This window comes from Schistocerca cancellata, chromosome 1 (genome assembly GCF_023864275.1).
Source record: "Schistocerca cancellata isolate TAMUIC-IGC-003103 chromosome 1, iqSchCanc2.1, whole genome shotgun sequence".
Classification (NCBI taxonomy): Eukaryota; Metazoa; Arthropoda; class Insecta; order Orthoptera; family Acrididae; genus Schistocerca; species Schistocerca cancellata.
In genome coordinates this window covers 251,003,145-251,291,502 of record NC_064626.1, presented here as the reverse complement: position 1 = coordinate 251,291,502, position 288,358 = coordinate 251,003,145, and the positions used below count along the sequence as shown (strand labels likewise).

Below are 288,358 nucleotides of genomic sequence, written 5' to 3'. Positions count from 1 at the left end.
CATTACAATTTATATTCCACGTGAACAAATTTTCTTTTTCAGAACGCTTTTCTTGTTATTCACAGTCTTCATTTTATATCCTCTCTACTTCTGCCTTCTCAATTACTGCTTCACTTTCAAGTCATTGAAGTCTTAGAAATGCAGTTTGGTTTCTGTACAAGTTGTAGATAATCTTGTGTCCCTGTGTTTTATCGATGACATCTCCAGAGTTTCAAAGAATGTTTTAATTAAGATTGTCAAAACCTTTCTCTAAACATGCAAATGCTATAAACACAGTTTCGCTGTTCTTCAGTGTGTCTACTTAGTTAAGTGGTAGGATCAGAATTGCCTTGCGTGTTCAGACATCTCACAGGAATCTAACATTGCACTTATGTTACTTTGTACAACCCCTCCCCCTCTCCTGTCTACATATTCCTTCCACTATGTAGCCTTCTCTTATTTGCTTAGTTCTGGCTTGCCAAATGAGTTCTTGACAGTTGCTTCTCCTTTGAGCAAAGTTTTCTTTGTTCCTTCTCATTTTCATTCCCTTATGTTTTCCAAGTGCAAAATCATGTTGCAATTTTGGACTTTCTGTCAACGTCATGTTTAGACATTTCTATTTCCAATGGCCTACTTTATTTGCTGCATTTTTATATTTTTCCCTCTTGTCAGATTTAATATTTCACGTTTTATCTAACGATTTCTACTGTACCTTCTTCCCGTTCTCATACTCTGCTGCATTCACCACTTCTTCTCTCAAAGATATCCATTCGTATTCTAGCGGATTCCTTCCTCTGTTTCAGTCAGCATTACACTAACTTTAAGATTATCGAAAAACTGTGGGTCTTGACTTATTCAAGTTCCATTTCCTTAATTTGCTACCGTTTACTGTCTCTTTAGTTGTAAACTGCAGCTCGTAACTAATAAAGTATTGTAGGTTTGCGTCTGCACCGGGAAATGTCTTATAATTTAAAATCTGGTTTCGAAAACTTTGTTCCAAATATGTATTATTCTTGCATGATTCTTAAGCAATGTGCTAGATAGTGAACAATGATGAATGGTAGTCATGAAATCTGTTTATGGTGAAATGAGAAAACATGCATAATGGAATATGTGAAAGAGTACATTGTACAGAAAATGTAAAATTGGTATGTCTTCACCCAACTAGATATAGTTTTTCAAACGCACCGCGCGTTTCAGTGGGTCCTGCCCCGTACCTCAGTGGCTGTCCGTCATTGGCTACCGCTAACGTCTGCCGCTTCCAGATGGGAACGCCAATTCCGCGAGCCTCCGCGTCAACGTGGAAAATGCTTGACGCTGCCGTTGCCGCACGCCGCGCTGCCGCGCTCTAGTGGGAACCGGCCTTTACTCTCCCGCAGTAGCACCGCTCCTCGTGTGGACCTGGTCCAGTATTTATGCCTATGGCCTTCCCCCTCCACCAACAGCTGCAGGCGCTTCCTCTGTGGTCCGCGCCCATTCCCTGCGACCTGCTGGAGCATTGCTGCTCCGTTTTCCGTCCGCTGCGGTTCTAGTGTTCCCTCTGCGGTCCGCGCCCACCATACCCGCTCCTAGGGGTTTCATCTACGGTTTGGGGTACCAAGGGTTCCCCCTGCGGTCCGCGCCCGCTCACCACGACCTGTTGGAGCGTTGCCGCTCCGTTTTTCGTCTGCTGTGGCTCTGGATGTTCCCTCTGCGGTCCGCGCCCACCAGTCCCACTTCTGGGTGTTCCATCTTCGGTCTGGTGCGCCATGTCTCTGGTTCTTCTATTTGTGTAGTGTTGCAGCTGGTCCTTTAACAATTCCAGAGCCGGATCCCAGGCTCTGCTTAGCTGGTACCCTGTGTCACGGTTCATAAGATCGTCAGCCATTTTAATTTTTATCGATTCTCTTATAACACTGTCCCAAAATCTGGGTGTTTGTGCTAGAATCTTGGTATCCTCATACTTCATGACATGATCTAGTTCTAGACAGTGTTCAGCAATGGCTGACTTAGTCACCTGTCTTAATCTAGTGTGCCTCTGATGTTCTTTGCACCTGATCTCCACAGTTCTTGTCGTCTGGCCAATGTAGGACGTGCCACATTGACAAGGTATATTGTAAATCCCTGGTTTTCGTAACCCCAGGTCGTCTTTGACACTCCCCAGCAGTCCCCCGATCTTGTTGGATGAACAGAAAACACACTTGATATTGTGTTTACCGAGGATCCTACTGATTCTGGCAGAAATAGAGCCAGCATAGGGCAGATATGCCACGTTCTTTGCTTCATCTTGGTCTTCTTCAGGTGCCCCAATATTACTGACAATAGGACGTAGGGGCACGCCCTCATTGTGTATTTTAGGCAGACCACACAGTCTAGGTGGCACTGGCGCTTTTTCCCGTAGTTGTCTAATGATCTTATCGGGCATCCCTGTTTCCTTCAAGAGAGCACTAGTCTTCTTGGCCCCTACGTCCTATTGTCAGTGATATACAGGCTGCGGAGGTGAGCTGATCGCTGCATGTTAGCGCTAGCTCCCCAGCATGTATGGACGACGCGGAAAGGAAGGCAAAGCTGCTGCCCTGCTGCAATTGCTGAGCCTCGTGCTCGGCGCATCAGAGACGGGGAACGCAAGAAGACGGCGGAGCGTAAGGAGCAGTGCTATCGCTGCCAAAAACTTGGCCATGTTGCCAAGTACTACCGTAATGCAGTGGCGTGCCTTCGCTGTGCGCAAGCACACGATTCGCGCCACTGCGCCAAGAAAGACGCCACACGCTGCTGCGCCAATTGTGGCGGCCCTCACGCGGCGAATTACCGTGGGTGCAGCTACATCAAGAACTGGAGTCGCGGCGACAAAGCTAGACGGAGACACAAGACCACCGAGAACTTGGATACAGCCGAGGCCGTTGCGTCCTCGCCACCCTCCGCCTCTGGCGGATCCGTGGTGGCCGATGACGTGGCTGTACCACCGGACGCAGTCAGCGAGGCGTGCGCCAGGGTCCGCGCCGCCGCCGATGAAGAAATTGCTGCCCTCAAAGCCGCAATGGTGGAAGAGAGGGCAACACTCCAAGCCGAACTAGCCGAGGCTCGGCTGCTGGTGCACAGTCTCCGTGATGCATTGGCCAGCCAGCCCCACACAGCACAGAAGAAGGACGCTGACACGCAGACTGCCGCCCCCGTGGAACCTGTAGTAATACAGGAAGCCACGAGGGTGGAAACACAAGATGCAGCCGCACAGACAATCATCGTGGCGAAGAACATGGCAACCCAAGTCATCATCGAAGAGGCTCCTTGCCCCCTCTCCAAGACGCAGTTGCAGAAGGTAGTGTCCATTCACTTGGATATTCTCAGGTCCTACAACGCCCGCCTCCTCTCACGCCTGTTCAGTGGGAAGCTCTCTTCGTCTCAATAGAAAAACAAGAACAAGAAGAAGAGAATGCAAGCCAACAACAAGAGGCGAGGACCGCCGAAGACGCCGAAGCTGCCAACTGGGAGGATGTGACATATCCCAAAGTGTCACACGCAGACACATACTACAACAAGAAAAAGAAGAAGGACAAGAAGATGTACCCAGACGCCAGGAGGACTTAGAAGACTCTCCTCCTCACTGCGCCCGACATCCATCATCCATCACCATCATCATCTAATATCCGCTCTGTCAGTCGCTGACTGACAGTCCCAGGTGTCGACAGGGCCAGTCAAGTAAAGGCCCCTAGCCGATGCATACCCCTGCCCGCATCTCGTGATCGTGCGGTAGCGTTCTCGCTTCTCACGCCCGGGTTCCCGGGTTCGATTCCCGGCGGGGTCAGGGATTTTCTCTGCCTCGTGATGGCTGGGTGTTGTGTGCTGTCCTTAGGTTAGTTAGGTTTAAGTAGTTCTAAGTTCTAGGGGACTGATGACCATAGATGTTAAGTCCCATAGTGCTCAGAGCCATTTTTTTTTCGATGCATACCTGTCAATTCACATGACCTACCGCCTGTCTCTGACCGGCAATCATATGTACCTAAACATGCACAACCGTCCCAGTTATTCCCCAACGTCGCAGTAAACTTCAACCCATCTAAGTGGAGTAAATGTCTAACGACAACAAACTCCCCCTTAACATCCTCAAGAAGAGGAATTCTAGTGCAAAACAGCAGCAGCTCGAGAAGCAGTCTCAGGTCGCACCTGATGAAGGTCACGAGCTACGTGACCGAAATATCGTGCAAGTACGACGCTGATATCCGGCAGAACACCCGACAACCCAAGATGTCATTAGATCGCCGGGAAAGCCTGAAGAGTTACATATTTGAACTTCTTTTTGCAAAACTTAAGGACCAATACACGACTACTATCCACTGTCATTTTGAATAGGAATCACACCTTTATGTACAGTGAGGCTATACCGACATGCAAAGTATCGGCACACTACAGAATTCTTTATGCTACTCAAGGAGTGAGGCAGGATGCGCGAACATAATTGAGCAAAATATTCAAATCGGGATCAGCTTCCGCGGCCTGTGCAATTTTGCTATAGTTCAGTGGAAAAGACTGAATCAATTCAGAATCCTGAGCATCGATGTGACAGCAAGATGCAGCAGAAGCGTCAAAGTCTGTGTGAGGGGCAATCGGAAGGCGTGAAAGTGCGTCCGCGTTACCATGTTGAGCTTTCGGATGATACACAATCTCATACTGGTATTGAGGCAACAACAAAGTCCATCTTTGCGGTTTTTGGACAGTTCGTACAGGAACCGGTTACGTCGAATGAAACAAAGACTGCAAATGCTTGTGATCCGTAAGTAAGTAGAAATTTCTGCCATACAAATAGTGGTGAAATTTGGTAACACCATACACTATAGCCAATGCATCTTTTTCAATTTGTGAATAGTTGCACTGAGCTTTGGGTAACACTTTTGATGCGAAAGCAATAGGTCTGTCTTTATCACCGATTCAGTGCAAAAGCACTGCACCGATTCTGTAAGAGGAAGCGTCAACTTGCAATACAACCGGTTTTTCAGGATCAAAGTGAACTAAGCAACGATGACTGAGCGATGCATCTTTAAGTTTTTGAAAAGCTAGTTGGCATCCATCTGTCCAAACAAGGGGACATTCTTGCGACGCAAGCGATGCAATGGAGCTACGATTTGTGCAGCATTCGGTGTGAAACGAATATTATGATAGTTCACTGCAATTTTGTGATGTTACGAGGAACTGGCAAATTTCGTATGGCTAACAAATGCGACTGCAGAGAATGTACAACTTGACTGTTTATCACATGACCAAGATACTGCAACTGGGGTTTAAAATAATCACGCTTGTCCAGTCTGCACTTAAGTCCTGCATCAGATAACACACGAAACAAAGCACGTAAATCTGCAATATGTTCTTCAGGTGTACGACCTGCTACTACAATATCGTCCAAATAGTTTGAACAGTTTGACATTTGTGCAGTCAGCTGTTCCAAATATCGTTGGAAAATGGCAAACGCAAATATTTAAGCAAGCCCAAATGAGTATTTACTACACACACTTTTTGAGATTCTTCATAGAGCGGCATTTGAAGATACGCGTCGCGCAAATTAATTTTTGAAAAATAGCGTCCAACCCATAATCTGTCCATGAGATCCTTTAGCCGTGGCAGTAGATAAGCATCAGTCACAATTTGTGGGTTGACTGTAGACCAACGCAGAGGCGAATGCGACCTGAAGGTTTGGGGAGCAAAACCAAAAACTGACTAGCTGACATGGGCGCAATAACTCCGCTTTCTTGCAATTCTTTTAAGTTCAGTAGCGACTGTCCAACGATGCAATGGGAACAGTTCTGGTCCGCCAAAATTTCGGCTGCGCATTGTCTTTCAGCGTAATACGTGCAACAAAATTATTAGATTTGCCTAAATCTTCAGAAAAGAATTCTGGCAATTCTTTTAGAAAGCTAGCTGCATTGTCTTTTTCATTGAATGCAGACACTGGCAACACATTGTCCTGAATGTTAAAGCCAAGCAAATCAAAAGAGTCAAGACCAAATATGTTCTCACACTCACCTGGTTGTAGCACTGTAAAAGTCACTGTTCGCGTATGCGAGCGATACAAAGGCAGGCAAAGTACATGTTCCGACAACGAGAAATGTCTTGCCCGTTATAAGCCGTCAGTTGCGTGCTGGTTTTAGACAGGCGTGAATAGACTAATAGTTCATATGTGCGACGATTTAGCAATGTGATAGAGGCACCCGTGTCCAACTGAAATTTCACACGTTTCCAATATATAAGTAAATGAACAAAATTTTTGTGTGACTGACGAATCACTGACGAAATTGCACGCTTGCTAGTTGCAGACTTTGAAAATACTGCATTAATAACATGCGCCTTCTAACGAGAGTTTTGTGAGTGGGCTAAATGCTGATGTTTGTTTCGTTGCAAACATACGGATTGTACATGTCCTTTGCTACCACAAGCGTAACACTGAGCTTGTCAGGAGGGGAAGTCTTGGCGTTTGTGCCGTGTATAACAGCGACGGCAAGACTTAATTCTGTTCGGCTGTGTAGCCGCCTGTTTAGTCAACTGCATAAGCGAGGTGGACGGCTGTTTACTAGGCATAGCTAGCACACGCCGTCGGTGTGGAATGGGGCGAGCACAAGCAAGGGACTCAACCCAACAAACAGCTGGCTGCTCAAATGTATGAGCCGACTAGGCACCGGAATCGTACTGGTCTAGTATTTGCACAATCTGCTGAAATGATGGGTCGGACTGTTTTAAAATCTGTTCTCTGATTTTGCAATCAGGTACTTTGTACACGATCGCATCACGCAATATTACATCTGAATATAAAGAATCGCAAGCTATTTAAATTTGCATTTTCTTATCAGACCCTGCAAATCTGTGACCCACATGCGATATGTTTGTTCTGACCGTTTTTTGCAATTGAAGAATTGATACCTAGCTCCTACCACATTCACTTGCTGGTCATAATAGTCAATTACCGAAGAGATAACCGTTTCATAAGACAGTTCACTCGGAGTGGCGTTAGGAAAAAGTTTGTTAATATGACGGAACACTGCACTTCCTACTGTTGATAATATATGGGAAGCTTCACAGTACCTGGAAAGTCGTGGGCGAGTAAATGCGCCTCAAACTGAGCCACCCACTCGAGCCATTCCTCATCTTGTTCGCAGAAGTTGCAAAAAGGTCACCACCTTCGCAGCTGTAGTAGGCGGAGCTGTCTCTGTCCGCCGTGCAGCGTTGCCGAGTAGCCACTGAATTGTGTTGAGAAGTGCAGATATATGGGTAGTCTGAAACTGAGATATCTGCATTAGCAGTGTGGCATCTAACGCTTACGGCTGCGGCGCCTGAGCAAGGGGACTGGACAGGTGGGGAGGCCGCACTGGAAGGCACAAATGCAAAAAAGATATATTACAAAAATTCTAAATAACGACAAAGAGACCTTTGGAGGAAAGAGAACCACTTGTATGAACATCAAGAGCTCAGATAGAAAAGCAGTTCTAAACAAGGAAGGTAAAGCAGAACGGTGGGCGATGTACTTGAGAACAAATTATGAAAATGGAAGAGGACGTAAATGAAGATGAAATGGGAGATATGATACTGTGTGAAGAGTTTGACAGAGCACTGAAAGACCTATGTCGAAACAAGAAACCGGGGAGTAGACAACATTCCTTTAGAACTACTGATAGCCTTGGGATAGCCAGCCCTGACAAAACTCAACCATCTGGTGAGCAAAATGTATGAGGCAGGCGAAATACTCTCAGGCTTCTAGATGACGGTGATGAGGTCCCATACTCCTTGACAGGGGACAATGCGGGAGACCCACACCGCCGTACTAGGCAAGGTCCTAGCGGAGGTGACTTGCTATTGCCTTCCTCCGACCGTAATGGGGATGAATGATGATGATGATGATGATGATGATGATGATGAAGACGACACAACAACACCCAGTCATCTCGAGGCAAATGAAAGTGCCTGACCCCGCCAGGACCCCATGCTCGGGAAGCGAGAACGCTACTGCGAGACCACGAGCTGTGGACAGACTTCAAGAAGAATATAATAATTCCAGTGCTAAAGAAAGCAGGTTTTGACAGGTGTGAGAATTATCGAACTATCAGTTTAATAAGCCATGGCTGCTATACTGATGTCTCTTCGTTTCTTGTTTTTTGATCCCGGCTTTTTGAGATCTCTTGTGAAGAGTAACGATAAAAGTTTAGTAGTGGTGTGGGACAATCTGTTGTGGATGAATTCGTTTCCAACTAATAATCTGTCCAGTTAATTTGAAATAATGATGTATGGTAGGAGTGTTCAGATAAACATTATTACACTTACACAAGATTTTAATAATTCCACCTGGTACAGTTTATCCTAGAATTGGAAGCTGATTGCTCTGTTTTGATGAAGTAATGCCCATTCAGTTATTACTGGTTGTGATGTGAACTGCTGCTTGGCAGTGTTGGTGAGTATTCAAAACCTACTTGCAGTTAATGTTTATTTATCAATAAAAATAGTGTTTGTCAGTGAAATGCAATATCAACGATGTTACACAACAGTTGGTAATTTAACTTTTGAAACCGTTGGTTTATTGGCATTTCTGGAAAAGAACACCCTTATACTCACATTCGATCAGCAAATTCCGTGTAACTGTTTGTATGTGTAATGGGACTTCTAATAAATGAATTGATTTGCATTACAGTGTTGCTAAGCAATGTGATCAACAAGGTGAAGTGTCCTAATTCAAACAGAAACTCGATATTATGAATAAATTTTCGGTTCGTCTTTATAAAAAATTAGTATTTGTCTCAAAGAGTAATTTTAAACTTCGTGCATTAAGTCCAAGAACGTTTGCAATTATTATATGGAATTTAATGAAAAGCTCAATCACGTGCTAGCATGTAACGTGTTTCAAATCGAGTGCGCAGGTTCAATTTTCCCTAATGGGCTAAACAACTTTTTGTAATAATGTGATGTGTCTATCTTACGTAAAGTCTAAATGAAATTGGATTTGTCTCTATTCGGTTCAAAATCACAAAATGAAATCACCGCACAGGTCAGGCAAGACCCCTACAATACATCAGACCACAACACAGAAACCAAGATGGCGGCCGTCTTAGGCCAAGTATTTCAGCGTTACCCTAATACAAATAATTTACAAACTTTATAAATGGACTGAGCGAGATGGCGCAGTGGCTAGCACACTGGACTCACATTCGGGAGGACGACGGTTCAATCCCGCGTCTGGACATCCTGATTTAGGTTTTCTGTGATTTCCCCTAATGCCGGGATGGTTCCTTTGAAGGGGCATGGCCGGCTTCCTTCTCCGTCCTTCCCTAATCTGATGAGATCGATGACCTCGCTGTCTGGTCTCCTCCCCCAAAACAATCCAATCCAATCATAAATGGAAAGTAGATTCTAAATTGCGTAAGAAATGTATTGTTATGTATGTTTCTATCTTCAAACTTAAATAAAAAGTTGTCACTAAAGCCACAAATTACATAATAAGAACTACGACGACGTAAAATTATGAGATGCAACTCGAAATCAAATCCAAAAAACTACTACAAAACACATGTAAATGGCATATTTGGACACTAATAATAATTTGCACAATAGAAGCTACATAGCAATAATAAATGAAGCGTGTAACTAAAGCACAAAATTGTATTAAACGATATGCAGTTAATTCTAGTCACTGTCATTATGTAATATGTTAGAAGTGTTTGATTTTGAGTACCTGTTGGATTTATTTGCTGCTCAGCTTGGCCACTTTGCGTTTTGTTGGTTTTGCTGCAATGTCTTCATGAGTTCCTCTTTTTTGTTTGACTAGTGTTCGAGCAATTTTCTTTGAAACACACTTTTCATTCAACAGTTTTGTGTAATTATTAATTGAAATATTTGAAAGCACTTCAATACTTTTCTTGATTATTGTCTTTAAAGGACTGCCACATTTGCACACATCACTGAGGTTACTAACGGCATTTTCACACAATTCAATTCCTAAGGCAAGTACTGCATCTCTCTGATTTTCAAGTTTTAGGAATTCTGGTTCATATGTGCTGCTAATCAGAACTCGAAAAAGTTTATATATATTACAACACAAGGAAATCATTATAGAAGAAGGACACTTCAATCCCCCACGATTCAGTTGGTTGAAATAGGAAAGGAGTTCTTTGGTTTCACACTGCAACAAAATTTAATCCTGTGTCTGCAACATTTCTTCACAGCCTGAACATTTTCCACCTTTTTGCAGCTTCTCAAGCACTGTTTTGGTTTGTGTAGCTAGCAATACAAACCAAGACTTTTAAGTTTTCATCCATCATGGGAATGTTTACTAGTTCCTCTCGAGCAGGTTCTAATTTATCTAAATTTTCATACTTTTGGTTTTTTATGCAGTAATTTACTATTGCTGCAAAATCATTTAATGTAAATTCACCATGTTTAGTAGATCTGAGCTTTAGTAGACTTATTACTTTCAGTTTCCTCTCAGATTCCAAGATTTGCTCAACTTAAACATTATATGTGCAGCCACTTAGCCTTCTATAAGCTCCAAATCTTGCTTCCAAAGCATCAGTTTGTAATTTTGCTGTAAGAATATAGGACCAGTTGTAAGTGTTAAAAATGTATCTGCATAACTGAACTGTTGTTGCAAGTGTGTGAGAGAAAGCAGTGTATGTTTCATTGGTTAATTTTCCATGAGTAGGCAATGCATGCTAGATATGAAGAAATATTTTCAAATTTTCAAGAAACACAAGTTTGGAGTCAATAGGTCCAGTGATTGGGCTAGAATTATCATCTGATGTGTATTTGCCTTTCATGGGATGCTGTACATTAGAAACTGTCCACCATTTAATGATTAATTTCAATAACTGAATAGTGCCATCAGAAATCTCAATCCCCTGACTTTTCAAAATTTCTAGTGCTGCCACATTTTTAGAATCAAAAACACTGAGAGCAAGGGTAACATTCTGTTTCTCAATAGAAGTTGGATATACTGCCTTTCTCACTAGCTTTGGGGCAAGTTTCAACAGTTTATTTTTCTCAGAATGAAATAGGTTCCTCAAATCTGAAAACTTTGTTTCACTGACGGTATATTCACATGCAGCATTCCCTTCATCACTGTGTAGAAAGGTATTGATGAAAGCAAATGTATCCTCAATATTTGGCATTATGAAGGATTCATTTTTTGCATTCAACCAGTTATTTCTGATACACTTAAGCAAGTGCACATTGTAAAACAGAAGAAAGAGAAATTTGGATGGAGCGACTGGATTTGTAATACACGGCTGTAAAGTGCCACCATACATAAGCTGATACATTTTTCTATTAGTGCTATGGTTATCTCTTACCAGGCATATAACATCATACTGAAGCTCATGCATTAACTTTAATACATCAATTGTCATTTTCACTATAGTATCAGAATTAACATTTTTTACAGGAAAGAGAGCTATCACTTCTTTATATCAGAATGTAAAGATGATGCCATGACAACTTGCATTGTACCTGCTGTTGTAGTATCTGAAGTATTCTCAGCAACACCAAGTATCTTTCCCACCTTATAAGAGAATTTTGAATTAACATAAACTTCATCTAGCATCACTGAAATTGCCTTGTAACTTCCCTGAAGAAATTTATTTCTTTCCCTCGAAACAGCTACCTGTGATGGACCAATACAAGGTTTATTTGGACCCATTTTGCATAGAAACTGCCTTAAATAGACAGGATGAGGTAATGTTAATACATTTGTTTTTCTCAAGTGATGGTAGGGACCAGGAAATGAAAAGCAAATGGTTGCTGCCCATATCAGCTCAGAAGAATATCTACTTTGCTTTGTTATTGCGAGTTGTAATTGTTCCAAAACTAATTCTATTTTAGGTGCTATTTCAGCGTCAAAATCACTACCAGCTTTTAGTGCTTGTTTGAGAACATTGACTAAAATTATAATCTTGTCAATGGTGCCATTAGAGTTATCTGTGAAACCATTTAGGTGACTCACCAGATTATCAAATTTCGTCCACTTGTCACATTTCAAGTTCTCTTCCTCCCCAGACTGTAGTGTCCATTTCAAGGTTTCCGTTGGCAAACACACATTTTTGTGAAACATTTTACTTCCAAGGAACTTGATATCTTGAAGCACACTGAAACTAATGGCACATCACTGACTGAATCATCCTTTAATTTAATGAAAGATACGTAGTCATCCTTTACTGAAATTGTAAATGGACAAACATTCCTTTTGTGCACTTCGCTTTTAAAATGCTGAAAGTCAGGTATATTGTCATTTTCGCACCACTTACTGAAACTACATTCATCCCGTTCCAGTAGCTGTTGAACACAATCTTCAGGATTCTTCCTTTGCTTAGGAACTGGTACTGTGTGATAAGAAGGTTGATTAGGAAAGATGGTTGGAATTGCATCATTTGTTAGTTTTGGTATTTTTCGTGGCACACGTTATAAAGGCACATTTGCATGCCGAGCGTGAGTTTCCTCGGAAACGCGAGATATTAATTAAATAAATAATCAGTGACAAATAAATAAAGCCTATGGCACACAACTGCAGCGCTGTGTCGCTGATAAAACAAAAGCACAATTACGTTACTCGTATGTTTGATTAAGAAAGGAGAGCTCTGGTTGAAGTGGTGCGAGAAGCACGTATTTTATTTTATTGTCTGGCACACCGCCATATTTCATGTTATAGAAAATTACTGCGAGTTGCAACCACACTAGGCACTCGATTCTGTAAAGAATTTATATTTATAAAAGTAAGTAGGATTTTGAACTGTAGGCTTATTCATTGAATATATCTGATTTAACTAACAGTGTAACTTTTTTATGTTTAGTAGACAATCACCTCTGTACGACGTTTTGGCATGGCTGGCAAATTATTGTAATATTGAGATTTAGATTATGAGTCCGCACCTACCGCAGCAGTCTTTGGAAACGATTTAACTACGAAGTCCGATTATTTCAATTTTATTTCACGGTCAACTACGAGTAACATTGCCTTTACGAAAAAGCCATTGTCAAGCGTCTGATACCGAATAATTATCCAGATAAGCAAATATCAATTACAATTACAATCACCATCATACAGAATAATTCACATTAAAATAATTAATATTTTATTTGATTTTATTTTATTTATTTTATATTGGCGACTGCGTGTCGGACTTGTTATTTTGTCATTTGTTACATTGCTCTCTTTGTTTCATGTAAAAAATCAACTTTCTGGACCTGGAGGTCAATGTATGAGAGATAACAAAATTTGAAGACATTGCAATTCTGAAATTTTGCCGGAAGACGCAAAGAAGCTTCCAGCAAAATAAGGTAAGACGCAGCATCCTTGCATTGGCAGGCTTGACCAGACGTATAATTCAGTGTATTAGCTTTTCAGTAAATTCTGTAGTGGTTCTTTTCCGCATAACAGTTTCAGTGATAAATTTCATTCTCAGTACTTTTCCCTAAACAATAACGTATGCAACAATACCAATACACGAGTGTACAATATGGCCGACTTCTGTACGATACGTAGTAACATGGACAGCAGCCATTACCAATAATCTCAAATTCAGTTTATATTTTTAAATTAATAGACAGCCATTGTTGCTACGAGCGATTCATGCTCAACTGCATTTTATTTTAAAATCAGTGTCAAATATTTTCTTGAAACATATATCACGTGTGGCATGGTAATAACTAGAAAACAATACGCAAAAATGGAACAGCAAGGACGTACTATTCAGACGCAATCCGACTCGGACGTGAGACAAGTGTTAGAAAATGACTTTACGACAGCAACCGGTAGTGACGATTCATCAAACATTGACGCAAGTGTTGACGAAAATTTTGACAATAGGCCGTCCACCACAAAAATTTCAAAGTCTCAATCAGAGCCCATGTTAATGCATGACGTCACGTCTAATGACGCGGCGGGGGCAGAGACCTTGCAAACGGTAAACATTGCCGACATGTTACAAATGTTAATCAAACAGAACGCCGAAAACATGGCAACCTTAAAGACACAAAATGACGCAATTAAATCTGACCTCATAGCACTCAAGACAGGTAATGACACTTTATGTAAACGTGTGGAACTTATAGACGCCACACTGACCAAACAGATGACTGAACTCAGTACTAAATTTTCCCAGCTTAATACGAGACAAGAAAAGACTACAACTGACGTAGCACTTTTACAGACACAAATAAAAAACCTTAATGTCACGTGTGAAGTTCTTACTGAACAAATTCAAACATATCCTTCACTACACGACAACCTTGAAAAACGAATTACTGACGTACAGAATAAATTTGACAATGTTGAACAACACCTGACTGACATCTTACAAACTGATGCCACAGCTCATTTTGAAAATATTAATAAAGAATTTAATGATTGGGTAGTGAACAAAGACAAACATTTTGATACATGCTTACGTGAAAATTTACCAACAATTGTGCACGACTCCGTAGCGCAATACATTACTAATAACAAACAGCTGATCAGTGACGCAGTACAATCCGTCACTGCACCCATGGGACAATTCACCGATCGACCACTGTCTGAATGTAACGAAAATATCAGTCAAAATGTACAGTTCAGAAACCAATATACATTCGAGTATGATACACACATTCCGCACACGACAAATACACAAGAACAAAACGCACCACGACTACAACACATACCACGATGTGCAAACACAAACACAAGCTGTTATCATGGTAAACCACAGCAACATTATCGTAATTACTCGCCAGCTGGACATAGCAGTAATTACAGTGGGACAAATCCATATCATAATGCAAAGGAAGACGAAAGCTTAATGAAACACAGGCAATTTCAGATTTTTATCCCAGAAAAACGAACCATTCACCCGGTGATTTTTCTTAAATCTTTTAGTAACGCATTTCCACGCACTTGGAGTGACCGGAAAAAGATTTCATATATTGTCGGTTACATCCAAGGCGATGCAGCTGTCTGGGCATACAGTCAAGCTGACGTATGTACCACGTACAGTGAGTTTGAGCGTGCTTTTCTGAACAAATTCTGGTCGCAATCCGTCCAGGAGCGACTCAGAAGACAAATTTTAGAACCTGAAACTTTTAACAGTAAAAATGGCAACCTACGCAGATATTTTGAAAAATACTTGAACATGGGACACTTTTTAGACGAACCAGTCGCAACGCGTGATATACTCCGTGCGTTGAAGGCCAAATTGCCTTTCAACATTAAAGAAAAACTTCTACATATCCCGGATGACGATTCAGATTATTTTTTAACAGCTTTAGATTCGGTTGACATGTTACTTGAAGACCAGCGCTTCGCGCGGCAAAACAGCAGCCACAATGTTTACACTAGTGGTATGCAAAACATGCAGGCTTGCCAACACAATTCTGGCGCGCCCACAGTTGGATACGCGGTACAACAAAAACAGCAAACTCACATGCCGTCTCAGTACGGAAATCAAAATCAACACGCGTATTCCAATACAAACAGTAGTTACAACAGTAATAACACTTCATGCGGCAATCCATACAAAAGGCACCGCGGTAATAACTACAACGGTAACAACGGATACAAAGGTAATAACAAAAACACAAACAGAAATAGAAATAATAATAACTACGAGCCAAGACAGCATCAAGGTTGGACTCGTAACGAACAGTACTTTCATTCAAACTCTGCTTTACCACAGCAGCCACCAGGACAAAATTGGAGCATACCTTACGACCGACAGGTAAGTTATAATGCGCAACAGCAACAACAACCGCAAAAGTTTGGAGATCATAATAGGCAATATCCGAATGTGAATATAATAGAAATGACACCTGATGCACAACCTCAATCTGTGTCAGTACCTAGTACAAATGCTAATCCAACAAACTAGAAACAGTCACTACTTTGCCCCAGGTCGTGGCTGAAGAATCCTTGGGGGGCGGCTTCAATGTTAATCAGTTATTTGACACCACACTTGAACAACAGAATAATGATATGCCGAGTAATTCTAAACAAAAACTACCTGTTTTATTTATAAGATACAACCACAATAACAATATATCAGATGAACTTTTACAAGACAGTACACAATGTCGTTTAAACACAAATGAAATTGTTTTAGCATCCACTACTGGTGTAGTAGGTGGGATTCCAACTACTATTGTCCTAGATACAGGTGCAGCTGTGAGCGTTTTATCTTTTAATTTTTATAAAAAGATGTGTGAATTGGAACCTGTGCCTGAGTTTCCTGCCCAAAACTGTAAAATAACTACTGCACTAGGTAATAAGTCATGTAGGGTTACGAAGCAAGTTTTTGTAAACGTTAAAATAGGTAATGGAACCGTACAATGGCCATTCCTGGTTGTACAAAACCTTGCGACTAATTGCATATTAGGAATAGATATTATGAGCGAGAAGGACTGCATTATAGACTTCTCCAAAGGAAAATGTATTTTAAATGATAAAAGCAGGGTAATTATTATTGATTTGGACAGGAGAACTCTAAAGCATGACAAACACTGTACAGGGTACAAGGTTCAGTTAGTACTTGACAAAGACATTCAAGACATGCAAACACACTCATCTGACGCAGAGCTAATGGACTTGAAAACATTGCTTGATCATAAGATAAGTGAAGCTACAGCTCTCAGTGTACATGAACGTATAAAACTACAGGAAGTGTTATCCAAATATTTACAAGTTTTTACCAAACGATTAGGTGTTATCAACACGTATGTGTACATGATTGAAGTTAAGCCTCACAAGATCTTCTACCACAAGACATATAACGTACCGTTATCTCAACGACCTGCTGTGTGGCAAGAATTAAAACAAATGTTAGACTGGAAGGTCATTGAACCATCCACCTCACCTTACTGTAGTCCTCTACTTGTTGTCAAAAAATCAAATGGAAGCATTAGGTTAGTGTTAGACGCACGAGCTATTAATGAAATAATTTTACCGGTTCACACAAAACCTGAAAATTTAGAAGAGCAATTACAGAAATTTCTAGATGCAAAATATTTTTCCACAATAGATCTCGCTAATTCGTTTTGGCAGGTGGGTATCACTCCTGATTCTCGGAAATATACTGCATTTATGTTCGGGGGGCGAACCTATCAGTTTTGTGTTCTACCCTTCGGACTGAATGTCAGCTCTGGGGTATTCATTACAGCCCTGGATACCGTGCTAGGCGACGATTTAGTTGAGACAGTCACACACTATGTAGATGATATACTGATAGCTACACAATCCTGGAATGAACACGTTGACACACTTCAAAGAATTTTAGAAAAATTTGCACAAGCTGGAGTCACAGCCAACCTAAGAAAATCAAAATTTGGTTGCAGTGAGATAAAATATTTAGGACATATCATTAATTCACAGGGCATACGTCCTGATCCCAGTAAATTAGATGCTATCAGAAACTTTCCTAGCCCTCGAACTAAAAAGCAGTTAAAATCATTCCTTGGGCTATGTTCATTTTTCAGACGTTTTTTGCCACAACCACTTTTGAACAGTAAACATCTGCTAAATCTACTCAGAAAGAATCAAGTTTGGATCTGGTCGGAACAGTGCCAGAATGACTTTAATACAATTAAACATGCTTTAGTGAATGCTAACATATTGAGCCATCCAGATTTCAATTTAGATTTTTGTATGACTTGTGACGCTTCACGTACTGGCTTGGGCTGTTGCTTATTTCAAGTTGTAAAGAATAAAGAAAAGGAACAGATAAGAATTATTGGGTTTGCAAGTCGTACTTTAACTGAATGTGAGCGTACATTCTCGACTACTGAGTTAGAAACACTTTCCATAGTATGGGCATTCAAGAAATTCAATTATTATTTATTTGGAAAACATACAGTAATTTACACCGATCACCAGGCCCTGACATTTTTGTTAACTTGTAAACTTGTACATCCTAGACTATCACGATGGGCAGTTACACTTCAGAACTACTCTTTTGAAATTAAGTACATAAGAGGTAAGGACAACACCATTGCGGACACTTTGTCTAGACTTCCACAAGGTATGAATGATACCAACAGTGACTTAGAAAATATAAATGACTACAGGATTCTCTTAATGCAAGACAAGCAGTATCACCAATATTATATTGATATGTGCAGAAACATGGCTGAATTACAAAAATCTGATCCTCACTGGTATAAGATAATAACATTACTGGTAGAAAAACAAAATCATCCTTCGACTAAGTATTACAAGTTACACAATGATGTGTTATTTTATCGACGACATCCAAATGCTACTAACTGGTGTGTATGCATTCCCCAAGAGTCTGAACGTAATTTAATTTGGCACACACACTTAGTTTGGGGTCATTATGGGACGAAAAAGTGTTTGGCAAAGCTCAGCACATACTGTTATTTTAGCAATATGAGAAGAAAAATTTACAGGGAACTGAAAACATGTGTCATATGTCAAAAATCAAAACCTCAGAATTTATCCACAAAAACAGATTTACATTCTATTTTACCCAGTAAACCCCTGGAAATTCTGTGTACTGACATCAGTGGACCGCATCCAGCAAGCTCTGGAGGCGTCAAATATATCTTAGCTTTTTACGATGTATTTTCTAAACATGTAAAACTTTATGCTTTAAAATCCGCCACTGCAAGTGCTATAATACGAAGATTCTCAAGTGATTACCTGACGCACGTGGGAAAACCTAAAGCAATTCTGTCAGATAATGCAGCATACTACTCTGGGTACAAATGGAGAAATTTCTTGAAGGACAATAACATTAAAAGTATATTTATTTCGAGGTTTAGTCCACAATGTAACGCGACTGAGAGACTTTTCCGAGAATTAAATCGATTCATGAGGACCTATATTTCATCAAAACATACTAATTGGGTGTCCTACCTAAGTCTTTTCGAAGACGTACACAATAACTTAAATATTTACGATACAAATTACACACCTAACGAGATCATGTTCAATTGCAAACAGAACGATCAGTGGATAGAACCATTACCTAAGTTGTCAGACAAGGAAATCACACCTGAACAGAAAATAAAAGAAGTATTGACTACATTGACACATCACGCACAAATACGAAACAAACATCACAGAAACATAATAAAAAGAAAACAAAAATTCGAGGTAGGAATGCTTGTACTACTTCGTACTCATCATAAATCTGTTGCACTCAAACGACGCAACGCTAAGTGGCGTCTGCTATATGAAGGACCTTATATAATTGTTAACATACCGCACCCTGGTGCGTATCTGTTACAACATCGTAGAACTAACAAAATTATTGGGCTATACGCACACCGAGATCTTAGAGCATTTCATGCTGAATAATGTCAAAGTCATACCCATCAAAACATTGCTAAGCAACTCGTTACAACACAGATAATAAGTAGTATAGAAATTTTCATTTCAGCGTTCCAGAGTCGCAGTTGAAGACAGAAGAACTTTTCTTTCAACGCCGCGGCTCCATCGAGAAGACTGAATATTAAAGTAAAATTTATGATTACGTAGCAGTGAATGATATATTAATTTTTCACGGAACATTTGTGACTGTAGGTACCACTGACTTTGTATGACACCTGACGAACTGACAGACGTCATCTGTGAAGCGATCTTTTACTTTGAGAAATAGATTAGACGCACATCTCTCAACACGAAAAGCATCTACCAGTAGTCAAGGCCACACAGACACTCTACACACACGCACAAAACGCGATGAATCGAACATTTTCTCTCTCTTACTATTTTGAATATTTATTGAGTAGTGAAAACGCCTGGTCTTGCCTACTGATGTAATGAATGTTGTGTCTAACCTATCTTAATTTCAGATGACATCACAAAACCGATAAAGAGGACGTAAATATCTGCAATTCATGTAATCAAATGTGACACAATGTAATAACCTATAGCGATGTAATGATGATGTAAACATGTTTATGTGCAACTGTATTATGTTTATACTAAGAAAATATGTGACGTGTGTATGTATAATTACTTTTTTTTTTTTAACTGATGTATCATGTAAAAATTTGAACAAAACGAGTGCCAAAAAGACATTGCATAGTGAACCTCTATTCACGGACATTAACGAACATTACTAACTCTGCAACTACGCAGAAACCTATGTGAAGGAAACGGTTAATGCCATTCATTATGCATCGTACCTATGTAAACGCGATGAACGATTTCCTTGATTAATAACTACGAACATTTAGGTGAGCTATATTCAGCAAAAAACTGAAAATGTGAAGTGCATAATTCGTGCATCGTCTAGTGACATTACTACAGTACCTAACTTCAAGATGTTAACTGGATTAAATGGACACAAAGTGCCTGTCCAGAAAACAACACGACGGGTGGAAGAATTTTGGTTGGAACTTCAGGGAATGAAATGTTCTCGAAATGTGACGGACACTCTTACCTGGACTGTCCTAGGGTCGACGCCAGCTATGTGCCGTCCGAGGTTCTACAACCAAGCTTCCACGGAATGTAAAAAATGAACTGCACGTGGACCAATTACTCGGCGGGTCACGTCTGATCTGTAATAAGCAATGCTTTTACTCACAACGAATTGCATCACAACGACTATAATGAAAATAGGAAATGGACACGCTTATGTATTAATCACGTTGTTATACAACGATGTTACTCTGATCAAATAACTTTACCACGACGATACTAACCTGTAAAAAATTATTGTGCAGCAGATGAATATGAACTGTGATAACGACACGATGTGTATAGGTCAACGCACCTGAAACATACGGACATTTTTCTTTGAAGTATTTCAAAACAATACTATGTAACTAAGAACATTCAACAATCTAAGTTGCATTGTGTTATAACGAATATTGTAAATTTAAAACTAAGTTACCTGTCATAGAATGTAGTCTTCATATGTAATCTTGGTTGAAAATTTTCTTGGTGCAACGACTGAGAGACGCGCGCACACGAACAATATGAACTGCAATACTGTGCCGCGTGATCTAACTGTACGCACTCTATCTGCCAACATAAGAACTTTTACGGCGCACCCGCGTCATTCAAATTTTGTATATAATGAGTATAATGTGGGTCATGTAAATAGTTGTAGATAACTTAGATTTTCTTGTGCCTTTAGGTGAATTGCTCGCCTGCAGGTGTGTCCTTTCGCCTCGCAATTCAGGGGGCAATATAAAGGCACATTTGCATGCCGAGCGTGAGTTTCCTCGGAAACGCGAGATATTAATTAAATAAATAATCAGTGACAAATAAATAAAGCCTATGGCACACAACTGCAGCGCTGTGTCGCTGATAAAACAAAAGCACAATTACGTTACTCGTATGTTTGATTAAGAAAGGAGAGCTCTGGTTGAAGTGGTGCGAGAAGCACGTATTTTATTTTATTGTCTGGCACACCGCCATATTTCATGTTATAGAAAATTACTGCGAGTTGCAACCACACTAGGCACTCGATTCTGTAAAGAATTTATATTTATAAAAGTAAGTAGGATTTTGAACTGTAGGCTTATTCATTGAATATATCTGATTTAACTAACAGTGTAACTTTTTTATGTTTAGTAGACAATCACCTCTGTACGACGTTTTGGCATGGCTGGCAAATTATTGTAATATTGAGATTTAGATTATGAGTCCGCACCTACCGCAGCAGTCTTTGGAAACGATTTAACTACGAAGTCCGATTATTTCAATTTTATTTCACGGTCAACTACGAGTAACATTGCCTTTACGAAAAAGCCATTGTCAAGCGTCTGATACCGAATAATTATCCAGATAAGCAAATATCAATTACAATTACAATCACCATCATACAGAATAATTAACATTAAAATAATTAATATTTTATTTGATTTTATTTTATTTATTTTATAACGTATTGGTTCACTATTTTCCACAGGAAAAATGTCTTCCCTAACCACAAACTTAGGTTCAAAATGCTTAATGCACACCACAGCTTTATCGTTCACTTCAAAGTTATCTCTATGAATTAGTTTAATCCATTTGTTCCTCAATGCTGTTTCCTTGGGAAACTTAAATGTTGAGGTACCGTATGTTTTGCCGTAACTGGATTGACATCCTGGTACACAACACTTCGACCCATCGCAAGAACAGCTTACACTTTAAATTATGCCGAACTTACTACAGAATATAGAAAATAAATACTAGCGTAGCACTTTTGACGACATTCACAGCATATAGCATAAATAACAGCTAGTAATAAATGCTTTCGCTTCTCTTGAACGTCACATATACAATGTTACACACATGCGTTATGGAAACACAAGCATGCTGGTTTGTTTCCCCCCACGATTACCGCCATACTCTCAACTATCGATATCTGCCTTAAGGTCTGATTTATTGTAGGTGGTCTTGGATCAGGGAACTGTACACGCGCACTTTTAGCAGTCTTAAGTGGTAACTCGTCTAAGAATAAAAGACGCACATAAATTCACACTTTTACAAGCATACAAAAATCAAAACACCTTTATATTAAACGAATAAATTATGGCATGCAATTACTAATTAAACATTTCCTATTCTAAATAAACTTCAAGAACCTGTATTTCATAATCAATAAAATTTAATTCTGTGAAAGAAACAATTACTCTGCTAAAACGGATTCAGATTATTGTCAACTAGAGTCTGGACGATGATGTCACAAATTGATACTTGCTTGGAATGAATGATATACCTGTACTGAAAAATACTATCAGTTGAGTAATTTACGGACTTTTATGACAAATTTGGTACCCCTTACATCTCTACACTGTTCCCCTATCTGTAATGTCGCAATAAGATCGAAGATGTTGCAGGATTCACTGGAGCCTGCTAGGGTTGTGTACTGTGCTGTTGTACCTTAGTTCAGCCAGCCCAAGATTCATACCACAAGTTGTAACATACATTTTACATCAAATTTTATATGAGTAATTGTAAATGGGGGCCTAACAGAAATTGCCCATTTAAATGAATCTCCAAGCATCAATGAGTTTGTTCGAATTTCAGTTTTTGACACGATGCACTTCACACTCACTACACAACACACACACAACACTTCACTATTTGGTGAGAAGCCCTTTCAACTGGCTGCCCAAGGCAGGGATTGCAGCCAGTTCCGATGGAAAATAGGTAGGACTGCGACCTCCATCGAGCCATACACACAACTATAGTCGGCTCGGTCATCTTCTTCTTTCTTGCTTTTCAAATGAGCCGTGTACAGTGTCAGCTTCAGCTGGTAATATCATCTCTGCTTCTCCACCATGTGTCTTGCGATTCTCTCTGGAGCAAGGTTGTTTCTTTGCCTGATATTGTTTTGTCAACAGAAAAACGAAGTGAATGTGTAATTCTGGACGGCTCAATTCTTCCTGTTATTCGGCGAATGTGTTTCATAGTTTGTTTAATAAAGATTATTTCTTTGAAATTTGGATTACAGCATTTGTTGTCTGTTTTATGGCTTGAAGTTGCTTACTGCAGGCTGGCAATACTCTTGTCGATTTGTGTATCACGATATACTGCTATCTTTAAAAGGTTTCATTCGTCAGCCATCAAGTGCTGGTTTACTGTTGTACAAAGCATGTTACAGATTAGCTTGTGCATTTTCCCATCATTGTTCAGATTTGCGTCTTCATCATAAATACTGTGAGTATTGTTCACCTGTGCTTGTTTTGGTGCATTTTGCATCATATACATCGTTATCCAATATTGAAGTTTATTCCATCACACAATTGTCCTCAGTTTATATTAGACAATAGTCTTTCCATCTTCTTACCACTGTACCTTCATGAGATTTGTACTCATTCTCCTTACCATAATGGTTATGGGTTTATCATGCTTGCATTATCTTTGACACATGGTCTTCTTCTTATTGTGTTTTGCAGATTAACGGTCAATTAGACCGTTACATTAGCTTCCTTTCCATTACTTTATCATATTTCCTTTAGCTTTGATCATGCCAATTACATGTACATGAAATATACTTTCTACTATTAATACATATAAAATGTCTTCAACAATTCATAAATGTAAAATACTTATGCATCTAGGGTAGCATTCTTTTAAACTTAACCAATCACCTTGAAAACAGCTAATCTAGCTTTCTCTTGTTCTTCAATCTATTAACTGCTTCTTACTCTTTCCAGAAATTATCTTTTCTGTGAACTTTTTCATTTTAATCTTCTCAAATTATATTATCCAGTGTTTTTGCCGTAATACATACATTATATTTAATAATAATTGAATAAAATACTCTACTTAACTATATATAAAATAATGAACAAAATAATACATCTTGTAGCTCATTCTGTGACTCAAGTTTAGTATCGGTGTCCTGTTAGTAAATACTCTTCTCATTCTCTTTTTCTTCAGTTACTCTTCATAAATGGTACATATCTCCTCATTGATAATATTTCTTTATCTCTGCGTCGTGGAATAAACCTTTTATCACATCAGAATCACAGTCAGCAAGTATACAACTTCCTTCATGGGGAATTTGTATCGTTCTGTGTGGTCCAGTATATAAATTCTCCCATTTCTTATTTAACTTCTTCTTTAGTGAGGCCTTTGGCTGATTTCTCAACAATATTTATGTTCCAACAGCATAAGTTATTACCTTATTCACATTCTTATCGAATTTTGCCTTTTGTGATTGAGCTTGATGTTGTTGGTTTCAGTAAAATTTCTTCTAGATGACCTCTTTAGTGAGATTGTCTCCTTTAATTTGTAGCCATCCCTTTAGCCCATCTTGAGAATCATCCTTACCATGTATCACTTGGTTGGGCGAATATCCTGTAGAAGTATGAGGCTAGTCGTTATAAATCTTTTCAAACTCTGATAACCACTTGATCCACTTGTAACGTTGGTGTGTTGTATATGTATGCAGGAATATATTAATTCGTGGAACAATCTTGTGATTGGATTCCCACAGGGATAAAACGTGATATATGTATATCTTTAATGTTGTATTCCTTCATAGTCTCTCTCCAGATTCTGCTGGTGTAATAGGCAGCATTGTCTGTCAATATCATCTTAAGTTTTCCAATCTCTGTTATGAAATCATTGACAAACATCCTTAACGTATGATGCACGTGTAGAATCCTCAAAGGATAAAATTTCACATACTTCGAAAAAAAATCTAAGAATGCCAGAATATACTTAAATCTTCCACTAGTAGTAGGGCAATGTCCACACACATCACAAGATATTACTGTCAAAGGCTGGTGTCAGATGACTGGATGTAATTCAATTTTTTGGTAATAGTTGATAGGTTTAGTTTTCTGGCAAATCTTACATTTCTATAGAATGTTACTAGCCAAGCATTCTAAATTTGGATGGTAGCAATGTTGGGCTAACTTGGCTTTGTATTTTAAAGATCCAAAGTGTCCCCACTTCAGATATGTTGAAATGGTACAATAACGCCCGACATTGAAAATAGGTGCAACATACTTCATTATTTTTGTCAGAACAACACATTTTTTTTTTTGTAAAATAACTCAATTTCAATTAATACAGCGAAGCCAGATACCAGTGTGGGAAAGAATGACAATTTATTTATTTAATTGATCACATGTGCACTCCCACAAAATAAATCCCTACATCCAGTTTGGTGAGATCTGTGATATGAATGAATGTATGGTCGTCTGCTAACCACAGATAGTGAATGTGAATATATGATCAGCTTTGAGACGATCCTTTGGCCACCTTTGGTGGGACCAAAGAGATGAAATTTACCTGAGGTCTGAGCGCCTGAAATGTGGCTGACCAATACGGTAGCAAGGTGCTCCCCCACTTCGGCAGAGGTGCGAGAGAACCTGAAGAACGGCCATGTTTTAGCACTCTGCCGCTGGATCTTGTGCTGTTAAGACCTGTCTTAGGTGTGCTCCGTAAAGACAAAAGAGTGGAGACATGGTATGCATGTGGAATATTTAAGAGTAGTTTGAAATAACAATGTCTCTATTTCAGGAACTTTTGTGGGGAGAATTAAATGTCAGGTAGGTAATATTAATGTTATCGTAGTAATCTTCGGAAGTGACCAACGGTCACAATGAAACCACGTGTACCAATAAGTTGAAATACTTCCGTGTGGTTAAGTTAAGCTGAATTACTAGCGTGTGTACTATAAGTTGAAATATTTAAGGAATGGCGTGTGCAGGACTTGAAATTAGAGACGAGTACTTCCACGTGGTGAGTACTGTGTGAGTCTCAATCTGTGTATGAGACAAAGGATAAAGAGAAGTACTCGTCCATGGTATCAGTTGAGGACTCACGTGTGTGATGAATACATTCTTAATATTACTTTGCGTGTTATGTTTCCGTGTGACGCTTGATTCAAACTATAATACTCTGAGAGAGAAGCAAGGTGAGTCAGCCGTCTATCCAGCAATGCCACTTGGCTTGCATTACACAGGAAGACGTGCATATATCTCCAGAGTTCATAGTAGGAAAGAAGAATTACGAAGTGGGGCAGTGGCGTGTGAAACTGGGATAAATACTAATTGAAGTGGGAAAACTGAAAGTAATCGTGTTGTGACTATTTATTGTGTTGTATTCCATGTTGTAGTGTGGTGTATGTCATGTAATTTGGGTATGTGTGGTTTGCATGGGAGAGTAGCTAGTTAGTTGCAGAGGTAATGGGCTATGCGTGTTCCTTTTGTACCGCTCGGTCTAGAGGAAAGTTTCGTGGTGATGGTTGTGAGAGTCGAAGTGTGAGATATAGCAAAAAGATCCACCATCCTATCCAGAAAGTGCACTGTAGCGTTGAATAATTACGAGACCATAAGATAGAAAATCACCAATGTAAAGCCATGCCCACTGGACGGAATTTCTCATGTGTTATTGTTGTAGGTTATAGAATTTGTGTGTTTAGGTTATAGAATTTATCGGAATAAATAAGATAGTGAAAAGAAAAAGATTGGTGTCCTTTTCCTTCGAATTGTATGTTGTCATGATATCCAGAATTTATAATGTGTGCGCCACTCATATTCAGTGCGATGGCCACGTGTTGATAAAAGCCGTTAAATAAAAAAAGAAAATGTGGTATTGCAGTGCGTAGTGAACAGTCAGAGTTCTGTAAATTACTGATAGTCAGATGTGCGTTTCCGTTGCGCATTATTCATACAGGAGGATAATTTGTAACTTTATTGTGAGTACTAGAGTTCATGTTACTCGACAGATAAGAATGAATCCACTCGCTTGGCAGACCACTCATCTTGCAGGCCTGACTGCTTGATGCCACAGTATGAGCAAGGCATGTGGGTGCCTCTCAGTGTATTCCACAGTAAAGATTCCAGATGTTCCTTTGGAATGCATACTTTCCATGCTTCGGAATGAGTTTTTCTTCGAAATAATATATTAGATTGTAAAGTATATAGACTACCAGAATGATTCATAGCTCCTTGGCTGATTAAATCTCGAATAGGTTTCCAATAAGGATCTTGTTCTTGCAACTGCGACATATTGTGACACAACTTTGAAATTTCTCACAAAACGCAATAGACAGATTCATTACTTTGAAATCTAAAGTCTGTTCCTCAAATTCTTCACTATCCAGTCTTCTAGGCAAACGAGATAGAGCATCAGCTACAATGTTGTCTTTCCCTTTTATATATTGCACTGAATGTTATATTCTTGAAGTAACAAGGCCCATCTGGTTAACCTTGAATGAAACACTCTTCCCGTTAAAATATAAGACAAAGCTTTATGGTCACAAAATATGGTTATTCTTCTTCCGTAGACAAAATATCTAAACTTTTAAGCTCCCAAACCACAGCTAGTACCTCTAACTCTGTGGTACAGTATGCCCTTTCACATTTAGGGCCTGTTCTGCTTGCAAATCCTATAATCTTAATGGTATTCATATCTTGTGGATCATCCATTTGGAAAAGCGTAGCGCCTAGGCCTGTTTCGGAAGCATCAGTGGCAATGTAAAAATACTATTCAAGTTTTGGATGATGTAACAACTGAGTGTTAACTAAAGCGCCTCTGATTTTGTCAATTGCTTGACTACACTCAGAGGTCCATTTACACATGATGTTCTTTCGTAATAAATGTAATAAACATTCTTGGCTGATTAATTGATTAGGCAGAAATCGGGGGAAAAATGAGGCTAATCCAATGAAAGATTTTAATTCCTTTTTACATTTACGATAGGGACACTCTTTGATAGCACTCATTTTCTTAGGATTCGGCATAATACCGTCCAGCGTAATTATATATCCCAGGAACTTCAGTTGACTTCTGGTGAATCTCGATTTCATTAAATTTACTGTTTCTCCATACTCTAAGAATTTCGTAAGTACTTCTTCAAGCAGATCGAGACGCTCCTCCCATGTTTTGGTAGCGATCAATAGGTTGTCCACATACAAGGTAACTCTATCGAGCAAATCTCGTCCAAGTACAATGTCTAGTGCCGATATAAATACACCTCCACTAATATTTAATCCAAGTGGCATAATAGTGAATTGGTAACTTCTGCCCAGAAAAATAAAAGCAGTATACTTTCGAGATTCAGCGGAGATTTTCGTTTGCCAGTACGAACTTCTCATATCAAGGGATCTCAGGAAGCGGGCACCACAGAATTTCTGAATTAACTCATCCAAACTCTTAGGTCTTGTCTGTACTGGTATAATTATCTTGTTTATCTCTCTGGCGTCTAGAACTAATGTTCAAATGTGTGTGAAATCTTATGGGACTTAACTGCTAAGGTCATCAGTCGCTAAGCATACACACTACTTAACAAACACATACACCCATGCCCGAGGGAAGACTCGAACCTCTGCCGGGACCAGCCGCACAGACCATGACTGCAGTGCCTAAGACTGCTCGGAGAACTAATGACTTCGCCATTCGCTTTGAGCACCGCCAAAAGAGGATTACAATATTCAGAATGAGAGGGCTCTATAATTCTTCACTCTAACATTTTGTTAATTTCTTTCTTGACAGCCTCTCTCTTTGACCAAGGAACAGAGTAGGAAATGCGACAAAAAGATTCGTGTGCTATGTCTTAGTGCCGTATTCAAAACCTTCGATTGTTCTGGGAAGTTTGCTAAATACTGACAGATAATTATTTACCAAGCAACACAAATCTTCTAGTTGACATGCAGATAGGTATTCGGGTTCGGAGATTTTCTTCCTGAAATGAAACATGACTTATTTCTTTTCCAGTATATTCAGTATAGAAAATATCTTCAACTAAATTACAATCAATACCAATGTAGATAACCATTAACTACATGCAATACTGATCTGGGACTATTTTGCCCTTTATCATAGAGGCTATCAAAACGTCACCTTCAGAGTCCAAGGTACATGTTTCTGCTCCAGCATGACACAAAAAATCTGGACCCCAAGCACATGGTACTGTCATTCTTGAAACAATTAAGAAGGTATTTTCTATTGAAGCCCCCCGCATCACAATGTTGACTTGTGCCTGCTTTGAGACCTTTTGTGCTTTCGCACTAAATGCTCCAGATACAGTACATCCAGTAACAGGAAATGTAAGCACTTTTGCTCCTCGACTAATTTATTTAAGACAATCCTGCGTCACTACGCTTATGATTGGTCCAGTATCGATCAAAATTTCAACATCAATACCATTTATTACTGCTTGAACTACTGCCTGCAAAATTCATCCACACTTATTCGAAATGTAAGGTGTTTCTTCAATAAGTTCCTCCCTTAGGTCCAAATCATCATTATACTGCAGTACATTCACTGTCAAATGATGGCTCTCTCCTCATCCTCTCCAGTCATCCTAGGAAGGCTTTCGTTGACTGGTTCTAGTTTAATCTTTTGGTAGATGTCATATTCGATGGTCGGAATTTGGTAGTTGTTTCCTTTGTGACTTTATTGTTCTGTTACCGAGTGGTATCGGTCATATAGTTGTTGTGCTTGGTGAGTTACATTTGTATCTATCCATCGAAATTCAGGTGTCAAAGGGTCTTTCCAAGGTTTTATAAGTTTGTCTTCTGGGTATATATCACATCTGTATGAATTACCATACTGATTATTCGAATCATTATATCTGCGTTTATGATTTGGTTTTCCTGTAATAATCTGATTCATCTGATTATTATTATTTACATAGGTTTCTTAAGTATAATATATGTTACGTTTATATTGATTATTATTATTAGCTTTACTATAGCTATAAGATGTCAGTTGTCCTCCTTAGTGTAGTATAGGTTTAGTATTTCATTCTTGGTTGTCGTTATCATTATTATTATTATTATTATTACGATTTTTTTCTCAGACGTTAGGTCTGGTTAAAAATGGAAAGTGATGCGGACCTTGATCAGGCGTGACTTCCTTTTAACTGTATGGTATATGTTACATTGCATTTAGGAACTTTCGGGTAATTGAACATGTATCAATAATTACAGATTTCTGTAGTTGTATATATATGCTTGGTTGTAGCTGTATTGGGTTGATGTACTGGTGGATATTGTGTGGTATGACTCCTGTAGTTGATAGTATAATTGGTATAATGTCAACTTTATCCTGATGCCACATCTCCTTCACTTTCTCAGCCAGTTGAATGTATTTTTCAATTTTTTCTCCTGTTATCTTCTGTATATTTGTTGTATTGGGTATGGATATTTCGATTGTGTTAATATCTTCTTTTTATTGGTGAATATGATGTCAGGTTTGTTATGTGGTGTTGTTTTATCTGTAATAATGGTTCTGTTCCAGTATAATTTGTATTCATCATTCTCCAGTACATTTTGTGGTGCATACTTCTATGTGGTAACGTGTTGTTGTATTAGTTTATGTTGTATGGCAAGTTGTTTATGTATTATTTTTGCTACATTGTCATGTCTTCTGGTGTATTCTGTATTTGCTAGTAATGCACATCCGCTTTTGATGTGATCTACTGTTTCTATTTGTTGTTTGCAAAGTCTGCATTTATCTGTTGTGGTGTTGGGATCTTTAATAATATGCTTGCTGTAATATCTGGTGTTTATTGTTTGATCCTGTATTGCAATCATGAGTCCTTCCGTCTCACTGTATATATTGCCTTTTCTTAGCCATGTGTTGGATGCGTCCTGATCGATGTGTGGCTGTGTTAGATGATACGGGTGCTTGCCATGTAGTGTTTTCTTTTTCCAATTTACTTTCTTCGTATCTGTTGATGTTATGTGATCTAAAGGATAGTAAAAGTGGTTATGAGATTGCAGTGGTGTAGCCGATGTATTTATATGAGTGATTGCTTTGTGTATTTTGCTGGTTTCTGCTCGTTCTAGAAATAATTTTCTTAAATTGTCTACCTGTCCATAATGTAGGTTTTTTATGTCGACAAATCCCCTTCCTCCTTCCTTTCTGCTTAATGTGAATCTTTCTGTTGCTGAATGAATGTGATGTATTCTATATTTGTGGCATTGTGATTGTGTAAGTGTATTGAGTGCTTCTAGGTCTGTGTTACTCCATTTCACTACTCCAAATGAGTAGGTCAATATTGGTATAGCATAAGTATTTATAGCTTTTGTCTTGTTTCTTGCTGTCAATTCTGTTTTCAGTATTTTTGTTAGTCTTTGTTTATATTTTTCTTTTAGTTCTTCTTTAATATTTGTACTATCTATTCCTATTTTTTGTCTGTATCCTAGATATTTATAGGCATCTGTTTTTTCCATCGCTTCTATGCAGTCGCTGTGGTTATCCAATATGTAATCTTCTTGTTTAGTGTGTTTTCCCTTGACTATGCTATTTTTCTTACATATGTCTGATCAAAAAGCCATATTTATGTCATTGCTGAATACTTCTATTATCTTCAGTAGTTGGTTGAGTTTGTTGATTTGTTGCTGCCAGAAGTTTTAGATCATCCATGTATAGCAAATGTGTGATTTTGTGTTAGTATGTTCCAGTAATATTATATCTATAATTTGTATTATTATTATTATATTATATTATTATTATTATTATTATTTGTATTATTATTATTATTATTATTATTATTATTATTATTATTATTATTATTATTACATTGACACATAGACATTTGATTATTATTCCTCACTCTGGCGTCTTATAGTTCATATCGATCGAATTCTCACTCGCTTCTGCAGCCCACAGTACTGCTTTACCTGTGATCTTGGACACAATAAATTGAAGTCTATCATGTTCAGACCAACTGCAAGGAAAAATAGGCTTAAAATTGTTGATGACAATTTTTGGATGGTTGTTATTTTTTTCAGTCGGAAAAGTAGGAAACTGCTTTGAATATGCTTCTCTCAACATTTAAAAACGACAGGTGCCCTCTTTGGGCAAAAGTGTCATTTTCATTTCCATGACAGTTACAAAATTTATCAGGTGTATTCTCACAAGTTACAATTTACTTCACTACAAGGTTTATTATTCCTAAGCCTGACTTCAGAATGGTTGTCTTTAGTCAATACATTTCGTGAAGATATTTTTTCTGATTCTGACGGTTTAGAATTTGTTTCACGTTGCCACTTAGGTAACTGATAAGTTCTCATTTCCTTAACTACATCAGCTTGTTTCAACTCGAGAGTGGTATCGACTTTGTCTTCGATTTCTTTATTTCTAACTTCTATCCACTCAGAAAAATCATCATCTAATTTCTTAGTTTGGTCCTTTAAATATTTGTCTATGCCATTGCAATTGTCTATTTCTAATTCTGGCATCTTTTTGGACAGATCCTCAATTTACACATTAGTTTTCAAGTAACTACTTTCACAGTTACAGATTTTATCTGACAAATCACTATGCCCCTTTGAAATAGTTTCACATTTATTTTCTATCCCATAAATTCGGTGTGTAGGTTAGTCATATCCATGGAAACTTTTACTTCTCATTCACTAAATTTAGTACTTAATCGTTCATCCCACTCTACTTTTAAGTTATCAAATTTCTCATTTAATTGTCTATTACCATCTTTAAGTGAAACGACTCGATTTTCAAGTGACATGTAAAATTTTTCATTTGATGAATCCATATTTTCTGGGGGTAAACCTGTTAGAGTGTTGAATTTTTCAGTTTGGGAATCAAATTTGGTATGAAACTCATCATCTAAACGTCGCTTATTCTCAGTTAACTGATGTTGCATTCTCACCATGAATTTTATAGTAATGTCATCTTTAACCTCTGAAACATTTGATGTAAGAGTTACACTTTCCTTTGTAGCTAATGATATTGATAGACTCCTGTATATTACTATTTCTACTTGTACTCGCGTTTGTTTTCTACTGTCACCTCCACATCAATGATATTACTATCACTTAAATTATGTGATCGCTGTCCTACATTTATTACATTTGGCACTCCTTCACCAAGATTTTCCACACTGAAATTATGTGATTGTTGGTCCATACTTGGTTCCTTAGTTACATCATCATGAGGATTATATTGACTTTCCCTTCCCTCACCTATCACTTTCAAACTCTGGGTTGCATTATCACATGCTCTCCTTGTTCATGTGTACATTTTTCTTAATATCTTTATACACAGTTCAAATATCAATAATGACAAAACACACAAATTATTTGTCCACAACATACACTCCTGGAAATGGAAAAAAGAACACATTGACACTGGTGTGTCAGACCCACCATACTTGCTCCGGACACTGCGAGAGGGCTGTACAAGCAATGATCACACGCACGGCACAGCGGACACACCAGGAACCGCGGTGTTGGCCGTCGAATGGCGCTAGCTGCGCATCATTTGTGCACCGCCGCCGTCAGTGTCAGCCAGTTTGCCGTGGCATACGGAGCTCCATCGCAGTCTTTAACACTGGTAGCATGCCGCGACAGCGTGGACGTGAACCGTATGTGCAGTTGACGGACTTTGAGCGAGGGCGTATAGTGGGCATGCGGGAGGCCAGGTGGACGTACCGCCGAATTGCTCAACACATGGGGCGTGAGGTCTCCACAGTACATCGATGTTGTCGCCAGTGGTCGGCGGAAGGTGCACGTGCCCGTCGACCTGGGACCGGACCGCAGCGACGCACGGATGCACGCCAAGACCGTAGGATCCTACGCAGTGCCGTAGGGGACCGCACCGCCACTTCCCAGCAAATTAGGGACACTGTTGCTCCTGGGGTATCGGCGAGGACCATTCGCAACTGTCTCCATGAAGCTGGGCTACGGTCCCGCACACCGTTAGGCCGTCTTCCGCTCACGACCCAACATCGTGCAGCCCGCCTCCAGTGGTGTCGCGACAGGCGTGAATGGAGGGACGAATGGAGACGTGTCGTCTTCAGCAATGAGAATCGCTTCTGCCTTGGTGCCAATGATGGTCGTATGCGTGTTTGGCGCCGTGCAGGTGAGCGCCACAATCAGGACTGCATACGACCGAGGCACACAGGGCCAACACCCGGCATCATGGTGTAGGGAGTGATCTCCTACACTGGCCGTACACCACTGAAGATCGTCGAGGGGACACTGAATAGTGCACGGTACATCCAAACCGTCATCGAACCCATCGTTCTACCATTCCTAGACCGGCAAGGGAACTTGCTGTTCCAACAGGACAATGCACGTCCGCATGTATCCCGTGCCACCCAACGTGCTCTAGAAGGTGTAAGTCAACTACCCTGGCCAGCAAGATCTCCGGATCTGTCCCCCATTGAGCATGTTTGGGACTGGATGAAGCGTCGTCTCACGCGGTCTGCACGTCCAGCACGAACGCTGATCCAACTGAGGCGCCAGGTGGAAATGGCATGGCAAGCCGTTCCACAGGACTACATCCAGCATCTCTACGATCGTCTCCATGGGAGAATAGCAGCCTGCATTGCTGTGAAAGGTGGATATACACTGTACTAGTGCCGACATTGTGCATGCTCTGTTGCCTGTGTCTATGTGCCTGTGGTTCTGTCAGTGTGATCATGTGATGTATCTGACCCCAGGAATGTGTCAATAAAGTTTCCCCTTCCTGGGACAATGAATTCACGGTGTTCTTATTTCAATTTCCAGGAGTGTATATGAACAGCTGTACTCAGTTTAAAGAGGATTGTTTATGATAAAATCAAAATGTACTTTCACCAACAGTAGAACTGTTCTTTTATACTATGTTTTTCCTACTCATACCTGCGAATATCTCACGTTAGCTGTGAGTAATTATCCTTTCCAATGCATCAAAGTTCGTGCCTTGGGACTGAAGTTGTTAGTATATCGTTTTCAGGCCCCACGTTGGGCGGCAGTATACCGATGTCTCTTTTTTCCTTGTTTCTTGAGCCCAGCTTGTTGAGATCTCTTGTGAAGAGTCACGATAGAAATTTAGTAGTGGTGTAGGACAATCTGTTGTGGGTAAATTCGCTTCTGACTAATAATCTGTCCAGTTAGTGTGAGATAATGATGTATGATAGAAGTGTTTAGATAAACCCTATTACACTTACACAAGATTTTAATAATTCCACCTGGTACAGTTTGTCCTAGAATTGCTCTGTTTTAATGAAGTAATGACCATTCAGTCATATTGTCATTTACTACTGGTTGTGATGTGAACTGCTGCTTGGCAGTGTTCATGAGCATTCAAAATCTACTTGCAATTAGTGTTCATTTACCAATAAAAACAGTGTTCGTCAGTGAAATGCAATATCAATGATGTTACATAACAGTTGGTAATTTAACTTTTGAAACCGCTGGTTTATTGGCATTTCTGGAAAAGAACACTCTTATATTCTCATTTGATCAGTAAATTTCGTGTAACAGTTTGTATGTGTAATGGGACTTCTAATAAATGAATTGATTTGCATTACAGTGTTGCTAAGCAACGTGATCAACAAAGTGATGTGTCCTAATTCAAACAGAAACTCGATATTATGAAGAAATTTCCGGTTCGTTCTTATCAAAAATAAGTATTTGTCTCAAAGAGTAATTTCAAACTTCGTGCATTAAGTCCAAGCATGTTTGCAATTATTATATGGAGTTTAATGAAAAGCTCAATCACATGTTAGCATGTAACGTGTTTCAAATCAAGTGCACAGGTTTCAATTTTCCCTGATGGGTCAAACGACTTTTTGTAATAATGTGGTGTGTCTATCTCACGTGAAGTCTAAATGAAATTGGACTTGTCTCTATTCGGCTCAAAATCACAAAATGAAATACACTGCATAGGTGAGGGAACTGTATACAAGTACTTTTAGCACTCTAAGTGGTAACTCGTCTAAGAGTAAAAGCTGCACATAAATGAACACTTTTTACATGCCTAAAAGTATCAAAACACCTTTATATTAAACAGATAAATTATGGCATGCGATTACTAATTAAACATTTCTTGTTCTAATAAACTTCAAGAACTTGTGTTTCATAGCCAATAAAATTTAATCCCATGAAAGAAACTATTGGTCTACTAAAACAGATACAGAATACTGTCAACTAGTGTCTGGATGATGACGTCACGAATTGATACTTGCTTGGAATGAACGAAATATCTGTAATGATAAATACCATCAGTTGAGTAATTTACGGACTTTTATGACAAATTTGGTACCCCTTGCATCGCTACACTGCAAAATACTAAAGCGAATTCTTTACAGACAAATGGAAAAACAGGTAGAGGCCGACCTTCTGGAAGATCAGTTTGGATTCCATAGAAATGTTGGAACATGAGAGGCAATACTGACACTATGACTTATCTTAGAAATAGATTAAGGAAAGGCAAACCAACGTTTCTAGCATTTGTAGACCTAGAGAAAGCTTTTGATAATGTTGACTGGAATACTCTCTTTCAAATTCTGAAGGTGGCAGGGGTTAAACACAGGGAGCGAAAGGCTATTTACAATTTGTACAGAAACCAGGTGGCAGTTATAAGAGTCGAGGGGCATGAAAGGGAAGCAGTGGTTGGGAAGAGAGTGAGACAGGGTTGTAGCCTATCGCCGATGTTATTCAATCTGTATATTGAGCAAGCAGTAAAGGAAAAACAAGAAAAATTTGAAGTAGGAATTAAAACCCATGGAGAAGAAATACAAACTTTGAGGTTTGCCGATGACATTGTAATTCTGTTAGAGACAGCAGATGATGTGGAAGACCAGTTGAATGGAATGGACAGTGTCTTGAAAGGAGGATATAAAATGAAGATCAACAAAAGCAAAATGAGGATATTGCCATGTAGAAGAATTAAATCGGGTGATGCTGAGGGAGTTAGATTACGAAAAGAGACACTTAAAGTAGTAGATGAGTTTTGCTATTTGGGGAGCATAGAAACTGATGATTGTTGAAGTGTCCACTCCCAGTAGTTGAGCGGTCAGCACGACAGAATGTCACTCCTAAGGGCCCAGGTTCGATTCCTGGCTGGGTCAGAGATTTTCTCTGCTCAGGGACTGGGTTTTGTTTTGTCCTAATCATCATCATTTCATCCTCATTGACGCGCAAGTCGCCGAACTGGCGTCAAATCGAAAGACTTGCACCCGGTAAATTGTCTACCCGATGGGAGGCCCTAGTCACACGACATTATTGTTGAAGTTGAGCGTATATAAAATATAGACTGGCAATGGCAAGGAAAACGTTTCTGAAGAAGAGAAATTTGCTAACATTGAGTATAGATTTAAGTAGCAAGAAGTCGTTTCTGGAAGTATTTGTAAGGAGTGTAGCCGTGTATGGAAGTGAAACATGGACGATAAGTAATTTAGACAAGAAGAAAACGGAAGCTTTCGAAATGTGATGATACAGAAGAATTCTGAAGATTAGATGGGTACATCACGTAACTAATGAGGAAGTACTGATTAGAATTGGGGAGAAGAAGAATTTCTGGCACGACTTGACTAGAAGAAGGGATCAGTTGGTAGGACATTTCCTGAGGCAGCAAGAGATTACCAATTTGGCATTGGAGGGAAGTGTGGAGGGTAAAAATGGTAAAGGGAGACCAAGAGATGAATACACTTAGCAGATTCAGAAGAATGTAGGTTGCAGTACTTACTTGGATATGGAGAAGCTTGCACAGGATAGATTAGCATTGAAAGCTGCATCAGACTAGTCTCTGGACTCAAGACCACAACAGCAACAACAATGACAAAATCAAATAAATGTTCTGCAATGCCCACCTGAAAACAGTGATTAGCAAAAACGACAAGGAACGGGCAAAGCAAAGCGAGCGCCCTTGCAAGTAAAGACAAGAGAGAATTAGGCGTCGGCACAATATACACAAGAAACAGAAATCCGTGTCCAGTAGGCACATAGTTCACTTACAAAACTCGTCGCCAGTTGTGGTGTCTTACCGTCTCGTCGCTAATAGGGTGCCTCTGGGATGCAGCGTTCTCGAAACACTATTCAACAACTTCAAACAAACAACGTTAGTAGTTTTATTTCCAGAAAAACAAATTGACAATATTTAACTTTTACTACATCTAATGTCGCTAGCAAAGGGGCTATATGAAATCAACACAGTTCTTGCTATACACCAAGTCCAAGAAACCACTTGATACAGATCTGTACAGCGGAGCACTAATCCCGTTGCAGACTCGGGCCGATCTTGTGCGGTCAAGGCTAGCAGGAGCTGGGCTTATATGCAGCTGTTGGAAGCGGTGCGCGTTGCGCGTCACAGTCCGATTCCAAGCAAAATTGCCCATCTTTTTTTCATAGCCTTCTCTGCTCTTTCGTACCGCTTCTTCGTTCCGCCATTTGTGGTTATGTTAGAACATATTGGACTCAAAGGGTTACAGCTGTGCTCTTATGTTAGATCAAAGGCAGAAGTGCCCAAGAAAGAGTGTGGGCCCGATAAATGTCATAAAGTGACATACAGATGGGAAATTCCGCACGCAATACAAGGAGCTCGGGAAAGAGGAATCTTCATTTTACATTTCAGAAAGTCGAGGCATAAATTTTTTTATTTATTACGTCAAACTGCACTCAGAATTACTAAAACGAACACAGTGTTACGTGCTGCCATCGAATCCCATGGAAATTTGGTTTGTTTGGGGTTAAGTTTAGTGGTGGACCAGGACAAAGTATTATGCGATTGTCATATTACCCTCAATACCTTCCCCTTCAGGATTTATAGTTTTTCTTTATGTCTTTTATTTGGCTTTTAAGTACCTTATTTGTACTGTGGTAAGCTAGTGAAACCACATGAATACTGACCACTGACACTTGCAAAACTGTTTCACATACAATCCAGAGGCATATTTAACAATAAACAAGTCTGCCACAAACACATATTTTAACATACAACTTGCAGTTTCTGAATGTTTCAGACTATTTTTTTATAAAACACTACTAATGCCTTATGACGTACAAATAAATTCCACTACTAATCAATCTGATTCTACCCACACTACTTTTTTCACTTCAAGTTCGAGCCAAGTTGCAATACATTTCGTTGTAAAATATTAAATACTGTTCCAAAATGTATAAAAATGTAGTAGAGGACAGTAATTTGGTACACTCATGTCCCACAATTCAGACTGCTACCTCACTGCTTCAATTAATCCTTCGCCATTTATTATATTTTTTCATAAAACAAATAACGAAGCGAAACAATTTATAACAAATAATGAACAAAAACACCTGTTATTAACAATGAAAGCCACAACGAAACGAAATATGGAGATCTGTATATGGCCATGAATTGGGAGGAAATGAGCTTGGGCATCACATGATCAATAACGGACGGATGACGTCAGCTGGCAAAACTTTCTTCCTGAGAAACATTTGACGGTGCCATTATGTAACGTGAAGAGACGGCCAGTGTGCATGGCGCCATTTGAAATGCATTTTAGAATGTTTTGACGGGACGGGATGTGGCGTGGCACGACAGCCAGGATGGACTGGTCTTAAAACCTATCAAATATGACTTCTTCCACTTCTCAGAACTCGATACGACCACGAAAGTCGACAGACATCCCCCACAGTAGAAACGAAACGGTGCACGTACACCGCATAGTGATATCACGGAGAAGTGTTCCCGAGATGAGGTGAATGTAGCGTCTCCTCTGCTGCTTCACCAGGGTCAACGTCATCTCCTCAGTTGGAGAAATTGCTCTACTCATACAAGAATTTTCCCCTATTATACCTGGAGATCTGGAGTTTTCAAAGGCACATTTGCATGCTGAGCTATTCTTAGCAGAAAACGTAATTAGAAGTAACGAAATAAATCATTTGAGCCATAGATATAGACCACAGATGTATAAATATTGTATGCAGCCACTGGAAAGATTTGAAAATTTTTGATCGTCATATTATTTTGTTTTCTAGGTCTTGTCCAGATCGGACGTATGTGGCACACCGCCATTAATACTACAAATATTTCATTATTTTATTCACGAGTTGCAACCAAACAGCACTCGTAATTACATAATGAGTGTAATTTTAATTGTGTTTTCATTTCAGAATATAGTTATTACTAAACAATGTATGTTTCATACTGTGTCTTTAGTTATTGTGAGATTGTTGGGTGACTTCGCATGCCAAAAGGTTCTGTACTTTTGGGCAAAAAGTCGTCCAGCTCGAACCACTGTCGTCTGCGGATGCTGTCTTTTCACGCAGTCCGATATTAGAAAAAACACACAGAGAAGAAAATGGTTAAAAATACATGATCGGACCTTTAACGAAAATGCCATGCACAGAGTTTGTATAAATTTACTTAAATTGAATTACTTTATTTCATTGTATTTTCTCGGTCCAGTTACAAAGAACCCCCCCCCCCCCCAAAAAAAATTAAATCAGCGACCGCGACAGGACGCACTGTTATGTGTACTATATTGTCTTCCTTTCCTTACATGTTAACTGCAAACGGCATACGAGAGACGAGACAGGAATACATTGAAGTAAGACTAATTACTGGAATTGAAGTCGACACCTAAAATTACGTTGCAATCGCGGACTATGCCTTACGACATACAAATAAATTCCACTACTAATCAAGGCACCGCATCTTTGCATCAGCAATCTTGGCCAAGAGCTTTGTATTATCAAAGCTTGCTTGGTAGATGTATCACAATTTTCCGTTTCCTTAGCAGTGATTTTATGCTACATCGCGGTTTCCAAAATTATTTTCATTATTCATACAGTGCAACAATAGAGTTTTATCAGTTTACAATATAGCCGACTTTTTAGTTCTGTGCGGCGTAATATGGCGTGCAGCCATTAGTATTCAAGATTCCACCATTAATTTCGACCATAAATTTTCTTGTTCAGGCATTATCGTACAGTGAGATTAATTTTTACATTTATTCTGATTACACATACAAGTTTAAATTTTATCTTATCCGGCACTGCATGATGATATACAGGGTGTTACAAAAAGGTACGGCCAAACTTTCAGGAAACATGCCTCACACACAAAGAAAGAAAATATGTTATGTGGACATGCGTCTGGAAACGCTTACTTTCCATGTTAGAGCTCATTTTATTACTTCTCTTCAAATCACATTAATCATGGAATCGAAACACACCGCAACAGAAAGTACCAGCGTGACTTCAAACACTTTGTTACAGGAAATGTTCAAAATGTCCTCCGTTAGCGAGGATACATGCATCCAGCCTCCGTCGCATGGAATCCCTGATGCGCTGATGCACCCCTGGAGAATGGCGTATTGTATCACAGCCGTCCACAAGACGAGCACGAAGAGTCTTTACATTTGGTACCGGGGTTGTGTAGACAAGAACTTTCAAATGCCCCCATAAATGAAGTCAAGAGGGTTGAGGTCACGAGAGCGTGGAGGCCATGGAATTGGTTCGCCTCTACCAATCCATCAGTCACCGAACCTGTTGTTGAGAAGTGTACGAACACTTCGACTGAAATGTGCAGGAGCTCCATAGTGCATGAACCACATGTTGTGTCGTACTTGTAAAGGCACATGTTCTAGCAGCACAGGTAGAGTATCCCGTATGAAATCATGGCGGTGAATGGAGGAACTACAGTACATACTGACGAAACTAAAATGAGCTCTAACATGGAAATTAAGCGTTTCCGGACACATGTCCACATAACATCTTTTCTTTATTTGTGTGTGAGGAATGTTTCCTGAAAGTTTGGCCGTACCTTTTTGTAACACCCTGTGTAAACGCGTATTGCCGATGTCGAAAACAAGGTTGACACAATTGACAAACAGTTTTCTGGTAAAGTAAGACTACGCACTGACAACTATTTCTCATGCATCAATAGAGAATTTCACAGTTGGAAAGATCAAAAAGACAAATATTTTGACGAGTGCTTAACAAGAAAAATTACTTGCTGTTTTCCACGACACTGTCGAGGAATTTATAAATAACAACAAACACGTAATCAGTCAAGCAGCACAATCGAAACAATTTGACAGACGTACAACCAAAGTGCAATGACGGTAATAGCAACCAAAACACACAGTTTGACAATGAATACAAGTGCATTGATGACGCATACACACCGCACACCACGTACTCACAACAACAACAGCACGCACCTCGACATGACACACTGCATTGCAGTCGTGATAATTATCAACAACATTTTCCGTGCCATTCGCCAGTTGAACCTACAGTAATCATTCTGAAAGTAAACATTACCATAGTGCCAAGGAAGAGGAGAGCTTCATAAAACATAGACAATTTCAGTCATTTACACCCAAAAAAAGAACCGTACATTCTGTCATCTTTCTTAAAGCCTTCAGAAATGCATTTCCTCGTACGTGGAGTGACCGTAAGAGGATATCTTATGTTGTCGGTTATATCCAAGGCGACGCAACTGTATGAGTGTATAATGAAGCTGACATGCCTTACATACGAACAATTTGAGAGAGCCTTTCCATCTAAATTTTGGTCACAATCTATACAGGAACGACTTCGTAGGCATATTGTGTATCCTGAACCATTCAATCCTAACCACGGCAATATGCGCCGGTATTTCGGGAAATATTTAAATATGGGACATTTGCTTCACGAGCCGGTTGCAACGTGCGACATCCTCCGCGCATTGAAAGCAAGACTGCCGCTTGTTATCAGAGAAAAACTTCTGCACATCCCAAACAACGAGGCAGAGCATTTTCTCACAGTGCTCGATTCAATTGATATGCTTTTTTGCTACAATGTTTACACCAGCGCTGTACAAAATACGCAGGGTAGACAACCCAATTCCAGCGCGCTGGCTGCTGTCGACACACTAGCCAACAGAATCAACCGCTTCACATGGCAAATGTATATACACATCAGAACCAACATTCTCAACACAGCACAAACAGTATTTAAACACTTCTTATTCTACTGGCGGCAACCCAAATCAGAGACCGCACAACAACAACAACAAATACAATGGTAAAAATAGTTATCAGAATGGTAAGAAAATTTTTAAGACAAGCAAAAATAAGCATTAATCCCCACCAAACCAGCAATGGAGCTGGAGTAACAGCAACTAGGCTGCCCAGTGTCAAAACACTGCGACACCACCACAGCAAAACAATAACACAGGACAGTGGCAATTGCCACCGCCGCTAATACAAACTCAGAACTGGAATGCATTTACGAACCCGCAGATGAGCCAAAACACGAAAACGCAACGACCGCCACAGTTCGGAGACTGGAACAAACAATACCCAAATGTAAATATTATCGAAGTAACTACAGTCTATTCACCGAGAACTGGGACGAAACATAAACAGTGTCACGTGAGCGACTACGCTCGTTTCCAGAGAAAGCATTCGGTGTTCACGTGATACGTAGGGGTGTGGAAAATCCTTGGCGCACGCTTTGCAGCTGGCGGCGTTCGGCTGGCTGCCGAGCTGTCACAGCAGACTGTGATAAACCTAGGCAACAATGTACGAAATACATTTAACAACAATGATAAAATAATGTTAAACTGAGTTCAGTAAGTCCCCACAACCACACACTCCAACGTCGTGACGGCAAGGCAGCAGTCTTCTTGGGAGACTTCAAAGAGTGTGTGGCCTTGTACTCACTTATCACACGATGCACTGAAGAACGTCCCACACCTGTAGCTGCAGCTGTTTTCGAAACAATGTCACTCATCGACTGCTCTGCATGTAAAAGTTCCGTTCTATACACATTAAGACTCAGAACTAATACGTCGACCTCGCTCGCTGAATCCGTGGATGACATAATGAGGAAAGCCGTATGTGATGCTAATGAAATAAGTGAATATATAAAATAAGAAACCATGTGATGCTATTGGATGTGCACATAAACAGTGAATGCTCAGCGTGACTACAAACACATATACTTACTCTAATATCAACAACTAGTCTTTCAAGCGTCTTTACAGATGAACTTAAGATATCGTGAAATACCTGCTGTACAACACCCACTAACGAGCTCACACCTGCAACTGAGGCGGCCACACTGAATGAGCGCCGCGCCTGCGAACCGCACAATGCATCGCTCATAAAGGACAAACGGTTCCACCCATCGCATTAGAACAAACTAAAAAATTAAATTCAAACCTTTCTGAAACTTTTCTCGCTTACAGCCCCACAAAAGAATGTAAAGGGAAAAAGTTTGTCGCTTACTATATTTCGGACGATGATTTGGTAACAGTTCTATATCAGACGTGAGATTTTAATTCATTGCTTCACTATTACTGACTCTATTGAGCAGAAAATTTGCAGACGTCATCGGCATATAGTACTGAAGGCAATTATAAAATTATTTTGATGTGTGACACACAGTTTAGGAGATATGGCGTGATAAATATAGAGTAACGCGAAAAAACAACTTTTCTTGAAAGCTTAAATATTTCTCTTTTTGAGTGACAATAAATTTTAATGTAATGTAAGTAAAGGTGTTGGAAGATAGTTCTCGGATCTCTTTATCATGTTCAGGTGCCAAATTATAAAAAACACAACTTTCATTTTTTAATTTCTGACGCCCCTGCCTTGTACACCCCTCGACGGCAGCGCTGTGGTCATGCGCCTTGCCGTGTTTACAGTACGTCTCTTGTTTCAGTGAATGGAGTATAGTGATACTCCACCTCTGTCTGTGCCTGCACCCACTACAAATGTGACGACGTCAAACTAAAAACAGTCACTACTGTGCCCCAGGTCGTCGCTGTGGAAGAGTTGGGGGGCGACTTCAATTTAAATATTTGACACACCCATTTTGCAACAGCACAATGATCATGTACCTGGTAGTTGTATACAACAACCATTATTACTCATAAGGTATTATCATGACGAAAACTTGTCTGATGAACTGTTACAAGAGAACACACAATCTCGTTCATCATCCAATGAAATAGTTTTGACCTCAACTATTGGTGTTGTGGATTGTATTCCCACTACTATTATTCTGGACACAGGAGTGGCTGTTAGTGTCTTGTCCTATGATTTTTACAAGAAAATGTGTGAGTTTGAACCGTGTCAGAGTATCCTGTCCATGACTGTAAAATTTTAACTGCCATAGGCAATAAGTTTCAAGGGTTTGTGACAGTCAAGGTAGGTAATGAAGTCGTACAATGGCCATTCCTCTTCGTCCAAAACCTGATCACTAATTGCATTTTAGTTTTAGATATATTGTGCAAGAAGGACAGCACTATTGACTTCTCCCACTGTAAATGTATACTTGGAGATAAGGGCAGTGAAATTTCAACTGACTTCGATACCAGGATTCTGAAGCACGATAAATATTGTGCAGGGTATAAGATTCAGTTAATACAGGACACAGATGATGTTGACACACAGACACATGCGCCTGATGCCGAGTTTGAGGACTTGAAAACTTTAATTAGTAATAAGTTATCAGAAACCGCAGTTGTCACACATGATGAACATAATGAACTTTATGATGTTTTGTCCAAGTTTATACAGGTATTTAGCAAAGGACCAGGTGTGATCAATACATATGTGTATAAAATAGAAGTTAAACCTCACCAGATTTTCTTCCACAAAACCTATAATGTGACACTATCCCAACGACCTGCTGTGTGGCACGAGTTGAAACAAGTGTTAGAGTAAAAATTATCGAATCTTCCACATCACCTTACAGCAGCCCTTTAGTTATTGTAAAGAAACCAATGGGAATATCAGAGTTGTTTTGGATGCTCGTGCAATTAATGAGATTATTTTACCTGTTCACGTGAAACCTGAGAATTTAGAGTAGCAACTCCAGAAATTTTTAGATTCTAAGTATTTTTCTGCAGTAGATCTGACCAATTCGTTCTGGCAAGTCCCAATCACGCCAGATTCTAGAAAGTATACTGCATTTACATACAGGGGGCGAACCTATCAATTTTGTGTCCTTCCCTCTGGTCTGAACGTCAGTTCAGGCGTGTTTATCACCAAACTGGATACTGTACTTGGTGATGAATTGGTTGAATCAGTTACTCACTACATTGATGAACTGCTCATAGCTAGTAAGACTTGGTCTGAACACATTGATACTTTGCAAAAGATTCTATATAAATTCACACAAGCTGGCATGACGGCTAAGCTCTAAAAGTCGAAATTTGCTTGCAGTGAACTTAAGCATCTTGGACATATTATTAATGCTCAAGGTAAAAGGCCTGACCCAAGTAAGTTAGACACAATCAGGAATTTTCCTAGTCCACGGACTAGAAAGCAACTGAAATCTTTCCTTTGACTTTGTTCTTTCTTTTGACTATTTTTACCACACCAACTATTAAACAGCAAACATCTATGGAACCTACTCAAAGAGAATCAGATATGGATATGGTCTGATCATTGTCAGAAAGACTTTGATAGTATTAAGCATGCTCTGATTAAATCAAACGTTTTGGGTCACCTTGATTTTAATTTAGATTTTTGTATGACATGTTACGCCTCATCCTACAGTTTAGGCTGTTGTTTGTTTCAAATTGTAAAGAATGGAGAACAAGAACATGTGAAAATTATTAGTTTTGTGAGCCACACACTTAGTGAATGTGAATGCACCTACTCTACCACAGAACTTGAAACACTCTCTATAGTGTGGGCCTTTAAGAAATTCAATTATTATTTGTATGGTAAGCACACTAAAATTTATACTGACCACCAAGCTCTCACATTTCTGTTAACTTGTAAGCTGGTACATCCCAGATTATCAAGTTGGGCTTTATCTTTGCAAAACTATTCCTTTGAAATTGTATATATTAAGGGTAAAGGCAACATCATTCCCAACACTTTGTCTCGTCTGCCTCAAGGCTTGAAAAAGTGTAACTCTGACTTGGAGAATGTGAATGATTACCGAATACTTCTTATGCAGGATAAGCTATATCACCAGTATTATATCGACTTATGTAGAAATATGTCAACATTGCAGAAATCTAAACCTCACTAGAATAAGGTAAGAGTTTTACTTACAAATAAAACTGACCATCCTCTGACCAACCGATATTTGATACATAATGATGTGTTATTTTATCGCTGTCATCCAGAAGCCACTACTTGATGTGTTTGTATTCCTAAGGATTCAGAATGCAACCTGATTTGGCACACACATTTTGTTTGGGGTCATTATGGTACCAAGAAGTTCGTAGCAAAGCTTAGCACCTATTGTTACTTTAGCAATATGAGTTGTAAGATCCACAGTATACTCAAAACATGCGTGATCTGTCCAAAATATAAACCGCTGAACTTGTCTACAGAGACAGATTTGCATTCTATTCTACCCAGTAAACGTCTAGAAATTGTAATTCTGACATAAGAGGTCCACATCCCACAAGCGATTTATTCTCCAAGCATGTTAAACTGTATGCTATAGATGTGCTACTGCCACTGCCATCATTCGTCGTTTCTCATGTGACTACATTCCTCACATGGGAAAACTAAAAGCTATTTTATCCGACTATGCTGCATACTATACTGGGTACAAGTAACGGCTGCAGGTGCGTACTTTCGCCTCGTAACTCAGGGGGCAGTTTAAAAGCACATTTGCATGCTGATATTTTCTTAGCAGAAAACATAGTTATAAGTAATGAAATAAATAATTTGATCCATAGATATAGTCCACCGATGTATAAATATTATACGCAGCTGCTGGAAACATTTGAAGATTTTTGATCGTCATATTATTGGCGGAAGAAGAAGAGGCACCTTTTCTTTTATAGGTCTTGTCCAGATGAGATGTATGTGCCACACCACCATTAATACCACAAATATTTCATTATTTTATTCACGAGTTGCAGCCGAACAGCACTTGTAATCACATAATGTAAGTGGACTTTTAGTTGTGTTTTCATTTCAGAATATAGTTATTACTAACCTATGTATGTTTTATTTTGCGTCTTTAGTTATTGTAAGACTCTTGGGTGAAACTGTATATGGTTCACAGAGTCTATGGTGCACAAGTCTATTCAAAATTACTTTAGTATTGACAGCTGCGACAGAAGTGGTAGGGAGACGGCCGCGCCAGAGGCATGGCTCAGATTCAGCCAATCCCATAATGTCTGTAACCGCAGCCCAGCGGGCACGTGCACCCTGAGTTGCCAAATCTCAGTCCACAGTACTTCCTCTTTTGCCACGATTTAGTTGCAGTGAGTGAGTGTGTGTGATTGCTGAGCGCTGTGTTTGTTTCGTTGCAATTTAGGAGTTACCGTATTGTTTCTGTGACAGTTATTTGTTGTGTCTTATTTAACATGCCAGAAGAAAGTACACCGAAAGATAGAAGTGCAAAAGTTCGACCTCGTTCTCGTGGACAGGGGATTGCTTTACGAGGACAATGTAGAGAAATGGTTTGTTCGTTAAGAGCTTACTTTGAGAGTGAAAAACTTAGCCCTTTCAGACCTGATTTTTATTTACTTATGAAATAATACCTGACATAATTTTTACATTGAAGTGAGTTTCCTGGCAACATTTTTCTAAGAAAAAATTTCATATGATCTCTAATTTTCAAGATATTTAAAGTAAACAATTGTGTTCATCAGGTCTTGAGCTTCCTTGCCATATATTAAGCTGGTTAACACTACAGATCAAGTATGCCCTCTTTATTTCACTTTAAAACAGAAGAAACAATAAAAATAATTCCAAATTACAGTTCTTATTTAAAAAACAATGGTCAACACACTGATTTTAAGATTTAGTATGAAACTGCAAAAAACAATTTTTGTCCTTTTGGAGACAAATGTACTTCACATTTTCTGCACCGAATTCTAGAATGCCCTGTACATTTTGGAAATTTGCAGCGACCTGGAACTTCTACATCATGCAAAGGCAAATGGCCAATGGAATCAAACTGTTTCTTTGTAGCTGGTCGTAATTCTTCTCTTTTTTCTTGGTATGACTCTCCAGACCTGAAGTCAGTCCTGCATCACACGGATGCCGCCTCTTCTTTTCAGTCATTTTCTTCTGGCACAGTATCAATCCTGCTACGCTGATACGAAAGGAAAGAAGGTCCATTTGCTTCTTTTTTTGGGATAGACAGGTTGTCTGCATCTCATCTGTATTCCAACAAACTCTGAACGATGGCAAAGTCAACAGAACGAAAATTCAGATGCAAAGGCCATTATTGAGATCTGATGAAAACTCTGTAGTAGCTTATCATTTGATCAAATAGATCCACACCACCCACTGCATGATTATATCTCCTCATTATTTCACGTCTTTCTAATTTCACTTATTTAAAGTGTTTTTTTGTGCCAACACTCAGTTTCACCCACTGAGCCTTTACCAACAAAGTTTGAACACAATACAACTGGCCTATTGTCTAACCAGTTACACATGGTAATGTCATCAGCACTAGTGAGAAAATCCTAAAACAGCAGGACCTAATCCAAATTTTTTGCACAATGCGGTATTTAGTTCAGTTGAAACACCTTGATAAAAAGGAAATCATGCACTATTCCGCTCTTTCCACACAACATGAAGACTTTGATTCCCCTCGGACTTGGTTTCCCCTTGACATACTGCTTTGCACAAAACTCCCCAGTGAAAGGAATAATTCCTTCATCCACACAAACGTTCTATTCTATAGGAAGTTCACTGCAGAATTTTCGAATGGCTGTGTGAATTGGCCTAACTGTAAAATTTACCTTTATTTTCAGGTGTCTTCTCCAGATTGTTCAGCAAATGTAAATTTGTTCGTGATTCTAAAAATCTGCCTCGTGACATGTTTTCCAAAACACATTTACCTTCAGACTTGTATCCTAATACATCCATAATCTGGGAAATTTCAAAGCGCCACTCAATATATGCAAGCCAAATAGCACCTCTAGTTCTTGAGGAGTTGTCTGCTTCAATGAGGATATGCCTTGTTGTAATGCATAAATATAAGTATGTGCTGCCAAGCTAGCGAACAGATCATCTGGTATATATGTTTTGAAGTATTGTATTGGAGAACCCAAGACAGATTCTTCAAAATTTGGATCTTTGTATGTTTCTGAAATGGTACTTAGAGGTTTGCGTTAGCATTTAATGGATTCTTTAGGTGTGACAATTATGTTGTCACACAGTTATTCAATTCTGGGTTGTTTTCATTGCATGAAAGTTCATTGCAGCATCCACCACCTCTCCATCATCTTCAGATATGGTGTCTCTATACACATCATTCACGCCCACTTCATCTGATCCAACACATTTCACTATTTGTCAGCTTGCCTTTCAATAAGTGGTGTGCACTGTAATCCTCATCTCCACTCAAACTAATGTCAGAAACGTTACCAATTTCAATTATATCCATAAACAAGTTCCTATCTTTCTCCACAGAAAGGTATTCCTCATCCATATTTGTAAGTCAAAAGCTAGCAATATCAAATAAAATCATATGTACAGGTCAGTTATTCTCCTCCTTGCTGCTGGCACTGAAATTAATGAAAAATACCCCGCATAACTGCCATAGGCATGCAAATACAGCTGAGATACATTTTAGGTTTTGTTTCCTATTTTACACCATTAAGGATCTGCTGTCCACAACTGTGTACATTAAACTTACCTGATACATAACACAAATATGAACTGAATGAAATTGCTGAAAATTCCACTGAAAGTATGTCTAATGTTTCCAAAAGAAGGAAACAACACTAAACATTCAAAAACAAAACCCACAATGTGATTATTATACCAATAAAATCAACGAGTAATGGCTTACCACAGAGATACAACACCAGAGAGTATATTTTACTATGTGGTTCACAGACTGCTCACAAGAGAGCAGCAGCTGCTGGAGCATGGATAAAAGAAACATACACAAATGTGCACAGTGGGTTTGGATGCACCTGACATTTCTTGTCAGTGAAATATTAGTGAACAAACTTTATGTACGCAATTGTGACCACCAGATCTGAAAGGGTTAATGGTGTCCCACTACTCACCGTTAGCAACAAAACACTGTCGTAAAAATTGGGAAGGAACTGTTTGAGGCAGAAAAGGAAGTTGGAGAACCATCCAAACTTGGTACTTCTGGGAAGAAACGTTCTATTGATAAGTGTATTACGAATTTAGATTCATTTGCAGAGGATGCAATTCGTCATCATGTTTACGATTATTATCCCACACTCTCAAAGTTATTGGTGGCAAAGAATCAGGACTTTTTCAGGGCAGTCGAACATCGTTATTCACAGTTCTGCAAAATGTAGGATTTCACTACTGACAATTTTGCAGCCTTAAGCTATTGATGGAAAGGGAGGATATTGCTGCATGGCGATGCCGATTTTTAAAACAAATATTTAGCATAAAATGCTAATGAAGTGATTTGGCTCGGTGAGACGTTAGTTAATTCTGGTCACGTAGTTAATGGTGGACAGACAACACGATTAAAGGAACAATGCAGATGCTGTCTGGTAAGGGGGCAGATTGATTCTACTGCATGCAGGCACCTCACAAGGTTTCGTACCAAACTGACTCCTTCTCTTTAAATCGAGGAAGACAGGAGATTATCATGAAGATATGAACCACATTACATTCACAAAGTGGTTCGTAGAAGCTCTAATACCCAATCTAGATAAACCGCCTACAACTGTTTTAGACATTGCTCCATATCTTTCAGTTGTTGTTGATAAAGCACCTACCATGGCAAAGCGAAAGAAGGAAATGATTAATTGGCTTGAGCGTCGTAATGTAAAATGTATATCATGACCTTAAGAAGTTCGAGCTTATGCAAAAAATACATTTCCATAAACCGCAATTTCCAGAATATGAAATCGACGAATTGACACAACAACACAGGCGTACAATCGTCAGGTTGCCGACCGTACCACTGCCACTTTAACCCCATAGAGTTTATATGGGCCCATATGAACTGTTTCATTACCAGGAACAACCAAAAATTTACGCTCTCCGCACTAGAGAAGCTATTACTCACGTTACCTCTGAAGACTGGAAGAAAGCCGTCAAACACACATCCAACCTTATGGAAAGGGCATGGCAGGATGAAGGTGCCTTGGAGATTTCAGTGGAAGAGATGATTATCACTTTAAGTGACAACAGGGACAGCGAAACTTCAAGTGTCTGTAATAGCGACGAGAGTGACATCAGTGGAGTTTTACCGTTATCCACATAGAGATGCAGCACAAACGGATTCAGCCACACGTTCGGAGTGCGCGGTTTGCACTTTTGAGTACTGGCATAACAAAATTAATTCACACTAAGTTTTGAAATTTTAATATGGCTGCATTATCAAGTATTAATTCCAAATAAAGTGCATTTCTAGAATTCAATCTGTGCATACATATTACAGTAAGCAAAATAATGTCTGCTATACATTGGTGGTTTTTGTATTGTTTTTGTTTCTCAGAATAGATGTTGCCCAATTTAAGATGCTGAACAAGCATTATTTTATTTTTTTGCTGTGTTGGAATTAAGGATGCATATCAGAAGTATATCACCTCTTTACAAATATAGAGATCTGTTGCCTATCGCTACTGTACGCGAGCAGACGATTGCGCGTCGTATTATTTACAGCCCAAAGTCTTGCGTTAGAGACCTTCGACACAGCTAAGGTTTGAAACAGATGAAAATCTGATGTTTTCTTGACATTTCATTCGCATAATGTGTACACCTAACTTCAATAACAAAAAACTTTCTCGCACGTCGAAAATTTGATAACGTCGTCGGAAAATTGTTTCTTGAAAACTGTCGTTTTATTGTCTACATAAACATCTTACATAATAAAAATGAAACCATCACACAGTGAAACTATTTCACAACGAATTACAGTTGGCTTCACATTTAAAGATCTAATAATCGCCGGCCGAAGTGGCCATGCGGTTAAAGGCGCTTCAGTCCGGAACCGCAAGACCGCTACGGTCGCAGGTTCGAATCCTGCCTCGGGCATGGATGTTTGTGATGTCTTTAGGTTAGTTAGGTTTAACTAGTTCTAAGTTCTAGGGGACTAATGACCTCAGCAGTTGAGTCCCATAGTGCTCAGAGCCATTTGAACCATTAGCCACCTAATAATCAGCGTGTGTGAGCGAGTTGAATGAAACATGAGATTAAACGTGAGTTCCGTGTGGGACTTGGCAACTCTGTTCCGCGCTGTGCTACTTCCGAACTGTCAAGTAATTCTAAATGCACTGTAGTTCACATTACAGTGATCAGACGCAACGTGCTTTCTGCGCGGAAGTGATGTGATGTGTGCCGACGTCTAACACAGACAGATGATTGCGTGTTGTCGAGCCGAGCCCGGTCCACACGCAACTATCTGTCTGCGCAGACATCGGCGCAGATGTCTGTACATGCAAAAGATCGCTGCAAATGTGGTGTGTTCACACGACACAAACCCCAATCTACTACTCGCCCGCCATCTGTCGGTGTAGAAAAGAAATATCAGTGGCAAGCGACTACGCTCCCCGTAAACGTCAAAAATTTAATTCAGTTATTTTGAAATACAGAAATGGAGGAAGTTCTATTGTGGTCTGTGTTCGCAACTTGTGTTGCAAAAAACATTCAGACCAACCGCAGGAAACAGAGAAAGCGGTCAAAATGGTGTAGACAGTGGCTGCTAAAGCGAAAGCAGTTTTCTCACGAACATTTACTGCGAGAGTTGCAGGGCGAACCTGTTTTGTTTTACATTACCTCCTGTTCCATTTCCTGGCACATTGACACTCCGATTTCATCTTCAATTGTACTCCTGCTTGGTCTTGGCGTTTCTTGATCACTAAGAAAGCCAAGCAGATCAAAGTACCATAACGTTGGCTGGTATACTTGATCTACTCTTACACCAGATCTTCTAGATTTCTGAACTTTGGATAACTCTTTTCGGTAAATAGTTCGCTGACAGACTTAACTTACTTGACTTGCCTTCATGAACTCATCCTTCAGGACAGCGTAAATAGTTTCACATGTGTTGGGTATTATTTTACTCAACGCTTGTTTCGATATTGCCCTTGGCATACAAGTATTTTTTCTCATAATATGAGGGGTTACAAGCTTTAAGAGATAATTATAAGTTTCGACATCCATCCGCAAATAATTTCGCCAGTCCGCAACGATTTTTTTTTTTTTATTACCGTTTCTCTGTTTGCCGAGGCGACAACTGTCCGCAATTTTTCAATTAGAGCATTGTATGCTGTTGTCTTTTTCTCTCGGTCACTATATTCTTTACTTTTAATCTTCCACAAACATGGGTGGTTTCTATACATTTCAATGAATTCACTTACAAACTCTCGAGAACACTGACGAGTATCAACCATTTTAATGCCCTGTGCGCACAAATACAAACACTAGACTGATCAAAAAGCTGTTTCGCGCCAGATTTGCGGCGATCTCCTGTCCACACGCTACAACTTGTCTGCGTAGATGTCGTTTGAACCCACAGATTTGAGCGGTTTCGCTCAAACCTCCAACTCCAACTTCCAGGTTTGCACACACCGTAGGTTGGTGCAAATCTTCTGTCCACACGCAGCGATCTGTCTGCGCAGACGTGATGTGCGCAGACATTTGAGCAGACAGATCGTTGCGTGTGGACAGGCCTGCAATCCTGAAAAAAAGTAAATTCATTCTTGGGGTATTTCGTATTTCATAGATGCTGTTTTGAGATATCTTGGAACTCTGATACTCTTTGGAACAGGCGTCTAAAACTAGCGAAATGAGGGATGCTCAACTACCGGACCTACCGATAGATGGCTCTAGCGCGTGCCGGCCAAAGATCATATCATTGAGTGTCCGCCAGAGGTCACTGGTGCCCGCCATCTCTGAATTTGGCAAAAAACGAAGTGTCAAAACACGGATGAAAATGTTTTTCGTTCTGCGCCCTCATAAGTCTTTTATATTGGATGTTCTAGATATCTACACATCAACATAATGAAGTGTTTCTAATCTAGCGAGGAAAAACAGTGACAGTTCTGCTATGAAATTCCTTAATTCGAGTGTGTTTTGGAAGTTTGACAAACTGACCTATAAATCGTTTACTATTAATTTTATGAGTGCTTTACTTATTTACCCGTTTTAAAACCCTATTTAAGATTCAATGGAGGTCAACAAATTAGCTTACTTGCCAAAGCTTTTAACCACGGGTATAATTCGAAAAATCAAGTGTGGAAAACAGTGAAGTCTCTTGAAAAAAAGTTGACATCGTTTGCTTAGGGGTATCTTTACTGACAACAGAAATTAAAACTGAACTATTGAAGTATTACTTACGTATAAACGGAAAAATTATTGTTTTTCTTTATCTGAAGTGATGCATTACCGATCTGCAACATGCAGTTACGAATTTGGCTCTCTGATCAGAAGTTTAAATGCCATGATTATATTAACATCTGTACGTGGCATGGTGTATTTTAACTGAGTGATAAGGTAGATGCACCAGTTTTTTACAGTGCTTCAGCCTGTGATACGAGACAAGAAATACATATAAATGAGACAAACGTTAAGGCTCTTAAATGCATGACTTGTGTCGTTTGGAAGTTAAGTCTAGTAATAATATTATATTAGACTGATCCATGATGATGTAGGACGGGATGTGAAGGAACTTGTTGAAAATAACATCGATCACAGCTGTTAATTTTAAGGTTGGGGTGTCTTAAAACTGTAATTTTCCAGTCTGACACCCAAACAATGACTGGTACCATGGTTTTATTTTAAAATTGAATTCAAAACATGTCAGTGATCAAAATTAATTACATTGTGAATTACAACCATGGAATTTTATTTCTGTGAATCTTGGTTCCAGTCTTTGACATGGTGTCAATCACTGGAATGACTGGTTGTTAGTATAGGGCCCAAGCAAAAAACAGACCTGAAAGCGAAAGCTGCAGAAGCTGGCCAGACACCCCAATGGCTGCTACAATCTGTGTGAGACAAGGGTGACATTATATTGCTAATTTAGTGTAAAAAGTTCCATATTGTCTGAATTTGTCCTATACTGACAGGACATTCTAGTCCAGTCGATTTTCTTATCTGCAAAAGTACACCAGTGGCACAAAGGTAGTGCCAAATTACAAACTATCTCGTAACAACAGAAGTATTGCCGGACAATGTACAGTAAATAATATGTAATAATCTGAGAAATTCAGAATTGGTTTGAAGAAATAGAACAGTATTTGGAAAGAGAGTACCATTTTGAAAACAACAAATGACTAAAGTAGAGTTTTCAGTTCCTAAGAACATGATTTTCTCCCATCCCCCCGTCCTCCTCCTTGTGAAGAGTATTCCTGTAATAATAGCTAACAGCATACCAAGAACTTGAGGGTGTCACAGTGGAGATTTATTTTCTGGTACAGACCCCTATTCCACAGCAAAACTTACTTTCAAAAGGTGTGGTACCAGTGCACCCCCATAGGATAACAGAATATTATGTCCTCCAGGAATCACATTGGGTACACCGCATACAGCATAAACTGTACAGCAACTACAATGTTTGGTGAGCAAGTAATACCAGTCAGTATCTTTAATTTTAACATAATTCTTGACTCCCATAATTACCTGCTTATATGTGTGCTTGTACTACAGGTTATTGGTAAAGCAAATACTAATTGAATAGGTCTTCACACTTTTAATACTTACCAGAAATTCTGAAAAAAGTAAATTTTTTTACTACTGTATCACCTCTATGGTGAATTAAGAGGTACTGACTGGTTTCTTTGAACATTTAATAGACACCTTTTTACCTGCTATTGATTAAGAGCCATTCCAAGTTCTGTACAGAACAATCTTTCGCATTTTTTATGAGGTTTGTTATTCTGTACACTAATATTTCTTCTAAATGTTAAATAATGCATTCAGACATTGTTGGTATTAAAGATAATTCATGAAATAAATTATATTTAAACCAGAAAATTAAAGGTTCCATGTGGCACATGTACCTTGCTACACCCATGTATGTACAGATTCCAAATTGTCTGTGAATTTGAGTTACAAATGTTTTAAAACAGAAATATGAAGAGCACAATACTTTAGGTCTACAATAACTCAAACGTAAAATACTTTAGTTCCCTATGGGAAACTTTGTTCCTTACACGACTCGTGCAACTGCTTTCACTCTTAATGGAAAACTAAATTGTTTATGTTAAAGTTAACTAGCAAAAAGTGTAACCATTGTTATATCATTTCTGTGAAGTAAGATTCCTTAAGGTTAATTCCTTCCTTTGGCATCATAACTTGATAATTTCAGTTCCGTATGGGACATATGAACTAACAAAATGAAATGCTTTTATTACTATGACCAAACAAAATCTTTTAACATGTAGTACACATTTCAAATCAGCAAAAAGTGTAACCGTGTAATTAAGGTAAATGTTGATGAAAATTAGGCATGTAACATGAATACTGAAATTTCCTAGATTTCCAAGTGTAACTGTAATCACTGTATTCTGTACTTTGTAGTATTGAAAGATAATTACAAATGATTATTTGCATTCTCCCCCCCCCTCCCCCTCAACCCAGGATAATATAATAGAAAGACCTTCTAGCAAAATACAGACAAAATTCAGAATATTAGGTTTTGCCTGACTCAGCCCCCTTATTCTAGAATGGTTCTAAAGTAATAAGAATGCTTACGATCAATTGGAACATTGTGTTCATTCTAGGAAGTATTAAAACAAGAATTAACAGAGTAACAATTTTATTGCTCTTATGTTGCAGAGTATCCACAAACATTATTGTTTGAAACATAGGGCCACTGCATACTCCATTGGATCACATCCATCCTATGATTAAACTGTTTTCTTAAAGTGAAAAATTCAAGTTAACATAGTTATTGAGGGAAATATTTTCTCACACTGAAAGCCATCTGTCAAATAAGTCTCAGAACATAATTTTTTTCATTAATTTCACAAAAATCACCTGTTTTTAATGCAAGTGCATATTTTGTAACAGAAAACATCTTAAAATAAGCTTATATAATAAAAAATTATAATTTTGTTACAGTATCTACACAGGATGTAAAGAGTTAATTTTACTTCAATGTGATTCATCCTTTCAAGTTCATCATTACACAACCACAAATCTATGTACAAAATAGTTTTAAGAAATCTGTCAAAATGTCACACCCACCTGCATGGAATGTCCCATTACATAATCTATTCCAATTTGGGCACTATAGATGATTAAACAATATGAGTTTATTTATCTTCTGTCTTACACTTGATTTGTTGTTTAAAATTTTCTCAGCAGACATTTTTTTCCATGTTTTTAAGCGTATGCAGGAGTACAGGGATGCAATCTTACAAACAAGTTGAGTCTTATGTAAGTCCTCAATCCCAATGGTAATAATGACCAGGAGCAGGAAATGGGTAATCTACGATTTTATTTTTAACACAATGCAAAATCTTGGCCTGAATACATTTCTGTCGCATATCCCCAGCAATCACAAACATCTGAAACAGTTTCTCTGAGTATTCTACAACAGAGTACACGCAGTCACTTGTTTTAACCAGTTTTCCCCAGTTAAAAAAATTTACAAATGCATTTTTATTGGCCATATTGGGAAAAGCACAGAGAGCATCACATTCTAATGCAGATTTAACTGCTGGTGGCTTCAGTATGTGAAGACAGTCTTTACATGTGATCTGCCTTGACACGTGCAATGACACATATCCTGCAATATAATAATGTTTTGCTTGTAAAATGAGAACTTAATCTTATCATCAAGAAGTGCACACCACTTCTCTACTTCGTTTTCTGCAGCACTTTCATCACTTTGTACTACATGCTTTCTTGCATGAAAATCATAAACAGGTGGCAAACAACACACATTAAAATTTGAGCAATTCCCATTCATTGTAGTGACACTGTTACCCAAGAGCAACTTTCTCATGGCACATTTGAACTGGTATGCATTAGGATTGTTGTTCCTTGGTCTCGTGACAGTTTAGTTGTTTGCAAATACTTCAGAGGAGATTCAACACGAAGCATACTTGCCAGAGCTATGTGCGTGACTGATTGCATATTGAAAATTATCCCAAAAGCAAATGTATTTCTTGCGTGGAGCAGCAATGGAACACCAATGATTTTTAAGCTTCTTATATAATTTTCAGTGTCTCTGAACATATAAAGCCAATAAGATTTGTTGTCAAGTCTCAGGGGACTCTTATACCCTTTACCTAATGGATTTCTGGAGTTCAGAATATCAAAAATCCTATCAATATAATACAAAAATTCTACTGTTGCTTCACTTCCTTTAAAATTTGGATTGCCAACCCTCCTCAAAAACTGTATGGTATCTGCCACACTAGAACTGAAAGTGTGTGCAGCTAATGAAACATTCATTTTTCTATATACATAACTTATATGTTGTCCTGATAGTTTGTTGGCAAATGTCATACCTTCTTCTTGTTGTACATTGTTCAACTGCTCAATGAAATGCCATTTAATAATGACAGTTGGAGACTTAATAGATACTTCTGCTAGAGCATTTCTGGCTAACTTAATCATATGACACATGTCCAAGATACAATAAACACTGTATTTTCCCACAGGATGAGGAATGTGGCTTTTAAAATCACCCTTGTAAAAATTTAAAGTACAGCCAAGTGAATGTAAAGTGCTTATATTTACCTTGCAGCCATCACATGTAACACACAAAACCCTAATGCCAGAACTAAGCAGCCTCTCTAAAGCAGATTTGGGTCTAGTGCAGCAGGGGATACAACCCGTCGGCTTTGAACAATGACGTCATTCCTTAGTCATAGATCGTAATGTCTTCACTTCGAGGCATAGATAATAAAGCAGTTCTGTGTTCTAATAAGCACTATAATTAAAATAAATGAATGTAAATCTAAAAGCGATCGCTTGATATTGGGTGCATCATTTTACTGATTGCTTAATGAAGTAGGATCAGTTTATTCTATCTCGTGAGATTTTTTTTTAAAAAAAGCCAAAAAACTCTTATTACGTACTGAAGGGAGCTAGAACACTAAGAAGAATCGCTTCTCGGCTTTTGACAAGATATTGCTTAATAAAGTAGGATCAGTTTATTCTATCTCGTGAGTTTTTTTTTTTTTAAAAAGCCAAAAAACACTTATTGGGTACTGAAGGGAGCTGCTTCATAAAGTAGGATCAGTTTATTCTATCTCGTGAGATTTTTTTTAAAGAAGCCAAAAAACTCTTATTACGTACTGAAGGGAGCTAGAACACTAAGAAGAATCGCTTCTCGGCTTTTGACAAGATATTGCTTAATAAAGTAGGATCAGTTTATTCTATCTCGTGAGATTTTTTTTTTAAAAGCCAAAAAACTCTTATTACGTACTGAAGGGAGCTAGAACACTAAGAAGAATCGCTTCTCGGCTTTTGACAAGATATTGCTTAATAAAGTAGGATCAGTTTATTCTATCTCGTGACATTTTTTTTAAAAAAGCCAAAAAACACTTATTAGGTACTGAAGGGAGCTGCTTAATAAAGTAGGATCAGTTTATTCTATCTCGTGAGATTTTTTTTTTAAAGTCAAAAAACACTTATTACGTACTGAAGGGAACTAGAACATTAAGAACAATCGCTTCTCGGCTTTTGACAAGATATTGCTTAATAAAGTAGGATCAGTTTATTCTATCTCGTGAGTTTTTTTTTTTAAAGTCAAAAAACACTTATGCTTTTGACAAGATCAATGTTTATCTCTCTCGCATTCCTTTGTTTCTCAACATTCTCCTCAGCTCTTTCATCTCTGTAATACATGATCTCTGGCGACTTGTGACGTCATTGTTCAAAGCCGACGGGTTGTATCCCCTGCTGCACTAGTCCCGCAGATTTTATCAGTGTGGCCTGATTAATTGCATGTACACCGTTTATAAAGAAATATGCAATCGGGCATTTAAATTTGCCTTTAATAGAGACAAGCATGAAAACCAGAGCCTCAGATGCCTCTATTACTTCTTTTGACTGAGGCACTTCCCCACCAAAGTCTAAAAAACCTGTGTATTGCTTAGTTCCTTGGTCCCAAACTATTTGCTTCCTAACTGCCATACTGTCTACAATTAGACATGAGTCGCTGAACTGGTCCCTTACAATTGGATTTAAATCAATGTACTTAAAAACACTTGCCACCCATTTGGAAATGAATGATTTATGGGGCAGGGGCATTAACTTTTGCAGGTATTCATATGCTGCTGGTGAATAAAAGTACACAGTCATCACAAGCATTTTTCACATTTGTTGTGTATTACCCTTTGACGAGAGAGAATTGTTCACTAAATTGCACACTAATTCCACTTGTGTTCCTTCCTGATGATTGAGGAAGTTATGTAACTTCTCAGGAAGATGCCCCTTCTCCTTCAATGAACTTGTGATGTCATCCATGGAAAACACTTTCTTTTCTCTTCTTCGAAGTTTTTCACGGACGCACTTCGGTTTGCGTTTTAATTCGTGCACAATGCCTGAGAAAAAATAGCAAGTTTCGGTCGCCTAGTCTTCCATTTCTACTTTCGACTGTATACCACAACCAATTACTGAAGAACCAACTGCACTCTGAAATAAAGAAATAATTTCGTTATATATGAATGAAATAACTCAAGGCTTGATGAAAAAATATTATAAGAAAACTGGGGTTGTGAAAACATCATTATACTAGCGTTTTCGACACAATTCGCAGCTTCTGCATTGGATAAATGGGACGTGCTTTCCACGGAAGAATTCTCATTGACAACATTCTCCACGCTATCAGTAGCTTCTGCAGGGGGCAAATCGAGCACGGATTCCATGACAGAACGCTAAAAACAAAAATATGGACGTGGATTACAACATTGATTAGACCTATGTAGCCCATTTGCGTCCGTGCGAAATAAATTCACAAAAGTAAAAAGCACACACATAGCAAGGAAATTAATTAGCTACCTCAAATGGAGATGAATAGTTGTCACTCAAAATCCTAACAACATGTCGCCGTGGCTGTTTATTTGGTGGCATGAAATGTGTCGGAAAGTCAATAACTGATGGCACTGCTTCGGGTTTGAGACGTTTCTTCCACGTTCCAGGGCTCAGTACGTAATCATCTTGTCGGAAATGGTTTCCGCAAAGAAGACTGCAAGACGTAGGATTAAAACCTTTCCGCTTCACGGAAGTAATCCACTTCTTTAGCAGCTCTGGGTGCTTTAGAGGAAACCTGTTCAAAAACATCGAATTAGCAAACGCACAAAGTCTGTATTTTTATCGTATTGTATCGGTATCCTATTACCTGGGAAATGGTAAGTCACTTTCCTTACTCCATCGCTGCGTACAATTGAAAGCGGAACAAGAAATCACCATTTCGATAATCCTTAATTCCTTATACACCGTGCAGACCGAGAGAAACTTCTTGGCAAAAAGTTCTTGCCAAATTCGAACATGGCGGTTGGCGGACAATACAGACGACAGTATTCAGCTGGTAGAGCCATCTATCGGTAGGTCCGGTAGTTGAGCATCCCTCATTTCGCTAGCTTTAGACGCCTGTCTCTTTGGATCCTGTAAATATTGAGGTTACTAATTTCGTGCTGAGATAAAAACTAGAAAAACGCAAGATGTGTTCACACTCTTTTAATTTGCAATATTTGTTTGTAACCCCTCTCCCCTCCACCTGCCCTTCCTTACACTCCTGTACCATTTCGAAGTGTTTTGAGTAGAATAGAATAGATTTATTGTTCATTCGACGATGTAACAAAAGACAATAAGACATGTTTGCTGGGTTCGTGTACTACTTTCAGTAGCAGGATACTGCGGGAGCAAACCACAAGAAAGTCAGAAGTTGATTCGTGGGAATCACCGGATTCTATTATGAGAGTATTGTTTCACAGTTATGAGTAAGTCTATAATGATGTGGCGACTCCGAGCAAATTCCAATATTGTGTTCGATTTGGAGTGGTGTTGTCTGTGAGCCTTTCTGTTATGCGACTGTTAGTGCTGTTTTTTTGGTGCAGGTACAGTAATATTGTTACGGGTTCCGATAATGACATTTGAAGTGGTCAACAGTATGTCATCTAATTTGACTCTTCTTGATTTGTATTTTACGTGAAGAAATGAAAACCTACATCTATATAGAGTAATTGTAATGTCAGGTAAACGTGATGTCAGGTTGATCATACAGTAGTTAAAAATCAACGACAAAACAAATAGTTTGTGCAGAGGAAGTTTTTCCGATAGTATGGACTCAGCAAGAGTAAAACAGTTACTCTGTTCTTCAGGCTCTTCTCCGTCATAAAAAGTCAATTCTGATACCTTTTATTTTAAGTGTTTTATGTGACTCATCCGTTACCATTTCATAATTCTTGTTTTGGGTAGTATTGTAATCAGTTGGGTGTAGATGTATGACTTTTGCCCACCATTTTGGTGAAATCATAGCTGAAGCAGATTGATTGTATCGCTAGGTTCAGTATTTTCATTTGATACTTGCCCGTTTATGTACTGGTTGCAGATGTTTATTTTGTTGTTAGCTTTTTAAATCTTTCCCTGCTCTCGCTAATTGTACTTGGTACCGTAAGCTAATGTAGTATTGAATAATGTAATATTTACATATAGTATATCCCAGTAGAAACAAATGATATGAGTTTCCCAGTAGAAACAAATGATATGAGTACGCGAACATCCGAAGTTTAGATTACAAAAATTTACAAAATTCAAATTGCATTAAATATATTTCTTACAAGGAAGTTACGAGATTTAAGGGAAGACTTCACAGATTTAATTAGTTGCTAAGGAGAGAAAATTACCTGTTTGAATTTTTATTAGTCTTACTTGGTTGATACAAAGTATTATGGACCCCAACTGGTGACTGCTTCAGTGTCATGAATTTTTATTCGTCTGTGGTTGCAAACATTTTAACCTTTTTACGGTTTTCTAAGTTTCTGCTGTGAAACTTACAAAAGGTCTGAATTTTTTTCATATGATGATAACATTACTTTTCTGTGTTATTCCTCCAGATGTTTTGACAAATCCACTAACAGCGAATAGAGAATAAACATTTCAACAGTATTTGCTGTAGATGAAGATCATCCAACATTTATCACTGAAATAGGAACTAATTTTTAAACAGAAAATTTATTTGAAACAATTTTCTAATTCTCTCAGGATAAGAAATTGGAAAGCAAGGAAAATGAGCACACATGTTAGACACTGTATTAGAAAACTTGGATTTATATTGTAGCAGAGACTGCAGAGGTCATATAAGGTTGCAAGTGTCAATACAATTACAGTATATTGCTGATACAAATATTTACTATATAATAATAAACTGACATTATGAAAGAAGGAAAGTTGCTACTCACCATATATCGGAGGTGCTGAGTTGCGATAGGCACAATAAAAAGATTGACACAATAATAGCTCTCGGCTATTAAGGCCTTTGTCAACTACACAGCTCTCTGAGACTGCAGACATGTGTGCAAGTTGCACTTGTGTGTGTGTGTGTGTGTGTGTGTGTGTGTGTGTATACATACTTGCTTAGCTTTATTTAAAAATTCACCAGCTTCATAAGATCTCGGAGGTAACCAAAATTCTTTGATTTTCTAAAAGGTGTTTATGAGGTAGGTCTCTATTACAGTGAGGTATGGTACTGGAGATTTAATTGTTTAAAGTACAAAGCACTTGTACAGAATTACAGTGGAATGATACCAGGTCATTGTTGCTTCTGGTATTGTACTTAGCCTGTGTGTAGAGCATTTGTCATTGTGTCCATAGGGATTATGGGATACTATGTTCATCTTGTTCATGAACATGATGTAGGTGGACTGCTAAAACTGAGCAGTTGGAATGTGGGAAGTAGCAGATTTCCAAGATGTACTAACACATACTGTCCTATTCTTTTAGTGGCAAGAATTCCTATTCTGCAAGAAATTCATGGTAAAATACCACCTGAAATTATGATGAGGTAGGAAAGACTGAGGAGGAGGAGGAGGGGGGGGGGAGAAGAGGGTCTGTACACTTTTTCATGATTCTGTTAGATTGGTTTTTGTTTTTGTGTGTGTGTGTGTGTGTGTGTGTGTGTGTGTGTGTGTGTGTTTTGACAGTTGCAATGGAGATGCCACAAGACGTTTCTCATGTGTTACAAAGAGACTTACTTACAAAATTCTGGAAAGGAACATTCCAAAATGATTCAGGAACTATCGTACTTCCTTCAACATGCATCTTGTGTAATGACCACAATGGAATTAGAGAAGTTAACAGCGTCGTCATAGACAAGTGTGTCAACCATAAATGAAAGGTGGTCATAGACTTCTCCGTGGGATGATGTATCGTTTGTTATTATTTATGTATGTGAATTCTGTAAACATAAACAATTATCTTCTTAATAATTACATTGTTGTACACACTCCTAAAAATTTGCATTTTGTCATTCTTTTAATTTGACAAGATGGGGAGTTTTTGCCATGTGTCGCACTTCTCTTTAAAATTTTGTTTCTCTGTGGATCCAGAGCCTCTAAATGTTTATTAAAAGGAACATGGTCCATAGTAGGCTGTAATGTAAATTATCTTTATTTGAATTGTGAGATCAGCTAATTTCGATGACGTGTCATTTTCAAGCACATTTGTGGTATTACAAAATGTAATATGTGATATCACACACTTAATGCGGTAGGAATGTCAGCCTTGTCATTTGCAGTTGTCAGTAGTTTTAAACTGTGAAGATGATGACAGTGAAAAGTGTTGAAAGCTCATGATTTTTAACTCAAATGATGTGGCTTGAAACTATGAGGATTTTATCCAGTCACCAACATTGTACTTAAAACGTGAATTGTGAACTTTTAATTCGGCTCTGATAACAATAGAAAAAATATAGTCAAAGTTCAAACATGTTGTTAATCACACTTTAGGTCAATGTGTGCCAAGTAGGGTAATAAACGGTAGCAGAAACCATGTTCGTTTAATATCTTCATCCAGAGAATGTGAAAGTAGAGAACTCTCACATCAAAAGAGAGTCATGGCCCTTGAGCAATTTCTAAGAGGTGCTGTGTATGAAGCCTTCTGTCAGGAAATCTTACGGAATTCTGGTTGTACGTGAAGGAAGTGATCAAAACCTTCCGTCTAGTGCTCACAGGTCAGTTTGCTGTCAAGACTGAGGACAATATGGAGAATGAAATTTTTAACTTCTAGTGGTAAACAGACATTTACACAAGAGAATCCTGTCACTGTATCGCTGTTTGACTGCCATCAAAGTTAAAAGTATAACTGTACAGTTAATGTTCTCAGTATACTTAAAGAATTTATCAGATAGGCTCAGCAGTACCCTTGGTGATTACACTATCTGTAGAATAGTATTATCACTGTGTTATGTTAATGAAATGCAGAATGGCATGCCCCCCTGGTCCGGGGGTTAGAATAGGCCCGAAGTGTTCCTGCCTGTCGCAAGAAGCGACTAAAACGAGTCTCACATGTTTCGGTCTTTATGTGATGGTCCCCTGTAGGGTTTGACCTCCATCCTTTTAAATTTTCCCGAAGGGCGAGCCAATTGGGGAAGGGTGCCTCACATGATGCATCATGTCCATCATGCGTTGAGACCTCACACATCCTTCATCGATGTGGATCTGCACTTCCACTCATTCTCGAGCTGTTGGGCTAGGTCACCCTCCTGGGTGCATTTTCCTCCATCTACTGTGCAGTATCGCTTTTTGCACTGACGATGATAATGAACTTTTTAGCTCATTTGCACCTGATATCCAGCACGGTAGCCAGTCCGTTGTGGTGGGGCCGCCATGTACCCTGTTGGTTGTAGTCCCCTGACCATGCAGGGATCACTCTGCTGTTGACTGCACCGTTAACTCCCCACATATGCCAAGGAGTAGATGCCTGTCCCTCTGGGGAATTGGTACTCCCGGGAATGGCCATCCTGCCTGGTGGCCTTTGCTGCGGCTGGGTGGCGTCCATGGGGAGGGCCCCTGGTTAGAGTTGGTGGCATCAGGGCAGATGACACGTGATGAAGCATAGTACATCATCTCTTGCTGGTGGTCAAACACCAGCAGTCTCTTAAGTGTTCAGGGCCTCAATTCAATGCACTGAAGTGCGACCCTGTATCGTTCCCCTCCCTTGCCACACCATGGGAGGAATGCCAGGCTAAGGTCGACAGCGTATCTTATTCGCCCTGGTACCTTGTATGTTCGAAAGCTGATGGGGAATCTTTCATGACGATGAAGCCTCTGTTTTTTCTTGAGCATTTAGAGGACAAGTTTGGGGAGGTGGAGGGATTATCCAAAATGCGATCTGGGTCAGTCTTGATCAAAACAGTGTCCTCTGCCTGTTACAAGCTCGGGGATGTTTCTGTTTCCATCACGCTCCATAAGAGCTTAAATATGGTCCAGGGTACCATATTTCACAGGTACCTTCTTTTGCAGTCTGATGATGAGCTGCGCACCAATTTAGAGCAGCGAGGTGTTCATTTCGTCCCGCTCCTCCCCCGGAATCTGAGGGATAACCAGGTTGCCACCTGTGCCTTCATCTTATCCTTAGAAGGTGACGCATTACCCGAGAAGGTCAAGGTGAGATGGTCTACCACTGTGATGTGTAGCCATATATCCCTCCCCCGATGTGGTGCTTCGGCCATATGTCTTCCTGCTGTATTTACTGTGTCACCTGTCGGGATTGTGGATGTCCTTCACATCCCAATACTTCATGTGCCCCTCCTCCCATCTGTGTCAACTGCGGAAAGCACCATTCGCCTTACCGAGCGATGTGGCGCAGTGGTTAGACACTGGACTCGCATTCGGAAGGATGACGGTTCAATCCCGCGTCCGGCCATCCTGATTTAGGTTTTCCGTGATTTCCCTAAATCACTCCAGGCAAATGCTGGGATGGTTCCTCTGAAAGGGCACGGCCGACTTCCTTCCCCATCCTTCCCTAATCCGATGAGACCGATGACCACGCTGTCTGGTCTCCTTCCCCAAACCAACCAACCAACCAACCATTCGCCTTGCTCGCCAGACTGTAGACTTCTCCAGAAAGAGAGGAAAATCATAAAATCATGGAGTAAAAGACCCTGGACCAGCTGACCTATAATGAGGCTAAGAGAACATTTGAACACATACATCCTGTACGTATGACATCGTGTTACGCTGCCAGTACAACAGTTCTAGCTCCATCAGTTCCACCAACTCCAGTCGCCTCTCAGAGACGGAAGACTATACCTGCCCTCTTGATGGTGGGGGGCACTTCCCTCCCTGTTGCTCCTGCACCACCTACCTTGGGAGCACTGCCCCCGAACCACCGGGGACACCATTTCCCAGCCGTAGAAGCGTCAGTCTTCTTCAGCTCCTCTTGCAAGATGGAGTGCCTTGGGTCACACCCTTCCCAGGTTTCTACTAGTGGGAGAGATGACACCCGCCACTTGGCTGCACTGATTGATCAACTCCCTAAACCTTTCGTACTTTTGGGAGATTTTAACGCCCATAACCCCTTGTGGGGTGGGACTGTGCTTACTGGCTGAGATAGAGACGCTGAAAATTTATTGTCCCACCTCGGCCTCTGCCTGTTAAATACAGATGTCCCCACACATTTTGGGTGGCACATGGCACACATTTGGCCATTGATCTCTCAGTCTGCAGTCCTGGCCTTCTCCCATCTATCAACTGCAGAGCTCATGATGATCTGTGTGGTAATGACCACTTCCCCATCTTCCTGTCACTCCCCCGGCATCATGCCCACAGACGCCTACCCAGGTGGACTTTAAACAAGGCAGACTGGGTAGCCTTCACCTCTGCTGTCATCTTTGAATCTCCCTCACATGGTGCCATTGATTTATGGTTAAGCACGTCAGTACAATGATCATTTCTGTGGCAGAAAATGCGATCCCTTGTTCTTTAGGGTACCCCCGGCAAAAGACAGTCCCGCGTTGGTCGCCAGAAGTCGCTGAGGCAATTAAAGACCGTTGGAGAGCTCTACAGCGACATAAGCGGCACCCTACCCTAGAGCACCTAATAGATTTTAAGTGGCTCTGTGCCCATTGTTCGCCAGCTTATAAAACAAGGGAAACAGGACTGTTGGGAGAGGTACAGGTCAACCACTGGGTGCCATATGTCACCTTCCCAAGTCTGGATGAATATCAGACGCCTTTTGGGTACCAGATCCCAACAGGTGTCACTGGCGTTCACATCAATGGTGTGTTATCTACCAATGCAAACACGATTGCTGAGCACTATGCTTGAACCTCTGCATCGGAGTACTACCCCCAGCCTTTCGCACCCTCAAATGGTGGATGGAAAGGAAAATCCTCCTGTTCACTACACACCACAGTGAACCCTATAATGCCCCATTTACAGAGTGAGAGCTCCTCAGCGTCCTTGCACATTGTCCCAACACAGCTCCTGGGCCGGATCAGATCCACTGTCAGATGAATAAACATCTTTTGTCTGACTACAAACAATATCTCCTCGTCATCTTCAACCGGATCTGGTGCGATGGCGTCTTTCCATTGCAGTGGCGGGAGAGCACCATCATTTTGGTCTTCAAACCTGGTAAAAACCTGCTTGATCTGGATAGCTATTGGCCCATCAGCCTCACCAACATTCTTTGTAAGCTGCTGGAACGTATGTTGTGTCGGCTGTTGGATTGGGTCCTGGAGTCATGTGGCCAACCAGCTCCATGTCAGGGCGGCTTCCACCAGGGTTGCTCTACCACTGACAATCTTGTGTCCCTAGAGTCTGCCATCCGAACAGTCTTTTCCAGATGCCAACACATGGTTGCCGTGTTTTTCGACTTAATTAAAGCTTACGACATGGCATGGCGACATCATATCCTTGCCACATTGTATGAGTGGGGTCTCTGGGGCATGCTCCTGATTTTTATCCAAAACTTCCTGTCACTCCATACTTTCCTCCAAGTTGGTGTGTCCCATAGTTGCCTCCCCCCTCCCCCGCCCCCCTCCCATATTCAGGAGAATGGTGTTCCACAGGGCTCCATATTCAGTGTGTTTCTGTTTTTAGTGGCAGCTGTAGGACCGTCGGTCTCTCATTCTCTTTATGCGGATGACTTCTGCATTTCGTTCTGCTCCTCCAGTACTCGTGTTGCTGAGCAATACCTATAGGGAGCCATTCACAAGGTGCAGTCATGGGCTCTAGCCCATGGCTTCCAGTTTTCAGCCACGAAGTTGTGTGTCGTGCACTTCTGTCGGCGTCACACTGTTCATCCAGAACCAGAACTTTACTGATACCTTAATGACAATCCACTCACTGTAGTGGAGACATATCAATTCTTAGGATTGGTTTTTGAAGCCTGATTGACTTGACTACCTCATCTTTGTCAGCTTAAGCGGAAGTGCTGGCAGCACCCCAATGCCCTCTGCTGCCTGGTCAACACCAACTGGGTTGCGGATCGCTCTACGCTGCTGCCACTCTACAGAGACCTTTTTCAGTGCCACCTTGACTATGGGAGTCTGGTTTACAGTTTGGCGGTGCCCTGAGCATTGCATTTACTCGACCCAGTGCACCACTGTGGCGTTCGCCTAGCGACGGGAGCTTTTAGAAAGAGTCTGGTGACCAGTGTCCTTGGTGGAGGCCGGAGTCCCTCCATTGTGGATCCTACTTGTACAACTGCTCACCAGTTATGTTGCACACATTTGTAGTTCTCCTGAGCATCCGAATTACCGTCTCCTTTGTCCACCTGCGGCAGTTCATCTCCCGCATTGGCGGCCCAGGTCAGGGCTAGAGATTGCGGTTCGCGTGCAATCCCTTGTGTCTGAACTGGAGTCCTTCCCTTCACCACCTCTATGTGAGGTCCATTCACATACACCTCCATGGTGTACACCTCGGGTGAAGCTTCGCCTGGAGTTTTTGCATGGCCCTAAGGACTCCGTTAACTGCGCCGCTCTCCGCTGTCACTTTCTCTTGCTTCTTGACGTGTTCGGAGAGTCTGAAGTTGTTTTCACTGATGGCTGTTGGTAATGTTGGCTTTTCCTATGTCCACAGAGGTCATACTGAACAGCATTCCTTGCCCACTGGCTGCAATGTATTAACTGCAGAGCTTGTGGCTGTATCTATTGCACTTCAGTACATCCATTCCTGTTCTGGTGAGTCATTTCTTCTCTGTTCTGACTCCCTAAGCAGCTTACAAGCTATCAACCATTGCTACCCTCACCATCCTTTGGCAGTAGCCATCCAGGAGTTCCTGTATGCCCTGGAACAGTCCAGTGGTGTTTGTGTGAACCCCAGGACACATCGGAATTCCAGGCAACAAACTTGTTGACAGCCTGGGCAAACAGGCTATGCAGAAACTGCTTCCTGGCATAGGCATATCTGAAACTGACCTGCATTCTTTCTTACACCTCAAGGTTTTTCGGCTTTGGGAGATGGAATGGCATAAAAGTATACACAACAAACTGCGTGTTATTAAGGAGACTGTGAATGTGTGGAATCCTCCCCTGCGAGGACCCACCTCGGTGTCGCTGTGGCTCACCAGTCATCCACCTCTTGCTGGACTGCCCACTTCAGCCGCTCTGTGATGGACTTTTAACTTTCATAGCACTCTACCTTCAGTCTTGGGCAACAATGCCTTGGGCAACAATTGCAGGTTTAGTTTTACGTTTTATCCATGAGGGTGGGTTTTATTATTTGATCTAAGTTTTAGCACACATCCTTTGTCCTATCCTCCACCCTAGTGCTTTTAGGGTGGGGGTTTTAATGTTTTGCAGAGAGGCTGGCTTCTCCTTTTTATTCTCATGGTCATCCAGCCTTGGTAATCTGCTTTCTTGTTTTAAATGCTTTCTTCTTTTAATCTCTTCTACCTCTTTCTTGCATCTGTCTGTGGTTTTCTTGTCCTCTTTTGTTCTTTGTAGTGTTTCTTGCCTTTCTGTCGTTCTTGTTGTATTTCCTTCCTTTCAGTATTGTGCTCTATGTCTCGTTTGTTTTCTTCTTTCCTCTGTATGATTGTTTTAACTGGAGTAATGGACCGATGACTAAGCAGTTTGGTCCCTTCCCCCCCCCCCCCCCCCCCCCCCCCCCCCGCTTTAAACAAACCAACCAACCAGAATGGCATGGACAGTTTTCACCTTGGTACTGAATGATAGCCCTTTTTAAATAAGGAGACGTGTACAGTGCCCACCAAATTGGTGTTAAATTACATCATTTGTGATAAATGTTTATATATTATCTGATTATTTAAAAACAAATGTAATATTATGAAGAAATATGAAGTGGGATGGCCATGTTAAATTGGCAGTAGGGGAAGCAAATGGAGAACTTGAGATATTTGTGGGAAACTGCAATGCATCTGGTAAGGATCAAGACACATCGGGACCTATCATAATGTATAGTCTTATAGAACACATCAAAGGAATTCATGTACCTTTGTGCTACTAGGTTCTTACAGATTTTTATGGTTCACACAGAAGTGTAATTTAAATTATTGGGAAACTTAAATGGGTATTGTCAAAAGGAATGTGATATTATTCTTGCAAAACAGTGTTGGGTAAATACAGAGAACTGGTAGTTTTACAAATCCATGCAGAATGGAAAATGACACATTCTAAGCAAGAATCCTCTGGCACGCGGTGTGCTTTCTCTCCTTTCTCTTGCATAGTGTATAAGTCTTTTCTTATTTTTTCTGACCTTATCCCATCTCTCTATGGGCTCACATGTTATGGATTTGTCAATTTTAATAGTAGAGGGTGGCCGCATGTCCTTCCTGTCACCACATCTTCCCTCTCAGTAAAAAATTTGGTTCCCCAACTGTCTGTGTCAAGTGTTATTCCGTGTGGTACTGTGTGAATATTTTAAAATGTTTACGAATTGTATAACTGAACCAGGATGTGGGTGCTAGCCTGGAATTCACCTTGTCAGATGTGGGGAAACCACCAGTCCTTGTTGTTAATATGGTGGCGGCTATGAAACGGGCCCAGCATCCCCCCCCCCAATTCTGTAAGTGATGTTTCATTGCCTGCAGCTATCCAGTTGGGTCTTGCACAGTGTGTATGTAAATCAAACTTTTCTTGCAAGTACTCTCAGATCAGATTAATTTAAAAACCTCTTTTAAAGGACCTATGTCAAATCAATTTCTGTGCAAAACTCAATGTTTTAGTCATCATTTCTGAAATTTAAGTCTGAAATGTGTAAGTCACAAAAACATTTGGTTTTTGCTCAAAAGACAACATTCGTTACTTTTTCTGGAACCTTAGCTAAATGTGTGTCGTTTGGAAACTATACACACACAATAACAGTTCTGCAAAGCAATAAACATAAATATGTACAATATCCTGGACAAAGGCTAACAGATTAACTTTTTTCAAAACACAGGAGAATTGCTTCATTAGTGTGAACTGGAACAGAGAAAAAGAAATGCTATGACGTACAATTACAAAAATAGACTAAACTGTAATTGCGATAACTTTTTAAGCCACTTATGTTGTTCTTTCTGTAGATTTCCTCCAAATGTAGAAACAGTGCCTTGGCCTGTTGCACCATGCCCCTTATCATGTCAGGAACATTACATCAGGAAATAAGACAAAACTTGATGTCAGCAGCTTTAGTGGCCCTCAAGTAGTTCTATCCAACAGAAAATCAAAATTAACATGTTTGGTGCCACATGAAGATGACTGCCTGTATTGAGAAACTGAATATCATCATTCCACCATTTGAAAAGGTACTACTTTCACACTTATTGATATCTAATGTAAACAGCTGTGAAATAATGAGCAAATTTGAGAAGCTACTCAAGCTAGAGCACAACAAAATATATAAATTACAACTTGGATGTTGGACTCTTTCATCTTCATTGTAATATACAGTGTCTTTTGAACACACGAAAACATTGTCTGTCTTAAGTTTGGCATTAAGTACATGGTCTGATCAAAAGTGAACATTACTATGAAGTGTGTGTACAGCTTTACATTGACTTGAACTGTGTTCTGAGGTCTTTGTTGTTTAAATTAGATTAGATTTACTTCATTCCAATTGATCCGTAGTGAGGAGGTCCTCCAGGATGTGGAACATGTTCAAAAAACAATAATACATGACAAATATTTACAACCTAAACAAATAAGCTAATGTACCTTCCACAGGTCCCAAGTGGAATGATCGTCATATTTTTTTTTAAATAAACGCTGTATGGAAGAATCATTTTACAAATACTAATGCACTGAATTTAAAATAAAAAAAGTTTTTATTTATTTATAAGATAATAAACATGTAATATAACTACTATAATACTTATTTGCATTGAACACATTACTGCACTGAAATTGTGCAGAAGTGTATATATATATATATATATATATATATATATATATATATATATATATATATATATATATATATATATATATATATAATAGAAGGAAACATTCCACTTATTTGCATTGAACACATTACTGCACTGAAATTGTGCAGAAGTGTATATATATATATATATATATATATAAAAACAAAGATGATGTGACTTACCAAATGAAAGTGCTGGCAGGTCGACAGACACACAAACGAACACAAACATACACACAAAATTCAAGCTTTCGCAACAAACTGTTGCCTCATCAGGAAAGAGGGAAGGAGAGGGAAAGACGAAAGGGTGTGGGTTTTAAGGGAGAGGGTAAGGAGTCATTCCAGTCCCAGGAGCGGAAAGACTTACCTTAGGGGGAAAAAAGGACGGGCTTTTTTCCCCCTAAGGTAAGTCTTTCCGCTCCTGGGACTGGAATGACTCCTTACCCTCTCCCTTAAAACCCACACCCTTTCGTCTTTCCCTCTCCTTCCCTCTTTCCTGATGAGGCAACAGTTTGTTGCGAAAGCTTGAATTTTGTGTGTATGTTTGTGTTCGTTTGTGTGTCTGTCGACCTGCCAGCACTTTCATTTGGTAAGTCACATCATCTTTGTTTTTAGGTATATATATATGGCGGCCAACAAGAACGGGAAACAACTCTTGGATTTCTGTGCCAGTATGGGCTTAGTAATCACAAACTCCTTTTTTAAACATAAGAACATTCACCGGTATACTTGGGAAGGCAGGGGAACCAGATCTGTCATTGACTATATAATAACAGATCAGGAATTCAGGAAGGCTGTGAGGGACACACGTGTATTCAGGGGATTCTTTGATGACACTGATCATTATTTAATCTGCAGTGAAATTGGGATTGTGAGGCCGAAAGTGCAGGAGGTCAGGTCCATATGTAGTAGGATAAGAGTGGAGAAACTTCAGGATAAGGAAATCAGGCACAAATACATAACAGCGATCTCAGAAAGGTACCAGTTAGTTGAATGTAGTCAATTACAGTCATTGGAAAAGGAATGGACAAGGTACAGGGACACAGTACTAGAAGTGGCTAAAGAATGTCTTGTAACAGTAGTGTGTAAAACTAGGATGAAGCAAACAGCTTGGTGGAATGATACAGTCAAGGCAGCCTGTAAAAGGAAAAAGAAGGCGTATCAAAAATGGCTACATACCAGAACCCAGGTAGACCCAGGTAGACAGAGAAAGTTATGTTGAAGAAAGAAACAAAGCCAAACAGATAATTGCAGCATCCAAGAAGAAATCTTGGGAAGACTTTGGAAACAGGTTGGAGACTATCGGTCAAGCTGCTGGAAAACCATTCTGGGGTGTAATTAGCGGTCTTCGAAAGGGAGGTAAGAAGGAAATGACAAGTATTTTGGACAGGTCAGGAAAACTGCTGGTGAACCCTGTGGATGCCTTGGGCAGATGGAGGGAATATTTTGAAGAGTTGCTCAATGTAGGTGAAAATGCGATCAGTAATGTTTCAGATTTCGAGGTAGAATGGGATAGGAATGAGGATGATGGAAATAGGATCACATTTGAGGAAGTGGAAAAAATGGTCAGTAGATTGCAGTGCAATAAAGCGGCTGGGGTGGATGAAATTAAGTCGGAACTCATCAAATACGGTGGAATGTCAGGTCTTAAATGGCTACATAGGATAATTGAAATGGCCTGGGAGTCGGGACAGGTTCCATCAGACTGGACAAAAGCAGTAATCACACCAATCTTTAAACATGGAAACAGAAAAGATTGTAACAACTACAGAGGTATCTCTTTAATCAGCGTTGTGGGTAAAATCTTCTCAGGTATTGTTGAAAGGAAAGTGCGAGTATTAGTTGAGGACCAATTGGATGAAAATCAGTGTGGGTTTAGGCCTCTTAGAGGTTGTCAGGACCAGATCTTTAGCTTACGGCAAATAATGGAGAAGTGTTATGAGTGGAACAGGGAATTGTATCTATGCTTTATAGATCTAGAAAAGGCATATGACCAGGTTCCTAGGAGGAAGTTATTGTCTGTTCTACAAGATTATGGAATAAGAGGCAAACTTTTGCAAGCAATTAAAGTTCTTTACATGGATAGTCAGGCAGCAGTTAGAGTTGACGGTAAATTGAGTTCATGGTTCAGAGTAGTTTCAGGGGTAAGACAAGGCTGCAACCTGTCTCCACTGTTGTTCATATTATTTATGGATCATATGTTGAAAACAATAGACTGGCTGGGTGAGATTAAGATATGTGAACACAAAATAAGCAGTCTTGCATATGCGGATGACTTAGTTGTGATGGCAGATTCGATTGAAAGTTTGCAAAGTAATATTTCAGAGCTAGATCAGAAATGTAAGGACTATGGTATGAAGATTAGCATCTCCAAAACGAAAGTAATGTCAGTGGGAAAGAAATATAAACGAATTGAGTGCCAAATAGGAGGAACAAAGTTAGAACAGGTGGACGGTTTCAAGTACTTAGGATGCATATTCTCACAGGATGGCAACATAGTGAAAGAACTGGAAGCGAGGTGTAGCAAAGCTAATGCAGTGAGCGCTCAGCTACGATCTACTCTCTTCTGCAAGAAGGAAGTCGGTACCAAGACTAAGTTATCTGTGCACCGTTCAATCTTTCGACCAACTTCGTTGTATGGGAGCGAAAGCTGGGTGAATTCAGGTTACCTTATCAACAAGGTTGAGGTTACGGATATGAAAGTAGCTAGGATGATTGCAGGTACTAGTAGATGGGAACAATGGCAGGAGGGTGTCCACAATGAGGAAATCAAAGAAAAACTGGGAATGAACTCTATAGATGTAGCAGTCAGGGCGAACAGGCTTAGATGGTGGGGTCATGTTACACGCATGGGAGAAGCAAGGTTACCCAAGAGACTCGTGGATTCAGCAGTAGAGGGTAGGAGGAGTCGGGGCAGACCGAGGAGAAGGTACCTGGATTCGGTTAAGAATGATTTTGAAGTAATAGGTTTAACATCAGAAGAGGCACAAATGTTAGCACTGAATAGGGGATCATGGAGGAACTGTATAAGGGGGGCTATGCTCCAGACAGAATTTTGCTGAAAGGCATAATCAGTCAGAAAGATGATGAGACTTACCAAACAAAGGCGCTGGCAGGTCGATAGACACACAAACAAACACAAACATACACACAAAATTCTAGCTTTCACAACCAACGGTTGCCTCGTCAGGAAAGAGGGAAGGAGAGGGAAAGACAAAAGGATTTGGGTTTTAAGGGAGAGGGTAAGGAGTCATTCCAATCCCGGGAGCGGAAAGACTTACCTTAGGGGGAAAAAAGGACAGGTATACACTCGCGCACACACACACACACACACACACATATCCATCCGCATATACACAGACACAAGCAGACATATATATAAAAAGAAAGATGATGAGACTTACCAAACAAAAGCGCTGGCAGGTCGATAGATACACAAACATACACACAAAATTCTAGCTTTCGCAACCAACGGTTGCCTCGTCAGGAAAGAGGGAAGGAGAGGGAAAGACAAAAGGATATGGGTTTTAAGGGAGAGGGTAAGGAGTCATTCCAATCCCGGGAGCGGATTGGAATGACTCCTTACCCTCTCCCTTAAAACCCATATCCTTTTGTCTTTCCCTCTCCTTCCCTCTTTCCTGACGACGCAACCGTTGGTTGCGAAAGTTAGAATTTTGTGTGTATGTTTGTGTTTGTTTGTGTATCTATCGACCTGCCAGCGCTTTTGTTTGGTAAGTCTCATCATCTTTCTTTTTACATATATTTTTCCCACGTGGAATGTTTCCCTCTATATATATATATATATATATATATATATATATATATATATATATATATATATATATATATATATATATAATTGTTGGGTTCAAATTAATGATATGGTTATAATAGAAGGAAACATTCCACGAAGGAAAAATATACCTAAAAACAAAGATGATGTGACTTACCAAATGAAAGTGCTGGCAGGTCGACATACACACAAAATTCAAGCTTTCGCAACAAACTGTTGCCTCATCAGGAAAGAGGGAAGGAGAGGGAAAGACGAAAGGATGTGGGTTTTAAGGGAGAGGGTAAAGAGTCATTCCAGTCCCGGGAGCGGAAAGACTTACCTTAGGGGGAAAAAAGGACGGGTATACACTCGCACACACACGCATATCCATCCACACACATAACTTTCGCAACCAACGGTTGCCTCGTCAGGAAAGAGGGAAGGAGAGGGAAAGACAAAAGGATATGGGTTTTAAGGGAGAGGGTAAGGAGTCATTCCAATCCGCTCCCGGGATTGGAATGACTCCTTACCCTCTCCCTTAAAACCCATATCCTGCTGTATGTGTGTGGATGGATATGCGTGTGTGTGCGAGTGTATACCCGTCCTTTTTTCCCCCTAAGGTAAGTCTTTCCGCTCCCGGGGCTGGAATGACTCCTTACCCTCTCCCTTAAAACCCACATCCTTTCGTATTTCCCTCTCCTTCCCTCTTTCCTGATGAGGCAACAGTTTGTTGCGAAAGCTTGAATTTTGTGTGTATGTTTGTGTTCGTTTGTGTGTCTGTCGACCTGCCAGCACTTTCATTTGGTAAGTCACATCATCTTTGTTTTTATACACACACACACACACACACACACACACACACACACACACACACACACACTGAGAAATTTATCAATGGAGTTGGCTACCAATAAATCCTTTAGGCTTCTCTTAAGCTTTTTATGGCTGCTGGCAAGTTATTGAAAATGTGTGTTCCTGAATAATGCACACCTTTTTGTACAAGACTAAGTGATTTTAAATCCTTGTGAAGATTATTCTTATTTCTAGTATTGATTCCATGAATTGAGCTGTTTGTTTGAAAAAGTTATATATTTTTAATGACAAATTTCATTAAGGAATAAATATATTGGGAAGCAGTTGTTAGTATCCCTAGTTCCCTAAACAGGCTTCTGCAGGATGTTCTTGAGTTCACACCACATATAATTCTTACTGCGTGTTTTTGTGCCTGGAAAACTTTAGCTTGCCTTGATGAATTACCCCAAAAAATAATCCCGTATGACAGTATGGAATGAAAGTAAGCATAGTATGCCAGCTTTTTCATTTTTATATCCCCTATGTATGACACAATTTGCATTGCAACTAGAGATTTGGTAAGACACTTCAGCAGTTCTGTGGTGTGCTCCTCCCAGTTGAATTTATTATCAAGTTGTAATCACTAGAATTTAACACTGTGCACTTATTCTATCTGCTTGTCATCATATGTTAGGCACATACCCGTGGGACACTCCTTACATGTTCTGAACTGCATGTAGTGTGTTTTTTCAAAGTTTAGTGACAATGAATTGGCTAGGAACCAGTTATTAATGTCCACAAATATTTTATTAGCCGATCTTTTTACGACTACACTTGATTTGCTATTTATTGTAATGTTTGTATCATTGGCAAACAAAACAAACTTGGCATCTGATAATGTTACTGATGAAAGGTCATTGATATACACAAGAAAAAGTAAGGGCCCTGAAATGGAACCTTGTGGGACCCTACATGTAATTAGTTCCCAGTTGGATGACGCCTGCCAGAGATATAAGATTTGAACCATTTTGCAGCATTTCCTGTTACACCATAATATTCTAATTTACTTAAAAGGATATTGTGATTTACACATTCAAATGCCTTTGACAGATCACAAAATATACCAGTTGCCTGCAATTTTTTGTCTAATGAATTAAGCACATTTTCACTGTAAGTGTAGATAGCCTTCTCAATATCAGAATCCTTTAGAAAACCGAACTGTGACTTTGACAGTATGTTATGTGAGATAAGATGGTTATAAAGCTGGTTGTACATTACTTTTTCTAAAATTTTTGAGAATGCTGACAAAAGTGAAATTGGACGGAAATTTGATGCTATTTCTTTATCTCCCTTCTTAAACAGTGGCTTAACTTCAGCATATTTCAACCATTCAGGAAGTATTCCACTGATAAACACTGGTTACACAGATAGCTTAATATGTTAATTAACTCAGAATCACATTCTTTAATTAACTTTGATGATATTTCATCATACACACTAGATGTTTTTGATTTTAAAGATTTTATGATGGAAATTACACTCCTGGAAATTGAAATAAGAACACCGTGAATTCATTGTCCCAGGAAGGGGAAACTTTATTGACACATTCCTGGGGTCAGATACATCACATGATCACACTGACAGAACCACAGGCACATAGACACAGGCAGCAGAGCATGCACAATGTCGGCACTAGTACAGTGTATATCCACCTTTCGCAGCAAAGCAGGCTGCTATTCTCCCATGGAGACGATCGTAGAGATGCTGGATGTAGTCCTGTGGAACGGCTTGCCATGCCATTTCCACCTGGCACCTCAGTTGGACCAGCGTTCGTGCTGGACGTGCAGACCGCGTGAGACGACGCTTCATCCAGTCCCAAACATGCTCAATGGGGGACAGATCCGGAGATCTTGCTGGCCAGGGTAGTTGACTTACACCTTCTAGAGCACGTTGGGTGGCACGGGATACATGCAGACGTGCATTGTCCTGTTGGAACAGCAAGTTCCCTTGCCGGTCTAGGAATGGTAGAACGATGGGTTCGATGACGGTTTGAATGTACCGTGCACTATTCAGTGTCCCCTCGACGATCACCAGTGGTGTACGGCCAGTGTAGGAGATCGCTCCCCACACCATGATGCCGGGTGTTGGCCCTGTGTGCCTCGGTCGTATGCAGTCCTGATTGTGGCGCTCACCTGCACGGCGCCAAACACGCATACAACCATCATTGGCACCAAGGCAGAAGCGACTCTCATCGCTGAAGACGACACGTCTCCATTCGTCCCTCCATTCACGCCTGTCGCGACACCACTGGAGGCGGGCTGCACGATGTTGGGGAGTGAGCGGAAGACGGCCTAACGGTGTGCGGGACCGTAGCCCAGCTTCATGGAGACGGTTGCGAATGGTCCTCGCCGATACCCCAGGAGCAACATTGTCCCTAATTTGCTGGGAAGTGGCGGTGCGGTCCCCTACGGCACTGCGTAGGATCCTACGGTCTTGGCGTGCATCCGTGTGTCGCTGTGGTCCGGTCCCAGGTCGACGGGCATGTGCACCTTCCGCCGACCACTGGCGACAACATCGATGTAGTGTGGAGACCTCACGCCCCACGTGTTGAGCAATTCGGCGGTACGTCCACCCGGCCTCCCGCATGCCCACTATACGCCCTCGCTCAAAGTCCGTCAACTGCACATACGGTTCACGTCCACACTGTCGCGGCATGCTACCAGTGTTAAAGACTGCGATGGAGCTCCGTATGCCATGGCAAACTGGCTGACACTGACGGCGGCGGTGTGCAAATGCTGCGCAGCTAGCGCCATTCGACGGCCAACACCGTGGTTCCTGGTGCGTCCGCTGTGCCGTGCGTGTGATCATTGCTTGTACAGCCCTCTCGCAGTGTCCGGAGCAAGTATGGTGGGTCTGACACACCGGTGTCAATGTGTTCTTTTTTCCATTTCCAGGAGTGTATTTTGGCTTGGGTAGTGAGGGTCAAATTCATATTATGGAAGTTACTTGAAATGTCTGGTCTGAGTATTCCATAGCAGCGTCTACAGAACCTGACAACCCCATCTTTTCAGTAACAGTTATAAAATGTCTGTTAAAAAGTTCTGCAACAATATACACATATGTCACCAAAGTATCATTTAATGCTGTTTGCCCCTCTTCATGTCTGGTTCTACCAGTCTCCTCCTTCACTATATCCCATATTGTCTTTATTTTGTTATCTGATATGATTATCTTTTCCTTGTAATATATTTGCTTTGATGTCCGTATTACAGTCTTTAATATTTTGCAGTATTTCTTATAGTGTGCTATAGCATCAACATCAGAACTGTTTCGGATTCACAGATAAAGTTTTCTTTTTGTTTTACAAGGTACCCCTATTCCTTGAGTAATCCATGGCTTCTTTGTAGACTTTGCTCTAACCATGGTTAGTTTTGGGGGAAAACAGTGTTCAAATAAGGTAAACACTTTATTAGCAAAAGTGTTATATTTTTCATTCATTGTCTGAAGGAAATGGCAGCCCATTCTTCCTCAAGAACAAAAACCAGTGAAGATAGTGATGTCGGACAGTGGGGTCTAGAGTGAAGTCAACAATCTCAGTCATCCTGAAGGTGTTCCATTGGGTTCAGGTTAGAACTCTGGGCAGTCCATTTCAGGAATGTTATTGTCCACAAACCATTGCTTCATATATCTCACTTTATGACAGTGCATTGTTATGCTGCTGTAAAAGCATTCACATCCTTTAGCATTTTCGTAAGTCCTGTAAGGGGACCATGCCCAAATCACAAAAGCACCCTCATACCATAACATCACCTTCATACCATAACATCATCATCTCCATATCTCTCTGTTGGCACTACACATGATGGTCAGTAATGTTCTCCCGTCATTTGCCAAGCCCAAACTCTTCTGTCAAATTGTCCCAGGGTATAGTATGATTCATAACTGCAAATGACTCGTTTCCAGTCATCTGTTGCCCAGTGCCGTCAAACTTTACACCCCCTCGAGCATTACGTAGTATTGACCACGGAATTGCGTGGCTTATGAGGAGCTGCTCAAACATTGTACTCTAATCTATTTAACTTCCTGCACACAGTCAGTACACTAGCTGGACTGGTGGTAGCAATGTGGAGCTCATGACTGATTCCTTCTGCTAACTTCATACGATTTTTTACAACCACCCTCTGCAATGCTCAGGGCCTCTGTTCATCAGTACCTGAGGTCTGCCTGGTCTTGATTTAACTGTGCTTGTTCCTTCGCATCTTCACTTCACAATCGCATCACTAACAGTTGATCTGGGCAGCTTCAGAAGGGTTTCTTTATGATCCTGAATGACTTGTTACTGAGATGACATAGAATGACTAGCCTACATTTGAAGTTACTGGACTCTCCTGACAAACCCATTCTGCTGTTACTATTTTTTTATTGTCATCGTGATACTCCCTACCTCCTTTTATATTGATGAGTCTATTTCTCGTGACATCTAATGGTTAATTCCACATTACATAGTGGCATCCATATACTTTTGATCTGATAATGTGTACTGTACGATGTCCAAATCTCTGACTGTACCACCTTGATGTGTAGAAGAAACCACATTATACTTGCCCAGTCACAAACAAGGAGAATTGTGCTCATATCCACTAGCTTGTGTAAATTTTACAGTTTACATCATTTCTGGAGCAGCAGTGGTGTGTATTGGTCAAAGAGAAAATCAGTAATTGAATAAGTTGATGCAAAGAGACATATGAGACAGAGAAGCCTTCAACTCATCCTGCCCGGCTTTGGAGAGATAACTGTTGAAGATCCAGACCTCTGAGATCAGTTTGACTAGTTGCATGTGCAGCTCTGTATATCAGAGTGACGTTCTCAAGAATACCTCTTCCATTAACCCGTAAATGAACAACTCACACTCAGTAATTTATTGTTTACCAACTCCAGAAGCCAGTAAAATAAATCAGATTTTTGCAGTTAGTTAGCTACTTTCATATTCTATGGATCATTTTGCATTATAAATAATAATAATGTGAAACGAGTCATTTTACATTTATATGACAAATTAATTTGTAAATATGGCTGCATGCTGACATTTAAAAAGTTATTGTGTTAAATATACAGATGTGAGTTAAGATTCCTGCCCGCCATCTTTTAGATATTACAATAATAAAATTCTTCTACAGAATAGGATCGTTGAGGAGAAACTTTTTCAGATTTTACTTTGCTGTCTTTCAGACATTTTATATTGCTGTGAAGGTGATCAAAAATGTTAGTTGTAGCATAGTGCACCCCTTTTTGTGCTAAAGACAGTAGACGTAATACACAGTAATCATTACTGTAGGTACAGGTAAAGATAATAGTAAATTCAGACCCAAGAAAGTCTACCATAAAGTATTGCAGCTACAAGTATTATGAACTGCTTCAGAAATCACTATTTCATGTAAGAAACTACAGCTTTTTTGTTGAGCAAATAAGAGTTCATTGAGTTGTCATTCGTATATTACAATGACCATGGCAGAGGGCAGCTTTAGAATTCATGCGAGGAACTAAGACCAGTGTGCCAGTGCATATTGGAAATTGATTTCTGAGCATGAGATAATCATCTATGAATAAGCTGAAGTCTTTGCAGGAACACTCATTTACCCAGTTATAGGACCAAGGAGGGACTAATAGTGTGTGAAGTAAGAAACATTGTTTTGTTTGAATACTGAATTTGCAATAAATTGGTAAAGTCAGTAATATCAGTCAATACTTTGGCATGACACTGTGGCAGAATAAGAGGGGTTTATTTTATTGACCATACAGTTATCATGTTTCTTTATTGTATTTTTCATAAGTTAGGGACAGACATTAAAGTTTTAAGATCAAGACTTCAGAACAGATATCTTTCAGTGAACCACCTAGAATGCTAAACAAGCATGAATGCATGTTTAAACCCAGGTCGTATGAAACACTCATTAAAATAGTGTAGACTATCAGCTTCTATGGTGTTATAGCTATAAATTAAATTACTCTCAAATTCAAACAGTAAAACTGCTTTTTAAAATGAATCCAGTGACTGCTGTAAGAATTTGCGCACTGCTCTCATTGCATATTGAAATAATATTCCATGGGAAATGGACACAGGATAAACTGAAATACTGTTTTTCCCCCTTGCAGCTTCTCCTTTCTGCAAGAAAACGATGGATGGTTTAGATCTCTGACAAACTCATTGTAACTATCACAAAATGGCACTGCATTGATGTTGATTTGATACAGGTGGGACATAAAACATCCATACCACAATTCTTCTCATGCAAATCGTGGTGACGTTCGTCATAAATTGCGATCGCTAAACCGGGTCTTGGTTGAGATGGTAAGTAAGTTCTACTTCTATGTAATGCCTTCTTCGAATGACTTGTGATTTGTCCCGTTCTGCTTGCCACTTGGTCATGATTCTCTGTGCCAGGCAGCTATAAAATTCTTTATTTGGAAGCTTAGCATAAAGATATAACCTGTTAGAAATTCTAAATGTTAGAAAGTAAAAGACTTTTGTAACATTGCTACACATTAGAAATTGCCTCCTTTGCCAGCTGTCAGCCGGCCGGTGTGGCCGTGCGGTTCTAGGCGCTTCAGTTTGGAACCGCGTGACCACTACGGTCGCAGGTTCGAATCCTGCCTCGGGCATGGATGTGTGTGATGTTCTTAGGTTAGTTAGGTTTAAGTAGTTCTAAGTTCTAGGGGACTGATGACCACAGATGTTAAGTCCCATAGTGCTCAGAGCCATTTGAACCATTTCTTTTTTTGCCAGCTGTCAGCCGTCAGCCATCTCATTATTGGTTATACTTCTACCCAGCCTAGTACTGTTGTCCGACTGTGGTTACCAAATTCTATAAGTTCTTCTGTTGTTTATAATTTCAATAATGAAATGCTTTTCTGTCTTGTACCAGTTCCTAACTTCTTGTGCTTTCACAACATACATCATAACTGTACATCTACATACTTACTCTGCAAGTCACTGTACAGTGCATGGTGGAGGGTACCATGTACCATCCTGTTCCACTTGCAAGTAGACTGATGGAAAAATGACTGTGTGAAAACATCTTTACAAACACTAATTTCTCTTATCTTACCTTCATGGTCCTTATATGAAATGTATGTTGGCTATGGTAGAGTCGTTCTGCAGTGCGCCTCAAATGCTGGCTCTCTAAATTTCTGCAATTGTGCCTTCCAAAAAGTGTCTTCTTCACTCCAGAGATTCCCGTTTGAGTTGTACAAAGCATCTCCCTAACATTTTATTGCTGACTGAATGTACAGGACAGATCTGACCGCATGCCTCTGAATTGCTTTGATGTTTTCCTTCAATCCAATCTGATTTGGATCCCAAATACTCTTAACAGTACTCAAGAATGGGTCACACTAGCACTCCACACGCCGCCTTCTCTATGGATGAGCCACTCTTTCCCAAAATTCTCCCAATAAAACAAAGCCGAACATTCGCCTTCCTTACAAGCAACCTGATGTGTTCATTCCATTTTGTATTGCTTTGCAACATTACGTGTAGATATTTAATCAGTGTGACAGTATCTAGCAGCAACCTCCTGATGCTGTATTCAATTATGGTGGGATTGTTTTTGCTATTCACCCACATTACTTATAGTCTAAATTTTGAGCAAGTTGCCATCCATCACAAAAACTAAAAATTCTATCCAAGTCATCTTGTATACTACAGTCACTCAACAATGACACCTTCTTGTATGTTATGCTGTGACCCAGTCTTCGGACAGAACATTATTAGTCTTTGACAAAAGTAAGGATAAATAGCATGGAACTGCTGTTGAGTGTTGCTTTGACAGTCCATGGGTTGATAGCTACCACTGTGGTGACAAGTGGATCACAGTAACAACATGCCAGTGCACTGCGCAGCGAGGATAGCAGAGTTCAGCAGTAAACGGTGCTGCACAGTGGTAACTGTCTAGTAAGTGAGGCATTAGCGCCACACCGGTGTGAGTTTCTTGTTATGCCAATGTAAGTAAGTGCCGGGTGTTAGCGAAATAAATGGGAACTGGAGGCTTGTAAATAAGCCTAGATTTTGAGGCAGAGGACACTTTTCATTGCTGGAAGCCAGAAGTACTACCACAACACCAGAGTTATGCCAGAGCAAGATGACTGGGCACTGCCAGAGGCAGCCATGGATTCGAAACCAGGCTGCACCTGCCACTAGCATGAAGTCCTTCAAGGGACTTGGTGTCACAGCCCTGCCACCTGTATCTGCCGTACCTACACTGAGCTCCTAGTGGGACCTGGCACCACAGTGCCAGCTGCTTTCCAAGGGCAGCTGGTTGAGTCCTGCACACAGCAGAATCACGCTATCATGGCTGCGGTGGAAACGAGGTGCCATTCCCCAAGCAGAACACACACAGCACAACGCATAGCAGTCTGCAGCTCATGGTCTAGTGGCTAGTGCTGCTGCCTCTGGATCACGGGGTCCCAGGTTCGATTCCCGGCTGGGTTGGAGATTTTCTCTGCCCGGTGACTGGGTGTTTGTGTTATCCTCATCAGTTCATCATTATCGCCACTATCATTCATGGCAGTGTGTAGATTGGACTGTGTAAAAATTGAGACTTTGTATGGGCACTGATGACTGCGCAGTTGAGCGCCCAAACGTCATCATCACAACACACAGCGCTGCTGACATCAACAGCCGTATCCTCCAAAGGCTGCTGGTCTAAACAGTGTTTGCCTGAGGGCCCAAGACCAGTTACCACCACTCACTCATCCCCCAGCAAGTCCACAATGTATTATGTGAGTCACAGCCTGTAGTATCATCATCAGTGTGAGAATGACTTTGTTCTTGTATGATGATAAATCATGGTAATTACATGACGGTTACATTTACCGGGGGCTGACTTACTGCAGTTCAAGGGGAATTCTAGAGATGAGTGTTTGGTGCCTGTGTGTTGTACTCAGTATAATTTATTTGGGTACTTTGCCCTTTGTTCTGAATCAGTAACAGTGAAGAGACATGGTGACTTATCATTAGACAGAAGAGGTAGATTCATAGAGCACTCCGAGACTACCTTTTCAGTCTACGTTAGTATTGTTGTTTCTCTTGTTTTTCTTAGTTGTGAAAATGAGTAAAGTTGAGGCAGAGGCAAAGTGAGACACACGTGTCACCCATAAGAAAGCTTTACAGTGGTTAGTGAATAGGTAGCTCAGTTGAGAGTGGATAATATGGTTTCTAATAATGAACTGACCAAGAAAAATCACGAAATAGAATTGTTCTGGTCTCAGGCTGTGAGGGTTGTTCTGGCTATTGCTAACCTTGTTTCTCCTTTCTCTGGTAGGGCATCTGAAGACATGTTAGCTTTTGTAGAAGATCTCAAGGCATCGGCTAATGTAAGTGGTTAGTTGGGTAAGCAGTTATTGCAGATTGTAGTGTTGGATTTGGGGATGGGAGGGGGCGGGGGGGGGGGGGTTGTTTGCAAGTTGCACAGAAGCATTAAGCAATGTGTAGACTGTTGATCAACTTAGACATAGGTTTTTGATAAGATGGGTATGGTGTCCAGAAGGCGTAATGAGGCAGTGGAGGACTCGGTGGATAAGTTTAGAAAGTTGAATTTTCACATCTATGAACTGTCGCAGAATGAGGAGGTGAAGAAATTGGTACTTCAGGAGACCAAGCAATGGGCTCTCGATGCGTTTGTGAGAGGTTTAGCAACAGAGATGTCTAGGAGAGTATGCCTAAGGAACTCCATGCAGTGGTTAGATTAGCACTCGAATACAAGGAGATCAGTAGATTGCAAGGGCGAGGGATCGAAGATATGTATTTGCATTGAATATATATAAAGTGTTTGAATTGTGGACAAACAGGGTATGCAGAGGCAGCTCAACCAGCCATGAAGGAGCATTGGAAATAAGAGGTGGACAACAATTTAATGGGAATGGTATAAGGGGAGGTGTAGGTCATCGATAGGGATATAGAGGGTGAGGTACAGGTGGTCCAGGAGAAGGAAGGGTCTGTTAAATTTTAGGAGGGAACCACAGAGCTGCTGGCATGAGTTCCCGGCAAAAATAATTCAGTAAGAACAAATGCAGAGGGGGTAGTGATGTACAACCATTGAGGTCAAATGTTGATCTGCCATGAGGAGTGTCTAGTATACAAAACAATGCAGCTAAATTGTGAGCACTGATATTAAGGCTCAATTTGCATGTTTGTGTGTCTGGAAACACCGGAAGGTCACTATTGGTGAATGTGGATCCTGAAACGCGAGTTGACATGTTAATGTGTTATAGAATCTCTGCAGCAAAGTGAGATACTGGATACAGCATGTGGTTTGAGAAACATAGTACTGTACATGTACAAGAGAGGGATTAAGGCAAAGTAGTACCTGTCAGTATTTATAATTTTGGAGCTGAAGAAGTTAAGTTGTTAAAGGAAACATTATTGACTACCCTGGAGGTTCTGAATGAGCAAACATGGGGTGTTGGCTATGATGAGGCACAGGATGTTGCTGGGACTGCATTTCATGAGAAATTTTAAAGGAGCAGAGAAGAGACAGATGAGGACCTGTTGCTAGAATTTCAGGATTTGTTTTTTCCACAGCAGCCATTGCCTGCTACATCAGTAACACAGCACATGACACTGAATGGGAATGGAGCACTGGTGTATCAGAGGCCTTACAGAAAACCGCAGTTGCTACAATACTTTTGGAGGAAATTATAAATCAACAGTTGGCTGATTGAATTATAGAAGAGAGAGTAGTAGCCCCTTGGACGCAGAAATTGTGATTGTGCCCTAGAAGTCTATGGATGGCTCAAAGAAGTATTGGTTTTGTTGCAATTACCACCATTTGAATAGTGAGACTGCGACAGATGCCTACAAATTCCAAATATCACATATGTGATACGTAACTAATGGCAAATCCAATACTTCTCAACAATGGACTTAAGGAATTTTCAGTCTGTCTTCCAAAGCAACTTGTAACAGATAGTAAAAAGTTACTCAGGAGAACAGACTGAAAATGGCATTTTCGGTCTCTTGTGGACACTTACAAATATATAAGGATGCCCTTCGGATTGTAACATTTGCCAGCAACATTCCAACAATTGTGTATGGTGTGCTGAAAGGATTCAATCCACATCAATGTCTCATATATCTTGACGATATAATCGTCTTTTCGAGGGATATACAATGTCGTAGACAACATCTGAGGGCATTGTTTAGGAGATTGCAAGCAGCCCGTTTGACACGGAGCACAGAAAAATGTCACTTAGTGCTAGAGGAGGTTAACTATCTGGGCCATATCCTTAGGAAGGAAGTGAGAAGACAGTCCAAGATTAATACAAGTGATGCAAGAGTTTCCGGTACCACTAACAACCAAGGAATTGCAAACTTTTTTGTCTCACAAATTACTCTAGGAAGTTTGTGAAGGAGTTTTGTGTATATTGCCAGACCGCTTATGCAGTTATTGAAGAAGGGAGTTAAGTGTGTTGGAGGAATGCCAGAGTAATTTTTCGTATTAAAAGATACGTCAACATTCAGTCCGGTGTTGATGCTCCCAGACTTTTAAAATGAGTTCATATTATTTTGCGATATGCCAAATCATTCTCTTGGGTATATTTATGATGAATCGTGCCACTTTGAAGCACATACTGGTTTTGAAGGGCCATTCTAGTAGATTGAGGAGGTGAACATTAAAACTCAGTGAATTTCAGTACAAAGTAATCCTTAAACCAGTGAAGAAACACCAAAATTCAGGTGGGTTAAGCAGAAAAATAGCTGTAGCACAGGCAATCCGTCACAACCTTAGGAGATGGCAAGCAGCCCCGAGTGCCAATGAAGAGTGTAAACAGTATGGCAAATAACAGCAGTTTAACAGGCATGACAGATTATTATGCAGAGAATGAAAATTAGTACCAAGAGAGGTGCTGATCAAGCTGAAGCTAAAAGTATTATGTGAAATGCATGATCTCATTTTATTGGGCCTTGGGGAAGGTGCTGGGTGACAAATTGAGGGGTGGCAGAAAAATTCTGGTGGAAGAGAAGGAAAGATGATGGTGATTGGTTTGTCAAGAATTTGGTGGATTGTTCACAGATGATGGTTTGAGTTGGAAGCAGGTACTGATACAGAGTCTGCCAGAAGCAAAGTAATCATTTAGTTTCATTTGGGTGGATGTGTTAGGTCCATTCAGCCAAACACCACAGGTGATCATTTTGTGCTGACCATGCAAGACCATTTTTCTTTTCACATTGAGATAGTGCCAATTCCAAACCAATGGGCAGTTGCACAAGCATCGTGAATAGGTGGATATTGAAGTTTCTAGACCAAGGGACAAACCTAATTTCAGAACTGATGAAAGAAATGTATCGGTTACTAATGGTGAAAAAAATTGAGAAACAGTCCACTTCATCCGCAAGCTAATGGAAGGACTGAACGAGCACTAGTATACACTTGGGAAGATGCTAGGTTATTATGTAAATGCACACCATTCAGATTGGGACACACATCTGTCCTTAATAGTGCAGTACACACTATCACAGGATTGTCGCCATTTGAAGTGGTACATGAAAAAAAGATGACATTGCCATTTGACATGATTAGCCAGGAAGAAGGCAGGAAAGTGGAGACGGTACGGGAGTTTGCTAGAACAGTGAGGGAAGTGTGGAGAAGGGTGCAGCATTGGAGAAGCAGGAAGAAGTGATGATTGCCTCAGTATAAAAATAAAGTAGGCCAATGGATGATATCTAACCCATATACCCTGAAGGGAAAGACAAAGACATTGTAATATGGTGCCAGGGCACATGTTGAGTAATTGAAACTACATCACCAGTAAATGTGAAGCTGCAGCTGCTAACAAGGAAAACAGTTGTGCATGTTGGGTGTCTATGACCATTCAAAGATTTCCATGATAGGTACTGTTAAAAGCGATGAGGGAGGCAAAAGAGAAGAAACAGAAACATGAGGGATAGGGGTGATAGGTCCAGAAACCTCATGCTCATTACACATTCAGACCAAGGAATTAATTGATATGTGGTGTGGTTTTGTGATTTCTGAATATTTTTCCTTTGTTTATAGGGTGTTAATATTGTTTCATGTACTTTATATGTTTATGTTAAGGTAGGTTTTATCATGTGTTGAGGCATTCTGTTTGAATACAGCAGGCTTCTGGGAGGAGGGGAGGTGAGAGAGGTGATATTGGTTCCTGACCTCAGGTCTCCATGTGAGAGTGGGGCCAAAGAAGTAGTAGTCTAGCTTTAGTGTTACTGTACCTCTTTGATGGAGGTGAGTGAAGGTGCTATAGGATCATCCAGAAGAGTTTTGTTTTCCAGGTTACCACACATGGTGTTACCCAGCCACAGGTCATCGTTGGGTTTAGTGTTTAATGTTTGGGAGCTGCAGAACGAAATTGAGGTTGAAGGAAGTGTATTCAGGGATACAAGCTAGCAGTTAGCAGTGGTAATCTGAAAGAGATCTCAAAGGAACACAAGAATTTGCTTGGGGCACATTTATGATTAAAGGAACAGATGCAGGAGATGATCGCAGTGGTACTGCATGAATCCAGGAGAGAGGAGGGGGGATGGATAGACGCTGGAGGTGGAATATACATTAAAGACCATCCTCGGGACAACAGAAGTTAGTGACTTAATCAAGTTGAACAAAAAAGCAGAAGCCATAAAGGGGTTAGCAAAGGCAAATAAAGTAACTGTGGAGTGACAGTCCATGCAGATTAACTTGGAGAGTGGCATGTTAAACAACAACTGCATGTTCTGGCAACTGACTAAGGAAATTGTAGATAACATCAGGGCCTTGGCTAGCAATCTGAACCAGGATTTGGAAGCAGTACAATCTCGAACACAAGTGCTAGATGCAAGACTAAAGATGGTATGGTGTGGCTATTGCAGTCACTAGGGGATAGTAAAAACCATCACTTTCTGTAACAACATCTGGGAACCTATTTGGGACTGTTAATTAAGCAGATGATAGAGCAACTGTTGCAGCATATGGGACAGTATCAGGAAGGTAGGCATCAGGTATCTGTCTCTGTGAATGTTGCAGTTCCTAGTGCCATGGTGATCCTATTTTTTGTTCCGCCTAGCTCTTATAAATTTGAAATGGTGAGCTGTGTGGAAGCCTGACCCAGGGGCAATCCAAGTTCCCATAGACTGGGTACCCCGAGTGAGAGACGTAAGATAGATTTATAGAGTCAGGGATTAACACAGTAATTTCTGAGTAATTAAGATAGCTGATTTATTATAGGGTATTTGCTTTAGAGATTAAAGGTAGAAGTAATTACAGTACCGGGTCGGGGTAAGACCTGAGAGACCGGGTCTTGTCCATAGGGGAGGGAAGCGTAGGGCTTCATCCCAGACTTAAGACAGAAAATTATTAAACTTCCTGGCATATTAAAACTGTGTGCCGGACCGAAACTCGAACTCGGGACCTTGCCTTTCACGGGCAAGTGCTCTACCAACCGAGCTACCGAAGCTTGGGTAGCTTGGTTGGTAGAGCACTTGCCCTTTTAAGGCAAGGTCCCGAGCTCGAGTTTCGGTCCGGCACACAGTTTTAATCTGCCAGGAAGTTTCATATCAGCGCACACTCCGCTGCAGAGTGAAAATCTCATTCAGAAAATTATTAGACTTAAGAAAAGTAAGGAGAAGTGGAAAGACATTAGAGCATTGTGTTAAGATCCATCAATATGGCAACAAGGGGGGAACAATAAAGACACGTCAGATCATTTATCTATATAAGGGACAGAAGCAGTCCTACCATACTTCCTTGAGACCCTCCTGATGATACCTTTGTCTCCGTTAAACACTCACCATTGAGGACAGTATACTGTGTTGGAAAGTGAGGATCGCCAACCTCAGTGGCAAATGATGCTGCACAGTGGTAACTGTGTAGCAAGTGGGAGAGTATCACCACACCGGCGTGAGTCTCTTGGTATGGCAACATGACTAGGCACCAGGTTTTAGTGGAACAAATGGGCACTTGAGGCTTATAAATAAGTCTGGATTTTGAGGCAGGGATCACTTGTCATCGCCTGAAGCCAGCTGTACTGCCACAATGCCAGAGCTATGCCAGACAGCGAGACAACCAGGCACTGCTGGCAGCAGCTGTGGGTTTAAGACTGGGATGTGCCTGCCACCAATACTAAGTCCTTCATAGGACTTGGTGCCACAGCCCTGTCGACCTGTTGCCCATTCCTGCCACCACTGACACCAAATTCCTGTAGGCTTGATGGTGCAGTGCGTCTCTATTTGAATCCTGTCCGAGGGCAGCGAGTTGACTCTGCCGCACAGCAAACTCCACACACCACCACTGCGGTCATGTGCGAAGCTGAGAGGCCATTGCCTAAGTGAAACACTGTTGCAGAACAACACGTACTGCTGCTGATGTCAATGGCTGTAGTCACCAAAGGCTGCCAGTCTCAGCAACACAGGGTTCTGTCTCATTGGATACGAGTGGAAAAGTCACCGCCTGTTCATCAGCACCAGCCAGGAGTAACGAGAAGTTGCCAGCCTCGCTATGTGATGTATCAAAATCAATAAAAGTTCTGTAACAGTTAATAGTGTTTGCCCTGGGCCCCACAGCCTGTCACCACTACTCACTCATCTCACAGCATGTCCACCACACTATACATACATCACAGTGTTATCAAAAAACAGCCGTAAATTGCTGCTCACCCTATCCTTCAGAACATTTATCAATATAAAGAGTAAAAAGAGTCCTATCACACTTAACATGGGGCACTCCTGACGATACCTTTATCTCTGATAAACACTCACCATTGAGGACAACATACTGGGTTCTATTACTTTGAAATTTTTTGAGCCATTTGCACATCTAGGAACGTAAATTATGTGCTCGCACCTTTGTCAGCAGTCTGCAGTGGAGCCCATGTTGATCACTTTCTGGAAATCTAGGTACATAAAATCTGTCTGTTGCCCACCATCCGTGGTTTGTATGATGTCATTTGAGAAAAGGACATGTTGAACAGTTACAGAAACATACAGTGGACAACAGCTTACTGCCTCTATGTCTACATCTACACCTATATCCTGCAAACCACTGTGAGGTGCATGGCAGAGGATACATCCACCTACTGTGCAGTAATCTCTGTTTCTTTAGAAGTTCCTCTACAGTGACTGTATACTGTGGAGGTTCCCTCCTATTATGAACTATTCTACTGGGAATGTATCTATCCAGTACATGGTCAATTATTCTTTTGAACTTGAGCCGTCATTCCTGTCATGCTCCTGCCCTGTGTTGAAAGTTTCAAGTTCCTCATTGAAATATAACACTATTGATTTTTTATGTAGTTTACTGAAAATGTATTTTTCTCTACTGTTTTTAGTTGTCCTTTGTAATTTTGTCGGTAATCATTGCGCTACAACCACATCATGGTCTTTTTTTGATGTGGACATCCTCAGATAGGTCAAGTCTATTTGTCGCCATTAGATTCAGTATATGTAGGTCTTGAGTGGGGTTCCTAACTATCTGTTCTAAGTAGTTTTCAGAGAAGGCATTTAATAATATTTCACAGGATGTCTTATCATGCTTACAACTAGCAGAACAGTAATTTTCCAAATTAATTGTTGGTAGCCCTGCACCTGCTATACGGACGTATGTGTCACCGCTCTGGTACAAGATAAGTAATTTAAGCAGTAATAAACTGTTTTTAACACTTTAAACTAATTAATTACGTTAATTATAGTGCTCTTCAAGCGTACCATTAAAGGTTTTTGTCTTACTCGCGTATTTTCACAGTAACCACGTAAAGTTTGTTATGTTTACATATCATGGCCAGGCCGAACTTTTGCGCTTTCAGATTAAACTTCATACCGCAATTTTAAGTGCATTTACTGATAGTTTAGTGCGCTAAATACGTTTGCTGCCCCTTTATATCTGCAGAGTATCATCTCTTAAGTAATTTCCAGTAAAAAACTTCTGAACCACTGTTTACATAGTCGCGAGTAGGCCTAATTTTTCGTACACGTATTTTCATTGTTTTCCGGTAACTTAAGTGTCTTTCTGTCACTAAAATCGAATGTACCATGAGTGTAAAGTGCCTGATGTGCCGTAGAATCGCTAGCTCCGGGGTCTGGTGTGATGGATGTAGTAACTTTTTTCATTGGGGCGATTGTAGTGGCGTGGGAATTGGGAAAATGAGCGAGACTCGTCAGTGGTTCTGTAGGCTATGCAGTAGAGATAGAAAGATTGTGGAACAAGAGGGGAAAATTGCTGCCCTTCAGGTTGAGTTAGATGAGGCTAGGCGAGAACTGGGCAGGTTAAGGGGGGAGAAGGGTAAACAGGGGTGGGAAATAAGGAACAGGCCACAAATTCTTCTGACAGCTTTGTTATTAATGTACAAAATAGGTTTGACCTGTTGCCTCAGTCAGAAACTGATGAGCCTCTCACAGAAGTAGATGTAGACAGGGCTCAACAAGCTTTCAGCAGCAAATTGAATAAGAATGTAGGGAAGTCTGCAAAGAGAAAGAAAGTCTTGTTGCTAGGTAGTTCGCATGCTAGGGGTGTGGGCCAACTTCTGCAGGATGAATTAGGGTCAGAATACCAGGTCACAAGTTTTTTTCAAACCTAGTGCTGGACTGAGTCAGGTTACAGAGGATTTAGGTTCACTATGTAGAGGCTTTACTAAGGAAGGTACCGTGGTTATTGTGGGTGGACCGGGCAACAGCATTGACAGAGATCCGGGGTACAGCATAGAGTGTGACCTGGCAAAGATTGCATCAACATCGAGTCATACCAGTGTTGGATTTGTGTCGGTTCTGGAGCGCCACGACCGACCCCATTTGAGCTCTTCTGTCAGGAGAGTTAATTTGGAGTTGGAACGGCTACTTGGATCTGGTGCAGGGTCACACATTGGTGTGGTTCCTGTTGATTCACTCTGTAGGTGGGACTATACTAGACATGGCCTACACCTCAACAAGAAAGGGAAGGGTAAACTGGCTGGGCTGATAGCAGGAAATTTAAAGGGGGGAGGAACTACGTCTCATGGTGGAAACTCTTTTTTAGTGTAAGATCAGTGTCCAGTGGGAAACTCAGCCAGGCAAGTACTAAAGATGTTAAAAAAGTTCAAGATACTCACAAAAGTAAGGTGAAAAATAATGTTAGTATATTTCATCAAAATATTGGGGGATCGAAGAATAAAATTGATAGAGGGATCAGTATAACATGTTGAGTCCTCCTTGGTCACTGTCCACCGTATACAGGATGCCTAGATCTACCATTGACACACCACTCACAGTCAAGTGGATGAGTAATGACAGATCATATACTTTCTGCAGAGGAGACAGGATCCATACACATACAGGTATCACAGGTGCACGACTCTCAGTAGCTCTTCCAACACACTGATTTGTAGTGGCTGCCAATCATTTGACAGTAGTAAGGGCATTTCCAGTTGCTTACAAACATCAACCAATTCATCCCGTGTTCAAGAACAGCATTCATTGTGGGGCTACATTTTTGCTTTGGCTTTGGTAAATATTACTAGTTTCCTAAAACGTTTTGAGGTTAATTATAGTTGTTAGCAAACTCTAAAACAGTGTTAACTTACGATAAATGCAGATAATATACAGGGTTACTCCTCTTTAAGGGTAAACTAGCTGTAACACAATATGTTAGTTAAAAATATCTGCTACAGTAACTACAGTAATTACAGATGCCGATTTACTAAACATTGCTCGTAAATTATGCAGAGGACAAATGGAAGAAAAATCACTAAGGATGCAAATACTGGTCATGAAAGCCTGCCTTGTATCAATGAATGAATGACTGACTGATCGCAACAAAGAGATCTTGAAGTCCTTCCTCTTGTATTACATAAGCAGAAGTGCAATATGTTGTTGAAGAGGAATCATCATGAGCTCTATCAGACAGTTAATTGTTATAGATGATTCCAATCCATATAATGCTGATAATTTTCTTGTACTTCTCCTTTTGCTTACTAGGGATGCAAGTGCCAATATTTTTAGGCAAGCTGGATGTTCAGTTAGCAATAATCATACTGTGTTGTAAGAGTTCTCAGGCGCCATTCGAATCTTGGTTTTACTAATCTCGTCAATGTCTTTTCAACACAGGTTGAAATTGCTATAAGGAAATAACCTGTGGCCTTGATAAGTCTCCACCTGGTTTACGTATAGAGATGATAATTTGAATTATCTGATATTTGGGTATTTCTTAGTTGCATCTTATGTAGTTAAAATTGTAAGCAAGGTAGGACTCTGAGGATGGGTAGGTTAGCTTGAAGAAGAAGATGAATGAAAGGAGTGATATATTTCAAGTTGGGTGAGGACATTGTAAAAACTCCAGTACCAAATGCAACATGAATTGTATGTTATGCTATGTGGAACATTGTTTGTAAATTCTCAGTACTGACGTGTTGTTGTGGTCTTCAGTCCAGAGACTGGTTTGATGCATCTCTTCTTGCTACTCTATCGTGTGCAAGCTTCTTCATCTCTCAGTACCTACTGCAACTTACATCCCTTGATACCTCAGAACATGTCCTACCAACTGCTCCCTTCTTCTAGTCAAGTTGTGCCACAAATTTCTCTTCTCCCTAATTCCATTCAGTACCTCCTCATTAGTTATGTGATCTGCCCATCTAATCTTCAGCATTCTTCTGTAGCACAACATTTCGAAAGCTTCTATTCTCTCTGTTTCACTTCGATTCATGGCTACACTCCATACAAATACTTTCAGAAAGGACTTCCTGACTCTTTAATCTATACTTGATGTTAACAGATTCCTCTTCTTCAGAAATGCTTTCCTTGCTATTGCCAGTCTACATTTTATATCCACTATACATCGACCATCATCAGTTATTTTGCTCCCCAAATAGCAAAACTCATCTACTACTTTAAGTGCCTCATTTCCTAATCTAACTCCCTCAGCATCACCGATTTAATTCGACTACATTCCATTATCCTCGTTTTGCTTTTGTTGATGGTCATCTTTGCTTTTGTTGATGGTCATCTTATATCCTCCTTGCAAGACACTGTCCATTCCATTCAACTGCTCTTCCAGGTACTTTGCTGTCTCTGACAGAATTACAGTGTCATCGGTAAACCTCAAAGTTTTTATTTCTTCTCCATGGATTGTAATTCTTACTCCGAATTTTTCTTTTGTTTCCTTCATCTAGTGCTATCTTATCTACATGCTATGTGAGGATTGTGGTGACAAAATGGAAATATTAGGATGTACACAGGAGCATGTAAGTACTTGTTTCTCCCACACAGAAGGAACAGGAAAGTGTACAAATAATACTGGAACCATGCACCATGCAATAACTTGGTGATGAACAAAAATCTAGATTTTGCTAAACAGCTTTGTAGTTATTGAGTGAGTCATGTTATTGAAGCATTTTGTAACAGTGATTGGCACTAAGATGTAAAGTAGATGGAATCATATTACTGAAGCATTTTGTAACAATTATTGGTACTAAGATGTAATGCATAGCTGTCCAGATGTGTATAATTGAATGATTGAACTGTTTCTAAAAACACTGTTATAGTTCTTTAATCTTATATTCATTTTACAAATGGCCATTTTGTGTGGTTTGAAACAAACTAAATCATATTACTTGAGAGTTCTTACTGTTGAGTGTGGTGCACTGACATTTATTGTATAAAAGCAGTTATGGTCTTTCCTGGACAGCTCTGAACATAGCTAACTGTTAAAATATTAGGTTGGTGCATAAGCTAGTAGTGTTTTTCAATAAGTTTAATAAACACAACAGATACACGTAACAGAGACATCAGTCATCAGTAATATATTCTCCTTCACTATTTACAACAGTCTGCCAATCCTGGGATAACATTTCATTTCCACAACAGTAGAAATCGTGTGGTTTTGAAGTGAAGAACTGGTCAAGCCATGTTCGGACTGCATTTTCATCCAGAAAGGAAGTTTCTTGAAGGTTGTTTGATAGAGAACAGGAAAGGTGAAAATCTAAGGGCACATGATCAGGTGAATAAGATAGATGTGAAATGACTAACCGACCCAACTCCTGTATAATGTTTTTTCAGAGTCTGGCAGAATTCGAGCAGGTGAATTGCATCTGCAACACATCACAGTTGTTGACAATAAATGTCAACAGTAATTCGTAGTACACCACTCCATTGCTGTTCCAATTATTTTTTGTGGAGCATGCATGTCTTTGTAGGGGAAGTTGCTGCTGTGTTTGGGCTCAACTATTCCTTTCTTTTCCTTATGTTAGCATAGAGACAGTACAGAATAGGAACGGTCAGTGTTGTTCAAAAGCCAATTGATGTCAAGCAGGCAGAGATGCACATATGGTCACCTGCTGATTTTTGCGATTTTGGCTTAGAGCATACAACAGATTTTTGAATCGTCTCCATTGCATGTAAATGTGCCAGTTCTTGATGTGGATCATTGTGGATAAATGGGTTTAAACAACTTCATATAACTCCAAAGGTATTCCTGAATGTGGAGAGTCACTAATGTCAAAACAACCCTCCTTAAACCGAGAATACTCTGTCCAGTGGCATTATCCCCCGCACATGGTGTAAATGTTTCTGGCTGCCTTTGTTGCTGTCACCCCTCTATTGAAATCAAGCAGAAGAATATGTCAGAAATGCTCTGATTTCCCCACTTGGCACCCCATTTTCTAGCATCCACAGTTTCTACACTATCTCCAAATGACAAAGTCTAAACTAAAATAGCACCATTGAACTACAAAAATGGTTCAAATAGCTCTGAGCACTATCGGACTTAACATCTGTGGTCATCAGTCCCCTAGAACTTAGAACTACTTAAACCTGACTAACGTAAGGGCATCACACACATCCATGCCCGAGGCAGGATTTGAACCTGCGACCGTAGCGGTCATGCGGTTCCAGACTGAAGCGCCTAGAACCGCACAGCCACACTGGCCGGCAGTGAACTACAAATAGAAATGACAGGTGATAAATAAACTCATAGCAACCAGAATACCAACATGCAAAGCAAAAATGCTACAAACTTATGCACCAGACTAAGTATTGCAATTAACCAACTGCAAATGCTTTTAGAATATAGAAGATGGAACTGAAAAAAAGAACATTTTTGATTAGTAACAGTACAGACAGCAGTAATAGCAAATAAGTTGCGAATAAAGGTTTGGATTCCTCTTAATGGCAACTTTTTGGTATTTATTTCAGGTTCTAGTAGTCAGGAAGCAATCTTTCTGCAGACTGGGTGACAAAATGATTTCTTCAGAGTTGTCAAAAAACGATTCATTTTATGAGCGTGTGTGTCACACAACTGATACTTTCACTTCTTGCATAAGGGTTTATGAAGCTTTACTGCCATATTTTGAGGCTGGACCCCCAGGTGACAGTATCAATAAAAGATTATTCAATATTGGTGGCATGCTGACTATTCTCTACAGTGAACTTACTATTCTGAAAAATGAGATTACAACTGCTACTGCTGCTGTTGATGGTGGTGGTGATGACAAAGCGTCAAATCCAAGTGTTGAGAGCAAAGCTGTCGCACAAGGTGTAAGTGAGCATAACCAGCAAGAAAATATCATTTGTGAAGCAAGTACCATAGAACAAAAGATGTCTAATGAGGAGAAAGTGCTTAACAAATCACTAGAAAAGAATTGGGAAGATGTTACACACATCCCAGCAGAAGAGTACCAGAAAGAAAAAGTCAATCATGAAGACAACAAGATAGACAAAACAATATCACATGATGAAAAAGTACATATAAAACCAACTGAGAACCTTAAAACACGAGAAAGTGATTTTAGATATATATGTGGAAACTGTAATGAGGCTATAACTGTGTACAACCAGGACCTACATTTATCTGTTGCATTACATAACCAGGATGGATGTTGCAGAGGGAAGCCAAGCAAACTGATTACTATGCAAAAAGAAAAACAGGAGAAAAAGGGACAGGTACAGAATTTGTCTAAATCTCAGGAAGCTTCTAACAGAGTTAATTTGACTCCTTCTCAGCTTGGTGAACAGTACAAAACTCGAGAATTCAGTTGTATACATCCATTAGAAAAAGGCTTCATATGTACGGTATGTCAGAAAAAGTTGCCTAGTCCCAAAAATTTTGCTGAACACGTGACAGGAAGTTATCATAAGAACTTTTTAAGGGTACCTGGTAAGGAAGTACAGAAAAATACTGGTCATATGCCAAGTGTTGCTAGTGCATTGACCCAACTATTTAAGACTTTTCAGGATCAATCTCCCACTTCTGCCAAGCAAAAAGAAAGTATCCCTTCAGTAGATGTTCAGCTTGCAAAAATCATTAAACATCTTTCAAGCTCACTGTATAATCAAATGCAGTATTTATCGGTGGGCAAAGGTGCTATCGTATGTAACTTGTGTGTTTGTCCAATTCCACCAACTGTCAAAAATGTGAGGGATCATGTATTAGGTGGCAGACACTCAAAGAATGAAATTGCGCTGCAGGCACAAACTAAAGACTGCATGTCAAATAACAACTAAGTTACTGATAATGTGTTAATGTTGCTGATTTATGCCAAACATTTATTTACTGTTGTAAAATACCATTCTAAGGAAAAATTCAGAATAATAATGTAGCACATTAGATCCTGACTAATTATGATTTTTATCAAGTATTGATGTAAATAAAAAAATGAGTGGTTTCATATGTTGTAGTTGTATTACAGTTACTGCATAAAATGGAAGATTAGGCACGAACTTGATTTTACATTTAAATGTTTGTACCTTGTATGCAGGAAAGCAAGGAAAAACCCAAGTTAGTGGTCAAAATAAATTGATTTTCCATGTCTTCTCTTGTGACTACTGTCACCTTCCTCGTAACATGGCAATGGTAACCCCCTTGAGTTTTCTATTATGGACAGTATTGCTTTAATGTGATAACATATTTCCATATGTATCAATCCTGTCACTTACAAGTAAGTCAATGGGTTGTGGGGAAACGCAATTACCAATAGTGAAGTAATGATGTTTGGTTAGAAATGTCATTAAAGTCTCATATGACTTGAGGCATTATGTGTATGTGGTGAAAGACTATGCATATCAACATTTTAGACTCATGAAACATGAATATGTTGAACCTGCTCATAAATAGTAGATGTGTCAATCTGCTTTAGATGTTTCAGAACAAAATCAAATGTTTAGGATGCTGATTTGATAAACAGATCCATACATAGTAATGATGCAAAACATGCAAGGTTATTAGGGAAAAAGGGGCAGGGGGGGGGGGGGGGGGGGTGATACTCAGATCCTTGTGGAGTATTGATGTTGCTGCATCAGGAGAATTGTCAAATAAAATTTATGGTCCATGTTATTCACAGTGATTTTAAACATTATTCATATAAACACAGTTTTATTTTGTCGCTGTTACTACCTCTCAATAAAAAAAAAAATCCTTTGAATACATGTACAATAAGGATTCTCATTGGCAATCAAGAAATTGGCATATTGTTTTTGTTGCACCATCTACATAATTATTCTGGTGGTTTTCAGAATGAAAGAAAATCTGGAGAAACTGTAGTAGTGAAGCATTCATTTTATTTCATTTGCTCATTTAGCTTTGTACTCAATAGAACTGCGGATACGTTCTCAAATTATCATAAAACATGTTACTATATTACGTTTGTGATATTTAAACACATGAATAAAATGAAATGTGTGTATATGATTTTAATTTCAAATTACTACAAATAGACACATAATGGGGAAGGTGATGTCCATTATCTACTGTTGTGAAATATCTTATTGTTCAGCTGGAATTATTATAGGATAGTAAGGAAAATCCTATGTAGGATGAATGAATGGGTGAGGTAACAGGCAGGAGTCCTGAATATAAAATAATATTTTAATAAGTTCAGAAATTGCACCATCACAATGAAATGGGCTTAGGTACTCCTGCAAAGAAGGTGAGCCATCAAGATAAAGTTTTCATCTGTGTTTCAAATCAATATCGAAACAATTCTGCATCCATCATCCTGTGAACTGCCAACGCATTTATTATTTGATGATGGACATTTACAAATAACCTGACATGGACATTTACAAATAACCTGTATGCTCATTTCAGAAAAAATTAGTTTGCCTTTTGCCTGATGCACTTTGTTTTGAAGTAGATTTTGAGTCATTTCTGCGTAATTCAATCAGTAAAAGCGTGTTTCATATTTTGAAGAGCCATTATTATTAATCTTGAAGTGAACAGTAGTAGTATGAGAGATTTGCTTGTATGCAAGCATATCAGTATAGTTCGGAGATGCAAAATCATTTTCAAGAATGCTTTTATAGTAATGTAGGGAGTTTGTGCCATAAGGGGGTTACTACCTTTTGCAGATGTCATAAGTATTTTGATCAATATTTTTAGAAAAGTGGTAGTGGAATAATTTGACAGTAACACTTTTGAAAAACAAATATTAAGTGTGCTGTTTGGGGCTTTCCCGGCACTGCATCTGCTTGATAGGTTCCCGGAATTACGCTGGATAATATTGTAGAAACCGCACAATATTTCAGCGAGACAACTGCCCGCCATCTTCAGGTGCTACTGTCGCATCGCTGAGAAGCTCGTCAATTTATATGCTGGCTTTCTAGAACAGTGCAGGCGCCAGCAGGGCACAACGTCATCGAAGACCAATCGTAGACAGCGTCGAATACCAGAGCCCTCTGCTGGAGAAACGGGTCGCGGTCTGCGGAAGCAGACCACAGCGCAAGAAAATGTGGCCGGGAGCGACGGACCCTGTTCGCGCGTGCGCTGTTCTAGAAAGCCAGCATATAAATTGGTGAGCTTCGCAGCGACATGACAGTAGCACCTGAAAATGGCGGGCAGTTGTCTTGCTGAAATATTGTGCGGTTTCTACAATATTATCCGGCGTAATTCCCGGGAACCTATCAAGCAAATATTAAGTGATTCTCTGCATAAATATTATCCTCTACTTAGGAAATGGAATAATGTCGTAATAAATGTAGTTTTGGTGCAGTGGCTATGGCACTAGTTATGCATTTTGAAGGAGAGTGTATCTAACCAATTTGCTAAATCTGAGCTGGAATTACTTTCCTTGGCAGCTCCTTCTATCCTATATATGAAAGTTCGTTTGGAAACTAGTAGCATGAAAGTCTAATGTATTTACATTTATCGTGAAAATTAAATTTTTCAACTTCCAACACAATTAATTTAAAAGGTAAATACATTAATTTTTGTTTGTTAAGTATAAGTCAGTGTGAAATTTATTTTATGGATAATTGGCTCACCTGTGGCTGTGCTCAGAAATTGCACAAATGATCTACGGATTATTGAACTGACTTAGACTAATTTACCTGCAAAAAGAAAATTAGTGTGACAAAAAATTCACATCTGTAATATGACATTAACAAAGATTATAATTTTAGATTACTTACTGTGGTTAGCCATTTCATTGTTAAATGTCTGTAACAGTAAAAATGAACACTAGAAGACAAATGGAGATTAATATGAAATTGTTAGCAGGAAATTATATTAAAAATGATAACAGTGTGTAACACTTGGGAAACACATTCCACAAAACTTGGAACCAAGGTGTAAATTACAAAATAGATATATAAGATGCTACAACATAGAGTAATCTAGATATATTATTAACACAAAGAAAAATGCTATCTGGATTACTTGTGAGCAACCTGCAGTTTCTGATGTTTGTAAAGGTACTTAGGCCTACTGTAAAAGTTATACTCTCTCTAAAACAGTGTGGCAGAACCTAAATTGTGGTTTACACTGAAGATAAAATGAAATAGCATCCTAAAAGAACTTTACAAACTGCTATAAAATGAACCAGTATGTTGACAAGTATTCCTATAAACTAACTAAAAAGAAATGAGAATTTGACCAACTCTCAATTTTTTTCATTAGGAATTTGTAACTTCTTTCTTTCATAGTCAGAAGCATAGTCCATATGTTTTGTAATGTAGTTATAATATAGGTTTTATTTGCAGGAAAATAAAGATGTTCCTGAAACAGTAATGGTTGTATACTGTATTTGTGCCTCTAATCTCAAATGCTATATTTCACAAACTCTGAAAAATAATTATACATTGACAGAAATTGTATTATTTTCTGAGGACCTTGTTTTGAATAAAGTTATTTTAACCATATGGGTAGTGTATTTATTTTTAATAATGCAATTTTCAGGTTGATTTTGAAATTGGTTCCAATGCTGTTTATTGAAAAACTTGTTTCTTTTCAAGTATATCTTCTAGTATGATAGATAACAGCTATAATTTGAGTAATTTCCAAATAATGCTATTGAATCTTTCATTGTTTTCAAAACTAAAAAAATGTTTACAGTTTCTGGAAAAATAATACCTCAAAGACCAAATCAAAAACAATATGAAACATTATTAAGTGTGTGGTAATCAAAAATAGGTGTATTAAAAATATTCAGTTCCTAGCTAACAAATGTGGTGGAAATAACACATTGAAATTATTGGTAACATATTCATTGATTACTTCCAATAAGTGGCAACAAGCATAGGAATTAATAATAAACAATTAATACATTGACTGCCACAAGCTTAGTGACGGATGTTTCGCCAACAGGCCAGACACATGGTATTAGGCTTGAGGCTCTGCTGTGTCTGCCACCAGCCACTCATCATCAGGCACGCAGTGTCGCTGTGGCCAGCAGCAGCCACATGACAGTGAACATGTTAAATACAGATGAACAGCAGTGTGTTTGTTGTTTATGGATGTTCAATTGCTGGGTTATAAGTGCTCGTACAATAGTAGGTGAATGTGGTTAAAATGCCCAAAATATTGAAAAGAGGTAATAGTTCAACCTTGCTTGAAAATGCACTTCAGTCTCACTTTTCTCCATCAGCATTATCACACTACCATGCAACTTACAAGAGACTGTAAATTTAGTTCAGTGATATTAAACTCTCTTCTAAAACATTGATTATACAACAATACAGGGATGATAGCTGCCTGATCACTTAAAAAGGTTGGTCTGGTCACCCTATTAAGACATTAAAAACTGCTCCCCAATATTTTTGTAAGCAAGATATTTTACGCAGTATTAAAAGTTGGCCCTATTAGCCACAGTTTACTGTCTATTAGTTCCAGCCGCTCTTCTTTTTGTCTGTGTGTGATACTGCACATAAACAGTGAGGTGATAGTATGCAGGGGGATGACACACCAGCTTATTATCACTGTGCACCTCTATCCTGCTACATATGTCGATTCATATCCCTGAATTTAAATATGCCTTGGTACCCAGAAGAAAATGACCGCTTCTCCAATCTTTGTAAGTGTATGGGGGGATAATCCTGGATATTGCGGACTACTTTATCTGCTGGGTCATGGGGGTACTTGTATATTTGTTAAAGAAAATACTGAATTCAATAGTGTAACTAAATACCATAAACTGTCCTGTGAAAAAGATATAGAACTCTCTATTGCTGAACTATCAAGGCAAAATACAGTTGATTATTTCTGTATACAGGTTACCAGATAGAGACAAAAAAGTGTTTTACAATCACATGGAGGAACTTTTGGAAGAAATTCACTCTCCCAAGAAAAATATAATTATATGTGGTGACTTTAGTATAGATTTCTCAAAATTCAATAAATTCAGGGATGGCATTATAAATTTACTACAATCGTTCAAACTCAGTCCAACGGTAACTGAAGCAACTCGAGAAACACCTACCTCTGCATCTATTATTGATCAGATCGTGATAAATATGTCCAAATATGCCTATAACACACAAGCTGTAAACATGGGTTTTAGTGATCACTATGCTCAAATTCTTGCAATGAATGTTTCAGGACACCAAATTCCCAGTCGAATACAACACACTGTAAGGAGTTTCAGTATAAAAAAGGGGAATATTTTTATTCTCTCCTAGAGGGTGAAAGTTGGAAAGATGTATATGACTGTAATGAGACCAATGAGAAATATACGTTTATGGCTACATTCAAACATAAATGGCTTTTTCCAGGAAAACAACTATGTTGAACTCACTATTTAAAAAAAAAAATTGGATTACAAAAGGGATAAGAATATCTTGTCAAAATAAAAGGAGATTGTATGAGTACTCCAAGCATAATACCAGTCCTGACTTTACTGCATATTTCAAAAGATACAAAAGGATACTAACACAAGTTATTTCAAAAGCAAAAAAACTAGAAAATGACAAAATATTGTGTGATTCCAAGAATAAAACTAAAGCAACCCGGTAAATTATAAGGAAAGAAATGGGTACCAGGCCAGTTAATCACAGTAATATAGAGCTGATTATGAATAAAAATGAAGTAACTGACCCCAAACATGTTGCTAGTGCTTTCAACAATTATTTCTCAAATACAGCACAGCAGTTAATAAATACACACCATGACAAACAGCCAACCAGTCACTCAGATTAAAAAATTCATTCAAACACACTATTTCTGTATCCAACAATACCTGAGGAACTGTCGAAGAATCCTAAAAGAATTATCTCTTATTGTTAAATATTCAGTGGGTGTTGATGAGATATCAGATGCTATTATCAAAGCTAGTGCAACATTTATTGTGAAACCACTTACAGACATAGTAAATTCATCTTTCGAGAGTGGTGTATTTCCAAATAATCTAAAAACTGCAAAAGTAACACCTTTGCATAAGAAGAGTGCAAAAAGTGAGATTGCTAATCATAGACCAGTTTCAGTTTTGTCAGGCTTCAGCAAAATTATGGAAAAAATGTTCCGTAGAAGATTAACAGATTTCTTAAATAAAGAGGCTGATAAGTGACTCCCAACATGGGTTCAGAACTGGAAAGTCAGCAATTTTTGCCTTCTTAAATGAAGTATTAAAAGCAGTGGATGATAAACATGTATCTGGGATATTTCTGGATCTAAGTAAAGCCTTTGATGTAATTGATCATGGCATTCTCTTATGTAAATTATGGAATTAGAGGCCAGGCTGAAAAGTGGATCCAGTTGTACCTCAGTAATCGTCAGCAGATTACAGTAATAAAACACAAAGATAGTGAAACACAAAAAATATCTAGTTTTTGCAGTGATGAGCAGAAAATCAAGTATGAAGTCCCACAAGGGTCAGTTCTAGGACCTGTCCTATTTCTGCTTTATGTAAATGACTTGGCTAATAAAATACTGATGGAACCACTGTACTGTTTTCAGATGACACTAATATTCTAATTAAATCACAGAATGAGGAAAATCTGCAGGAGGCTGCAGTATCAGTTATGCGTACCCTAACACACTGGTTCAAGACCAATACGCTCATCGTAAATTCTGAAAAAACTGTGGCAGCTAACTTTCATACCACACAAAACCTCCATTCTGCAAAACCTGTTTTCACTTTCGAAGGAAAACAATGTGTTGAAGGTCAGTCATACAAAATTTCTAGGTGTACATGTTCAGGCAGATCTGAAGTGGGAGGTACAACTAAACAATTTAAATAAGAGACTGAATTCACTAGCATATGCTGTTAGGATCCTCACTCAAAATACAAGCTGCTCATCAGTGCTGACAATGTATCATTGCAGTATACAGTTGCTACTTATGTACAGAATAATTTTGGGGGGGGGGGGGGGGGTGATTCCATGAATGCTACAAAAACATTTAAAATACAGAGAAAGATTATCAGGGTGATAAAAAAAGCTAAATGTAAGGATTCCTGTAGACCCCTTTTTAAAACTCTGAAAATATTGCCACGGTCTTGTTTGTATACATACTAAATACTAATTTTCACAAAAGGGAGCATCTTAAAACAGGAAAATCTCTTCAAATGCAACTATGATATACACATACATGAAACTACACAGAAGATGAACCTACACAGGAACACAGTAAATACAAACTTACACAAAAGAGGAGTGTATCATTCTGGAGCTATGTTATATAACCATATGCCATCGTATCTAAAATGCATACCAACATTAAATGCATTTAAAATAAAGTTAAAGCGGTTCTTGCTTGACCACTGCTTCTATTCTTTGTCTGAGTTTATGGAACATCATAATAAGTAAACCTCATTTACCAAATTTCACTAATTGTCAATTCATAATATAGTTTATATTGTGTGGCTGTAGGCTTTCCCGGCGTAAACTGTTGTTGAAGGTTTCTCGGGTCTCCAGCCGGGTGGTAGCGTTGATATCTCATGATGTTTCGGGAAGTGTCATACTGCCCATCTTTGCCAAAGGATGGGTAGTATGACACTTCCCGAAACGTTGCGAGATATCAATGCTACCACCCAGCTGCAGTGAAGTGCTGCAGGTTACACGGAGGGCAAGGGAGAGGGTGGGGATAGCGGAAAAGGAGAGAAGTAAAAAGACTGGGTGTGATGGTGGAATGATGGTTGTTTGGTGCTGGAATGAGAATGATAAAAGTATATCAAATCATGGGATCTAACTAGTATAATGGCAAAAGTAATTTTTGTTATGGTGAATATTCAATCATGAATATTATTTAAGGTACTCAGTTTTTAGTAGTGTCAGTACTCTCAAACCTATTGATTAGATTGGTTGAATTTTCCATTGGATACTGTTGTGACAATTTCAATTGCCAATTCCTCCTAATTAATATAGTTAAAAAATCAAGTACACTACTATAACCAGCCAATTGTAAATTATCACATGGAAAAATAAAATTACATAAAACATTGTATGAGCAATATTGTAGCATTTTAGGTACAGACTACTTACACACTAGTCTGTATAAATAGATTCAGATAAAAGATATGAAAAATTGTTATTTAAGAGGAGTAGCATGATAGCAGGTGCAGTGGCTTCACTTGGCTATATTTCACATGCAGCTCTTACAGTTTTATGTATGTGAACTTATTTAAATTGTAATAGATATACAATTCATAATCATCACATAAATTCACGTTGTCTTATCTCACCATCTCACAAAAATTGACTTGTCCAATACCAATTTGTAACTATGTACAAAAATGATGAAAGGGACCAATAAAACAATCAAATTAATCAATCAATTTGATTGAGGCGACTGGAGGGCACTAGATGACCAGATGAGGGAGTTTGCAGTCTGGATACATCTCATCTCAAGATTGCATGTAATTTAGCATCATACGCAGTGAACTACTCACGTAGCCAGATCTTGAGGACACAATCAGAGAAAATCACTGATCTGTACACTGTGCACCCATGATTTTGTTGGAGTCTCATAAAAGTCTTATAGAACTGGAGCTTACATACATTGTCTGTTCCCAATGACCATGGCTAAGAACTGCAAGATTGCAGTGCTTTCAGGGTCCTTGCCTGCATCCTTTAGATGTGATAACCATGACAGTTTTGATTCAAATAAGGTGCCTGGGAACCTCATTCAGTCTTTGAAATACATAATAGTGTCCCTCATTTACAAGTCAGCTAAATTAAAAATATTATGGGAATTATTAAAATGAACCTGCCTCTGCAGCCCACTCCTCCAGCCTCCAACTGTGGGCAACAAATGAGTTGCCATTGCAGGATTGGAGGTGGAGTAAAAAAACTACAAAATCAACCACAAATGAGAATCATTGCGTGTGACTCCATATTATTGATATTATACTGTTTATGGCGATGATAAAAAAAGTAATACTCAAAACACTTTGAGGGATACCATTCTCCTACACCAAAATATCAGACAGAACTTCACCAATGTGGCATTTTAAAAAAGTGTCATGGAAAAAAGAACCGAATGAACACAGGCAGATGGCTTTGGAACCCTGTTCATAGAGGAGACGTATAGCATAGTTCACAAAATAGTGTCGTATGCTTTATCTGTTTCAAAATATAGCCCTGTACAATGTTGTCTATTTGGGTAAGCTTGCTTTATAGCCACATCCAGCAGCATCAAGCTGTTGACAGTGTATCAATACCATCTGAACCTGCACTAAGAGTCTGGTCACTAGTGTTGAGACCAAGTGAAGGTTAACTATTCAACCCAGGATGTTTCCATCAAACTTTAGTTAGGTGATGCTTCTGTAACTACTGGGCCATGTATGTCCTTTTTCTGTTTTGAGGAGATATATGAAAATTATCTGCCTGCAAGAGTTAGAAAATTGTCATTTTGCCATGTCAAATTAAAACATTGTAGGAGGATTTCCTTTGATTCTGTGTGAAAGTGTCTTAGCACACTATATTGGATTCGGTTGTGATTGGGTGCATTATCACAGGCATTAGACAGTCACTGATTCCAGATCCAACAAGGAAAAGAGGTGGTTATATAAATCGTAATAGATAAGTCCTTTCAACCCTTTCCATAGTTGCACGGTAGCAGCAGAATTCTGAGGCATGATAGAAGCAATAGCCATTGCAAAGTGCTCTGCTGCTGTCTGAGTGATGTCCCATGTTGTTTGTAGACCCATTAGCCTCAACACTGATGTTATGTATGGCTTCTGTATTTACCGGTAATCCTCTTGTCAGTTTCCCATACCTGTGTGTAATATTTGTTGATAGGTATTTAAACCACTGCGGAGCAGCTTACCGGACCCAGATTGCTGAGCAGCATTCATCACCCTGCCCAGGTACAGGCTTCGTCCTGTCTGAGGACTTGGGAGTGGTTGTGATGTGCTCCACCTATTCCTAGATGCTGTCTTGGTTTTCAAAAATGGTGAGCTGGCTATACAGTATCCAGTTTAATTTGCAGATTACCCATATTGGTGACTGCTCCAGCTGGTAGACAGAGCAGAATGGGAAGTGATCTTTGGAATGAAGGTCATCAGTATCTTCCCGGTGAGCAGAATGTACAGTGGTAGGAAAGAAGAATATGAGGTTTATGGCTGTGAATGACTGTAGCAGTGCTGAAATGTGTGTGGTTGCCAGTGTTGAGGACACACGGCACCTGTGTCATAAGGCTGTCTCAAGTTTGACTTCTGAGGAAAGTGTAGTGCCCCTGTCAGCACAGTGCCTCAAGCTGTCACTACTAATTGTGATATACCCTGTGTAGAAATCTTATAATTGTGGTGCCCCACTCAGTTTGGCACCCAAAGCAGCAGCTTGTATTTGTCTTGTCTTAAACTGACCCTGTGTGCATTTAAATCTCCCAGTAGAGAAATGGCTGGGAAAGTTATATTACAAGGTCTTTGATAGTCTTGTAATGTGATGCTTCTTTAGATGGTAAGTACTGAGTGCACATTGTAATCCTGTATCAGACACAAATTTCAACTGCATCTTCTTGACCATCTGTAATCAGGGGTACAGCGGAAGATTAGTATCTGTTACAGTCTCAGCCAGGCTTCCACGGTCTTTTGCCTAAGGTCATCATTGCATTGGAGATTATAGCCCTGTAGTAGAAATGTATAAATAAGTTTAAAGTGTTTCATGTGCTATGAGTTTCAGTTTCTGGTATCCTAAACCAGTTTTATGTTCTGCTGTAATATACAGGAGCCGTCTTAATGGTGAGATTTGTCTTTGTCTTTCCATTTTCCCTTCGACCAAGTCAGAGAGCCTGAGCTGATTGGCTGAATGGGTGGGGGGCTCAAGGGCTCTGCCAGCTAACTTCATAGTCTGTAATTCCTTCAGCAGTCTCATCAGAACTGTCAGATACAGCTAGAGTTGAGTGATTTGATGGCTTTAGATTTGGTCTTGTAGGTATTTTGATTAATGTACTTTATGTAACTTTCCAAGATGAGACTGGAGACTTAACTTTTGTGCAAACATAGTAGGTTTGGCCCTGTCTGTTCTTTGTGTAGGTATGGTTAGCTGTGTACTAATCACAACTTTGGCTTTTGTTGGCTATGTGGAGGATAGAAGCTGCTTGTAGCTATTGTATCTCTATAAGGGCATTTCTTTTTGATTACTGATCTCTGTCTGTCTCATCATGCTAACTTTTTGCTCCATATTTTCACAGTAGTCACAAATGAAGTTGCAAAGCTATATGGGTGTTGTGCCTTATAACCCTTTTTCATTTCACTCTGTGGCCACTTTAATTTCCTGAGTCGTCTTTTCCTCCAAATACAGGACTATCACAACTCCAGCCAGCATGATGTCTATCATAGTTTGCACTGGAAGACAGAGGTGTACTTGTGGTACCAAGTTCAACGTCAGTTTTGGACTATATCTGTGAGTTTCCTGGCCCTTACAAGGCAGTGTAATGTGTCCAAAATGCTTGCTTGTAGAACATATTAAAGGGTTTAGCATGAAGGATGAGAGTTTTAAGCAGAGAAACTGTGATGTTATATATACAGGAAGAACAGGTATATCAAAAGTATATCTTTTGCAATTTCCCAAAGACTTTTTTCATAATTTTATGTACATCAGTCAGTTCATCAGCCTCCCATTCTTCCCTAATACACTGGTTTTAGGTTCATTTTGCTAAAATTTGGAATGTTGTGCATTGCCGACATGTTTGTTCACTCAACAAGGTGTCTTGTATTGTGCAGCAGTGTTTAATTTTTGTGTGTCTCATTTTGTAGACCCTTCACTGATTTCAGGAGTCCTGCAGTACTGCGCAAGAAGCCTTATAAATAATGGAAGGTATCAGCTTCTTTCAGTGTACCTTCCTCTCTCTTTGTAATTAAAAACACATTCCAGCAGTTGGCTTGTGTTCTTTTATCATTATCTATTCATATCTTGGACTGTACTTCTTTAGGAGGGCTGAAATTATAATTTCTCTTAATGAGTTGGATGTCAGTACTACCCAAAGGCAAACCTGGAGCGTACGGAGTGTTTTTTGCATCATCCTCGAAATTCAGACAGTTAAGCCAAGATCTCCATTTCCTGTGATGCACAACGTTTCAATGCCACATCTTGTGGTGAACAATGAAGCAGGCATATAGGATTAAGGAGGAAAGCTGGCTCTCGCCAATTCAATAGCCCAAAACACTGTGTTTGATGAACCTGTTCCCAGCCAATGAAGACTGATTTCCTTAAGGTGCTTGCCATTTGGCATGATCTCCAGGACTCATGTGTGGCATATCTAATGCCACAGATATGGCGAACATTATTTCCAGATTAGATTTGACGTGATAAATATTGTGTATGGACCACTGATGGACATCAGTTTAAAACATAGAATTACACAAATCAGTTGATTAGGTAGATCAGATGATTTTATTGTTCCAGCAGTGTTTCAAATGAGGTACAAAAATGTGCTGATTTAACTACACCAAACCATTGGTTGCATTCATAATCCATCTGTGTGCTGAAAACATATATAATGGCAGATTAAAATATCCAGTAGTGAAACCCATCTGTAAAAATGGATATGTACAAAAAGCTTTTAACTGCAGGCAGAATAATGATATTGTTATTTTCTGTGAACTAATCTTTCCTTTGACTAGAGAAGTTGAAGCATTGTGACATTAGAGTCATATACGTTTAGTAATAGGTTCACCGTAGTAAATGGTCATATTAACAGTTTGAAATATTATCGTTCAACTGCACTCAGAAAGGTGGAAAGTTTCAGTTGGTTCCAAAGTATCTTATGTTTTTGACCTACAAAAATATTCATTCATTAAAAGTGAGCTGTAGGAATCTTACAACATAGCCACACATCACGGAGAAGCTCCTTCATAAATATTGAGATGGCTTTACTCACTTGCCATTAATTTATCTTAATGGTATTTGTTTTTGATAACAAAAATCAGTTTCAGTAAAATTGCAGTTTATGCAAATACCACAAGAGAGATTTAGAATTTAAATGTAGATCTTGCTTTTTTGTCTGCAGCTCAGGGCAAGCATGTATATTGTAGTTCATGAGTCTTACAAGCATTTCTAAGGTTTCTGTATTATAAGAAGTGACTATATGATTTGTACATTTGCCACAGACAGCGTCTTCGGGTACCTGGGCACATGGGTTACATGTAACTCTTTGGTTACCAGTGTTTATATCAGGAGCAGATGCTGTCACTGTTGTTCTTCCGCAACCAGGAGGCTCTTGTAAATTGTCTGAGAGTGAGCAGTCAAGATGGCGGACATAGCAGACAGGGGATAATTTTTGAGGTGCTTTCCAGGGTGACTGTACATAGGGAATGAGGTAATATAGGCAGAATTCATATTTATTGTGAGTGCTACTTGCAAAGCTAATGGAAGCTGCTTGTGGCACATTTAATCTTCCACAAATTATTGTAATGTAAACAAAATTCTAATTGATAATCTGTATTTTGAAATTCATTTCAGAATTATCAGTCAAATCTTCAGCACACTGATAAACTATTTTTCATCTCCCACCTTTAGAAGCATTTCAGAACAAAACTTAAGAGGAATTTTTGTGTATGGAATGTACTCCAGTTTCTGCATGAATTGTTTGGGACAATATTTGATAAAAATCATAGTTCTTATGTTAATCTGATCCAGATTCTGTTTGTTTAAAAGTTGCAATATACTTTCAACAATTTGAAACGACATTTTTATTTATTTGCCATCAATTAGTTGAGCTTTCCTCTGTCTGTTTGAAACAAAAACTTAATACTTTGCACGATCAGCTGTCTGCATTCTAAATCCTTATTGACAAGCAGTTAAAGTAAATCTTATGGTTATCAGGCGCACAGTGATTCCTTTTAGGAACTTGTAGCTCAGTGTTTTCTTTCTAATTAAAGCAGAGCAGATCACCATTGTCCATTGTGCAGGTAAGAATAAAACATAGGGTCAAAATGCATTATTGTGTGTTTTAATTAGGAACAGCAATTTTTTTTATGCAATATGGACGCTGCATTTGTAGGACAGTAGACAAATTTAACATGAAACAGTTAACAGTTTTAACTTTTGTTTGTTGATGAGGAAATTATTCAGTAAATCACAGATTGTTACTCTTTACATTCCAATATCAATTATTTATAGTTTGTCAAGATCAGTTTAGAGTAATTAAATGTCATATATTTGAGGAAATTTATATACACACATCAAAAAACATTTTGCATCACCTTGGTTCCGAGAGTTCCAGAACATGTACAGAAAATTGGAATAGAGATCAACATAATCATCATTTCTGCCCTTTTTATTGCACATAAAAACCACACATTGCATGTTGTACCACGATACAGTGAGACCTTCAGAGGTGGTGATCCAGATTGCTGTACACACCGGTACCTCAAACACCCTGTAGCATGTCCTCTTGCATTGATGCATACCTGTATTCGTTGTGGCACACTATCCACAAGTTCATCAAGGCACTGTTGGGCCAGATTGTCCCACTCCTCAACGGTGACTTGGTGTAGATAACTCAGAGTGGTTGGTGGGTCACAACGTCCATAAACATTCCTTTTCAATCCATCCCAGCCATGTTTGAAAGGGGTTCATGTCTGGATAACATGCTGGCCACTCTAGTCAAGTGATGTTGTTGTCCTGAAGGAAGTCATTCACAAGTTGTGCACAATGGGGGCGTGAATTGTCATCCATGAAGACGAATGTCTCGCCATTATGCTGCCTATATGGTTGCACTATCGGTCGGAGGATGGCATTCACGTAACATACAGCCATTATGGCGCCTTCCATGACCACTAGCGATGTATGTCAGTCCCACCTAATGCCACTCCAAAACAGCAGGAAACCTTCACCTTTCTGCACTCGCTGGACAGTGTGTTTTAGGTGTTCAGCCTGACCGTGTTGCCTCCAAACACGTCTCTCACGACTGTCTGGTTGAAGACATATGCAGCACTCATAGATGAAGAGAACTTGATGTCAATCCTGAGCAGTCCATTCGGCATGTTACTGGGTCCATCTGTACCACACTGCATGGTGTTGTGGTTGCAAAGATGGACCTCACCATGGACATCGGGAGTGAAGTTGCACATCATGCAGTCTATTGCACACAGTTTGAGTCGTAACACGATGTCCTGTGGCTGCACAGAAAGTATTATTCAACATGGTGGCATTGGTGTCAGGGTTCCTCCGAGCCATAATCCATAGGTAGCATGTCATCGACAGTTCCTGTCTCTCTGTATCTCCTCCATGTCTGAACAACATTACTTTGGTTCACTCTGAGATGCCTGGACACTTCCCATGTTGAGAGTCCTTCCTGGCACAAAGTAACAATGAGGATGTGATCAAACTGCGGTATTGACGGTCTAGGCATGGTTGAACTATAGACAACACGAACTGTATACCTCCTTCCTGGTGGAATGATTGGAACTGATCAGCTGTCAGACCCCCTCCATCTAACAGGCATTGTTTATGCGTGGTTGTTTACATCTTTGGGTGGGTTTAGTGACATATCTGAACAGCCAAAGGGACTGTGTCTGTGATACAGTCAATGTCCATCTTCAGGAGTTCCGGGAACTGGGGTGATGCAAAACTTTTTTTGATGGATGTAGTTAATTTTTGCATTCACAAGTAGTATAGTTATGGCACTTCTAGATCACAGAATATTTGTGACAGTTACCAATGGTTACATACAACTATATAGGAACATGAAGTTACACCACATAGCAAGTCACCCACAGATAGCAGAACACGCAACAATGCAATTTTAACCTGTTGACCTTCCCGTCTAGAGTCCGTTCTTATTGATAGCTTTCAGTTTAGCAGTTGGATGAAAAACTCTGCTCTGAAATTGTATCTGCAACAAAATAATATTTGTGTATTCTTATCTTTATTTCTATACATTTTATGATTTATGACATAATGATATGTGATTTGGCACGCTGCACAGTTTAGGAAGTGAGATGGAGTGAGATGGACACTTTTTATGTGACAACATAGTGTAATAATTTTTTCTAGTATTTTTTGGCAATTTATTGCACACAACAGGTTTTTGTACATATTACAGATACATTTTTGCTGGGCAATGAATCTTGTGGAAAGCTCTAAGAAATACTGAACTGCAGTGGAGAGCAATGTGTGTTACTAGTTGGGATGCATGATATACTGTTTGTTGAGAGTTATATTATTGTATATATAGACAATAATATTTGAAATCCTTTTCATTGGTTGTTTAGAAGTAACTGAGTGTGTAAAACTGCTGCTGTGTAATGATTGTTTATTCAATGCTTTTGAGAAGGAAAACTGTTTAGTGCACTTTTATCTGTTAGGTAGATGCATCTGTATTGTACATGGTCCAGTGACATTAATATGACCACTGCCTAAGTTCGACATCAACATTCAGTAACCATTCTCAGATGCCTGGTGGCAGTACTAACAGTGGAGAGTAGAAAAAGTATGTCCTCGGGGGGGGAGGGGGGGGGGATAAGTGCTGTTGTTTTCATAGTGTAGAAAGGGAGCGATTAGTGATTTACCTGACATCCAAAAGGGCATGAGCATTGGCTTTCAGGCCAAGGGTGGAAACAATTTCAAAATGACGAAGTCTGCAAATTGTTCACATGTCGCTGTGATTAAAGTATTCCATGCATGGCAAATTGGCACTATCCAAAACCAGCACTGAGCCAGCTGTGATACACCATAGGCCATAGATGCCAGGAGAGAACAAGAGATTCAGAGACGTGTACGGGCGAATAGACATGCAGCTGTTGAGCAACTGACCATCCATGTTAACCAAGGGGCTACTAACAGTGTCTCCTCAATGACTGGCCAACAAATGTTGTTGCATATGGGCCTCTGCAGCAGGGGTCTGATTCATGCACCCCTGCTGACCACCACTCAGCAGTAACAAAGCCTAGAATTTGCACGCCACTATTGCTACTGGATGTCCACTGAAAGGCGTTGGGTGGCATTTTCAGATGAATCATGTTTTATGCCCCATGGGACAGTTGGCCAGTGACATGTGCAGTCCTGCAACAATTGCCGGAAGGGTCCAGGCCAGAGGAGGGAGCTTTATGGTCTGGGGAACGTTTTCATGGCATTCCCTGGGTGATCTGTTACAGCTCTTCTTCTTCGTCTTTTACTTCCTGGTGTATCAGTTGCTATTAGTATACTATTAACCAGCAGAAACGTAAATACATCATTCTTTGACCTTGCAGGAACTCATTCTGGAAGGCACTATGGATCAACACAATTATGCATCTATCTTTGGGACCACATCCACATGCTTACATGCAGTTTGTTGTTTCCTCAGCACAATGGCATCTACCAACAGAACAATGCAATGCATCACTCAGCTCGCATTGTGCATGCATGGTTCAAAGCACACCATGGTGAGTTCACTGTACTCCTCTGGCCACCAAACTCTCTGGATTTAAACCCAATTGAGAATCTGCGGGGCCACCTCAGTCATGCTGTTCCCACCCATGTATCCTTAACTGAGAAACTTAGTGCAGCTGGCCACGGCTGACCTTTCAGAATCTCATTGCTCTCTCTCGTTTTGCTCGTCTATGCTGTAAAAGGTTGTCAATCAGGCTTTTTCAGGTGGTCACATTAATTTGCCTAGACCCTGTATAAAATTCTGAAGTGACACCAATGTGAACGATAGGCTCTGCTTGGGAAAAGTTTTTCTACATTCGACGTGTTACTTTTTTATTCTGCACTTATTTAGAGTGACCGATTATAGTAGTTATTATTTCTTTTCCTTTGTGCTGCAATTATTATGTTTAGATTAGCTTTTGTTTCCACTGAACACTACTTTTGGCTTTTGGGTTGCAAGTTTAGGCAGTGATTTATGGTGGATGTTTGTACTTGTATTATTGAAGTGTAGCTATTCCATTGCTTATGTACACATATAACAGTAGAATATTTCTGCATTTTCTTTGGTAATTTATGAATACACATTTTCTGTGTCCTTGTTGATTCTCAGACATTGTGCAGTTAGTTGTGATTCTTATTCATTGTTCTTTATATCTGAAGTATGATGCCAGGACCTACTAGAACTAAATCTAAAATTTGAGGACAAAGGGAAACTACTTCTAATGAAAAGATGAGTGAAGAAAGGCGTGCTCAGAGTAATCATTCAAGTGTGAGATAGACATAAATGGGATAATGAAATTCCAGTAATAAGAAGTGGACTAGAAAATGTATCAGGAGATCCAGTATTTGAGAATGATTCTTTAGGGTGTGATGAGTCACAGCACTCTAGCTTAGTGGTTGAAGGTTCAGGTCATGCGCCCATAACACAAATGCAAACTGACCCAACTTCTCTTTCCTTCAGTAGCAATACTGTATCTGGGGAAAATTATTCTGTGCAAAATATGCTGGCAACATTCGTGGAGGGTATTGTTAAGAGGTTAGAAAAGAGCAATGCTTAAAGTCAAGATGAGTATACTTACATACTCAGGGAAGAGAATTTTAAAAGAAAGGAAGAGAATTTGAAATGATTAGAAGATGTAACAAAGAGATTAAAGAGGAAAATAAAGAGCTAGAGATGAACTTTAATTTAAGTTAAGTGAGATTAGATGAGAAGTGCGTGACGAGCTCATGCCAGAGATAAATAAAATAAAGTCCAAACTTGAATGTATGGAAACTGCTGAAATTCTGCTGCTGAAGAAACAAGGGACTCAGTGTGAGGTGCAGTTACAAGAATTAGTCATCAATTAGTATCTTTTAAATGACAGTTGGAAGCTCAGCCACTTAAAACTTAAGAAAATTTGAATGCAGTTACAAAACAGGTAGAGGAACTGACTACAGATGTGGCATAACTGTCCACCAATTCTGATAAAAATTATTATGACAATCAGCCCCTTTTACTGCTTCTGAAGAATTTCAATCGTTGCTGTATTTCAAGGAAGAAGAAATGACTATTAATCAGAAGCATAAATGAGAAGTTAATAAAATACATAAGCAGCTTTCTTGTATTGGAAAGGAATTTGATCAGGGAGGTGATGATATAGGCTTAATAGGTCTGTTATTGGAAATTCTGATGAACAAGCAAACTCATGATGTGGGGGAAGCTTACTCGAGAACCTAATGTTTTTCGAAGATAATACGATTGGGATGCAACTTGTGGTGGTAGAGAGAATTCATACATACAAAGAAGCAATGGGTTATGTCTTATTGTTAGGAAATTAAAAATGGTTTGAAACGAAATACAGCCAAAGGAACACCTTCACCAATTTGATTGTTCTCATCTATCTACATAGTCATTTGGTCGTAAATTGGAATTCATGTGCAAATACCTCAAGGGCAAACTTATGTGATTTATATAATGCATTTTTGTCAGTTTATTGGTCAGAGATTACACAAGCTTACGTCAGACACAGTGTTATGTTTAAGAACTTTGAGCAGTCTGATTTTTTAAGTCCTGTGCACTATTTCGTTCACAAGGTGTGTAAGTATCAGCTTCTGACAAATCCATACAGTCCTGATGAACTAACAAAAATTTGTTGTACAAAAGTACAGTTTTGGTTAAGACATGTAATCTTGGTAGGTGATTGTGTTCAGTGACGTGTTTATAAAACTAGGAATTTGAGACTAATGGAAACAAGTGAGGTTTAAGCAGAGTAAAAGTTTCATAGCGCAAATGCTGCTAAGCTTGTGCAGCTAAAGGTGATGTAGTGTTGACATAGGGATTCAACAGCTCTTTTGTTGGTGTACCAACTGGTGAATGGAATGCTCCCAGAAGGGTGGAACTTTACTTCTTATTTGGAGTTCATTTCTCTCCTCTTTCATCTTTACTCTCTGCAGTTTAAGAGATTGAGATTTGAACTAGAACTACTGTAAGCTGTTTCAGAATGGGAAGCTAATTTTATATTATACACCTTATAGTATCAATTGTGAATCATTTACAAGTCCATGGTAACAGGATGATGTATTTGACTAATTAATACACCAGAAAACAAGGAAAGGTAAATTGATGTGTTTTGCCTGCTATTCTTACTTTCATCATAAATTTTGGCAAAGTCTGAGTTCAACATGAGACATATAATGTTGAGGGCAAGTGGCAATATTGAAGAATAACAACAGAGGATTCTTGAGCAGAGATGTGATACAGCAGAGATGTTGGTGTATAATGGCTTTATTGTTTACTGCTTTGATATTTTTCATAGCAAGAGAGATGGAATTGTATGTTGATGACTTGGAAGGTATTATATGGTTATTATCATTTCATTTGGTAGGTTATTGGTAAAAATGGGAAGCCCAGGCTAAGCATTAATGAAGCTTAGAGAGGAATACCATTCATTGGTAGTTAAGAAACCATTGTGGGCACCATAGATAACAGCCTTTTGTGAAATATTTATTACATATATATGAATGAGACTTTTGCTTTGATGACAGACTTTCTTTCTTTATAACAATATTATGAAAAGGAAAGTTGCTACTCATCATATAGCGGAGATGCTGAGTTGCAGATAGGCACAACAAAAAGACAGTCGCAAATAAAGCTTTCGGCCATTAAGGCCTTAGTCAACAATAGATGACAGATACACACAAACACACACACATTCATGCAATCACAACTCACACTAATGACTGCAGTTTCAGGCAACTGGTTTCAGTTGCCTGAGACTGCAGTCGTGTGTGTGAGTTGCGTTTGCGTGAGTATGTGTTGCTGTCTATTGTTGACGAAGGCCTTAATGGCCAAAAGCTTTTCTGGTCAGTATGTAATACTAACCTTTCATATAAACAAAGTTTTCAGGGAAGTTTTTCTGCTTGGTCATTAATTGGTGTGGCAAAGCTGATCTCAGGTTATTCTACTGTGACATGATCTACCATACATCAAAAGTTCCTTTATAAAGATATTGATGATCTAAAATGTTTTTCTAGTATAAGACTATATTACACATAGGCTCTAAGATTTTAATAGGCTAATGAAAGGACCATTTGACTGACTCTTGATTGTACCTTTCTTTTTAATTCTTGTAATACATATACACACCCAGTAGATGCCAAAACCATGATGATCCCGTTTCCTTTTTCCCTTAGCTTGCACTGTAGATGTATTGTAGTTTGGTATATTTGGGTAGGTAGAAGTAGTGAATAGAAAGGTAATTTAAAAGTAACCATAACAACATAGTTCTAATTTGGGGTATTTCCAAGTAATTGAAAATACAGCAAGTATATTAATACAGATCAGCACAATGCTTATACAATTTTTCCTAATTACTTTCTCCCTAGAAAGATTCTTGATATGTATATTTTATTGCTGGTAATTTTCGTTTCGTGGCACACTATTATTATGTTATATGTACAAAAATTTACATTAGTATGTTATTAAACTTACACACATTAATGTAGTGTCTAATTTCCATTGGTTTATGTTTTATGCATTCTGGACAAGCATGGGTTTATAGAGATGAGCATGCATATGTTACAAAGAGAAGAGCATTTGTATGGCTGTAATAGACACTGAAACTCGATGTCCAGTTCTGCTACATCTAATGGACGATCAGAGTCGCCTAGCTGGGGCACCATATCAGGTGTCACATTCTACTGTTGGCTTGCCAATTTACCCCACTACCTGTGCTTTAAACAAAATGGACCAGTTCTAAGTTGTCAGCATATATGAAATGCAGGTGACATTGAGTTGTGGGAGAGCCAAACATACACCTTGGATCTTTGGGTTGTCACTGGAGGAACTGCCTGAACACTTCTGCCCTCCCGAGTTTCCCCTTACTCCACACGTTCCCATCTGTCTGTTCAATTGTGACTACGTGAATCAACTAATTGTATGTCCTCTACAAAAGTTCAGTGATATATGTGCTTTTTGTGACATTTTTTATGAGTCAAAACATTTTCACCTTCCATTACATGACTGTGTCCTGTATGTATTTTGTGCTTCATTTTTTTAGTGGGTCTGTTTATATCTTTTAAGACACTTACTTTATACTATTAACCATATTGTTGATGTGCAAAGTAATTCAGCTTAGCTCTCAAGATTTACAGTTTCTTATTGTTGTTCCACTTATTGCGTCATTATTTTACACTTGCAATAATGTACTCAGTGTACAATTTTATGTAAGCTTTTTACTTTTGGAGTTAGTTTTGTTAAACTGCTCACAAACAGAACATTTTTTAGTTCTGTGTTCAATAACTAATGACTTATAGCTATTTAGCTGTCGATGCTACATTACCACTATTTGTGTTCTTTATGTTTCACATGTCTTCTGCTTTCATAGACAATGACTTTTTTGCTCTAGTCCGTAATTCATGGGTGTGTAACTTTATACATGTTCACATATTAGTGCTTTGATTTCTTTTGTGTTTGACTGTGAAAAAGTTTCTTGAATATTCAGTGCTATATTTCTTGGCGAGACACATTCTGTGAAGTTCTTGTTTGGTGGGTTTCTACATTATAAGAAGTGGCTCCTTTCTTTGTTACATTTGCCAAAAAGAGTGTCTTTGGCTACCTGAACAGAAACAGATGAGTGATACGTAATTCTTTGGTTGTCATAGATTGTGTTGCGAGTAAATGGCATCACTGTCATTCTGCTGCGAGCAGGAGTCTTGTAAGTGGAGGCAGTATGAGCAGTGCAGACAGTGGACGCAGCAGACAGACAATGATTTTTGAGGTGCTTTCTGGTGTGAATGTGCAATGAGAGGCAAAAAGATTGCCTGGCCCGAATAATTTTAAGTCCAAGAACAGAGCATTGCACGTGCCCAAGTACAGAAATGCCAGTGTTCACAACTATAGTGGTCTGTGGAGCTTCAGTTTGGTGTTTACATCATCAAATAGAAGCAGTATAATAGTTACGATACAGTGTATGTTGAGATTCAGTGTAATTGAACTCATCATATTACTTCTTTTGAAAATCATCATTTGAGCATGTAGAATTAGTTGAAATATAAGAACTGTATGTCGGTAGAATTACTAGAACAATGAGTGTTTCACATGTGTTTCAGTGGCTGAGTGGATAGGCTAAAGTTTATGAAGATAGAGGATGAGCATTCAAATCCAGCTGGAGTCACTTGTCATTTTTTTTTTTTAATTTAGACTTGTGCAGGTAATATTTTAACCTTAATTTGCTACAAATTGTGCAGTTGTAGGTTTTTCTAGGTTCCACATTCTTTAAAAAGTTCTATTTCATAATAGTCTAATCTTGAAACAAACAGACAAATGGATGTATGTATTTGTAATTACTTTGACCACCACCTGGAGTCTCTATAGTTTTCAGTTAAGAGAAACGTATCAGTTGATTGGCATATTTTTCTAAGACCTTACATGTGGTTTACACGAGTGAGTGTATGTGCCATCCAGTATCTGTTGTTTCCAGTTTAATGTTCATTCTTCAACTGTGGTAGGCCTATTCACCTGTTATGCTGAAGAGAGAGAGAGAGAGAGAGAGAGAGAGAGAGAGAGAGATTTTCGGGTCAGTGGTGATGTGTCAGTTTACTGCAGTGGTAGCTGTAGTATATGTCAGATTGAATTTGACCACTGTCTTATTTTTTTATTTTTTTTACTCATGTCACAAATGTTTTGTGCTTTATTTACATATTTTATTAAATTATATTTTCTTTTTTACCTTTTTTGTTATTCTCTTGAGTAAATAACTAATTATGATTTGTAACAATGAAAACAATAAATTATTCATAAAACTATTTAATTGGTAGGTAAAAAATCTACTCACCAAGTGGTGGCAGAACACACACATAAAAGACTGTTGTGGTTGGCAATCTTTCCGAGCCAGTGGCTCCTTCTTCAGACAGAAGGGTTGAAGGGGGAGGAAGAAGGGTGAAGGAAAAGGACTGGAGAGGTCTAGGAAAAGAGGTAGATTTCGGGAAAGTCACCTAGAACCGCAGTTCAGGAGGGACTTACCGTACGGGATGAGAAGGAAAGACTGACTGTTGGGGACTGCGTCGGACAGGATTTGAAAACCAGAGAGCTTAAAGGTGGAAGACAGGGTAAGATGCAAGACAGAGATTACTACTAAAACATCATGCATGAGTTAATAAGAGTGAATGTTTTAGTAGTAATCTCTGTCTTGCATATTACCCTGTCTCCCACTTTTAAGCTCTCAGGTTTTCAAATCTTGTCCAATGCAGTCCCCAATAATCAGTCTTTCCTTCTCATCCCGTACAGTAAGTCTCCCCTGAGCCGCAGTTCTGGTTGCCTTTATCAAAATCTACCCCTTTTCCTAGACCTCTCCAGTTCTTTTCCTTCACCCTTCTTCCTTCCTCTTCAACCCTTCAGCCTAATTGTGATTTATGAATTTCAAGTGTAAAAATAATCTTCGTTGGAACTTAATATTTATCTGACTTCCCATAACAATAAAAATAATCATCTGTAAAGGGTGATACTTATCTGTCCACCTATAAAAATACAAAATACAGATTTGAGAGACAGAAGGAAGTTTCGATCATAAAACGGAATGACAACAAGTGTGTTACACTGTGCTTCCAATTGTCAAACTCTAACATTGGAATTCATCCCAAAAAGAAAAGGCCAGTGTTCCACAACCACATGCATTGAATATATACTAGAATTTCACGGGAGGCGTCAGTCTTCATGACTGGCTGCCAGAGAAACATACCACTGCGGTGCGTGGTGAAAAGTGGTACTGGTGCCTTTTTACAAGGATAGCAAATATGACTGTTCTGAATGCATACCTGGATTTCAAGAGATTCAATGAAGGAACTTCTCTTTCAGGAAAGAACTTGGAAGACAGATTGTGAGAACATATCTGAAGAAAGATCTTGAAATGAGTTCAGCTAAGATGATACCATTATGAGAACTGCAAAGGATAGCAGAGAACATATTGTGGCAAGTGTAATGTTACACTCTCTATGGAAAGCTTTCCCAAATATCATATCAGGCCTTAATAAAATTTCAGTTTTGGAGAATTTTTTTGTTAAATCTTTTAAATGTTACTTATTTTAAAATAAATAATAGTTTTGAAATGTTATGTTGAGTATATTATTATCAGTTTATTTATCCCTTGTCCTTTTTCCTAGTAAGCAGTGTAATGACAAAATAACTGCGAAGCACCCAGCATCCTCAAATGAGGACAACCAAAAATTTCACATTTAGGCAACAAGTGAACAAAATTTCTTCATATTTCCATAAATTGGGTTGCCAGGACACAGCTTTCCAAAACTACAGAATATATATTAACTAAAACTAATTGGATACTAATGGGTTAAGAAGATTCTGCAGACCAATTGGCCATACCCATATTTTGGAAATTGTGAATGCCCTATGGGCTTTAGTTTATTATTCATGGGAGAGAATTGCCATGGATGAGAACTTTTCCCATAGACTTGTAAATTCTATGCCTCAAAGGATCCAAAGTATTCTTGATGCCAATGGCATGTGGACAAGACATTGAAGCTATTTTATTTCATTATTCTGTAAAAAGCCTACATAATTATTAGGCCAACAATATTATTTTCAAAATACAACATAGTCCTTTAATCTTCTGAGAGCAGTTCTCGATGAGCCCAAGAAATGTGAAGTTCTCCTTAGTTCCTGGATGACAGACAAAGAAGCATTCTGAGCTGCCCTGCCTCCATGTAGAGACTCATGGTCTTCCAGGTATTGGACGTCTTGCTACCTCACCATTATCTCTAAATAATCTAATCCATCTCCTTGCTGTGGAGCATCAACACCACAACGACGTGCTGCCTCAGACTTAGTGAGTCCAGTTTCAATGGGAGCGATTTGGTCTCGAACATTCATGTCGGCCATTTTGAAGCAGACCTTCGATGTATACCAGGCAGGTGATACATTTCCCTTAGCTGAAAACTATAGACACACCAGGTGCTGGTCAAAGTAATTACAAATACATACATCCATTTTCGATATTTTTACTATGACTATTTGTCTGTCTGTTTATAGTTTAGTCTGTTATAAAATGGAATCTTTTAAAAGTATGCGGAACCTAGAAAACTCTACAACTGCACAATTTGTAGGGAATTAAGGTTTAAAATATTAGCTGCACAAGTGACTCCAGTTGGATTTGAACACTCGTCTTTTATGTTTGTAAACCATCAGCCTATCCACTTAGCCATTGAAACAGATGTGAAATGTTCACTGGCATAATAATTCTTCCAATGTGGAGTTCTTATATTTCAACTTTTTCTACATGCTCAAAAAATAATTTTCAAAAGAAATGATGTTGTTGTTGTTCTGGTCTTCAGTCCTGAGACTGGTTTGATGCAGCTCTCCATGCTACTCTATCCTGTGCAAGCTTCTTCATCTCCCAGTACCTACTGCAACCTACATCCTTCTGCATCTGCTTAGTATATTCCACTCTTGGTCTCCCTCTACGATTTTTACCCTCCATGCTGCCCTCCAATACTAAATTGGTGATCCCTTGATGCTTCAGAACATGTCCTACCAACCAATCCCTTCTTCTAGTCAAGTTGTACCACAAACTCCTCTTCTCCCCAATTGTATTCAATACCTCCTCATTAGTTATGTGATCTACCCATCTAATCTTCAGGATTCTTCTGTAGCACCACATTTCGAAAGCTTCTATTCTCTTCTTGTCTAAACTATTTATTGTCCATGTTTCACTTCCATACATGGCTACACTCCATACAAATACTTTCAGGAACGACTTCCTAACACTTAAATCTATACTTGATGTTGACAAATTTCTCTTCTTCAGAAACACTTTCTTTGCCATTGCCAGTCTACATTTTATATCCTCTCTACTTCGACCATCATCAGTTATTTTGCTCCCCAAATAGCAAAACTCCTTTACTACTTTAAGTGTCTCATTTCCTAATCTAATTCCCTCAGCATCACCCGACTTAATTCGACTACATTCCATTATTCTCATTTTGCTTTTGTTGATGTTCATCTTATACCCTCCTTTCGAGACACTGTCCATTCCGTTCAACTGCTCTTCCAAGTCCTTTGCTGTCTCTGACAGAATTACAATGTCATCGACGAACCTCAAAGTTTTTATTTCTTCTCCATGGATTTTAATACCTACTCCAAATTTTTCTTTTGTTTCCTTTACTGCTTGCTTAATATACAGAAGGAATAGCATTGGGGAGAGGCTACAACCCTGTCTCACTCTCTTACCAACCACTGCTTCCCTTTCATGTCCCTCGACTCTTATAACTGGCATCTGGTTTCTGTACAAATTGTAAATAGCCTTTCGCTCCCTGTATTTTACCCCTGCCCAGAATTTAAAAGAGAGTATTCCAGTCAACATTGTCAAAAGTTTTCTCTAAGTTTACAAATGCTAGAAACATAGGTTTGCCTTTCCTTAATCTTTCTTCTAAGATCAGTCATAAGGTCAGTATTGCCTCACGTGTTCCAACATATCTACGGAATCCAAACTGATCTTCCCCGAGGTCGGCTTCTACCAGTTTTGCCATTCGTCTGTGAAGAATTCGCGTTAGTATTTTGCAGCTGTGACTTATTAGACTGATAGTTCGGTAATTTTCACATCTGTCAACACCTGCTTTCTTTGGGATTGGAATTATTATATTCTTCTTGAAGTCTGAGGGAATTTCGCCTGTCTGATGCACCTTGCTCACCAGATGGTATAGTTTTGTCAGGACTGGCTCTCCCAAGGCTGTCAGTAGTTCTAATGGAATGTTGTCTACTCCCGGGGCCTTGTTTTGACTCAGGTCTTTCAGTGATCTGTCAAACTCTTCACACAGTATCATATATCCCATTTCATCTTCATCTACATCCTCTTCCATTTCCATAATATTGCCCTCAAGAACATCGCCCTTGTATAGACCCTCTATATACTCCTTCCACCTTTCTGCTTTCCCCTCTTTGCTTAGAACTGGGTTTCCATCTGAGCTCTTGATATTCATGCAAGTGGTTCTCTTTTCTCCAAAGGTCTCTTTAATTTTCCTGTAGGCAGTATCTATCTTACCCCTCGTGAGATAAGCCTCTACATCCTTACATTTGTCCTCTAGCCATCCCTGCTTAGCCATTTTGCACTTCCTGTCGATCTCATTTTTGAGACGTTTGTATTCCTTTTTGCCTGCTTCATTTGCTGCATTTTTGTATTTTCTCCTTTCATCAATTAATTTCAGTATCTCTTCTGTTACCCAAGGATTTCTACTAGCCCTCGTCTTTTTACCTACTTGATCCTCTGCTGCCTTCACTATTTCATTCCTCAAAGCTACCCATTCTTCTTCTACTGTATTTCTTTCGCCCATTCTTGTCAATTGTTCCCTTATGCTCTCCCTGAAACTCTGTACAACCTCTGGTTCTTTCAGTTTATCCAGGTCCCATCTCCTTAAATTCCCACCTTTTTGCAGTTTCTTCAGTTTTAATCTACAGTTCATAACCAATAGATTACGGTCAGAGTCCACATCTGCCCCTGGAAATGTCTTAAAATTTAAAACCTGGTTCCTAAATCCCTGTCATACCATTATATAATCTTTCTGAAACCTTCTAGTATCTCCAGGGTGTTCCATTTATACAACCTTCTTTCATGATTCTTGAACCAAGTGTTAGCTATGATTAAGTTATGCTCTGTGCAAAATTCTACCAGGCAGCTTCCTCTTTCATTTGTTAGCCCCAATCCATATTCACCTACTACGTTTCCTTCTCTTCCTTTTCCTACTGTCGAATCCCAGTCACCCATGACTATTAAATTTTCGTCTCCCTTCACTACCTGAATAGAAATGATATTATGAATTAAATTGCAATGAATCTTGACATATAATGTATCCTAACTATTATATTGCTTCTATTTGATGATGTAAATACCAAACTGAAGCTGCACAGACTCCTATAGTTGTAAACACTGGCACTTCTGAACTTGGGCATTTATAATGCTTTGTTCTTGGGCCATTGTACATTTGGAATGAGGTAGTATGGGCAGAGTTCTTATTTGTTGCGAGTGCTAATTGTAATGCTAATGCAAACTACTCTAGCTATGTTTAACCTTCATTGAATTATTATAATGTCAAGACAAAATTCTAATTGACAGTCTGTACTTCGGTATCCATTTCAGAATTATCAATCATGTGTTCACTGTACTGATAAACTGTTTTTTGTCTTTCACCTTTAGAAGCATTTCAAAAGAAAAGTGCAGACAAGATTTTTATATCAAGAATGTTTTTAGTTTCCCCATGAATTAATTTCATTATTTGTGAGAATGTTTGAAGAAGATTACAGTTCACATGTTAATGTGATTCAAATTCCATGTGTTTAAAAGCTGCAATTTCAATTTGAAACAACCTTTTTATTTATTTTATCAGTTTTGTAGTGTTGTACACCATCGACACCATGCAGGCAGTCAATGTCAAGAGGTTGGCAATAACTCACATACAGCCCTGACAATCTGCAGTCGGCTCAAAGGCTCACCCTTTGCAGCACACGAGGCCAGCACCATCACAGAGCCAATTTAAGAAGACACTGCACCAACGGCAGCCCAGTTGGATAGCGGCATTCATTCATTGTGTTCAAAACTTACTATTTAGCCTCCCCTCTCTGTGTTATTATCTATGACAAACTTGTTTGTGTCAAGGGACTGTTGGAACGCAATAGCAGTTGCTGAATTGAAGTTAAGTAAGCCAGAATTATTAATATATCATATGTATTCTCATTATTTTGCTTTCTATGTCAGCACTGAAAGAACCAGAGGTTGTAGAGAGTTTCAGGGAGAGCATAAGGGAACAATTGACAGGAATGGGGGAAAGAAATACAGTAGAAGAAGAATGGGTAGCTCTGAGGGATGAAGTAGTGAAGGCAGCAGAGGATCAAGTAGGTAAAAAGACGAGGGCTAATAGAAATCCTTGGGTAACAGAAGAAATATTGAATTTAATTGATGAAAGGAGAAAATACAAAAATGCAAGAAATGAAGCAGGCGAAAAGGAATACAGACGTCTCAAAAATGATATCGACAGGAAGTGCAAAATGGCTAAGCAGGGATGGCTAGAGGACAAATGTAAGGATGTAGAGGCTTGTCTCACTAGGGGTAAGATAGATACTGCCTACAGGAAAATTAAAGAGACCTTTGGAGAGAAGAGAACCACTTGTATGAATATCAAGAGCTCAGATGACAACCCAATTCTAAGCAAAGAAGGGAAGGCAGAAAGGTGGAAGGAGTATATAGAGGGTTTATACAAGGGCGATGTACTTGAGGGCAATATTATGGAAATGGAAGAGGATGTAGATGAAGACGAAATGGGAGATAAGATACTGCGTGAAGAGTTTGACAGAGCACTGAAAGACCTGAGTCGAAACAAGGCCCCGGGAGTAGACAACATTCCATTTGAACTACTGATGGCCTCGGGAGAGCCAGTCATGACAAAACTCTACCATCTAGTGAGCACGATGTATGAGACAGGCGAAATACCCTCAGACTTCAAGAAGAATATAATAATTCCAATCCCAAAGAAAGCAGGTGTTGACAGATGTGAAAATTACCGAACTATCAGTTTAATAAGTCACAGCTGCAAAATACTAACGCGAATTCTTTACAGACGAATGGAAAAACTGGTAGAAGCCGACCTCGGGGAAGATCAGTTTGGATTCCGTAGAAATGTTGGAACACGTGAGGCAATACTGACCTTACGACTTATCTTAGAAGAAAGATTAAGAAAAGGCAAACCTACGTTTCTAGCATTTGTAGACTTAGAGAAAGCTTTTGACAATGTTAACTGGAATACTCTCTTTCAAATTCTGAAGGTGGCAGGGGTAAAATACAGGGAGCGAAAGGCTATTTACAGTTTGTACAGAAACCAGATGGCAGTTATAAGAGTCGAGGGGCATGAAAGGGAAGCAGTGGTTGGGAAAGGAGTAAGACAGGGTTGTAGCCTCTCCCCGATGTTATTCAATCTGTATATTGAGCAAGCAGTAAAGGAAACAAAAGAAAAATTCGGGGTAGGTATTAAAATTCATGGAGAAGAAGTAAAAACTTTGAGGTTCGCCGATGACATTGTAATTCTGTCAGAGACAGCAAAGGACTTGGAAGAGCAGTTGAACGGAATGGACAGTGTCTTGAAAGGAGGATATAAGATGAACATCAACAAAAGCAAAACGAGGATAATGGAATGTAGTCAAATTAAGTCGGGTGATGCTGAGGGAATTAGATTAGGAAATGAGACACTTAAAGTAGTAAAGGAGTTTTGCTATTTAGGGAGTAAAATAACCGATGATGGTCGAAGTAGAGAGGATATAAAATGTAGACTGGCAATGGCAAGGAAAGCGTTTCTCAAGAAGAGGAATTTGTTAACATCGAGTATAGATTTAAGTGTCAGGAAGTCGTTTCTGAAAGTATTTGTATGGAGTGTAGCCATGTATGGAAGTGAAACATGGACGATAACTAGTTTGGACAAGAAGAGAATAGAAGCTTTCGAAATGTGGTGCTACAGAAGAATGCTGAAGATAAGGTGGGTAGATCACGTAACTAATGAGGAGGTATTGAATAGGATTGGGGAGAAGAGAAGTTTGTGGCACAACTTGACTAGAAGAAGGGATCGGTTGGTAGGACATGTTTTGAGGCATCAAGGGATCACAAATTTAGCATTGGAGGGCAGTGTGGAGGGTAAAAATCGTAGAGGGAGACCAAGAGATGAATACACTAAGCAGATTCAGAAGGATGTAGGTTGCAGTAGATACTGGGAGATGAAGAAGCTTGCACAGGATAGAGGAGCATGGAGAGCTGCATCAAACCAGTCTCAGGACTGAAGACCACAACAACAACAACATGTCAGCACCCACTGTTTCTCGGTATCCACCTCTCAACTGACGCAATTAGTTTGTTAAGATTTTTTCCATCTGTTTGAAAGTAAAATTTTACATAACTTTCCTGACAATCGCTGCATTATTGCATAATCAGCTAGCTGCATTCTTGGCATATTAGTGACACATTACTAATGGCTATGTACAAATAATTTTTTCTTCTAAAAAATTTTAAGGGGTACTCTCAGTTGTAGTCGACAGCACATCATGATCTTACAGTTTTTGGCAATTATGCAGAGTCTGGTTCTGCTTCACGGAACTAAATAAAGACATACTATTATTGAACTAATAGGCAATAATCTAGAGGTCTGGGGTTCGGTCTATCACAGGTCAGTGACAGAGAAATTATTTTGGTGTAATTGAGGGTTCTGAAATTGTGTTAACTGAAAGGTTGTGCTGGGTTAATTTATTCGTGGTCAGCCTGTCCAGGTGGTAACTGCACTCAGTATTTCTAACTGTATTACTTTTTAAAATCAAGTGAACACACAAATATAAGCACTTTGTCAGTGCCTCGTTTTGCTGACCTGCTTACAATTAATTCCACACTGGTAAAAGAGGCTGATCACTGCCATCTTCGCACTTTCTCTCTTTGCTTTTCAGGTTAGTCACCAGATGCTTTCCTTTCAGGAACCATGAATTCATGTAATCCACAGATTTGAAAATTCTTAGTGGAGGACCAACCAATTTGATGAACATAGACTTGCTACTGCATTCAGATACAGTGATGCACTTGGAATCATGATCAAGTTCATTTGTGAACAGCCTCTTCACATTCATTTGTTGAAATTGGGATGCTACTCATAGTGTTACCCAGGGGCAGGAAAGATATTGGGTATACTTCTCAGTAAGAGATTCATAGAAACCTACTATGATATATCTTTCATGGAGCTTAAAATGTTTACATAAGTTTCTTATTTCTGCTTTTCCATAAGCTACATCAGGATTAAAAGTAGTCGGACCCAAAAACTGTAGCCAGTTCTGAGATTTCAATGTCTTTAGATGTTTAAAGGTGGTTCTCCATACACCTGCCCAGGCACACACAAAACTTCACAGCATCAATATGATTCCTTTCATTTCTTGCTCCTTTTTCAAGATTCACACCTTTTAACATTAACAGTGCTTCTACATCAAAGGCTTCAGTGTAATTTAGGCCATGTTTTGTCTTTCTTTCAGAAAACACATTAATTTGCTGGCATATCTTCTTATGGACTTACAAACTGTTAAGTCATGACCTTGCAAGTCAACACTAAGTTCTGTCAAGTCCTGAAGAACATCACACATCAGTGCAAGGTCTAATATAAAATTGACATGTGCTATGCAGTTACATAGTCTTCCTTACATGACTTGCTCAGTTTTGTCTCTTTTGGGATCTTCTTTGACACTTTTGAAATGTGCCACTACAACTTCCAAATTTTTCCACACACATGAGACTGCTCTAAAGGTATAAGCAACCCATCTTGTATCTAGAGTTCTTTCAGTTTGTTGTAAATTGGTTTCAAGTTCCTCTGCATTATCTTTCATTCGTCCAGGATTTTTTGGTGACTGGTGGTGAATTGTATACAATTTATCAAGGAAAGATTTGAAATAGTTTATGCATAAGGGGAAATCTTCACTCACAATATCAGCTATGGAAATATGTGATTGGCACAATGCTAGAAAAAAATTGGGAAACAGTTGTTTTATTAAAGCAATTACATCCTTCTTCTTTCTTAGCATTACTGTAGACCCATCAGATGAGACTGCAACAAGATTCTGCTCCAGAAACTCATTAGTGAACCCCAGTGCTCCCCAAATATATACCTTCAGCAGTGACAGCATGCAATTCAATAATTTTCCCCACCCCTCACACCCACACACACAAAAAAAGGCTGACTGATCCATATCTGAAAGTGTTGTCCTCAGGTACACTGATGACAGTTGTGTGAATGTAATACTTTCCTTAATAAGGATGGCAATTTTACTGCCCCCATACACTATCTTGTTTGCTATCTCCTTTCTGTTGTTATATGAGAAGCAGTATTTATGGATGCATTTGTTGAATGAAGAATGTGACCCATATGAAAGACATTCCTGCACATCAGTTTCTGTTTCAAAACTGTGGATGGCTTCATTTTTCTTAACTACTTTATATGCTGATTGAAATACATTGGCAGTTATTTCCTTTAATTTTTTGAAAGCCATAGTGCATGCAGTTTCCAAAGTTTCCAGTTTTGTTTTTGATGTTTTAACTGCACCCTGAGAACCTCTTTGTGTTTAAATATTTTCTTGTGGAGAGAAAGCATTTGCTGAGGTTTCTTTTCAGTTCCACCAGTCATACAGACAGAAACTGAAACCTACTGTTGTGAAACGTTCATCCCACTTGATGCCCTTTCAGTTCCCAATTCACCAACTTCTTTACAATTTTTTTTTCAATTTTATTTTCCACCTCCAACCATTCATACTTACTGTGAAATTCTGATTTTTCTCCAAATCCCAGCATTCCAGATTGTCTCCCATCCTACTGTTACATGTGATTGAAAGCTCTTTCAGGGTTGCCACAGGTTCTGGAAATCGGGGAATATCAGGGAATTTCAAACACATAAGAGAAATATCAGGGAAATTTTAAAAACCTGGAAAAATCCTGGTTTGTCCTAGTGGAAGAAATGGTTTGTTTACTGAGCTGTCATCGCTGGCTGGGTGCAGCTGAGTACATGCACCACTTCCCTGCTCCCTCATTAATACTGCTTCTCTTCTTCCTACCACTCCTCTCAGCTTGTAGTCAGTGCTGCCACCATTTCTTGTCTCTAGCTGTTGACGAGGGGCAGGCAGGCATGAGAAAGGAGTGTTTTGTTTGGATTTGATTTTCAGAGACTGTAGACACAGTGGCCAGAGACAGCGGTCATGTGTGTGTGAGTAATGACTGTGAATGAGTGTGTGCTATTGTTTTCTGACGAAAGCTATGGCTGAAAATTTAGTTATGAGAGTGTGGTTGTCTTTTCTATGTGCCTGTCTGTGACTAGCAATCATCTTTACCGTGAGTTGCTACCTGTCCTCATTATTATTGATTCTCAGAGTATATGAACAAGTTATCTGTTGCATGGATTGATCAGCGTGGTCCCATTTCATCAACATATTTTTTGTGGCTCGTGAATAGCTGGCCACACAAGTGGGTTTCTGTGGCAGGCCAAATCTGCGGGCTGTTTCTACGGGTATCCATAACGGATCGGGCCTGCTGATCTGAAGCCGTTCGGTTCCCGCTATTGTGCTGTCCCTGCCCATCGGATCTAGTCTTACCAATCTGCCCGCAGGCTAGGTTTGTTTGCATGTGGTGCAATGCAGCAGATTTTCATGGTTTATCATGACCTAGGATTGCGGTGCTCCTCATCAGGCCAGAGGCCATGGGCTATGGATTTCAGGAACTGTGACTGTCTCACTGCAAGTACATTGTACGGTGTTGAGTTTTATAGACATTTTATTTGTTCTAGTACATTTTGGCACTTCAAAACTAATTTATATGTTAGAATGTGTGGACAATAAGAAGAAGAAAATTGTGTCAGTCACTGACGGTTTGTACTCAATATACTCACATATTTCTCGAAAGAAAAGTCACAAAATACTAGTAAAATAATAGATATAGCACAGTGGGTAATAACTGACAATAATGAACATAGTAGAACCAACATTTTATTGGTGGTCACCTACAGTGTTGCTTTACACAATTCTTCCCTATTTTATACACTTCTTTTTAGAGGCCTACTTTTTTTCTGAGGTTATTTCTGAAATCATTGAAGGTATTTTAAGCCTGTCTTGTGACTCCATATTTTTGTCACCAAATGTGTTTCGTTTTATTGAAATCAAATAGCGTCAATGGTCTTAATGAAAAACATATACCATAACACTGAAAAACAACGGATAAAATTAAGATATACCATTTGGCTTGCTTTCTCCATCTAAAAACAGTTCATTACAAAAGATGTTGATGTTAGTACTTAAGATTTTTGCCTAATCCAAAAATGCCATCTGCTTGCAAGATTTTTTTAGATATTTCCTCATTTGCACTGTTGTTTCTTGTACCATAGCTAAGAAGACAGATTGTCAACTTATGTCTTAACTTACCCTTGAGATTTCAAAATTTGTCAGGGAAAAATGCTAAAACTTGTCTGGAAATCAGGAAAATATCAGGGAATTTCACTTGGGGAAATTTGTGGCAAACCTGTCTTTGTTAAGATCTTCTTTAGCATCACCACAAGACACTGTTAGTGTTTCTCTGTTGTTTACATTCAGATAATGAATTTTCAGTTTGTTCAATGCCTGGATGGATATAAAATAATTTGTTATTTTCTTCATTATTCAGACCTAATGACATACACAAAGTAACAACCTAAATCACTGCCAAACACTAGCCTGCATGCTTAGAAGAATGGATTCTTTTTATGATTGTTAGAGTATGTACCATCAAATCGTTTCTGTTCAGGTGTGCAAAAAGATTCCCATCACAGTCTAATACTTTATTTGCTTTTCTTAAAGCTACATACACCATTAAGAAATTCAAAATCTAATAGTGAAAGACATGCTGATTTTCAATGCAAACCACATGACAAATCACACACTGAAGAAAATTGAAAGGCACAGGTATCACAGCAGACAAAAGCAGTGATTGTAAGAACCTAAATTAACTGTACAGCCAACATACAGCACTAAAAGACTTATTTTTGCCTAAACAAGTAAAATTTCTTTAAATAAGGCAGCAGTTATGAAGCTTTAGCCAGGCGTATAACAATATGCACTAATGTTTTGACTCTGCTGCTTGGTGCCAAGTTGCCGATGAAGAGAAACTGTTTCAGTAGGACAATTTAAATTGAAGATTACTCAAAATTTTCACCTGTTGTGACCAGCACATGGATGACAGATGATTGATGAAATCTCAAGTCAGAAGTTAAATTTGCCATTTTTTTCTTAAACAGTCTTCAAATGTTTGAATATGTGTACCATCACATTCTTCCTGAAAAAAATCCCTGCATACAACTACATATGAACATAAAGATACATCACATAGACAGTAACACACAGATAAGAAAAACACAAACAGTCAACTTTCATATTCATCTTACATAATGGATGGAATTGAGAATTCATATAAATTAAAAAGAAAATTAAAACATCTGTTTTAGCTAACTCTTTGACAAATTAACTGTTTATCTTTGTTCGGTGTTTCAAGATTTGTGTTAGTTGTTGTATAGGCAAGCGAGTATGGCAACTGGAACAGGAGGGAAAAGTCAGGCAGTGGTAGGATAGGGAAGTATTGTGAAGCAGATGGCTTTTAAATAGCAATAAAATGACTAAGATTAGCCTAATTGTGATACAGATCACAAAACTGAGGACTGGAGAGTAATGAGAGAGAGAGTTAGATGTGGAGGAAAAGGGAGTAAATCACAGTGGGGTAGGGATGTGGCAGAAAGTAAGGTTGTAAGGTGACAGCTGAGGGTGGGGACTAGCAGATATTTAGGATAGGGTGGTTGTGAGAATGAAGGTTGAACTGGAGAGGTAGTTGTGAGGAACTGATGCTGTGGTGGTGGTGGCGGCTCTCTCTCTCTCTCTCTCTGTGTGTGTGTGTGTGTGCTGTAGACAAGCAAAGTGCATGACTGGTCCAATACACCACACTCATCTCCTCCTATTGCAGTCCAGCCATAGTTGTTTGTTTTCCAATCAAAAGTAGACCCATACGTGAAAGCAAACATGTCATATACTAACTTTTCTGTAGGCATTGTACAGCATTCTATGTGGGTGTGACAGTTAACAATCATGACCTACTTTAACTGTGGACACTTTTAGTAATGCTTTATCATGATTATTAATGATAACGAATTAAACAGTAAGTTTACTGTTACTGGTAACAGTCAAAATTTGTTTATTTCCATGACACATTTCAGAGATTTAAACCTTCATCATTTGGTGTTAAGACTTTGGGGTGACCTGTGGCACTGTCTAGTAGAATAAGACAAAAAACACTACAGTATTGAAGTACATGGCTCATAGTTTTGTAGAGCTCTGATTGAAAGTTTCAACAATAATATAAACGTAAAATTAAAAATGCCTACAGTGATAAAGGGATCCTTTTCTATTGTGATACATCACACACCGTAAACAAAAACGGGAGCAAAGATGGTATCTAGAATCTAATAACTGCAAAGATCATATAACAAAACAAAGCACTATTTTGGAAAAAGTCTCAAAATACTGTGGAGATCTTTGGTTACATATATGACCAGAAATATAAGTGTAAATGCCTCCAAGGGCACAGATTCTTTTCCATCACATTTACATTGCTTAATACCTTCCGTGCATTTAGGGGGTCAGTATGGCACTTTAGGAACATTAAGTGTAAACAACATATGAAACAATTAAGTTGCCAACAGTGTGTGTGTGTTTGTGGTGGGGGAGGGGGGGGGGGGCGAGGGGAAGAGGGTGAGTTTGAGATATAGGGGTTGAAAGGAGTGAGAGAAGGAGGGCACAATTTTGATTATGACAGAGCTGTAGGTTGTTAAGGTTACATCTATAACATGCAGTATCTAAGCAATGGTTGAAAGAGATCACAATTTTGAATATGACACAGTTATAGGTATTTAAGCTCGGCACTTTTCTTCTTGCGGTTCGCAGTACCAGTACCTTTCTTCTTACACATTAAAAAGTATTCAATCTGTTTGGAGCAAAATGTGTTATAAATATCCTAATAGATGGTATTGCATTCATAAATGAAAGTTCCAGTTTTATTCCTTATAAGTTGGCACCACACTTTTTTTGTTTCATATGTTGCTGTAGGGAACAGGAAGTTGTGCTCTGTTCATTTTAGCATATCAGTGTTTCTTGTTCTGTGGTATTTTCACTGTTGTAGGCAGTTGTCTGGGAACTGTTCACCTCAGTTTTGAGTATCTAACTTAAATCAGCACAATCATTCTTCAAAACTAGTAAAATAAGTAGTTCTTTATGCCAATTAGTAAGAAAGAGAAGGCCAAAGAAACAGAAATTAATGACTCTCCACATGGTCAAAACAAGAAAGATTCCGATTAAGACGGGCCTGAATGTTGGTCAGTGTGGCAGAAATTTGACTTTTGCAAGAGAAATGAGTGACCATATGTCAATAATAAAATGTTAGGCTCTGAATTGTGTCATGATATTGGTAGACTAGCCAGCAATAAATGAATGGGAATGAAAATTTCAGTAAAATGGGCAAATGGTAGAACCAGTCATTTTTGAGAATCTTGGAAATCTTACTGATAAAAAAGATACACAATCACAAAGAGAGTGTGGATCACAAAGCATATCAAAAAATAACAACTAAAGGAAAAATAAAACATTGGAGAGAGTTTAAAAAAAATACTTTGCCTCATAATAAAGAAGAAAGTTAGTTAACAAATCTGTGAAGATGAAATAAGTTTATAGGAACTTAATGGCTTATGTGTGGGATATATTCTTCACTCTACAGATTCATTCTACAATGTATTCTTCATTCTACAATGTGAGCCACATTGCAAATTAAATGAGAACAGTGATACACAATATAGTGTGTCCAAGAGCAAAGTGTTGTTACTTATTGACGAATTGATAAGTGTGAGTAACAGATGTACACTGATTGTTATTATGCATGTAGTCTTCGCTGAATTTTCACCTCCAAGGAGTCTTTTCCTAGATTTATTTGAATTATGAGATGTAACAGTAAATTGAATTTTAAATTCTTTAATTAGTCATCTTGAGGATTTAAGAGATTCTGTAGATTACTTAAAGGAGTATATATTTTCCGTAACTTGTGATGGTATAGCTGTGCTATTTGCTGTGTGTAAGATGTAAGGAGGCTAATGCAAGAGGAGTTTCTTAGCATTAACTTCTGGTATTGTGATAACCATTGCCTTGAATTGTCTGTTAGTGACATAGTGAACAGTGTGGCAGGAGAGAACCACTTCAAGAGTTTTACGGAGAAACCTTAAATATTTATTATGCTTCATCAAAGAATGCTAGGGAACTACAGGTTCGTTTAGTGACTCTAGAACTTCAACTTCTTAAAATTGGCAGGATTTTAAGCACTCAGTGGGTTGCATCTAGTTTTCACACCGTTTCTGCAGAGTGGCAAGACTTTGAAGTTCTTGTTCATGACTTAACAAAACAGATCCCTGTCTTTATTATGGTCTTTTGAGAAAAATAACATCATGTGAGCTTGTTCTTGATTTGGGTCTTATGTCTCCAAGAACTTAACAAACTAAATCTAGATCTATGAGCGAGAAATATATACTTGTACAAAGTACACTGGGGATATTGGAGACATTACAAAGTTTTGATGAAACAATTCAAATTCCTGGTCCATACCACTTTATATCTCACCAAAGTAAGGAGACCATGAAGTTCAAAAGGACTGAACCCCACAGAAGTGAAAGATGCAGCCTGCAATAAGTCCATCTGATTTTTAAAAAAGTCTGAAAGGAGGTGTTAGAAAAGTCCACTCCAAGAAGATGGTGATTTGTCTGAATGCATCAAGATTTTAGATTCCAATTATTGACCAAAAAATCCTAGGAAACATCAGCCATTTGAAAAAGCCAAAATTAGGAAGGTAGCTTGCAAATTTTGCTTAAATGAAAGAGAAGCAGTGGATAGTTTTCATGAATATCTTAAAAAAAATAAATTCCCAGATATACTGCTTCCTCTGAAACACACTTTGGGCACAACTGCAATATCTTCCTTGAAACATGAAATGGGTTTCTCTCAAATGAATCTTGTAATTACTTTAATGACAATACTATGAAAAGGATAGACTTGTACTCACCATATAGTGGAGACGTTGAGTCGCAAACAGACACAACAAAAAGACTACTAAACATGTAAGCTTTCAGCCAGATGGTCTGTTTTTGAAAAGGCAACACACAAACACAGATTTATGCAAATGCAGCTCTGCTTTTGTGAATGTGTGTAAATTGTCTGTTTCAGAAGAAGGTCTTGCGGCCAAAAGCTTACATGTTTAATAGTCTTTTTGTTGTACCTGTCTGTGACTTAACATTTTCACTGTATGGTGAGTAGCAATCTATCTTTTTGTACCAAGTGGCAACAGGAGAACACACACATAAAAAAGGTTATACTTATGCAAGCTTTCAGAGCCAGTTGCTCCTTCTTCTGGCAGAAGCGTTGAATGGAAAGGATGAGTGGTACAGGAAAAGGACTGGAGAGGTGTAGGAAAAGGTTCAGCTTGCGGCAAAGTTGCCCAGAACTGCAAGTCAGGGGAGACTTACCATATGGGATGAGGAAAATATGATTTTTGGGGCTGCACTGGATGAGATTTAAAAACCTGAGAGCTTATAGGGAAGACAGGGTAATATGGAAGACAGAGATTATTGCTGAAACATCATGCACGAGTTAATAACAGTTGAAAGCTAAGAGCATGATACGTAACAGAGGTAGGAGGGGGATGGTGAGAAACAGACAGTTCAAAAAATGAAAAACGTAGAAAACTAAAATGTAGTGAAGAAAAAAGTAATTACTGTGAAGAAATGCTGATATGGAAGGAATTAATGTAAATTAAGGCCACATTACCAGTGAGAAATGAGAACGTGTTGTGCTAGTTTTCACCTGCGGAGTTTGTATCCAGGGGAAGAATCTTAATTTACTTTAATTTCTTCTGTCTCAGCATTTCTTCACAGTAAATACTCCTTTCTTCACTCCGTTTTAGTTTCTACATCTTTCATTTTCTGATCTGTCTATTTTTTTTTTTTTTTTTTTTTTTTTTTTTTTTTTTTTTTTTTTTTTTTTTTTTTTTTTTTTTTTTTGCTGTCTCTCTCCCAACTCTGTTACGTACCACGCAGTTAGCTTTTCACTCTCATCAACTCGTGCATGATGTTTGAGCAGGAATATCTCTCTTGCATATTACCCTGTTTTCTGCCTTTAAGCTCTCAGGTTTTGAAATCTCGTCTGGTGCAGTCCCCAATGATCAATCTTTCCTTCTAAACCTGTCTGGTAAGTCTTCCCATACCAGTGGTTTACGTGATTTTTGTGAATCCTACACATTTTCCTAAACCTCTCCAGTCCTTTTCCTTCCTCCCACTTCCTTCCCCTTCAACCCTTCTGCTGGAAGAAGGAGCCACTGGCTCTGAGAGCTTGCATAAGTATAAAATTCTTTTATGTGTGTGTGTTCTCCTGCCGCCACTTGGTGAGTATCTTTTATTGTATCTATCCAATTACATTATACTGTCAAAAACTAATTATGTTTGTTGTTATACTAATCTATCCTTTTCATAATATTGTTGTTATTCCATCCTGGATTTTCCATTGTTTTATAGTTACTTTATCTAGGTAAGCTATGCATGTATAAACAATTTCTGCACTGCTGTTCATCAGGATGGCAGGGCGTCCTCTCAGTCACCTACATCTATGTCATACTCTGCAAACCACCTCGTTGTCTGTGGTGGAGGGTACTTCTGGCATGACTAACTGATTTCCCCTTCCCTGTTTTGGATCGTGAAACCAAACAAGTATGTAGATTCGTGGCTGCTCCATGGTGATCATTCTGCAGTTTATAGCAAAAGCAAGAACCACTTTAGAAATGATGAGTGTACATCAGATGATATGTTAAAATTGTGGAAGTTGCTGGAATAGCATCTTCTTTGTGTGTATTGGTACCTTTTTTTCCAGAAAAAAAGCACTGGTTAAGCTTATACCTATTACCTGCTGTGTGTAACCAGAGGTTGAAGTAACACATGGATTATTATTTAAACAATTCATTCAGATGGATATACTCTTAATAATATAAACTATCTCTCCCTCCCTCCCTCCCTCTCTCTCTCTCTCTCTCTCTCTCTCTCTCTCTCTCTCTCTCTCTCTCTCTACCTATCTCTCTCAAGCAGACAGAGGGTTAGTATGTTGAGACTTGTTCCAAAATAGTGTTTTGTTTTGTTATGTTCTTTGTACTTATTAGATTTTAGACGCCATCTTTGCCCCTTTCAGTGTTTGCAAAGTGTGATGGTGTACATGATAAAACTCAAGAGGAAAAGGATCCTGTGACCACCATACGTATTTTTACTTTCAATTTATATTTTTATTCAGCCTCCCAGTCAATTCACCAGTCTCAAGAAAGTTTTTATCACTTTTTTTATTGATATTGACAATGGCCAAGGAGTGCTTGGCCAAAAGCTCATGTAGTTTTAAGCAATTGACGCAGTTGGAAAATTGAGAACATTTTATTCAATGTTATCGCCGTGAGATTCTGCATTCATGTGAATTCTGATGGAGGTTTGCTCAATTATAAAGCAAGGCAAGTGGATACTGAACCAGAATATTCAGGTAAAACAACTGATATACATAAATTCCTGGGTATTATAATAGATGAACATCTTACATGGAAGGAGCACATCAACTATATGTGTAAAAAAAATCGCCTGTAATACCTACCAGCTAAAACTCCTTTCTAGCATAATATCAAACAATAGAAAATCCTGGATGGAATGTATCAGTATTATAAGAAGAAAAGTTGCCATCACCATGTAGTGGAGATGCTGAGTTGCAGATAGGCACAACAAAAAGACTCTCGCAATTAAAGTCTGCCTATTCAATACCTCCTTTCTCTAGGCACTGTAAACATCTGACTGTGTATGGAATTCTCGCGTCGTGTTCACACTCCACACGTACTCGTATGTAGTCAGTTACATCTCACTAAATATCCATCCTTTCCTTCATTTCTTTACAGTGCCAATTTCCAGCCAATGCTGGGTCAGGACTGTTATGGTAAGTGTCCAGTTTTGTGGAGAACAAGAGGCTAGTATTATGATGGGGTCAGTATTCCCAAAGGCATTTTATAGAAGGTACTGTCAATTATTACCTTCAAGGTCATGGTTATTGGTAATGACACATGACCCCTTATGTCCTTTCCACTTTGTATCTAACATTGTATTTTGCTCTATCCTTCCTCTACTCTGTCTTAATCCCTACCAGATTTAAAAACATACTTGCTTATTTGACCTTCATTGAATCTTACCACAGCCTTGAATAATGTATCATTTTATCAATAAAATTTGCAACTCTTTTCAAATCTTAAATCATGGTCACAGTCATTAATTGCAATATGTGGCCCTCTTTGTCCACTGAAAAATCAAACACTCCACTTATATAAAATGGGAGTAGTCTTCCACATTGACAGTTAACTTTGGCATTGTAAATGCAATTGTGATGGTTATTATATTCACAGGCAATGTTAAGATGCTTCGTATTGCATGGATAAACTCAAAAAATGAGTAACGGGCATAGAAGAGTATACAATATATGTCTAATAATTAGCAAATTACAGTAATTATTTACATCATATGTTCTATGCTTATATCACATTACATTACAATTTTACGTACAAGAACAATCATCTAAGGTGTATACATACTTTTGCAAATACTTTGAGGGGATTTTTAAGACATATTTTGTTATTAATGAAAACTACATCACACATCATACAGTGTTATAAAATACAGCATAAGAAAAGAGTAATTTGTAATAAATGCTCCAAATCAACTAGGTGTAAGATAAAATATGGGACCTGTCTGAAATTGTGCATGGACTACACAGGCAGATCTATGCATCCACTTCAGAGAACACTTTTATGTTGGTAGTAATACCACAACTTTATCAGTAGCAGAACCAACAGCAGCACCAATTACAAGTGATTTACATCTACCTAAATTCATCTTAACTTATGCATATTAGGAAAGAACAGTGGTATCTTATCGTAAAAAGTTGACCACTTTTTTCAGGATGTATCTTTGGAGAAGAAGTCACAGTTGTAAAACTGATAATGTTGAAGTACCAGGTGCAGTTTCTGTACAGAAATCTGAGCAGTTTTAACATTCTTCATTGTAATGTGGAATCTGTAGCTGTAAACTGGATATTGTGGAGAATCTCAAGAACATTGGAATATGCTATCTTTATTCAATAAATTGAATGCACAAAGACCTTATGAAATACTTTGTTATAGATGTTGCCTGACTTGTAGAACACTGCTTGAAGTAGGTGGAGACAGACTTTTACTGTCTCAACCAATACACCATTTGTAATGAATACTGCTGAACAAGTACAAATCACAGTGGATGTGTGAGCTGTCTTCAAAAGGGAGTTAATTTTGAAACTTTGGAGAAAGGGAGTGCTTTGTTGATATATATGGTATGTGAAGTATCAACATTCAGGACAACAGATTTAAATGTCAGAGTTGTAGCTCACTGATAAGTAAAAACATGAGGCTACACAGCAGATGAGACTGTTAGCAAGTAACGAGTAAGTTATTGTCTGTAAGTTACATGAAAGTAATTGCAAAAATAGATGTAGAATAATTATTTGTGCCAATTTCAATTTAAGGCTTTACGTTACAACAACTGAAGCAATAAAGGCCACAAGCCAAAAGCGCAGTAGGGCACACATTTCTCTGTAACAGCAAATTTTTTTAAAAATATTATTCCAGTACTCAGTATTAAGAGAGGAAACAGTTCACTTACATTTAAGATAATTCCTGAGACCTTCAAAAATTTATAGTGTATCACATTTGATAGGAAACTTAGCACTATGAAGGTATATAGTTAGCTGAAGAAAAAATATTCCAGTAAATGTGGGCCAAAAAACATGATCTTTACTAGGTAACTACTCGTGTGGTTATGAGCCACCAATCATTTCAATATGAAATATTGTCCTAGTTAGTATAAATGTATTTGAAATGGAAACTTTTTGACTAAGTCCCCATCTAATTGTGCTCAAATTTCACCTCTGGCCTATCTTACCTTGTGCATTGCTGGTGAATGTGGTACATGCATGATGGGGCATAGGAACATTTTGCTACTCATATAACATCTAAGGCATCAATATGGTCAAAGATGGATAGGTCAAACACAGCCTTTACCTTGGCCTCCACGCTCACTAGACACTTTCCTTTGGATTTTTCTATCTGGGGTCATCTCCAAAGTGAAGTTTAGAGGACTCCCACTGATACTGTTGAAGAACTGGAGCAGCAAATTGTACAGTCTTGTCAATATTTATGAGGTAATCTGGGGGCTGTTTGAAAGAATTCATAACTCACTGTACAGATGAGTGCAGTAGAGCCTCCAGATGTGAGGACGATGTGAGGAATTCTTATTTTAAGAGGTATTAGAGACCAGTAACTGTTAACATGTAATGTGCTGAAGTAGTATTTTGTTTCTTGTCAAGGTAGGCCTTGGGTGAAATTTGAGCCCAAGTATATTAGGATATAAGCAAAAAGTTTGAATTTAAAATACATATATACTAACCTAGTACAATATTTCACATTCAAGTCAGTGACTGTTTGTAAGCACACATTCGCAATTACCTCCCAAATGGTTCAGTTGCCATGCCATGTTCACTGGAATACTGTTTCTTCTACAAATATTATCACATATTTTTACCCATGTCAGTTTTTGCTACTAATTGTTTTTCACCCTATATACAAAGTTTGCAGCCCTCTCAGTTTGGCACCCCAAGCAGCTGCTTGTGTCTCAGATGTTAAAGTGGCCCTGATGTTGTGTACATTGTAATGATCATATCATGAAAGGTTAACAGAAAAATAAAAAATAAAATGTAAGTTAGAAGTTGATCTAGTAACTTAGATGGAAACATGCAGTGCCAGTCGCTTTTGCCAATTCAATGTGAGATCATACACATTAAAAAACTGCTGATTTTAAGCTCACTGACTGTGAATTGGACACAGACAGTGATCCAGTCGCACACTGTCTGTAAGCAACCAGGCCACTGAATGACAAGCACAGCAGAGTTCCAGCCAGCAGCAAAGTTTGACCTTGACATCCATTGAAACCAGTATCTTGGATGATCATCAGTTGGCAGCAGAAACTATGTCAGAATTGCACCCAATTAAGCTTTTACACTAAAAAATAACTTGTAAACTTTACCTGTGTGTACCTCTGGACTGTGATTAGTGGTTTCCTTTGTACATTTGCCCATATGTACCTTTATCTGTTTGTCACTTGCATTGTGACATGTGGCTGAACCTAAGGGTTAGATTAGAGTGATAGAAACTGGCTCCTTTCATGATATGTGGTCTCAAATACCATGCTTCACTGTGTGTCTCCTATTCCAAATTGAGTGTTAGGCTGGTGTGGTGACATTTTTAGTAAGTGTGTGAGGTTTCAAGCCTTGTCTATGTTTTACACATATGGGACCCAAATGATAACCCAATGTCTGTATTTTGTAGCATGTTCGAGTGAAAACATTTGAAGGAGCATTAAAAGCAGACCAAAAGCCAACCCATTGACCCATTTTCTTATTGCCACAATATCTACCTCCTTAGCCTGACATCCAAGTCATTTTGTACTACTTCCAACCACAGAGACCTGAAAAATCTCAACTTGACCCTGTTGCCATCTCACTCCTGCATGTAGCCATTTCACCACTTAAGATGTGTCATCTCAACCCCTAGGTCACTTTATAAGAAACCAAGATTTAAGAATTTATGTCTATGAGAAATGTAATTTGACATCACTTTTTTGTGTAATTTTATTACAAATGTCACTTGAACTTGTTTATTTTCCAAATTTGATTTATGTGATACTGAATTGTAATTTATTGTTCATTAAATAAATAACCTTCATTTTATTTCAAAAATACTGTCAACTTCACCAAAGACAATTTCACATGATACAAAAATACAATATTATTATATGTAATTAAGTATTTAGCCTTTCCTGTGTTATTTCATAGTTTAACTCTGAAATTCTGTGAATTTTTTTGTATTTAAGAGGTTTAATCTCACACTTCAGTAACTGTAGAGTGTATAGTTACGCAATCTGTACCACAGTTTGCATTGTCTGTGCAGGACTGTGTATTATTATCCAGATAGCCCTCTTCTATAACAAACAAACAAACAAAAATACCAACTGGCAAGTAGTGGAACCCCAAAATATTATCCATATGTTGCAAGTAACTGAAAAATATCATTGTGCCATCCTGACACTTCTTGAGGTATAATCACCTGCGATAAATCTGAGAGCAAAACTGACAGAATTGAGTTTCAGTGCATGTTTCATTACACAGTCATTAAAATTTTAAGTTTTCAACAACAAGAATCATAGCTATTACTCCGTTATGGCTTTGTCACCCAAGACCAGATCTAGATTTACATTTTAACTTATTTTCCAAAATTGCATGCAATTTGTTTGAGCTGCTTTAAACATAAGCCTGTTTGCATTAAACCGAGAGTGGACACACTTGGAGTAGTGTAAGCAACAGTTTCTGTGGTGTACTTTATCACATTAGCATCATCTATGATTAGCATGACACTGGCTGCCCTATCTGGGATGCGTGTATCATTTATACTATAAGTAATGACATGGAGTCTAGTACTGTCTTATGGTACTTCTATTTCCAATTTTTTGTATTTGAAAGTAAACTGATTTTGGATCAGATTTCTTGCAAGACCATTGGATACCTAGTGCTTCCAATTTTTTGAAATTGATGCTATGACTCCTAGTATACAATGCTTTGGAGAGATCTAAATTAACTGCTACTACACTACTGCTTTTTTTCAGATTTTTGATTATTAGTTCAGTGTAGCACATTACTGCTGTTTCTGTGTTTTACCTGCCTGAAAGCCATCCTGATTATTGTTTAGGAACTTGTTGTTTGTTGTTGTGGTCTTCAGTCCAGAGACTGGTGTGATGCAGCTCTCCATGCTACAGTAAAGCTGCATGCCCTCGGGAAAAATTACGGCTGTAGTTTCCCCTTGCTTTCAGCCGTTCGCAGTACCACAACAGCAAGGCCGTTTTGGTTAATGTTACAAGGCCAGATCAGTCAATCATCCAGACTGTTGCCCCTGCAACTACTGAAAAGGCTGCTGTCCCTCTTCAGGAACCACACGTTTGTCTGGCCTCTCAACAGATACCCCTCCGTTGTGGTATTTTATCATTGAGACACACAAGCCTCCCCACCAACGGCAAGGTCTATGGTTCATGGGGGGAGGTTTAGGAACTTATGGTCATTTAAAAGTTTTTGTTGATTCAGTGCTTTCTCAGTCTGCTAATATGTTGGAGAATGCCCAGTGGAGTGAGACTGGTCAATGGTTTACTACCTGATACTTGTTTTTAAACAATGGTTTCACTTAAGATTTTTTCAACTTTTCACTAAAGGCAAGTTTTCTATGTAGTTACCTCATCTATTCCTACCAATATCTTCGGTTAATTTTGCTTTTAATATTTTATGTTTGCTCATTAGATCTATTCCCTTGCTGCAGGCAGCTTCTGGACACTGGTTTTTCTCAATTTGTTGGACTAATGAAATGTTCTGTTTTAGTATTAATATTGTCTGAATTTTTGAGAATGATGATATGTTCACCACATGTCTTCCCTTCTCAGTCTTCACATTTACCTAAATTGATTTCAGCTTGTTTTCAGACTGAGTTATTAAGTGACCATTAGTCAGAAATTTTGGCTTAGGTATTACTTTTACAATCTACCTTCTTGTAGCTCGTAATATATTCTATAAACTTTACATTTGTTCATGTTTGCATTTTAAAATTTAGTATTTTTAGAGTTTTGGAAGAATTTTTAAAGCCAGATGTGAGGAGGAACTTGCCTTTGCATTATCACAGGATCTGATTCATGACAGCTTCTTTGTAAAACACCTCTTGAAATACCTCAGGGAGATTGAGGAGAAGGAATTATATGCATCATTGATATTTGTAAGGGACAGCACTTTTACTCTGGACTCATTGCTTAGGATATTTACAGAGATTTTTACAATTTCCTGTAGAAACAAAAAAAAAATAAATAAATAAATAAATAAATAAATAAATAAAAATAAAATATGTATTAAGTGCGTATCTGTTTCTTTCAATGGCATTGACCGAATTTTGAAGACAAGAGCATTGTGATATGATAACACTAAATCAGTATTTGTTATACCTACTTCAGCAGGTCCTACATAAGTGCCCATAAGTAAACAAACATCACACTAATTTTCACAACCAGCCATCATAGTCATTGAAATATCGACATAACTGTTATACGCATGCCACATTACACTGAATAAGTATTTTAGTATGTCTGATATACAATACTGAAAATAGGTAAAGTTATTTGGATTCAAAGTAATTACTAGGTAATGAGGAATCAACAGAACATTTTGGAGAGTGGTAGTTTGTTTATTTATTCGACAATAAAGTTTTTATTGCTGCACAAAAGAATATTTTTGATACATGAGTTTCTGCTGTTGGTGATAGCCCTTAACTGAAATCACTTCAGTTTAAGTGAATAAATTCAACACGGGATTCCTCTCACATCCTCACGCAGCTGCAGCATTATCTTGCATTAACAAGGGACAGGATTGTTTCAGCCACACACTGGAGTGAAAGGTAGCTTTGCATGCATTCATCATCACTGACTGTGAAATAAAAAACAAAAATAAAAAAATAAAAGTATGGACTTGCGTAGCAAGGAGTTTATTCGAGTAAAAAAAAAGCAGACAAAACATGTAAAAAAACAGAATCTTAGAAAAAAATAGCATTTTCTTCTGATTTTATTGCTGACTAAAACTAAGATTTATTTTGTTTGTCCCTAGTTACACTTTTCAGTTTCTCATTAAGATTATGTTACTGTAACAAGTATCTATTTTATTCTCTTAAGTTTAAATAAAGCTCTTTATTATAATTTTAACTAACTAGCTTTTATCTAATCTCCTGTGATAGTCTACCTCTTCCTACTTTGTGCCAATCTATTCATATTTGCATATATTCTACAACGAACACATCCTTAACAAAGTATTTTGAATTTTCAAATCTCTTGTCCTTACAACTCTCCTTTCTACTACCCTTTCAGCACCAATTCCAATATTCTTTTCTTGTTAAGCTCTTTTCTTCTGGTAATCATTTTTCAAAGGCTTCTCCTTTGCTGACTCGAACTTGCACTTTATCTATAAAATTAATTTTTAACTTCCTGCTATCATACCTTTTTTTAATTTGCTATATTTCTTTCTCATTACAGTGAGTGCCACCTGATGTTGTTGAGAGCATTTGACACGGTAAGGAAAGGACAGGGTGAGTCAAAAAGGACTTAACAACTTTGGAACGATATAAAAATTTATTGAGAGATTCGTCATTTTGTAGCAAACAACCACCTAAAATTCCACATAAAAGAGTCAAGTGTAATTCTGATTCAATGTGACTACCATTTGTGATGTGGCAACATCCCATTATTAATCAATTTATTCCCACACTTGTTGCAGCAAATAGGGCATAACGTGTGCAATGACAGCTTAGTTTCGATTTTTATGGTCAGCTAAATTATTTGGTAGGGGTGGAACATACACAGTCTTTAATGAAACCCCAGAGAAAGAAATCCAATGATGCCAAGTCTTGGGAATGACATGGCCATGTAATTGGCCCTTCATGGACAATCCACCAACATGGGAAGCGATTATCAGGGAAGCCTTGAACTTCCATGAGGAAGTGTTGGTAATGAACCATCCCATCTCTGTCACCTTCACTGATCTGTGGAACTACAAAGTTTTCAAGCATATCCAGGTATACAACACCAAAACATGCAGTGAACATCCCCACACCAGTGAAAGTAGCCATTTTAAGTATGCACTATTCTGGCGCTCCTGTTGGCGGAATGGGTTCTGATACCCTAAGTGAATCAAACTTGAGGTGGTTTGCTATACAAAATGACACATCTACCAATTCTGTAAGTTATCTCAATAAATATCTATATCATTTCAATGTGATTAAGTCATTTTTGACTCACCCTGTATATAAGAGGTGCAGAAATGAATGGGATTTCATTCTAACAATGACTCATGCCACACATAGGGAAATCCATTGACGTAAGACACGTTGATAAAGAATAGATGTAGAGGTGGTCAGCACATGCATCAAGTTCACTTGTTGCTCAAGTGCAAGTGTCCACAAGCAAGACTGGTCTTACTTGTAGCAAAAGGGAAATCAGTGAAGTGTGATAATGAATTGTCTGCAGTGACAATTGCACACATGGTTGCAAGTACATGTTTAATGAATTCATTACTTCTTCCTCATATTATTTTTGTTTTTGGAGCTTCTCACCAGTTTGTTTAAAGGTATCATATTATCTGATAACATTGGCTTGGGCAAATTGCTAGAAAACTTATGAAACTAGTAGCTTGGAATTATTCCTGCTGGCACTATTCTGGCTTATTCCAGGTTTATCCAGTAGAAATTATGTTCCAACTGTTAACTTTCATAGAATGCTCTCCTTTGTCATCATAGCACTGTGACAAATGGCTCTTGAATATCAACAAGTCTTATAAACTCTATGAACACAGTGGAAACTCACAGTGCCCAATGTCAGTCACTGTCTCTTGCCCCATTGCACTTTGTATGGACCTTCATGGCTGTATGTGACAAGAAAGTGATGAGCTTAAAGTTTGAGGGCTAAGATAATTGGATCTAAGAAGATTGTTATAGACTGATTTCTAGTACTGAGCATCTTGGAAATGGGAAAGCTGGTCAGTAGTTCATGTGCTACCATCTTGTGCATCTGTGGAAACTGGCTGAAGTACGGTGAAACCTTTTTTATTTTTATTTACACTTCAAGTTCCATAGGACCAAATTGAGGAGCAAATCTCCAAGGTCATGGAATGTGTCAGTACATGAAATTACTACATAAAAGTAATAACAGATAAAAATAAAATGTTTATGAACCCCAAAAAAGACAATCCATAAGTTTAAGTAAACGCAATCAACAATACAACAAGAATCAGCTTAATTTTTCAAGGAATTCCTCTACACCTATGAGGAAACTCTTCAGTTTCGATTTGAAAGTGCATGGATTACTGCTAATATTTTTGAATTCGAGTGGTAGCTTATTGAAAATGGATGCAGCAGTATACTACACACCTTTCAGCACAAGAGTTAAGGAAGTCCGATCCAAATGTAGGTTTGATTTCTGCCGAGTATTAACTGAGTGAAAGCTGCTTATTCTTGGGAATATTGTTAATAAGAAATGACAGTAAATAATATATATATTGAGAGACCAATGTCAAAATACCCAGACTTGTGAACAGGGATCGACAAGAGGTTCGTGAACTTATGCCACTTATTGCCTGAACCGCCCATTTCTGAGCCAAAAATATCCTTTTAGAATGGGAAGAGTTACCCCAAAATATAATACTATACAACATAAGCTAATGAAAATAAGGAGGCTAATTTTCATGTCAGATGATTACTCACTTCAGATACTGTTCAAATAGTAAAAATGGCAGCATTAAGTCTTTGAACAAAATCCCGAACGTGGGCTTTCCAGGACAGTTTACTATCTATCTGAACACCTAGAAATTTGAACTGCTCAGTTTCACTAATCATAAGACCATTCTGTGACATTAAAACATCAGGTTTTGTTGAATTGTGTGTTAGAAACTGTAAAAACCGAATCTTACTGTCATTTAGCATTTGTTTATAGCATTTGTTTATTTTCTACAAGCCATGAACTTAGGTCATAAACTGCACTATTTGAAACAGAGCCAATGTTGCACACAACATCTTTACTACCAAGCTAGTGTCATCAGCAAACAGAAATATTTTAGAGTTACTTGTAATACTAGAGGGCATATCGTTTATGTAAATAAGGAACAGGAGTGTCCCCAACACTGATCCTTGGGGCACCCCCCACTTGACCATACCCCACTCAGACCCCACATCACAGCATCTCTCAATACTGTGAATAATGACCTTTTGCTGTCTGTTGCTAAAGTAAGAGGTGAACCAATTGTGAGATTCTCCCCGTATTCTGTAATGGTCAACTTCTGGAGCAGTATTTTGTGATCAACACAATCAAACATCTTATTTAAATCAAAAAAAATATGCCTAGTGTTCGAAACCTTTTGTTTAACCCATCCAGTACCTCACAGAGAAAAGAGAATATAGCATTTTCAGTTGTTAAATGACTTCTAAAGCCAAACTGTACATTTGATAGCAAATTGTGTCATATAAAATGATCAATTATCCTTACGTACACAGTTTTTTCAATAACTTTAGCAAACACTGATGGCAGAGAAATAGGTCTAAAATTATCTGTATTATCCCTTTCTCCCTTTTTGTAAAGTGGCTTTTCTATTGAGTACTTTAATCATTCAGGAAACTGACCATTCACAAAAGAAAAATTACAAATATGGCTAAATGCAGGGCTAACATGTGCAGCACAGTACTTTAATATTGTGCTAGGCACTCCATCATATCCATGAGAGTCCTTAGTCTTCAGTTATTTAATTATTGACTCAATCCCCACCCCCGTGTGTATCGCAAGGAGTATTTCAGACATCCATCTTGGAAAGGCATTTGCCAGGAAAGTTATATGATTCCCTGTAGAAACAAAATTTTTATTTAATTCACCAGAATTGCTCAGAAAATGACTGTTAAAGACTGTAACTGTATTTGATATATCAGTAAGAGAAATATTTTTACTATGAACTGACTTTAGATCGTCAACCTTGTCCTGCTGACCAGGCACTTTCTTCACAACTGGCTATATGTGGTCAACGGCAACAAAGAATCTGAATCTATTGTTTTAATTTTATGCTGTGTATTAGCTATTCTATTTGCATACCTCATACTCTTTGCCTTCCTAATAACATGTTTAAGTACCTTACAATACTATTTGTAATGGGCTACTGAAGCTTGATTGTGACTACTTCTAACATTTTGATATAATTCCCGCTTTGTTCTACATGATATTCTTATCCCACTAGTCATCCACCCGGGCTGGCCTATTACTGCTAGTACCCTGTTTAGAATGTTCTAATGGAAAGCAACTCCTCAAAGAGCTTGAGAAATATTGTTAAGGAAAGCATTATATTTATCACCTATGTTATCAGCACTATAAACATTGTGCCACTCTTGTTCCCATGACAAGGTTAAAAAACTCTCTAATGGCATTGGATTAGGTTTCCTATATAGTTTGTAATTATATATGACATTTGTCTGAGTACAAAAGCCTTTTAGTGTTAAAATTTGTGCATCATGGTTTGAAAGGCCATTCACCCTTTTACTAACAGAATGCCCATATAGTAATGAATAATGAATAAAAATATTGTCTATGGCTGTGTTACTGTTCCCCTGCACCCTAGGTGCAAAAAAAAAAGTCTGTATCAGATCATCTGAATTTAGGAGATCTACCAACATCCTTTTTCTTGCTCCACCATATACAAAATTTATATTGAAGTCACCACATATAAGTAATTTTTGGTACTTTCTACAAGGTGAATCAAGAGCCCTCTCTAGCTTGAGCAGAAGTGCTCTGAAGTCACAGTTAGGGGACCTATAAACAACAAAAATTAGAAGTTTAGTCTCACTAAATTCAACTGCCCCTGCACACCATTCAAATATCTGTTCAGTGCAGTGCCATGATATGTCTATGGACTCAAATGGAATACTGTTTTTTATGTACATAGCCACTCCCCCACCCCGCATGGAACTCCTTGAAAAACAGCTGGCGAATCTGTATCCTGGTAAAGGAAGCCTCTGAATTGCCAAATTATGTAAGTATTTAAGTTGTGCTCTGACATACCAATAATTTCAGAGTCAACATCTATAAGCAGTTCACTAACTTTATCTCTAATACCTCTAATATTTTGATGAAATATACTAATTCCTTCTCTACTTGGAAACATGATGTCCTCTGAAGGTGAACCCGTAAAGGGACTTCCTTTAAGGAGGTATACTTCAGTCTAAGAAAGGTGCAGCTCTAACACCAACTATTACAGGAATTTTTCCATGAGTTATCTCACCACCACCCACTACATTGTAACCTATAAGCTTTGGCAGCACTACACTGTAACCTATAAGCTTTGGCCGCCTCTGCTTCCCATACCTATTGAGGTGCAACCCGATCTACTAATAGATCCAACTGGCACCACTGCAATGTGACCCATGTGCTGTGCCATCAGCACCCTCCCCAGCCCCATGTTAATGCACCTAACAGCCACATTAAGATGAGGCTGATCATGACGCGGAAGCAGTTGCATGAAATGAACATTAGTGCCACCAGTTTGAGTAGCTATCTTTACCAGGTCACCACCTACATCATATTCCCTGCCCCTATCAAGACTGTTCCCTGTTCCACCCACAATCACTACCTGATCCTCCTCCGTAAAATTCCTACATAACTCCCCTATGCTGTCAGTCACCTGAGCCAACCCTGCACTAGGCTTCACAATGCTGGTGACCTGTTACTCACTCCCCATCATTTCCTGCAACTACTGGCCCACACCTCAAACCTGAGGTACTGGGCCTCCATGCCTCTTCACAGAATATGGAGGTTGGAGGCTTGCTCATTCTGTAAAACAGGATAGGCAGAAATCTGTGGCAGATCTGCTGATAACAGTGCACTGCTGGTGTAAGCACAAATAATTTGGAGCACATCGTTCAGTGAACATTGTTGCACTTGGGGCTATGCACAAAGCTATCAATAGGTATTCCCTTGTTGATCCAGTGACATTGTCACTTATTTTTCCAACGGGCATGAACTCATCAAGTTTGGGCTGTGGAACAAATTAAATATGAGTCCTGCTCAAATGAACCACATTTCTTGTTGCACCAGGTTGATGGTTGTGCCCAGATATGCCATCATCCGGGCAAATGGCTGTTTTGAAACATGCACCCTGACATGGAAGCAAGCCAGTGGGGAAAATATTCTTGTGCGGGCTACATTCACCAGGGCTTCTTTGGGACCTGTGATAATAACTGAAAGCACCATGACATGAACATTACTGCAGACCAGCTGAATCTCTTCATGCTTAGTATCTTCCACAATGACAACAGCATCTGCCAGCAGGATTACTGTCTGTGTCACAAGCCTAGAATCATATACAACAGTTTCAGGAGCATGATAATGAAGACATGCAGATGCTTCGGTCACCATACTTACCTGAGTTGAACCTAATGGAACACATGTGGGATATTATCGGCAGCCAACTCAACACCCGCAAACCAGCCTCCTGTAATTTATGGGAACTGTGTGACATTTGCATAGAAATGTTGTGCCACGTACCTCCAGAAACCTTACTGCCTGTATTTTCAAAAATTTTAGAAATTTTTTTTATAAAAGATTGTCTGATTTCCTAAATACACATAAAATATAAGATTTCCTAAATACATATAAAATAAAATCTCCTTCATAGCATGGTTTCAGGAAAGGCTATTCAACTGAGAGGGCAATATTTGAATTTCTTAATGAAATCTATGCTGAACTGGATGTGAGTGAATTTGTCACAGACATATGTCTTGATTTATCCATAGCTTTTGACATCATTGACCATACTGCCCTACAAGCTTTGACCATACTGCCCTACAAGCTTGACCAGTTAGGAATTAGAGGTATATCCAGTGAGTGGCTCAGGACATACCTAGTGGCCACAAACAGATAGATGAAGTGCAACATACTGACCATAACAAAATCAACTACTACTATTCAGGATAAGAAAATGTGAAATACGAGGTCCCTCAAGGATCAGTATCAGGACCCATTCTGTTTCTCCTGTATCTCAATGATCTTATATACAATAAGTATTGCCAAACTACCCTCCAGTTTACAGATGATACAAGCTTCCTTATTAGTGGGAAAATAGAAGAAGAACTAAAAGACTCTGATATCCAAACAATGAACAGTATAGAACAGTGGTTCAGATATAACAAGCTAATTATAAATAAAGAAAAGACAGTAGCACTAAACTTCTGCAATCTAAAAGGAAGGCACAGAACTAAGAGACAGAGTTCTTGAAAGTGTTGACAGCACGAAATTTCTGCGACTCTGGCTCCAGAACAGCACAAAATGGGAGGTTCTCATTGAATATCTGCAAAGAAAACTAAGCAAAATCTGCTACATGATAAGGATCTTAAAAAGTTGTTGCAGCAAAGCCAGCCTGTTAAATGGATACTACTCCTATGTACATTTTGAAATTAAATATGGCATACTCTTCTGGGGCAGTGCAATAACAAGTTCTAAACTTTTCAGGATGCAAAAGAGATTAGTTGGTTGTTTTGGGGAAGGAGACCAGACAGCGTGGTCATCGGTCTCATTGGATTAGGGAAGGATGGGGAAGGAAGTCAGCCGTGCCCTTTCAGAGGAACCATCTGGCATTTGCCTGGAGTGATTTAGGGAAATCACAGAAAACCTAAATCAGGATGGCCGGACACGGGATTGAACCGTTGTCCTCCCGAATGCGAGTCCAATGTCTAACCACTGCGCCACCTCTCTCGGTATGCAATAGAGAATATTAAGAATTATTGAAGAGGTAAAAAATAGGAAATCATGCAGATCCATATTTTTAAAAAATGTCAATTCTTCCTCTTTTTATCTACGAAACATCAGTCTTCATAAAACAATATATTGATAGACACCCAGGTATCTTATTAAAAAATGAAGATATACAATACAAAAGTCTGATCTTCATCTGAAACATGTGAGAACATCATTGTGCCAAAAAGGCACTCTACAAATTGGGATAAAAATTTACAATAACCTGCCTAACCATATTAAATCTGTAAGTAAACTCAGTAGTATTAAGGCTGAACTAAAGGCATATTTAATTGATCATTGCTTTTAAAGTGTGATGAAGTACCTAGAAACCAAACGACAAAAATAAATATGCAATATGAATATTCTACTTTGCATGTTGTCTCTAATGTTTGTTGTATACATGATTCTTTGCTAAATTACTTAAATATCTAGTCCTCAGGAATGCAATACAAAATTTATTTTATGTTGTAAAGACTTAACCATGTCCAATATCCTTGTATATATTCTATATACAATTCATTTCATTTTCGACGTGTGACTGTAAGTGCCAATTCTCAGCATTAGTGGAAGATTTAATAAGTGAAATTCAGTGTTTAATTGCTGAGATTACATTACTACATAAAAAGGTAAACAAAATTGATTGACAGTACCTGTTGAATGATAGCAGGCCTAAATCAAAAACCGAGGAATGCTTTCTGATTATCATAACTCAAAACAGGTATCAGATTCATGACGAAATACCAATGGCGGAAGTTGCAGCATTGAAACCCGTGCAAACTAAAAACAACCGTTCAAACTGTAAAAAAATTGTCAGTGATAATTTCAAAAAACGCCAAGTCCCAAACTCGTGTATTAATGCTAACCCAGTGATTGAACATAAACAAAATGTTCAATGTAATGACAGTGAAATCCGTGAAAGAAATGACAGTGTAATCCACAAAAGTGTATGCAAGAAACTGTTCCAAACCGGCAGTAGAAGAAGTGAGAAGTACAAGAAGGGCCAGATTCTTATATGAGGCACTGAGAGCACAAGCGGACTAACCCCGGAGAAGTCAATATGGAGGAAACAGGTCTCATAATACGGGCCCACAAATAATGTATGTTTGTGATACATTGCAGCCTTGTAACATGCATATGATGTAACTGTGGTTTTATTGAACAATATTTTGACATAGATAAATTACAAAAGTACTATATAGTAGAATATTAGCAGTTTTGTTGTGGCTTAGTCCATTTTCGCTCCAAGTAGTTGAACATTCTCAATGACAGGTCCGTTAGTACGCTGATGCATGTGACAATCATTACTAGTATACATTGTACACATTACATGTACCATTTTACATTGGTTTCTGTAATGTTACGCATTGTGTTACATTTCAAAATCATCCACAGGCACTGTTTCTACAGCATTTGATGACGTTTGTAAAGTTTTGTAGAAATCATGATGAAGTGGAGGTACATACGGAAGCAAACTTAGCAGATCCTTCTTTTTTGCCTCTGTAATTACATTTCCATTAGGATAAAGCAGTTCGAGATTGCTGATGCATGTGGATGTTCGTTTGGCCACATCAATTTCCTGAAATGGCTCTTGGTTTTGGTTCGAGTATTTATACAATATTTTGAATCTGTTGGTTGCTTCATACCGCAGCCACTGTATGTTCAACCATTGTACTTTACAATTGCCAGAAGACATTTTTCGATTCGTGATGTTTCTTTCGAGTTGTTTTGTTGAAAAGAAACATTCCGCATTCATATTAATTACCTTGAATGGATTCCTTTTTCTGGCACTCACTACCACATCATTCCAGTGTTTAGGACGGTAAATATTAGGAAAATACTTTTTTCGTTTCTGAACTAAGCCAAAATCCTGATCACAGGGCAGGTACGAGTGTCCGCTAACTAAAAATTTATGGTCTATTTCCTTCACAGAGAACTCTGAGCTGTTGACAATGTATTGGCACAGTACAGCAACCTTTATGTTTCTATTCTGGCCTCCGCACTGATCAGAGTACATAATTAGTTTTTCAGTCCTGACAAAATTGCGTATGAAGTACAGCAAACAAGAACCAATTTCTTGTGGCCCTCTCGACGCAATGGATTCATGCCACAGAAACATGTATACATCATCATTGTGCATATTGTGGATGCCAAAGCAATATGTCCACAACTGACGTTTGTAATAGCAAACTCCAGTTGAGATGATCGGTGTAGGCAAAGTTTTCATCAAATCAAATGTTATCACTGTAACGTTACCATCTGATTTGCTAAGCAATGTATCACTATGTAAACCTGCCCGTGCATACTCAGCTTTTTGCTGATGGAATTCACGTTCTGCAATTAACTCCGTCCTCTCCTTATCATTATCGGCAGCTGTTATTTTTACCTGCAAAGCATCACATGTTCGACAAGAGTCGGACACTGGTGGATGAAATGACAAATTGAAGTTTTCGTAAAAAATTTTGCAGAAAATAAAATGAGAAATGGGCATTTGCTCCTCTGCACAGTACAGTGAATACATGACTGATAAATTTAAATCTGGTCCTAAATACTTTCTACCGTTATTTTTATGATACGCATAATGGCTTTCATACGCCGGGAATTTTTCTATGAAACGTTTTACTACATCAACTTTGTGGCGAGGTGTTTTATTACCAGGTTCACCTTTACCTCTACCATCACGAGGAGGGGTGGCTTTTTCCCCTTTATTCTTGAGTACCCTATCGATTCTTCCAGCAGATACGGCTAAAGTATTCTGAAAGAATCTTTTGCACACCCTCGTTTCAGACCCATTTGAATTGAGCAAGTAATACAATCTCGTCTTCTCCCTACGTGAATGTTGCTGACCTACGTAAGACCGTGCTTTATCAACGACTTTAATCATGGTAAACAGGAAAGCCGACTGCAGATCGTGGCTGCCTAAATTATAAAACTCATTGAACACTTGTTCCTGCTGTTCTTCGTTGATGTGTTTGTGGCACTCATACCGGCACGTACACTCGCTGATTTTCCGCAATTCCTTTCGAGGTACAAGGTTACCCTTACGGTTTACATACTCTTGACCTAGAGCTCTCCGTTCTTTCCTAACGTTACGAAGCCATTTATCTTCGTTTCTAAGGCGCTTCTTTCCTCGGCTCCGTACCACGGCATCGTCGTTCGTCTCTGGCACGTCCTCTGGAACAGTTGTTGCTGCAGCCGTGCTCGCTCTCGCGTCTCCCGGCACGTCCCCATCGGACGCAAACATCTCTGTAATAACAATATCCATCCCTCAATGTAATATTAACTACACTACAGTAATGGTCAACGTGTGCATTGGTATCCACAGGCGAAGCAATTGCTCAACACAACTCGGCGGGCGGTAAAACATTGTTGTACACATAACATTACAAGTGATCGTTACTTGATTACACAAAATAGCAATACATAAAGTATTGTTTGTATGTCATTCTTTTTTCGTATGGAAAACAACCTGCATTTTCTGAACAAAGTCACCATTCGAGATACGGTACATCTAGACGTGTTTGCATATGAACGCGTTAGTGTACAATCGACAATGTTATCCGCAAAAAAGGAATGGAACACAATACAAACTAACCTTCCAACTGCTCCTCCACGCTTTTCGCAGGGGCTGCCATGCTGATCAACTGAAATACACGTCCACGTGGTCACTGGTCCAATACGTTGTTCCACACTAAATACACAAGTCTTTCGTTCGCCGGCGTCACGCGCAATGGCAGTGGACGGAGAGCATAGAGCATAAATGGACTATGACGCATAGTCCACCCCTGCTCTCAACGGTATCTATCGGCGGTTGAGTGCAACAGCAATGTTTACATTGCTACATTAGACAAACCTTCAGATAAACAAACAGATCGACATGCATTGCATAATACTCGTATACTGTTATCACAACATGTCAATACCTCAAATTCACAAAAAGTGTGGGTTAGTCCGCTTGTGCTCTCAGTGCCTCATATATGGAGACAGTCATGGTCGCGAAATAGCTCAAAACATCGCAAATATCCAAGATGACTTCACAGCTGTGGCCCACATTCAACCTGGTGCACCTCCTACTGCTGACAGACATGTGTGTAAGATAGTGAATCGTTCGCAGTAAATGATTATGTCATTATCATTGGTGGTACAAATGATGTGGCTAAAATTGAAGCAAATGACACTATCAGGCACATGAAAGCAACACTCGGTAAATTGACTTGCACTAAAGTAATTGTCATTAACATTCCACAGAGACATGATCTAATGGACCAATCTATTGTGAACTTGGAAGTGCATAAAACAAATGTTAGGCTTAAAACAATATGTAACAAATCTCGCAATGTGTCTTTGGTAAATGTCAGTAACCTAGATAGAAACCTGCACACAACTCATGGTATGCACATGAACAAGAGAGGTAAAAAGATTGTGAGTAAATTAATTATTGATGGAATCAGACAAAACATCACACAAAGCAGTGTAAATAAGTGCATTGCTATGGAATGGCACAACCCACACAAACAGGACATGCCACACAAAGAGCTACAGCTGACAAGCCAGGGAAACTTATAAACCCTGCTGGACAGCCTGGTAGCTCTAAATCTCCCTGTACAGTCCATCAGGAGAAAATTAGCCCTAATATCATACAGCAGAACCCTTGTACTCTTAAAAATAACCAGTCTGGTAGGGTGACACGTCCATCAAGTGTTCAACATTCCAAACTCACTTTCAAATTAATTCAGCAGAACTTTTAAAGTCTTGGCAATAATCACAACGAGTTGGACACCATTACAGCAATTTATAACCCCGATGTTTTAGTTATAAGTGAACACTGGTACACAGATGAGCTAATTAGTGTGTGTAAGCCACTATCCATGATCTTTTGCTCTGCTTTCAGTAGAAAAGAGAAACGTGGTGGTGGGTAGCTATCTTTGCAGCCAGTGGTAGTAATTATAGTGTAATAGATGTAAGTGCTTTCAGCATTGAGGGTGTAATAGAACTAGCAGCAGTTAATTATAAGTGGGGGAAAGAGAACTTAATTATTACAGGCCTATACAGACCTCCATCTGGTAGCCTAGATAGTTTCTTTGATGACCTGCTTGTTGACACTGACAGTAAACAATGCAATAAAAATGGCTGGGTTAACATAATACTAACTGGAGATATAAACACTGACTTGCTGTCCAATGACTCTATATCTAAAAAACTAATGCTAATACTAGCTCAATTTAACTTAACATTTCTGATAAACGAGCCCACTAGAGAGGTCAATAGTGTAAAATCATGCATTGACAACATTATAACTAACATGTCCCACTTTACATGAAGTGCATCAGTTCTGAAGCTTGCCATTTCTGACCATCACGCAATACAGGTACTGGTAGAAGCTGAAAATCTTCACGTCAGTAGGAAAGAGAAACAATATGCGACAAAAAGAATCACCAATGATTTTTATTATTGCTTCAATGTTCATGCCCAGAAATGACCTTTACAGTAAATGACTGCGAAAAGAAAAAGATACAAGAAAATAACTGGATAAATCATGAAGTAAAAACAGCAAGAGAGAAACTTAGACTTTTCCAATATGCAATGACAAATAATAACAATAATAATAGACTAAAGGTAGAATTTAAGAACTATCAGGATTACTATAAAGATCTTCTGCTAGAAACTAAAAGTAAATATGTAGCCACAATGTTAAGAAACTCTACTAACACTGGTTTAGCTGTTTGGAAAGTAATAAATAGCTTTAGGGATTGTAAGGACAGATCAACAAGTGATTTTATGATAAACCATAAAGGGCATATCATGAAATGCCAATGTCAGATTGCAAATGTTTTTAGTGAGTACTTTTCTTCTGTTGGAAAATCTGTCAATGACCATTTTAAGAATCTTCAGCATAGACATAAGGGCATTCCAATCAAAAAAAGCATATACTTGGCCCCAACCAATTGCAAGGAAGTCAAAAACATAGTAATGTCATTAAAAAATATAAAATCAGCAGACTATGATGGATTGTCTATCAGTACACTGAAAAGACCCATAGACAACATATCTGATGCCATGGCCACAGCAGTAAATGATGTAATTGAATCAGGTTGTTTCCCAGATAGTCTAAAGAAGTAACCCCGATTTACAAGAAAGGTGATAAATCTAAAATTGAAAACTACTGCCCCATCTCAATCTTACCTGCATTTTCTAAGGTAGTTGAGAAAGTTATTTATACTAGACTAATGACATTCCTGAGTCAACACAATTTAATATTTGAAAATCAGAATGGCTTTATGAAAAACAAGTCAACTTTAGTAGCAGCAGCACAATTAATAGACAAAATAATAACGGCCATAGAGAACAAGGAGTATGTAACTGGAGTGTTCCTTGATCTAGAAAAAGCTTTTGATTGTGTCAACATTGCCATATTACTTGACAAGCAACCTGGGTATCAGAGGAACTGGCTATGAGCTAATAAAATCATATATGAGCAATAGAAAAGAATTTGTCTTGTTTGAAACTAACAGTGGGTCTTACAAACCTAAAATTACTGATATCAAATATGGAATGCCTCAAGGTTCTGACTTGGGACCCCTTCTTTTCTTGATTTATGTTAATGATATACAGTATTGTTCTCCTAACTGTACAAAAAAATTGTATGCAGATGACACATCAATACTGTGTAAACACAAAAAGACTATGAGAGTCTGGAGGTGCTGTGCAACAGTGTAACTAATGAAATAGTCAAGTATTTTAATGAAAGCCATCTAAATGTAAGTGCTTCAAAGACTGCAATGATGGAATTTAACACAAGGAAACAAATAGAATTTGACATGAAATTATCCATAGGAAATGACATTGTAAAAATGGAAAAATGGACAAAGTTCTTGGGAATTACAATTCAGGACAGCCTCAAATGGGACATGCATATCGATTCCTTAGCATGTAAGCTGTCGAAGAATGTGTTTGCTGTGAATATGATCAGCAAATATTGTAAGGACATGTGTGTACTAAAAACTGCTTATCATGCCCTATTCTCATCAAATTTAAACTATGCTGTAGAAATATGGGGTGCAACAACTCAAGCCAACCTAAGCACATTATTAATACTACAGAAAAAAGTTATCAGAATTATTTGCGGTGCCAATCCTCGAGAATCATGTTGGAATCTGTTCCCAAAATTAGGTGTGCTTACCATTATAGGTGTGTACATATTGTAAGTTATATTGCTTGTGGAAACAATAAATCCAAATTTCAACTGTGACCTGCACCAGTATGATACAAGGCAAAAGTTCAGATACCATGTAAATAGCCACAGAACAGATGGGCTGAAGCTAGCCAATGCCCTACCAAAAGGTCTCACAACCCTTCCTACTAACAAATTAAAAGATCAGCTAAAAAGAATTCTAATTGAAACCCCTTTTTATTCCCTAGATGAGTATTATATCTGTATGAAAAGTGCTTCATAAGTATGTCAAGCCCATAGTTTTAAGTAACCTAAAACTAATATAATGTTGATAACAACAATATTTGTAATATTATGGTTGTATACTAACAAATGTAAAATGCATCAAAATTTAAATTTATTAATACAAACAAATCTTTAGTTTGTAATTTATAAACTGATGTATTCAGAAGAATAATCTGTATGATGTCCTGAAACTGTATTATTCCTAGGGATTGTATTTGATTAATCGATGTTGAATAAATATTATTATTATTATTATTATTATTATTATTATTATTATTATTATTATTATTATACATTTAGAATTAGAAGAACTAAATAAATAAGTACCAAGGACTTGTTGAACCTATGATGTGGAGAATTTTTGCTGCATTGCATCCCAAATGTGGACTAACATGCTATTAAGCAAGTGGCTATAATTTCTGGCTTATCACTGTATACTTACTAGCTCCACAGATGATAGAGAGAAAAAATGTACAATGACAAAAGAGAAACTATTTACTGTGTTAAAGGAGATGAGTTGAAGAGCACAGACTAAGGGAAAGGAATGAAATGAGAAGCTGCTTGGTAGAATTTTACACAGAGAACAATTTAATGATTATAAACACTTGGTTCAAGAATCATGAAAAAGGGTTGTATATATGGATGAGACCTGGACAGAATGAAAGGTTTTGGATAGCTCATGAATGGTTAGACAAAATCAGATTTTTAACTGGAAAATATATCCAAGAGCATATGTGGACTCTGACAATAATTTATTGGTTATGAACTGCTGATTAAAAACTAAAGAAATTACATAAAGGGAGAAAATTAAATTAATTAGATGGGACTTGCATAACTGGAAAAAAACCTGAGGTTTTTCAGAGTTTGAAAGGGAGCATTAGGCAGTGACTGGAAAAGGAGATAGGATAGCAATAGAAAATGGAAGGGTAGCTTTGAGAGATGGAATAGTGCAGGCAACAGAGGAACAACTAACCAAAACAACAAGGTCGAGCAGAAATCCATGTATAACAAATGAGGTCCTGAATTTAATAACCAAAGGACAAAATATGCATAAAAATGCAGCAAGTGAAGCTGTCAAAACAAAACACACACACACACACACACACACACAGAATTATTGATACTTTGGGAGAATCAACTACGACAATAGTTTTCCACCTGATAAGCAAAACAGGAAAAAGTGACTTAAAGAAGGAAGGAAGGCCCTGACAGGTGACAGTATTACTGGAACATCTCTTTAATTGACTTATTTAGATAACAGACTGAAAAAGGTGAATCTACATTTATAGCATTTGTAGATTTATAGATGGCTGTCTACAGTGAGGACTGGAATACACTACTTGAAGTTCTGAAGGTAGCAAGTATAAAATACAGGGAATGAAAGATTATCATGAATGAAATTAAAGTTCAGGCAGAAGAAATAAGAACTTTAAGGTTTGCCAGTGACATCATACTTTTATCACAGATAACAAAGGACTTGAAAGATCAGTTGTTCATAATACCTCTTTTTCAAAACACTGTCTTCAAAAGAGGTATTATCAACAAAAGTAAAACAAGGGTAATGGAATGTAATTGAATTACACAGGCAATGCTGAAAGAAATAGATTATGAAAAGAGACACTGAAAGTTATAAAGTCTTGCTATTTTGGAAATGAAATAACTGATGATGGAAATAGAGAGGATATTAAATGGATACAGTCATTAACAAGAAAAACATTTATAAGAAAGAGAACTATATTAACAGCTAATATAAATTTAACTGTTAAGAAATTTTTTCTTAAGTATTTGTCTGGAATTTAGCCTTATTAAGAAATGAAATGGATGCAATCAGCAGTACAGACAAAAAGAGAATAGAAATTTTTGAAATATGTTTCTAAAAGAAGAATGCCAAAGATTATGTTGGATAGTTAATGAAGAGGCAATGAATTGAACTGAGGTGAAAAGAAATTTAAACCACAACTTGACTAAAAGGACAGATTGGTTGATAGGACATTTGAGGGCATCAAATAATAATAAATTTTTGTATGGAGGGAAGTGTATGTATGTGGAGAGAGGATAAAAATTGTAGAGGGAGACCAAGGCTTCAGTACAGTAAGCAGATTCAAATGGATGTAGTTTGCAGTAGTTACGCAGAGATGAAGGCACCTGCATTAGATAGACTAGTGTAGAGAGCTGCATCAAATTAGTGTTTGGACAGAAGACCATGACAACTACATTTCCTTCTCTGTATTTTCTGTGCATCATGTTTCACTTACATACATTATTGAACTCCAGACACAGAGTGTCAGGAATTTTATTCTCAACTCCGTGCTATTACTTGATAACAATAAGGCTACTTGGTTCAAGAAAGCATTGTTCACCTGCAGGAACATAGTCTCCTCTATACCTCAGACAAGGAGGCAATGTCTAAAAGAAAACTATTTTGATGTCTTGGATTGTGCAAATTGCAGTTCAGTTGAAACATGGTTCATTAACAGTAGCAAAACCCATTAAGAAGTGAAAAAAGTAAGTGTAAGAATTCCAAGAATGTCAGGTTCTCTACTCTATGCAATATTCTTACAGCTCAGTTCAGCTAAAAAGATGCTTTATTTATTTTTAGTTTGCTGTCTTCCCAGAAGATAATTCCATATGACATCAAGAATTGAAAATATGCTAAATAAGCCAACAAAATCAGAGATACTGAACTGTAGTTAAAGGTATGCATGCAATATGGAGATCATTCCTCTTGTAACAGAAAGGTGGAACTACCGTACTTGTTCTTGTGCCACTCCCAACATCAATATGTTTTTATTTATTTATCTTATCTAGTTTTATTAATACACATGGTAAATCACCTAAACCTTCCACAGCAAATATTGCAGTAGTGGAAAGTGCAATTGATGTGCAGTTTTCACAGAATGGGTTGGTTGTCAGAGGCTCATATTGTTTGCCAATCATCAGATTGTAACAATACTTAGAACGTTTTTTTATGCAAACATACATTTTTTTAAATGGAACACTGCCTATTGACATTAACGAACTAAAAGTAGGGTAATATTTTGGAAAGGATAGTTGATACTCACCATATAGTGGAGATGTTGAATCGCAGATAGGCACAACAAAAATACTGTCAAAAAGTAAGGTTTCATAACATTTCAGCCAGCAGGGCCTTCATCTCTCTCTCTCTCTCTCTCTCTCTCTCTCTCTCTCTCTCTCTCTCACACACACACACACACACACACACACACACACACACACACACACACAAATGCAACTCTCACACACAAGACCACTGTCTCTGGCTGCTGAGACTAGACTGGCAGCCTGGCCTCAACAGCCAAAGACTGGTCGTGTGTGAATGAGCTGCATTTGCATGTGTGTGTGTGTATTCTCTATTTCTGATGAACCGTAGAGGTGGGTCACTGGCATCGAATGCGGGAAGGTGGGTGGAAGTTTTGCTCAGTTGACTGGCCGACACCGCGATCTATGCAAGGGGCACAGTGGCACTCATGAGTTTGGCAAACTGTGTGAGGAACTGAATGAAGCTGGCTGACTGTGATTGTGGGTTAGAAGGACTATTTGTATAGCTGTGATGAGAGGGAATGATTTCTGCTGTGGATGAGGTTCCAAAAGTTTGCTGTGTGGGACCTTGCTGCATCTCAGTAATAAGTGTGGCTGGACAGATGAGGAGAGGGAAAGACAAGGATTGCATTCTTCGTGCTCATGCAGACACTGTGCAGCATGGAGGAACGCATTGTGTGGGAAAATTCAAGAACCAGGGTCACCAGTGAGGGTACATGTGCTGTGCTGTCAGTGCTCACCACATGCTCATCCCCCCCCCCCCCCCGCACCCCCCACCACTGCAGAAACAAGTTTCCCAGCCATGGCAACAAGACTCCCGGCCACTCCAAAGTAAAGCCACAAGGGATACCATCGCCTGTGCCTCAGGGCAAACATTCCAATTTAGGATACATCATGATGCACTTGAACAGTGAGATGGCCAACTTAACCACTGCTCTTGAGTGCTCGCACCTGCCCACTTCCCCCCCTTTCCCAAAGTGACTACCCATGTGGCTCACTATGCGACCACCAGCACACATGGCTGTGCAGGTGCGACAACCCCCAACCTTTCCTGATCCATCTGGCGAACAGGAGTCACATGACACTGACCATGGTACCAAAAGTGCTTAGGCAGTGATTCAGCAAAATTATATCTGCCATGATGGTGGGTACACCTGGTTGCTCTCCAATTGTGTTCATATTGAACCACCATTACTCCACCCTGCCCATATCCTACCTCATCAACACCATTTCAGACTTGGTATCTTCCCGTGTGAGTTCCTGCCCCTGGTTGGCTGCAACCCTCCCCAACCCCTTTCCTGCTCGCTGCTGCAAACGATTCCATCATCATCACCTACAGCCCCCACACCTGTCATGTTGACATGGCCTTGGTGAGGAGTATCTTTGGACATTCACTGTGCTGATGTTAGAGACCCAAGCCTTGGCACAGATTTTCTTTCCCACTTCAGTCTCCTTCCTGAACTCAGCATCACCTGACCGATGGCACGTCACATCAATCTGTAAGCTGCAAATTTCCACTCCTCATGCCCCCCTCCCCTCAATCCACCCCTGGCATGCTCACAAGGCACAGCGTGACACAGTGCATTATATCACGACCACTTCACACCCATTGGTACGCTGCCATATCCACCCTCTCCCGCTTGCCAAAAGCAAGTTCGGCAGGCAAAAATTTGAACCCTCCATTGCCACCAGAATCCTGCAACCTTCAAAAAGCCTATGGTCCTCAGTACTCCATTTAGCTCCCAAGAAGGATTCTACCTGGCACCCTTGTGGTGATTATCAGCATCTCAATAAACGAACAATTCCCAACCATTAATCTGTCTCCCTGTTGCACAATTATAGTAATGACATTTTGGACTCTACCATATTAAGTGGGGCAGACTGTGTAAAAGCTTTTATAATGATCCCAATCACACCAGAGGACATTGAGAAGATGACCACCATTACATCCTTTAGTCTCTTTGAAAGCCCCTTTATGCCTTTCGGCCTCTGTATTGCCACGCAAATGTGGCAGCATTTTCTAGACACTGTTCCCCATGGCGCACCAGGATGTTTTGTCTGTCTGGATGGCGTCCTTGTTGCTTTTGGAACTCAACCAAACAGCGCAAACACCTCAGGGCAGTTTTTAAATGCTTGTAACAAGCAGGGGTCATCCTCAACATGGACAAATGCATGTTTGGGATAGCAAATTGAGTTCCTTCGACATATCATTTCTGCATCTGGCTCACACTCCTTGCCGAGAAAGTCCACACAGTTGCAAAGTTTCCATGCACTGCAACATACAAGGAACCATCCTGATTTTTGGGGATGGCAAATTCTTTTTGCCATTTCCTAAAAGTCATGGCCTCCATTCAGGAACCCATCATCACTGCATTGTGGGGCAGCCAAACAAAAGGTAACAGGGCCATACCATGGACCCCAAGTATGACAGTGAGTTTTGATTGCATCAAATGCAACCATGCCAAAGCTGCCCTCCTGATGCACCGCCACTCCTCCACCTCCCTCACTATCATCACTGACATAAGTCACTCCTTCATCAGCATGGTCCTGCAGCAGTGTGTTGGGGACACTTGGCAGCAGCTGGCTTTTTTTTTTGGCCAAGCTGTCAGAATTGCAATGCAAATGGGCTGCATACAATTGGGAGCTGCTTGTAATGCCTGAGGAAGTGAATTTTTCTGCTGCTCTGTTGATGTACACCATCTCACTATTTTTACAGACCACTGGCCATTCACAATGGGTTTTTGTCAGAAAGATGGTGATCAAATTTCGCCACTGCTGTTCAGCCAGCGGGAGTACGTAGTGCAATTTACCACTGATTTACACCACATAGACAGAGTCAACAACATCATTGCATTGCCTCAGCCACTCCTTCAACCCTCCACTAGATTAAAAGCCCATAGCAACAGCCCAGACCACTGACTCGACACTAGCCCGCTTACATCAGGATCCAAATTCAGACCTCATCTTCCAACTCCTGCCACTCCCAGGTACTGACCTCTAGGTTTAGTGTGATCTCCTGTCTGACTCTGTGTACACCACCAACTCCAAAGACTGCATTTGTGCATACCTTCCCCTGGTCTTTCGCAAACCAGTTTTTGACTGCTTGCATGGCTAGTACATCCTGGCATTTGCAGTCCACTGCCCTCATCCAGGATTTTTTTTCTGGCCTGGCATCTAACAGGAGTGCCATGCATGGGCTAGCAACTACATCCCATGCCAGCATGTCAGAGTTGATCATCACAGGCACATGCTGATGGCTTCATTTGCCCCTGTTGAAAACTGATTCTCCCTTGTTCATGTCATCCCTGTCAGCCTCTTCCACTCTTCAGATGGCTGCCACTTTCCCTCACAAGGACTGACCAGTTCACATGGTGGCCAGAAGCCATGCCCATCCTGGACATTTCAGCTGGAACAGTTACTGCAGCATTATTCAACATATGGGTTTTTTGTTTTGGTTCCCCCACCTCATAATATTCAATAGCAGGCACTGGTGGAACATTTCCACCATGCAGTGATATCTGCCTGTACCTGTTGCATCAGAAAATATTCTGCCACTTTGCCACTGGTCTTGTCAGGTTTGCGGATGGCCAGTGTCCCTGGTCCTGCCAGGTGACTTTATTTAGACGCAAGCTTTCTCCACTACATTGTGTATCCCAGCTTACGTTCAGCATCTGCAAGACTACATGGTCCAGCAGCAGCTGACATCCTGCTTCGCCATGGAAGCTCAAAACTTTCATGCAGTGCGACCTCACATTGTGCAGTCATGTGACACTATGCGTCAATGCCTGTGAGCCCCCGCTCTGCCCATAGTACTTGGGTCATACCTCACTTTACAGTGAAGTGATAAATATTCACTGTACACATTCATGGCGCATCATCAGTGATGTCCCTCGACGGAGTAAAGCCAGGTTATGTGCTCACCATCGACGACAGTGAGACACTGCTGATGTTCAAGATATCTCTACCAAACACTGACACCAAAGCTGCTCTTGACATCGACACCTGCCCTGACACCACCAGTGCCTGGAACCCAGATACAGCCACACGACACTGAGCTTGATGCTTCACCACCACTGACCAGTGGATTCACAGGCTGCCTTAAAATAGGCAGCTGTACATCTGAGCCATGACGCTGGGTATGCCACTGGTCCTGCTTGGTAAATGAGGTGTCTGCAAGTTATTCGCAAAATGTGATACAAGGCTGACTCACAGAAATATGTACATGCATTGCCATCGGGTTGCAACAATTATACATCTCCACATAGTGACCAGGTCTTCATTAGAAAACACGGCACATTCACTGAATTAGCAATCAACATACATGCAAAACCACTGTTACTCCTACTTAGCACATGCACACACATGAGAATAGCAGTGTCCCCAGATAGGGAAAATCCAGTGGAAGCATCTGTTTTTGCGCGTGGTGGTGAGGGAAAAGTTTATCGCACGTGGTTTCTTTGAGGAAAGTCCAGGTGTGGCTGTGAAGACAAGAGTTGTCTGCTAGGGCAGAGTGTGGGGATCTAAAAATTGGAATTTGTTCATTCCACATAGCTCCTCCCATGCAAGAGGTAGACACTGGGGTGGCGATGTTTGAGTGCTGAAATTTTAAATTTAGCATTTGAGAAATCTTTCACGCTGGAGGATTGTACAAACACACCACCATTTGAGTCTCGCACAGATTCCTGTATGGAGGACATAGTGATATACATCCCTGGGGTTGTGAAGCAGCTGATTGGGTTGAAAACAAATAAATCGCCAGGTCCTGACGGGATTCCAATTCGGTTTTACACAGAGTACTCTACTGCATTGGCTCCTTACTTAGCTTGCATTTATCACGAAACTCTTGTCCAACGTAAAGACCCGAGCAACTAGAAAAAAAGTGCAGGTGACTCCTGTATATAAGAAGGGTAGAAGGATGGATCCTCAAAATTACAGACCAATATCCTTAACATCGGTTTGTTGCAGGATTCTTGAACATATTCTCAGTTCGAATATAATGAATTTCCTTGAGACAGAGAAGTTGCTGTCCATGCATCAGCATGGCTTTAGAAAGCATCGCTCCTGTGAAATGCAACTCACCCATTTCTCACATGATATCTTGCGAACCATGGATGAAGGGTATCAGACGGATGCCATATTCCTTGACTTCCAGAAAGTGTTTGACTCAGTGCTCCACTGCAGACTCCTAACTAAGGTACGAGCATATGGGATTGGTTCCCAGGTGAGTGGCTCGAAGGCTTCTTAAGTAATAGAACCCAGTACGTTGTCCTTGATGGGGAGTGTTCATTGGAGGTGAGGGTATCATCTGGAGTGCCACAGGGAAGTGTGGTAGGTCCGCTGTTGTTTTCTATCTACATAAATGATCTTTTGTATAGGGTGGATGGCAACATGCGGCTGTTAGCTGATGATACTGTGGTGTACGGGAAGGTGTTGTCATTGACTGACTGTAGAAGGATACAAGATGACTTGGACAGGATTTGTGATTGGTGTAAAGAATGGCAGCTAACTCTAAATATAGATAAATGTAAATTAATGCAGATGAATAGTAAAAAGAATCCTGTAATGTTTGAATACTCAATAAGTAGTGTAGCGCTTGACACAGTCACATCGATTAAATATTTGGGTGTAACATTTCAGAGTGATATGAAGTGGGACAAGCATGTAATGGCAGTTGTGGGGAAGGCATATAGTTGTCTTCGGTTCATTGGTAGAATTTTGGGAAGATGTGATTCATCTGTAAAGGAGACCGCTTATAAAACACTAATACAACCTACACTCCTGGAAATGGAAAAAAGAACACATTGACACCGGTGTGTCAGACCCACCATACTTGCTCCGGACACTGCGAGAGGGCTGTAACGCAATGATCACACGCACGGCACAGCGGACACACCAGGAACCGCGGTGTTGGCCGTTGAATGGCGCTAGCTGCGCAGCATTTGTGCACTGCCGCCGTCAGTGTCAGCCAGTTTGCCGTGGCATACGGAGCTCCATCGCAGTCTTTAACACTGGTAGCATGCCGCGACAGCGTGGACGTAAACCATATGTGCAGTTGACGGACTTTGAGCGAGGGCATATAGTGGGCATGCGGGAGGCCGGGTGGACGTACCGCCGAATTGCTCAACACGTGGGGCGTGAGGTCTCCACAGTACATCGATGTTGTCGCCAGTGGTCAGCGGAAGGTGCACGTGCCCGTCGACCTGGGACCGGACCGCAGCGACGCACGGATGCACGCCAAGACCGTAGGATCCTACGCAGTGCCGTAGGGGACCGCACCGCCACTTCCCAGCAAATTAGGGACACTGTTGCTCCTGGGATATCGGCGAGGACCATTCGCAACCATCTCCATGAAGCTGGGCTACGGTCCCGCACACCGTTAGGCCGTCTTCCACTCACGACCCAACATCGTGCAGCCCGCCTCCAGTGGTGTCGCGACAGGCGTGAATGGAGGGACGAATGGAGACGTGTCGTCTTCAGCGATGAGAGTCGCTTCTGCCTTGGTGCCAATGATGGTCGTATGCGTGTTTGGCGCCATGCAGGTGAGCGCCACAATCAGGACTGCATACGACCGAGGCACACTGGGCCAACACCCAGCATCATGGTGTGGGGAGCGATCTCCTACACTGCCCGTACACCACTGGTGATCGTCGAGGGGACACTGAATAGTGCACGGTACATCCAAACCGTCATCAAACCCATCGTTCTACCATTCCTAGACCGGCAAGGGAACTTGATGTTCCAACAGGACAATGCACGTCCGCATGTATCCCGTGCCACCCAACGTACTCTAGAAGGTGTAAGTCAACTACCCTGGCCAGCAAGATCTCCGGATCTGTCCCCCATTGAGCATGTTTGGGACTGGATGAAGCGTCGTCTCACGTGGTCTGCACGTCCAGCACGAACGCTGGTCCAACTGAGGCGCCAGGTGGAAATGGCATGGCAAGCCGTTCCACAGGACTACATCCAGCATCTCTATGATCGTCTCCATGGGAGAGTAGCAGCCTGCATTGCTGCGAAAGGTGGATATACACTGTACTAGTGCCGACATTGTGCATGCTCTGTTGCCTGTGTCTATGTGCCTGTGGTTCTGTCAGTGTGATCATGTGATGTATCTGACCCCAGGAATGTGTCAATAAAGTTTCCCCTTCCTGGGACAATGAATTCACGGTGTTCTTATTTCAATTTCCAGGAGTGTATTCTTGAGTACTGCTCAAGCATTTGGGATCCCTATCAGGCCGGATTGACCGAGGACATAGAAGCAATTCAGAGGTGGGCTGCTAGATTTGTTACTGGTAGGTTGGATCATCATGTGAGTGTTACGGAAATGCTTCAGGAACTCAGGTGGGAGTCCCTAGAGGAAAGGAGGCATCCTTTTCGTGAATCGCTACTGAGGAAATTTAGAGAACCAGCATTTGAGGCTGACTGCAGTACAATTTTACTGCTGCCAACTTACATTTCGCAGAAAGACCACAAAGATAAGATAAGAGAGATTAGGGCTCGTACAGAGTCATATAGGCAGTCATTTTTCCCTCGTTCTGTTTGGGAGTGGAACAGGGAGAGAAGTTGCTAGTTGTGGTACGAGGTACCCTCTGCCATGCACCATATGGTGGATCGCGGAGTATGCAGGTAAATGTAGATGGAACATCATTGACTGATGATACGAGCATTGGGAATGATCTGACAGTAAGTTGTACGGGTGATGCCCAACGCATTGGTAGATGGGCAAGGCGTCACGGCATATGGTGGGGAGAAGCAACTGGGCCGCTGTTGTTGCCAAGGTGGTGGGGTGTCAGGCAGGTAGTCACAGCTGGTCCATGCGTTGATGGTGTGTGGCAGGATATGGCAGCTGGCCACTACTGTGGGCCAGGGAGGTATGGCAGCAATGTATGTCTGTGGTGGGTAGGCAGCATCAGGAGTTGGTCTGGGATTTGTGCTGTGTGCTGTGTTTGGTGGTGGGTGGTGGCTCGGAGCATGAGACAAATCACTAGACCTGCAACTCACAAAGAAAGGTACTGCGTGGTGCAGCAGCGGATGTGGGAGGCACACCGGGCAGCATGAGGAGCTGCCCCGCGGAGTAGTCTCACTGGTTGTGGGGCAGCAATGGAGAACTAGGGCAGACAGGGCATCAGCAGCCATGCATGGTGCAGCCAGTATGCAATGCATAATGCACATTGGAGTACGTGGGTGTTGGTGAGTGCTGGTGCTGTCTCTGCCATCAGCTAGACACCCTGGTGGGATGCTGGTGTGGCAGTGGGAGAAGACATCACCTCTTGGGTGCTGGGGGCCACTTCTGAACTCATAGTGTTGTGATTTCACCCTTCACATACATCAGTGCCCAGCTGTAGTACTCTCTCAGATCAAGATTGTAATTCTTGCATCCTAGACAGGTGAGAAGTTAAAACATGTATCAGTGGTTTAAATGTGCATATCAGGAGAGAGGTCACAGACAGACTCGCAAGCAACGCGTCGCCAATGCCCTTTCGACTGCCAGTATTTAGATCAACGCCGTGGCCTGGAGGGCCCAGTCAGTCACAGTGTGTCAGTCCAGTCACAGACAGAGTCTGTCACAGCCAGCTTAGTTAGTAGCTCAGTCACTATTCTAGTTGGCATCTGACAGTTCATGTCACCAGCTACAAGAACATAGTGTTTATAGCAGGACTTTTATTTCACCAGCAGTGAGGCTAATGTGGACTATTATGGAAGAGCTTGTACCACAAATATTTGCTTAAAGATAAGTAGCTTCTTGTTCTTATTATCAGAGAACCCTGTTAATGCATGTGTGCAGTTGTGTTGCAGGAAGAGGATACTGGCCACCAAACAATATCCTCCCTCTTGCTTCTCCTGGTATAGAACTCTACAGTGGCAACAATGGCACAAAATTAAATATCTTCATGGAACTTAATTTTGTACTATGACTGGAGAAACTAAGAACTGTACCAACAGGAACCTGAACTGTAGTAAACAGAATGCTAAACAATTTTATAAGTAGTTTTTAATATCATGTAGTTTGTGCATAAATAAATAATTGTGTTGCTGAAATTCTAACCTCGTGCAGTTTTCTAAAATATGTGTTCTGTTCCACTGCACTCTCACCAGCTTTCCCTTTTAAATTTAGTGGCAATGCATGTCGTGTGGTGAGCACTGATAGCACAATACACATACCCGCAATATAATAATATGAATTTAATTTTATTCTTACATTGACCTATAAGTAGTTGAGCAGGAAAATGATTAATTCAGTCTGTGGCAGTCATTCACAACATCAACATCATATAGTTAATTCCCACATTATGTAGCCAACTTGATATAATCTGTAGACCACATCAGCCAAAATGTATGTTTATGTTGCAAATCAATCAGCAGTTAGTTCATGTTACTGACCAGAAAGAACTCAGTAGGGAAAGGTGTACTGTAAATATTGTGTACTCTGTAAGACGTAAAGAAGGTGATGTATCAACCTGTGATATGTGAACTACATAAATACAAGCTGGTAAGCATAATGTTCCTTGTGTCACTAAATGTTGAAATATTTGAGGTTAACTTGTACACTATTGTGTATATCATTTAACAAAATTGTCACTAAACCAAATAACTGCAAGAAGACTAGAGCCAACAATAGCAGCTACCAAGTGCAGAAATTAGGTCAGTAACCTTACACTCTATTTTTTACTGAACATGTAAAAAATTCAAAATCCTTAAAATTGAGCTGAGCTTCTTGACTAGTTTATCTCTGTGTTGATTACATCTAGTGTCAACCAATCATTCTTACTATGTTTTGAAATTAGATGATGTGAGTCTTTGTGAAACTGAGATGGAAACTGTTAGCTGTGAACCAGTTGTAGGTGTATTCAGGTATAATCTGAGTTGTGTATCTTAGGGATGAGTTTGGATCATGGAGGTGGAAATGTGGTGACATTAGCATAACTCAGGAATGTCTAAACTTAGTACATATCTGAATCACTCTCTCAAAAAAGGTACTGCAGGAGCAAGGCACTCATAACAACCTCGGGGTTGAGGTGGTATTATAAAGGGATGATGTTAAAATAATAAAAAAATGGGTTATGTCAGGGCTGAATAAACATTTTTTGGGGTCAATGGGCTGCTGTCTAGTCACATTTAACCCATAGGGATGTGGATGGTGGTAGGAAGGGGTGACATGTAAAATCTAACACTGGAATGCTTTTATGTGATTTCGATCAAAATTTGTACACACATAATGTAGTACCTGAAAAAAGTACTCTGGGACTAGGGCATCCCTATCACTAATAGCAATGGTGCCAAGAGTAGAGGAGGGATAGCAGTGACATGAAAGTATAAAACTGAAGTGCATTTTTCAACCAAACAGTTTATGTATGACTTACTACATAGAAGAAAATATTATTGGGGTAAGGCACCCCTAGCACTATTAGGGATAGGGTACAGGAATGAAGGAGAAGGCATGTACAAATGATTGTAAGCAAGTGATATTAATGTTGTTTCCACAGTTTTAGGGATGGCTAGGCCAACAGGTGACATTTCTGATGACATTTAATCTGTAGTAATGGAGGTTGTAGTAAGAAGGGGTTATATGTGAAGGATAACTCTGGGATACTTGGAGCAATTTCAACTGTAAGGCAACATTTACAATGATTTGACAAAAGTCATGGGATAGTCGTATGCACGTATACAGATGGCAGTAGTTTCGTGTACATGAGGTTTTATTGGAGCTGTTATTTGCACTCAGGTTATTCTTGTGAAAAGGCTTCCAATATGATTATGGGTGCATGACAGGAATTAACAGACTCTGAACATGGAATGATAATTTGAGCTAGATACGTGAGACTTTCCATTTCAGCAATGGTTAAGGGAACTCAATATTTTGAGATCCACAGTGTGCAGAGAATACAAAAAGTCAGGATTCGCCTCTCAGCACAGACAACACAGTGGCCAACAGCCTTCACTTAATGATCGAGAGCAGCAGCATTTGCATAGGGATTTCAATGCTAAAAGACAAGCAACACTGTGTGAAGAAACACAGAATAAATGTGGGACATATGATAAACATATCTGTTGGGACAGTGCAATGATAAACATATCCGTTGGGACAGTGCAGCAAAATTTGGCATTAATGGGCTGTGGCAGAAGACAACCGATGTGAATGCCTTTCCTAACAGCATGACATCATGTGCAGTGCCTCTCTTGGGCTCATGACCATATCGGTTGGATCCCAGATGACTAGAAAACTGTGGCCTGGTCAAATGAGTCCTGATTTCAGTTGAGAAGAGCTGATGGTAGGGTTTGAGTGTGTATCAGACCCCATGAAGCTACAGACCCAAGTTTTCAACAAGGCACTGTGCCAGCTGGTGGTGGTTCCATAATGGTGTGGGCTATTTTTACATGGAATTGGCTGGCTCCTCTGGTCCAACTGAACTGATTGTTGATGGAAAACGGTTATTTTCAGCTACATGGAGACCATTTTCAGCCATTCATGGAATTAATGTTACCAAATAATGATGTAATTTTTATGGACAACTGTAGTATGCCATGTCATGAGCCACAATTGTTTGCATTTGGTTTGAAGAACATTATGGACAGTTCCAGCTCATGATCTGGCAACACAGTTCACCTGACATGTATCCCATTGAACATTTGTGGGATATAATCAAGATGTTAGTACATGCACAAAATCCTGCTCTGGTAAAACTTCTGCAAGTATGGACAGCTATGAAGGCAGCATGGCTCAATATTTCAGCAGGGGCTTGCAACAACTTGAGTTGCTGCACTATGCCAGAAAAAAGGAGATCCGACACAATGATAGGAGTTATCCCATGACTTTTGTCATCTCAGTGTAACTTTGGAGGTTGGTATCACTATTTATACATCTGCTTGATTGCATGTTTCTTTCATTATGGCTCAAAACCAATAATGATGAGTACTGATAAATCATCAAAAACATGTTCATCACAGAGAATTGTCTTCGCAGTAGATATTAGAAAACTACATGTATTACCTAATGTCATGTAATAACAAATATTAATGCAGTTGTATTTTATATTCATTTTCAGTTTTACCAGGCAAGAAAAGTCAGTGAAAGCACAGTCTTATGGCACATGGAAGAACTATTAGAACCTAACAGACACAAGGTGTCAGACAGTGCATAACTAGACAGAAAATAACCTTTTCAGTGATTACAGATAGTAATTTTTATGGAGCGAACTGTCAGCTATACAGAACAGAATTTTTTTGCCAATGGACATTGCATCCAAAGTCACATGATTTTGTGGTAGATACCTGTGAGAGGCAACTGTTCCTCCTCTCACTAATTTTGATTAGCATCCATAGCAACAAAAATTATTATTCACCATTACAATATTAATGTATAAAAACAGTACAAACACATTTAATGTTAAAGTTTTGGTCCTTTATCCAAAATGTAAGTGGTAGGGTTATATCAAAAGTCACAAGATATTTAATATTTGATGCTGACGACACGCACGGCACACTATGCTCACTCTGTAGATATTCCTCCTCTACAAAAATGATAGGCAGTGCATCATACATGTCAGTCAAGTGCAGAATGTGCACTACTTTGCTTTTTCTTAATGGTTAACCATCAGATTGGAGGATTTATGTAGTTGTATTTGCTCAGAAAAATAAAGTTAGGGCCACCACTCATAAACAGTGGATCACTAGTGATACTACCAGTGATTTGACCTGAAATTCAACCTGTAAGGGTCCAGAATTTTTGCATGGTTAAATTCAGGATTTTTCTCTCAAGAGTTGGAGGTGTGAAGTTTTCTGTACTTTCATCATCATATACAAATGAGTAAATGTGTTGTTTGTAATGTAATGTTAAAGAGCGTGTTCCAAATAAAGTGCATGTTCGCATTTTTGCACGTTATATGTTAGTAAAATATTTGTTTGTGTTATATAGTTATTTGTTTGAGGTTATCCTTGGTAATGAGGGACAGTTGGAGTTCACTGTCAGACACCTTTACATCATAAATACACTCCTGGAAATTGAAATAAGAACACCGTGAATTCATTGTCCCAGGAAGGGGAAACTTTATTGACACATTCCTGGGGTCAGATACATCACATGATCACACTGACAGAACCACAGGCACATAGACACAGGCAACAGAGCATGCACAATGTCGGCACTAGTACAGTGTATATCCACCTTTCGCAGCAATGCAGGCTGCTATTCTCCCATGGAGACGATCGTAGAGATGCTGGATGTAGTCCTGTGGAACGGCTTGCCATGCCATTTCCACCTGGCGCCTCAGTTGGACCAGCGTTCGTGCTGGACGTGCAGACCGCGTGAGACGACGCTTCATCCAGTCCCAAACATGCTCAATGGGGGACAGATCCGGAGATCTTGCTGGCCAGGGTAGTTGACTTACACCTTCTAGAGCACGTTGGGTGGCACGGGATACATGCGGACGTGCATTGTCCTGTTGGAACATCAAGTTCCCTTGCCGGTCTAGGAATGGTAGAACGATGGGTTCGATGACGGTTTGGATGTACCGTGCACTATTCAGTGTCCCCTCGACGATCACCAGTGGTGTACGACCAGTGTAGGAGATCGCTCCCCACACCATGATGCCGGGTGTTGGCCCTGTGTGCCTCGGTCATACGCAGTCCTGATTGTGGCGCTCACCTGCACGGCGCCAAACACGCATACGACCATCATTGGCACCAAGGCAGAAGCGACTCTCATCGCTGAAGACGACACGTCTCCATTCGTCCCTCCATTCACGCCTGTCGCGACACCTCTGGAGGCGGGCTGCACAATGTTGGGGCGTGAGCGGAAGACGACCTAACGGTGTGCGGGACCGTAGCCCAGCTTCATGGAGACGGTTGCGAATGGTCCTCGCCGATACCCCAGGAGCAACAGTGTCCCTAATTTGCTGGGAAGTGGCGGTGCGGTCCCCTACGGCACTGCGTAGGATCCTACGGTCTTGGCGTGCATCCGTGCGTCGCTGCGATCCAGTCCCAGGTCGACGGGCACGTGCACCTTCCGCCGACCACTGGTGACAACATCGATGTACTGTGGAGACCTCACGCCCCACGTGTTGAGCAATTCGGCGGTACGTCCACCCGGCCTCCCGCATGCCCACTATACGCCCTCGCTCAAAGTCCGTCAACTGCACATACGGTTCACGTCTACGCTGTTGCGGCATGCTACCAGTGTTAAAGACTGCGATGGAGCTCCGTATGCCACAGCAAACTGGCTGACACTGACGGCGGCGGTGCACAAATGCTGCGCAGCTAGCGCCATTCGACGGCCAACACCGCGGTTCCTGGTGTGTCCGCTGTGCCGTACGTGTGATCATTGCTTGTACAGCCCTCTCGCAGTGTCCGGAGCAAGTATGGTGGGTCTGACACACCGGTGTCAATGTGTTCTTTTTTCCATTTCCAGGAGTGTATGTCATGGAGCTTCCAACACTACATAGACCATTGAAGGGAGCCCTCAGAGTAGGAGACGTCAAGAACCACCAAGGACAAATGTATATTCAAAAATGTATAGATCAAATCTCATAGAACAGCTTTTAGGTTTTTTCCATTCTAATTTAGGTATCCACACTGAGAGTACATTTATACATGTTCATGCAGCAAATGTACTTGGATATATAATCCAGTGGAACTTATTTATGAAGTTTGGAAGCATAAGTAATATCTCAGAATCAAAACTGAATTAATATATTTTTATGATTTTTACCACCCAGACACCACAATACATGATCAATTTAGCAGGTGATTTTAGCCAATATTTCAAAAGTCACTGTATCAGGAAATTCTGCTGTGAAAAATGAACTGCCATGTTTAGCAGCAGTTAAAAATGTCATTGTGTCTTGTAGATGTGTTATGGAAAATGAACTACTATGTTTTGCAGTAGCTGATCTTCATATGTCGACTGATACTGTACCAGTACTCGAAAAGTAAAGCAATGAAATTGTTGCTGCTTGTGCTTGCATTATGGTACATGCATTGGTTGAATTCCATGAGGACTGAGTGGAGCAGATAACAATCATCTTACACTGTGTAGGACAACACTTTGAGCACATCCTGTACCATATTTGATGTATTATCATAAGCATATGTCTTGCGTTGTACAAAATGGAACATATCGTAAGAATGAATAAAGTTATGCTCAGATGTAAGGTGCCATTGTTTTTCTTATGTAATCCTCGATCTGCTTGATACATCACATGACCATTCCATTTAAAAATTATGAGTTGTGTCCAAGACAGGGCTTTCAAATTGGCCACCATGGTGGTAACATGGCATCACACATTTTGCCCCCTCTCTCATCTCATACTGCTGGACTTTAAATTTGTGTTTATCCACCTTCTTTCTTTTTGAAGGGGGTTCCAGATCTATGGACTACACTGTAGATTGCAAATGAAGATTCTCAACCTGTCAACATCATTTAACTTCTGTGCTGATTATGGGAGCAGGAAACAGTAGTTAAGTTTTGGCAAGATTTGCATAAACAGTCAGCAAATATTTATTCTCATTTGGTGAAATTTGGATGTCTCTAATTGCAATGATGAATACTTTGGGTGTGACTATTTTTTCTCAATCTGCATCGTTTGTCTGGGGAAATATTCTAATTTTCAGTCCACCATTCCAGTCTGTGTTTAATAATGCATTCCAAAACATGACAGAAACATTAGTGGATGATAGTTGTGGGTTCATTCTTGTGTACAGGCACAATGTGTCCAATCTTCAGTCTTTGCGTACCAATATGAGTGAACCATATTGTAAGCAGCAGTGTAATCATGGTATATGATATATTGTCCAGCCCTGGTGCTAATGCTCTGTGGGGGTCCTTTACAAAGAACACTTCATTTAAGGAATGATGTTGGTCACTGGCCATTTAGGCACCTTGCAGGTCCTGCTTTGCTGAAACAGGCATGCCAGATTGTAAAACTGCAGTCAGAAGGTGCATTGGATCCCTAGATTATATCCGGCATATCGTGCATTTAGCAGATATGATTTATCTTGTTGTGGACTAATATCTTTGTAATAGATTTGGTGAAATTATCACCAAGTATTTTTCTGCAGGCCCTTTTCTTTCTTTTGAATAAATGCTTCACTATTCCTTAGAACTGAATTGAAGATAACGTTCAGTTGTAAGATGTTGCTTACAAGCCTTCAATGCTTCTCATCTTTCTACAATTGCAAATCACTTAACTGATGAATGTCTGCTATTGAAACAGGATGTGGTACAGCAAGAGATAGAAGTATTGACTAATTCTTCCATCATTTGAGGTAAATTAGCATAGTCGTTTTGAGCATTAGGAGTAGCTATTCAGTTGCTCCATGACTTTCATTTTATATGCTTTTTAGTTGACTTTTCTAGTGTTCGAATTGCAAAAAGGAGTCTATTTTTGTTGGAGCATATGGCATTTATTAATGTTGTCAAAACTGATAAGTGGGGCAAGCCAGTATAAGAGGCATCCAAATGAAAATGAGACAGATGGATAAAAGTAAGTAAACTGTTTATTGTTTCAAAAGTAATCACCATAACTGTTAATACATTTATCCCACTGTGAGACAAGACGGTCAGTGCCTTCCTGGATAAATATTTGTGTCTGCCTGTGGAACAATGATTGTAGTTGGACATGCACCTCTTTGTCCAAAGCAAATTGGTGGCCACAAATGTCTTCCTTCAGCAGTCCAACAAGATGGAATTCACTTGGGGAGATATTGGGACTGTATGGAGATGTGTAAGGACTTCCCAGCAAAACCTTTTGCAGCACAGTTTAAATGACCTTGGTGACATGTGGGCAGGTATTATCCTACAACAGAATGATGCTGTCCTTCAACGTTCCTAGATGTTTGGACTTATGGCATGCTTCAGTTTTTAAAATGTGTCCATGTACTGCTGTGCATTAACTGTGGTGCCATGTTCCAGAAAGTCAATGAGCAGTGGGCCCCAGCACTCAAAGTCAAATGTCATCATGACTTTCCCAGAGTTTGCAGGCCTGTTGTTTTGACTACATCTAAAAATTTCATTGGGGAGCCCTTACACATTCTCCATACAGTCTAGATCTCTCCCCATGTGATTTTCATTTTTTTGGAGCCCCGATGAAAGACATTTACAGCCGTTGATTTGCTTCAGACAAAGAGAAGCACATCTGGGTACATTCATGGCTCCTTTGGCATACACAATTAGTTTTACGTAAAGGCACTGACCTTCTTGTTTGACAGTGGGATAAAAATATTTACAGTTACAGTCATTACTTTTGAAGTAATAAACAGCTTATTTACCTTTCTCCTATTTCTCTCATTTTCATCTGATTGCCCCTTATGGTTACTGTTTATCAAAAAGTACAAATGACAACTAAAGATTTACATATTCAGTGAACTAAATGAAGAGGCACATTAGTGCCAAATATCAGGGAGGAAGGTGAAACATTTAGCTCTGGGGAGGAGCAAGTATAGAAAATGTGGCTCAAGTTTGTAAGAATAATTGACTAAGCACTGTATAGATTTGTACCTAGCAGGACAGTCCATGATTATTTGGGATCTACACAATATACAATCTCTGTAACAAAACTGATTACTTCACAGTAGGCATAAACAAAGCATAGGGCTACACCCAGGAATATGCTATGGCAAACACATTTGGCTATCAAATGAGCACTGTGTGAAGCTGTCAACGACCTCTGTAGCAGAATGTTATCAAAATGCCTCTTGCAAACCCCAATAAACGTTTGTTCCTACGTAATGGCTGTCAGTGGCACCAAAGTTAGTGTCCAGGCACTCATGGATGACACATGAACTGAAACTGACAGGAGCAAATCAGAATAATAACTGCTGAACTCCAGTTTCAAATAATCCTTTACAGAGAAAAATGAAAAATACTGCTCCAGTTTTATTCTTATACCACTGCAAATGTAAGTGATTTGGACATTAGTATCTGAGGCACTAAGAAACAGCTATTGCATAAAGCTCCAGGGCTCAGTGGAATCTCTGTGGGACTCTATGCAGGATTTACTTCTCAATTTGCACCCATTTTAACCATGTTGTTGTTGTTGTTGTTGTTGTTGTGGTTGTTGTGGTCTTCAGTCCTGAGACTGGTTTGATGCAGCTCTCCATGCTAATCTATCCTGTGCAAGCTCCTTCATCTCCCAGTACCTACTGCAACCTACAGCCTTCTGAATCTTCTGTCCATAATATTCCATAATTGTTGTTGACTGTTAGAAAAAGAGTGATCTATCATTTTTTTAATGTTTTGTTTTAAGCAACTCAGTATTACACTGAGAGATGATCCTATAAATATGTATTACTTTGCCAGAGTTCTTTTATTTTTCTGTAATTTGCTAATTGGTGGCATAATCATGCATAATCACATTTGTAGCATTGTTTGTTTTTATAGTTAATATTTTCTCTAGTAGTAATTTCTTCATTAGTTGGTAATTTATTTATGTTTAAGTTGTCTTGTAATTCTTATGGTAGCTTTGTTTTTGTGCCTGAATTTTTTCTTATTATTAAGCTCATAACTACCACCTAAATAAACTCTGGAACAAGAAGGATGCAGAGCTGGAACAGCATCAGTCTTCAACTTGTGTTGCAGAAGTAGATTTGACAGTTTACTTCTCATATCTGTAAAGAGTCGGAACAGCATCAGGCTTCAACTTGTGTCAGAAGAATCAACGACTTACATTCCAAATCCCTTCCATAATGTAAATCAGCAAAATGTATTGAGCACACATAAGCATTAGCAACTGAAAACGAATTGGCATATTTACAAGCATTTATCCATTTTTGTTTCATGTCATTGTTCTTAGGAATTGTATGAAATTTGATTCCTAACTTCCAATTACACAGGCACCAATTAATTTTTTCAATGAAAAAGTTCAAAACATACTCTCTTTGGATAACTGCAGTGCGGCTGTGCACTTAACCATCAATTACTGATAAGAAAATAAAGATGCAATGACAGCAGAATAGGATATGGCAATGGTAGGCTACTGAACAGTGGCAGGGTCAGCTGTGATGTCGGTGTCGTAGGTCACTACTGTGCACACAGCACATGGTGCCTGTTGTGCATTATAGTTACAGTACTCAAAATTTTCTCTGATTTTATGTGAAACCCTGTCGTTCAGATCACCTTTTCCATGTAACCTGGCTGCTACAACTTCAAAGGCTGCAAAATAATGTGAAGCATAGGCATTATGACAGTTACATCTGCAATATTTGTTTATTCTCAACACATTTCTATTTTGCTTGAATAGAGGGACTCTTCTTTCTTATTGTAATAAACCAAACTGTGCTGGTAGCAGAGCATTGAGTTCTGGGCACTGGCTGCCACAAGCACCCTCCACCATGCGGCCACTTCTGTGTGTCATTCTACTTCTGTGAGCTTCCGCATTAGCAAGAAAGTTCCATGATACAGAGGGATGTGGCAGTGATAATACTTCTGTATGTTCATACCCTCCCATCCCTGTGGCCAGCCAGTCTTCATTGGTCAGCTGTGGCTGAAGACAATATTGGCCCCATTAAACAGCTGCCACCACTGTCACCAGGCCTCGAACCTGCAACTACTGCCTGACTATGCTGGAAATGCCTCCCCACATTCTGCCACCATCATGGGTACACTCACTGGGATCCAGCCACCTTCACATGTTCCGGGGCTCAAACAGAGGACTTCTCCACATCATGCCACTGGGACACAATGCAGCTTGCTGTAGCTGTCCATCATCTGGGACTGAGTTCAGGGTAATGGGTCACCCAGCTGTCCACTCTGTGACAGCAGCAAATGCTTTGGCCCATCTGCTATGGGAACTGACATCTGAGACCTCCACTTGCACAGCAGTGTCTGTGCTCAGCTGATGAGTTTGGTGCTGGATGGACAGTGCGCAACAAGATGCTGTGTTAATATTTTTGCTGCACTCATTGAGGTTCCAGAGATCAACACTCATAACCGGAAATAATAAAAAATAAAGGGCTTTCATAATCAAATGCTGCCTTCTCCTGGTGCACCCACATCCATCTCTGGTAGAGAATTACTGACCCACACTAAGCCATTCTCAACACTTATTACATTTGGTATCAGAATAAGCTACTGATGATTTGGATAGACAACCAATGGAGGCCAGCAATGGAACTGTTTCTGCAGTGGGAGAATTCTAAGCAAGTAGATGATTAAGTGCTGAGTTTGGAATTTTCTTGGCCTTGTATGGTTACTTTTCCTATCCTTTCCTCTTTGTTGTTATTTTGGGTGCACTGGTACTGGTGGTGGTAGTAATCAACCAAAATATCTGAAGAGGTTCCCGATCAGGATATGATACACCATGTGCTGGATCAAGTAGCTCGGTTACAGGTGGATAACTCAGAAATGCATAGGGTGTTGGAAAGACTGAGGCAAGAGGAGAGAATAGTCATATCCTAGTGTACCTATCCTTGATACTAACACAGCTTCATTGGTAACCTTATTTTCCAGTAAATCAGGGGAAGATATCTTTGACTTCTTTGATAATGTAGATACCACTGCCAGGGTGGGAAATTGGAGTAATAAGCAGATGTTGAGTGCAGATAGATTGATCAGGAGACATTATGACTTATGTAATACACCACGAAAAACTGAGGGATGTGCAGTTGTTTGACGACTTATGAGGAGGTTTAGAAGGAAGGTATAGGAGGAAAAATTCATCAAGGTGCTACAGTGAGCAGCTTAACAGAGTATTTCAGAAATGTGGACCACATTCTGAAGATTAATATTGACACATATGTGCTGACTGAGTTTATAACACCAGTAGGGCCATATTTGAGGAAGCTGAACAGAGGGAACTTGATGCATTTTTACAGAGTCTACCACCAGAAATGTCACATAGAATTACACAAGGAATTTTCAAAGACCTCCAGGTCATATTAAGTATAGTTGTAGGATCATGAGCACCCCTAGCAGGATTTTAACTTTGTTCCGCCCTCTCTCAAGACTTATTTTCTAGGAAGGGAAACACCACAATAACTTTGAAAGTGTGATTTAAGTTATGTATAGATTCAAGCATAAAATTGGTTCTTACTTACTGTTATGTAGAAAGAGAAACAATACAATACAAGTTTGTTCATTTTAGCATTATAAAATCTCTTAAAATTTACTTCTCTCACTTTTTCTGGGGCCAGTTTGAAAATAATATGATCTACATTAATACTTTTTGCAATGTTATACTCAATTGATAGTACAGTAAGGTTACTCAAACATTGTTGAACAATCTGAGATTGTAAATATTTTTTTATTAATTTTAATTTTCTGAAAGATTCTGCTCAGCTGGCAGAAGTCACAGGTAGCATAAGGCAATCCCTTTATTGGGATAAATGGTCACTAAGCTGTATTCTTCATGGTAGTTAAGAAATGGAATGTAACCTGCATTTTTTAAATCAGGCGAGTTAAGAAATGGAATTTAACCTGCATTTTTTAAATCAGGCGATAACGATTTTATTTTGTACTTGTGGCTTTCAATCTCTAACCACAACTCATTGGTATTTAAACCATCCTTGTATTTTAATGTGAGATCAGTTGCAGATCTCTTTAGTTGCTTAGTTGAGGATTCATGTTAGGAAACCAAAATCAGAAATTTTAAACTTCTGAATTTGAGTCATTATGACTGCATTATCCATGGCCCTTTCACCAAACATTGCTTTAACCCTTTGTTTATGCACTTCAGAAAATTCTGGTTCTATCGATAGCTCGTTTTCTAGATTATTTGCTGACTCATTACACAGCTCTATTTAATTCATTCTGAAATCATTAGAAACATTCACAAGGCCTTCAAAGTGTCCTGATACAACCTCAATAAAAAGAGTTTTTCCCTGTAAAATGCGATTAATACCTCTAACAAGATGATTCCGTTCAACCGATAAACAAATTAATTTGAAAATTAATCATTTTAGAATGATTTTAGCTGAAGATACAGGATCTAGTGTATATGCCCTCCTTTCTTCAGTTCCTTCTGCAGTAGTATGTAATGCTTTGATTATTTGCAGTAGTTGAGTGTGTGATGTGTGAACTGAATCATATTTTGATGACCATCTCATATCAGAATGACCCTTCAAAGTCAATTTTAAATTTGATAAACCCTGGCAACATTCAATTGATCCATAAAAATAATTAAAAATATACTACACTGTGTTGAAAAATGTAGTCATTTCTGGTGTTACACACGACACAAGAACTTCAACTAAATTTGATGAGTGAGCACTACATGGTAAAATTCTTGTGTGTTCATTTAGTTGTAAGATTTGCACTTGAACACCTTGATATTTACCCGCCATGTTAACGCAATTGTCATATGACAGTCCCCAACAGTCTGATAGTATAAGATGGTCTTTGCTAAATTTATTTACAGTTTCATATGTAAGTCCACTGCCAGTTTTTTCATCAGTTTTTATGATAGCTAAAAAGCTTTCTTCAGCTATACATGTTCCATTATTTGTATCTACATAGTGCACAGTTCCTGATAGTTTTTTCTTGGTGTTTATATCTGGGGTACAATCAAATGAGATGCTGCAATATTTTGCTCGAACAATTTTCATCACAATTTTATTTTTTGTTGCTGATCCAAGTTCAGAAATTATTCAATGTTGTGTAGTTGGTGAGAAGTTTGAAAGGCTTCCTTTTGTAACAGAGAACATGTGTTCTTTCATTTATGGATTATGTGTGGCCAGGAATTTTACAGTACTGGATGTAAAATGTCTAGTTTATTTGACTCCTCCTCTCTGAATCAAGCTGTTTCCGTCACAAAATAGCTCTATGTCTATTATTACCTTAGAATGTATCTCCACTTTCTTTTTCTGCAGATATAACTTATTACAACTTGCTGCCTAAAGTTTTATCTTTGATTGGTTGCAGTTCCATTTCTTTCCATGTTATGTAACATTTTTTATGCTCTACAGTGTTATCCAATTCATGAATTTAAATGTTTCCACTCATAAAATCCTTAAGAAAAAATTGTTTCTTTTATACCAAAGTATCAAATAATAAACAGATAAAACAAAAAACAGATTTGGTGTTTTCACTATAAATGAGCCATGTTCCCTCTATTATCTCACTATTTGACAGAGTCCTTCAAAACTAATCAGCTGAAGAAGTTCTGCCATCATCAGTCACTGAAAGACTAAAGCCACAGTATTTACAAACTTTCAGTATTTACAAACTTCCATCATACTGGAGTAGCTTGGGTCAGCAACTTCTGTTAATCAGGAGAATGAGAAACCAGTCCATGCTGCAAATATTTGCTTTTCATCCATTTGATGATTAGTCTCAGGCTGAGACCTATTTTCAAATCATCATAACAAAGTTGAAAATGCCATTTCCAAATATGTCAAAAATGTGCAATGAACATATACAGTGCATAAAGATCTGAAAATGGGTCTCAGCCCAAAACCAGTCATTGAATGAATAAAAAGTAGAAATCTGCAACTTAGACTGGTTTTACGTTCTACTAAAACCACAGTCTTTTCCTGGCTCTGGTCCACATTCAATGAGACAACACTTGTATTGATACAACATCTGAAAAAACAGAAGCAATTGTAAGACTATGAATGTGATGTGACAAATGGTACCAGGGGGCTGGGTGGAGACACTTCTGCATGAAATCAGTATAGCTCTTGAGAATGTGTGACATGTCTTCAATGCTAGTAAAACATTATTAAGAGATCAATCATTTATACACAATGTTTACAAGTCATTGCCCTTGTGCACCAGTCTTGGCTGTGTGAAGGTTTCAAGCTGACCTCTGTCTAGTCAGCTCAGCATCTGCATGCCAAGGTGAGGTTCAGCAACCTCGACACCACGGCGGGTTGCCAGCAAGCAGGTTCAGCTGTTGCCTAGAGAGAAGTGGTTGTCTGACCTGTTGGAGTGTCCTCCGTCTCACTTCAAATTTTGCAATGACCCAGCAGTGGTGTACCTGGTGTCGGTAGTAATGTTGTTGGTTGACCACCTCCCTGCTGGCCTGGTACGCTTCAGCACCCAGAGGTGCCTGGATATTGAATATTAATGTGGACACCAAAAGAATCTGTTGCTGGCTTCTGCATTGTAGTTCAGTGCTGACAGCAGCCTGTGATGTTTTGTCGGAAGACAGTCAGTTTCTCTATTAGTACGTAGTAGGCTGCAAGCAGCAGGAAGTTCATTAGGTGAACACCATGATCTCCTGTACATCTTTGGCTATTTCACAGACTGTGCTGGAGCATCTAGATCATAGTTTCACTACAATATAATAATCATGGAATCAAGTGTTATTACTGTGAATGCCACTGATCCCAATGATCAAATCGTGATGTTTGTGTGTTTTGTTTTAGGGTGCAAAAACAACTCAGGTCATACGTGCCCATGTCAAAACTGTTGAACATGAAGACAAAAGGAGTTAAAAATGACTACACATTAATCCCAATTGCCGAAAACAGGGACATGGGGAAAGGTCTATAGAGTATGCCATAGAGAAATGGAGGTCCAGAAGTAAAAATTGAAATGGCCTTCACCGTATTGTTATGATGGGTATAAAATAAAATGCGGTTGACAGCCTGCACATCATTCACTAAAATGGGTGATAGCTCAGATGGCAAACAAAAATAGGAATGTAAGCAGTTAAAAAAAGGTCACTGCATCAGGATATGGCAGACAGTCAAAAGTTGGGCGCAATATGCATAAAGTGGTGGGGGAGCACCACTTATCAAATGGCAATGGCTAAAGAGACAGTGCCCAATACGCAACCTAGTTAAAATGATATCCTCACTTCGAGTGCGCTGAGAGGAGGTTCCAAGCTGCTGGGAGAGGCTTCATAACCCAGAGCTTGTTCCCATCAAGGGAGGACCAGTGGTGATGCCAGCTGCTGGCAGACAGCAACACAGAGATCATCGAAGTGGATATAAGAAATAGTGGGCTGAGGTACAAGGACTGATGTGACCAGGAAGCCACATAAACATCACAGTGCCTCCATGAAGAGTGAGCAAGTGACATCTTTCCTGGACCCACTGTACTAAGGAAATGGACAGTGTGTAGCACACAGAGGATTTGAAGAGTGCTGAGAGAGTTGGAGGAGATGACGCAATTGAAAATCCTGTGTCACCAGATGTACTGCATGGTCTGATATGGGGCGAAGAGCTCTGCTGTAAATACTGAGCAGTGTTCTGGGAGCCAATACCGAAAAACATTGACACTAATGACAAAGACACACTCGACATCATGGTCAGTCCGAGAGCCATCAGTGTACAGAAAGGTACTGTCACAAAATTCCATGCTAAGGTCGTGAGACTGAAGACGATAGAGCAAGATTGGAGCAGTGTCCTTTGGAAGCAAACGAAGGCCAAGGTGAACATGGGCTGCTGCATGAAACCAAGGTGGTGAAGGATTCACACCCACCAGGAAAGTTGCAGGTGGCATGAAGTTAAGCTGCCAGAGTAATAGCCAAAAGAGAACCCCAAGAGGTAACAGAGAAGAGGGACACACCCCATACTGGCAATCAAGGGAGTCATCGAAGAAGCAGGCATAGTATGGGTGGTCATGCATGGCAGACAAAAGACATGCATATCTGCTGAGGAGAAAGTTATGGTGGTAGGAAAGCTGTAGTTCAGCAGCTTTGGTTTGATCTGCACCCCAGAAGCACCATTGAGGACACATAGGACATTGAAGGACTGCATACAGTGGGTCGCCAGGTAAGACACATGTAAGGACCAACAGAGTTTCCTATCAGGCATGAGCATGAGCAATTTTGTAGTTTCAATGAACAGAAGAGCAACAGGCCCAAGATGTAAAGATGGTGGAAGAACCCAACTGCGCTGCCAGAAGTTCATACAAACAGTCTTGTCAGTGAAAAAATGAAAGCCATTGTCGGTGCTCCATGAGTAAAGACGATTGAGACATTACTGAAGATGCCACTCAATGAGACAAGTCCATGGAGAACTGCAAAAATGGCAAAATCATCAATGAAAATAGAGCTGTAAATGTCTGGCAGGAGACAGGCCATTATAGGATTAATGGCAATAGCAAAGAGGACAAGCTCAGGGTGGAACCCTGAGGCACACCATAGGAGTCCGACGAGGCAGAACACACACCAACCGTGAAAACTCAGTCTTTTAAAAATTCCTGAAAGGAACAGAACAGGCGGCCATAGAAGCCCCACATGCAGAGAATCCAGAGGATACCAGTCCTCCAGCAGGTGTTGTAGGCTTTCTCCAAATCAAAAACCATGGCCACAGTCTAGGATTTCCAAAGAAAACCATTCATGACATTGGTGAACAAGGTGACAAGATGGTCAACTGCAGAACACTGTGCTTTAAACGCACACTGTGCAGTGGTTAGTAAATCGCAAGACTCAAGTGACCATACCAGCCAGGCATGAAACATTACGTTCCATCACCTTGCAAACACAGCTGGTGAGAGAAATGGGGAGGTAGCTAGAAGGAAGGTGTTTGTTCTTACCGGGCTTACGTATAGGTATGACAGTGGTTTCACACCAGCATCTGGGAAACATGCTCTCTGCCCAGATGTGGTTGTAAATGTTAAGCAGAAAGTGCTTGCCTACAAGAGAAAAGTGTTGCAACATGTGAATCTGAACAGCGTTTGGCCCTGGGGTGGATGATCAAGACAAAGTGAGAGCATGATCTAGCTCCCTCATAGTAAAGGCAGCATTGTAGCACTCAATGATTTGGAGAAGAGAAGGGTATCATCCAAGCCTCCTCCACTCGTTTCAGATGGAGGAAGGCAGGGTGATAGTGGGAGGCTCTGAAATCTCCACAAAATGGCAGCCCAAGGTGTTGGAGATAGCAATAGGGTCCACGATGACATCATTTGCTACTGTCAGTCCAGAAATAGGGGAATGTATCTTTCTACTAGAGAGCCATCGGAGATTGGTCCACATGACAGAAGAGGGAGTGGTACTGTTAAAAGAACTAGTGAATCAAAACCAGCAAGCTTTCTTCCTATCCCAAAGAATGCAACGACACTGTGCATGCATCTGTTTGCAATGAATGCAGTTTTCCATTGTAGGACGACAGTTAAAAATACAGAGAGCAAGTCTCCGTGTGCGAACTGCGCTGCGTCATGCCTCAGTCCAGCAAGGGACTGGGACATGGTGTGGTAAAGAGGAAGTATGAGAAATGGAATGTTCTGTGGTGGTAAGGATAACGTTTGTAAGATATACCACCTTGTCATCACAACTGAGGAAAACTTGTCCTTCAAAGGTTGCCAGGGAGGAGTAAAGCCTCCAGTCAGCCTTAGTAAGCTGCCATTTGGGTGTGCACACAGGTGGGGTAGGAGTCAGCAAACAGAGAGCACATGGGATACAGTCGCTCGAGTATGTGTCAGAGAGGGTATCACATGGCAACACGGTCGAAGAGGATCTTTGAGTAGTGAGGGAGAAGACCATTTGCCTTTGTTTGACTTCTTTGAGCCTTTCTGGTTAGCAGAGAAGACTCAGGTGTTGGTTGGCTGGAGGGACTAGGAAGTCTTCAAGGGAGTATTCCTTCTGTCTTTTCCAGGTGGCCAGTTGTGTAGCTGAGGACTTCACCCCATGAGGCGAGAGTTTGGTGGCTTCTTGCTCTGCTGTATGAGGGGACAGCGAGTTCTGTGGGCTTCAACACGAACAGGATAGCCGTGGAGAAGCAAAGTGGCATGCAGTTGTTGTGCTTGAGAATCAGAAGTAGTCTCTAAAAGCAAAGTGCTTTTGCATAAACGAGAGCAGGATTTCACATGGACGGCAATCGCATCAACACCTTTCTGGATTAGAAATGGATTTATCATTACAAAGGACTGACCATCTTCAGTACATGAAACCACGAGGAAACATGGCACAGCTGAGGGGTCTTTGAATTGTGATCTTCATTCCATTTATGTTTGGTAGATGTGGATGGTAAAGATGATGATTGCCTCATTGCTCGAAAATCCTCCACAATTGCCAGTGTCTCCAATGCTGTGCTCCTTCCAACTGGAGGCCACCAGTGATGATGGTAGAAGATGTGTCATCGGGACAGCAAACTGGGAAGGTAGCAGCTCAGGCAATCCCCTCCCTTGGCCTGACCTGTACCAGGGGGTACATGCGAACCGTACCTGTCGACCTGTTACATGTCAGATGCATGAGCTGGCCTTCAGGAGCACAAAGGGAGAAAGAAGAAAAAAAGGAGCCCCAAACGGTGAAGCAGAGGAAGGATAGGATAAGGTGAATGAAGAAAAGGAAAAGGGAAAAAAAATACAGTGGTGATACTGTTCTTATGCCAGCTGTGCACAATGCAGAACATTGCAGAAAATACCCCAGATATGTTCTCCAAGAGAGGGGAAAAAGAACAGCAAGATGACAGACATGGAGCACAGAAGAAAAAAGATGCTGCGAAGGCTGAGGCCCCGTGGTAGCCAAGGACGAACCTGCCAAACAGTGGTAAGCCCACAGGGGGGAGGGGGGTTTGAAATCATGATTAGAGATGGAATGCTGGTGTATTTTAAGGGAGCTAGTGTGAGACTATGACAGGAGATTCAATTTGTAATGACCACATGTGCCCTCCTTATTCTGCTGTCTTCACTTAATAGGCTGTTAACTGCTATGCCAGTTCCTCAGTAAGTGCTCATGTATAGGAGATTAGTTTCTTGCGCCGTGTCTTATGAGCTGACAAATATATTTGTCTCACTTCCTTTAGCTTTCTGTCACAGTCTTCTTTCTGCTGAATAAATATTCTCACTGAGCAGAGAGTGTTGTAATGTGTCTAGGGCATGATCCACTTGTGACATGCCAGCTCACTTCCTGCTTCCACCTGGCATGACTTGATTTACCTGTGGAAGTGTTAATGAGTTGTAATAAAACTTTGTAATTTCCTATCCCTTACTCTTATGAGCCATAACAATGGCATGAAGCTGTTTCATCATCAGTGTCACTATTGCTCTTTTCTTTGTGTTTATCTAGTGGGGCACCAATATCTCCTGTAAAAGACGCTGTGAGACTGTTCTTTGTAACTGCAATGTACTAGCCATGCTACCTATTTCTGGATTTGATTACATCCACTTACTTACTTACTGTGTAGCCTAAACATTTTTGTTCCTTTTTGTGTGCATTTCAGATGTTTCGCAATTCAGAATCATTCTGGTTTTTTGGTGGTAGCATTCTAAAGTAAATAAACACAATAACTTAAATATTTTGACTAGATTAGAAATGCTTAAGAAAAGTGTTTTTTGTTTACTTTATGAATAATTAAAACAACATAAATATTAACTAAAATTGTAACTGACTATGATAACAACTTTAAATCTAGGTATCTATTTTTTCAACTGACTGATGACCATCGTACTTTCAATATTCAACTTTTCACTTGTAAATTTTAGCTACATTCACTGAAATACTTGAAAGCTGGCAACAGTGGTCTTCTTTCACTGACTCTACTATAGCATTGGCATTGCGGATGGCTTGGTGTGGGTGAGTGATGGATGTAGGTGCACCAGGAAAGGCAGCTTGTGGGTATAAAGGCCCTTTATTTTTTATTATTTACATCATTCAATTACTAGTGTTGATCTCTGGAATCTTGATTAATGTAGAAAATATATCAACACGACATCTCTCAGCATGTTGACTTCCTACCACTGATCTTATCAGTGGTAGCGAATGCTGCCACTGTGGTGTCAGTGGATTTCTCAGGCATCTGGACCCATAACAGGCCAGCTGTGGCACTAGCTGTTGTCATAGAACAGCTGGCTTGATGACCCAGTAGCCTGAACTCAGTACTGGATGATGGATGGCTAGGGCAGGCTGCATCACACCCAGGTGACACAGGGCAGAGGAGTCCTTAGTCTGGGCCCCAGGACATATGAATGTAGCTGGATTCCTGCGAGTATACCAGTGAAAGCCACAGGGCTGCCAGTACATGGGTGGTCAGGCAGTAGTTGGAGGTTCGAGTCCCAGTGATGATGGTAGAAGATGTGTCATCGGGACAGCACTGTCTTCACAGTAGCATCTGACACTGGTTGAGTGTCATAACATAGCTGCAGCTGAGCAATGACTGGCTGGCCACCCAAGAATGAATAATGCTGTCAGAAGGCTGATCGTGAAGGTGAAGTATCACCGCTGCATTCTTCCGTATCATCGAACTCTGTTGCTAATATGAAAGATTCTCAAAGGGTGTTCAGTAGCTGAAGGCACTATCATTGCCTTGCAAAAGTAGTTTGAAAAGCAGCTACATAGTGGGGGTGCTTGTGTCAGTGTAGGTTGTTAGACTTGTTTGTAACAAGCGTAAAAGGTGACCACTGGGTTTTCCACAGAAAACAGGCAGTGCAATCCTACCCTTTTGAAAAATTTAGTTTTAACTGTGATCACTTCTTTACGGTATACCATCACAGATTTATAGAAGTGGAACAGGATGAACTCAAATGACCTGGCACAGGTGTGTATTCATTATGTGGGATTGATGGTGACTGACCCATTTCAGCAGTGTAGTATCACTGCATGGAGAGCAGGATATGGGACTGTCTGTTAGGTGCCACAAGTAGTATTCAGATGCACAAACTTTTGCAGGGCTCTCCAGGCTACTGGGTAAATATGGAGGGTGTAAACTCAAATGTGTACTCCCTAAAAGTTAATGGTATTTGTATTTGAATTTTCAGCTGGGTAGCCTTTTGTGTATGAGTACTAGCAACGGTGGCCATGTGACACAGCAGTGATAAAAATTCTTTACCCACGGTTTTTAGTAATTCCAGTGGTGCTGCTAATTCTGCTTGAAACCTTCATAATCCTTCTGGGAACAGACCCAGTAGCAGCATTGAATGACCATGGACAGAATGTAATTGTGCCTCCTGCAGTTCATTGGTTTCTGTCTGTATGTCATAATGCTATTGATGAGGGTGGGAAGGAACTTCACAATCATTAGCTGGGTGGCTATAGCCCCTAAATATGCCCAAGTCATGACTGGTGGTCTCTGCTGATGCCTGAATGTAAGTCTTGAGTGTGGTGAGTAAGGAGCACAGCTGCTTAGTGTTATATGCTACATCCCTTTCAAGACTTGAGAGCTGTGTCCTGTGTTCATCTATGGTTACCGCATACCAAAATCAGTTTTCAAGATTCAACCAACTGTGTCTAGCCAGCTCCTTTTTTCGTTGAACTAACTCCCTAGTCTGGCATAGTTGCCTCTGTTACATGTAAAATCTGATTGCAGCAACTTTATTCCCCTTGTGTATGACTCAACCTTCGTTGGTTTTTCATCATGAGTTGCAGTTTTCAAAAGTATCTTCCGATTGCTAAATTTTGTATTCAATTGCCATATATTACAATTCATCCTTAGAGTCTTCTGATGACCTAACATTAATATTATGTCTGGCTGTAGCACAAATAGTACGCCACTACTTAGACAATGTACCTTGAGGGATTCTGTCACTTCACTACAGCACAGCAGACCTTCTACAATGAGGCTTCCTGTCTTCATTTTCCATTTTGTACTGTGCTCGATGCCCAGTGCTGGAACTGTTACCACTCGTCAAGGGTTGGAAAAGAACCACACCCTAAAGAAAGAGGAATTCCTTTGTTAGCTCATCATTCAGGCCCACAGCCTAGGTACATAGGGATAGATTGGAGTAACCGTAGGTATAATCTATTTTACGTGCTAAATCTTATCTTTCTTTTTGTTTTTTCTTCTTTTTCTTTTTTTTCACCCCTGCCTTCCCCCTTTGAAAGGTGCTGCCAGTAATGGAGATAGCGTCTCCATGGTTCCTTTAAATAAAAAAATACAGCCTATGTGCACTATAATGGTGCATGTTGGAAGTTGTAATTTACAATTAACAGTTTTTGTCAGTTTTACTACTTGGCTGGACTATTTGTAATGCAAAACAGACTTTTTAATCTCCCTCTTTGGCACATATAGGTTGGTTCACATTACCCACTGTCCCACATGATACTTCAGTAATGTTGTGTTTTTGCTATGGTTACCTCCCTGTCGTTCTAAGGCATTGGTGTTCATCTTTTTAATTTGATGGCAAATACTTTTTAACCTTTTGGAAAAATTTCGAACTGACACTTAAGTGTTGTGCTATCTCAAAAGGAGATGGCATGCTTTGACAGAAAACAACTTAATATGGGAATAAGCCTGTAATCCAATCAATCTTCAACTTATACTCAGTTACTACATAAGGGAGTGGAGCATCACTGTCATTATGACTATTGGACTATTGATGTAGTACTACATTTTTCCTATTGTCCTGCTGACTCTCTCAGATTGCCTGTTTCCCTGCTGGCTTAACCTTCTTGTCTTGAATTCCTCATCATCATCATCATCATCATCATCATCATCATCATCATCATCATTTAAGACTGATTATGCCTTTCAGCGTCCAGTCTGGATCACAGCCCCCCTTATACAGTTCCTCCATGATCCCCTATTCAGTGCTAACATTGGTGCCTCTTCTGAAGTTAAACCTATTACTTCAAAATCATTCTTAACCGAATCCAGGTACCTTCTCCTCGGTCTGCCCCAACTCCTCCTACCCTCTACTGCTGAATCCACGAGTCTCTTGGGTAACCTTGCTTCTCCCATGCGTGTAACATGACCCCACCATCTAAGCCTGTTCGCCCTGACTGCTACATCTATAGAGTTCATTCCCAGTTTTTCTTTGATTTCCTCATTGTGGGCACCCTCCTGCCATTGTTCCCATCTACTAGTACCTGCAATCATCCTAGCTACTTTCATATCTGTAACCTCAACCATGTTGATAAGGTAACCTGAATCCACCCAGCTTTCACTCCCATACAACAAAGTTGGTCGAAAGATTGAACGGTGCACAGATAACTTAGTCTTGGTACCGACTTCCTTCTTGCAGAAGAGAGTAGATCATAGCTGAGCGCTCACTGCATTAGCTTTGCTACACCTCGCTTCCAGTTCTTTCACTATGTTGCCATCCTGTGAGAATATGCATCCTAAGTACTTGAAACCGTCCACCTGTTCTAACTTTGTTCCTCCTATTTGGCACTCAATTCGTTTATATTTCTTTCCCACTGACATTACTTTCGTTTTGGAGATGCTAATCTTCATACCATAGTCCTTACATTTCTGATCTAGCTCTGAAATATTACTTTGCAAACTTTCAATCGAATCTGCCATCACAACTAAGTCATCCGCATATGCAAGACTGCTTATTTTGTGTTCACATATCTTAATCTCACCCAGCCAGTCTATTGTTTTCAACATATGATCCATAAATAATATGAACAACAGTGGAGACAGGTTGCAGCCTTGTCTTACCCCTGAAACTACTCTGAACCATGAACTCAATTTACCGTCAACTCTAACTGCTGCCTGACTATCCATGTAAAGAACTTTAATTGCTTGCAAAAGTTTGCCTCCTATTCCATAATCTTGTAGAACAGACAATAACTTCCTCCTAGGAACCCGGTCATATGCCTTTTCTAGATCTATAAAGCATAGATACAATTCCCTGTTCCACTCATAACATGTCTCCATTATTTGCCGTAAGCTAAAGATCTGGTCCTGACAACCTCTAAGAGGCCTAAACCCACACTGATTTTCATCCAATTGGTCCTCAACTAATACTCGCACTTTCCTTTCAACAATACCTGAGAAGATTTTACCCACAACGCTGATTAAAGAGATACCTCTGTAGTTGTTACAATCTTTTCTGTTTCCATGTTTAAAGATTGGTGTGATTACTGCTTTTGTCCAGTCTGATGGAACCTGTCCCGACTCCCAGGCCATTTCAATTATCCTGTGTAGCCATTTAAGACCTGACATTCCACTGTATTTGATGAGTTCCGACTTAATTTCATCCTCCCCAGCCGCTTTATTGCACTGTAATCTATTGACCATTTTTTCCACTTCCTCAAATGTGATCCTATTTCCATCATCATTCCTATCCCATTCTACCTCGAAATCTGAAACATTACTGATCGCATTTTCACCTACATTGAGCAACTCTTCAAAATATTCCCTCCATCTGCCCAAGGCATCCACAGGATTCACCAGCAGTTTTCCTGACCTGTCCAAAATACTTGTCATTTCCTTCTTACCTCCCTTTCGAAGACCGCTAATTACACTCCAGAATGGTTTTCCAGCAGCTTGACCCATAGTCTCGAACCTGTTTCCAAAGTCTTCCCATGATTTCTTCTTGGATGCTGCAATTATCTGTTTGGCTTTGTTTCTTTCTTCAACATAACTTTCTCTATCTACCTGGGTTCTGGTATGTAGCCATTTTTGATACGCCTTCTTTTTCCTTTTACAGGCTGCCTTGACTGTATCATTCCACCAAGCTGTTTGCTTCATCCTACTTTTACACACTACTGTTCCAAGACATTCTTTAGCCACTTCTAGTACTGTGTCCCTGTACCTTGTCCATTCCTTTTCCAATGACTGTAATTGACTACATTCAACTAACTGGTACATTTCTGAGATCGCTGTTATGTACTTGTGCCTGATTTCCTTATCCTTAAGTTTCTCCACTCTTATCCTCCTACATATGGACCTGACCTCCTGCACTTTCAGCCTCACAATCCCAATTTCACTGCAGATTAAATAATGATCAGTGTCATCAAAGAATCCCCTGAATACACGTGTGTCCCTCACAGCCTTCCTGAATTCCTGATCTGTTATTATATAGTCAATGACAGATCTGGTTCCCCTGCCTTCCCAAGTATACCGGTGAATGTTCTTATGTTTAAAAAAGGAGTTTGTGATTACTAAGCCCGTACTGGCACAGAAATCCAAGAGTTGTTTCCCGTTCCTGTTGGCCTCCATATCCTCTCCAAATTTACCCATAACCTTTTCATACCCTTCTGTTCGATTTCCAATCCTGGCGTTAAAATCACCCATGAGCAGAACACTGTACTTGTCCTTTACTCTAACAACTACATCACTGAATTCCTTAATTGTAATAATCAACTGCTTTATTAAACCTGATGTAAGATTTTGACCTTGGTCTGTTATCACTGTCTCTGGTGTTCCAGACTTCAGTACTCTTAACAAACCATTGTGTGTACCACTGTTTCTGGTTAGGTACAGCAATCACAGACATGAAACGCAAAAAAATTATAAATTATCATTGGTACAAAATGGTTTCCTGCAGGTGTTTGAGCGAATGGTCTAATTACATCCATAGGGATCATTTGAAATTATTTATCTGTCTCTGCTAATCTCTGCAATACAATTTTTTGTCGGCTGAGTTCCGCTCTTTGTGTCTATGGAATAAAATTCTTTGCATAATATTTGACGTCATCCTTATGTGTCTTCCACCAGTAATTATGTGCAACTAAGCATTCTGTGGTTTGGTGGCCACTGTGTCTGACTAAAACTGAATCGTGAGCATCCCTCAACACTAATTTTGGAATTTTTCTGATACCACTAGGCACAAACCACATCTTGTCTCTCGATACAGCACACTGTCTACACTGCTGAATTGTGGTTGCTTTGTAAAATGCTAATAGTCTGGGTTAGTAACTTGAGCCTCCTGCCATTCTTCTGTGTCTTCTCATGCACATTTCATGGTGCGTATGTTGTGTCTAAGTTCATGGTATGATGTATCATGCAATATGAGAGAAAGCAGCATGACGTGATGTGATAGTGCATGAGAGAGAGAGAGAGAGAGAGAGAGAGAGAGAGACAAAGATATTCCTTATTACTATGTGGCAGTTAGTGCTCAGATAATTATTCGTAGTGTAGGAAGTCTTTGTCCTTGTTAAAAAGTAATTAATTAGGAGTTTTTCATTCTTGTGAAGTAGAAATCAAAGCCATTGTGAGAGTTTGAAGGAAATTGTATTATATATCTGTGTATAAGCCAGTGAACAGAAAATTCATGTTACAAGAGGAATTTCATTGACACAAAAGTCGGGAATGATGGCCTTTGTAGTCTGGTCCCTTCAACCCCCACAAACCAACTGACACAAAAGTCAATAAAAGATTGTTCATTTCAAGAAGGTACATGTTTACTCCACAATTGACGTATACTTCAATTATGATCTATTAATGAATATCAGCTCGAGAACATTTCCGATGGGAGTGTTCAGTACTAATTAAACAGTTTGATGCTTGCTTTGGAAAAGAAGTAATTTCACAGATCATTTTAATCCACCAATGTTGGAAATTTCTAAGAACTGAAAACAAATCTGATTGCTATGTAACAGAGCCCAGACGAATCTTTCTCTGCAACTTTGATTAACACTTTCAGCTTCAATACAGCATCTGCAGCAGTTGGAGCAGATCGCTTCAACAATGGAACTGTGTAATGAGAAAGCAGTTTCACACATCACCCTGTATCAAACCACGGTGTAGGTATTCAACACAACAGAGCACACACACAGTCACTCATACATATCAAGGCAAACACAAGGTGGTGTGGGAAACATATAGAGAGAGTCACTCACTTAATATAAGTGCACATCAGAGAGACTTTATAAATGGCAACTGTGACAGGACTCAATCCTGCTGCAACAACAGTTTAATATCACTTTAATGCTGACAGTTAGACATGACACTAACAGTCAAACATATTTGTGATTACGGATACCTGTAACATACTTTGTGACAGACATAGTTCTAATTTTTTTGTGAAATTAGTTAGCTTATTAATTAAGTAATTAATGTTTCATTTTTGTGCATGTATGTATATCCAGAAGGTGTAACTACATTATGGTTCCTTGTATGTTTCACGCTAACTGAACGTGCAGGAGTATCTTGTGAGGAGAACATGTACACCATCCTAGCAGCCAGGCTGTAACTTAAAAAAGGCCAGACATTTGAATTACTATCCTTCTTGAGCATTTATGAATTGCAATGATCTTTTACTTATTGATTTTAATGTGTAAATGAGTCGTTCCCGTATTACTTTTACTAGAATTTCATTATTTCAGTAGATATCTTAAGACAGTATTTTATGTGTTATCCGTGTACTGTGTTCTGTTACATTGTAAACTGTGCATTAACAGCATTAGGACATTAACCCTTTTTGCATGTGTAGAAATCAATATTAACTCTTGTGGGAAGTATTTAGTAGAGAACTGTCTGTTGCTTATTTTCATGGTGTTAACTAGATATATGTTCAAAGCCAATAAGCAAGCACACAACATCATGATGGCACAAAATCAATTGAGTAATGTAAATATATCATCAAGTAGTGCCACGGAATTTCATACAGGCATAGTTAGTGAAATGTTGATTGTGGCTGAGCAACCAGCAGTAATTACTGTGCTCACGCCATTGACACAAACTGTTGGAATTTCCGACATTCATATGTCGAGTGAAATCCAAAGAAATACTCGGCGACCAACAAATAACATTAATTTGACCTCTGATACAGACATACTCGCTAGAGGAGCATTGCCTGCAACTACACGCGAGAATGAAATTAATGTGTCAGCACAATCTTCAATAAACCCAGTGCAAATGTCAATTGCTGAGAATACTGATTTGTTCCCCCAGCTGATGTCAAATTTGATCGTCATATCACAAGGAATTAATGTATTAACGAATAAGATTCAAGCATTGGAGACTGCGCAATCTAATTTTGCAATGGCACAATCCGCTTTTGCAAATGATATTAATCAAATTCCAAGCATTGGAAATCACACAATCTAGTTTTGCAATGGCACAATCCACTTTCACTCAGGAGCAATCTAATAAACTAAAAGCAATAAATGATAATATTACTGAAAAATTCCAAAGTTTGGAATCAAAACAGAGTCACTTGATTGCCAGTCAAGCACAACACTTTGTTATGCAAGAACAGCAGTACAAAGAATTAACGACCAAATACAATGATATCGTATATCATCAAGATAAGCTAAGTAATCAAGTGCAAGGAGTTGTCCACGCACAGAACACCATTGCATAGGATGTGAATACAATTAAGAACAACAACGAGCAAGCAATCATTGATCTTACTCGAAGGATAGACAGTCTTAATCTCGAAGGTAAGAAACATCTAGAGAAACTTTTCAGTGAACAAAAGATCACATTTTCTAAAGACATAGAGGATTGGGCGAAAGAGCAAGCTGAGATGGTGCAAAATTATGTTGATCAAACCTTGACAGAAATGGTTGCTAATGTGCAAGTTAACAATGATACTGCACAAGGACAACTTAAATCAGAAATTCAAGAGATTAAGGAAATAGAGGAGAAGAATTTCCTGCTTGGAAGGCAAAGATTGAAAATACACTCAAAGCATGCCATCAAGGTTTAGTTAATACCATAGGGGCACCTGTTACCTGCAGTTTATCAAAAGCAGCCATTATTCCTGATGAAACCAGTGGAACCGAATCCATGCAACAATGTATTGGTGCATATTCACAAAATCAACAAGAACCAAATTATCAGGAATATCATCCACCACGAAATAGTCACCAGAATACACCTGTGACTATGAATGAAAAGAAAGTGCTTAAATATCATCAATTTCAGACATTTAACCCCAAAAGGAAGTCCACCAATCTCAGGTCTTTATCAAGAAATTTAGAGGGATAGTGCCACAAATGGGGACTGAGCAACCAAAAAAAAAAAAAAAAAAAAAAAAAAAAAAAAAAAAAAAAAAAAAAAAAAAAAACTATGTACGTCGCAGGATTTATATATGGGGATGGATAGATGTGGGCATCAGAAGCATCCGAATGGTGTCATGAGTATGAGCAGTTTGAAAGCGCTTTCTTGCACAAATACTGGAATAAGGGAGTGCAAGAAAGACTATGCAAGGAAGTTTTTGACCCACAACCATTTTCTTTCAAAAATGGATTTTTAAGGAAGTATTTTGAGAAGTACATAAATAAAAGCAAATACTGGAATGAACCAATCCTGACACAGGATGTCATTTGAATATTAAAGGCCAAACTTCCACTTGAAGTAAAGGAAAAACTTCTACATGTGCCTGAACAACATGTGGAAGATTTTTTAGCCACATTGGATTCAATAGACATCCTGTTCGAAGAATCACGTGTTTGCTATACCCAACCAAGTAACCAACCTAACAAATATAATAGCAACAATAAACCATATGATAAACAAACCAAAGAGAATAGTGGGTATGGAAACAAATCTTTTGCACACAATTCACCAAACCCACAGGTGAATTATTTCCAGAAAAATGTGAAATCTTGTAATGAAAATCCTGAACAGAGTAATAATGACCAACAAGGTGAACAAACATATAAATGGAAATGGAGGAAAAATAATAAGAAGAGGAAAGGATATTATCAAGAGGGGAATTATCAGCCAAAATGCCAATATCAGCAACAAACCCAAGAGTATCACAACCAACCACAAACTTCAGGTTGGGAGCCAAACGTCAATGCAAATGAATGTTGAAACCAATCACCAGTAATAACTGACATAATGGGCCAAACATCTACTAATAATGTACAATCATCAAACTAGACTCGATTGTCAGAAGCCCCAACAGTGCAGTTGAGGAAGTTTTGAGAGGTGAGAATTCAAGCGTCAATTTTTTCTGGTACAATGATGACAGGTTACTAATAGAAGAACTTTAGCAGGATATGATACCTTGTCAAGAGGAACATACTACTGAACCTGTTGTGAAAATTCAGGTGGAAATTGAAGGCATTACTGTGCAAGTTACTTTAGACATGGGAGCAGCAGTAGATGTTGTTTCTGAGAAGTTATTTCAAAGAATACTTCAGAAAGTAAATCCACTGATTTTCCCTGTTTGATGTTGTAGGATTGTAGGCCCTGCTGGTCATAGGTCTTCTCAGGTTAAAGTGCATACTCAACTACAGTTAGGTATAGGAAATGTAGCTATAAATTACACATTCCTTGTAATAGAAAAATTGGTTGAGGACTGTATCTTGGGAATTGATGAATTTAGAGTGAGGAACTGGCATATCAATTTTTCTCTGGGCATTGCCAGTTTTACAATAATGGATCAAAGACATCAGGTGGATCTTCTCAGGGAACATAGTAGCCATGGAAAGTATTGTCATGGATGAAAACTACAAATCCAACGGATACATTGTGAACCTGCATGGGAATACCAAATTAATTATTTGCAACCAGTCTTAAAAACTGAAGATGTGGTATATGAAAAAGTTCAAGAACCGGAATATTTGCAGCACCATCAAAGAAAGCAGTTATACGATCTTCTACAGGAATATCATGAAGTCTTTGAAGAAAAGCCTCATGCAATCAAAGGATACACATGTCATTTAGATGTGATTCCACACCAGGTTTTCCGCCGTACTTTTTATCCAGTACCGTGGAATCAACGAAAGGTGGTTTATGTGGAAATCCAACAGATGAGTGAATGGGAGCTTATTGAACCTTCAATGAGTCCATACTGTAATCCTCTTCAAGTTGTTCCAAAAAAGGGAAGAAAAGTTCGTATCGTGCTAGACGTACGGCAAATAAATAAGATTACTGTGCCCATACGAACTCATCCGGAAAATATCGATGAGTTAATTCAAAAGTTCAAAGGGATAAAATACTTATCAAATATGGATCTTAGGAGTTCATTTTGGCTAGACGAACAATCAAGAAGGTACACTGTGTTTGTACATGCAGGTAGAAGCTACCAATTTAAGGTTCTACCTTTTGGGCTAAACGTGAGCTCGGGAGTTTTTATAAATGCTCTACATTATGCATTGGGACCTGCACTTCAAAGCAGTTTAACTTTGTTTGTGGATGACATGCTCATTGCTACGATCACATGGAAGGAGCACATTGACTTAATGAGGAGAGTGATGATGATGATGTTTGGTTTGTGGGGCGCTCAACTGCGTGGTTATCAGCGCCCGTACAATTACCCAGTCTTTGCTCAGTCCAATTTCGCCACTTTCCTGGATGATGATGATGAAATGATGAGGACAACACAAACACCCAGTCATCTCGAGGCAGGTGAAAATCCCTGACCCCGCCGGGAATCGAACCCGGGACCCCGTGCTCGGGAAGCGAGAACGCTACCGCGAGACCACGAGCGGCGGACCTATATAATGAGGAGAGTGTTGGACTGTTTCAAGGAAGTAGGCATAACTGCAAATCTGCAGAAGTCCCATTTTGCTTTGGATAAAATTAAATTTCTGGCTCACCTTATAAATGAAAAGGGAATCTTTCCAGACTCTGAGAAATTAAAGGCAATCAAAAACTTTGCAGTTCCAACAACTAAAAAAGCAATTAAAGGGATTCCTCGGAGTTGCCTCTTTTTTCAGGCATTTCATTTACGACCACTTTATTAATGCAGAACTGTTGTACAGCTTGTTGTGCAAATATCCTCCATGGGTGTGGACGCAACAATGCCAGACTGCATTTGAAGCAATAAAACGAGCCTTAGTTAACTCACAAATATTATATCATCCAGATATGAGCCAAGAATTCGGTTTAATGGTGGATGCTTCGGAAATTGGAATCGGTACCTGCCTCTTCCAAGTAAAAATGATAGATGGAAAACCAACTTTCTGTCCAATAGCTTTTGCTAGCCGACTCTTAACTGCTTGTGAAAGAATGTATATGACTACTGAAAAGGAAGCGTCAGCCATAGCCTGGTCATTTAAAAAATTTCACTACTACTTATACGGAGCAAAGACAACAGTATACTGTGACCACAAAGCGTTAAGTGTTTTGAAAATGTGTAAATTATTACATCCCAGACTAGCAAGATGGACGCTCCCACTCCAAGAGTTTCAATTTGAAATTAAATACATAAGCGGACAGGATAATTTCATCACCAATGCACTGTCAAGAATGCCAGATGGTGATTTTTCAACAATCAACATCACAGACAATCCATCCAAATTCAAAGTTCTGTTAATGACTGATAAAATATATAGGAAACATTTTCTTAAAATGTGTAAGAACATGGGAAAACTACAAAATGAAGATCCTCACTGGCTTTCAATAAAAGAAGTTTTAGGAAAACCTGGAAATGAAGATCTGAAGCTATTGTATAAAGTAGAGGACGACATCTTATTTTTCAAAGGGCATCTTGATTCAGAAAATTGGGTGGTGTGTATTCCCGAGAATAATGAGGATGACTTAATTTTGTACATGCATGTCACTTGGGGACATTTTGGGTGTATTAAAATGTGCTCAGAAGTTTCAAGGATATTGCTACTTCCCAAATATCTGAAGAAAAGTGCAACGACAGTTAAGGAAATTTAAAATTTTTCAGCTAGCCAAACCAGTAAATTTTTGTGTGATGGATTTCCTTCATCTTATTATATCTACTAAATCACTATCGATAATTTCGGTTGATGTCTGTGCTCCTCTACCATCATCGGAAGGACACAAATATACTGTAGCTTTTCTTGATATATTCACCAAATATGTCAAACTTTACCCATTAAAATCAGCTACTGGTGCTTCCATAATCAAGAAACTGGTCAAGGATTATACAGTCAATGTAGGCAAACGAGAGGCTATTCTTTCTGACAATGGGTCAACGTTCACTGGATTTTGCTGGAGGCAAACACTAAGCAGCTGTGGTATAAAGCAAATTCTAATATCAGTGTTCTACCCTTCTGCAAATCCTGCAGAACAAATCTTTTGTGAATTAAACCGGTTCATGAGAACACAACCAACAAACCAAATGGATCTATTATCTTGACAATTTTCAAAAATTGTGAACAATATGACACCCAATACGACAGAGTGCACTCTGTACGAACTGATGTTTGGAAAACAGGAACAGAATGTCTGGATTTGACCAATCCCTAAAGTAGCAATTGACAGAATGTCTCTACGAAATAAAGTACACCAAGCCTTACTCAATATAATGGACAAGGTGAAGAAAAGAGAAATCTATTTTGACACTCGACTATGAAAAATAAAAACATATAAAGTGAAAGACCAAGGTTTAGTAAAAACTCATCCTAGGGCTTCACTTATACAGAGGAGGAACAAAAAATGGCAATTATTGTATCAGGGACGATTTGTGATTACAAAAATACCTCATCCAGGGGCCTATGTTTTGAAGGCTGTGAAGAATGAAAAGGAGAAAGGAATGTATCCTCATCACTTGTTGAAGGAATTTCATTATGACTGAAAGTTCTGAAGATTGAAGATACTATTCATCTCAAATAACATTGATTAGACAGTTTTACATTGAAACTATGAACCATACTTAGGATATTTTGTTTCTTTTTGCAATTTAGTAGTTAGTTTTTCTTTTCAGGCATAATGTTCGAGATGTATGCAGACATTATGTGTTTGTTTTTCAATGCAGAGATAAGTTTTCTTTCCAGAATGCAGAGAAGTTAGCTATAGTGTGACTGATCTCTTTTAATTTTTAATTAATTAATTAATAATAACTTCAACCAGGTCTCACAATGCATAATGACCATGGGTTAGCGATTCAAATGAATCTGGTATAAGGCAAGATATTTGTTGCTTATGTCAAATTTGACGATGTCGGTGTATGTGTGTATCTTTTTAAACTCGCTGAGCTGAAGTCATGCTGTTCGGAAGGGGTAACCCGTTCTCAGCTAAAAACCCACTTCTACTTTGTTTCAATCTTTTGTAATGAACATTTTCTTTGTAATTGTATTATTGTTGTAACATACCTGTGTATGTAAATTTTGTCATTGCAATTGTTACTCGTGAAGTTAGCAACTAAGTGAATGCTGAGCAGTTACAAGCACATCAACAAGTGTTAAGGTGCATCTGAAAGATGACGAGCATAAGTTGAGATGGCAATATCAATTGGTTTAGTGTATAGTGCATCCTACGGTTATTGATAAGAATCAAGAACATCTTACAGCTTCCGAATATTTAGAATTCAGGACAGAGAATTAGAAAGGACTTTAGGTTAGGTTATATTTCAGTTCAGCACAGATAAAACACCTTTTTCACAGAACTTACATTGACTCTTATTTTCATGTAAACCCTGTGCTGAAAAAATAATACCCATGAGGATACAATGAAATGGGAATAGAAATCAAATCAGTTACCAAGAGATGATAGATAGAAGGGAATCCTGTATGGGCATAACCCAACGCATCGACTGTTCACCTCAAGACACAGAAGATTTACAGTGTTGTGTTTCTTTTGTGAAAAGTGTTTAAATTCATTTAAAAAATATTCATAATGTAAATTTTCTATTATCCATTGTTATTCAATTAATATTTTTTCCAAATGAGAAATACGAGGATGGTGAATCTTCCCCGAGGTTCTCCTTGGTTTCCCTTTGTGGGGATTGGCCGAATGGCTAGATTGCAAGTTTGAGACATCCCAAGGCGCGTGACAGAATCTTTGAGTGATGATGAAAAAAGATTCTGATCACATCTCATGCCATCCTCAACAAACGAATTAAAGCAAGCTAAATGAGCTATGCATATAAGCTGCATTTCAGTAATTTTCAAGCAGCACAGATTTGTTAGCACAATATTGTACTTCATTAATTATATGCACCCCAATGTATAATTTAGGTTCAATTTTCAATTGATAGTGTATGGACTAATAAGAAAATGTTACTATAGATATTTCTATGTAGTGGACATTAATAATATACAACATCATGAAAAATCATCGACATAGTGTAGTGTGAATGCTCGTGTTTGTTTTTGCCCAAAAACGTTCATCCACAAGAGGGGCATATATGATGTATCACGCAATACAAGAGAAAGCAGCGTGACTTGATGTGATGATGCTAGAGAGAGAGAGATAAAGATATTCTTTATTACTCTGTGGTGGTTAGTGCTCAGATAATTATTCTTAGTGTAGGAAGTCTTTGATTTTGTTAAGAAGTAATTCATTAGGAGTTTTTCATTCTTGTAAAGTAGAAATCGATGCCGTTGCGAGATTTTGAAGGAAACTGTATTATATATGTGTATATATGCCAGTGAACAGATAATTCATGTAACGGGAAGAATTTCATAGACACAAAAGTCAATAAAAGATTGTTCACTTCATAAAGCTACATGTTTATTCCACAATTGATGTATACTTCAATTGTGATCTATTAATGAATACCAACTCGAGAACATTTCTGATGGGAGCATTCAGTTCTAATTAAACAGTTTGATGCTTTCTTTGGAAAAGGAGTAATTTCATGGATAATTTTAATCCACCAATGTTGGATATTTCTAAGAACTGAAAGCAAATCTGATTGCTATGCAACAGAGCTCAGACAAATATTTCTCCACAACTTTGATTAACACTTTCAGCTTCAGTACAGCGTCTGCAGCAGCTGGAGCAGATCACTACAACAACGGAAGCGTGTACTGTGAAAGCAGTTTCACACATCACCCTGTATCAAACCAATGGTGTAGGTATTCAACACAACAGAGCACACATAGTCACTCATACATATAAAGACAAACACAAGGTGATGTGGGAAACATATAGAGAGAGACCCTCACTCAATATAAGTGCCCATCAGAGAGACTTTATAATGGACTTTTGCTTGTGACTCACCTAGTTGATATGCAACATCAAAATCAAATTCACTTAGTCTTAATGCCAATCTAGTTAAATGGTTTGTTAGATATTTAAGTCCCATTAGCTGTTTCAATGCTGCATGATCAGTTGTTACTTTGAAATAACAGTGGAAATAAGTGAACCCATATATTAGTGCTAGCACTTCCTTTTCCATAGTTAAATAATTATTTTCCTACCTTATTGAGTTGCCTTGACTCAGATGCTATTATACATACATTTGTATCTACTTCCTGGCTTAGGACACAATAAAGGTGATATTACTGGCATCACATGACAGTATAAATTTCTTTTGGTGGTCTGGAAAAGTGAGAACTAGACTAGCAGTCAATAAATCTGTGAAATTTCACTCCTTTCTTTAATAATTGTGTGAGGGGTTTTGTGATCTTTCTGAATTTCAAAATAAATTCCCTGTAGAAATTAGTTAAGCCTAAATATGACCAAGCGAAGTGGCGCAGTGGTTAGCACACTGGACTCGCATTCGGGAGGACGACAGTTCAATCCCGTCTCCAGCCATCCTGATTTAGGTTTTCCGTGATTTCCCTAAATAGTTTCAGGCAAATGCCGGGATGGTTCCTTTGAAAGGGCGTGGCCGATTTCCTTCCCAATCCTCCCCTAACCCGAGCTTGCGCTCCGTCTCTAATGACCTCGTTGTCGACGGGATGTTAAACACTAACCACCACTACCACCACCACCTAAATATGATTGCAATTCTTTTCCTATAGTGGGTGTCAAGAAGTTTCTCATAGCCTCATCCAATCATAGACTGGCACATACAGCATAGTGGCTGAAAATGGTGCAAGTAATGGACTTCTTTTGACACAAAATGGCATTTTTCCAAGCTGAATGATAGTCCTGTTCAATTTAAACACTTGTCTAAACATCTATCCTGGGTATCCTTGGTGAACACATTAATCTCATCTAAATAGACCACCCATTTTTTAAATTTTAATCCTCATAATAAGCCATCTAATAGGTATTGGAAAGTTTGTGGAATGTTTTTCAATCTAAATGGTATACTGGCAGTGATCAGATGGAACTATGAATGTGGTTTTTGGTGCTACTTCTAACTGATGGTAATCACTTCACAGGCCCACAAAACATGGTACAGTTTTTTATAGACAGGTGGGTCATTCCCACTGGCAACATTATGCAAGTTGGAGGCATGGTTTGCAATGGTCCAAGAGGATCAAATAACTCAGTATATTCTTCCAAAAGTCTTTCCATGTCCTCCTTATCCTGTTCCTCTCAAAGTGATATTTTTCTCCTCAGGGTGGCTACACTGACAGTTCCAGTGTTATATTATAGCTTGATATGAAATCTCCACTCACTTCCCTTCTAAACTGCCTATCAGAGTGATAGCTTTCTACAGTCAGGCACAACCTGGCCTCTGTTATTGGACATAGGATAAGCTACAAAATATAAAACAGTGTGCTTTATCTAACTTTTTACTCTCTGGAAAATGCTGAACCACACACAAAGAATTAACCAGCAGATCAGCTCCTGTGTCCACCCAGAGTAATTACTCTGTATCTCTTTGTATTGTGTTGTGGAAGCCGACTCTGAGAGACCTTGTACACAGTTTAATCAGCTTTCCACAAGTCTTAGTATGGTACGCAACAGCTTGGTTCTTCCAGTAGTAAAACACAGATGGAATGTTGTCCTGTTCAGTTCCAGTGATGTACTTATTTCATCCCACTCATAATTTCGGCATTGTCAAACTGGTGAATGAATATTACCCCCACCTATCCTGTTTCACCTCTAACATGGTGGAATCAATTATACTTCACCAAGCGTATTCCTTTTAGCCACATATACCTGTGATCCCACAGCTAGTAAAAATTGGCACAATTTTCCTCTCACATAGCCAGTCAGAAAACAGTCTGCCATTGTTTCCACACACAAATGCCCTGTGCTTACCCTTACTGCCACACTGACCCCTATCTCATTTAACAGAAGGCTAAGAGGTCCATCCTGTGACCATATTCACTTTTTCTGCAAACCTTTCCGTGTAGAGTTTTGTTCTGAGTGCCCAAACCTCTTACATGTTTGACACTGCTGCTTCCTACAACTAGTGTCATAGCTAGAGGCTGGCCAGGTGGGCAGCTGCCTCGGCTTTTTCCACTTTCTAGTACACACTGACCAACGTGGCCAGGCAGCATGCTGGCATCAAACCAGCCATGTGAGCTGACCATAATCTGTGAGAACAACCAACAGGTATAGCAAAACAGTGTATGGGGAATTCTCACAATTTATTCGTTTTCATTTTTTTATTTGCAATTTATAAATATATCTCTTGTCATGGAAGCTCTTGCAGTATAGTATGTTTTCCATGTGCAAATCAGTTTTGTTGCTAGGCAAAACAAAATATAAACATCGTTTCAGATATTGAAAGCAAATTATTTTGTGTAATGTTGTGTGAAATTTGTGAGAAGATTGAAATGAGAAGGTTAAATAATGATCGACTGAACACAGATATTTGGAGATAGATTTATAGTTTTTCTTTTCCCTTAAAAGTTGAAAACCAAAGCACGTGGTTATTTATTACCATAACAATGGCAACACTGAGTGATCAAAGAAGCTGACAGACCACGATTATGACACAAGATCAAAAACCTCTCTAAGAATACTTCCCCACTCAACAAAACTGTACAGTGATGGTGTCAGGTGCATGGGAATAAAATTATATAATCATCTTCCAACTTTTATACAAGAAATCCAAGAAATAAATAAATTCAAACAGACAGTGAAATCTCTTTTATTAAAAGAATGCTTTTATACCATCCAGGAATATTTGGAATCAAAATTGTCTTAGTACATGATAAAGTATCAAAGCTGAATGTTGTTAAGTCAGTTTTGTCACATCATGTAACAATTCTCTGTAAAGCTGTAACTTTAAGTAACATAATTTTGTAGGTAATGTAAAATAATCTTTCCTCTGTATTCATGTTTACTATTTTAGACTCCTGTAAACTGTATATTTGTATTGACTTATCCCATATCAGTTGTACAAGCCATTGTACTGATTTGATCCACGGGACAAATAATAAATAAATAAATAAATAAATAAACTGGAATTCCTTCACTGTGTGCAAACTGATGCAGGTGAAAGTAATAGTAGTCTTTGGAGTTGCAACAACTCTGAGAAGTTGCCACAGAGACATATACAAAATCACATTATATGACTGGCTAAGTTAGGCCTGTGAAGTCCACTGCAATTACCAGTGATCTGTTTTTGCTGACTCTATGTTAGTTTGCTAGCTGGGGTACTAATCGTTTTGTGCAGGATGCTGTTAGTATGCTGAATATTAAAATGGTCCGCCTGTATGTTATACTATCTTGATGGATTTCTTCTGCTATGTCCACATCCTATAATAATAGCATACTCTGCAGTTCGAATTATAGCATTCATCTGCTCTGAAAGGATGCTTTATGGGATTTGAATAGCCTTTGTGAAGGGCAGTAGTAATGATCTTTCTGGTCTCCAAAAGATCATTCATGGTGAGCAAATTGATATACATCGTCTCTGGAAGAAAAATTACCACTCTCATTCACTGCACGTAAATACCTTGCAACCACAGATTACAGGTTCGAACAACTCAACACTCGGCATTGAACTTACTGAAAAACTTGCGCACTGCATGCTATCTTGTGAGTAAATTGATTGCACAACTCCAACTGCTGAGTACAGTTCACACATTGTTGATGCGTTTTGACAACGTTCAATACCACAAAACGAGCGTTGCAGTATAGACGATACTTAGAGGCAAGCCCATCCAGTAAGAATTCTTCACTCAGTCCAAAGAGTATCAGGTATTGAAAAATTGTGCTTTTATAATCTCTGAGTTTGACATACTGCTGATAGCGAGTGTACGACTTCTGATCTTTCTGCAAACTGTTCATTCTCTGGCTGCTGGTCCTGAACAAATAAATATCAAAGATAAAGTAATCCTCCGAAATGAGATGTTAGTATCTCTCTTTTCATTTTTTTTCCTGTCTGAGTGCAGATTGATGAGAAACCATAATATCGGTCTTGTTTTACACTGAATTAGGTTGATTAAACAAATTTGAGGGAAAAATGGCATCATACATGTTTTTAAAGAAAAACCACAGGACGTCATAAATTTTAATACTGGATGATGCAGGCTTACTACGTACTTTGTGATTCAAATTAAGTAGTAATACAGTTTCTTTTTGATATCTGTGTGGCGTCTCTGGCACAGAGTGCCCCATCTCTGGCAACTTCCTTCTTTGGAATAATATGTTCTAGTGTGAACTTTCAGCACACAGATGTGTAACAGCCATTCTTTGTTATATGTACGAGTGACCAATAAATGTGCATTCAATATTAAGTGTGTTATCTCTCTACTAATTTTCCGTGATGACCACAGTGGTGAGCCGACACCATCGACATCTCATCCATTGTTATTTGGGGTTGTTTTCATCATTCACTCACATTGTGTGCCGGACTGCATTGTTTAAACCACAATGGATCTACCTGTGACTTTTGGTGCAAGTGTAACAGGCCCCATCAACTCTGCTGCTCGATTACACGAGTGGACAAGTGTATCTCCTTTGAACTTGGTTAAAAATGAACAGTTACTTACACACGGCCATGCCGGGGCTACCTAGTCTTACCCGTTTCAACATGGCCGCTGCCTAGCATGGCAGCACAACAACAGCCACAACATGGACAGTGCCCGCCACCTAACCATGACATGGAAGACCTTCCAGCTAACGACATTGTGGTTTATTCTCTCCCTCCCCCAACACGCCGTTTTGGCAACGCCGGTCACCTCGAGACTGCACCAGTTTCCATGACTGTAGCACCGTGGTTGCACCACAACTGCCTTCCACTCACTTTTGTAACAGTGCCGGCCATTCAACCCCTGCCCCATGGCTCCACAACGACCGCACCCCACCCGCTGTTGCTACGCACTGGCTGTTACACCCACGATGCATTCTTCGTCAGGCTTGCCGATTGGACACACCTTGCCGGCATATATGCCCGCCCCCTCCGTATCGAGTGCTGCATGCAGCCACTGCCCCACCCAGACCTCGGGCAATGCACCATTCACTGCTACCATACTTACAGCATTGGAGGCGTCCTGTTCTGCCCACACCAATCTGCCGGTACTGCCTCAACCTGTTACGAGGCAGGTTCCCTAAGCTACCTGCATTGCAAAAAGACAACCCAAAAACTTGGTTCGCCTTAGTGGACCACATCCTGGACATCCACGGCATTTCTGATGACGGCACCCATTTTGTCTGCCTGGTGAGCCATCTCCACGCACATACGGACCTCATCAGCGACTTGCTCCTCTCACCACTCACCTCGCATAAACAATCAATGGCCAAATCACTGCTTATCAAGCAACTTTTCCACCCTCTGGTGGGGGCAATCCATCACGTTATTAACTAGGAGCATCTTGATGACTGCACCCTCCGCAACTTTGTTGGTGTCTGTGTGCTCTAATCATGACCAAGCATTGCCTGATGCAGCCCTTTGGACGCTGTAGATGGTCAAAATGCCTTCTGATCTGCAGCGTCACTTACTGTCTCATGTCGATGACCCTCTCGAGGTTCAATTACACATGGCAGATCAGGCTTACGCCATCATTCAGTATCAGCACCTACTGTCACGAATGACATCCCCACCATCCTACTCAGTTGGCGCACCTGCGCCTCTGGTTCTGCGCCCTGTCAGCAGAGGCCGGCGCACTCACCTCAACGCCTCTGTTACCTGTCAGGAGCTGCCACCTAGCAGCCTACAGGCTCCTGACAACTGCCGACCTCGCCCGAGCAGCTGTATGATCAGCTACTGGCCCCGTCGCAGTCAGCCGCAACTCCCGCCCGCACTGTGCTGGCCCGTAACTGGTCTACCTGCTGTGCTGGTTTCATACTACTTACAGAGATGCTGTCCACAACTGCCGCATGCTCTGCACCTACCCAAATGAGACTGCCAGGCACGTTTAGGCGCCATGTACCTACACAGCGCCTATCTTCCGACCCTGCACCGCCTGCTTCAGTGACACTATGCCTCTGTGCCACAGATATCTTGATCAGCATCCACTTTCTCATCGACACTGGCACCCACGTCAGTATCATTCCAGCCAAGCATGCTGTTGACGCACTATCCCCCTCTACCCTCAACTTGATCACTGGCAACTGTTCTCCCATTGTTGTCCATGGCTCCATCAAGATGTTGCTTCACTTCTCACTGGTTCACATCTTCTCTTGGACCTTCCACACTGCCAACGTGGATGAACCAGTGATCAGGTTGGATTTTCTACACCATTATGAACTTTCGCTAGACCTGCATGCTGCTGCACTCTGCCACACATCTGGTTCTACAGTTCCGTGCACACCCAAGTTCAGCACCACTTAGCTCTCTACCACCTTGGATATGCTTTCCACGTGTGCTTCACTGGTCGAGCACTCAACCACACAGCTCTCTGATCTGTCCCAGATAGACAATCTCCACACCCCGAACAATGACTTACATGCCCGAATCGCCTTGCCTCTGCTGAATTGTCACATGCACAGCGTACTGTACTTAACCTATGTGCCACTCCACGGTGAGGTGGCCCAGCACACACCCCTACAGAATCTTCTTGCCGACCTGCTTCGGTGTCGAGCACTCCACCACCTGCTGTTTTTTTTTTTTTGCATCGCCACAGACGAATTTCCAAAACCCCCCAGGTGCCTCTCCTGATTCTTTGGGCTGCTTCACTCCTGCATCACACCTTCCATCTCCGCCTGCAGCCAATGCCCTGCCTACATTGTTCCAGTTTATCAAGGTCAGTGAACTGACATTGCCTGTGAATACCTTTTTGACCCCTGAATGCCGACTTCCCTACACGATTATTGGCCATCAGTAATGGCACTTGCAATAAGATTCGCACCACTGATGCCCCACCTGTTCGTTATAAGGCTAGGTGCCTTAACGATTCTAAACTTCTGTGCACCAAAGAGATTGTTCAGCAGCTGTTGGCTTTGGGTGTCCTCTACCCCTCTGATAGCAACTAGTCTTCACCTATTCACTTTGTTTCCAAAAAGGACAGCACCTTACACATGTGTGGGGACTACAGGTCCCTTAATGCCTGTACCATTATCGATAACTACCCCATTCCACATATCCAAGATTTCACGCAGTTGCTTCATGGTTCTACCTTTTCTCTGTATGGGCACTCCTCGCACCCTGGTCCCTGCCGCTCTTCGCCATAGGGTCTTTACCACCTTGCATGGCTTACTCACTCTGGGATGTGTGTCACGACGCGGCTGGTTATGGAGCGCTTCATCTGGCCTGACATGAAGCATGACGGGCGCACTTGGAGCCTTGTGTGCATTCCGTGCCAGTGCAGTAAGGTCGGCAGGCATGTTCAACCTCCTCTGGGCAAGTTTGACATTCCGAAGGGGCGTTTCTGGGACATCCATGTTGACGTCATTGGTCCCCTTATCCTGTCTGATGGCTACAGATACATCTTATCAATCATCGACCGTGTGACCCATTGGGTCAAGGCAGTCCCACCTACTGACATCACGGCTGAGACCATTGCCATTCCTTCATCTCGGTGTGGGTTGCTTACTGCGGCTGTCTCCTATCTCTCATCACCAACCAGGGACATCAATTTGAGTCCACACTCTTCGCATGACTCTGTGAACTCTGCGGCATTGCCAAGTTCCATACCACAGCATATCACCCCCAGTCGAATGGCCTTGTCGAGCAGTGGCACCACACACTCAAGGCTGCCCTAATGTGCCACGGAGGCCTCTGGTCAGAGGCCCTTCCATGGGTCCTGCTGGGTATTCGCTTGGCTCATAAAGAAGTTCTTAATGCCTCACTCGCCAAAGTTCTGTACGGCGAGCTTCAACCTTCTCCCCACCAAGTTCATCAAGAATTCACCTTCTGCCACATCAGAGGATCTCCCCACTCTGAGCGTGTCTGCATGCACGTTGCACACCTCCGCACCCCTGTGTCCCGTCCCCGCAACACCCTCCCGTGTTCATCCACAAGGACCTAGCTACATGCGACTTTGTTATGCTGCAGGAAGACACTGTGCAGGCAGTCCTTCAGCTGCCCTAATCAGGCCCTCACTGTGTGCTACATCACAGTACCAACACGCTCGTCATCACCTCCACGGCCGGCCAAAGACAGTCTCAGTTAATAGACTTAACCGGCGTGGACCCTCAATGACGACCTTCCTCCCGATGCAGCGATCCTGCCTTTGGCTGATTCATCTCTGCCCACCTTCACCTCTCACGTGCAGCTGTTGGAACCATCAGCCTGCAGCACCGCTGACACTGCCGCTCCCACATCCCGTGCTGGCCTGCACCTACAACCGTCGCATTGGCACCAAGATTACGACTTCATCTCATGAGACTTCTCTCCCCCATGCTCCGCTGCGCACTACCAGAGGGGCGGGAGGGGGGGGGGGGGTCAGTGGCATCTCTGGTGCAGAGCACCCTATCTTTGGCACCTTCCCTCTTTGGTCTAGTATGTTCTTGTGCGAACTTTCAGCATGCAGATATGTAACAGCCATATATATAAATATATATATAATGTATGAGTGACCAATAAATGTGTATTAAATATTAAGTGTGTTATCTCTCAACTAATATTCCGTGATAACCACATATGGTTACAAGTTCCATCATAATTGCTTTGACGATTGTAGTCTTTGTTGTTTACACTTTTTCTGATCTCAATGAAATCCCAGCAGCTCGGTGCTTCGGAAAAGCTGTTGGTTTCATCAAAGATAATTCTTGTCCGGTCAGCTATAGCTGGATTCCGATATTCAAAATCGTATAATGTTCTCCGATAACTACTATTCAGATAATGTAATACTATTGATTTTTGCGTTAATATTATTGGTGAAACTCTGGCTTTTCTTTCTGCACTAGGATTAAATGGTGGCTCACGCTTTACACAGCTTCCTATATCATCATCGGCATGAGCTGATTATTGTCAACAGACACTGAATAATAAAATAAATGAAAAGAGTAAGAAGCTGTAAAACCAGTAGAAAAAAGGGAAAAAAATTAAACAATTAATGCGTCTTAAAGAAATCATCTCAAGAATTAAATCCTTTTTCGTAAAATCCAGCTAAAAAATGTATACCACACAAAGACTAACGCTACGGTGGTATTTTACATGTAATAGTTGGACAAATTAAATCGTTTTTCTGTCATGCAAAGTACAGTGAGTTCTTCTATGCCAGCAGAGTTTATGTTGGTTACTGTGATGTAGGTATGCCAGTTGCACCACTGATATTGTTGGAAACTGAACAACAACTCACACCTGTCTGTAACCTTTTAGTTTCAAATTGTCACTTCCAGGCATTGTTACAGCTGTAGTAGTTGTCACGCAGTCTGATATCAACGAAATCCCAAAAGCTCAAGGCTGGGAAAAGCTGTTGGTTTCATCAAAGATAATACTTGTCCGATCAGCTACAGCTGGGTTCCAAGATTCGAAATCTGATCTGTAGAATGTATTCAGATAAGAAAGAGACGTAAGATTGGCACTTTCAAAGAAACAAAAACCTGTCGACGTTCATACATCTCAAAATTATACGTTTATACTCCTCCTCCCTTCCTGCTCAGCAATATAGTAAAACAGGCAGGTTTCTGGGCAGACAAGACTTTTAATCTTTTTCCTGATACTCAAGATGATAAAAGATACGCTACACTCAGTAAGGGATAGCTTTTGTATCAGCATTTCTGAGGAGTATTATATTTCTCGTGAATGCCGCAGATGTTGTGCATGGTGTCCAGGCTAGAGGTATACAAAAGCAGTTCTTTGTATTTCAGTACCTACTAAGGTTTATAACCATTTGTCCAACATTGTACACAGGGGCTCAAACATTTTTATGCAACAGTGCTTTGCAACAGGTTATGTACTCTGTAATCATTGAGGGTACCATTTGTAGGTCGAGATATATGAAAACGGTACTCCACTTCTCACTACATGTTCATAAGCAGAACAGGTGTTATGGCATCTACTGTGGCATAGGTCTGTTGTCTCACATCTACCAAATAACGAACCTCTGTTCTGTCTTGATAAACGTGCATGCACAGAAATCCAGGAGAGTCAGACTAGGAGACCAAGCCAACGGGAGCCCTGGTTCTGATCCACTACTTAGGAAACGTCTCATGGAGAAATGTGGTGTAACGTCTCCATGACAGTGGGGTCGGGCACCATCCTGCTAGAAAAAACGTCAGGCAGCATCTGTGGAACTTTGTAGTTCACCGAGTTGTCGAGATAGGTGTGTCCCATCATTGTAGATTCCATTAAAAACGGACCATCACATCATGTTCATGTAATTCCAATACATTAACTTTTGGTATACCCCTTTCATACTCAACACTTCTTTTGGAGTCTCACTTTCCCATATTCGACACTTATGTCAATTGAGGGTTGGATTGTTTGGGGGAAGATACCAAACAGCGAGGTCATCAGTCTCATCGGGTTAGGGAAGGACGGGTAAGGAAGTCGGCCGTACCTTCAAAAAAGGAACCATCCTGGCACTTGCCTGGAGCGATTTAGGGAAATCACGGAAAACCTAAATCACGATGGCCGGACGCGGGATTGAACCGTCGTCCTCCCGAATGCGAGTCCAGTGTGCTAACCACTGCGCCACCTTGCTCGGTTATGTAAGTCGACATTACCATAAACATGGGAGGTAGTTTCATCACTGTATAGTTCACTGACTTCACTGAGGTAGTCGTTGTTTTCGTCTAAAAGAAGCAAAATTTCAACACTGAAATCATATTGTCTGCAGTGATCCTCAGGCTTAACGTGATGAAAAAGTTGTAGTTTGTAAGCACACAACCAGCAACATTTGTGCTCAATGTCATGCACTGTTGAACGGGGGATGGTTAGTTTCCTACTAGCTTGTCCGATGGATATACTTGGATCTAGCGAATGCTTTGCACATGTGTTCCACGGTCTCTTCACTCACTTGAATTTTAGGAAGTTTCTCAACATTTAAAACGAAACTTTCCATTTCTTGAAGAGTTCTGTCCCAATCATAAATCGTCTCTTCTCGCATGCCACTGAACGTGTGTTGCAGATTTTAGCTCCACTTACCATAGCATACACTGCATATTTCGTAGTGGCGTCCACATGTTAACTGTCAGGGTATGCCTGCATGCTGCACAGAACCATTTGTGCAGGTTTGTGAATGCTCCATATGACTTACAAGGGAATTAGCACAAGCTGCGATCGCAATTGCAGTTGAGTTGTGGTTTATATAAATATGCTTGTGGTGCTGATTACAAAAATGTGTAAACTAAGTGTTGTCGCCAATTATGCTGCAAGCTACGAAAATGCGACATTCTGCTCACAATGCACCATAACTGAGATTATATCGTGACTTTAGTAACTGTAGTCGTCGTAAACAGTGTTCCACCCGCTAATGCAGCTGTTTGCAAATGCATGCTCTGATTGACACACGCCACACTGTACCGAAGGTCACCTGACGAGTATCCGAAGCGACATCTAGAGGAACTTGACAGACATTACACATAAGAGAAAGGAAACCAATGCAATAGTGATCTCCATCTGTGTAATATCAACCTCAGCAGTTAATCTGTTCGTTTGTGGCGTTACTGATTTCATAGCGCATCACATTATTCTCCGTGTGAATGAGTGTGCTCCCTGCCGCCGTTGGATAAGCAGCTGCAGCAGCAAGTCGTATACTCTGAGCTCACTTATTTGTTACATAGTTTAATTCTTAATTTCTTTGCGTGTTTTTGGTACTTGCATTGTTTAATTCATAAATTTCGGGCGTATTATAGTATTTGAGAGTTGTAGCATCGCGTTTCAGTATCTGAATAGTGTAAATTCGCGTAGTCGTCTGTCATCTGTTTTAGTTTTGAACGGCCAGTGTCGGTTGGTCAGTCAGTGTGCTCCCTGCCGCCGTTGGATAAGCAGCTGCAGCAGCAAGTCGTATACTCTGAGCTCACTTATTTGTTACATAGTTTAATTCTTAATTTCTTTGCGTGTTTTTGGTACTTGCATTGTTTAATTCATAAATTTCGGGCGTATTATAGTATTTGAGAGTTGTAGCATCGCGTTTTAGTACCTGAATAGTGTAAATTCGCGTAGTCGTCTGTCATCTGTTTTAGTTTTGAACGGCCAGTGTCGGTTGGTCAGTCAGTGTGCTCCCTGCCGCCGTTGGATAAGCAGCTGCAGCAGCAAGTCGTATACTCTGAGCTCACTTATTTGTTACATAGTTTAATTCTTAATTTCTTTGCGTGTTTTTGGTACTTGCATTCTTTAATTCATAAATTTCGGGCGTATTATAGTATTTGAGAGTTGTAGCATCGCGTTTTAGTACTCGAATAGTGCTAAATCGCGTAGTCTCCTTCCGCCGCCGAGCAGTGTGTCAGCAGTGCACAAGTGGCAGCATTACTGCATTTACTAGGCAATCTTGTATTTTAATAACCGTTTCAATTTTGTGTCGTTTTGTTTGCGCTCTCTGTAGATTAGTTCAGACGTTCTTTGCACAACAGTTTTTAGCATGGATAGGGACTGCAACTGCTGTGTTCGGATGCAGGCTGAGTTGGCGTCCCTTCGCTCCCAGCTTCAGGCAGTGTTGGCTTCGGTCACACAGCTTGAGGCTGTTGCCAATGGGCATCACTGTGGGGGACCGGATGGGGGTTTGTCGGGGACGGCCAGCTCGTCCCACGCATCCCCCGATCGGACTACGGCTGTGGTTGCCCGGGATACTGCCCGCATTGAGGCTGATCCCTCACCTGTGGTAGAGTGGGAGGTCATCTCGAGGTGTGGCAGGGGGCGAAAGACATTCCGGAGGGCTGAACGGAAGGCCTCTCCAGTTTGTCTGACGAACCGGTTTCAGGCTCTGTCTCAGGCTGATACTGATCTTTGGCCTGACATGGCTGCTTGTCCTGTTCCAGAGGTTGCCCCTCAGTCTGCAAGATCCGGGCAGTCGCAGAGGGTGGGCTTACTGGTAGCTGGGAGCTCCAACGTTAGGCGCGTAATGGGGCCCCTTAGGGATATGGCAGCAAGGGAGGGGAAGAAAACCAAAGTGCACTCCGTGTGCATACCGGGGGGAGTCATTCCAGATGTGGAAAGGGTCCTTCCGGATGCCATGAAGGGTACAGGGTGCACCCATCTGCAGGTGGTTGCTCATGTCGGCACCAATGATGTGTGTCGCTATGGATCGGAGGAAATCCTCTCTGGCTTCCGGCGGCTATCTGATTTGGTGAAGACTGCCAGTCTCGCTAGCGGGATGAAAGCAGAGCTCACCATCTGCAGCATCGTCGACAGGACTGACTGCGGACCTTTGGTACAGAGCCGAGTGGAGGGTCTGAATCAGAGGCTGAGACGGTTCTGCGACCATGTGGGCTGCAGATTCCTCGACTTGCGCCATAGGGTGGTGGGGTTTCGGGTTCCGCTGGATAGGTCAGGAGTCCACTACACGCAACAAGCGGCTACACGGGTAGCAGGGGTTGTGTGGCGTGGGCTGGGCGGTTTTTTAGGTTAGATGGCCTCGGGCAAGTGCAGAAAGGGCAACAGCCTCAACGGGTGCGGGGCAAAGTCAGGACATGCGGGGACCAAGCAGCAATCGGTATTGTAATTGTAAACTGTCGAAGCTGCGTTGGTAAAGTACCGGAACTTCAAGCGCTGATAGAAAGCACCGAAGCTGAAATCGTTATAGGTACAGAAAGCTGGCTGAAGCCAGAGATAAATTTTGCCGAAATTTTTACAAAGGCACAGACGGTGTTTAGAAAGGATAGATTGCATGCAACCGGTGGTGGAGTGTTCGTCGCTGTTAGTAGTAGTTTATCCTGTAGTGAAGTAGAAGTGGATAGTTCCTGTGAATTATTATGGGTGGAGGTTACACTCAACAACCGAGCTAGGTTAATAATTGGCTCCTTTTACCGACCCCCCGACTCAGCAGCATTAGTGGCAGAACAACTGAGAGAAAATTTGGAATACATTTCACATAAATTTTCTCAGCATGTTATGGTTTTAGGTGGAGATTTCAATTTACCAGATATAGACTGGGACACTCAGATGTTTAGGACGGGTGGTAGGGACAGAGCATCGAGTGACATTATACTGAGTGCACTATCCGAAAATTACCTCGAGCAATTAAACAGAGAACCGACTCGTGGAGATAACATCTTGGACCTACTGATAACAAACAGACCCGAACTTTTCGACTCTGTAAGTGCAGAACAGGGAATCAGTGATCATAAGGCCGTTGCAGCATCCCTGAATATGGAAGTTAATAGGAATATAAAAAAAGGGAGGAAGGTTTATCTGTTTAGCAAGAGTAATAGAAGGCAGATTTCAGACTACCTAACAGATCAAAACGAAAATTTCTGTTCCGACACTGACAATGTTGAGTGTTTATGGAAAAAGTTCAAGGCAATCGTAAAATGCGTTTTAGACAGGTACGTGCCGAGTAAAACTGTGAGGGACGGGAAAAACCCACCGTGGTACAACAACAAAGTTAGGAAACTACTGCGAAAGCAAAGAGAGCTTCACTCCAAGTTTAAACGCAGCCAAAACCTCTCAGACAAACAGAAGCTAAACGATGTCAAAGTTAGCGTAAGGAGGGCTATGCGTGAAGCGTTCAGTGAATTCGAAAGTAAAATACTAGGTACCGACTTGACAGAAAATCCTAGGAAGTTCTGGTCTTACGTTAAATCAGTAAGTGGCTCGAAACATCATGTCCAGACACTCCGGGATGATGATGGCATTGAAACAGAGGATGACAAGCGTAAAGCTGAAATACTAAACACCTTTTTCCAAAGCTGTTTCACAGAGGAAGACCGCACTGCAGTTCCTTCTCTAAATCCTCGCACCAACGAAAAAATGGCTGACATCGAAATAAGTGTCCAAGGAATAGAAAAGCAACTGGAATCACTCAACAGAGGAAAGTCCACTGGACCTGACGGGATACCAATTCGATACTACACAGAGTACGCGAAAGAACTTGCCCCCCTTCTAACAGCCGTGTACCGCAAGTCTCTAGAGGAACAGAAGGTTCCAAATGATTGGAAAAGAGCACAGGTAGTCCCAGTCTTCAAGAAGGGTCGTCGAGCAGATGCGCAAAACTATAGACCTATATCTCTGACGTCGATCTGTTGTAGAATTTTAGAACATGTCTTTTGCTCGAGTATCATGTCGTTTTTGGAAACTCAGAATCTACTATGTAGGAATCAACATGGATTCCGGAAACAGCAATCGTGTGAGACCCAACTCGCTTTATTTGTTCATGAGACCCAGAAAATATTAGATACGGTCTCCCAGGTAGATGCTATTTTTCTTGACTTCCGGAAGGCGTTCGATACAGTTCCGCACTGTCGCCTGATAAACAAAGTAAGAGCCTACGGAATATCAGACCAGCTGTGTGGCTGGATTGAAGAGTTTTTAGCAAACAGAACACAGCATGTTGTTATCAACGGAGAGACGTCTACAGACGTTAAAGTAACCTCTGGCGTGCCACAGGGGAGTGTTATGGGACCATTGCTTTTCACAATATATATAAATGACCTAGTAGATAGTGTCGGAAGTTCCATGCGGCTTTTCGCGGATGATGCTGTAGTATACAGAGAAGTTGCAGCATTAGAAAATTGTAGCGAAATGCAGGAAGATCTGCAACGGATAGGCACTTGGTGCAGGGAGTGGCAACTGACCCTTAATATAGACAAATGTAATGTATTGCGAATACATAGAAAGAAGGATCCTTTATTGTATGATTATATGATAGCGGAACAAACACTGGTAGCAGTTACTTCTGTAAAATATCTGGGAGTATGCGTGCGGAACGATTTGAAGTGGAATGATCATATAAAATTAATTGTTGGTAAGGCGGGTACCAGGTTGAGATTCATTGGGAGAGTCCTTAGAAAATGTAGTCCATCAACAAAGGAGGTGGCTTACAAAACACTCGTTCGACCTATACTTGAGTATTGCTCATCAGTGTGGGATCCGTACCAGATCGGGTTGACGGAGGAGATAGAGAAGATCCAAAGAAGAGCGGCGCGTTTCGTCACATTGTTATTTGGTAACCGTGATAGCGTTACGGAGATGTTTAACAAACTCAAGTGGCAGACTCTGCAAGAGAGGCGCTCTGCATCGCGGTGTAGCTTGCTCGCCAGGTTTCGAGAGAGTGCGTTTCTGGATGAGGTATCGAATATATTGCTTCCCCCTACTTATACCTCCCGAGGAGATCACGAATGTAAAGTTAGAGAGATTAGAGCGCGCACAGAGGCTTTCAGACAGTCGTTCTTCCCGCGAACCATACGCGACTGGAACAGGAAAGGGAGATAATGACAGTGGCACGTAAAGTGCCCTCCGCCACACACCGTTGGGTGGCTTGCGGAGTATAAATGTAGATGTAGATGTAGAAATACAGTGAGCTTGATTGTTTGCCATTACGAACACAAAAGAATCGACAGAAATTACAGTTAAGGAGAGAAAGGTAGCTGGATACATAATCAGTACGGTAGATGAAACAGCGGCAACCAATGGTAACAATGTACATCATGAAAATACAATAGACAGTATTGAAGAATATGAATAAGCAGAAGATTTTTCTGGCGGCGAAAAACTTATGGATAATACAGAACCTGATAGTGATGAAGAGCTATTACGAAGTGATGGATGCCAGTCGTCTGATTATCTGCCAAGCCTGCTGAAAAGGAAGAAGTGGGGTGATATATCTTTTGAAAAAAGCAAGGGAGATAATAGCATTTCACGATTCTGGGGAAACTAAAAGATTAAGCTTCAGTACTGCAAAGGAACGATATCGTATCATGCGAGATACAAATCATCTATGACATTTACGTCCAGCGGGAGCGAAAGTGGGTAAAGGCCTGCACTCAAAACTACACGTGACTGACGATTATGTAGCCCAAAATGTCAGGTTGGCAGGAGCTAATGTTGACAACAGGGATATTCGTGTTTTGGATTTGGAAAAGGCCCAAGAAATAGGATTAACTCAATTCAGTAGAACTATCCTTGGATGCGCTGAAGTAGGGTTGCTGATAAAATGTAGATGTATCGATATTTTTTCCAAAAATATATCGATACGTAACAGTGATATTTTCTTCCCCGATGATATGATATCGAAATAGCAATATCGAGTGCTGGTATTTTTATATTATATTTTTTTCGTTATTTTCGGTAAATATTTGAAATTGTTCTTTTGAAATTGCAGTAGAATATAATTTTACTTTCACTGTATGAAGGAGTCCTACTACTTTTTGAGCTTCCGACACGTGGACGTTTTGTCTTTGACTGTGTGAAGCAAGTATAGGTGGAACAATGAAGTCAGATTGCACCTGAAGGTGGCGGAGTGAATGGAATAACAAGATTTCTGATATGAAGAAACAGCACACCAACTGCGTTAAAAAAGAAAAAAAAACTTTTTAGTGCAACTAGCATGCTATGTCTTTCACATCGGCATTCTTCGACAACAGTTGTTGTCAATGATGAACAAAAATCTAAATGACAATATAGGTGTTTGCGGTGGACGGCGACGTGTGAGGGGAAATGCTGACGTAACCAGCACCATGTTCGTCACTACCAGTGCTAGGTCGCTGGCGTCACAGAAATGAAAAAACAGGAAATGAACCGGTGTTCCAGACAAATCCGATATGTACCGAAACCGAACGATAGACCCATCAGACACCTTTTATTGTGCCACTTACACAAAGTTACCATTGCCAGCAAAGTGTGAACGTGCATCGTTTTCCTTTCAATTTTTGATCTAAGGGGGATTAGCAGGCTGCTAGAATGTTGATATCCAGAATATCTAATAATAAATCGATACTTATATAGCTCTAAAACCGGCGGTATATTTACCATGACCAGTCTAAATTTTTACAGGCTGGTACATCGATATTTTTTCCGTCGATAGCTTTTTTAGCAATATCGAGAGCAAAAATGATATTCTTTTAAATATCGCTATATCGGACTCCCAATAGTTTTAAAAATATTAACAGTCCTAGTTGTAAGGTTTAAATGGAGACGCAGTCTTAGCTCATGGGCAATAACAGAATGTATAACCACTGTAACCACTAAAGCCTGGAATATGAACAGTGACGTGAATGAAGAATGTGATGAGTTTCACAAGGAAATAGTGTCCTTAACGATAACCATGGAACGTATCCAGTTTTATAATGCTGATTAAAGTGACATATGAAAAGAACTTCACTTATTACGAACTTTACTTTTCAAGGGAGACAAGTTGGTAAGAAGTTCTGTGCAGAGTGATGCAATTCATTCTTGCACCATCCAACCCATTATATCGGCAAGTGGATACGTTTTTCCTAAGATGCTGGTAATTTACCAGGAACCTAGAAGTCAGTTTGGAGTGCAGGTAGTGCAACATATGCTGAAACCACAAAATCTGATTCAAATTGACTAAAAGTCTGGCCTATTCGTGAAACAAATCCTGATGCAATTCTTTCAAGATTTCTGCTTCCCATATGCAGCGGAAGGAGTTTCTTCTTCTGTTTGATACACTCGGGACATACCGTGACAGGACTCATATCGATGCTATCCGACCGCAAAACATGATGTATACTGTCGAGACCCCTGGGTGCACACATTACATTCAGCTACTTGGTGTGCTGTTCTTTGAATAGTTCACGGCAGTGCTGAAGCAGATTGACGATCACAGTATCCTTAATGACTATCAGTTCACACCATCGTCGAGGGATTAAATTTCATTGCTGATGTGTATTCTACACAACTAGTTCTGTTCTCCAGTCTTTGCACACTATGTTCGGTACTCCTGGACTGTAACTACATATGAGACTTCAGACCAGAAGAGGTTTCAAACACTGCCCGATGCGTTTTTGATGTTCAAACAGTGTGACTCGGAAGATTGCTTCATGCAAGCATTCATGAAGTGTTCCTACCATGATAAGCAACTCTGTTTCTGGCACTTGATACTCTGTGATCGTGTTCATCCTCGTTATTTTTGTCAAGAGCTGCCAACAAGCCATTTTTTGAACTCAGTGACTGAATATGTGCATGCGTGTAATTATCAATACCAACTACTGTGTGCATATTTGAAATGTACATATAAAACTCTTATATGCAAACCAAAACTTTGTTGAAACTGCAACTAAAACTCACGCTAACCCCTTGTCAGCAATGTTCATGAGACGGTGAGCATCACATCTTGGAGAGTGTTTCTATCGATTTTACCCAACAACATAAAATGTCGAGTTCTCTCGTAATGAGCATTTGTTTGCGTACACCTCTAGCCCAGACACCCTTTATTGGTCAGCTCACGTGGCGTTAGAAATTTGTATGTAACATCAAAACTATATCGAAGCCCATGTTTGGACAATCAACAGTTGATGAACACAGCCTCGTATACAAGCATAGGATGAATCTTAGTGTTTTGACGATGTGCTGCTTGTTCAGTAACATTACAGGGACCGACCTGTGCTCTCAGAAGATGTTTTAGAAGACAGGGGCACGGTTCTTGGTCGAAATATCAGGGGAGGAAAATAATGGATGCAACTGTATTCCTGCAATTTTATTGAAGAGGTATAGAATTTGGTTCGTTCAAGTCCTAGTCTGGCTATTTTAATCTGTATATTCAGTGGCTTTCATAAATCACATGGTGCAAAGACCGGAATGATTCCTTCATAAGTGTCACAACCGGTTAGATTAGATTAGATTAGTACTCGTTCCATAGATCATCAATAAGACACTTCGTAATGATGTGGAACGTGTCAGATTAATAAAAGGTGTCTATACAAGATATTACATTAGACAAAATATAAATATTACATGACACTCAATTCTTTTTGTGGGGGTTGGGAAATTACCCAGTTTCTATATCCAAAAATTCATCTAATGAGTAGAAGGAGTTGCCATTAAGAAATTCTTTTAATTTCCTTTTAAATGCTGTATGGCTATCTGTCAGACTTTTGATGCTATTAGGTAAGTGACCAAAGACTTTTGTGGCAGCATAATTTACCCCCTTCTGAGCCAAAGTTAGATTTAACCTTGAGTAGTGAAGATCATCCTTTCTCCTAGTGTTGTAGCCATGTACACTGCTATTACTTTTGAATTCATTTGGATTGTTAATAACAAATTTCATAAGTGAATGTATATATTTTGAAGCTACAGTGAAGATTTCTAGCTCTTTAAATAAGTGTCTGCAGGATGATCTTGGATGAGCTCCAGCAATTATTCTGATTACACGCTTTTGTGCAATGAACACTCTTTTACTCAATGATGAGTTACCCCAGAATATGATGCCATACGAAAGCAGAGAATGAAAATAGGAGTGGTAAGCTAACTTACTCAGATGCATATCGCCAAAATTTGCATAACTAGCATAAGTAGCTGAACTCAAACATTTCAGCAGATCCTCAGTGTGTTTTTTCCAGTTCAACCCCTCATCAATGCATACACCTAGAAATTTTGGATATTCTACCTGAGCTACCGATTTCTGATCGAAGTATATATTTATTAATGGTGTCATTCCTTACTGTGTGGAACTGTATATACTGTGTTTTGTCAAAGTTTAATGAGAGCCCATTTGCAGAGAACCACTTAATGATTTTCTGGAAAACATCGTTTACAATTTCATCAGTTAATTATTGCCTGTCGGCTGTGATAGCTATACTTGTATCATTCTTCCCACATCTTTGTATGATTGCGTTAATTCCCTTTCTCTAATGATACACAAGTCGACGTGGAGATTAACTCTCCTCCTCTGTATTATTTACATATAAAACCCAGGACATGTTAAGAAAGAGTACATGTAATCCGATGTTTGTTATGAAATATCTAGTACGATTATTGGGAAAGTATATTGAAATACATACTGTCCTGCCTGCACTTTCCAAATACGTCCAGTGCGGTGTGCTTCGTCTTGAAGTTTGATGCAATGATTTCTAGGGTGGTCCAGTTGAAACCTCCATCTGAAGTTAGCTGCATGAGGCAACAGAAAATAAGCATAACCTTGCATTGAATGTAATTTTTGGAAAAATAGAGGAATTATAGTGTCTATATAAAGCAGTAAATTTTCTAGGGAATGCTGTCAGTTACTCTATGGCCATATAGACATTTAAATTATTGTGTACGTAAAATATTGCGCTTACTCAATACACAGGGTGTCTATAATCAAAGTTCCAGGTTGGAAATGCTCAGAATGACGTCAAATTTGAACAGCATATTATTGACGGAGGGGAACGTCATGGAACAAGGCATTTAACAAAAAAATTACAAATAGACGGCGCTGTAAGCGTCTTAACGTAAATGGGGTCGGCTACAAATGACAGATGAATCGCAATACGATGGCTATGGCTGAGTTGCACATTACATCATCCATACTGTTCAACGTGTGTGCCAGCACAAGTTCGGCAGTCAACAATTGTGGCACGGCAAGATCGTACGACATCAGTTGGGAAAAATCGGTTTTTAACTGTTCTATGGTCCAACACCGCCTAAAAAGCGAACTGACATTGGTTTTTTATTTTTCTGGGACCAAAACCGAATAAAAAGAAAAATAACATTGATATCTAACTGTCGTGAGACTGGCGCAAGACATGTTCAATATGCTGTCCACTGTTTTCTGCCTCAAACTGAAATAGAGAAACAGAATGTTCCACAAAAGGTCGTAGTGTTTCGGGGGTGACGTTCAGAAAGCGTTGCACAATGTGTACCTTCGGTTCTGCTACATTCGTAACTGGGGCACTGAACACAGCTTGTTTCAGAGAGCTCCACAGGCAGAAGTCACACGGTTTAAGATCAGGTGATCTGAACAGTCAGTCTGAAGGAAAATGACAGCTTATAATTCTAGTATTTCCGAAATGCTTCTGCAGCAGCGGCTTCACTGGCTGTGGAATGTATGGAGCAGAGCCATCTTGCATAAGAAGACCCCACCCACACGTACACCCTATTGAAGGGTTAGAATGACGTTGGTGTGCAAAAGACTCTCATAGCATTTACCTGTGACGGTATAGGTAACAGGACCCTCATGAGTCATCTCCTACGCAAAAATACGGTTTGCACACTGAAGTGGTACTGGTTGATGTGCATGCGGGTTCTCCGTTGCCAATATTCTGCAATTCTGCTGGTTGAAATGTCCTTGGAGATCGAAATGGGCTTTGTCTGTTCACAGGCTGTTCCATAGTCATTCACTGTCTACTTCTATGCGAGCAAGAAGTTCCAGAGTGAACGTTTGTCTTGCTGGCAGTTCAGCAAGAAGCAACCCCTGAGCATGAATGATTTTGTGTGGATAGCAATGCAGGATATTTTCTACGATTTTCTCCACCGTGTTCGCAGACATGTCCAATGTTTGGGCAATTCCCCACACACTGTATGTTTGCACCCCACTGCTTGACCCCTCCAGCAATGCTGTGGCCACTTCGACAGACGTCGGATCAACTGATTTTTTCCCTCTGCCACACTGCACTTACGTTAGAAGAACCTGTCTTTTCGAATTTTGTAATCATTTTCTCCAGACCCTTAGCAGACACTAGACCGATGCCTTTTTTCATACCCTTGAGTATCCGGAACTTCTGCACGGTTACTGGCGTCCAGTCACCGTTCTTGTAAAAGAGCTTTAGCAGCAGCGCACGAGCCTTCATGGAGACAGTCATGTTTGATGTCTCGGACGCCAACTGTGGAAGAGCCACGTGTCGCGCATCTGTTGCTGTTCACATTATGAGGCTTACAGCGCCATCTATTAGTCAAATTTTCGCTAATTTTTTTGTTCCATGACGTTTCCCCCTGCATCAATTCTGACGCCATTCTGAGCAGTAGTTCTTTTTCTTCAGCGTTTTGAAGCTGGAACATTAATTATGGCCACCCTGTACAATAGGAAGCCAACTAATGAAATTATTGATTGGCGATTCCATGGAGTGTTCTGTGCACCACGACCAAATAGTGGATAGAATTGGAAGGAAAATCAGCATTGGCCGTATTTTGTTTTATTGTCAACAAAATCGATTTTCGGTCACTTAGTGACCATCCTCAGTGCTGTAATATACAATTAAAATTGGTAGGCAGAATTATAATTGTATATTACAGCACTGAGGATGGTCACTAAGTGACCGAAAATCGATTTTGCTGACAATAAAACAAAATACGACCAATGCTGATTTTCCTTCCAAAACTAATGAAATATTATAGGAAATGTAGCACTATATTGGTACATTCCATAAAAATATTTCCAGACGATAACAGATTCAGAGAGTAATTGCTTACCATAGTGGTCTTCTTTCCATAACAGTCAGCGAAACACTGGAAAATAAGAATATTTATTACATCATGCACACTGGATACAAATAATAATGAAGTAATGAATGTTGATACCTGCACTTACCCTTGCCGTTGTATCATACTTGTCTGGTATAGTGCCGTTTTTCCGGAAGGAAATGATCGTTTCTGAAACAACACACAATGATTTTGCCGTTTAAGCTTAGCTGAATGAATATGCTGTAAGTATATTCATAACAAGGTAAATAACCCATATTTGCCGGCCGGAGTGGCCGAGCGGTTCTAGGCGCTACAGTCTGGAACCGCGCGACCGCTACGCTCGCAGGTTCGAATCCTGCCTCGGGCATAGATGTGTGTGATGTTCTTTGGTTAGTTAGGTTTAAGTAGTTCTACGTTCTAGGGGACTGATGACCTCAGAAATTAAGTCCCATAGTTCTCAGAGCCATTTGAACCTACCCATATTTGATACAAAAAAAATGGTTCAAATGGCTCTGAGCACTATGGGACTCAACATCTTAGGTCGTAAGTCCCCTAGAACTTAGAACTACTTAAACCTAACTAACCTAAGGACATCACACACTCATACCCGAGGCAGGATTCGAACCTGCGACCGTAGCAGTCCCGCGGTTCCGGACTGCAGCGCCAGAACCGCTAGACCACCGCGGCCGGCATATTTGATACATTCGTGAGACATTTAATTAGGTAAAACTGCTGTATTGCACTGTCGACATGTCAAGAAGATAGTTGATTACACTGGTCTTGATGGACGAATTCGGTTAATTTGATCACTGGCGGTTTGCGGTTCGCAAAGCATGGGACTCTTCATCTCTGAGGTCACTGTAAAGTTTAATTGGATGATTCTGTGTAAGCCTACATATCTTCTTTCAGGAGCTACTGTATGTTCGACATATGTAGCTAAGGTTGCATGGGAACCAAACCATTGCGAGAGCATATGGGTGACTCTATGGCAGTTCTCGCCGCAGAAGCGTATTATGATGAGGTGTCTGGTTAATGCAACTAGCAGACACAGGATCCAGTTCTGGTTATTATAGTCGCAAAACTTCTAGTACATTGGCGCATTGGTGCTTTCATTGAACCCATGTGTTGTGGCGTAATTTCTCTACGATGATAACCCTTCCTACAAGAATGGGACTGTCCGTTTACCAAGGCGGGGGAAAACATGAAGTAGCACGCATTGTTTACGTTCTTTGTATGCTCTGTTAAGAGTTGGAAACAGGATGAATGGCAGAATCCCTAAAAGAGCTTTATCAAACTTCAAGAGTCGTTTGCAGACAAATATTTTTTCACAGTCCTGGCTGAAAAGTACTCAATAGAGGCTATAAATAGGGTTGCTGTCTGTTGTTTCAGGGAAAAGACATTGCGAAGCAGCACTCGTCATATGTCTCTGTGCCACAGTGCACGGCAAGAAAAAGATGTGACTCATATACACGCGTATCCTGAGGGTCTTACAAGAAAGAGCTCCAGAGAAGCTGCGTTATTAACATGTTCTGTGGTCATGGTGTATTGTGACCAGGGCAACTCCAACATCGTCGGTTAAATCTAGCAGCTGATTTAATGGCATCCACTGGTATAGAAGACGGCTGCGCAGAACAGCCATGTCCCACACTCCAGCGTGCTAGTTCTTCATGTATGTGTTGTCTTGGCGATAGCAGGAGAGAGTGTTGTACCTTGAAACACTTTTAAGACTTCCACCTCTAGTCAGTATTGTAACTGAAGTTTTCCATATTTTGTTATTCTATTTTCAAATGATAGCATTCGCTTTTAAAGTGCTACAGTCTTTTTCTGTAATTACAGAAAGTACTCCACAAAAGTAAGGTTTTCCAAGTGTGGAAAAGTGTGTCAGGGTACAATATGATCAAGTACTTAGGAACAAATATTCAACTGAAATTTAAAAGTGTCCCAGTTGATATAATCTAGCCAATGCTGTATTTAATAGTCTGTCTGTTACATTATTACTTTAAAAAATCGCAATAACCAAAAAGTGAAATCAAATTAAGTAGAAGCATTATTAAAACCTAGTTACAAGTTGAATACTTTTTGAAATGAAAGCTACTGAAAACACAAATTTCCATCTTCAGGACAGGTCAAATTGCTACGACATTAAAGGAAATCACAATTACTTCATTTGCAAATATCGCTTCTTCCACGATAGAATAACTTCTTCCGTGTCAAGGTACAGGGCGGTGTACAACCAACGTATGGCTTACCTGACCATATGCCATACAATTAGTTTTAAAAATACACTCCTGGAAATGGAAAAAAGAACACATTGACACCGGTGTGTCAGACCCACCATACTTGCTCCGGACACTGCGAGAGGGCTGTACAAGCAATGATCACACGCACGGCACAGCGGACACACCAGGAACCGCGGTGTTGGCCGTCGAATGGCGCTAGCTGCGCAGCATTTGTGCACCGCCGCCGTCAGTGTCAGCCAGTTTGCCGTGGCATACGGAGCTCCATCGCAGTCTCTAACACTGGTAGCATGCTGCGACAGCGTGGACGTGAACCATATGTGCAGTTGACGGACTTTGAGCGAGGGCGTATAGTGGGCATGCGGGAGGCCGGGTGGACGTACCGCCGAATTGCTCAACACGTGGGGCGTGAGGTCTCCACAGTACATCGATGTTGTCGCCAGTGGTCGGCGGAAGGTGCACGTGCCCGTCGACCTGGGACCGGACCGCAGCGACGCACGGATGCACGCCAAGACCGTAGGATCCTACGCAGTGCCGTAGGGGACCGCACCGCCACTTCCCAGCAAATTAGGGACACTGTTGCTCCTGGGGTATCGGCGAGGACCATTCGCAACCGTCTCCATGAAGCTGGGCTACGGTCCCGCACACCGTTAGGCCGTCTTCCGCTCACGCCCCAACATCGTGCAGCCCGCCTCCAGTGGTGTCGTGACAGGCGTGAATGGAGGGACGAATGGAGACGTGTCGTCTTCAGCGATGAGAGTCGCTTCTGCCTTGGTGCCAATGATGGTCGTATGCGTGTTTGGCGCCGTGCAGGTGAGCGCCACAATCAGGACTGCATACGACCGAGGCACACAGGGCCAACACCCGGCATCATGGAGTGGGGAGCGATCTCCTACACTGGCCGTACACCACTGGTGATCGTCGAGGGGACACTGAATAGTGCACGGTACATCCAAACCGTCATCGAACCCATCGTTCTACCATTCCTAGACCGGCAAGGGAACTTCCTGTTCCAACAGGACAATGCACGTCCGCATGTATCCCGTGCCACCCAACGTGCTCTAGAAGGTGTAAGTCAACTACCCTGGCCAGCAAGATCTCCGGATCTGTCCCCCATTGAGCATGTTTGGGACTGGATGAAGCGTCGTCTCACGCGGTCTGCACGTCCAGCACGAACGCTGGTCCAACTGAGGCGCCAGGTGGAAATGGCATGGCAAGCCGTTCCACAGGACTACATCCAGCATCTCTACGATCGTCTCCATGGGAGAATAGCAGCCTGCATTGCTGCGAAAGGTGGATATACACTGTACTAGTGCCGACATTGTGCATGCTCTGTTGCCTGTGTCTATGTGCCTGTGGTTCTGTCAGTGTGATCATGTGATGTATCTGACCCCAGGAATGTGTCAATAAAGTTTCCCCTTCCTGGGACAATGAATTCACGGTGTTCTTATTTCAATTTCCAGGAGTGTATATAGAATTTTACTCACCGTGAAATTCTATGGCTGAAGAATTAATATCATCTTCCAAATGGCTTAAATATATGTCGCAGCACATAAATGTAAGGAATTAAGAATATTTACAAATGCTGCGCAAACAAAACCTCACATCAACAAAAAATGCAAAAAAATTACAGTAACTGATTTTAGCTCTCTCTACTGCGCATACCTTCATCATGTGATTCTAAAATAAATCACTAGGCTGAAACACGAACCAGGAAACATCAATTGTTCGTAGGTACATTATGCCCCCAGGTACTTCACTCTCCCCTTTATAAATCGTTTATAACCACGTGCTCGCTGTTAGTGTCATTTTCCTTGTAAGTGTGAGATTTTTAGTGACCTTTGGGAATAGTGAACTACATTGGGCTATCGCCAAGAAAGTATTGTTTTTGAATTAAATAAATGCGTAACACCCACATGGCAGAATACAGGTTTTGATCAGTGCCTTTGGTTTATCAGTTGTTACGTGAGCATCAGTCTTCTGTCTGGTTTGATGCGACCCACCACGATTTCGTACTCTGCGCCAACCTTCTCATTTCAGAGTAGCACTTGTACCCACTGTCATCAATTATTTGTTGGATATATTCCAATCTTTGCAACTATCTCTTGAATTATGGAAGTTATTCCCTGATGTCGTAACATACGCCCCACAATCCTGTCCCTTCTTGTCAGTGTTTTCCATATATTTGTTTCCTCGCTGATTCTGCAGCAAATTTTACGCCACCTTCACAGTGCTAATAGAAGCATAGTTGGGAATGTGCACGCTCAGCTTTGTTTTGTTCGGTATGGCTCTCTTTGCTTTGGTGTCGGCATAAGTGTATTTGGGGACGTGTACTTTCTGTTATGTATAGTTTTATGAAACCACTGCACTTCCAAATAAATTCAATTCCTTTTTAACTGACCAATCGCAATAAATCCTTTGCCAACTGAAGCACTCGATATCCCCTAACCATTACTGCAATGGAGAGAGCGTACTGCATGCACTTTTTGCAATGATGCACAAGCAGGTAAGCATTGCCGAGCTCCTGCCCTTTCATCAACGGGCCGAAAAGCCGTTCTAAGGTAAGTACATTTATGAGGGGCTTTCAGTTACGAGGGTAAGTCAATTAGTATCCGCAAAGTAGTTAAAAAATGGTTCAAATGTCTCTGAGCACCATGGAACTTAACTTCTGAGGTCTTCAGTCCCCTAGAACTTAGAACTACTTAAACCTAACTAACCTAAGGAGATCACACACATCTATGCCCGAGGCAGGATTCGAACCTGCGACCGTAGCGGTCGCGCGGTTCCAGACTGTAGCGTCTAGAACCGCTCGGCCACTCCGGCCGGCCGCAAAGTAGTTATAAAATATTATTGTAATCAAATAGGAAACTTACAAGAACATCATTTTTCGACATAGTCTCCTTACGTTTCAACGCACTTTGTCCATCGTTGTACAAGCTTCCTGATGCCCTCATAAAAGAAGGTTTTCGATTGAGCTGCGAGCCAGGAATGTACCGCTTCTTTCACTGCTTCGTCCGAGGCAAATCGACGGCTCCTTAGCCAGCCGGAGTGACCGAACGGTTCTAGGCGCTGCAGTCTGGAACCGCGCGATCGCTGCGGTCGCAAGTTCGAATCCTGCCTCGGGCATTGGTGTGTGTGCTGTCCTTAGGTTAGTTAGGTTTAAGTAGCTCTAAGATCTAGGGGACTGATGACCTCAGAAGTTAAGTCACATAGTGCTCAGAACCATTTGAACCATTTTTGACGGCCCCTTAACGCCTATTTGAGTGGACCAAACACGTTATAAGATTGGGACTATATGGAGGATGATCCAGTACTTCAAATTTGAGTTTCTGGAGCGTTTCAGCAGTGTGGGCAGTAGTATGCAGACGGGCATTGTCGTGCAACAACACAACACAACACCTTTTGACAGCAATTCTCGGCGTTTGCTTCGAATTGCAGGCTTTAGCTTGGCAGTAAGCATCTCACTGTAACGTACACTGTTTAATGTTGTGCCCCTTTCCCCATAATGTTCCAGTACTGGAAATTGTGCGTCCCAAAGAACCGTAAGCATCAGTTTTCCTGCAGACGGCTGGGTCTTGAACTTTTCCTTGCACGGCGAATTTGGATGTTTCCATTCCATACTCTGCCGTTTACTCTCCGGCTCGTAATAATGGATCCATGTTTCGTCACCAGTAATGATCCTGTCTACGAAGTCGTCCCCTTCGTTACCATAGCGATCCAAATGTTTTTGGCAGATGTCCAAGAGCGTCTGTTTATGCAACTGTGCGAGTTGTTTTGGGACCCATCTTGCACAAACTTTATGAAACCCAAGTCTGTTGTGGATCATTTCGTAGGCAGAACTGTGACTAATTTGCAGATGATGTGCTACTTCGTCAATAGTTCATCGTCTGTCTAAGAGACTCATTTCACGTGAACGCTCAATGGTTTCTCCATTTGTGGCGGTAAACGGTCGTCCGGCTGCTTAATAGTGCGTAACACTTGTGCGACCATTTCGGAATTTTTCAATCCATTCGTAGACACTCCGCTGTAGCAAAACACTGTTCCCGTACTGTACCGGAAGTCTTCTATAAATTTCGGACTTGATATGCTTTCTGACAAAAAAAAAAAAAAAAAAAAAAACCGGATCACTGAACGTTGCTCTTCTTTGGTGCAAATAGAAAGCGGAGCAGCCATGATTAACAGCATGGCAGCGACAACGAAACTAACCTAGCAGCTTGAAAATTGCAAAGATATAACAACAAATAAACAAAGCATGCGTCATCAACGTAAAACGACAGCACTACCAAAATAAACAAAAATATAACTAAATTGCGGATAATAATTGACTTACCCTCGTACATACTATCTAGGCAGCAGCAATAATGTAGGGGTAGGTGTTTCCCTCACTCGACCCTAATTAAAAACCGCCGACAGCACATCACTGCGTACGCTGTTTCAAGGGGCACTGCAATTATTTTAGTTAGAGGAAAATCGACACCACAAGAGTCAACAGGCATTGGTAACAGCTGATCGTAGTAGCGGATCGCCAGGCCACTAGTCAGCAACATCATTCGCCAATTGAACGCTAGAAAACAAATCCACCGAGGAGTCCAAACATCCAAACCACCTCCTGGTTAGGAGGTAGACCTATAGAAGCCTCTGATCCTGCACATAGCAGGACACACAAAATATGAGGATCCTCCACTAAGTAAGTTTCCCTATTTTATTTCTCTGCAAAATAAAGTGTGTGTGTGACAGGTGACGGCTGGCGAGTTCGACCGGTCTGTGTTGACAACGCTCACACTGGCTTACGATGCACACCGCAGTATCTTGCCAGTACGCAGCCAGTTAGCATGGTGTTAACACTACTACGAGGTGTGTGAGAGACTTAACGAGACTTATAACACTATAAACTATCTGGCAACGCTGTGTTGTTCCATTCGTGTAGACCGATGCGTTCATCCCTTCCAGATGCTCAGTTGTTTCAGCTCCATACGGCCATCAAATGATTTCTGAGAGCGCCCTCAGTGAAATTTTTGTTGTGTGTTTATAAAATAGAAGAACGTAATTTAGAGCAACGTTATGCCATCAAGTTTTGTGTTTAACTTGGGGAATCCATGAGTGTGACCTTTTAAAAGCTGAAACAGGCCTATGGGGAACATTCGTTACCAAGAGCACACGTTTTTCGCTGGCACAAATCACTTTTGGAAGGCTGAGAACATGCTGCAGATGAACCTCGCTCAGGAAGACCTCCAACTTCAAAAACCGACGGAAACGCCGAAAGTGTGCGTGCTCTTGTAAGAGAGGACCGAATTTTAACAATAAGGATGATGGGTGACCTGTTAAACACTTTCTCAGTTTATCAAGTTTTGGCCGAAGTTTTGTACACGCGAAAGGCTTGTGCCATAATGGTGCCGAAAAACTTCACAATTGAATAGAAGGACCATCCAAAAAACGTATGCGTTTTTCTTCTTGAGAGGAATGCCAGTGACCACGAATGGTTCAGTCGTGTGATCACAGGTGACGAATCTTGGATTTTTGAGTACGATCCTGAGACAGAGTAGCGAGGTGAAGAGTGGCACACTGAGACATCTCCTCGATCGAATAAAGCTCGAATGAGCAAATCAGATATCAAAACAATGCTGATTTGCTTCTTTTGATAGTAAGGATCTCATGCATAAAGAATTTGTTCCTCCAGGACGAACTATCAGTCAAGTGTTTTACAAAGATGTCCTTGAAAGACTCAGGAAAAGGGTGAATCGAGTGATACTGGACATTGCAGACAAGTGGATGCTGCATCATGACAACGCCCCATGTCACACAGCCACTTCCACCACGGAATTGTTGACCTCAAACTGCATTGCTGTTGATCCACAGCCCCTCATTTACCTGATCTGACTCCTTGTGACTTTTTTCTTTTACCGAAATTGAAAAATGATTTAAAGGACGTCATTTTGTGACCCTTGAGAACATTCAAAAGACTGTGACCGACATGTTAAAAGACCCTACAAATTTTAGCCTTTCAGCACTGCTACCAAGATTGGAACAACGACTCCGCCGGTGTATAGCTACCGAAGGGTTGTGCTTTGAAGGGGACGATACTGTTGACTGAAAAAATTTTAGTAGTTAACAACTAACTTTTATTACTTTTTTCACACACCGTGTAAATGTGTCTGCTTATGAGATGTGCTCTGTCATTCGTTTTTTCGCAGCAAAACTAGCAGCAGCAGATGGATTCGGCCAGAATGCTCCTGAAAATGCGTCAGAGAAAGGGAAATCTGGTATACAACGGCTTATCACTGGGATGAGATCTGAGTCCATCATTCGATTCCTAGGACAAAACGTCAGAACAGGGTTTGGAAAAATCATGGCGAAAGTGCCCAAAAAACGGCAAAGGTCAACATTCGGTGATGAAGCTTATGGCAACCATCTTTTGGGATTGGCAGGGGGTGTTATTCGTTCACTACTTGCTCACAACACCACAATGAATGCAGGGAGGCACTGTAATGTCTTGAAGAAACTGCGAGTGTCATAAAAGGAAAACGCCCTGGACTTCTGTCTCGCCAAGTTCTCTTCCTTCATGACACTACTTGGCCTCAAGCAGCTCAAATGACCCATGCGGCATTCAAGGACAAAACAATGGCTCGCTCCCCACCCTCTGTCTACCTGTCCGCCGAACGAATAAGCAGTAGCAGATCCATTCTTAAAACTTTCCAGTCACACCTCGTATAACCCTCCAGCTCCCTAGCGAACTACTAATTTGGCAATTTTTTCAAAATTCGTTTAAAAATACTTGCAGTGCGTCTTAGCAGCTAAAATTTTGACAGGGTATTCTGACAGTGTAAAAAGCTTCACAGAATGTTTCAACATGTCGGATTGGACCATGGGCGTATCTTCGTACCGTCATAATTAACACAAAAATCTTCTGCATGGCGTCCGTGGCGAGTCTAAGCACATTTAACTTCTTACCAGCTTGGCACTAACGAATGTTCTGAGTTGTTGAAACACACCGTCGTATCTTCCGCTGCTGAAATGGCTTTTTCGTGGGATTTTCGCAGGCGACTTGAACATAGTTTGGAGCACCGTATTGGCTTCACTTCATAAAAATCGGGTCAAGGTTCAAATGGCTCTGAGCACTATGCGACTTAACTTCTGAGGTCATCAGTCGCCTAGAACTTAGAACTAATTAAACCTAACTAACCTAAGGACATCACACACATCCATGCCCGAGGCAGGATTCGAACCTGCGACCGTAGCGGTCACGCGGTTCCAGACTGAAGCGCCTTTAATCGGGTCAAGGAAAAAAGATATTCATCCACACATATTATAAAAATGGATGTATGTATAAATGTACATATCTATGTTCGTCATCTCCTCCTAAACTACAGGACCAATTTCAACCATAATCGGTGAACACCTCACTTACTGTCTGCAGGACGATGGTTCAAATCCGCGTCCGGCCATCTTGACTTACGTTTTCCGTGATTTCCCTAAATCGCTTCAGGCAAATGCTGGGATGGTTCCTCTGAAGGGGCATGGCCTACTCCCTTCCCCATCCTTCCCTAATCTAACGGGACCGATGACTTCGCAGTTTGGTCTGCTCTCCCAAATCAACCAACCAACTAATTGTCTGGAGAGACTCGCTGTGGACGTAAGAACCACATACTTATCAAAGGGCTGGGAGTTGGGGGTGCAAAAGTAGTGTAGCTCATGGCATGCGAATTTGCAGACTGATGGGCGAATTCAAAGACTTTATTCAGCCAATGTCAGAGAATGAGAGCACTTTGTGACTTGCAACAAACTTTTCACATAATCTTCACGAAACTTTTTCTCGCTCACAAACCCCCAAAAAAAAGATGAAAGTAAAAAGTTTATCGCTTTCTGCAATTTCTCTGTTCATGCAGTAAAACTGCCACACAGGCATGAGTTCTTGATTTATTACTTCTTTACTACCAACTGTCTTGATGACACATTTTGCAGACAGTATTCACCTATACAGCTGAATGTACCTGCAAAATTATATCATTGCACGACACACAGCCCAGAAGATATGACGTTATTAACACCAAGATGCGTGAAAAACTGCCGCATCATACATGACGCTTAAATTTATCACTTCTCTGCTCTTTATTCACAGGAAATTTCGCAGGTAGTATCCACGTATGTCCCTCAATGTACTGACAGAACTATATCATTGTGCAACTAACAGTTCAGGACAATATAACGTTGTAAACACCGAAATTCGTGAAAAACTGTCACATCACGAATGACGTTTAAATCTATTACTTCTCTGTTACTAACACCATTCGCAAAAAAAAATCGTAGACAGTGCCCACATATGCCGCTGAATGTATTCACAAAATCACATAACCGTACGATACACTGTTCAGGAGATATAACATCATAAACACTGAAATGCGTGGAAAATTGCCGCATCTTGCATAACTTTTTAATTTTTTAAGGCTTTACTGCTAATTATTCACAACACATTTTGCAGGCAGTACTCAAATATAACACTGAATATGATTGCAATAGTATATGTTGTACAACAAACTGTTCAGGAGACATGACATCAGAGACTGAGCTGTGTGCAAACGAAACTGCAGGAGCAAACTCGCTAGAGATACAGGTGAAATACAGGTATATGTGTAATGTAAGTGTGTTAAATATATGGGACAAGTGCATTTTGTTGCAAAGCTGGTGACGAAAAGCTCCTCCTAAACCCCTGGATCGATTTCAGCCAAACTTGAATCTGGAAAGAAATACTGCGGGAATAAGAACCAGCAGCCTCCTACTGGAGCGGTGGTGACTATGTGGAGGCAGAAGGGGTGACGGAGAGATGGTCAGACAGAAAGGGGGAAGGATTACATGGACACAGATATGAGCGAGCAGGGGGATGGGCAAATGGATAGAGAAAGGGAAGAGAACGAGATGGACAGATGGACAGAGAGAAGGGGAGAGGAAAAGATGGATTGAGAGAGGGTTGGTGGAGGAGTTGGACAGAGAGATGGGGAGGGGGAAATGAGGCAGACAAAGAGTGGGGCAGGGGGAGGAATAAATATGTAGCTGGGAAATGACGGGTACTCAGCTGATACATATTATAAAAATGTATGTTAGAATGTGTGTTCCACATCTCTTCCAAAATCAAGCAACCGATTTCAACCAAATTTGGTACACATATCACTTACTGTCTAGAAAGAATCGCTGTAGTGGTAAGAACCACCTTCCTGTTATAAGACTAAGGGTGAGGGTGAAAATGAAGTACAGGCCACGACATGCCAACATTTAGATTTAATTCATCAAGAGCACTTAGGGACTTGCAACAAACTTTAAACATAATTTCAAACCTTCACGAAACTTTTTCTCGCTGACACTCCCCAACAAAATGAAGAAGGAAAACAGTTTATCGCTTACTATGTTTTCGCGGTTCAGTGTCGCATCAGGCTTGACGTTTTAATTTATTCCTTCTTTAGTACTCACTGTATTCGTGACTCATTATGCAGAAAGTGTTCGCATATACTACTGAATGTATCTGTAAAATTATATCATTGTATGATATATAGTTTTTACGGCACCATAAACGCTGAGATGAGTGAAAAACTGTGCATCATGCATGACGTTTAAGTTTATTATTACTAACCCAATGAATCGATTTAGATAACATTTGGTACAGAGATAGCCTGAACCCTGAGGAAGAACATGAGCTACTTTAGAAAGTATGTTGTACGATACATGGTTATTGATTTGAAGAATATTACGCGAATCAGGGGAAAGTATTTACTCTTTGGACAAGCTATTTACTCTTTGCCTTTGGGAGTTTATAATGTTTGTAAAAATGCTTTTATTGGCTGATATGTGCTACGTGATACGATTGAAAGTAATAAATAAAATGCTTATACAATCTTCGATATGTTTAATCCATACTTCCACACTATTTGTTGCATAACATATAGCTATTATGTGCACTGTCCATTATTTGTTAGCCGAGCGGTCTAAGGCGCTGCAGTCATGGACTGAGCAGCTGGTACCAGCAGAGGTTCGAGTCCTCCCTCGGGCATGGGTGTGTGTGTGTGTTTGTCCTTAAGATAATTTAGTTTACGTAGTGTGTAAGCTTAGGGACTGATGACCTTAGCAGTTAAGTCCCATAAGATTTCACACACATTTGAACATTCCATTATTTGAGAATGAGAGCACTTAGTGACTAGCAACAAACTTGACACAGACATTCAAACCTTTACGAAACTTTCTTTCTTACAACCCCAACGAAATAACGAAAGGAAAAATATGTATCGCTTACTTTATTTATTTTCGCCGTTCATGCAGCAAAACTGTCACATCAGGCGTGATGTCATGATGTTTAAATTCATTACTATTTCTTTGCTGCTAATTCTTTTCATAACTCATTTAGGAGACAGTATCCACATATGCCGCTGAATGTACCTAAAAAATTACACCATTGTATGACATAGTGAGAGGGGGAGGGGGAGATGGACAGAGAAAGGAATCGGTGAACATGGACAGTGAGAGGGGGAAGAGCAAATGGACACAGAAAGGAAAGAGGAAAAGGATGGAGTGAGGGTGAGGAGGAAATGGACAAAGAGAGGAGGGAGTAGCAGATAGATAGAGAGGGGGAGGTGGGAGGAGATGGATAGCAAGCAGTTGGTGGAGGTGGTGGAAATATTTGGGCTGAGGGGGGGCAGAGGAGATGGATAGAGAGAGGTGAGGAGAAGGAGTAATAGAAATGAAATAAATACACACATGGGTACTCAGTTAATGAGGACATAAGGAGTGAATACAAGGTAAGGCTACAGGATTGATTTCAAATTCTGGAAGAAGTAGAAGAAAAAGGAGAAAGAAAAGAGGAAGAAAAAAAAGTCGGGAAACATTCATACCTGTAATGTTTGACACTGTGATGGAACACCAAAAAATGCAAGAAAGGAAAGGGAGGGATAAAATATAGTACAATAAGGAGTGCTAAGAGGTGACAAAGAAGAGAAAAGAGTACAAACAGAGGATGCTAAGTGACGATGCTCTACAGTGTAGAGAAGAATATTCAAAGGCATCAAGAGGAACTAGGAAAGCAATAGGAAGAGGAAAGAGGCAGTTCATCAACAAGCAATTAGAAAAAGCTGAAAAAGACAAAGACAAGAACAATGTAAGAGGATTGTATAGCTATGTAAGATTTTTCTTGGGGGGTTACAAATGAAACATTTCAACGATGGAGAACAATGAAGGAGACTTGATGGCCGGCCAAGAAGAGGGCATGAACTTATGGAAGGACTATTTCAAAGAACTGTTGAGTGTCGCTGTAGCAAAAGATATGAGGAAACAAAGACCTATGGAAGGACCAGACCAAAAGTGGAGAGTCTAATGTGAGGGAAACGGATGAATTTCTAAAGCAAATGAAGAACAATAAGGCTCCTGGAACCGATGATATGACAATAGAACCACCGAAACAAGGCGAAGAAGTATGCAGAAAAGCATCGTGTAGAATGATTCTGCGGTTTTGAATGGCAACAAGTAGTACTATGTTCAATACATAAGAAAGGAAACAGAACCAAGTTTGAGAATTACAGTTGCATATATCGTTACTATGCAGTGTGTACAAGATCTTTGTTTGCATTCTCTTACTAAGGCTGTTACCATATGTAGAGGAACACCTTGAAGAGCATCAGGTCGGATTTCGATAAGGCATTTCAGCAAAGGAATAAATATTCATTCTCAGGCAAGTAATTGATAATATGTACGAATTATCCACAGAAACGCATATAGAAGATAATGGAAGAATCAGGTGTACCTTCGAAACTGATCAGGCTGACCAAAATGTACAGTGAGAAAACTGAAGTGATATTTGACGGTAGGAAGTCCAAATGTTTTACAGTGGAGACAAGTGACAAACAGGAACACTGCATCTCCTCCAGCCTATTTACCTTGCTATTGGAGAAGACAGAAAAAAGAGCGACATCAGTTGGAAAAAAGTGTAAATTAGGTGGTCAAGTGAAACTGTTAGCATTTTGCCGATAATACTACCGTTATAGCGGAGGAGGAATTGGAACTAATAAGAACAACTTAAGTGCTAATAGCGTAATCACAAAAAGTGGATCTGAGAATAATCAGATAAAACAATGTATGACTGTAACAATAAACAATGAAGAGGAAACAGATGGATCACTGACAATAGAAGACATGGAATTTAAGAGGACTAGGTCCATCCAGAATCTAGAAACTACTGTCAATGCATACACCAACATAGAAGAGGAAATAACGAACCGAATAAAATATGCAGAGAGGTGGCTATTCTCAATGGACAAACTGTCCAGCAGAAAACTATTAACAAGAACAACAAAACTCCGCATTTACAAGATAACTGTATGGCCAGTGTTAATATATGGGGCTGGAACTTGGGCACTAAGCAAGCAAATGGAGAGAAAAATTATGACTTTAGAAAACAAGGTGTTAATAAAAATCGTTGGACCAGTCTCAGGAAATGGAATTTTTAGAAGATGGGAAAACAAAGAAATCCACCCGCTGTTAAATGAATCAGATGTGACAGCTGTAGTAGAGAGTAGAAGAAACGAATGGCTGGGACAGGTACTGTGGAGAGAAAAAAGGATGTTGAAGACAGCATACAAGGGAAGTTGCAGGGTACGAGGCCTCTTCATATAGGAAAATTCAGATGGATAGGTGGAGTCAAGAAAGACCTGGAGAGCCTGGGAACTCACAATAACGTGGGCAGCTACCGAGGCCAATGGAAGAGGCTAAGGAGTGAGAGAATGAACCTAGAGCTAAATGAGTAAGTCGGTATTTTCAGACTTACCATCAGAAACAGGATACGTTTCGTTGCATTCTCTCCAAGTACTCAAATCGCTGCAGTTCACGGAAGGGTGAAAGACCTGCAATGAACAACATGATGTGTGTTTTACTTTAGACGTAAGATAAAATCTGCCCTTATAATTATTTAATGATGGATGTGCTCGGTCCAGTCACATTAGCGTCACCAACGCCTATGTGCGACTTCAGCGTGTAATAACGCCAGATGGCAGTACTAGCAGTGGAGGATGTACACTACTGGCCATTAAAATTGCTACACCTCGAAGTTGGCGTGTTACAGACGCGAAATTTAGCCAACAGGAAGACGACGCTATGTTATACAACTGATCAGCTTTTCAGAGCATTCACACAAGTTGGCGCCGGTGGCGATACCTACAGCGTGCTGACATGAGTAAAGTTTCCAAACGATTTCTCATACACAAACAGCAGTTGACCGGCGTTGCCTGGTGAAACGTTGTTGTGATGACTCGTGTAAAGAGGAGAAATGCGTACCATCACGTTTCCGACTTTGATAAAGGACAAACCATCTGCACGAACAGTTCGACGACGTTTGCAGCAGCATGGACTATCAGCTCGGAGACCATGGCTGTGGTTACCCTTGGCAGCAGCGTCTGCGATGGTTTACGCAACAACGAACGTGGGTGCACGAATGGCAAAACGTCATTTTTTCGGATGAATCCAGGTTCTTTTTACAGCATCATGATGGTCGCATCCGTGTTTGGCGACATAGCAGTGAACGAGCATTGGAAGCGCGTGTATTCGTCATCGCTATACTGGCGTATCACCCGGCGTGATGGTATGGGGTGCCATTGGTTACACGTCTCGGTCACCTCTTGTTCGCTTTGACGGCACTTTGAACAGTGGACGTTACATTTCAGATGTGTTACGACCCGTGGCTCTACTCTTCATTCGATCCCTGTGAAACCCTACATTTCAGCAAGATAATGCACGACCGCATGTTGCAGGTCCTGTAACGGCCTTTCTGGATACAGAAAATGTTCGACTGCTGCCCTGGCCAGCACATTCTCCAGATCTCTCACCAATTGAAAACTTCTGGTCAATGGTGGCCGAGCAACTGGCTCGTCAGAATACGCCAGTCACTATTCTTGATGAGCTGTGGTATCGTGTTGAAGCTGCATGGGCAGCTGTACCTGTACACGCCATCCAAGCTCTGTTTGACTCAGTGCCCAGGCGTATCAAGGCCGTTATTACGGCCAGATGTGGTTGTTCTGGGTACTGATTTCTCAGGATTTATGCGCCCAAATTGGGTGAAAATGTAATGACATGTCAGTTCTAGTATAATATATTTGTCCAATGAATACCCGTGTATCATCTGCATTTCTTCTTGGTGTAGCAATTTTAATGGCCAGTAGTGTATAAAGCGTATGGGGATGACGCGTAAAACAGTGCTCTATTTGTGGTAATGCGGAAATGGGACGATTTACCTGAGGTCCAGAAGGGCATGAGCAGTGATTTTCAGGACAAGGGTGAAAAAATTACCGAAACACTAAGTTTCTAAACAGTTCACATGTCCCGTGGTTAAACTATACCGTGCATGACAAAATGGCGCTATCCAAAGCCAGCGTCGAGGCAGCTGTGGTGCGCCATGGACCACAGATGACAGAGGTGAATGATGGCTGTGGAAATCTGGACGGGTGAATAGACGGGTGCAACTGTTAACCGACTGACTGCCCAAATAAAACAAGGGCTACCAACAGTACCTCCTCAATAACCGTTCACAAAATGTTGGTGCTCATGCCCCCCCCCCCCCCCCCCCAACAGGCGCCCGGTTCACGGACCCTTGCTGACTGCTGTTCATCGGCGACGAAGGCTGGAATATGCACGCCAACACCACAACTGGACATCTACCGAGTGTCAGCGGGTGGCGTCTTTAGTAGATGGCCATTGCAGTGTACAGCGTGAAATGCTTCAAAGCAAACATCCTGCAATAATAGTGGGAAGGGTTCAGACCGGAGAAGGAAGCATTATTGTTTGGGGAATGTGTTCATAGCATTCACTGGGTGATCTCGTCATTCTGGAAGGCGCAATGGATCAACGCAAGTATGTATCTATCGTTCGGGATCATATCCATCCCTACATGTAGTCTGTTTGTCCTTGGTACAAGGGCATCTACCAGCAGGACAATGCAAAGTATCACACAGGTTGTAGTGTACGAGCATGGTTCGAAGAGCACCGGGATGATTTTACTAGATTTCCATGGCTACCGAACACCCTGCATTTAAACCCAATAGAGAATCTGTGGAATAACTTCAGTCTGGCTGTTCGCGCTGTGGATCCTCAACCGAGAAATCTAGCGCACTGAAGGTCAGACAGCTCCGTATCCTTGTTGGTACCTTGCAGAACCTCATTAGCTATCTTCCTGCACATCACGCAGCAGTCCGCATTGCAAAGGATGGTTATTCAGGCGTTCGAAAGGTGGTCACGTTAATGTGGCTGGACATTGTAACTGAATGAGTGGATGGCTGCGTTCGATAATTCTACTAAGGAACGATGAAAGAAGCTTTAATTACATCCTAGTGAGAATAAAAGGAACCAACCAGAGCAGCTCACAGCATCCAACTCCGATGTTCAGGCTGTACAAACAAATGAATTACAGAGAAATGGGCTATTTCTTTCAATAAATATCAAGTATTTGAGTGGATGATGCTATCTGAAACCCCTGACTGGGTGATGATTGAAAACACTATTATATACCTGACTAAAAATGGTGTGAATATTTCAAGTGACAATTGTTTTCAGTAATGTATACACGTCAAGAGCTTTTTAGAAACTAAATGTGATTCAGAAAAGCGGAAGTCTAAAGACTGTATAGAAGAAAGGTGGATTTACTTTCTTAACGAAACCGAAAATCCTAAACAAAAATGCTTGCTGCTAAAATTATACGAGTATTTGTTTTCTGTTCCTCCACTCAACGCCACTGAGGAAAGAGTATGTGGAAAGAGTATTTTCGCTGATGTCCGCCCAGTGAACTGATGAAAGAAATCGACTGCTGCCAGAGACTGGAATCGATCTAATAGTGCCAGTATAACTAAAAGCTGACTTGCATGGAGTTTTATAAGTAGGTAAAAGAGAAAAAAGAATTGGTGAAAAAGATGAAATCTTCCAAAAAATGTGGTGTACCAATTAATTCTGCCCCAACAATTTCCATGTAATTGTGTTCTAAACAAAAAAGTAATTTCGTTAAATAAATTTTTTATTTCAATTCTACACACTCATCTCAGTGTGTCCCAGCGAGGTCGCAGCTAGATATGGCAACCCTGCTTGCTGCAGGCAGAGTGAAGCCTTTCTTCGCCGAGGCACCAAGAGAGGGAAGATGGAGGGCCCATCATCCCAGCCGCCTTATGCCCATGGGAACGATACGCAGTACTAATCTGATAGCAGGCTGAGTGGACCTGCGGCCGTTCTGGAGGTACTGGAACGAAGAAAAGTCGCCTCCCCTACCCAGGATTGGATGCAGGCCCTCCAGGACCGGAGCCTAGCGCGCTATGTGCTAGATCACCACAGTCACAATTGCAAGATATTCACTAAAATTTGTCCTCGTGTATCATACAAAAAAATCACTTATCTTAATCGTCAAAGAAAGCAGCTGGCCTTCAAAGGCGATTAAGCGCAGCTGACCATTGGCAAGTTATGAATGAATTAACAGATTGATGCAATGAGTATGACTGTTCGCTTTTACTGGAACTTACAAACTTTGAGAACGCACTGGACACTCTTTAAACTAAGTTTGTACTAGCTTTAATCAGAGATAAGGCATAGATTAATTACATGTTATTATACAATAAGGATAGAAGCTGAAGCAATGAATTACAATTTGTGCCACAACCGGGACTTGAACTCAGGTCTCCTGCTTATTAGGCAGATGGGCTCATTACACCACTAGAGCACTGTGGTTACCACCTCTGCACGGACTATGTACGTCAAATGCCCTCCATAATACAGACTTGAATTCAAATGCTCAGCCCATTTTCCCCTTCTCACATTGTTACTGTAGCCGAGGCTCTCCGACATTGGAATAGCACCCCAGTCAGCAGGAGGCCCTTGTTCAAGTCCCAGCTGCGACATAAATTTTAATTCATTGCTTCAGCTTTTATCCTTATCGAAGATAAATCTGAGAGAGACTAAGTCTCCATAAAAATGTTATCCCATGAGAGCAATGGTCACAAATCGATATTCATAGAGATATCGGCATAAAATGCAAATCTATAAACTTTGGCGGTCAGTGGATGAATGTGTGGCGCTGCAGAGCAATTGCACCATGCAGCTGACAAGGCAAATAAACGAGGCACACGTTGATGCCACGATATAAGGTCTTTGCGAGTTACGTTTCGTATACTCAGTTGGATAGTAACTATGCCTTGCAGAAGGGAACGTGAACGATATACGCAGACCTCAGCATTTGAGAGAGGACGTGTAGTTGGGCGCAAAATGGCCAGCCGGAGTAATGGGTAAATCGCTCTACATTTGAATAGGAGCGATGTCACTATTCGATGATGATGGTAAGAATGGGTGAAGCATGGCCGAACACAAGAGTCAAGAAGGAAACGGTCGACCTAGAAAGGCGACAGGATGTGAAAACTGAGCAATCATCACAGACGCAGTCACGGCCACAGATTCATCAATATCATCGGTCCGGCGTGCAACTGGTGGCTTCAGAGACCACAAGGACCATTAACTTGCGGCTCAGAGAAAGGGGGCTGAGCTTACAGCGCCCCTTGTGCCGACTACCATTCACCTCCGTACGCCAACAAGCCCATTTGCAGTGATGTCGCGCAAATTCGGCCTGGAATCTCATGAGTGGAACAGAATTATCATCATTGAGGAGTCGCTCTTCGAACTGAGCCCGGATGATCAGTGAAGACGTATTTGTAGACGTCCTTGACAACTGTGGGATACCAACTTGACTGTCGCCCGTCATACCTCCCGACAATCGGGAGTGATCGTCTGGGGCGCCATTCGTTTTCATAGCAGGACCCCTTTGGTTGTCATCCACGTCACCCTTACAACACAGGGGTACGTTGACGATATTCTACGTCCAATTTTGTTGCCCTTTATGGCAAGCCTTCCTGGGTTTACATTTCAGTAAGACAATACCCACCCACACACGGCGAGAGTTTCTACAGCTTTTCTTCGTGCTTGCCAAACTCTGCCTTGGCCAACAAGGTCGCCAGATCTCTCCCCCATTGAGAACGTTTGGAGTGTTATGGGCAGGGTCTTCCAACCAGCTTGGGATTCTGACGCTCTAACGCGCCAATTGGACAAAATTTGGCACAATACTCCTCAGGAGGACATCTAACAACTCTATTAATGAATGCCAAGCCGAATAACTGCTTGCATAAGGGCCAGAGGTGGAGCAACGAGATATTGACTTGCTCAATTTGTGAAGCTCTTCTTCTTGAATAAATCATTCAATTTTTCTTAAACTGCAGTTAATTGTTTAAACACGGTAAAATGCGATCAGGGCCGATAAACTTCCATAGTAAGAAGAATAAATCTTTGCTCGAGCCACGTCCATGGAACACACTCTGTGGTCTGAAGGGGGCGTGGCACGTTCGCCGCGAGTGCCGTTGAGACCGTTTTCCGGGTACAGGCAGTCAGTGTAGAAGGACGAAGAGCCCAGGCCTGCGGGGCAACGAGCTGGCTGTTTGTTCTACCGTCCGTGTGCCTTCCAAGTTGGTCTGGTTAGGCATCTTCTGCACACGACGGACTTGCGCTGAATTAGATTAGATTAATACTAGTTCCATGGATCATGAATACGATATTTCGTAATGATCTGGAACGAGTCAAATTTTCCAATACATGACATAATTAAGTTAATTTAACAACATAATTAAGTTAATTTAACTATATAATTAAGTTAATATAACAATATTATGTTTTTTTAAATTTATATCTAAAAATTCCTCTATGGAGTAGAAGGAGTTGTCATTCAGAAATTCTTTTAATTTCTTCTTAAATACTTGTTGGTTATCTGTCAGACTTTTGATACTATTTGGTAAGTGACCAAAGACTTTAGTGCCAGTATAATTCACCCCTTTCTGTGCCAAAGTTAGATTTAATCTTGAATAGTGAAGATCATCCTTTCTCCTAGTATTGTAGTTATGCACACTGCTATTACTTTTGAATTGGATTTGGTTGTTAATAACAAATTTCATAAGAGAGTATATATGCTGAGAAGCTACTGTGAATATCCCTGGATCCTTAAATAAATGTCTGCAGGATGATCTTGGGTGGACTCCAGCTATTATTCTGATTACACGCTTATGTGCAATAAATACTTTACTCCTCAGTGATGAATTACCCCAGAATATGATGCCGTATGCAAGCAATGAGTGAAAATAGGCGTAGTAAGCTAATTTACTAAGATGTTTATCACCAAAATTTGCAATGACCCTTATTGCATAAGTAGCTGAATTCAAACGTTTCAGCAGATCATCAATGTGTTTCTTCCAATTTAATCTCTCATCAATGGACACACCTAAAAATTTTGATTATTCTACCTTAGCTATACGCTTCTGATTAAGGTCTATATTTATTAATGGTGTCATACCATTTACTGTACGGAACTGTATGTACTGTGTCTTATCAAAATTCAGTGAGAGTCCGTTTACAAGGGACCACTTACTAATTTTCTGAAAGACATTATTGACAATTTCATCAGTTAATTCTTGTTTGTCAGGTGTGATTACTATACTTGTATCATCAGCAAAGAGAACAACTTTGCCTTTTCATGAATATAGAATGGCAAGTCATAAATATATATTAAGAACAACAAAGGACCCAAGACCGACCCTTGTGGAACCCCATTCTTGATAGTTCCCCAGTTTGAGGAATGTGCTGATCTTTGCATATTATGAGAACTGCTTATTTCAACTTTCTGCACTCTTCCAGTTAGGTACGAATTAAACCATCCGTGCACTGTCCCACTCATGCCACAATACTTGAGCTTGTCTAGCAGATTTTCATGATTTACACAATCAAAAGCCTTTGAGAGATCACAAAAAATCCCAATGGGTGGTGTTCGGTTATTCAGATCATTCAAAATTTGATTGGTGAAAGCATATATGGCATTTTCTGTTGAAAAACCTTTCCGGAAATGGGAGTGGACACATTATTCCTTTGGCTGACCAGGTCTGGATATGAGGCGTGGCTTGTCGACATCTACATGTATCCTGACAGCTCCAAGTTTTCTACTGCTTGTCATTCCACAGTGACTTTGTATACTCAGTGAGCTACTTTTAGTTCGTTGCTTCGCTGCAGCATCCGTAAACGCTGACCTTACTACCAGCTGTGAGCACGATAATTTTGACTGGTTCACTTCCTGTGCTTGTTTTGGTCCTGCTGCTTCTAAATTGGACTAAGCCCAGTCTCCTGTATTTGTTGTTGCCTGGTGGTGGTTAAGTTCCTAAGGGACCAAACTGCTGAGATTTGTTGTTGCCTGGTGGTGGTTAAGTTCCTAAGGGACCAAACTGCTGAGGTCAGCGGTCGCCAGGATTACATACTACTTAATCTAAAACTAACTTACGCTTAGAACAACACACACACCCATGCCCGAGGGAGGACTCGAACCTCTGATGGGGGGCGCCGCGCGCAAGGTGCCTCAGACCACATGGCTACCCTGCGCGGCTTTACCTGTTCCTGTGTCTGACCAGCTGATTTGAGGAGCTTCCATTTGGCAACTGTCACAGCGTTATTACTTGATTGCGTATTTTAAATTATTAGGGTTTTGTAAATTTCTTGTATGTTAAGTTTCATTAACTGAGACGTCCAAAACATTTTTCCTAGTACCTTTTGTACTAAATCGCCAAGTCGCTTTCTTTAGTTATTTGGAGCCTACAAGCTCATGTGCCTCATCGGAGCAATTCTTGTCGCTTGTATTTTGGTGGGTTATACTTCCAATAAAAGTTTGTGTTGGCTTAGGTGAGGTTCATCAGCCAACCTTTCGTGTTTTTCTTCCATCTATGTTTACCGTCGTGCGCCCTTAAGTTTTTACGGTTTCCGTCTCGTGGCGTGATTTGAAGCTGAATCTTACTTGGCCGCTGAACTTCCGTACTATCAGGTGCAAGTGGGGGTGATTACCTTGGCCAATTGCCTTATTATCTTTTAGCGATTTTTCACAAACGTTTGTCTACACTGTTAGCGTGTAATATGACGACTTAAGTTTTTCTCTTTCTCCTTAAATATTGCTTTTCTGTTCATCAGGCTATCACTGTATGTTCGTGCCTTTGGGAGTGTTCCCACTGTTTGCTTCGGAAACAAGAAGTATGGTGAACAGTGTGTGCCCTGAGTAATATCGGGTTCATTCCCGAGACTACCAGGCCGACGTGTGGTGGTTTCATATTGAACAGCTTTGACTGTTTCCTTTTAATTAAATTTTAGGTGCACCTCCATTATTTGTTGTATTTTAGTAAAACAATTTCAATAAATGTTTGCGGTCTACGTATCTGAGGACTGTTTTCTCAGAACCTTTGAAGAGATTGTTTTTATAACTTCAATTGGTGAAATATTATCTCGCTTCCCTTATTAAAAAAAAAGCTGTAAATATTTCAACAATAGTAACCAGTGGCACAAAAGATTGGTATATTTTTGAAGAGAGAATAACATTTGTTGTACATCCGAGTTTTCACACTTCATGTTACCATGAATGACTTTTGGAGAGTTGAGAACAAGTATCTGAATTAACACCATAACCTTTCCTTATTTGATCTCACTGAAATATCTGGTAAATTGTTGATGGGTTATCAGTAATTGTTTTTAAGTAACTTTATTTGACAGTTTTGTCTTAATATATCAAGGTCCTGCCGGCCTAATTAATAAAGTTATTTAGCTGGTAAGTGTTAGTAAAAGTCTTCATACGAATGATGTTCAGCCCTTGTTTGGCCGTCTCCTTCTACTCCCAGGCAACTTTATGCCAGTAGTGCGTAACAAAGAACAACCGTGGTAAGATTCTGAGATCGCCTCCAATACAGCTGACAATGACAGGTAATCATTATAATCATTTGTTTGTGGCTATGGCTCTGAGCACTATGGGACTCAACATCTTAGGTCATAAGTCCCCTAGAACTTAGAACTACTTAAACCTAACTAACCTAAGGACATCACACACACCCATGCCCGAGGCAGGATTTGAACCTGCGACCGTAGCAGTCCCGCGGTTCCGGACTGCAGCGCCAGAACCGCTAGACCACCGCGGCCGGCCATTTGTTTGTCTGTACATGTAAATCACATCTACTGATTTCCGTCTTATTCAGACAATTCCTTCGTGGAGCGAAGTTTCTTTGTCTTAGAGTGTACGTCAGTGCTATAATGTCATTGCATCGCGTCAGGATTGTGAGAAATTCTAACTAAATACGACCCAGTGCGTTACCGAACCAGTGCTGTTACCTACTAGCTGAAGTACATTCCTTGAAGCCTATCTTCTACCGATAATATAGACGGACGATTCTTAGTTTGCAATTGTTAACTTGAATTGGCTCGTGCGTCTAATTAAAGGTATGCCAGTTTTTATTCATTCTGTGAGTACTGGGTTTTGACGATAATGAAACCAGGTGTACTCTGTGCCGTTAAACGTTATTTCAATACGTTTCAATGGTCATGGAAATATGGTCATAGAAATATCGTCACCCAATACGTATGTGACAGTCAACTCAAAACTAAGATGAATTTCTGTTGCTTTTGGCCGACCCGTGTGGATCTAACTAGCGAAGGAAACTGCAAAGAGCTTCTCCAGAAAGCTGTCGTCACTCAAAAGTACGAGTACAGTTGTGTTAACTCAACACCACTTCAAGAACCACTGGACATCTGCGGCCTCTAGTATTTCTAAGAGACAGACAATGAGGTAGCGTCTTATCGCATAGCAAAATAGATAAATCTGGAACTCTGGACCATCTTGTCTGCCGAGAAATTGCGCACACCAAAGAATCTACAATGTGAGAAAAGTTTTGTTTTCGTATACACCAATGAGGCAGTTAAGAATCTACACAAGAAATAAACGTGTTTCTACGATTATTCAACGTATGTTTCACTGACTTGAAATCAATGAAATATGATAGATACATACAGAACTCACCACACCAGATTGATATCAAACTACCTCGTCTGACAGACGATGTCATGTCCAAATTTCAATACATTTGTTTGTGATAGCTTTTTGGCGTCGTGAAAAGCTATTGGCAATGTCTAAACAAAGTAAAAATGAGAAATAAAAGTATTTTTGATTGATGATTGTATTTATTAACGATTGTGGACCTGGGTATTCTATTTGAGGAGGCTTACATTTAGAAGACCGCCAATGGGAGATTTTACATGCGACGTGATTTCTTTCCTCAATGCAAAACTGAAATGTGTGATGTGCCTGGAATTTGATTGACTTGGAACCATGTGGTTTTGTTCCAGAACTTAAGTCTCAATTGAATTAGGTCAGAATTTCATGTCAATCAAATGCTTTATTTTATTCCGTTAAATTTGAAATAACAATGATTTATTTACAGGTAGATTTAGATCGCAAGATCGATGTTCAAGTAAACAATCAAAACAAAAAAGCTATCTTTCCAGTGGTTTATTGCGACAGCCTGAAGGCCGCATTCGGATTATTACGAACATTTTTTTAAAGAAACAGTCTAACCGGTCCAGTCGTTCTCAAGTGATGCGTTCACCAACGAAGAGAATTTAATTTTTATTTATTTGAGACGATTTTGAGGATTAGCAGAAACTTTTTAGAGTGTCGAAGGTAGTGATCATGAAGCAGCGGAAGCTATCTTGGACAACGATTCTACTGGCCATTTATCTCCCTACAAAAGCGTTATGAACAAAATCTTAAAAGGGCCTCCTTCCTCTCCTGCACGCCTGCTCCCACCCCATTCCTTATACAACAAAACCTCGCCCACTACATGACATAATCTCCCTGACTGCTCTTCTCCCAATATGTATGTCTAAAAATGAAATACACTACTGGTCATTAAAATTGCTACCCCAAGAAGAAATGCAGATGATAAACGGGTATTCATTGCACAAATATATTATACTACAACTGACAAGTGATAACAATTTCACGCAGTTTGGGTGCATAGATCCTGAGAAATCAGTACCCAGAACAACCACATCTGGCGCTGATACGCCTGGGCATTGAGTCCAGCAGAGCTTGGATGACGTGTACAGGTACAGCTGCCCATGCGGCTTCAACACGATACCACAGTTCATCAAGAGTAGTGACTGGCGTATTGTGACAAGCCAGTTGCTCGGCCACCATTGACCAGACGTTTTCAGTTGGTGATAGATCTGGAGAATGTGCTGGCCAGGGCAGCAGTCGAACATTTTCTGTATCCAGAAAGGCCCGTACAGGACCTGCAACATGCGGTCGTGCATTATCCTGCTGAAATGTAGGGTATCGCAGGGATCGAATGAAGGGTAGAGCCACGGTTCGTAACACATCTGAAATGTAACGTCCGCTGTTCAAAGTGCTGTCAATGCGAACAAGAGGTGACCGAGACGTGTCACCAATGACACCCCATACCATCACGCCGGGTGATACGCCAGTATGGCGATGACGAATACACGCTTCTAATGTGCGTTCACCTCGATGTCGCCAAACACGGATGCGACTATCATGATGCTGTAAACAGAACCTGGATTCGTCCGAAAAAATGACGTTTTGCCATTCGTGCACCCAGGTTCGTCGTTGAGTACACCATCGCAGGCGTTCCTGTCTGTGATGCAGCGTCAAGGGTAATCGCAGCCAATGTCTCCGAGCTGATAGTCCATGCTGCTGCAAACGTCGTCGAACTATTCGTGCAGATGGTTGTTGTCTTGCAAACGTCCCCTACGAGACGTGGCTGCACGATCCGTTACAGGCATTCGGATAAGATGCCTGTCATCTCGATTGCTAGTGATACGAGGCCGTTGGATCTTACATTCAGAATAAAAACTTGAAAATTTACGATAGGGTGATGTTGAAACACGCGAAAGAAGCAGAGGCGGGTGAGTCGAGAATGGTATTTTCTCTGCCTACGTGGGCGGTGAGCGTCTGCCTGTGTACTGCCCAGTGCGCGCTCTTCTTTGCGGTACGTTAGTCTGGTGAAGAAATTTCGAAAATATTCAGAAAGGGACGAGAAGGCGCTAGCATTTCTTCTTGTCTCATGGACCAACAATAAGACTAGAACTTTTATTGCCGGCTAATATTTTGGCGCGAACTTCTCTGTGACTCGTCAGAAGACAGGAGGGAATTTGACATCAAGTTTTCTCTCTCTGATAGCTCAGTAAATAACCTTGAGCCCTGGTTTGCTGACGCTGTTTTCGGCGGTCTTCCTTTACGATGGGATGCCAGGATTAGGGAGACAAAAGCGTCCTCGAGAAATTCGGGGTCCGATGCTAGAGCAGTATAGGTAGGGTCTGATCCCAGATCTGTGAAGAATGGTAGTGTTCTCGATTCAGTGTTTCAACTAAACCGAGACTGGTACGGTGTGAAGTTTAGGAATGTCGCGAAAACGTGAGATGTTACTTAAAAATGCATTCATGATTCTCATTTTAGTTACCTGAGTTCTATCGCGATTAAGGCGTGGATTCCAACTGAATCTTGTAATGCCACATCTTGGTCACTACCTTGCCAGCTGCACGTATTAGTTCCTGTGCATGCCTGAGCAGCACCTCTCATTGTACCATGGGTAAAGCGAATATTTCTGGAATATCGTCCGAAGTTAATTCAGTCGCAATCTCTGGAGGTAACACCTATATGTTACCTAGTACCTTTTGGGCCAACCATGTGTGTATTTTTGTGTAATTGAGACAGATTAATGCTTCATGTCTTATTTGTTATTTTGAATGAAGACGTGCGCTATGTTTAGTTTTCCTCCATGCCAGTTGATTATTGTGAAATAAATGAATTCTTTTTATTATTATTTCTTTTTATTATTTCCGTAACCTCTGTGACTGATGCCATACTCATATATGAGGACGTGCTTCTTGTGACAGTTCCGTTGTGTAAATCTTTACTAAATTACACGCAGCATTTCAATTGGCTAACCCTACCAAGATAGTTGTCTTATGTATAGTCTCTCCCGTTGGCAGATACGTTTCAATAGGTGACCCTGCCCAGGATAGTTTCTCTCTGTATGACTGGCCAAGTATGAGTAAAAACGTTTCAATTAGCTTATCATACCAGGATTATTTAATCACCATTAACAGATACGTTTCAACAGAACGTTTTTTTAAGCTGCAATATTTAAAGAAATAGGGAAAGATAAGATCCGGAATTGACACTTTTCTGTCCATCTATAATTTAATTAAAAAGAAACTAATAAAAAATTAATATTATGTGCGATTTCATAGCAGAAGATGTTGTTTATTTAGCTCCACACACTTCACTGAAGTACCTTGAACTGTTCTGGAGGAACATGAATTTTGAGCTCACAGATGTTAAAAACCGCCTGGTGCGCATGCATTGTCTTCTTTTACGTCTAATGTCTAGTCAACATCCAGCCATCTGTCTTCTGTTTGTTGCAGTAACTTTCACACATCCTTTAGTATCATGCACTTGGCAGTTGTCACAATGGCGAAGACTCAAGACCATATTTTCCTCAGTAATAATTACTAATTTTTATAGTACCCAACACTTGGAAAGGTTTCCGCAGTCATTGAAGCACATAGATTTTCGTAGACAGTTCCAAAATCATTTTGTGTCTACGTATGTCAATACTTTTTTAGCAGCTCATGCGTTGGCAGATCTCTAAATATGGTCTTTTGCACCATGTACAGATATAGGAAGAATATCATTATGTGACAAAGACTCTCCTTTCACTTTTAGCCCGTTAAATTTGCACCATGATGTATTACCAATCTGATGGAGAACAGGACGTGGTAAATTTACAAAAACATATTATTCACGCATCTTCATGAACTGTACGTCAATTGGCCATATGTCTTCTCTTCATGAGATCTTTGGAGATATTCAAACAATAATTTTCAGTGAGAACTTAATTAATGGACCACCAAAAATAGTACACACAGTACAAAAATAGTACACACAAACATACTTATTTTCGCAAGCTGGGAAATAAACTTCTAAAGAATTAATACGTGCGGAAGAGGCAAGCATCGAAATACCGTTAATAAAAGTTTGTTAATAAAAGTTTGTCACAACGCTTTTGAATAGAAAACGAAAACCCCTAAATGAGGAGTGAGCGTTAAAACAAAGATAAAATATCAAATCTTAGCATAACATCAAAAGCGGTCATGGGTATTAGCACACAATATTAAATAAAACTCAAAATAAAATAACTAAAACTAATTTTTCAGGAAAATCTCAGAGAGACAAAATCACTTTAAAATTTCGATTTTTTTTCAATGACCATTACTTATTGGTAACAACTGGCCGCTCTTGTTGCAAGTCAGAAATATTTCACTTAGAATGAATCATTACAGAAGATTCTCAGCAGCTGATTTCACTGTATTAACAACATATTAGAAGATGGGGTCATACGAATCCAGAATCGAAAAATTATGAATCTGAGAGATGATGATGTTTGGTTTGTGGGGCGCTCAACAGCGCGGTTATCAGCGCCCGTACAATTTCCCAACCTTTGCGCAGTCCAATTTCGCCACTTTCCTCGATGATGATGAAATGATGAGGACAACACAAACACCCAGTCATCTCGAGGCAGGTGAAAATCCCTGACCCCGCCGGGAATCGAACCCGGGACCCCGTGCTCGGGAAGCGAGAACGCTACCGCGAGACCACAAGCGGCGGACAAATTATGAATCTGACGGAGCATAAGGAATAAAGTGACAAGGAAAATAATTTATATAGTGAAATCAAAAATGGTCGTTTTGGCCTCAGCTTTGCATGTTCTGTACACAGTTCGTGCTCTGTCTACTGCACGAAGCTTTGAATACTGGAAAATGAGGATTTCTCAGCAAGATTAGAGGAGAAGTCAGCGGTGTTAAAAGGTGCAAGTATAATCTCAAAAAATGAGGTCTTCAAAGGAAATCTATATTGTGTGCCAAAACAGCTCGTATAAATAGTTTTTCATGCATCCGTTAGTCAATGTTTTTATTGCCACAATGATTCTCAGTAAGTACCTCCGAAATGCCGAGCACCAGTTCCTAAAGATTTTTCAGTATTTGTTATATTAATTAGAGAAAACTTAATTTTCATCCTTCCTTTTTGTTTTTTTTGAACCTACGAAGTAATTTTAAAAACAATTACAAGGCGATATTTGTGTTACAATTGCACGAAAGTTTCAACATTATGTTAACATGAATCAATGAAATGTCCATGATACTTAATAAAAATGTAGACAAAGAAACTCGTGTCTCTCACCAGCCACAGCAAGCACCAGAAAGTAAAAGCGTAGCAATAGAACATATCGAACCTTTAGAGTCTTCCTTGTATCTGCCCTAACAAAATCCCGCTGTGTAGTTTATAACATACAGCAGGAAACCGGAAGCGGATGTATTCATCACTGGAACACCTGTCACTGCAAGGCACACACTGTCCAACGTGTGGTGTTACTGCGATGCGTATCCGTCGTGTATGGACAACAGAGTCAGGGTGCAATTTTCTTTTCACAGTTGTCAAAAAATCATGTATGAGTCCGTGTTTTGTGGATTTGTCATTGACAGCACAGAACAACCAAGGTCTGACTACGTGTTTAACTCGTTCTCTAAATCGTAATGTATATAGTGTTGTTTTTCCAAGATAAGTTGACAACGGTATATGTTTCATAAACATAAGCTTTCGTCGGATATACTAAATACTGTTGCTGTGAGGAAGAAGAAAAGATTTTATAAGGAGAATGGGCCCGAAAACATTTTAATGTCGTGTTACAATCCATTTTCTATAACTCTGGGTGACTGGAATTCTAGGGTAGGAAAAGGGAGAGAAGGAAACATAGTAGGTAAATAAGGACTGGGGGTAAGAAATGAAAGAGGAAGCCGTCTGGTAGAATTTTGCACAGAGCATAACTTAATCTTACTTAACACTTGGTTCAAGAATCATAAAAGAAGGTTGTATACATGGAAGAATCCCGGAGATACTAAAAGGTATCAGATAGATTATATAATGGTAAGACAGAGATTTAGGAACCAGGTTTTAAATTGTAAGACATTTCCAGGGGCAGATGTGGACTCTGCCCACAATCTATTGGTTATGAACTGTAGATTAAAACTGAAGAAACTGTAAAAAGGTGGGAATTTAAGGAGATGGGACCTGGATAAACTGACTAAACCAGAGGTTGTACAGAGTTTCAGGGAGAGCATAAGGGAACAATTGACAGCAATGGGGGAAAGAAATACAGTAGAAGAAGAATGGGTAGGTCTGAGGGATGAAGTAGTGAAGGCAGCAGAGGATCAAGTAGGTAAAAAGACGAGGGCTACTAGAAATACTTGGGTAACAGAATATTGAATTTAATTTATGAAAGGAGAAAGTATAAATATGCAGTAAATGAAGCAGGCAAAAAGGGATACAAACGTCTCAAAAATAAGATCGACAGGAAGTGCAAAATGGCTAATCAGGGATGGCTAGAGGACAAATGTAAGGATGTAGAGGCTTATCTCACTAGGGGGTAAGATAGATACTGCCTACAGGAAAATTAAAGAGACCTTTGGAGAAAAGAGAACCACTTGTATGAATATCAAGAGCTCAGATGAAAACCCAGTTCTAAGCAAAGAAGGGAAAGCAGAAAGGTGGTTCAAATGGTTCAAATGGCGCTGAGCACTATGGGACTTAACATCTGTGGTCATCAGTCCCCTAGAACTCAGAACTACTTAAACCTAACTAACCTAAGGACATCACACACATCCTTGCCCGAGGCAGGATTCGAACCTGCGACCGTAGCAGTCGCGCGGTTCCGGACTGAGCACCTAGAACCGCTAGACCACCGCGGCCGGCGCAGAAAGGTGGAAGGAGTATATAGAGGGTCTATACAAGGGCGATGTACTTGAGGACAATATTATGGAAATGGAAGAGAATGTAGATGAAAATGAAATGGGAGATATTATACTGCGTGAAGAGTTTGACAGAGCACTGAAAGACCTAAGTCGAAACAAGGCCCGGGAGTAGACAACATTCCATTAGAACTACTGACGGCCTTGGGAGAGCCAGTCCTGACAAAACTTTACCATCTGGTGAGCAAGATGTATGAGACAGGCGAAATACCCTTATACTTCAAGAAGAATATAATAATTCCAATCCTAAAGAAAGCAGGTTTTGACAGACGTGAAAATTAAGTCACGGATGCAAAATACTAACGCGACTTCTTTACAGACGAATGGAAAAGCTGGTAGAAGCCGACTTCGGGGAATATCAATTTGGATTCCGTAGAAATACTGGAACACGTGAGGCAATACTGACCTTGGGACTTATCTTAGAAGAAAGATTAAGGAAAGGCAAACCTACGTTTCTAGCATTTGTAGACTTAGAGAAAGCTTTTGACAATGTTGATTGGAATACTCTCTTTCAAATTCTAAAGATGGCAAGGGTAAAATACATGGAGCGAAAGGCTATTTACAATTTGTACAGAAACCAGATGGCAGTTATAAGAGTCGAGGGAGATGAAAGGGAAGCATTGGTTGGGAAGGGAGTGAGACAGGGTTGTAGCCTGTCCCCGATGTTATTCAATCTTTATATTGAGCAAGCAGTAAAGGAAACAAAAGAAAAATTCGGAGTAGGTATTAAAATCCATGGAGAAGAAATAAAAACTTTAAGGTTCGCCGATGACATTGTAATTCTGTCAGAGACAGCAAAGGACTTGGAAGAGCAGTTGAACGGAAAGGAGGATATAAGATGAACATCAACAAAAGCAAAACGAGGATAATGGAATTTAGTCCATTTAAGTCGGGCGATGCTGAGGGAATTAGATTAGGAAATGAGACACTTAAAGTAGTAAAGGAGTTTTGCTATTTGGGGAGCAAAATAACTGATGATGGTCGAAGTAGAGAGGATATAAAATGTAGACTGGCAATGGCAAGGAAAGCGTTTCTCAAGAAGAGAAATTTGTTAACATCGAGTATAGATTTAAGTGTCAGGAAGTCGTTTTTGAAAGTATTCGTATGGAATGTAGCCATGTATGGAAGTGAAACATGGACGATAAATAGTTTGGACAGGAAGAGAATAGAAGCTTTCGAAATGTGGTGCTACAGAAGAATGCTCAAGATTAGATGGGTAGATCACGTAACTAATGAGGAGGTCCTGAATAGAATTGGGGAGAAGAGGCGTTTGTGGCACAACTTGACGAGAAGAATGGACGGTTGGTAGGACATGTTCTGAGGCATCAAGGGATCACAAATTTAGCATTGGAGGGCAGCGTGGAGGGTAAAAATCGTAGAGGGAGATCAAGAGATGAATACACTAAGCGGATTCAGAAGGATGTAGATTGCAGTAGCTACTGGGAGATGAAGATACTTGCACAGGATTGAAGACCATAACAACAACAACATAACTCTTCACAGTATCATAGCACGTACAGCAACAGAACGTATCAGCATACCACATGAGGATCTTTATTGCTTGCAATGTTGACCTTCCTTAGCACTGATACGTGCTACTTGCCGTCCTATTGAATCCAGCGTTCGTAAAGTTCTGTGTATGATTAGGCAACCTTCAACAGCACAGCACAATGACACTCTACATCTCTCTACATGCACATATAAAAGATAAATGCCTGCTGGTTTTTAGCGCGAAGGAAGGATGTGCTGCGGAACTGGTCCACTTCTTCCTAAGCATCTGTCTTGGAATCTGAAGGACTAAAACTTAACTAGACATAACCACGACAACATTTTGTACATTTCGTCTAAAAAAAGAGTTTGGTGTATTATGCTGGCAAGTTCTGTTCCTGCATGTTTCCCATGATTATTGCGGAGGTTCCCGAACTTTCGGAGACCATTACCCTTGAGTGCAGTGATATGTCAGCTTTACCCCTCCCCAGTTTTCCTCTCATCATCAACATTAACGCATAAATAAAATTTAAAAAGCAAAATAATTTTCTTTGAATCCTTTCACTTTAAAATTAACCAAAGATAAATGATTTTTAGTATTTGTAAGTGTTTTATCGTGTCACGAACTAATGAATCAATGAGACAATTGGTACTATTTATTTCTAACAATTTCTTTTTATGTAGAATGATGAGGCAGTTTTCTGTACATCACGACTGTTACCGACAACTGCTTCGCAGAAAAGAACGGCAACTTCCACAGTGAGGATAGACACTTGCTACAAAACATGCTTCCTCTGCTATACTCCTCTCCCTATGGGCACTCGCTTCACTCACACCCTACACCCGCATCTAAAATGAATCAAGTTAGAAGGTGCGATACTTTATTTACACATACTCTTTGTAAATCACTTGACAGCTGGACTTCTTACCACTGAAATGGTAGAAATTGAAACACTTCAAGATGCTTGTGCTTTGTGTGTTAGCACTGCCTCTAACAAACTGGTAGTAGTAATAGTAGTAGTAGTAATAACGATAGCAATAATAATAATAATAATAATAATAATAATAATAAACCCCGTGGAGGCGCGGGAAAAGAATAGGCCTCCAGTATGTTCTGCCAGTCGTAAAAGGCGACGAAAAGAACAAACCACCAATAGGGCTAACCCCCCTTTTAGTGTGATTAGTTGGTTCAGGACAGAACTAAAGAAGCCTCGGACAAGCGCCGTCATGGTCAGGGACGATGCTTGAACCCTATGCCCGCCCACAATGGTAACGACACTGCTAGCCAACTGGAAAATGATTTAAATCCAAATAGAGGTGTTTTGCAGGATATGCTTCCAGCAACCACCCTAAAAGGAAATCAAAGACAGAGGATGAGATGGTCAGATGAAGTTAATCGACATCTCATGTTCTGTTATTACCAAGCAACAAACCTAGGAACCAACACAACTGGATACAGATCACAAGTATACACAACATTTATTACCAGATACCCAGAATTAAAATTTTTAACAGAACAACGACTTGCTAATCAGATCCGTGTAATAATCAAAAATAACAGGATACCCCAGTCAGAATTAGAAAACATCAAACAACAAGTACAACAAATACCGGAACAAAATAATGTGCAATCAGAAGAAGAAGAAAATACAGTAATGGACTCAAACATCCCAGAGCAAACAAACAAAGAACAACACGCATCAATTAAACAATCAGAGGAAAACGAAATCTTAAGACAGCCACCAGAACAAGCACAAATAGAACACGAAGTGACACACATGTTAGATATAGAAGAAAAATGTCAGCTGACATATATAGAATACAAAGACACAAATACAGACATTAGACCATTTTTGCATAGACCGCCAAATAACCCACAAGTCGAGACAACAATAAAAACTATCAACACAATCATACACAACAAAATAAATGAAAACACAACTGTGGAAGAGTTACAACTACTTGTTTATATAGGAGCACTCACTGCACTAAATATACACACTAGGCAGAGATCAGAACCAACCAACACACAGAAGAAACCCACAAAACCAGCATGGCAACACAGGCTACAGATCAGAATAGAAAAACTGAGAACAGACATCGGACAGCTAACACAATTTATAATAAATGAAATGTCAGAAAAAAAACGTAAAAGGTTAGGTAAAATCTCACAACAAGAAGCGATAGAGCAATTAGATGAAAAGAAGTAGAAATTACAAGCATTTGCCAAACGACTTAGAAGATACAAAAAAAGTGAAAATAGAAAGAAACAAAACCAAACATTCAAATCAAACCAGAAGAAATTTTACCAGACAATAGATAACACACACATTAAAATAGACAATACACCAAACACAACAGATATGGAACACTTCTGGAGCAACATATGGTCAAACCCGGTACAACATAACAAGCATGCACGGTGGATACAAGCAGAAACAGACACATACAAGATGATACCACAAATGCCTGAAGTGATAATTTTGCAACATGAAGTCACCCAAACAATTAATTCTACTCACAATTGGAAAGCCACTGGAAAAGATAAAATAGCAAATTTCTGGCTAAAGAAGTTCACCTCAACACATTCACATCTAACTAAATTATTTAACAGTTACATTGCAGACCCATACACATTCCCTGATACACTTACACATGGAATAACTTGTCTGAAACCTAAAGATCAAGCAGACACAGCAAACCCAGCTAAATATCGCCCCATAACATGCCTACCAACAATCTACAAAATATTAACTTCAGTCATTACACAGAAATTAATGACACATACAGCACAGAACAAAATTATAAATGAAGAACAAAAAGGCTGTTGCAAAGGAGCACAAGGATGTATAGAGCAACTGATAATAGATACAGAGGTGACATATCAAGCTAAAACTAAACAAAGGTCGCTACACTATGCATACATTGATTACCAAAAAGCTTTTGATAGTGTAGCCCACTCATGGTTACTGCAAATATTGGAAATATACAAAGTAGATCCTAAATTGATACAGTTCCTAAACATAGTAATGAAAAATTGGAAAACCACACTTAATATCCAAACAAATTCAAATAATATCACATCACAGCCAATACAGATCAAGTGTGGAAAATACCAAGGAGACTCATTAAGACCTTTCTGGTTCTGCCTTGCTCTGAACCCACTATCCAACATGCTAAATAATACAAATTATGGATACAATATTACTGGAACATACCTACACAAAATCACACATTTGCTATACATGGATGATCTAAAACTACAGGCAGCAACAAATCAACAACTCAACCAATTACTAAAGATAACAGAAGTATTCAGCAATGATATAAATATGGCTTTTGGAACAGACAAATGTAAGAAAAATAGCATAGTCAAGGGAAAACACACTAAACAAGAAGATTTCATACTGGATAACCACAGCGACTGCATAGAAGCGATGGAAAAAACAGATTCCTACAAATATCTAAGATACAGACAAAAAATAGGAATAGATAATACAAATATTAAAGAAGAACTAAAAGAAAAATATAGACAAAGACTAACAAAAATACTGAAAACAGAATTGACAGCAAGAAACAAGACAAAAGCTATAAATACTTATGCTATACCAATATTGACCTACTCATTTGGAGTATTGAAATGGAGTAACACAGACCTAGAAGCACTCAATACACTTACACGATCACAATGCCACAAATATAGAATACATCACATACATTCAGCAACAGAAAGATTCACATTAAGCAGAAAGGGAGGAGGAAGGGGATTCATCGACATAAAAGACCTACATTATGGACAGGTCGACAATTTAAGAAAATTCTTTCTAGAACGAGCAGAAACTAGCAAAATACACAAAGCAGTCACTCATATAAATACAACGGCTACACCACTGCAATTTCATATCCACTTCTACAACCCTTTAGATCACATAACATCAACAGATATGAAGAAAGTAAATTGGAAAAAGAAAACACTACATGGCAAGCACCCGTATCATCTAACACAGCCACACATCGATCAAGACGCATCCAACACATGGCTAAGAAAAGGCAATATATACAGTGAGACGGAAGGATTCATGATTGCAATACAGGATCGTACAATAAACACCAGATATTACAGCAAGCATATTATTAAAGATCCCAATACGACAACAGATAAATGCAGACTTTGCAAACAACAAATAGAAACAGTAGATCACATTACAAGCAGATGTACAATACTAGCAAATACAGAATACCCCAGAAGCCATGACAATGTGGCAAAAATAATACATCAACAGCTTGCCTTACAACATAAAATTATAAAACAACATGTTCCCACATACAAGTATGCACCACAATTTGTACTGGAGAATGATGAATACAAATTATACTGGAACAGAACCATTATAACAGATAAAACAACATTACATAACAAATCTGACATCATACTCACCAATAAAAAGAAGAAATTAACACAACTAATCGAAATATCCATACCCAATACAACAACTATACAAAAGAAAACAGGAGAAAAAATTGAAAAATGCATCCAACTGGCTGAGGAAGTCAAGGGCATGTGGCATCAGGATAAAGTTGACATTATACCAATTATACTATCAACTACAGGAGTCATACCACACAACATCCACCAGTACATCAATGCAATACAGCTACATTCAAACTTATATATACAACTATAGAAATCCGTAATTATTGATACATGTTCAATTACCCGAAAGTTCCTAAATGCAATATAACATAAACCGTACAGTTAAAAAGAAGTCACGCTTGATCAAGGTCCGCGTCACATTCCATTTTTGAGCAGACATAACGTCTGAGAAAAGAAAGAAATAATAATAATACAGTATAGGGCTACAGCAGTGCAATAGCCATTACAACATTACTGTTGTGTTGGGCTGTCAATTATTTCGTTTGTTGCTGGGGAATAAATCATGATTCAATTTCTAGTCTAATTCTGGGACTGCCTGCTACTCGGAGAAGGCATTTTCAGGAGATATTTAAGCATCCGGAGAAACAAAAATGGCGTTCTACGGATCGGATCGTGGAATGGCAGATCCTTTAATCGGGCAGGTAGGTTAGAAATTTTAAAATCGGAAATGGAATAGTTAAAGTCAGATTTAGTCGGAATCAGTGAAGTTCGGTGACAGGAGGAACAAAACTTCTGGTGAGGTAGATACAGGGTTATAAATACAAAATCAAATAGGTGCAATGAAGGAGTAGTTTTAATAATGAATAAAAAAATAGGAGTGCGGGTAAGCTACTACGGACAGCATAGTGAACGCATTATTGTTGCCAACATTGATACGAAACACACGCCTACCACCGTAGTACAAGTTTAGATGCCTACTAGCTACGCAGATGACGAAGAGATTGAAGAAATGAATGATGAGATAAGAGAAATGATTTAGATAGTGAAGGGAGACGAAAATTTAATAGTCATGGGGGACTGGAATTCGACAGTAGGGAAAGGAAGAGAAGGAAAAGTAGTAGGCGAATATGGAACGGGGGTAAGGAATGAAAGAGGAAGCCGCCTGGTAGAATTTTGCACATAGCTAAGTTAATCATAGCTGAAAATTTGTTCATGAATCATTAAGAATATTGTATACGTGGAAGAGGCCTGGAGACACTGGAAGGTTTCAGATAGATTATATAATGGTAAGACAGAGATTTAGGAACCAGGTTTGTTGGCAGATGACGCTGTCGATTCTCGACTAATAAAGTCATAAGAAGATCAAAACAAATTGCAAAACGATTTAGAAGAGATATCTGAATGGTGAGAAAATTGGCAGTTGACCCTAAATAACGAAAAATGTGAGGTCGTCCACATGAGTGCTAAAAGGAATTCGTTAAACTTCGGTTACACGATAAATCAGTCAAATCTAAAGGCTGTAAATTCAATTACGAGGGTAATCGCAAAAGTAAGGTCTCCTTTTTTTTTATAAGCACATAGACCTGTTTATTTCTACAATGGTTTACATCAGTTTACAGCTTGAACATTTAGCTATTTTTGACATAATCACCATTCCTGTCGATGCATTTTTGTAGACGTTGTGGCAGTTTTTGTATGCCCTTGTCATACCAGCTCGCCGCCATGCTGCTCAGAAAGTTATGAACCTCTTCTTCCACCTCGTCGTCGGAGATGTATCGCTTTCCGGCCAAATGTTCTTTTAACCTAGGGAACAGGTGATAGTCACTGGGCGCCAAGTCAGGGCTATAGGATGGGTGGGTGATTATGTTCCACTGAAACTGTTGCAGGAGAGCAACGGTTTGCCGAGCGATGTGTGCGCGAGCTTTGTCATGGAGAATGTGTACGCCCTTGCTCAACATTCCTCTTCTCCAGTTCTGAATTGCTCTTTTGAGTTTTTTCAGAGTCTCACAGTACCTGTCAACGTTAATTGTGGTCCCAGCGATTCAGCTCCGACGGCGAGGTGAAAGAAGAGGTTCATAACTTTATGAACAGCAAGGCGGCGAGCTGGTATGACATGGGCATTCAAAAACTGCACAGCGTCTACAAAAATGCGTAGGCAGAAATGGTGATTATGTCGAAAAATAGCTAAATGTTCAAGCTGTAAACTGACGTAAATCATTGTAGAAATAAACAGATCTATGTACTTATAAAAAAATGGGAGGCCTTACGTTTGGGATTACCCTCGTAAATACCTAGGAATTATAATCACGGACAATTTAAATTGGAAGGAACACATAGAAAATGTTGTGGGGAAGGCTAAGCAAAGACTCCGTTTTATTGGCAAGACACTAGAAAATATAACAGATCTACTAAGGAAGACTGCCTACACTACGCTTGTCCGTCCTCTTTTAGAATACTGCTGCGCGGTGTGGGAACCTTACCAGATAGGACTGACGGAGTACATCGAAAAAATTCAAAGAAGGGCAGCACGTTTTGTATGGGAGAGAGTGTCACTGAAATGGTACAGGATTTGGGCTGGATATCATTTAAAGAAAGGTATTTTTCGTTGCGACGGATTCTTCTCACGATATTCTAATCACCAACGTTCTCCTCCGAATGCGAAAATATTTTTTGTCACCGACTTACATAGGGAGAAACGATACGACGATAAAATAAGGGAAACCAGAGCTCGTACCGAAATATATAGGTGTTAGTTCTTTCCACGCGCGATACGAGATCGGAATAATAGAGAATTGTGAAGGTGGTTCGATGATCCCTCTGTCAGGCACTTAAATGTGATTTGCACAGTATCCATGTAGACGTGGGCTTTAAATTGTAAGACATTTCCAGGGGCAGATGTGGACTCTGACCACAATCTATTGGTTATGAACTGTAGATTAAAACTGAAGAAACTGTAAAAAGGTGGGAATTTAAGGAGACGGGACCTGGATAAACTGAAAGAACCAGAGGTTGTAGAGAGTTTCAGAGAGAGCATTAGGGAACGATTGACAAGAATGGGGGAAGGAAATACGGTAGAAGAAGAATGGGTAGCTTTGAGAGATGAAATAGTGAAGGCAGCAGAGGATCAAGTAGGCAAAAAGACGAGGGCTAGTAGAAATCCTTGGGTAACACATGAGACATTGAATTTAATCGATGAAAGGAGAAAATATAAAAATGCAGTCAATGAGATCGACAGAAAGTGCAAAATGGCTAAGCAAGGATGGCTAGAGGATAAATGTAAGCATGTAGAGGCATGTATCACTAGCGATAAGATAGATACTGCCTACAGGAGAATTAAAGAGACCTTTGGAGAAAAGAATTTATGAATATCAAGAGCTAAGACAGAAAATCAGTCCTAAGCAAAGAAGGGAAAACATAAGGGTGGAACGAGTATATAGAGGGTATAAAGGAACTTAACAACTTTTTTCTTATTGGTAAAGGTATACATAATTATTCGACTCTCACACCAAAGATCCACTTGAAAAGTATTTAACACTGTCTGACAAAAGAAGCTTTACGTTCTTCGTTTATCAGCTTTAGTATTAGTTACCTTTCGTTGTTTTCATGTCCTGGTGATAAAACTTGTCTTTGAACACTTGCTTTCTCAGAACTTTTCATAGATACCTTCCCTCTATCTTGTTCGAATCAGTTTGTAGAGGCTCCTATGCCCCAGCACGAAGGACATCTTGTGAATGAATGAAGCATTGTGATTGGATCTTACTGAATTTACCCTCCAAATTACTGATGCTTCCCATGTGGAAACACAGTCTGCATTTTTTTCTGCAGATGAGACTTTCAGCGGCAAAAAACTATTTTGTACAGATCGCCATATTGCACTGACAGTTAAACCCCACAAAAATAGTCTACAGATGGCCAAATACATCCATATACTCACTGTGCCACTGTGCAGCGCCAACAGAGGAATCTGCTCCTGTAAATGCAGTCCATAACAGCAGCTGCGGAAGCGAATGTCAGTCAGAGAGAGGCCACTCGGCCGTGGACGACCCCTGCACCCCAGAAACTTGAAAGATAGCAGTTTGAATGCTATCAATACTCCCAATGCAAACACTCATTGTATTGAATCTTCTCAAATTTCCGCAGAGTATACGTGTGACACACGTGGTCCCGAAAGCAACTGGTTATTAGTTCACCATTTGCCCACCCAGGGGGAGCCGCAAGCTAAATTGTCATAAGCCGGGAGATTTCTTGCGCTCCTGAACTGGTGTACAAAGGATGGGCAAGCCCCATTTCGGAACACAGGCGTCCGCTGAGATGCTGTTTCTGGCCCTGACCTGCTTGCTTGCTGTTACACTTTCTACAGCCATCTCCAGACTCACAGGAATATTGGGAACCACACACATATTTATCAGTGTAACTACAATTGAATATTAGGAATCCTGTGCAGTCTGACACCGAGCAATGTACTGGATATGTCTCCACTTTATAACCATGGTTCTGGAATGAATTCAGTATCCACAGTGCACATAATTTTCCACATAAAAAAGGACTATCGATGTGCTGAATATATACCTCCCTCACGATAGGACATGCAGTAGATACCACCAGACACTCGCACATACACCGCAAAGGCTGGATCGGTTCCCCACGGCAAAAAGGCGTCACTGTTTCTCGCTGTGACTTACCTGCTTGCTTGCTTGCTTTCCACACTCAGTCTCCAGACTCTGAGAATACGAGAACACAAGTATTTTCACATGGTTTGCCAGAATGCTACCGATCGTCTGCACAACATAATTCCAAAGATATAGACTGGAAATAATTTCAAACCCGAAACTTAAGCGAAGTGGAGTGTGCTGTAAACCATTGAGTAACTAGAAACTTATCCCGCCTGCGAAGATCTTTATGTGAAAACTCGAAAAAAATAGAGGAAACCGATATTTCTACTCGAAAATACTGATGTTGGTGATGCAACAGATTCCAAGTTATCCCTATAATTTACAAAGTCAACTAAGGTGTTTCCCATGTCTAGAGAACTGGCAGTCATGTCTTCCACCCGTCTTTCACTTGCTAGATGCATACACCACAGTCGATGTTCTCTCAACTAAATAAAGGCGTGAATTGTATAGCAGCAGACAACTACACAATTGACGTGGAAGGGAATAATGTCCCAGCACAAACACACTTCCATATTGAATCTTCTCAAATTTCCATGCGATCATGAAAGCTATCCATCTCATACTAATTGTTAGTTCGCTATTTGGCCATCTAGAGGACGACACAGTGAAGTCAGCTACATTCCTGCACCCCAACAGGCCTCTCCATTCAGACAGCCCCTAGCGTTAGCTAGAAAAGTGAATAATTCCCGCCACAGGCCACTGGGACAGACAAACTGAACCCAGAAAACCGGCCACATTTATATTTTATCACCGTACTTACAGTTACATATTAGGATCGCGGTCTCAATTGGACGACATTCGAAAATGAGCAAAGTATCAGAAATACACCCTGCTGACAGCTGTGGCTCTGGAAATAGAAATATCTGTACCATTCTTATGACTTGCCATACTTTCCCCTTTGCTATCACAGTATCCATAACTTCCTTACGACTGGACATAATCATTCCCTTTGCCCATGTTGGAACCCACACACATACCTTATAAGCCTGATGCTCAGGACAAACCTATCACGCATCCCCTACTACTAAGTATAATACTCCACCAATAACTGATTGCTGGCGATACGAAATAATACTGACCAAAAATCAGCGATGGGTGGACATGTCTCATAAGTTTTTGTTGCGAGTGGTACCACTGTTTCTTAGAAAGAGAGACGTAATCGTCTTACAAACCACCAGATGTTAAAAAAATTACTATCACAAGCAGTCTTGGTTCTACAGGTGCACACAAGTATTCATGTTAAAACCTATACTCACTTTATAAATCGAGGTATGGCATTACCTCAGAATGAAGTGGTTTTTCCACACAAATACCGCGACACTGAATATAGATGGTGATCGCCGGAGTGTATATTATCAGACCAACAGTGCTGTTACATGTCGCCTACTGTGCAACCTCGTAATAAAATTACCGAATTTAGAAAGTGATTCGGCTAAGGAACATGGTTTGGAACCAGTATTTGCAAGTCCATTATGCCGCCACTAGATAAATCTCCAGTATTTGTAATGCATTCTGTCTCAATGCCATGTCACAGGTTCAGTCATATATCACCTGGGCTACAGTAGATTGTTGATTGAGAAGGATCACAAACAGTAGACGGTGTACTGACTGAGGTCGTAAGAAATGTACCCTAACTTTTCAGATCTCTAGTGCCACACTTTTGGTAGAAATGATGTCTGTGATTTGGAATCAAGTCTTTCCATTCAACCACGTACTTGCGTTGTATCTGATGTAGAAGTCCTTTAATGATTACAGACACTAGTGAATTATATTTCAGGCACTCTCATATCTCGAAGCCAGTGACCTTTTTCGAACCTATCTGCTACAATAAAAAAATAGATAGTCCCTATGCCTCTTGCAACTGCCGCCATTTCTGCAGCTTTGTGCATGTGATCGTTCCAATTTAAGTCGGAACTGAGTAGAAGTCAGAGAAATCTATATCTACCACCTTCTACAATCCATGTAGAAACAGGCTAAGCCGCGTTAGTGTGACATGACTGTGTTTTGACCATTTGATGGAAACGGGAACATGTTGTCATTGCTCTGCCAACTGTGCACAATGTGTAAGGTCAGCGGCAGACGAAGCCTGCTCTTGCAACACTAGGTAGTATAAAAGACAGTACGGGAACTGGGAGAAGGACGAGGATTTTGTTACTGCATTGTGGTGCTTCTCCAAACTACATACAGATACTGCAGTCCGAAGCAGATTTGTGTCCCTCAGAGTCCATTCACGCTGATCACCCCAACATTCTATCTTCGTTATTCTGTAGCATCCAACAGAGAAAATTATGAACTATGAAAGCTGCACTAACTTCACCAGATAGAGAACTCGATTAGATTTTTACTGCATCTCTCCTCCCATATATCGAAAACAAATATAGTATGGGTGCCTGCACCAAACGCATGTGGCGATCCTATTAAATATACAGGTATTGATCCATTGCACAGACCAGTTTACAGTTTCATCACCTGTACTGCAGGAGGATGACCATATCCCACATACTATACTGTAAGTCGCAAGAGACACTCCCTGTGACCCTGTGTCTTTGTTTAAAAAATTGCTTTTTTTCTACTGTAACATGCTTTTTATACTGTCGTATATTTTGTTTATCTGCCACAACTTTGAGGTTTGTGTCAGGTTCTAAACTAACATTACCACATTCTGATCCATTGCCTCTCGCAGAAAACTAGACATCGCATGGTGTAAATCATGTTGTGGTTGCTGGTATCATAACATACCACACATACTGGATGATTTTAAATAAAAAACGGTTACAACAAAAGTAAACTGGAATAGTTTGGCGGCATTGTGGAGCGTTTACGAAAATGCAGTCCAAAGGTGAATGTAGAGACATTTAAACTCATCTGTCACTGTGACAGAATAGCTGATGACTCTGCATTCTGTTTCGACTGATTCCTCATATTGCAGTCATGTAAGTGGTCTCGTGAATGAATGTCACCATAGCTTTATAAGTTATTCCCTCATCACCGCAGTGCTTGGAAGGTACTCCATTTCTGTTCTCGACTTTAATTAGTACATCATCGTTTGAACCACAATTTATGGGAACATGAGATTAATTTCCTTGAAATGTCTAAGCAATTAACTAATAAATAACACACATCTAGGTCCTAAGGAGAGGTAAGTGATTTCAAATGGCTCTGAGCACTATGCGACTTAACTTCTAAGGTCATCAGTCGCCTAGAACTTAGAACTAATTCAACCTAACTAACCTAAGGACATCATACACATCCATGCCCGAGGCAGGATTCGAACCTGTGACTGTAGCGGTCGCCCGGTTCCAGACTGTAGCGCCTAGAACCGCACGGCCACTCCGGCCGGCTAAGTGATTTCGATAGCACACGTTATTCATATTTCAGAAGAGAAATGTTAATTGGATTCCACATTACTTTGAAACCCTGGAACTAGCACAAAGATAGATGGCTATAAGCAAGCATATACAAAGAAATTACAAAGTAAATTAATTAAGTTAAATCTTCATTGTCAACACTTGCCAATATCGTAAAGGCAACTGCTAATTGTTATGGATATTAAATGAGCTCCAAATTCGAGTGAACAGGAACTGTGACAATTTATTGTTTCAGAGAAGCTATCAACAGAAACTGAAATTCGCTTTTCAAATTATTATCTCATTGTGCCATCCCATCTGTTTACCAGTGTGCTGTCAAACAAGGATATGTGACCACTGTGTTGCACATGCACTGTTTGCTACAAACAACAGAAAACTTACCATGGGCATATTTTTAGATTTGTCAAAGATATTTGACACCACAAATCATGATAAATTGCTATGCAAGCTAGAAAATCTAGGCACTGGAGGAAGAGCTAACAACTGGCTCAGCTCTTATCTTAAGAACAGGGAACGATATGTGGAAATACATCAGGTTGGTTGGTTGGTTGGTTTGGGGAAGGAGACCAGACAGCGTGGTCATCGGTCTCATCGGATTAGGGAAGGAGGGGGAAGGAAGTCGGCCGTGCCCTTTCAGAGGAACCATCCCAGCATTTGCCTGGAGTGATTTAGGGAAATCACGGAAAACCTAAATCAGGATGGCCGGACGCGGGATTGAACCGTCGTCCTTCCGAATGCGAGTCCAGTGTCTAACCACTGTGCCACCTCGCTTGGTAATACATCAGGAAAGGGATAATGTCATTAGGAAATATAATTCCAAACTACTGACTGTTAAATATGGTACGCCACAATGTTCAATAATGGGACCTGTTCTGTTCTTACTCTATGTAAATGACCTTAACATAAGCAATGCCAGCAGCAAAATATCTCAATTTGTTGATGATACAAACGTTTTAATTACAGGAAACTCAGAAGAAACACTTGTCAAAAACATAAGAGAAGCCACTGACAGGCTAACATGTTACTTTGGTAAAAATGACTTAATAATAAACACTGGAAAAACTGTAGCTTTGGATATAAACATAGCACAAACAAAAAATTGATATCACCCAATCTAGAACTATATGGAGACACAATTACAAAAACAGCATGTACCAAATTTCTCAGACTTCATCCACAACAAAACTTGAAATGGAAAGCACATATTGAGCAAATGAACAAAAAATTAAGTACTTCTTGTTTTGTGTTGTGTACATTAAAAACTGTACCCGTTACAACACTCTTCAGTATGTATCTTATGCAGTTGTACAATCTCACCTCTGGTATGGGATTATGTTCTGCAGAATTTCTTGAGATGCTACCAAAACATTCAAAATTTTAAAAATAATTATAAGAATAATGGGAGGGGTAGATGATTGCAAATCATGTAGACCATTGTTTAAAAAAAGTAAGATCCTGCCTCTTCCTTGTATTTACATACTTGAAAACATAATATATTTAAAACAAAACTTACACACAAAAAGAGCACTCATCACTCAAAGTCACACAATACAAAACAAAAACTAGGTGTCCATGTTCAAAGTGCCAACACAAAGTTATTTCAAAACAGTCTTATCCATCCTAGTGTCAAACTATACAATGCATTAGCAGACACCATTAAACACATACAGAACAGTGGTCACATCAAATCTAAAGTGAAGTTGTACTTGGCTGATCACTGCTTTTCTACAAAAATAAATTTTTCTACACACATCAAAATAAGTTTTGTATCACAAAAGTTCCCAGAACTCCTGAAGATAGACATTGACTATGGATACTGTGTCACAGAGACAGTCCCTTCGACCAGAGATTTCACTAAACCCGCCAAAAGATGTAAACAACCATGCATGAGCAGCACCTATTAGACAGAGGGGATCCGACAGCCGATCAGTTCCAGTCACTCCACCAGGAGGGAGGTACACGGCTCATGTTGCTTGTAGATCACCCATGTCTAGACAGTCAACACTGTGGTTCGATCACGTCCACATTGTTACTTTGTGCCAGGAAGCGCTCTCAACAAGGGAAGCGTCCAGGTGTCTCGGAGTGAACAAAAGTGATGTTGTTCGGACATGGAGGACATACAGAGAGAGAGGAACTGTTGATGACATGCCTCACTCAGGCCGTCCAAGGGCTACTACTGCAGTGGATGACCGCTACCTGCGGATTATGGCTCGGAGGAACCCTGACAGCAACGCCACCATGTTGAATAATGCTTTTCGTGCAGCCATAGGACATCCTGTTATGACAAACCATGAACAATAGGCTGCATGATGCACAACTTCACTCCCGACTTCCATGGCGCGGCCCATCTTTGCAACCACGACACCATGCCACCAAGCAGCGCAGTACAGATGGGCCCAGCAACATCCCCAAAGGACTGCTCAGGATTGGCATCACGTTCTCTTCACTGATGAGTGTCGCATATGCCTTCAACCAGGCAACCATCGGTCACGTGTTTGGAAGCAACCTGGTAAGGCTGAAAGCCTCAGACACACTGTCCAGCGAGTGCAGCAAGGAGGAGGTTCCCTGCTGTTTCGGGGTGGCATTATGTGAGACCGATATACGCCGCTGGTGGTCATGGAAGGCGCGATAATGGCTGTACGATACGTGCATGCCATCCTCTGACTGATAGCGCAGACATATCAGCAGCATATTGGCGAGGGATTCGTCTCATGGACGACAATTCACGCCCCCGTCGTGCACATCTTGTGAATGACTTTCTTCAGGATAACGACATCGCTCGACTAGAGTGGCCATCATGTTCTCCTGACATGAATCCTATCGAACATGCCTGGGATAGATTGAAAAGGGCTGTTTATGGATGACGTGACCTACCAACCACACTGAGGATCTACTCCGAATTGCCGTTGAGGACTGTGACAATCTGGACCAACAGTGCCTTGATGAACTTGTGGATAGTATGCCACGACGAATACAGGCATGCATCAATGCAAGA

At 40.1% G+C, this 288,358-nt stretch overlaps 2 protein-coding genes and 1 long non-coding RNA gene across 11 annotated transcripts; 1 reads left to right on the top strand and 2 right to left on the bottom strand.

Moving 5' to 3' along the window:
* Positions 1-60,846: 60,846 nt before the first annotated feature.
* Positions 60,847-62,467, bottom strand: LOC126170344 (uncharacterized). Its single transcript, XR_007535459.1, has 3 exons — positions 62,269-62,467; positions 61,929-62,196; positions 60,847-61,804 (listed from the first exon to the last, which is right to left on the bottom strand). It is a non-coding gene; the product is annotated as an uncharacterized LOC126170344 (long non-coding RNA).
* Positions 62,468-62,638: 171 nt separating this feature from the next.
* On the top strand, positions 62,639-149,568 carry LOC126170235 (uncharacterized). Of its 9 annotated transcripts, XM_049920709.1 has the most exons (4): positions 63,209-63,270; positions 73,401-73,622; positions 84,957-85,152; positions 100,963-103,000. In XM_049920709.1, the coding sequence occupies exons 3-4, from the start codon at positions 85,150-85,152 to the stop codon at positions 102,268-102,270; spliced, it is 1,311 nt and encodes a 436-aa protein (XP_049776666.1). In that variant the 5' UTR covers positions 63,209-63,270; positions 73,401-73,622; positions 84,957-85,149; the 3' UTR covers positions 102,271-103,000. The 9 variants fall into 9 exon arrangements, 8 of the variants coding, with proteins under 8 accessions (XP_049776665.1, XP_049776663.1, XP_049776670.1 ...); XR_007535458.1 differs by lacking the exons at positions 63,209-63,270; positions 73,401-73,622; positions 100,963-103,000 and adding exons at positions 62,639-62,986; positions 146,875-149,568; XM_049920708.1 differs by lacking the exons at positions 63,209-63,270; positions 73,401-73,622 and adding an exon at positions 62,639-62,869.
* A 2,699-nt stretch (positions 149,569-152,267) lies between these two features.
* LOC126170328 (uncharacterized) lies at positions 152,268-269,905 on the bottom strand. The gene is made up of 6 exons (XM_049920714.1): positions 269,835-269,905; positions 254,487-254,562; positions 239,581-239,642; positions 239,463-239,498; positions 237,077-237,182; positions 152,268-152,512 (listed from the first exon to the last, which is right to left on the bottom strand). Exons 1-6 carry the CDS (start codon positions 269,877-269,879, stop codon positions 152,430-152,432), a joined length of 408 nt encoding a protein of 135 aa, XP_049776671.1. The 5' UTR covers positions 269,880-269,905; the 3' UTR covers positions 152,268-152,429.
* Between the last annotated feature and the right edge of the window lie 18,453 nt (positions 269,906-288,358).

Bases quoted from the DNA above. Each gene is read 5' to 3' on its own strand.
- LOC126170328 (XM_049920714.1), bottom strand. From the start codon at position 269,879: ATGTTCTATTGCTACGCTTTTACTTTCTGGTGCTTGCTGTGGCTG. The intron at 239,643-254,486 runs GTAAGTCTGAAA...GTGTTGTTTCAG, and splicing joins AACGTATCCTGTTTCTGATG to AAACGATCATTTCCTTCCGG. The intron at 237,183-239,462 runs GTAAGCAATTAC...TGCCTCATGCAG, and splicing joins ATGGAAAGAAGACCACTATG to CTAACTTCAGATGGAGGTTT.